The following is a 288,358-nucleotide window of genomic DNA, read 5'->3' on the forward strand; positions in this document are numbered from 1 at the left end:
GTGTTTGAAGTCACTCTCAGCCATGACCTTCCTATCCCAGTGTCCCAGGATATCGTTCTGACCCTGTCCCTCTCTATGGTGACTTCCCTCCTGTAATTGGGAACAGGGTATGTGCTTCCACTGGCACCACTGTCCTTAGACCACGTGGTGTCACCTGCCTGACACTGCTGTTAGTCTTCTTCAGACCTTTGTGATCTCTGGGGAATCTGCCCTCTCCCGTGGGGCCTGGGGCTGCTGAGATTTCTTTCACTGTGAGACTGCTTGAAGCCCCAGAGGCAGCCCTACAGCAACTAGTATTGGACTCACAGTCTCAGTGCCAAGAACTTTCTGTCCAGGTTGACCAGGGTCCCTTGGATGTAGAGAGCTCAGTGAAGGCCCTAAGGGTCAGACAGATTCTTTAGCTTCAGTAGTTCTGCAGCCCAGGAGAGGGCTAGGTCTCATGACAGCAGCTCAAGGTGGGCATGTTCGTTTCTTGTGGAAGAATGCTGTTTCATACCAAGTCTAGGGTGCTCCAAGAGACCCTAAACCAGATCAGTGAAGAGACAGGGAAATAGCTGATGGAATTTGGCCTTCTGGGTCCCATGGAGGGCTCCTCTGCTGAAACCCTTTTCTGTAACACGTCATTTTGGTTCCTACTTGCTCAGTATAGTTATCATCAAACTCTAGTTATTCCTTACCTGTTATCACCCCTTAGAAACTAAGGACAGTTCCCTCTAAATTCTCTTGACTTAAAGGGGCATCAAAGGGGAAACGTGTCAGTGGAGTTCTGATCTTCCATTGTGCCACTGTGGCGTTCTGCTGAGGGTCTCTCACCAGACTCTCGGGGAGCACAGAACAGGGTGTCATCCGTCTGTTTCTACCTGCTGGCTACAGTACCTCCTATTTCCCACGAAGTTCCTGGTCTCCTGCCCAGTCCTTTCCAAATCACTTGTTTCCTGCTTTTAACTCGGCATTTTAGAGGAAACATCCCATTTTATATATGGGGCAAATAGAGTATAAAAAAAGAGTAGGAGCTGTTTTGATTTCACCAAAAAAAAAAAATGATATACATATATACACGTATATGTATATATGTATCCCTTTCTTCTTCCATTATTGAGGAAATGGTTCAGTTTGGTATTTGGTATTTTGGTTTATCTTAGCCACTGGAATAAGTCTGTTTTTTAAAAAAAACAAGAAAATTTTGTTTTTTGAAAACATTTCCCCTTCCTTTCCTGTTATTTTAGCCACTATTTATTAATGATCAGGCCTCTACACTGCAGTGTGCCAGAGGGTGAATTCACTATTTCACTGGTGGGGATCTCAAACAGCTATGCAAGTGGGTGGTGCTCAGCACGTGGGACAGCGCTGTCTCAGCACACAGGCAGGCACGACCACTGGGCAACACCACACTCTGTTCTCAAATATTAATACATCTATGAAATTAATCTGGTATCTTTTTCCGTCCCTACACTACCCCAGAATTTACTAATTATTAAACACATACATGAAATAAACTATATATTTTTTAACATTCCAAGAAATTTAGGTTTAATGACTTTCTAGATTTCAGATAAGTTTGGCCTACTCTGGGAGATTACAGCATGGAAACCAGGGGAAGAAAAGAATTCCTTTTGAATTAAAGAAAAACAAACTAATGAAGCAAGCAGGTGCTTATTTATTTTAAAAAAAGAAAAAAAGGGAAGAAAACCAAATGTTTTACAGTTCATAGATTAAGTAAAAATACCATATATATGTGTGTGTATATACATACTGTACATTAAAATATTAAAATTACATGCTTTCCAGGACAGAATTTGCATACATTCCCTCATATCAATTAAAAACTTTATGACAATTTAAATTCACCGCAAGAAACTTGCTTCATTTCCTTTTTTTTAGACTTCACACAAGCGAGTTATAAAACCAGGATCTAAATGTTATAAAACCAGGATCTAAATGTGGAAATCCATATCCTATGCACAAATGACAATGGGATACTACAAATACGATCAGGGTCTTTTGAATTTCCACACAGGTCTAGACTATCCTAGAACTGTGTCAACCTTCTACCCGAGATGAGAAGGAATGATAAAACACTATAATTTGTAGTACTGTGTTGATATCAACAAATGCAAATAAAATATCTCTTACTGTAACAACACTGGCCATGAAATCACTCTGGAGGAGGATTTCTCTCTCCCCTATCCTTGCCAGATGAAACACAGATGCTGGGGAGAAACCTCAGACTGAAGCACCTCTGGTGATAATCAGTATACAGCAAGGTACAGAGAGGAAGCATTTTTCTTTACAACAGCTCTTTGCTAATTTGGATGACTTCAAACACACCCCCTTCTGCGAAAGGCACTCACATATTATTTGTTTATAAATCATACAGTAGGATTCCATACAGGAGAGATTTCCTACAAATATAAAAGAAGCTGAGGACATGATATAACAAAGAAAAGTGTCTAAGAAATACACATTTTGGATCAATGTGCACATTTCCCCCCAAAAGGATAATTATTATAGAAGTTTAAAAAATTTCACTGTAAAGTTAGAAATTCCAGTTAAAGTATCAGTAAGAAGCACAGACTGGAGAATAAAGAATGGAATCCAGGTAACAGAGGAGGCACAAGAGCATTTCAAATGGTCACAGAACAGGACGTTCCACATTTAAACACAAAGACCATTTGTGAAAAAGTGTAATTTGTGAGACAGGGAGGTAGTGGCAGACAAACAGGAGAAGTGGCAGCAGAGCACTAGGCTTTACTGTGTGGACATGCAGAGAGACACAACCAGAATCTGCAATGGGAAAGATGGGTCATATCTTCCTTGCTTTTGCAATCGAAAGGACCTTGCTGAGCCAGAGCCTGCCCTCACCGGGACACAACTGAACTAATAGAATTATAAGATGTGCCGCTGTTACAGCTGGAAGCATAGGCTTCTGGACTACTGCCATCGAGGTTGATTCTGAAGACAGAGGATGCCCTCATTAGAAAATCCGCTGCATCACGACGCCCCAGCTCCCGCAGTTTGGAGATGAGGGTGCCCACTGTGCTCTCCGGGTAGGATGTCCACTCCCGGAGCAGAGCATGGACTGGGCTTGGCGGGAAATCTTTTGGAGCCCCACTATTAGTGTTGTACTTTGCCACAAGGTCAGGGAGACCCAAGTTCATGGCCAAAAGGCACCAGTCCTTCCCCATGGTATCAGGTGGGTCCAGCAGGCGACTGAGTTTCCTTCGGGTCAGAAGGTTTAGATCTGAGGCATGGATGTCCATCCCAAGACTGGCCTGTGAGTAGACATCATGACAACCGAAGCACATGATGCTACTGAAACTTTCTTTGTAGCCACCCATGGTGTTAGTCAGTGAGGTCTCTTTCAGGGTCTGTGCCCGGAAGAAGTCTCGTGGTTGGTAGATCATGACAGGCTCATGGTGCTCCCTCAGCTGCTGGGGGCTCAGGTAATGCTTCACTGTCAACAACCCCGGCAATGTGGTGGCCATGACGTTCTCAATGGTGCTGCACACCGAGTCCAGCAGAAGGCAGCATTTGATCTTGTCTGTCTCTAGACCACGGACCTGGACCTCAATGCCTTGGCCATGGTTAACCAAGAGCACCAAGAGCTCTGCACCACGGTTGGCAATTTTGCAGCCATTCACCCACAGGCGGATGTCTGCATCTCCTTCGGCACTCTGCTGGTGGATCCATCGGCACAGGTTCACCTGGACCTTGTGGAAGATGCCACAAGGGAAGGGGGTCAGGTGTTCCACAGGGACAATGCGCACGCCACCATAGACCATCACCTCATCCTCCTCATCTGTCCAGGAACGGTTCAGATTGTCTGTCTTGATCAGAGCAGGGATGTCCACCATGGTTCCACTGCTCAGGTCCCGGGCGCAAATGTCCATGGCATCGAGGATCTGTAACAGCTCCTCAACATCACTGTCAGGCACCAGGCGCTGGACATCCTCTGTGGTGTAGCGACCTCGGTAATGATGCAAGGCCCGCGGGGTCTCCACAGAGAGCAGCCTCCCCAGGACATTGGTGCACAGCCAGCGGGGGTCCAGGAGCAGCACATCTTGGACTGTTTCACTCTGCATGATGTTGATCTGTCAGAGGGGACAACAGGGAATCATGAAAGTAGCAAAAGGACAGGTGTACCTTAGGGCCCAGAGCACAGAAGCATCTGCACAGCAGGAAATCTGTGCAGAGGTTACAAGGAATGATCAGGGTACCTCACAAATAAAATCTGAGCCAGATCTCCAGCTAAAGAAAGATTCTAAGAGATAATGTAAGGGGAGAGAATGAGAGAGAGAGAGAAAGAGAGAGAGAGAGTGAAATGGCAGCCAAATGCAAAAAGTGATTTTTAAGTAAAGTTTGAATTTCAAAATAGATACATAAAGCAATAAAAAGCACTACCAAAAATATTAGGATAGTGGACAGCACTGGATAAGTATTATATAACCAATAACAGCATGAAATGAATGTTATGTGATAAATGTATTGTGGTTATGGAGAAAAATACCTTTCATTATAGGAAAAAGATACAGACTGAATTATTAGAGGATTATCATGATATTTTTAAAGTAACTGAAGAAATAGGACAAAGAGGAATTAGGTAAATGTAGTAAAATGTAAATACTAGTTAATGCACGTTTAGAGAGAATATATGAGCATTCCATGTAGTATTCCCACAAAGTCTCTGAAGATTTCTTGAAATTTTTAAGAAAAGTGATTCAGAATGGTATTATGTAATTTACTATCACATATACATAGTCAAAAACCTGGAACAATATGCAACTGTGGAGAAGGTTGGCCCTGCAAATACAAAGAGAGGAATGAGGTGAAAGATAACAGTCACAGGGGAATGTGAGACTTGCTATTATACTTAATCATTTTTTTTTCTTTTTGGGTCACACCTGGCGATGCAAAGGGGTTATTCCTGGCTCTGCAGTCAGGAATTACTCCTGGTAGTGCTCATGGGACCATATGGGATGCTGGGAACTGAACCTGGGTCATCCGCGTGCAAGGCAAACACCCTACCCTCTGTGTTATCGCTCCAGCCCCAATATACTTATTCATTTTTTAAAAGCAAAACAAAAATTGTGACCAAAAGGAGGGCTTTCTGCTTTCTGGAACACCCCTGTCTCCTCTATTTCCTCCATGTTTTTGGCCAATAGTTCTACAAATAGCTACATTCTATTCTCTAAGACAACCTGTTTGCATCAGGGATACTTTACTGTTCAGTCTGAAATCTTTGAGATACCCTGTGTATATTAATCTGTTTAAAACTGAGGCTTAGAATAATGATTCCTGGATGGTGTAACAATAATGATCTATTGATAAGGCATTTCATGGAACACCATTAACAACAAAGTTCTAGACATTGAATTCCTTTGTGTTATTGAAGGCATATTGGCTATCCCATACTGGAGGATGCTGGAGAGAGAAATGACTAAGTGTGGTGTGGGTTCTGGGCCAGAGGAATGACAGCTGAAGGAAAAAGCCACCTACCACAAAGCAGTGACAGTATATAGGAGAAGTTGGTGGGAAATCAGAATTGGTCTGTTGATTTAAATTTCCCTTCTTTTTAGTTTTCCCATATTTACTAAAGTCTCAAGAACCAGTAGGGATGTGATACTAAAAGTTATATCCTTGATATTGAAGAAAATTCTGTTGCTAAAGGAGTGAGTTTATAATTATTTTCAGAACTGCTTCTGAGTTTGAATATTCAGAACCACTACCATTTGTGGCCCTCTCTCCTAGATCCTGAAGTTATGACAATCACCCTCCGTGGGGACAGGCACATGACACACAGGAACACAGCCCTTAAACAACTCCCCAGTGATAACTCAGTCAGGGTAAAACTCCATGGCTTGTTTTTTTTGGGGGATAACTGCTCACTGTATGCTGGTGTCTACAGATGACAGTGCTTCACTGCCCTTCTCAGTTGTCTATGAACCCAGAGGTCTCTTTGGAACCGATAATATCCCACGGAGATGGAGAGCTGCTATCCTGTAGTATGCAGGAATTGCAGATGTCCAGGAGAGATTAGAAAAACCTAAGGCCACCAGGCGGTACAGGGGGAACTGTGCTCTGGAATTTACAAAAGTTAGAAAAAAACCCAAACCCAAACCAAAGCCAAAAAGGAGCTCTTACGCAGATAGGAGAGCAGAGACCCACAGTTAAGAGCCACCTGAGGTGCACATCTGGAAATATTATGTATAGTTGGGCTGTTTCCACTCTGTCTACCTGCAGGCTTAGACCACATTCAAGATATAGGACACAGAGACAGACACGGAGAAATGAATCTCAATGTCCATCACAGACCCGTGTGGACCCATGGAAAGCCCTTACCTCGCCAGCACTGTGGAGCTGCTGGACGATATGTCTTAGGTCTTCTTCACTAGCCAGAGGGTTCAGTTGGTCCTGTACATCATACACAAATTGCTGCAGTGACATCAGCTGGTTGGGCCCATTGAGCTTCCTCCAGCATGGCAGTGTGGATATGATTTTCTCACACAGGTGAGTCATAGGAGGGCATACCTAGAAGAGGAAGGAAAGGCCAACCCACAGATGTATCCAGTGAGGCTGGACAGAAATGCCAACACTCATGTCTGCACCCTTGAGACTGCAGAATGAGTTAGCTTATTATTTTTTTGAGGGGGGTATGACTGCATTTTGGCCACAACCAGTGATTCTCAGGGGTTACTCCTGGTGGTGCTTGACAGACCATATAAGATGCTGGAGATCGAACCCAAGTCAGCAGTCAGCCACATGCAAGGCAAGTACCCAACCTGTTCTGGCTCCAAGTTAGTGCTATTTTGTTTGGTTATCAGAACACCGATATTTTTAGTGTTGCCCTAAAGCAACATTTTTCAAATGCAAAATTTTATAGACACTTTAACTTATATTTGAAACTGCAGGTTCAACTGAACAGTGCACACCATCTCGGGTATTAATTACCACCTCCCTCATACACTTGGAGCAACTGTTTTAGCAGACTGATAGTCACTCTGTTAAGAAAGAGGAAAAGATGGGGCTGGAGTGATAGCACAGCGGATAGGGCGTTTGCCTTGCACACGGTCAACCGTGTTCGATTCCCAGCATCCCATATAGTCCCCTGAGCACGGCCAGGGGTAATTCCTGAGTACAGAGCCAGGAGTGACCCCTGAGCATTGCTGGGTATGACCCAAAAAGCAAAAAAAAAAAAAAAAAAAAAAAGAGGAAAAGAGAATAAGTTATTCATATTCACATATTCATCATGTATATTAGAGTGGAATTTCACCAATAAATTTGGTATTAATAGAGCTATTATTGGGGCTGGGAGGAAGGGGTCTGGGGGTCCTTGGGAGAGGTTATACTGGTGATGGGTGTGGTGTTGGAATTATGTGTATGAGGATCCATTATTAATAGCACTGTAAACTAGAGAACCTCAATAAACCCACATGTAGTAGTGTTCAGGGCTTACTAATGGCTTGGTGCTCGGGGATCAAAATGGGTCACCTGAGTGCAAGGCAAGCATCTTGCAGGATATACTATCTCTCCTGCCCCAAAGAAGATGACTGTCTAATCTCTTAACCTGATTAAACAAGTCGGCCTATGTTAACATAGTCAGTACAACTTCTAAATGAAAAAGCACAGTAGTCACATAATGCCTATTTGGGCAGTCCTTTTTCAAATGCTATCTTTTACAACAGCTAAATTCTAGTCCCTAATCAGAAAACAAAATTTCTAAAGAAAATGAGTTTATTTCGTGGGTTCCAGCTGACATCTCGTGCTGAGGACATATGAAGTAGATAGCATGTCACACTAGACTACCATGTCATTTTTACAAAAAATTAAATTTTTTTCACATTAAGCTACCAATATAACAATACCTTCTTTTCATGGCTGTACCCTTTACCCTTCTCTCAAAGCAATACATTAATACATGACCTTCAATCACCCAGTATTTGGGTGTTTTGAATCCAGACTCAATGAAGAGGGCATCGCAAAGAGGCACTGGCAGCTCTGCAAAGGCAGCAGTTCATTGTCCCCAGGTCACTCACAGAAATGATCTGGCTCCGGATTTCCTGTAGGTGATTTCGAAGTACCTTCATGTCTTTAGACCCAGAAGCCCCAGCATCCAGAACAAATAACTTATCTGAAATGTGAAGGTCGTTCCCAAACCTAAGAAAAGCAAAGTAGCTTGATCAGAGGCATTCAGTTTCACTAGATGTTTCTAACAAACATTCCTACAGATCCAAATGAGTGGTCAGACCCAGGAAGGTCGGGTGAAGAGCAGAAGCCCCCATCTCTGCAGGTTACAATGCTGCAGAGGCCTGGGTAGATATCCAAGGGCTCTGCTCAGGGACAGGCCTCAGGTTCCACATAAAGGCAGGAATACATCATTACAAATAATGTTTCTCATAACTCAGAAACGAGGAGTCATTCAGCTTAATGTAACTTGGTGAATTAACAGAAAGAGAGATGAATATAAAAGTTACTACATAATGCTATAATTAGTAGTTGGGGTTCTATTTTCTTCAATCAGAAGTAACAAAAATAATAATTGAAAATCCAAGTTCTTGTTACTAGCGTGTTATATAGAAATACAGATTCAAACCTTTTTTGACACTCTTAAATTTACATTGTAAAAATATATTTTGTATTTTGAAAACATTGTTCCAAAACTATTTGATGTAAAATTTACCCTGGAGAGGAAAATGTATCCTGATATTTTCCTCTCCACTTTACCCAACTCTGTTCCATTTTCAAGAGATGACATGGATTCGCTATATCAATCTAATTACTCACAAACGGGCTGAAAAGTAGATTTTAAAAAATATATTATTAACATATCATAATAATCATATAAATTAAAGTCTCGCACCAGAGATACTGACACATCACAAAGAATAAAAATAACCAGTGTGAATGCGAGGAAAAGGGACCTGTATTCACTACCGGTGGGAATGTTGACTAGTCCAGCTTTTTAGAGGGAAAATAAAATGGACACATTTTCTTTAATTAAAAAAAATTTGAAACTTCTCAAAAAAACCTTGGAATTGAAGTTCCATATGACCCAGCAATTCCACTTCTGGGCATCTACCCCGAAGGCTTAAAATCTCTATTGAGAAAAGATATCTGCACTCCTATGTTCACTGCAGTATCTCACAAGTCATGATCTGGCAAGAACTCAAGTGAACAGATTACTAAAGAAACTATAGTATGTAAATATGACAGAATACTACTTGCTATAAGAAAAGATGAAATCATGCAATTTTTTTGCTACATGGATGGAGCTGTTAGTCAGAAAAAAAAGCACAGTAAGGAAATTAACAAATGTCCCAAGGTAACAGAAAGTACTAGTAACAAAGAGCCATCAGTAGGAAGTTGACCATGGTGAGGGGATGAGGAGGGTAAGACAGAGTAGGGCTGGGGGTGTGGGAGTTGACTCTGGTGGGGGAAAGCGGACACTCTGGAGGGGGGTATGATGTAGAAATGTTTTATTCATGAAATCCTTACATTAAAAGTATTGTAAATCATGGTACCTAAAATAAAAATTTTATTTTAAATTTTCATTAAAGAGCCATGATTTACAAAGTTACTGATAGTTGCGTTTTAGGCATACAATAATTTAACACCAATCCCTCCACCAGTGTCAGGTTCCCTTCACCAGTGCTCCCAGATTCCTTCCCCATCACAGTCCCCACTCTACACTCTTTCCCTTCGCCCTTGTAAACTTGACAGTTTCAGTGGTTGCTGCTTAGGTCTCATGTTTTCAGTTCTGTTGAATCTGTGTTTTGCAGCTATGGTTATACTCCACTTATATCACAGGTATAACTGAAACCCTGATGCCTGTTAACCCATACTTCTTGTTCTCTTTCCCCCCCTTGATTTCTTTCCTTCCTTATCTTCTCTCTAAACACTGGGGTCAAGTATGATTTTTACTACAACACATTTTCTCATCCAGTATTCTATAGTCCACAGGTCATCCTGTGAGAGATCACAGATCATGAGTGAGATCATCCTGTGTTTGTCTTTCTTCTTCTGGCCGACATCGTTCAACACAATATCTTCCAGTTCCAACCATGTTTCAGCAAATTATATGATTTCATTGTCCCTTGTATAGTATTCCATTTGTGTATACATATCACATCTTCATAAATGCACTCATCTGTTGTGGGACACCTAAGTTGATCCCATATCTCAGCTATTATACTGAGCACAGCAATGAATAATGGTGTGCATATGTTCTTTGGAAAAGTGTTTTTATGTCCTGGGGATAGATGCCCCAAAGAGGGATTGCTGAGTTATGTGGCAGTTCAAGTTTACCGAGAATTTTCCACACTGCTTCCCACAGGGGTTATACCAGACAACATTCCCACTAGCAGTGTATAAGCATTCCTTTTTCACCACATGACCTCCAACACCAATTGTTCTTATTATTTTTGATATGTGCCATTCTCACTGGTGTGAGGTATCTTGATTTGCATTTCTCTGATGATAAGTGATGTTCAGCATTTTTTTTTCATGTGCCTACTGGCCATTCACCTGTCTTCCCCTGAGAAGTATACATTGATTTCCTCTCCCCATTTGTTGATAAGGTTTTTTACTTTTTTGGGTTCATCTTTGTATCTTATATATACTGGAAATCAAACCTTTATCTGATGTGTTGAATGCAAATTATTTTTTCCCATTTAGTTACTTTTAGTTTTAACCAGTGTTTTTTTTTTTTCTTCGTCATGCACAAGCTCCTTATGTAGTCCCATTTGTTTATTCTTGATTTTGTTGCCTTAGCTAGTGGTATCAGATCATGGAAGGCACCACTGAGGTCCATTAAGCCCTTGTATGAGATTACAAACATGTTTGTTAAACCCAATCAAATGTGTGATATTCTTGGTAAATCAGTGGTGTAGAGTATGTGAGGTCTCGTGGCTAAGAAAGCAGCTGTGTGCTCCAGGAATTCTAAAGTTTAGAATACTATTATAAAGTGCAGTCATGGAGGTGCTGAACCAGTCAATCATATTCCTCATTGATGTTGTCAATGATGGCATCTTCCCATGTTGCCGCAATAATGTCTAAGAGCTCCCATTTGTTGGTCATTCTGGGAGTTCTCTTCTTAAATTTAAACTTTGCAGACCTTTCTCCCTGCTCTGTGAAGTAGAATTTTGCACAAAGGAGATGGTGGTCCTATCCCATTTGGAATTTTGAGACAACAGCGACATCTCTCAGGCAAAACCTTTGATGAATATGAAGTGGTCAATTTCGTTGTGGAACTGTCCACTGGGAGACTCCCATGTTCAACATTTAGATTCGGCCTTCTGGAACTGTGAGTTACCATGGATGGTCTTGGTTGACATGATGAACTCAGAGAGTCTCTCACTCTGTTCATTCCATTCTAGGTCATGGGACCCACTGTGGAGTTCTTCAGGTGACCTTCTCGGTCCTATCTTAGCATTAAAATCACTGACAATGATCTTGTAGAAGGTCTGGTCTTCTTTATAGAAACTCTCCAGCGCCATGCAGAACTTCTCAATTTCTTCTTCTTCATAGTTGGATGTTGGTGTGTAGACAACGAAGATAGAAAGTACCAGCAGTGAGCCACATTCATCAAGCGTAATTGTGCGATTCGGGTTGTTAGGCATTTGAATGAATCAATGCTCATGGCCAAGTTCGTATTGATAAGGACACCAATGCCACTGACACCACCGAGGAACAGTTCTTCTCCAGTGTTGAAAATGGCGTGATGTCATTGATGCCTTCTCATTTCAGTCAGACCAATGACGTTGTACTTGATCTGTGCTTGCACCATCAGGTCCTCGATGGATGCTTCCGATGACAGCATCGTGTGTTGTAAGTACAGTCATTTTAGTCTTTCTTTGTTTCGGCAGTCTAGTTAGTCCCTGAGATTTTATCAGCCTCTCCTTGATCATACTTCTTAATGCTGCCGTATTGGGAGCTCTTTCAGTGTCAGGCAAATGAGGCCCATTGTTGTTACTGCTTTTGGCCTATTGAATATGCCATAGGTTCTTGCCAGGCTCTGCCGTGTCGGTGGGGTACTCTCGGTAGCTTGCTGGGCTCTCTGAGAGGGATGGAGGCTTTTAGGGCAGCCTCCAATCACCCGTACAGGTGTTTCCATGGTTCAAACCATATCTGAAGCCCATCAAATATGGTGCAAAAATTATGGAAAATGGGTATTAAGTGTCTTATGTTGTGTCCCATGGCTGCAAAGTGAAGAATGACTGTGCAAAGAATGCTGAGAGTGGAAAAGCCACAGACGCTTGTCTTTTGTCTTCAGAAACTCTCGAGCTCATTTGCCAACATGGTTTGGCATGAGCCTCAGGCAACCACAAGCTAATGTCTTAGCTCACAAAGCTGTGCAGAGAAGTGATAAAGGAAGACCTCAAAGAGAGGAAAAGCAGCAATGTTGGGCAATGCGGCAGAAGCCGGGAAAAGTATTTGCAATGCTCGCCTGTCCTTTGCCAACTACAAGACCAAGATGACTGCCCTCCGATGTCTTGAAGAATCTATCACATCTTCCAGAAGGGCAAGGAGAGGATTATTCACGACTTCTACTCAGATCTCTTCGACAGCCACGCCCACCTGCCCACATACCAAATTCTGCAGGATGCATATGTCGTTCCCAATGCATTCCCTTCTGAAATCTGACATGCCATTTCATCAGCAAAGACACGTACAGTACCTGGTCCAGACAAGGTCAGATCTGAATACCTGAAGAATCTGCTGCCAGTACTCATCAATACACTGCTCGGCTCTTCACATGCTACCTGTCCAAATGCAAGGTTCTGTCCCAATGGAAAACCAGCAGGACCATTCTGTTGTACAAGAAGGCAGACATCCACGACATCAGAACTATCGCTCAACCTGCCTGTTGTCCATCATCTACATGTTGTTCACTCAAGTCATCCTGAATAGAATAGGCAGAACACTAGATGAAGGACAATCATATGAGCAAGCTGGGTTCCGAAAAGGATTCAGCAGAATTCATAGATTTAAAGAAGGCCTTTGATTCTGTTTAGACTGAAGCGGTGATCGAAACCCTAGCCAAATAGGGCATTCAAACTCAGTACATCAAGATCCTCCAAGAGCTGTATTATGGATTCACTACCAGGATCTCACCATACTACAAGGAAGTGATCAGTGAGGTAGAGAGGGGTTTTGCAGGGTGATACCATTTCACCAAAACTCTTCAGTGCCACTCTCGAGAACGTCATGCAACAACTGGAATAGGAAGGAATGGGAGTGAAGATAGATGGTCAGCAACTACACCACCTCTGCTTCGCTGATGATATCGTTCTCATAATGCCAAACATTAGTCAAATGGCACAAATGCTGGCCAACTTCAACCACGAGTGTGTAAAGGTCAGACTGCAGCTGAATTTCAGCAAAACAATCCTCATAAAAAATGAACTAGTCCCTGACGTTCCATTTGCTCTCAGTGGAACAAACATCTCTGAATGTAGCAGCTATGTGTACTTGGGTCGAGAACTCAACATGATGAACGACTTGGCACCAGAACTGCACAGGAGGAAGATAGCAGCGTGGAACGCCTTCAAGAGCGTTGAAGAAGTGGTTAAAAGGAAAAAGAACCTCCGGCTCCGGGCACATCTTTTCGACTCCACCATTCTTCCTGCACTAACATACACCTCAGAGACCTGGGCCCTATGAAAACAGGGTGAGAACGCTATTTGGGTATCCCAAATGAGGAATTGAAAGAGCTATTTTTGGAGTGTCACGTTTCACTCAAGTGAGAGAAGGAATCCGGAGTTCCTCCATCGACCATCAAGAATCAGGGACGCTGTCTCATTTGCCAAGGCCTTAAAAATCAGATGGGCTGGACACGTAATGCAATTCAGAGACAACCACTGGACTAGAGCTGTTACCGACTGGATTCCATGAATGTCTTGATCTTGAGCAGTGATAAGATTATATGGTGCCAGGGGCAGTTTCTGGGTGTGACTGCCAAACTACTGGTAAACTTGGGAGATGAGCTTGGAGATTTCAGTCATGGGTCCTGCATCCCTGGGTTTTTCTGCAGATTCACTCATGGGTGAGGCTCATCTGAGCCTGTAGAGAGTGACTGTGAGCATGGTAGTGATTGGGTTCTGGAGGCTTTCAGCCGCTGGGGCTCTGTTGGGGATCCTGGAAGAATGTTGTCTGAATTTAGATGGAGATGCACTGAATCTATATAACAGCTTAGGTAGGATGATCATTTTAATAATATTGATTCCTTTAATCCATGAATATGGGATATTTTTCCACTTCCTAAGGTCTTCCTCTCTTAAGTGATTTAAAGTTATCATGGTATAGATATTCCACATCTTTTGTTAAGCTGACTCTCAGATATGTGATACTTTTGGATACTGTTTTAAATGGGATAGACTCTCACTGTTTTCTCCCCTGCTTCATTCTTTGTATATAAGAATGCGACTGATTTTTGTTTATTGACTTTGCACCTGGCCACTTTGATATATTGGTTTACTGTTTCTGAAGCCATTTTGTGCACTCTTTAGGGTCTTCTGTGGTTATTATTAAGTCATCTGCAAATAGTTATAATCTGAGTTCTTTTACAATTTGGATCCCTTTGATTTATTTTTCTTGCCTATTTGCTATAGCCAGGACTTCTAATACTATGTTAAATAAAAGTGGAGAGAGTGAACATCCTAGCCTTATACCTGATCTTAGAGGTAATTTTTTCAGTCTTTAACCATTAAGTATGATACTTGCTGTAGGCTTGGTTATAGACGACCATTATCACCTTGAGGAAGGTTTCTTCCACCCCTATTTTGTCGAGGGTTTTTATCAAGAACGGATGTTGGATCTTGTCAAAGGCCTTCTCTGCATCCTTAATATGATCAAATTATTTTTATCTTTCCTTTTATTGATGTGGTTTATTGTGTTAATTGATATTCATGGATGCTGAACCATCCTTGTATCCCTGGGATGAATTCCACTTGATCAGGGTGTATGATTTTTGGATTGGACTCGGTTGGCTAAGATTTTCTTTTCTTGATTTTAATTTTTTTTGCTTTCTGGGACACACCAGCGATGCTCAGGAGTTACTCCTGGCTCTGCACTCAGGAATTACTCCTGGCAGTGCACAAGGGACTATATGGGATGCCAGGGATCAAATCTGGGTGTACGCATGCAAGGCAAACGCCCTACCCCCTGTACTATAGCTCGTGCCCAGCTAAGATTTCCTGAAGGATTTTTGCATTAATATTCATCAGAGAGACTGGTCAGAAATTTTCTTTTCTGGAGGTGTCTAGAGTCTGCTTTGGGTGTTAGTGTGACCTTAGCTTCATAGGAGCTTCTTTCATAGGAAAGCTCTTAGTTATTATTTCTTTGACCAGCTGTTCTCCCCCTTTACCTTTTTTCTCTCCTTCTTTATTTCTATGATTCAAAGATTATTTCTCTTGTTATAAAATAAGCTTTTTAAAAGTCCATTCTAGGGCTGAGGAGCTAGAACAGCAAGTAGGGTGCTTGCCTTGCCCATGATCAGCCTGGGTTTGACTCCTGGTGCACCACATACTCCCTGAGCATCTCCAGGAGTGATTCCTGAGTGCAGAGCCAAGGCTAGGCTGCTAGCACTGCCAGGTATGGTCCAAATATCCCTCCACCCCCTTGCTACACACACACAAAATCCACTCTATCAAAAGAAATTGACAACTTTAATGCAATTCCAATAAAAATTGCCATTTTAAGGCAATACAACAAAAAATAATATGGCTTCTATAGAATTATAAAAATACCTTTATTGCCAAAAGCAATTATGAGAAAGAAAAAGGCAAATGGTGGTTTCATGTTATTTGACTTCAAATTATACTATAAGTGAGATTAATACTGTGCAGTATTGGAATAAAAACTGGTACATGGATCAGTGAAGCAGAATTAAAATCTTTAAAGTCAAATTTATTGCTAATTAATTTATAACAAAGGATCTAATACCCTGTGATTGAGAAAGGAAAATCTCTTCAACAAATGATCCTAGGAAAACTGGAGAGCCACATGCAAAAGAATGAAACTGTTATACTCTAGGATACATTCAAAATAGACTAAATATTTGGATGCAGACCTAAAATCATAAAGTAAAAAGAAGATAAGAGGTGAAAGATTCCAAAACAATCAACATTATAGATGTTTCAGAGGACTTAACTGCAAGAAAGTGAAATGAGGGCAAAGAGAAATAACTTAGACTACATTAAACTGACAAGTTTTATGCATCAAAAGAATAGTGAATGAAAAGATAGCTTATTGAATGGGAAAAGACAGTTGCACATTATACATATGATATAAAAGGTTAATTTTCAAAGTAGATAAAATTTCTACTACAATTACAAACACTCACTCAAAAAATGGACAGAGGACATGAATAGAAACATTTCAAAATAGGGTACTGAAAATTCAGATCTCAATGAAAAACACTTAATATCTATGAGAATTCTCTATACCAATGGCAGGAATAACAACTGTGGGAGAGGGCATGGAGAAAGAGACACTCTCTTGTATTACTGATGAGAACATAAATTGATATAACCATTTTGGAAAATATTATGAAGCTTCCTTAAGAAGCTGTGACAGAACTTCCATATGATCCAGCAATCTACTTTTGGGTATTTTTCAGAATATAAAAACATTAACACAGAAAAGGTACATCCACTCCAATGCAATATTCACTGCAGTGTTATTTCAAATAGCTAAAATAATACAGCTTCGATAAATAAGAAGGGGAGGAAAATTTACTTTATATAAATCAATAAAAAAAATCAAGCTGAGCTAAAGCATAGCAAAACAAAACAAAACAAAACAAAAAGAACTGATACTGATTCCATATCCTTGCAATTGTCCTACATGCTGCAATGACCTGAACTTCAACCACCAAACTTAAAAATGTTTCTGCTGGTCCTGCCGTGAGGTCTAGTATGCAGCTGACCTGGTTTCAAACACCACATATTGTCCCCCAAACCTTGTCAGGAGCAATCCTTGAGTGCAGAGCCAGAAGTGAGCCTTGAGCACCAGGTGTGGCTCCAAAACAAAATTAAAAAAAGTATAAAAGAGGCAGGTTGGTGGGTGGGAGGGACACTGTAGGAGGGGACGTTTACACTGGTGGTGGAATTGGTATTGGAATATTGTATGCCTGAAACTGTAAAATCACAGTGCATTCGTTTTTTAAAAAATGAATTGAGGAAAATAAGTAAAACACTGAAGTTAAAAATGGATTGAGAGCATGGTGACAACAACATAGTTATATCATTAAAATCTGATAACAGGGGCCAAGCTGTCATCAAGCTGCACTATACTCCTTGTACAGCATGCGGTTGCCCCAGGTTTGATCCTCGCCATCTCGTATGGTCCCCCAAGCAATGACAGGAGTAATTCCTGATTGCAGAGCTAGGAGTATCATCAGGTATGACCCCCCCATAACCCCAAAATCTGATGACAGAGTAGACCTTAAATTTGCACAGTGCAGAGATAGGTGTGTTAATTAGAAGATGGAAATCTTTTCTAAACTTATGCATATCAAACCAAACTGTAACACATGCCTTTAATATGCTGTTATTTGTTGATAACAACCCAACAGAGTAAAAAAGTACATCACCTAAAACTACTATAAGAAGCTACCTCAGATCAGTAGCAGTAGGAGGTGAGTAAAGAGATGTTAGGTGAGTAAAGCAAATCTGGCTTTTTGCTTTTCATCCTGTGTTCTCTTTTTCTGCTTAATTTATTATGTGCATTTACCAATGGTTTAAATAAAAAGGAAACATACTCAAGCAACCAAACACAAAGGTCCTGTGATGGCGTCCATCCCTCACCCTGGACCCCAGGCTCAGCGGCGACAATTGGAGAGAGCTGCCCTTACCTGTTTCTCACCTCTCTCAGCAAGGACTTGTCTTTGTCGTACCAAAACTCGCCTCCAACTGGACGAGGAACATTCATGATGTCTGCATGGGTGGCCACCAGGACAACTCGGAGTGGGTTTTTCAGTTTGCCACCGAAGGCTAGGGACAGACAGGAAACCGTTTTTTGGGGGGGGGACTCCTCACAGTCCCCTCCTCCTGCTCGGCACTCACACACTGGCCCCGCCCAACCGCCCTCCGGTGCATGTAAAACCTGCCTATGCCTGCCTACTGTGCTAACTGACCTCTGCAGACCCACGCCCGGACAGCAATGGACTGAGCCCATGGGCTGGGAATTCATGGCAGGTTGCTCAGAACGGACCAGAATTGACCACAGGACTCTCACTTGAGTGGCGAGAGAACTTCTGGGCCAGAGAGGTGTTCTTCCCATGACAAAAGCAGCCCTCTGAGGCTGCAGGCCACAGAAAGGTCACAGATTCGCACAGGCACAACAGCTCTCACGAACTTAAGGAAGAGTTTAATGAAAAATATGGAAAGGAATGGAAAAGAAGTAGGCAAAGTTCTGATAGGGATTAACTCCAAATTATTATTTTTTATTATTATATGCTTTTCAAAGACAAATTTGACTGCTGAGCTTTGTATTTCATCAGGAAGGCTGCTTTTGATGTGTAAGAGAGCCAAAAAGTTTCTCTATCATATCTTTTCCTTAGAAAAAAGGTTATGGTCTCTAGACATTCAGACAGCATGGTACCATTTCTTTCTTAACTGAGGAATGAAGGAGAGCTCACCCCATTGCTTAATTGTACCTCTTGCCTAGTCTTTAAAAGAGATATTCCACTTTACACCTAATAAAAGTAACTATAATTCTTAAGTATTAAAAAGTCACTAAGAACAGTTCTCACACCAGGAATATAGTAGAGGGTAGTGTGCTTGCCTTTTAAGTGGCCAACCTAGTTTTGATCCCCAGCATCCCATATGGTCCCCACCTACCAGGAATGATTCCTGAGAGCAGAGCCAGGAGTTGAGCATTGCTGGGTGTGGCCCAAAAGTAAAAAAAAAAAAATATTCTCAAGCAATTGCTCAGAATTGGGTGACTGCAGCAGGAAAATGAGTCTGAGAAACTTCTAGAGCAGAGGTGATCTAGGAGGAGAAGGAACTGTGTCCAGGGTTACCAGCCACAAGCTGCTATTAGCATTGGGCATAACCAGGGCCACAGAGCCTGTGGGGAGGATATTCACTTAGCCAAGGACATCTCAGCTCACCTATGGGTTCTTCAACTGGAACAAGAGACTTTAGGAAACTGAGCCAGAAAATCACTTGATTGAGCTGAATCTCATATGGTTCTTCTAGACTAAAAACGATGACATGGATTGATGTAGGATCATTTGCAGCAAAATAATCATAACAGCAGAAGTAAACAGGGTTTCCAGAGAACTCCCACACACTGAAATCACCAACTCCTGTAAAGGAAAATAAATATAACCATTGGGAAACACAACTATCAAATTTCAATCAAAGTTTTTCTCAGTGCTCTTGGGTATACCGTGAAGGATCATAGTAGTTGGATTCATCTGTGTTTCTGTGCTTAAGTGTCGTTCTTTTTTTTGTTTGTTTGTTCGTTTTGGGTCACAACCAGCAATGCACAGGGGTTACTCCTGGCAGTGCTTGGGGACCATATGAGATGCCAGGGATTGAACCCAGGTCGGCTGCATGCAAGGCAAACACCTTCCCCACTGTGCTCTGCCCACCCCCCCTTAAGTGTAGCTCTACAAGTGTAATACTTACATATTCCCATGACATATTCTCATGCCTGTTTCTATTTCCAGCCTCTTAACTATAAATCTAGAAATCTATTACAGCTATTCATTTTCCTATACAACATTACACCATTATTGCATTTGTATCTCTTTTATACCTACTTACAATACTTGTTAAAACACACACACAAACTCACAGAAATGTGTATAGACATATACACTTCATACTGTTATGCTGGTATATTCCTATGAAATGCCAGATTAATTTTAGTTAAATAATGACTAAACTCACTTTTCACAGGTGTACAACAGACTCGAGTGTTATAGAGAAGATGCTAGAGGTTTAAGGTACAACAAAAGTTAGTTAGTTTTTCAGATAAGGGATTTGAACCCTTGAGTCCAGCATGAAAGTGAAACAAGCAAATTCCAAAGTTAAAGGCAGGAGTAGCGGTGAATAAGAGGCAGATTCTCTCTTACTTGGAGCTGGGGGTGTTGCTACTTTTCACAGAAATGTCTGTGGGTTAAGAATCTGACCAAAATCCATAGGCAACACAATGGCAGAACTGACCCACACATATAAATGGGGGTGAGGGGACTTGGAAGGAGGGGTGCTGTGATCTGTAGGCGAGAGAGGGACACACTGGGGATGGGCACGGTGTTGCAATTATTTGCATAAGAAACCATTATTAACAGCATTATAAAGCATCTTAATTAAAAAATGTTTTAAAATAATATGACTTGGGGATTCTAAGGCACCTGGAGCATCCCAAGGAGACTCCCACAGCTATTCCCACTGCTCCCATCCAGTGCTACCCACTGGGGCTTGTAAATGCAAGGAGTTCAGCCTCCTTTCCCTTCATCTTCCCTGTGTGTATTCTATACACAAATTCAACAGTCAGGAATTATTCTGAGGGGAGATAAAAAAGGTTTCTTTAGAGCACAGACATCCTGAGCACATAGCCCTCTTAATGGGCAGCGGAGGCCCCAGCAGAAGAGTTCTGAAGCGCAGAAATAGGTTTTTTCAACTCTGGGAGCACCAGGAGACCTGGATGTGAATGCAGAGGAGTCCTGAAGGAGCCAGAATGAATGGACAGCCCAGCTGCTGCAGGAGCTTTAGGACCATCTTCTTTAAGAGACCACTATGCACGTAGATGTTAGTCTGAATCACTCAGGCCAGCAGTTCTCAGTCTGGGTCTGCAGGTCAGCAGAGAGCCCTGTGCATACTCCCAGAGATGCTGCCCAGACAGCTCCAAGTCAGAGCTAGAAATCTTTCAGGTAATATGCAGGCACGTCATAAACAGAGTATTACATACTGTTTAGGGTAATACTCATGGAGAATCCTAGTTTTCCTGCTTTAAAATAATAAAAGGAGCTTCATAATACTCCCAATTATCAATCTCTCCGTGAGGTGATTCCTTTGTTGCAGACCATATACCAGGCACTTTAAACACCATCTACTGGGCTAGAACAATAGCACAGTGGGTGGGAGGCTTGTCTTGCAGGTGGCTGACCCAGGTTTGATCCCTGGCACCAGATATGGTCTTCCTTTCCCCCCAGCCCCACGAGCCTTCTAGGAGTGATCTCTGATGTAGAGCTAGGAATAAACCCTAAGCACTGCTGGGAGTGGCCCCACAACCTAAAAATAAGAACCATCTACAGGCCAGACAGATAGTATAGCATGGAGGGCACTTGCCGTGCACCTGGATTTGATCCCCAGCACCATTTATAGTTCCCCCAAGTTTGACAGCAGTGATCCGTGAGCACAGAGCCTGGAATAAGCTCCAAGTACAGCTGGGTATGAACCAAAAACAAAACAAAGACAAAAATAAAAATAAAGTAAAACAAAATATTTTTTTTAAAAACAGTAAAAAAAATAAAGTAAAATAAAAAATAACTACTCCTAAAATTTCCAAATGTATAAGTAGAGAGTCACAGATGAACTGCTTTATTGCTGTTCAAAACAGCACTTCAGTCAAGGTCAGCAGCTGGTGTGGAGTGACTGGGTCCAGGTGGAGGTACCAGGACCTTCAGGAGAACAGCAGTGAGCATGTAAGCCTTTCCTTAGGAGATCCATGGGACTGTCTGAGGCAAAGCAAGCACCAAACATTTTACAAAATGTGCCAATGTCTGTACCATAGCTTTGAGGGTAGATGTATTTTTAAAATATTTCTTATAGATCTTATTAATCTTACTTTGAGATTTACCAACCAACTGAATGTTTGCCCCTACTTTTAAAGTCATACGATTCACCCAGAAGTCATTCCATAAGCAGCTGCCATGTGCACCGCTAGGTTCTGGGGTTCACGGTGTGCACGGCTATGCACCAGACAGGAGTTATTTGCAACATCACTTCTGTTGGTTCTCCTCCTATGTGGGGCTATACAAAATGCTGCTGGGACTGGTGCCCTTTGGAGAACAATTGTAGACTGGCAAAAGGAGACTTCAGGGTGACTGGGACAGGAGAGCCATACCATTCAAATAGGCATTCTGGACATCGATAGCCTTAGTGGACTGGTCATCAGTGGAGCAGTGCAGGTGGTGGGATGGGGCCACGAACACTTCCAGCATCCCTTTGGTGAGACCCGGCTCGAACATCATGCTGCGGCTCCTGACGCTCACATTCTCACAGCCTGGACAGAGGTTGTTGATGCTCACGGAGACTGTGGGAGAGAGGGGGCTGGTCAGGCAACACAGAGCAGCAGGCACTTGGGGGCTGGTCAGGCTACACAGGGCAGCGGGCACTTGCTCTCCTTCCTGGCACAGTGTTCAACCCCCACCACACTGGATCTCTGGGTCAAGCTGTGTCTATTGTGCCACAGTATTTCAGGGTCCTGGGGATGATCAGTTGACTGCACCACTATCTCTCTCCTTTCGTGCTGCGGAGCAGCCCCATAGAAGAGCTTTTCTCCCAGGCTTGCTCCCTGTGTTTGGTTGGTTGGGGAGAGCCAGCTGAGGTACTGCAGTGCTAGGAGGAGAGAAAGGCCCCCCCCCTTTTTTAAATTCAATCACCATGAGATTACAAAGCTTTCATGACTGAGTTTCAATCATACAATGTTCCAACATCCATCCCTCCAGCGGTGCACATTCCCCACCACCAGTCCCCCTATTTTCCCTCCCACCACCCTGACCCTACCCCACCCCCTGCCTCTACAGCAGGCACTTTCCTTCTTATTCTCTGTTTTGGGGCACTATGGTTTGCAATACAGATACTGAGAGGCCGTCATGTTTGGTCCTTTGTCTATGGCCCAGTTTCTTAAATCTCTTTGCTGCATCCTAAATATGATTCCTGACTGATCTGAGACACTCCGATTATCTGAAGAACATAATTTTTTCTTCTTTTGGTCAGTCCCAGGGAGTTCATGGTTCTTCCCTGTTGCTCAGCTATAGGCATCACACCTCTATAGGTCACAGTGAACACTGCTTTACGTGGGGCAGAATGTCCCCACACTGGCCCCAGCTGATACAGATCACACTGGCACCATCTGGTTCAGGAGACTGCTTTTATCAGCAGAAGGATGTCAGGCACAGAAAGCAATGGCATTAAGTAACGCTGAATCACAAACTGAGAATGTATTCCTGTCAAAAATTCCCTGGAAGACCTTTCAACAACACTAATGGCAACTTTGGCTTTGTGGTATTAACTAGCATCTCTTCAGCACTTGTGAGTCTTCCCTTTGAATATAGAGGAAAGGGGCCAAAGTCCCAGTCTGCTGGTAATTACACTGTTTACTATTCGTTGCATTTCTTTTACTTACAGCACCAGTACTGGTTTTGCATTTATGACAGGGATATTAATTAATTCTTATTTGAAATTAATGTATCTTAGTCAATTAAAAAGTGGAAGCTAAAAAAGTTACAGAGATACTAATGGTGAAGCTTTGTTGTGGAGCACCTGAATCAGCTGAATTTACGATTTCTTTTATCCTCACAAATTCTAGTTACCTTGTCACAGAGTGTGGTTCAAAAGAATCAGCTCCCTAGACAACCCAATTTCCACATGCTCAGTGGGTGCTTTTTCTAGGGGAAAGGTAGGCAGTTCTGCAGTTCTGGGTGAGAATCCATCAACCACGGCAGACAGTGAAGGCTGCTTTCCTGCAGGGCCATAAACACAGACCATGGAGGAACCTTTCAGAGCATGCCCAGAGTGCTGATAGGCATGAACGGTGCTGTCAGGGAATCTGTTTTGTTGCTCTATGATTGTGATGTTAGGAAGGCCTCTTCCTCACATGGCAATCTGTAAATTCTGATCAGAATAGGGTGGACTGACTATGCTGGACTATGAAATCTCCACATGAGTTGGATCTGGTCAGCCTCAGGGTGAGCAACTCAAAGTCAGCACACACTAGAGACAGTGACTAGAGAGAGGCAGGAGGCTGGAGCCAGGGGAGACCACACCCACCTGCTGGTTTCGGAGCCAGCGGGGACGGGGGAAACCTGGTGGAGTTGGTGGAGGACAGTCTGGGCCGGCGTCTTCTGAAGAAGCTCCTCAGAAGCCCACACCGAAGAGATTCCACCAGCGTGGTTTTCCCAGACCCTGAGTGGCCAAAGAGCTTCAGTTTGATCCTTGGCTGGAGGTTCTGTGTGGGTCGAAGCTGCTGGATGAAGAGTCCTCTGTGTGTGTCCTGTACAAAGAGGAAAGCATCCTGTTAGTCATGGCAGAGAAGCCGCTGGGCCAACAGCAAAAGTCTGTTCTGTTTGCAGTGATAGCAGGCAACAAAATCAATACCAAATATCAGTTGCATTTCTACATGGAAATGATGAACAAGAAGAGAAAGATCAAAAGAAAATTTTATTTAAAATATTGCCCCAGCCCATCCACTTAAAGCATGTAAAAGACATGAAAAACTATCACTGAAAGAGCTAAGATACCAGATACAGAAAAACATTTCAAAGTCATAGATTAGAAGAATTAACTTTGTCAAAATAACCCCTACCAGAGCATTATATAGATATAATGTAAACTCAACCAAGATTCTGATTACTTTTCTCAAAGATCTAGAGTTAAAATCTAGAAAAGATTTAGATCTAAAAATTACAGGGAACCATAATATCTCATGGAGAGCTAAAGCTATTCAGCCAAAAAAGCTATTCAAAATTGTATGGTACTGGACAAAAGACTCGTGAAACTGAGAGGCCAGAGATAAAACTTCAGATTCACGGAAAGCTAATTTATGACAGAGAATCTGGGTTCATAAAGTGGAGCAAGGAAAGCATCTTCAACAAATGGTGTTGGGAAAATGGAGAGCCACATGCAAAACAATGAAGCTACAGCCATATCTCACACTATATACAAAAGTTGATTTAAAGCACATGGACAATATTCAGATTATAGTGGAATCCATAAAATAACACAGAGAAAAACACAGGCAAAATTCTTTAGAACTGGGGACAAAGAGATAGTACACTGGGTAAGGCACTTGCCTTGCTTGTGTCTGCACAGGGTTTGACCCTCCAGGTAGTTTATATAGTTTCTCCAGCACTGCTAGGAGTGATCACTGATTAGTCAGGATAAACCCAGGCACTGTTGTATATAGCACCCCTCCCCCCCGCAAAAAAAAAAAAAATCTTTAGGATGTTGTCCTCGAGATGTCTTCAGTGACTTCATCCCATTAGCAAAGGAACCTCTTTCCGGCCCTTTGGCTACTGATTTAAATATTATCATCAGAGAGGTACTCTCTGACCCATCGGTGAAAAGCGGTTGCCATCCCTTTCCCTGCTTCCCCTGATTTCATCCTATTTGAATCACCAGCACTCTCGCCACAGTAGCCAACACTTCTGTAAAGGGCTGGGTGGTCTCTGGTGTGGCTGCAGAGATCCCAAGCCAGCCATAGAGACGCAGGAGTAAATTAGTGGTGTGGCTGGCTGTCAACACTGGCTTGCTCTCTCTCTGGTACTTTGCTTATTTATTGATTAAATACTGAATCTTCTGTACACACTGGCCTCTTGGGTCCCTAGAACAGTGTGTCGCTTCTAAATGAGTAACTTCTCAGCTGCTTGGTAATATGTAGTATGAAGATACTCTGTGAATTCTTGGTTTCTGTTTTTATACTTCCTGTACCTTTTCTCCTGGAAATTTAGTTTTAATTTTTTTCATCAGCACTGGTGTCAACAGATTAACCAATTAAAAGGAGAACAGCAGTAGCAATCTGAACAGACAGAAAAGAGCATGGAAAAATTATGTGGCTTTAATGCATGTGACTAAGTGCAATTAGACAGCATGGTAGTTTATGTAGTTTCTCCAGCACCACTTCAACTCTTCGTATATTTTTGAAGTTGAATCACCAAGAGATACACAGTTACAAAGTTATTCATGATTGGGTTTCAGTAATACAATGTTCCAACACCCATCCCTCCACCAGTGTACATTTCCCAGCACCAAGTTTTCCTCCTACCACCCCCTGCCCCAGCCTGCCCCTGTAGCAGGCACTTTTCTTTTTTTTTCTCTCTTTCCTTCTAAGAATTATGGTTTACAATATAGGTACTGAAAGGTTATCATGTATATTGCTTTACCTACTTTCAGCACTTAGTTCTTGTCCACAGTGATCATTTCCAACTGTCATTGTCATAGTGGTTGCTTTTCTATCCTAGTCGCCCTCCCTGCACCCTTCCACTGGAGCAGCAACTCTGTATTATGTAATGACTAAATGCAATGTATTCACAAAGATTTTTCCAAAATATTTCTGGGTACTATTATTCACTGGTCTTTTGTTTAGACAAATAAACTACTTTTAAAATCAGATATGTAATTTTTTTTTTTTTTTTTTTTTTTTTTTGCTTTTTGGGTCACACCTGGCAATGCACAGGAGTTAATCCTGGCTCTGCACTCAGGAATTACCCCTGGCGGTGCTCAGGGGACCATATGGGATGCTGGGAATCGAACCCGGGTTGGCCGAGTACAAGGCAAACGCCCCACTCGCTGTGCTATAGCTCCAGCCCCAGATTATGTAAATTTTTATTTGATGGACAATCAAACAAAAATTAAAAAGGCCAACTTTTGAAATCCCCTGAAGAATTTAAAGCTTTTTAAAAATTTTTTAAACCTCTTTGTGGGGTGGGGGAAGAGCACACTTGATGGTGCTCAGGGTTTACTCTGTGCTCAGGGATCAGTCCTGATGGAGCTCAGAAGACCATGTGAGGTGCCAGGGACTGAGCCCTGGTTAGCTGCGTGGAAGGCACGTGCTCTATCGACTGTATGATTGCTCTGGCCCAAGTTAAAATATAGTAAAATCCAATAAGGAAGGGTTGCAGCGATAGTAAATATAAAGGCGCAAAGTAAAATATAATGCAGGTCCTTCCTCGTCTCTTATAATAAGAGCCACTCCCTTTATATTTCTAGCTAGGAATATATTCTTTTTTTTCCAAATTGAATCAGTTACAAGGTTACATGATTGGGTTTCAGTCATACAATGTTCCAAAATATGCCCCTTCATCAGAGTACATTTCCCATCACCAACATCCCCAGTTTCCCTCCCACCACCTTCCTCACCTGTTCCTCTCCCCACCCCACTCTCCCCCTCTCCCTCTCCCCCTCTCCCTTTCTCTCCCTCCCATTCTCTGTCTCTCTCCCCTTCTCTCTCCCTCTCTCTCCATCCCCTCTCTTCCTCTCTCTTCTTCTTTCTCTCTCTCCTCTCTCTCTCTCCTTCTGGGCATTATGGTTTGCAATACAGGCACCAAAAGGTTATTATGTGTGTCCCTTTACCTAATCTCATCACTCAGTTCTTGTCTAAAGTGATTATTTCTAACTATCATTTTCTTAGTGGCCCCTTCTCTATCCTAACTGCCCTGTTGCTACCCTTCCACTTGTGGCACTGATCTGTGGGATATAAAAATATATAATATGAAACTAATACCCACAGACAGTAAAACCAAGGGCCAGGAGGACTGATACAGAGATGGCAGAAGGAAGTGAGCTGTTCCTTTTTGTCTAAGAATTGCTTTGGCTAAGGAACCGTGTGGTTCCCAGATGTGCTAAGGTGGGCTTTGCTGAGGTGGGGACAACAACAGGGAAAGCAGGAAAGCAGTCATTCTTCATGAGAAGCAGGTATCTACAGCCCGAAGTCTAGCTGTAGGGGATCTAGATTGCCAATTCAATGGTGTGCATTTAAGCCAGCTCAAGGGGGACAGGTGTTTTCTGATTCCTATGATGCGAACATTGTCACCACCACTGATTTCTCATTCCTGGTGGGATGGCATTCAATATGCATATGGGAAGAAAAACCCGTGGGTACTGACCCAGACCATTTAGCGGAGAGTTCAAGTCACTGTAGGTTGAACAACTGAGCAGGTCCCACCCATCTCCAGTGCACCTGGTTCCACAAGCCTTGGCCTCAGGGATGCTCACTCACAATCTACCCAAATCACTAACTTCAAGATCTCTAAATCCACTGCAGCCCCCTGTACTATGCATGTTAATCTCTGCTTGTTCTCCTCTAGCCCATCCAATAAAATGTCTTTGATTTAATCTAGGCAAGATCACTGCGGTCTTTTTGAAAAACCCATTTACACTCCACAAATGAGTGCAGTCCCTCTATGTCTGTCTCTCTCTTTCTGACTCATTTCACTTAGCATGATACTCTCCATATTTATCCATTTTATAAGCAAATTTCATGACTTCATCTCTCCTAACAGCTGCATAGTATTCCATTGTGTAGATGTACCAAAGTTTCTTTAACCAGTCATCTGTTTTAGGGCACTCAGGTTGTTTCCATATTTTGGCTATTGTGAACAGTGCTGAAATAAACATATAGGTACAGATGTCATTTCTACTGTGCTCTTTTGCATCCTTGGGATATATTCCCAGAAGTGGTATTGTGGGGTCATATGAAAGCTCAATTTCTAGTTTTTGAAGGACTCAACTTCTAGTTTTTGAAGGACTCAATTTCTAGTTTTATTGTTTTCCAGAAAGGCTGGACCAGTCTGCATTCCCACCAACAGTGAAGGAGCATCCCTTTTTCCCCACATCCACCCCAGCACTGGTTGCTTTTGTTCTTTTGAATGTGTGCCAGTCTCTGTGGTGTGAGATGATATCTCATTGTTGTTTTGATTTGCATCTCCCTGATGAGTAGCCATGTGGAGCACATTTTCATGTGCCTTTTGGCCATTTGTATTTCTTTATTGAGGAAACTTCTGTTCATTTCTTCTCCCCATTTTTTGAGGCTGACACCCAAGGACAGTGGATACAAGGGCCAGGGGGATTGCCCCATAGCTGGAAGACTGCTTCATGAGCAGAGGGGAGAAGGCAGATGGAATAAAGAAGGGATCACTAAGAAAATGATGGCTGGAGGAACCAGTTGGGATGGGAGATGCATGCTGAAAGTAGAGAATAGACCAAACATGATGACCTCTCAGTGGCTGTGTTGCAAGCTATAATGCCCAAAAGTAGAGAGAGAGTATGGGGAATATTGTCACCATAGAGGCAGGGGGAGGGTGGGAAAGCGGGGGTATACCCGGGATATTGGTGGTGGGCAATGTGCACTGGTGGAGAGATGGGTGTTTGATCATTGTGAGATTGTAACCCAAACATGAAAGCTTGTAACTCTCTCATGGGGATTCAATAAAATAAAAAAAATAATTTACACAGGGAAATTCAAAGGCCTTTTCTGATACTACCTTAGTTCACTTGGAAACTGAATGGAAAGGCAGGCACCACTCCTATCCCCATCCCCCCCACTAGCTGTCTCCCCAATAGCTGTGCATGAGTTTAAATGGGTGATAGAAAATCACAAGGTGACTGGAACCTCCAGAGAACCTCCAGAGAAACCTCAATCAAAGAGGGAGGAAGTATATTACACCTTTGAGGAGATACTTTAATTCTGCACAGACAGGAAGCCCATCCCACTCAAAATGCTGATAGTGGTCTGGTAAGGAACACTGGGACATATGGAAGAATGAATGACACTGAAAGAAAATGGGTACATGCAGGGGAATGGAGAGAAGTACAGACCTAGAGAAATTTGCTTGCATGGGGCAGACACTCGTTCAGTCTGAGGTACCACATGGTCCCTGAGTGGTGCAGGGTGCAACCTACTCAGAACTGGGAGTAGCCCGCATTGCCGCTTTGGTGCAGCACAAACCACCATACATAAACCCACCATCAAAATAAAGAGAAAGTTGGTTTAAGATGCTCCTAAAACATAAATTACCTTTCATCTTATTCACATTGCATATGGATTTAAATAGTCTCTCTCCTCAAATGATCCATGTATATTATGAAATAACTTACAAACCAAATTGCCTGCTCCTGATCTGCCAGAGATTTCTTAGCAAGACATTCTTCAGGATACCACTGTGTATTATAATCATCTTCAAGACCCAAATTTCAGTAATTGATATTTTCAAATCTCAAGCAGGCAGGCACTATTTTAACTTCTTTTATTTTGTTTGCTTTGTTTTGGGGCCACATTTGAGCATTATGGTCTAAGTGGATACTTGATCTGATTTGTTTCCTTAATTCTATGGACATCTGAGTAATCTCTCTAGTAATACCTCAATTCTTCTTGGCATCTAGATTCCTCGATCCCTGGATTATGATTTAATGTTCTTGCTGTCCTGTAACACCTTTCAAAATTTATCTACTTTGTCTGAAAGAAGTATTGCTTTCCTGTCTTGCTCTAAGCTATTATTTGCACTTAATTTTTTTAGTTTTTAACTACTTTTTGTCATAATAGTTCAGGTGTGTCTCTTTCCAGCAACAAAAGATTGTGTTCAAGTGGTACCTTCAGGTCACTGACATTAAGACTTTATAATGATGACTAAGCAAGATCACTGCTTAGGGGTCTGTGAAGTCTGTCTTTCCCTTGTTGGCCTTCCAGAGACATCTGCCTTTCATGCAGTGTTCAGGTTCCAATGCCTCTGCTTTGTTGTGTCCTCTAAGTATGTTTACCTTGAGATTATCATATAACCTATGAATTTCTGAACCTGTTTCCTCTTATTTCAAAGCAGTGGCCTTCAGAACATTGTATAAGAGTTAAGTATCACCTCCTTTTATTATGTGTTTTTAGCATCCTTACTACATAGTATCTTACTTTCCTCTCCCTCCAGGACTCCTATAACTCAGACATCATTTCTTTTGATATTCTTTGACAGGTGATGCCCAAGGCTTACTTGTGGTGAAGTTCTGGAGACCGTATGTGGTGCTGGAGCTTAAACCCATATCACCACTTGCAAGTCAAGTACTCTACCCTCTAAACTATCTTTCTGATCCCTATTTTCTTCATTTTTCAAAAATCACCTTTATTTTTCAAAAGTGACCTTCTTCTTCTTCTTCTTCTTCTTCTTCTTCTTCTTCTTTTCAGTTTCATGAATCTTATATTAAAGCCTACTAATTCATACCTTGGCTTCCATCACCCTGCTTCTGAGTCTATTTAATACAGTTCTTAGTTCACCTAGCATGGTCTTCAGTTCAGTGACTTCTGATTGTAGCATATCATACCCTGTCTCAAGCTTTGCTGGAAGTATGTTCTGTTGGTACCCAACCAGACTGTTAGGATTAGCCTGTGGAGACTGATGCGCAGGCGGGCAGAAACACAGGCTCCATGAAAACAGGTGAGCCATGACTCATGTGTCCAGGCTGGTCTGGACAGGGTTAACATCTTTTCCTTTTGCTGCCTTTTAGCTCTTAGTATTAAATAGAAGCAATCTTCCCTTTCTCACAGATCCCTAAGATAGACCCGCTTTGGAATGCAGACATTCTCTCATACCCCCTTATCACTCCAGGTGCAAGGGGCTGTAACTCATGGTGCCGGGCTGCTTGGCCTTGCATTCCTCCTTGGAGGCTGTGACAGAACAATGTAGCCTTGATGTCTTGATGTCCCTCCTATAACTCCTTTTCCGTTAATGCTTTTTTGTACTGAGTGTATTAGATGTGTGTATGTAGGACAGAAAATAAAAGAGGCTGTGGGGCGCTTCTTCTTCGCATCGCTGCCAGAAAAGAGCAAGGAGCCTCTCCAGCAAATGTCATTTCTCTCAAGTCTCTTATCTCAGTGCCTCCGACCGAAAGAATATTCACATAACATCTGGTGCCCAATGTGGGGCCCGAAGGTGAGAGCCAGTTAGGGGAAGAAACCGGGAGGGATAACGTTGCACCAAGCTTGCATAGCCTCCTGGCATCTGGAGACATAAGATGGACTTGGGTAACTCAACGTAGCGGCGAGATGCCTATATTGATGTCCTGAGCTCCCTAATAAAAGCAGCTGGTCTGTCTTTGAAGTAACAAGTCCTGCGACGCCTCCTTGACAGGGTCCATAAGTATTGTAAATGTTTTAAGCCAATGGACCGAGATCAGTTCGATTTAGAACTGTGTAAAAAGGTAGGAAAGGAATTGCATCATTCACACCAAAATGGGGACTTAATCCCCATGGAAGAATGGGTCTCATATAGTTTTGTCAGAATTGCCCTGATTCCTTTCCTGATTCCCTTCCAGTCCGACTCTGAGTCGAAAGAGACTCCTCAGCATGAGCCTGGTCATTTCGCCCCCACCAAAGAGGGTGGTGAGTGAGATAACGCCACAAAATGCAAGGTGTGCTGGAGGGTCGGTGCTCAGCAGTGTGGGAGACATGCCTACTGCCCCTGGGACACCCCAGGAACAGGGCACTGATTGTTAAGATGCCTTGGTCTGGCAGAAACTAGCTGAGAGCCCCTGCCTAGTTAAAAACAAGAGCTCTTGGAACAGTGCAGAGATAAAATTAATTCAGGTGTTTTCTTATGCTGCTATTTAAAAGTTTAGTGAGTACGAATGGCCTTTTTTGATGTGTGTTTTAATAGCGTGTTTGTATTGTGAAATTGTTAAAGTGTCTAGTGGGAAAATTTTATGATGAGATAATCATAAAATCACTTGTATCACTTGTCATCCCGTTGTTTGCCGATTTGTTAGAGTGCGTGCCAGTAACATCTCCATTTGTCCTTGTTGTGTGCTAGTGAAGCCCAAATGTTGTCTGCTTGCTCCAGGAACAGGAAGAGCCTCAAACCACTCAGGATCTTGACAAAGAAGTCTGACCATCTCATAGGTGGGCAGCCACATGGTCTTTTGACGTCCTGTGGAATCCAGTCAGTAACAGCTCTAGTCCAGTAGTCGTCTCAGAATCATATTATGTGTCTGGCCCATCTGATTTTTAAGGCCTTGGCAAACAAGACAGCGTCCCTGATACTTGATGGTCGAGGAGGAATTCTGGATTCCTTCTTTCACTTGAGTGAAATGTGATATTCCAAGCATAGCTCTTTCAATCCTTCTTTGGGATACCTGAATAGCGTTCTCATCCTGTTTTCGTAGGGCCCAGGTCTCTGAGGCGTATGTTAGTGCAGGAAGAATGGTGGAGTCGAAAAGATGTGCCTCTTAACCACTTCTTCGACGCTCTTGAAGGTGTTCTCTTTCTCCTGTGCAGTTCAGGTGCCAGGTCGTTTGTCATGTTGAGTTCTTGGCCTAGGTACACATAACTGCTGCATTCAGAGAGGTTCGTTGAGGGCAAATGGAACATCAGAAACTAGTCTGTTTTTTATGAACACTGTTTTGCTGAGATTCAGCTGCAGCCCAACTTTTCCACACTCACGGAAAGGTCGTGAATGCAAGGTTCCATCCCAGTAGAAAACCAGCAGGACCATTCTGTTGTACAAGAAGGAAGACATCCACGACATTGGCAACAATCACCCAGTCTGCCTGTTGTCTGTTGTCTACAAGTTATTCACTCGAGTCATCCCGAATAGGCTTGGCAGAACACTAGATGAAGGACAACCATGTGAGCAAGCTGGGTTCCGAAAAGGATTCAGCATGATTGACCATATTCACATGGCGACCAAGCTCATTGAGGTTTCCTGAGAGTTCAAGATGCCACTCTGTCTAACATTCATTGATTTAAAGAAAGCCTTTGATTCTGTTGAGACTGAAGCAGTCACTGAAGCCCTAGCCAAACAGGGTGTTCAAACTCAATACATCAGGATCCTCCATGAGCTCTATTATGGATTCACCACCAGGATCTCACCATTCTACAAAAAATTGATCATCGATGTAAAGAGAGGGGTTCAGCAGGGCAACACCATTTCACCAAAACTCTTAACCTCTTAAGTGCCACCCTCGAGAACATAATGCACTGACTGGAATGGGAAGGAATGGAAGTGAAGATAGATGGTCAGCAACCACACCACCTCTGCTTCGATGATGACATCGTTTCATAACACCAAATATCAGCCAAGTGGCACAAATGCTGGTGACTTGAGGTAAGTAAGAACTTTTAACAGTAACCCAAAGAAGGACTATAAGAAGTTCAAAACCCACAAGGATTGGTCTCCTCTGAATCTATTTTGCCGGCTTTATAGAAATAAAAGTGCTTTCTTGACCCATTTTTTTTTTTAAATTTTTATTAAATCACCATGTGGAAAGTTACAAAGTTCTCAGGTTTATATGTCAGTTATACAATATTCAAACACCCATCCCTTCACCAGTGCCCAAATTCCACCACCAGAAACCCCAGTTTACCCCCCGCCCCCACCCCTGCCCCCTACTGTATAACTAATGAATTTCACTTCATTTTTTCTTTACCTTGATTACATTCCATAATTCAACACAAAACTCACTATAGTTGACATAACTCTCTCTCTCTCTTTTTTTTCTCTTTTTCCTTTTCCATTTTTTTTTTTTAATTTTTCCCCCTCATCCCCCTTCCTGCGCCTCATAGTATGGTGTACTCCACGCCACGTTGGCCAGCGTGGGGCTTTTGCTTAGCTCATAGTCTTGACCCATTTTTAACAAGCAGAATACAGGCTGGTCAGGCTGGGAAATGGGGGACAAAGATTCCCAAAAAACCGATGGGGTTAAATTTGCCCTGGGGACTGCTCCTTCCTTTCTCAGTCAATCAGTTTTCTCCCTGCCATTTTTGAAGGGTCAGATCGATCGATCAAGTATACATTGATGTCTGTTGTCTTTCTGTCTGTCTGTCTGTTGAGTACTCACATGCTAGAGTCAGATTAAAATCAGAAGTAGAAATTCTTAAACCTGGGCAAGCAGTATCATCACAAGAGGTCAGTGATATGCAACTCAGCAACTTAAAAGGTCTAGTGTTTTTGGAACTTGTTAGCCAGGTTTCAACAAAGATTTCTCATCAGAATTTGGCATTTACAGAGAAATTCAAATTCTCGATCTAAAATCTCTTATTTGAAAAATATTAATGGTTATTAACAGTAGAAATTCTCTTGAATTTCAGAATATGCTGTTATGTAGGAAGAACTGCAGAATTAGAGCCTGAAATGAAAGTGAAAATTGTTAAAGTATCTGGTGAGAAAGCTCATGATTAGAAATAACTAAGGTGTAAGAACTATTGAAATGAAGCCAAAGAGAGGCAATTGCCTCCCCACATTCTTTCTTCTCCCTCCACCCTTTCTCAGTTGAGGCCAAAAAGAACTGCAAATGGTGGTAACTGACAGCTTTGCTGATTTAAGTTTTGAAGTTAGGAAGTTCATATTTAAGTGTTAAAAGTTTTGAATATCTTTTTAAATTGAGTACATTCAGAAAACAAAAAATGTATTTGTGGTAAAAAGGAATTTTAAGGTTTAAAGTATTCTCGCAGAAGAGTTTTGTCTCAAGAGTCATGAAAGAAAATAGGAGATAAAACAGAAAAACTAGAAGGAATATTCATATTAAGATAGACAGACCTTCAAACTAAGATAGATATAGACAATCTAAAACTTTGCTCCCTTTCTCTATACTATGTGATTTTCAAGGATTGTTTAAAATACAAGCTTAAAACTGCATATATGACCATTTGAGTTGTATATTTGAGAGAAAATTAAAAAATTGAGGTTAAAGTCATTTAATGGAATAAAATACAAAATGAAGTCCACAGGAAGTAATATGAAGTGGGCAAAGATTGAGGGAATATGTAGGTAAATGAAATACAGGAATCTTTGAACATTCAATCCTCTTCTATCCGTGTACTAATGTAATGCTTTTGAAAGAGTACTGCAGAGTACAGCTTAAGGCATGGTAATTGAGGAAATGATTAGCAAACTTCTTTTCAAGTTTCTTGGTAGATCAAACTATATTAAGTTTAGTAAAATAAGGAAGTTAAAACCTGTGAGATATGACTATAAAGAAAGAATATAAATGTGTATTTTAGGCAAAAAGGATGATGGAGATATCATTGACAGAAGAAGGGAAAGGAATTCTGTTAGAGTGAAACTGGTTTTGAGGAACAGCACAGGATGAAAAGGAAAGTGTAGAAGGCTTGAGTATGTGAAGAAATGTGTAGATGTAAGGTTGTGTTTTAAGATAGAAACTGTGATCAAACTATACTGCTATAAGAATTTCTAAAAGTATATCTGCAGAATTGTTCTAGCTTCCAGGCTCCTATTACAGTGCTCTTAGATAATTGGAAATCAAGGTTTTCAACATGGAACTAAAAAAAAGGCTAGAAATGATGTGGTTAAACTGTATATTCTATCTCTACAGAACTTGATGCTTCTTTTGCTTTGACTAGGACCCATAGCAATTGGGTATTGGTCGCATTTTCCTAGAATTCCCATGATGTGCCAATATTTTGTTAATCAACTATTGGATTTAATAAGGGCACAATATCCTGAAGACAAAATTATTCATTATATGGATGATATTCTAACCACTGCTGCACCTCAGATCAATTTACAGAAGGTATATGAAGCTGTAATTTATGAATTACAATCGTGGGGTTTAAAAATAGCAAAGGATAAAATTCAACGTCAGGTTCCTTGGGAATTTTTAGGACAAATAATATGGGAACGTAAAATTAGACTACAAAAGGTTCAAATTCGGAGAGACAGTTTGAAAACTTTAAATGATTTTCAAAAATTACTGGGGAATATAAATTGGCTATGGCCTTCTTTGGGTATTCCAACATCATCATCATCATCATCATCATCATCATCATCATCATCATCATCATCATCATCATCCTGTTGATTGTTGAATTTCTCAAGCGGTCTCAGTAATATCTCCATTCGTCCTAGCCCTGAGATTTTAGAAGTCTCTCTCTACACGTCTTTCCCAACGATGCCGCATTGGAGGCTCTTTCAGGGTCAGGGGAATGAGACCCAGCTTGTTACTGGTTTTGGTATGAATACACCATGGGGAGTTTGCAAGGCTCTCCTATGTGGGCAGGAAACTCTTGGTAGCTTGCCAGTTTCCCCCAGAGGGATAAATGGGCTATAAGATGTCTTCGTGGCTGTGCGGTTTCAGGATCTTGCTTTTAAGTCTCTGGATGTTGGCCGTTGATGGGATCACACGGCGCTGGGGGCAGACCCTGGGTATGACTGCCTAGCTACTGGAAAATGGGAAATCTGGGCGGAAGAGGCCCATTTCCAATCCGAGCAGGCTTGGAGGTCTCTGCCCCAGGTCCCACACACCTGGGTTCCTCTGCTGGTACCTTCATGCGTGAGGCTTGTCTGAACGTGTGGAGAGGGGCCTTGAGCATGGCTGTGGCTAGGCTCTGGAGGTCTTCAGCTGCTGGGAGCTCTGCTCAGGGTGGGAAGGGAAGCTGGAGCCAATCCCCTATGAGGGGCCCCGGCGAAGACAGCCAGGCATGAGGGCAAGAGACTCTCTGTGTTGCTCTCTTCCGGGAGCCAACAAATGCCTTGCAAAATTTATTCCATACATTGGAAGGTGATTCCTCTTTAAATAGCCCAAGGCAACTCAACCCAGCAGCTGAATGTGAATTGGAATTAATTGAGGAAATTATTAACAAGGCTTAACTAGATAGAATAGATGCTTCAGAAAATTTAAATCTCATAGTGCTGCATACCTCACACTCTCCCACTGGGATTTTGGTACAAGAAACTAATGAAGTGGAATGGAATTTTTTACGTAACAATTCTACCAAACAATTGATCACATATATGTATAAAATATCTCAGATAATTCTCAAAGGAAGAAAAAGAACTAGGCAATTGATTGGGAATGATCCTGCTGAAATTATTGTGCCATAGACCAATGAGCAAATTCAAGCGTTATGGGAAGTTGATGAAGACTGAAAAATAACCTGCACTAATTATTTGGGTAAAATTCATAACAGTTTTTCTAAATGAAAGATGTTTCAATTTCTTAAATTTAATAATTGGATTTGGCCTAGCATTATAAAAACTGAACCTACTGAATCAGCAGTTACATTTTTTACAGATGCCAGCAAAGAAGGAAAGGCTGCTTATGCTGATATGCAACATGATAAACTCTTACAAACTTCATATAATTTGGTTCAAAAGAATGAATCATTTGAAATTCTTTCCCTTTTACAAGATTACCCTGAACCAGTTAATATTATTACAGATTCTCAGTATGCAGCATGGACTGTTAATCATTTACTCACTGTTGCATTGCCTTTACGTGACTCTGAGCTTACCTCCGTGTTTAAAGACTTAGAGCAAATCTTAAGAGATGATAAGCACCATTATATATTACTCATATAATGGCTCATACAGGCCTTCCTGGCCCTTTAGCTCAAAGTAATGACAGAGCTGATAAGTTGGTTGCTTTAGCAATGACCGCTTAGAATTCTTACAATTTGCATCACCAGAATGCCAATGCTTTAAAAATTAAATTTGCTCTTACTTGGAGGCCAGCTAATGCCAGTATTAGGCCATGTCCCATTTGTCAGGTAATCAACACACCTCATATGCCTCTGAGAACTAATCCTCATAGCCTGACAACTAATGATATTTGGTAAATGGCAAATGGATGTAACTATTGTTCCTGCTTTCAGCAAGCTAAAGTATGTTCATCAAACTATTGACACTTATTCTCATTTCCGGTGGGCCACTGCATTATCTTCAGAAAAGACAGGAGCAGTGACTACTCATTTGTTAGAAGCTTTCACTATTATGGGCATTCCAAAAATTATTACAACAGATAATGCATTTGCCTACACTTCAGCAAAAATGCGTGTTTTTTATTCTGCCTATGCTGTTAATCATATTACAGGAATTCCTTATAACAGTGCAGGACAAGCTATTATTGAAAGATCAAATCATTCACTTAAAGAAATGCTCCACAAATATATGCAAATTTCATGACTTCATCTTTTCTAACAGCTGCATAGTATTCCATTGGGTAGATGTACCAAAGTTTCTTTAACCAGTCATCTGTTTTTGGGCACTCCATTTTTTTCCAGAATGTGGCTATTGTAAATAGTGCTGCAATGAACATACAAATGCAGATGTCATTTCTACTATACCATTTTGGCTCTCTGGAATATATTCCTAGGAGTAGTGTTGCTGGGTCAAATGGGAGCTCAATTTCTAATTTTTTGAGAATTGTCCATATTGTTTTCCAAAAAGGCTGAACTAGTCGGCATTCCCATTAACAATGAAGGAGAGTCCCTTTCTCCCCACACCTGCACCAACACCCATTGCATTTGTTCTTTTGGATGTGGGCCAGTCTCTGTGGTGTGAAATGATATCTCATTGTTTTTATCTGCATCTCCCTGATGATTAGTGGTGTAGAGCATTTTCTCATGTGTCTTTTAGCCATTTGGATTTCTTCTTTGAGAAAATTTCTGTTCATTTCCATCCCCCATTTTCTGATGGGGTTGGATGTTTTCTTCTTGTAGAGTTCAAGCAGTGCCTTATATATCCTTGATATCAACCCCTTATCAGATGGGTATTGGGTGAATATCCTTTCCCATTCTGCAGACTGTCTTTGTATTTTGGTCACTGTTTCTTTTGAGTGCAGAAGCTTCTTAGTTTAAGATAGTCCCATTTGTTTATCTCTGTTTTCACTTGCTTGGCCAGTGGTGCGTCATCTTTGAAAATACCTTTAGCTTCAATGTCTTGGAGGGTTTTATCTACCTTGTCTTTCATGTACCTTATGGATTCTGGCCTGATGTTGAGATCTTTAATCCACTTTGACCTGTCTTTTGTACATGGTGTTAGGTAGAGATCTGAGCCCATTTTTTTTGCATGTAGCTGTCCAGTTTTGCCAGCACCATTTGTTAAAGAGGCTTTCCTTGCTCCAATTCACATTTCTTGCTCCCTTATCAAAGATTAGATAATCATATATTTGAGAGTGTGTATCAGGATATTCAACCCTGTTCCATAGGTCTGCAGCTCTGCCTTTGTTCCAGTCCCATGCTGTTTTATTACCACTTTGTCATAGAGATTGAGGCTGGGGAGGATGATTCTTCCCATATTCTACACCAAGTAGAGGATGTTAGGAGGACCCATTCGGTTGAAAGGTGCAAGCTGAAAGTAGACTATAGACTGAACATGAAGGTCACTCAATACCTCTATTGCAAACTACAACACCCAAAAGGAGAAAGAACAAAAGGGAATGCCCTGCTGCAGAGGCAGGGTGGGTGATGGGGGATGGGGTGGGGGTGATGAGAGGGATACTGGGATCATTGGTGGAGGAGAATGAGCACTGGTTGAGGGATAGGTAAACAATCACTGTATGACTGAAATGCAAACACGAAAGTTTGTAAGTTTGTAAAACTGTACCTCACATTGATTCACCAATAAAATTTTTTTTTTTAAAAAAAGAAATGCTCCTCAAAAGAATGCCACAGAGGGGGGGTGGGGTGGGGTGGGGGGTAGGGTGGAGATGGTGGGAGGGTTACTGGGATTATTGGTGGTGGAAAATGGGCAGTGATGGAGGGATGGGTACTCGATCATTGTGTGACTGGAAGCACGGAAGTTTGTAACTCTGAAATTGTACCTCACAGTGATCCACTAATTATAAAAAATAAAAATTAGAAAAAAAGAAATGCTCCTTAAACAGAAAGGGAGAATGTATATGGACTCTCCTAGACAGCAAATATTCAGAGCATTGTTTACTTTAAATTTTTTGAACCATTCTGATAACATAACTCCTACAGAAAAACATTGGTAATTCCAAACTAACCCCCAAATAGTCTCTAATATAATTAAAAATAACTCAGAAAAGGTTCAGAAACATAAAGTTCTTTATAAATATCCAGTTTTGGGAAATTGGATGCCAAGTCAAGTAGAAAGGTGGGGGTGAGGTTTTGCTTTTGCTTCTACAGATAAAGAATGCTTCTGGTGCCCTACCAAAAGACTTAAACTTCTCCATGAATCCCACCAATGGAGACTGATACAATGGCTGCAAAAAAGAATGAAAAGACTCCAGACCAGTCATCAGAATTTGGAACAAAACACACCCTCTCAACGCAGAAGTCTTCTGACAACACAGCGAACAGCGATTCCAACATGGAGAACCATCAAAGCCCTGATTAACTGTGCGGATAAGGTATTGCACAACACCAACTCCCAGAAAACTCCTTAAGTTCTATTTTTAGCTACCATATCTCTTCTGTAATCACAGGTAAGTGCCTCTCCTCAAAATTTAACATATTGGGCTTACATTCCTAACCTCCCTTTACTAAGAGGAGAGTCCTGGCAGAATGCAGTGATACCTGTTTATAATAATGAAACCTCTTGGCTGCCTGGCCCATATGGCAATCGTGGGCCACTAAAACCTGAGGAAGAAGAAACAATTTTTTCTGAATATGAGACAGGAATTGAGGTAATGCTTATTTGCATTGTAGCAGAAAACTATTGTTTACAATTAACTAATCAGGTTTGGCTGACATCATATTTCCTCAATAATAAGCTTGGGCAATGTAGACTTAATACTTTCATCCACAGGCTTCAGCTCTTTTGGATTGGCAACTAATATATCCATTCCAAATATACCTCCATGCAGACTGGAGGAAGTACAAAACTTATATCATTGGGCCTCTTGGCTAAATTGTAGAGAACTGGTTGCAAACATTTATATTGATGATTCTCTTAAAATTATAGACTGGAGTCCTAAAAGTAGGGCAATTCAGAAGGACAAGAGAGGCATAAAAAAAGCCTAAAATGGTAATTCAAAGGTGATCAATATATGGATATTGTATCACAAGACACTATATATTGGGAAAATGAGGGACTTGACCCTCCAGCAGGATTAGCAAAACAAATTCATCTCCAGAAAATTGGCTCTGCTTTATATAAACCTGCATCTTGGGAGGGTGGCCAAACTAAGAATGGCACTGTTGATGTGATGTATTTCAACAGAAATTTAACCCACCCTGTGTTAGCTTGTGTCCTTCTCCTTGTGTGATCTTAAAAGGAAAAATTAATTGGGATAAATATGAAGGAGTTATTTTCTGCAGACAGTGTACCATGCATACTTGTATTAACCCCTGTATGAGACTCCTCCAGGGTGAAAGTTTTTATTTCCTGAGAGCCTGAATAGATGTCTGGATGCCGGTGACTCTCCATCGACCATGGGAGGAGAATTTGACTGCAGGAGTGCTTTGTTAACTACTCGTCCATCTCTCTTGATGAACCAAGAGGTTCCTGGGTCTGCTTATGGCTGCTATCCTGGGGATCATCGCAATGACAGTAATGGCAGCGGTGGCAGGCATGGCTCTGAAGCAAGGGACACAGACTGCAGAATTTGCCCAGGAGTGGCACGAGAACTCTGAGAAATTATGGACTGCCCAAAGGCAAATTGACTCTGAACTCCAGGACGAACTGGCTGAATTTACTCAAACTGTTACTTTACTTGGAGACCAATTGGCTAGTCTCCGCCGACAACTGTCTTTAAAATGTGATTGGAATACTACTTCATTTTGTATAACACCTGTACTATATAATGAGACTAAATTTACCTGGGATAAGGTTAAAAAACACTTGTTAATGCATACAAATATCACATCTAGAATATTAGAACTCCAAAGTAAGATTCATGGTACATTTAAAGATCATCTCCTTACTCTGGGGTCTCCAGAAGTATGGCAAGGAATTTCTGATGGTTTAAGTTCACTCAACCCTATGACCAGCATTAAGGGATTGCTGGGAGGATCTGTGGGAATGGTGATCTGTGGGAATGCTCTTGTGACTGGCCTCTTTATGCCTGGTCTTTTATTTTAAGTTTAAGAGGTACAAAGTTGAGACCCAACAAAGACAGGCAGCTCAAGTTGTTATGATGACTAAAATCCATTGTAAACAAAAAGGGGGAGATGTTGGTACCCAAATAGACTGTTAGGATGAGCCTGTGAGACTGACCGCAAGCAGGCAGAAAGACAGGCCCCATGACACACGAGCCATGACTCGTGTGTCTGGACTGGTCTGGACAGGGTTAACATCTCTTCTTTTTGCTGCCTTTTAGCTCTTAGTATTATATAGAAGCGATCTTCCCTTTCTCACAGATCCCTAACCCAACCCAGCTTTGGAATGCAGACATTCTCTCACACCCCCTTATCACTCCAGGTGCAAGGGGCTGTAGCTCATGGTGCTGGGCTGCTTGGCCTTGCATTCCTCCTTGGAGTCTGCGACCATTGGTGACAGAACAATGTAGCCTTAATGTCTTGATGTCCCTCCTGTAACTCCTTTTCCGTTAATGCTTTTTTTGTACTGAGTGCATTAGATGTGTGTACGTAGGACAGAAAATAAAAGAGGCTGTGGGGCGCTTCTTCTTCACATCGCTGCCAGACAAGAGCAAGGAGCCTCTCCAGCAAATCTCATTTCTCTCGCGCCTCTTATCTCAGTGTCCCTTACCAAAAGAATATTCCTACAACATGTTCTATTGTTTTTCCTGATCAACTGAACATCTTTATCATTGTTACTGTGAAGTCCTCATTTGAGATCTAGTGGAGATGATGGGTATGCACAGACTTTCCTGAGCTTTCCCTATTAATTTTGGTGAATCCTCCACTTTTTCATTGTGTCTGCTGTGCTGTGAGGGCTAGAGGTGAGGGTATAGTTTTGTGCAGGCCTGAGTGGCACCTAATTGGTTCCCATTCACCAATTCTACAAAGCACTTTGGGAAATGGGTTTATGTTTGCAGTATCAACTAGCAATGCAGACTCCAAGCAGTTTTTGCCCCCTCACCCTGGCCTCATGGTTGTAGTCCTAAAGCTTGGGCACACCAAAACCAGCCTTCCTTATTCTCTGGAGCAAACTTCTCTGAGTCAGGGTACATCTTCGCTCAGATGTAGTGCTGGAAAGGGGTGTTTTGGATTAATTAATGTTGGCGCAAGGTGCCTAGCTGTAGGGGTCATCTCTGCTGCTGATACGCTATCCTTCCAGGTCAAGTCCTGCCTCTGACTGAAGCCTAGGGGTGGACAGATTTATATGGCTACAGTAGATTTTCAGCCAACTACTTTCCTAGCCACAGTTCAGCCAATTTATCTCTCTCCCCCCTGCCTGAAGGCCACGATGCAGTCAGGCTCTTATCTGTGTCTTCATTCTGTGTCTCCACAAAGGAGCTCTCAGTTGGTGTACTTTTTTCTGTAGGTTTATGGGTCATTTTGTTTTGCAGTTTGGATACAGTGTACTTTTGCATGGTATCCTTTCCAGTCATCATAGTCCCTGTATTCCATATGCTATATGTTCATGCTGCTCTGACTTAGCAACACCTTCTGCTGTCTTTCCATCCTATTGTGAATTACATAGTTTTATTCTATAGCTTCATGACGGTTTACTTACTACACAGAATTGTTGATCACCTCATGTTTGCAGTTTTTATTATTGCAGTGAACATAATACTGAAATGAGCATCTGGCTGTACATAAGTCCCACTATGAAAAGAACTCTTATGGGGTGCTTATACATTTGTGTAAGTTGGTAAGCAAACCAAAGAACAGGACAAGAGCTTTTGGTATCAGCTCTGTGTCTCACACCTCATTTCATTATTTTCATAGTTTATAAGGAAAAAGGCTTTATTTTTTCACATAAAAGGAGACAATTTTATACCAACTAGCAAAATTTCTCACCTTTCGGAGTCTTGCAAGGAGCCCTGCTATATGTTCATGCTGCTCTGATTTAGCAAGATCTTCTGCTGTCTTTCCATCCTATTAGAAAAAGATTGATTAGCCTGTGTTTTTGCAGTAGAGAGCACTGTGTTTCATAGAGCAGATCCATCTTCTGAGGTAGAAACAACCAATCCCGGTTTGATCCCCAGCACTGCATATGATTCCTGAGGACTGGGCCAGAAGGAACCCTGAGTTTACCTCCAGTAAAGGCCTAAAAAACTAAGAAAAGAAAAGAGATTTGTTCTATGAAAAAATCTTTGCACTCACATGAAGCTTGCTATTATTCTGAATTTCTTCACAATATTTATTTTTGTGGAAATATTAATCCACAGTAATATAATTGTGAATTCACAATATTATACATTTAGAAAACGCTTAGTGTTATAGATAATTTGATATTGAGATAAGGGTCCAGAGCCCATCAGGACTGCTTTGAAATTAGGGAATTTTCATATGGTTGCAGTTTCACACTAAACATCGATTCCTATTCATACATCATGAATAGGCAGATAATGACTAACATTGATCAAAATGCCCATGCTTAATCCAATGCTTTTCTTGCATTAACCCTGGAATAGTCCCTGGGGTATGGCAGGAGCACAATGGCTGTTCACTTCCTACCCAGGAAGAAATGGAGGCTTAGAGGCTGCTGTCCTGCAATTTTAGAAATTGAAAACAATTTAAAATAGAATAGTAGTAGAATTTATTTATTCATAAATGAATAAAACTAAATTTTTAGAGAAGAAAACAAAAGCACTTTGGTCCATCTTTCAATGTTTATAAGTAACAGTTAAAGTGCTACAGTTATGGAGGCCTGCAGATACACAGCTCTGTCTGACAGCACTGCTTCCTGCTCCTCAGCTAAAGATATGAACTGAGAGAGAGGGGTACCAGAAGACCGCAGTGCTCAGCCTCTGCACTATTCTCTTGTGGGCAGTTATCTTGGGCACAAATAAGACACAACTCTGCTGCCTGGTCTTGTAAGCTATTTAGTAGTATCCCTGGACATCCACTAGATGTCTTCAGACATTGGGAATGCGCCTCATGAAGGAAGTCACTTCAATTAGGACCGCCTGAAGCTGCTTTCAAAACACAGAAGGGCACTGCAGACTGACAGTTCTGCTGGCATCTCCCTCTACACTTGTAAAGTCCTTTTTGTATATACAAATGGTGGCTAGGGAAATCCTCAGTGACGAAACCTGAGGAGGTGGGAATACATGCCAGTTGAATAACTGAAGCAAGTCTGGCAAAGAAAAGCAAAGGGCAAAGACCCTTAACCAGCAAGATGAATTTGAAGACTACCAAGGGAGCTCATATGGCCAGCTCAGAGGGTGCAAGGAGGAGAAAGAACAAGAGGAGAGGGTTAGGACACTCTTTGAGGGAAGGAGGGACTGTCCTCATTCCTTCCCCCAAAACAAAACAACTTTCCTTGAGAAAGTGGAACTTGATCTATTTTATGAACTGAACCATGCAGTCTATTGTATGGTCAGTTGAGGGTAGAAGTATGAAGAATGGTCAGGAGAACATAATGAATTACACATAATCATAGCCAAGGGCAGTCCAGATCAAATGGGCAGGAAAGAGGTATATTACACCTGCTGAGGGACAATGGGAAAGAGGAGGCTACCTAGGGCTCCAGGTGAATGTTGAAAGGACATTATATCCCAGAATCCCACTGCTAAATTTCTAACTACGTTCCTGGGCACCTTGCTATAAGGCATTAAATGTCTGTCACTATGAAGTCAGAAACATGTAAGTTTACCTTATGATGAGTGTGTGTGTGTATGTGCGTGCGCATGCACACATGTGTGTGCATGATTTGTGCTCCTAGGTACAGCAGTGGAAGGAGCAGGAATAGGTCAGAAGCAAAGAGCAGCAGGTGCTGCTGTGGCGGTGCTTAGGGGACCATACGGGATGCCAGGAATTAAACCTGGGTCGGTCGCATGAAAGACAAACGCCCTACCCACTGTGCTATCACTCCAGCCCCAGTGAACATGTAAGTGCAGATGTCATTTCTACTATACTTTTTGCATCTCTGGGAATATATATTACTGAAATAGTTTCCTTCACTTCTTTAGCTTTTTGGATAAAGCTTCTAGAAAATTTAGAATGATACATGAGACATAGACTACATTTTTTGGGTCTGTCTGTCCTGAGCAAAGGAGACATGTCCTGACAGCTGCCAGAGGAAGGCTTGTCTCTCTGCACTGAGGGGCGGTCGAGAGTCATGTCTTCTGGGGCGGGTCACCTCACACGCACCAACCTCCTGGATAAGCCCCTGGACCCAGTCCCTCACTCTCCATAGGTCCTATGAAAGTTTAGAAGAAACCAGCTGCTGGCATCTTCAAAATCATGCTCAATGGTTTGTGTAGTTTGTTACTTAAACAACGACAATGAAAGGTCTATTTAAAATAATAGGTAACTAATCAGATACATAAATTTGAATAATTTTAATTCAATAAATTGAATAAATTTATTAAATCTGAATTTAATAATTAAATGAATAAGTAAAGACAATTATTTGTCTATAACGAAAAAAATTTTTCTCACAAAAATGCACATAAATACTTCTCTTGTGGAGTAACTTAACTGTGTGCCAAGACTTGATTTGAGAGGGCTTGGTAATAAAATATCAGGTCTCAGATTCCAGGAGTGTCTGTGTGGGGGCGTTCACAATAGGCAAGTTGGTGCCCCATGAGGAGCACTGGTAATTGGTGGGCCTCAAAATGTCCACAACAGGCTAAACAGCTGAGAACAGACTCACCACATGAGGGAAACTGTCTCCAAGGCAGTATTAGTAGGATCGGGGAGGTAGTTTGGGTCAGGGATTTTAGGTTCTGTGGCATATATCACTGCTGTTATAAAACTGCTTCACAGCTACTTTAACCTGAAGTGACCATAAAAAAAAAAAAAGAGAACAGCTGGCTCCCATGGGAACAGGCGTCAGGAGGGACTGGCTTGAGAACCTTGGCTTGCCACTACAGCTCCCTAGGAAATGCTTCTTACCTCAGGCTCCAGACTTTTCCAAGATTAGTGGACTTATTTTAGAACTCTGAAGGATCTCTTTAGAGAAGTACTTTGTGTCAGCAAAAGTCTAATGAGTTTCAGGAATTTTTCTCATGAGAAAATGGAATATTGAACAACCACTGAGCCCAAGGTATCGTTTTTCATAGCAGCAACAGAACGGCAACCTGATGTCATTAGTTGACATACTTTCTTCCTTTGATTCCATGAAGTATGGATCAAACGGTTTCTTCTATAAAGAGGTGTGTAGTCCAAAATGGGGAATGGGAGCAAGGGAAATGAAAAACACCTATCTACAAAATATTTTGGTAAAAAAAAAATAAGCAAAAGTTATTTTGTAGATCTCGGAAAAAAGAAACTTCAAAAAAAATTTTGTTAGGCTGGGGATGGAGTTTTTTTTTTGGCGTCACAACTGCCAGTGCTCAAGGCTCATGGGTAACTCTGGACAGTGTTCAGGAGACCATATGTAATGTTAGGGTTCAAACTGAGGTCAACTGCATGCAAAGCAAAGACCTTAATCTCTGATTATCTCTCAGCTCCAAAGTCAGACTTTCTAAACAAGAGAAAAGAGCTCTCATTAACTACGTATTCCCCTGGTCTGTGTGGGAGAATATTTATGTAGTGGAAGTGTAGGAGTAGAATCCTAATGGTTCTCTGCTTCAGGATATGGTTGCCAACTAATAGTCGCCCTGATGCTCTGGAGATGCCAGGAGCTTTTTATAGATATTCCTGCCAGAAATGTCACTCACCAAGGTCAGGGCCTCCACACTGGCACCAGTCAGACAGAGGTAGCGGACCACATCCAGAATCCCATTGTTTGCTGCAAGGTGGAGCGGCGTTCGACCATACTGAAATAAACAAAAAGATCCTTAAGTGCCCTAATTATCATTGCTGGGGGTGACGTTTACAAACTCTATCCACTGGGCTGGCATGGTATAATCATGTGGCAGCCACAGGAAAGCAGAGGGAGATGTGGCTGCTAGTCTCCAAAATCATTATAAGAGGGAGGTGAAACAAGCAGTTTTTTCAGTATTTTTCAGTATTTTTCAAGTATTTTTCAGTGAAAGAATGGAACTGTGGGACGCTTCTCATAAAATAATTAATAAAATTTCTTTCTGTGCTTACAGAGGAAGATGGGGGATGGGAGGATGAGGAGGGGATGTGGGAGCAAGTTCCAATAAGAGCTGTACTACAGATTAGATACAGGAAGGGAAAAAGAGGATTAGATCTAAATGAGGAAAAACTGCAAGGTCATGCCCATCAGTTTTATTTCTGTAGTTCCCAAGGTGTGTACCAAAGTACCCTGAGCACTGATGAAATCCACAGAAGTGACAAGGAAGAGTTTAAATTTTTTTTTTTTTTTTGCTTTTTGGGTCACACCCGGCGATGCACAGGAGTCACTCCTGGCTAATGCACTCAGGAATCACCCCCGAGTTTAAAATTTTTTGATGGGGGGCTGGAGCAATAGCACTGCGGGTAGGGCGTTTGCCTTGCACGCGGCCGACCCGGGTTCGAATCCCAGCATCCCATATGGTCCCCTGAGCACCACCAGGGGTGATTCCTGAGTGCATGAGCCAGGAATAACCCCTGTGCATCGCCAGGTGTGACCCAAAAAGCAAAAAAAAATTAAATAAATAAATAAAAAATAAATTTTTTTGATGGGACCAGCAATTTGGACACTAGGTAAACCAATAGCTTCAGGGAGTTCACACTTTAACACTAGATTACTTTCCTTTCAATGACATCAAGTCACTGGAAAAAAGCAGGTGGTGGCCTGTGGGGTAAGAAGCAGCTATCTTAAGAAAATCAGTCTAGAACAGGAATTGGGAGGTGGCATCCAATCTGAATCCAGGGCGTGAGGAATGATGTCATTCAAGAGACCTTCATTCTGTAATGTATAAATATGGTTATATGAGACTGAAGTTTAAATTTTTGTTTTATTTTTTCTTTTGTTGATATTTTAAGAGGGAGCAATAGCACAGTGGGTAGGGCATTTGCCTTGCACATGGCTAACCCAGGTTTGATTCCTACATCCTTCTTGGAGAGCCCGGCAAGCTACCGAGAGTATCCCGCCCACACGGCAGAGCCTGGCAAGCTATCCGTGGTGTATTCGATATGCCAAAAACAGTAACAAGAAGTCTCACAATGGAGACATTACTAGTGCCCACTTGAGCAAATCGATGAACAATGGGACGACAGTGCCACAGTGCTACAATGGTATTTTAAAAATACAACAAAACGAACTATCAGTGAAAAATAAGAAAATTCATACAACTACACATGAAAAAATATGTAGCATAATCACATTACTTACAGCCTTTGCTCTTTTTACTAATTTGAACTGCCTTCAAATTCCTATTCATTTGCCAAAATGAATATGGATACAAAAAATAATTTTGCTAAAATTTCCCAGTTTGAATTTTGAAAGAAAGGAAAAAATTATCATGAAATGAACTGTGTCTTTCCATCCTCATCTTAGTTTGCTTTTTAGGTGCAATGACATAATTTAGATTCCAAGAGCTAAATGCATTGCAGACAGTTACTATGTTAACATTCTCACTTTATTCTATTGGTTCTTTCTAACAACCTCTCATGGTAGCATATTGTCTACAATTGATAGAATTTATATGTAGAAAAAACATGATCTTAGACTTAGTTGCTCATAGTCACACAGCTAGAAATTTCACAGGTGTAAAAATTACAATTCATTGATTTTACTCGAGTGGGCACCAGTAACATCTCTATTACTCCCAGCTCTGAGATTTTAGTAGCCTCTCCTTATTCATCTTTCCCAGTGATTGGAGGCTCTTTCAGGGTCATGGGAATGAGACCTATCGTCACTATTCACAAATGATAAACCATCAACTAAACTTTTGTTTTCTTTTAATTTGTCTGTATTATTTTTCCACCAGCTACCAAGTTTTAAGGACATTACATTACTGAATAATAATTGTTAAAAAATAAAAAATAAAATCCAGGGGTAAGGTACTTGCCTTGAAGGCAGTTGACCCCGGTTCAATCCCTAGCAGCAAAAATGGCACTCTGCGCACTACCAAAACTGATTCATGAGCACAGAGCAAGGAACAGTCCCTGAGCACTGAGTGCATGCTCCTCACCCCAAAAAGTTTAAAATAATAAAAGTGCTAGGTATTTCTTTTGTCCTAAGAGTGCCATAAAAACTTGACTGAAACAAATATTGTAAACTAAGAAAAGTACAGTTCCTCTGTTCTATGCTGTGTTTATAAGTGTAAGTTTAAAAGATGTTAAGAAGCCTCAATTAGAAAATATTATTTCAAATATCCAAACAATATAGAAGGATTTCTAGTAGAAAATAAAAATCTTCCTCTCCTATTCTCTCTCCTAAGATCCCCTACTCAGATGGATCCTTGCTGAGCATTTTGGTTCATTGCTTTTCAAGCATTTAGCTGAGAGATAATCTGAAAAGCCAATAAAATCATATTCCATTTTCAATTCTATCAATTGTTTTATTTATCTAATAAATTGAAATGCTTGTTCACATATATAACAAACCTATTCTTTTGAATATATGAATATTTACAATATGATAAATCACAATTTATTTATCTGATACTGAGGACTTACAGTCCTTTTAGTTCTTTACTATTATAAATAATGCTGTAGTATCCATATGTATTTCTGCTTATAGAACTATAAACTGCTTGGGTGATTAAGAAAAAGATAAAGGGTTGATATCAAGGGTATATAAAGCACCGGTTGAACTCTACAAGAAGAAAACATCCAACCCCATTAGAAAATGGTCCGAAGAAATGAACAGAAACTTTTCCAAGGAGGAGATACAAATGGCCAAAAGGCACATGAAAAAATGCTCTGCATCACTAATCATCAGGGACATGCAGATCAAAACAACCATGAGATGCCACCTCACACCACAGAGAATGGCACACATCCAAAAGAACAAAAGCAACTGCTGTTGGAGAGGATGTGGGGAGAAAGGGACCCTTCTACACTGCTGGTGGGAATGCCGACTGATCCAGCCCCTTTGGAAAACAATATGGACGCTTCTCAAAAAATTAGAAATTGAGGTTCCATTTGATCCAGCAATACCACTTCTGGGAATATATACTGGAGAAACAAAAAAGTATAGTCGAAATGACATCTGCACTTATATGTTCATCACAGCACTGTTTACAATAGCCAGAATCTGGAAAAAAACCAAGTGCCCGAGAACAGATGACTGGTTAAAGAAACTTTGGTGCATCTACACAATGGAATACTATGCTGCTGTTAGAAAAGATGAGGTCATGAACTTTGCATATAAGTGGATCAACACGGAAAGTATCATGCTAAGTGAAATGAGCAAGAGGGGGACAGACATAGAAAGACTGCACTCATCTGTGGAATGTAAAATAACAGAGTAGGAGACTAATACCCAAGAATAGTATATAATACCAGGAGGTTGGCTCCATAGCTTGGAAGCTGGCCTCACACGCGTTGGGGAAATTCATCGCAGATAGAGAAGGGAATACCAAGTAAAATGTGATTGGAGATCCCGTGCGGGAAGGGAGATGCATGCTGAAAGTAGACTAGAGACTGAACATGATGACCACTCAATACCACTATTGCAAACCACAACACCCAAAAGGAGAGAGAGAGAACAAATTGGAATGCCCTGCCACAGAGGTGGAGTGGAGTAAGGGGGATGGGACTGGGGGGTGGGAGGGATACTGGGTTCATTGGTGGTGGAGAATGGACACTGGTGGAGAGATGGGCTCTCAAACATTGCATGAGGGAAAAACAAGCACAAAAATGCGTGAATCTGTAACTGTACCCTCACTGTGACTCAGTAATTAAAAAATAAGTAAATTTAAAAAAATAAAAAAAGAAAAAGAATGTACATTTTCATAAGGCAATGGAAAGAAGTGATGAAGAAAATAACAAGGCTATTTAAAAGTTCAACAGAGCCAATTTTTGCTAGAACAAAACTCCTTAGGATTAGATTAGGATATTTTACCTTCGAAACATATACCTATTTTTAGTTGCATTTTCTCTTCCTCCTCTCCCCAGTTTACCCTCTTCATGTTATGTATACCTGGAGCCTGCAACAGGGGCATCCAGGTACCCCTAAATGCATACTCCTCATCTGTCAGTGTCTTGATCATTTAAAATGTTCACCTCTGAAAAACTCTCCCTGGTTTTTGTAATGTCCAACATTTGTTTTCCTAAAGCTGCCTTTCAGCCCTGGCAGTGACTACACCATCATCATCATCATCATCATCATCATCATCATCATCATCATCATCATCATCATCATCATCATTCCGCTGATCGTCGAATTTCTCGAGTGGTCTCAGTAACGTCTCCATTCGTCTTAGCCCTGAGATTTTAGAAGCCTCTCCTTACTCATCCTTCCCAATGATGCCGCCTCATTGGAGGCTCTTTCAGGGTCAGGGGAATGAGACCCAGCATAGTTACTGGTTTTGGCATATGAATACGCCATGGGGAGTTTGCGAAGCTCTCCAATGTGGGCAGGAAACTCTAGGTAGCTTGCTGGTTCTCCCAAAGGGAGAAGAGGCTATAAGATATTTTCTCGGCTGTTCAGTTCTGGGAGCTTGCTTTTAAGTCTCTGGATGTTGGCCGTTGATGGGTTGATGGGATTACAGGGTGCCGGGGGCAGTCCCTGGGTATGACCGCCTAGCTACTGGAAAATGGGAAATCTGAGTGGAAGAGGCCCAGGCCCGATCCAAGCAGGCTTGGAGGTCTCAGCCCCGGGTCCCACACACCTGGGTTCCTCTGCCGGTACCTTCATGCATGAGGCTTGTACGAACATGTGGAGAGGGGCATTGAGCGTGGCTGTGGCTAGGCTCTGGAGGTCTTCAGCTGCCAGGAGCTCTGCTAGGGTCGAGGAGGGAAGCTGGAGCCCATCCCCTCTGAGGGGCCTGGGGGAAGACAGCCAGGCACAGGGGCCAGAGACTCTCTGCACCATAGGATTCCATTACACTGAAAGGCCATTGTTTTTGCCTGAAAGGAATCTGAGGTGCAGGACTGTGGTTTGGGGCAGAGCACCTAATTTGCATATGTGAGGCAATGACTGATTCTTGGAGCTGCTCTTATTGCCCAAAGAGTTACTCCAGTGCCACACAGGCTGTTACAAGCACAGCAACCAGGGTGACACCATGGACACTACAACAACAACAGCGACAAAGGGAAGGAAAAATAAGGAGAGAGCCACACCCAGGACTCATAGCTGCCACCATATTAGCTTATCTACTGGCCCTGCTCCAAATCATTATGAACAATTTTGTAAACCACAGTGTTTAAAAAAAGTGAAAAAAAAATGAGAATTTTTTTCAGCAAAGCACTATAACTCCACCTCTTCCATTACAGCCAGAGCTGGGACACTCATTTTCCTATTTCTAGACTTGGGGGAGCTAGTCTACTGCTCCAAAGAGAATTAATTCATAATTACACTGATCCTTGGCTGAGACCTGCAGGGAGATCTCAGAAGAGTGTCAGGGAAAGCCTCCAATACTTGGAAGCAGAAAAAGAACACTGATAAATAAAAAATGATAAAAAAAAAAAAACTGGATCAAAGAGGAATCATGGAAGAAATAAAGACTTTTTGAAACTAATGAGAATGAAGATACAAGCTAACATAGGATCTATGGGATATGACAAAAACTATACTAAGGGGGAAAGTCATAGCAATGCAGGAAAGGAGCAAAAGCCCAATTCAATAAATAAATCTACATCTCAACAATCTGGAAAAAAGACAATAAATAAACCTCCCAAGTGGTAGAAGGAAATAAAAACTAGAGAAGATGTTAGTAATAGAAAATAAAATTTTTATTTTAAAGAAATCAATGAAACCAGGAGCTGATTCTACAGAGAATAAACAAGACACAACTGGAGAGATAATACAGTGCTTGCCTTTCATGAGGCCTACTTGAATTGATCACCAGCATCCTCTATGGTCCCCTGATCACCTTCAGGAGTAATTCCTCAGAGTAGAGCCAGAGGTTATTACCTCTGAACAATGCCAAGTGTGCTCCAAAAACTGGAGAGAAAAAAACCCAAGGCAGACAAATCTTTAGCTAGATTCAAGAGGGAAAAAAAGAACAAATGTTCAAATACATTGGATCAGAGATGAATTATATCTCCTAAGAATTAAAAATATTTTGAGGTTACTATGAACAACTTTTTTTTGCTGTTAAGCTGGAGCACCTAGAAGTGGGCAGATTCTTAGAATATTGTCATCTGCCAAAATGCAATGAGGAGGAAACAGGAAGCAGTAATTTTGAATGTTTCCCAAGATCAAAAGTCCTGGCCCAGATGGGTTCGGTGGTGAATTTTATCTAACTACCTTTTTTCTTAATCACTTCCCAAATATTGAAGAAACAGCAATTCTTCTAACATCTTCTATGAAGCTAACATTACACTGATATCTAAAGTAGATTTAGACACTTCTAACAAAGAAAAATTGAGACCAATCTCCCAAATGTATACTATGCAAAAATCCTCAAAAAGTCTTAGCAAACTGAATCCAATGGCATATCTAGCAAATAGCATACCACAATTAAGAAGGCTTCATTCTTGGGATGCAATGAAGGCTCAACATATGCAAATCAATTTATATGCCTAAAACTAATCAATAACTTTATAAATCACAGTTCTTTAATAAAAAGTAAATTTTAAAAAGTCAAAATGACAGGGCTATGGTGTCACCAGCAAGTCAACCTATACCTGTGGGGCAAGTGCATCAGCAGCCTGATGGTGCCTTTAGACTTCCAGATACCCCAAAATTGCTGCTGTGCCTTTTGCTGGATCCAACAACTTGGGACTCAGTTTACCAAGAAATTAAATGGCCAAAAGTTAGGTATGTGGGAGACACACCCACAAGCCACCTCCAACTCATCTACATAAGCTCATTTATTGGCCTTATTTCAGAGAACCATAAATCTTGAAAGAGATCAAAAGAGGCAGTTAGGGGCTGTAGCTTGGAGGTAGGCAGGAACCCATGACTGAGATCTCCAGGTCTGCTTGGATCGGGACTGGGCCTCCTCCCCCCAGGTCGCCAGTTTTCCAGTAGCATGGCAGTCACACCCACAAACTGCCCCCAGCATCATGTAATCTCATCAATGGCCAAGACCCAGAGACTATAAACTAAAGCTCTTGGAAGAGAGTGTCACAGCATCTCCTGACCCCACACCAGGGCTGTTCTCACCAAGGCACCTCGGAGTGGGGTGGGTGAGTCTCCCTCCTTGCCCCAAGCAGGGCCCTAAAGCTGAAAATCTCCAGAACCCAACTGCCACCGAGCTCAAGGCCACTCTCCATATGCTTGGACCACCTCACTCAAGACGGGATGAACCTCACTGGAGAGCGGACCAGCAGGAAAACCCAGGTATGCAGGAACCCCTGAATGAGATCTCCAAGCCTGCTTGGATCGGGATTGAGCCTCCTCCCTGCAAGTCCCCAGTTTTCCAAAAGCTTGACAGTCACACCCACAGCTGCTCCCCCGGCTATGCCATGTAATCTCATCAACAGCCAAGACCCAGGGACTATAAACTAAAACTCCCAGAAGAGAATGGCACAGAATTTCCTGGACATTATATTCTATCCGAACTGGAGCAATAGCACAGAGGGTAGGGCATTTGCCTTGCATGCAGCCGACCCGGACTTGAGTCCTCTGTCCCTTTCAGGTTTAAGTGGTGGTGAGACTGGTGTTGAAATATCGAATGTAACCAAAGTAGAGAGAGAGTATGGGGGAAACTGCCTGCCACACAGGCAGAGGAAGGGTTGGAATAGGGGTGGGGGGGATACTGGGGATTTTGGTGGTGGAAAATGTGCACTGGTGAAGGGATGGGTGTTTAATGATTGTATAACCAAAGCTCAAACATGAAAGCTTTGTAACTATATCTCACGGTGAATTAAAAAAAAGGTGTGAGGGGAAATAATAATAAAATAAAATTAACATTTGAATCAAAAAAGAAAAAGTAATATGGAGCTCATTCCTAATTCAATCAGATTAGTCAATGGCTGAATAAATAGCAGTATTCCTACATTATTTAAAAAAAAAGTCTAAATGTATGCCAAGATGTTCCCTGCTTTTTATTCACTATGGAATAAGATCCTAGAAGGAAAGATAAGGCCAAATTTAAATTTGAACAAATCACATAATAATCAGAAGGAATACTTTTCTTTTATATATATAGCACCGTTGTCCCTTTGTTCATCGATTTGCTCTAGCAGGCACCAGTAACATCTCCATTGTGAGACTCACTGTTATTGCTTTTGGCATATTGAATATGCCATGGGTAGCTTGCTAGGCTCTGCCATGTGGGTGGGATACTCTCGGTAGCTTGCCGGATTCTCCAAGAGGGATGGAGGAATTGAACCTGGGTCGGCCACGTGCAAGGCAAACACCCTACCTGCTGTGCTATCGCTTCAGTCCTTAAATATCTATCTATCTATCTATCTATCTATCTATCTATCTATCTATCTATCTATCTATCGATATATTTCCAACTGTGTTAGATGTTAAAATAGTAATTTTGCCATAATAAATTCTCCTGGTATCATGTAAGCCTGGGCACATAACAAACACGTCCTTTAATAGAAAAATTCACTGTACTTGGACAAAATAGTTGAATCATTAAAGTATAGTGCTTGCCACTCCTAATGGGAATACATGAATACCCAGCTTTTCATCCTTATTTAGTAACCAAAAATGTAGACCACAGGTTTCCACATTTATTGGGCCTACAATGCTCTTTTCGGAACAAAATCACTCAGTGTCCCTGGAAATATAAATGAACAAACAAAAGATGGCCTCTAATTACACTTGAGGCTTCTAGTTTCACCTAAGATTGTTGAGGAAGGTCAGAAGTGGGTAGCAGGGGCAAGTATCTCCCACTTTGGAGAACAATGGTCTAGATGGTGTTCAGGGAAAAGAGAAGTTCTTAGCACAATTTAGAAGTTAGCACACTCAGATAAAAAAAAAATCAATCTAAGAGTACAAATTATTTACTTTTATCTTTATTCACCCAAAACTAGCATTTCCTTGCTCTTTCCAAACTTGTTTTGCACAACCTGAGAGTATTTTATCTCTGATCATAAAACTCTCAATGCAGGAAACTTGAAAGGAGAAAGTGGTCATAGGAATGAAGTCAGACTTTATTAGGTCTCTTCCTGAAGACATATTGCTCCAGAGATGCTCTAATTTGTATCAGGTTCTTTAACTTCTGCATCATATTCCCTAATTGTATCATGTTCTATGATATACAGGAAATAAATATACATGTGTGTTTGTGTACTCATCAAAAACACTGAAATGTATTTGTTATATACATTGCATTTTCCTCCATATTCAATGTATATGTGTGTTTGATTATTATTTGTGAATATATATGATCATCAAGAACATCAAAATGTATTTAACACTTTACATTTCGTCCACATTCATCATAGCTTCCAAATGCCTTGAAATTTTCTGTGTTTGGAGAAATAAAAATGGCTTTTGTCATGTAAAGTAACTTTTGAAAAAGCACCAAAGAATAGGGGAAGATTGTCAGAAAACCAAAACTGCAATTAAAGAGAATTTCCAAGAGATGGGGTAAGGGGGTTAGGCTAAAGACTGAACTAAATTGCCAATGGCGATTGATTTTATCAGTTATGCCCATGTAATGAAGATTCCATTAAAAACCCAAATTAAAGGGCTTTAGAGGGATTTCAGGCAGGTAAATATGTGGAAATTTGAGAAAAATCATTTCCTATAGTTTGCCCCCACTGAGGGACTGTAGTGTTAGAACAGTGGGTAAGGCGCTTGCCTCAAATACGCTAACCCAGGTTTGATCCCAGGCATCCCATATAGTCCTCCATGGTTGTCAGGAGTGATCTCTGAGTGCAGACCATGAGTAAGGCCTGAGCATTATTAGGTGTGGCTCCAAACCAAACCAAACCAAACCAAACAGGAAACAAAAGGAAAAAGAAGAAAATATTTACCTCTATGCAGCTCTTCCATCTGGTTGTTCCTGAGTTACATCCTTTATAGTAAATTGGCTATCTAATGAGTACATAGGGTCACCCAGGGGTACTCAGGGTTTACTTTTGGTGGGTTTAGGGGACCTCTTTCCCTCTATCTTCCTCTCCCTCTGCCTCTCTCTCTTCCCCCTGGCCCCAACTGTCTCTTTTCCCATATTCCTTTCTTTCCCCCCTCCTCTAAGTGCTTAACCAGGCGAGTGCTTAACCAGAAGTACTTTGTAATTACAAAAAAACAGGCTGTATTGAATATTGACTTGAACAATAAAGAGATACAAAGAAGAAATTTCCACAAGGAGGTGGATCAGACATTACTGGAGTGTGCAGGGTCTTCTCACCCATGTTTACCTTGTTTGAGATATCCACATTGCAGTTCGCTTCACAGAGCGCCACCACAATGGGGACACTGCCATCTTTGCAGGCCACATGGAGCGGGGTGTTGCCGTGTCTGTCTTGGAAATCAACTGAACATCCCCGACTGATAAGAGTTTGTATGACTTCCATCTGACATCGTCTGACAGCAAGGTGAAGTGCGATGTGTCCATCCTGAAACAGACATGAAAAGATGTGAGCACTGTCCCTCAAGCATGTGAGCCTGGCCACGTTCAGGTGCCACTGAACCAAGGGGATTGAGACACAAGCCTTAAAGGATTAAAATACACACACACATTCCTGAGGATGAGGAAACACTTCATATATTCTACTCATATGAATAATTAGACTCAGCTGGACATCACCTTGATCAATCCCAACTTGGCCAATACAATCAGGTAAGACTACACTTCTGTTTGTCTCTAATTTACAGGACTTAAATAATTATTGGTACTTTACTGATCTGATTTATCAAGTGCTTTAAAAACACTCCGAAAAATATTTGCTCAGCAATGTCTACTAACTTTCTAAGTGGAAAACCTATTATTTTATTATATGCAGAGAAACTAAGGCAACAACATGAAGGATTTATTCAGGAGATAAGCATTCAAAGAAAAGGCAAATAGTAACAGCTGAGTCTTGCATCCCACACAGAACACTCTGGGCATCCCCCCAGCCCCACGCCCAAATCCCCAGTGAATGAGTTTCAAGACCTGGGAAGAGTTTGGAAACACTTCTAGAACTTATCAGATCTACAATTTCTTCATCTCAGCACAATTTATTTTTAGAATAAACATTTATATTTTATTATTGCTTTTATTGTTAAAGACACTTTATTTAAACACTGTGGTTTACAATTCTGTTCATAATACACTTGTTATGGACTTTTGATGTTCAAACACCAATCCCACCACCAAAGTGATCTGTTCTCCACCACTGTAACCACTTACCAGACCACCCTCCAAGTCGGCCTGCTTAGCACACGATAATTTATTTTATATTGCTTGTAGCAGCTAAATGGCTAAAAGAATTATTATCAAAACTACTTTGGTAGGGGCTGGAGTGATAGCGCAGTGGGTAAGGAATTTGCCTTGCATGCTGCCGACCCGGGTTCGATTCCCAGCATCCCATATGGTCCCCTGAGCACTGCCAGGGGTGATTCCTGAGTGCAGAGCCAGGAGTGACCCCTGTGCATTGCCGGGTGTGACCCAAAAAGAAAAAAAAATACTTTGGTAAAATAAAATATGTGAAAATTGTTATATCTCACCATGGGGTTGTTAAGTCCTCGCCTAAGGATTTACTAAGCTGTCACTAATCGGGTCTTCAGTATACCTACTAGTTGAGTTTAGTTGGCTTCTAATGCTACTTTCCTGTCTAATTTGGTGTGCTCCTACTGGAATTCCGGTATTGATGAATTTGGAGGAGTCACAGTCCAGACACTTTAGGATCTATCATCTGGGCCAACGAGTTGAAAAAACCCAAGCACTCCTGACACTGTAGGGTTATCCCTGTGAGCTGTAAAACCTTACTGTGTGCCGGTGGTAACTCTGACTCAGCTGAGACATAAAAACAGTCTCCAGTCTTATCAAGGCTCCCTGGAGGCAAGGCTACCTGAAGCTGAAGTCAAGAAAATAATCCACAAATGTGTAGATACAAAATAATCTACAGTGTTCCAAGTCTGACTACATATAGTAACATCAAAGCTTCATCTGAACCACAAGTTCACAATAAAAACAGATCATGCTGTGCTGGGAAGACAACTCAAGTGTTACAGCCTATGTCCAGCATGCAGGACGCCTGACGCCCTGGCCTCTGGCACCACTGGCCCACACGGTCACACAGTTAGGACTGATAAATCATTAAGTATTGGACGTGGACCTGAGTCCCCACTCCCACCATCACACACCAGTGTTTAATTTTTAAAAGTGATAATATGCTGGATTTGTTCAATTAAAAGAGGAAGAGCTGGTCTAATATTGAGATAGTCAGAGAGGGTTGCCAGTTTGGGCCCTAAATGAGGATCAATTTTGGTCCTAGTGCTATATGCAGAAAAGTATTCTAAAAAATAAATTCGATGACATCTGGTCAATTCATATATTTTGCTACATTTATAAATGAATCTAGATTCAGTTTTAATCTAGAAAAGTCCACAAAATCTTTGAAACAGTAAAGAAAAAGATAGGGCTGGAGAGATAGAACAGGGATTAAGGTGCATGTCTGGCATGCAGCTAACTCTTGTTCAGTCCCTGCTATCATTTGGTCCCACAAGGAATGTTAGGTATAGCACTGGAGGACCTCAAGCATTTCTGGGGAGCTCTGAATGATTCTGCATTCATGGATTCTCACGTGGCAAGAATCACTGGAAGTTCCCAGGCCTACTAGAACCTTTGGTATCACACCCCCCAAATATAAGAAGAAAAAGAAGAAAAAGAAAAGGATAATTATAATTTGCCACACTGAAGTTTGTTATTGTGTGTAAAGTAACTGAGGACTCCTGCAGTATCATCTGCTCCTATGTCACTTCTCAGTGAGTGTGACAAACTCACCCACAACGTACCTTATCTGAGGCATTAAGGTCAGCTCCATGTTCCACCAGACATTCCACAATGTCATGATAGCCCCTGGCAGAGGCTGTCAGGAGTGGGGTCTCTCCTTCTCGGTTTTTAATGTTCACGTTGCAGCCAGCTTCACATAGGACTTTGGCTACAGGGTAATACCCGTGCCATGCAGCACAGTGCAGGGGACTTTCTTCTTCCTACCCGGGAAGTCAAATACATAGAGGAAGAGAAAGCAATGAAAGAAAGTAGAGACACAGAGTCTCCTCCAAATTTGAGAAAATTCAAATAAAGGCAGCAGAAAGAAAACTTACATCTACTCTCCTGAAATCTGAAATAAAAGACATAGGTCTAAAATCTCCACTTCATTTGTTTCTCTCCTCAGCACTTGGCCAGAATTTGGAAGTGTTGGAAGAATTTGGGTTTCTCAGCATATGATTGAAGTCATAGGCTTGACTCTTATAAACAACAGAGACGTGGTTGGATGGATTTAAAATAAGCATACTTCTGAACAGAGGTCTTCATTTCAGCTATTTGAGACTATTACTAAAGTACTTCTCAGACATTAAGTCTAACAATCTTGATGTTTCAAGATTTCTGCCATATGTGTGATATGTAGGTGGGTCACATTAATATATTATTAATCCTTGGAGGGGATGGGCTCCAGCTTCCCTCCTCACCCTGAGCAGAGCTCCTGGTGGCAGAAGACCACTGGAACCTAGCTGCAGCCATGCTGGAGGCTCCTCTCTACACGTTCAAACAGGCCTCATGCATGAAGGTACCGGAAGAGGAACCCAGGTGTGTGTGAATCCATCAACGGCCAACATCCAGAGAGAGACTTAAAAGCAAGCTCTCAGAAGTGCGCAGCTGCAAAGCGGCCGCGTGGTATCTTTAGCCTACTTCTCTCTTTAGGAGAAATTGGCAATCTTCTGAGAGTTTCCTGCCCACATGGGACAGCCTTGCAAGCTTCCCATGGTGTATTCATATGCAAAGTCCAGTAACAAGCTGGATCTCATTCACCTGACCCTGAAGAGCTCCCAGTGCAACATCGTTAGGAGGGCCAAGTCGAAATAAACTTCTAAGATCTCAGGGAAAGGATGAAATGAGATGTTACTGAGCCTGCCCGAGAAATCGGTGATTAATGGGATATTGTGATTGTGATTGAATTCTCTAGCAAAGGTGTGACTATGCCAGAGAATTAATAATACAATGTTAAAGCTAAGCTTTAACTAGTCAAAGAAAGAGCTGGCACCCAGGTCTGTAAGATCTTCATGTTCAACATCATTAGACACACATATATCATTTTTTCAGACGTAATATGGTTTAAAGGTTACACACATGGATGATGGGACGAGGTTGTGTGGGCCCAAACCTCAGCTATGTCATTTATAGTCTCTGTGATCCTGGGCAAGTTTCTAAATTTACCTTTGTCTAAGTTTCCTCATCTGCACAATGAGAAGCATACAGCTGCATAGACAATAGAATGAATAAATGAATGAACAAATACAAGTGATCCTGCTTGGATCCCTGACCTCTACATTCTATGTAGAAATTCTTGGGGTAAAATTCCAGTGGACTGTGTCATGTGGCTGTCCATCCTTACAGAGAGCAGAATGAAGAGACAGTATCAGCCACCACAACCCACCTTGTCCTGGAAATTGGGATTAGAGCCAAAGTTGCACAGTAGCTGGACGACATCTGCATGCCCATAGCGAGCGGCCACATGGAGGGCTGTCTCTCCAGACTGCAAAAGAAACAAGGTCTCAGAGAAGTTTCTGGGAGTACAACACACTTAGGGGGAAGAAGACATAGCCCTATGGACCAGATACCCCTCTGGTGACAGACCCAGGGGCCCAGAGACAGGAACATCCACCACAAAGTAGCATTAGACTCTCACACTGTTCATCCTGTATGTCAGAAAAACCCTCAGGTGAAAATGCTTCTCCTTTCCTGAGAGAGCTACTCTCCATCTTATACACTAGTGCTTCTAACTCTATAATTTTTTAAAGAAACAAGATACTATTTTTAATATTAAGTCTATCATGCTATATTATTTATACAAAATTGTACTTATTACCAAGTTTTTTGGTCTAAATTTAAGATATTATTTATTACATTCTCAGAATTTTTTCAAAACTTTTTCAAAATTTCTAGGTGTAAGATCCTTACGATATTTTGCTTATAGCTGCTCCAAAATTGTTAGAATAAACTGATTTAAAATCTCCCAGATACTTGATTGTGTTATGACAAAAATATTCCATAATAAATATATTAGTATTTGATAGCAGGTCAATTTTAGATATCTATAAGCTCTATGTATCAACCCGGACAGAACTGATATACAGTATAAAGAAGTACAGGATTATAACATGCAACAGAGAAGGCAGGACCTTCAGATTGTGGTTCAGGCACTGGCAATTAACTCACTAGTTACTACAGAAATTTTATAATAAGCATTTTAAAACTACCTACTTGGGACCTCTTCTTACCCCCCAAATTTTTATGTGGCCGTGTATATTGGTAAATACATTTTGTATACAAAACTCAGACATTTACTAATAGAAAAATCATAAAAAGTGATAGCACTGTGAGTAAGGCGTTTGCCTTGCACGCAGCAGACCCAGGTTTGATTCTTCCGTCCCTCTCGGAGAGCCCAGCAAGCTACCGAGAGTTCTGCCTGCACAGAGGAATCGAGACGTTACTGGTGCCCGCTCGAGCAAATCGATGAACAATGTAAAGACAGTGCTACAGTGATACGACTATTTATTTATGATTTCTTTTGCAACAGCCACATTCGGTACCATGACCCCATATCAGGTTTCAACCCATGGGGTCAGAGAGATAGGATAGAGGGTAAGGAACTTGCCTTGCATGTGGCTAATGTTGGTCTGATCCCCAGTATTTCCCATTTGGTTCCCCAAGTCAGGAGTGGTTCCTGAGCACTGAGCCAGGAGCAATGCCCGGTGTGGCCCAAAAACAAATAAGAAAAAAAAGTAGAATGGAGAGGAAGAGATATTACAGTGGGGAAGGCACATGATTTGCGTGAGTTGAGCCAAGTTCATGAATGAATCCTTTGCAACAACTTCCCATCCCTAAAAAATGGCCTTACCTTGTCTTTAACATCCAAAGGGCATTTGTTCTCATTGAGAAATTTCAAAGTGTCTACATGGCCGTGCCTAGAGGCCCAGTAGATGGCGTTGGATCCACCCTACACAACAACCAACAAAGTCACACTCAGAGACCCAAAGCTGTGACATACACATTGCAGACTCACTCAACGCCCTTCCTATGAGATGCTAAGGTAAGCAACAACTCTCATATGGAATAAAATAATGCCCTGCTTCACTTCAGTTGTTTTTTTCTTTTTCCAGTTTTGACAAATAAGGTAACCACTGTTACATTAATAATAGTTTATAGTTACGGAAGGTGGGCAAAGAGGCTAAGGAAGTTTCCTGTACTATCTTTGTATATCTAGAATAATTCCAAAATAAAATCCTTCTTTTCAGCCTGAATTTTGAATTTTTTCACTTGAGTGTTATAGTTCCAGATCTAGTCCATTTACAGTTCCGTTCAAACTCTATACTATGGAAGCTTATGAAAGAACAACTCAGTTGACTCTAGGCTGTTAATTGTTTCTATACTTATAATGAGACCTCAAAATATATCATCCTTTGCTTCCTTAAAAATATATTTTTAAGAACAGATTTCTGGTGAGGTTGATTAGATAGGGAGAACTTTCCCAAATATAACACTGTTAAATAAATGTTATCATAAGAAACTCAAATTGGCACGATGTACAAAGAGAAACTGATGCTGAACTCAGAGCCCAGAGGAAGGCGAATGCATTGATTTTCATAACCTATGAATCAGTGTCCACACCATCACCAGTTCACAGATGGGGGCTTAAAAATGGTTGTATTAAGAAATAGCTGGAAATACTAAAACAATTCATTTCCCAAAAAGAAAAATCAAACAAAATTTACAAAAGACCTGATGACCTTATCTTGAATATCAATTCTTGAGCCTCTTTTAATGAGCAACTGCAGTATTTGAATATTCCCACAGCCGGCAGCAATAAGTAACGGAGGTGTCCCGTGCTGGAATAGAAAGGAAAAACATGTTGATTTCTCGGGTTTGGTAGGAAAACGCAAACTGGCACTGCCATTCTGTACTTCCTCCTAAGACTGAACAGGCACATAACTCTGGATGCATTACAGGATCAGAAGAAAGCAAAACACAATTTCCCTTTCTGCTCTTTTAGATCAGGATGAGCCCACAGGCAGGAGGGTCTCAAGCACACAGCACAGGCATTAAGTTGCTTGCTCTGTATATGAACAACTTAGGTTCAATCTCCAGCATGATATACAGTCACCTGAATAATGCCAGGAGGAACTCTGAGCACAGAGCAAAGAGGAAGCTCTGAGCACCACCTAATATGGCCCCAAAACAAAACAAATAAAGATGTAAAAGCAGCATGAAGGTGCAAAAGCAGCATGAAGAAAGATACTCAATAAACAACCAACCCCTCCGCCCCCCCAAAAAAAACCACAACCCAACTTCGTTGCTAACTCAGCTCAGTGTCTAAATATAAGTGCTTTTTTCTTACACTACAGAATTTGCAGGAGGTAGGGGAATGGAGAAGCAAATGATGTTTCCCTCTAGTACCTGGCGCTGGAGCCTCATTTTGATGCACCCTCTCCCCCACCACACCCTGGGGCAGGAGAGTGCCATACCTTGTTGGGCTGGTTAACATCATAGTTGGACAAAGAGCCCAGGAGGTGCTGCAGGCCTGGGACATTGTCATCATTGATCGCATGGATGATGGCTTTCATCACAAAGGAGTCTTCCTCATCCTGGAGAGACACAGCAAAAAGTACTGATGAGACCAGGGAAGCACCTCAAATCAGCATATATGGAGGTCTTAGGGAGGCAGAGAGCAAAGAGTGTGTGAGTTCAGGCCATCATGACTCGTGATGGAGAAGGGCAAGCAACATTAGCAACCAACCTCAGCATGCTCTGAGCCACTTGGTAGTGAAAACATTCACGGAGCTGTATGACACTCTGCATGGTCTCTCCCTTTGTTATAAAAGCGGGGATAAGCTGAGCTCAGTTCCAGATGATCTCTATAAACTCTAGCTCATTACCTGAGCATTATAATATGGGAACATATCAAACCACATCCACTGGGCCATGAAAAATTACATTTAGTAATCACGGAAACCCATAAATGTGGCCAAATAGGGTAAGCACCTCAGACACCTTTCACACTCCCCATCTGGGCAGGGATGGGGAAAGGATAGAGCCTGAAACCATCAGCAGAGGCTCAACATGGCAGGGCTGCTGTTTCCCATTATACTCCCACTCCCGATTATTTTAGGAGCATTTTTTCTACTTCCTACCTTTCTTTTTTTTTTTTTTTTTTGCTTTTTGGGTCACACCTGGCGATGCACAGGGGTTACTCCTGGCTCTGCACTCAGGAATTACCCCTGGCCGTGCTCAGGGGACCATATGGGATGCTGGGATTTGAACCCGGGTCGGCCGCGTGCAAGGCAAATGCCCTACCCGCTGTGCTATCTCTCCAGCCCCCACTTCCTACCTTTCTTAAACACTTTATCATTCTAGATGTGTGACAATTTCTTTTAATTGCCTCCTTTTCCTTTTAATAAATGCTTCCTTTAATTATTTCCTGCTCACCAGGACTGGGTGTCCTTTATGCCCGACCACACCCCCAGATACTTAATCAGAATCATTGTGAATCTGTTAATGGGAACATTCAAAGCAAAAAAGTATTTAATACCAGGATCCCAATGAAAGAGGGAGGAAGGGATTACATTTTGTCCCTCCAACTAGAACCACCTTATATTTAAATCTGCCTCACTGCCACCTGCATTGTAAAGGAAGGGCTCAAACATCATCCAAGATTCAAAGTTAGAACAATAATCAATTAAAAACGATCCTTTATAATTTGGAAATCTGCAATATAGATTTGTAGAAACTATCAGGGAAATTTCAGATGAAAGTCAAACTCTAAGAATCATAGGTGCAAGTAAATAAAAAAGCTTTTAATATGACAGTTCTGACTTGGGGATATAGCTATGCCTTATCTGCATAAGACCTAGGTCAAATCCCAGGTTTCTGCTGCCACCCTCTAGGCTCCTCCCATAGTTTTATTTGTGATTCAATTTTTTTAAATTGTCACGGAAATTTAAAGCACTTGAAATTATTTTCTCTGGGTATAGAATAACATAGCAAAATTTTCTGAAAGCTAGTCATAAGTATTTAAAAAATAGCGCCTCAGGGGGAAGAAATGTGAAACTTGGCCCAGGATAAAGAAAGAGGGATATTTTTCTAGTTGCTGGGGGGGAAATGACTAAAAATATGAATAAACTTGGTAAATCTTTGTCACTCTGTCAAATATGTCTTACAATAAGCAATTAAAAAAATCTGTTATATCAGTGACCAAAATACAAAGACAATCTACAGAATGGGAAAAAATGTTCACCCAGTACCCATCAGATAAGGGATTGATATCAAGGATATACAACGCACTGGTTGAACTCTGCAAGAAGAAAACATCCAACTCCATCAAAAAGTGGGGCAATGAAATGAACAGAAATTTCTCAAGGAAAATACGAATGGCAAAAAGGCACATGAGAAAATGCTCTTCATCACTAATCATCAGGGAGATGCAGATCAAAACAACTATGAAATACCATCTCACACCACAGAGACTGGCACACATCCAAAAGAACAAAAGCAACCGGTGCTGGTGCGGGTGTGGGGAGAAAGGGACTCTCCTTCACTGCTAATGGGAATGCCGACTGGTTCAGCCTTTTGGGAAAACAATAAAGACAATTCTCAAAAAATTAGAAATTGAGCTCCCATTTGACCCAGCAACACTACTCCTGGGAAAATATCCTGGAGAGGCAAAAAGGTAAAGTAGAAATGACATCTGCATTTGTATGTTCATCACAGCCCTGTTTACAATAGCCAGAATCTGGAAAAAACCCGAGTGCCCAAGAACAGATGACTGGTTAAAGAAATGTTGGTACATCTACACAATGGAATACTATGCTGCTGTTAGAAAAGATGAAGTCATGACCTTTGCATATAAGTGGATCAACATGGAAAGTGTCATGCTAAGTGAAATGAGTCAGAAAGAGAGAGACAGACATAGAAAGATTGCACTCATCTGTGGAATATAAAGTAACAGAATGGGAAACTAGCACTCAAGAATAGTAGAGATAAGTACCAGGAGGTTTGCTCCATGGCTTGAAAGCTGGCCTCACATGCTGGAGGAAAAGGCAGCTCAGATAGAGAAGGTAATACCAGGTAAACACCAGGACCGCTTGGGATGGGAAATGTGCACTGAAAGTAGACTGTAGATCAAACACGATGGCCATCAATACCTCTATTGCAAACCACAACACCCAAAAGGAGAGAGAGAACAAAAGAGAATGCCCTGCCACAGAGGTGGGGTGGGGTGTAAGGATAAGGTGCGGGGTGGGTGGGAGGGATACTGAGATTATCAGTGGTGGAGAATGGGCACTGGTGAAGGGATGGGTACTCGAACATTTTATGACTGAAACACAAGCACGAAAGTTTGTAAGTCTTTAACTGTACCTCACGGTGATTCACTAAAAAATTAAAAAAAATATGTTTTATTACAATCAAGGAATAAAGTTATTCTGTAGAAAAACTTTATAGAATAGAATATATTCTATTCTGTGAAATTTCTAATTCGGAAAAGTGTACTCCTAGAGGCAGAATATCTGCCTGTAAGGGGGAAAGGAAAAGTCATTTCTCTGAACTCTGCTTTTTCTTCTCGCCAATTCAGAAATCAAACTTTGTAACAATTTTATTAATATTTATGTAGTGTACATATATAAAATCACACTTTTCTGTCATTATCTTAGTTGATAAAAGAAACTGGCAGGAGTCAAAAAAACTGAAGGAAAGGGAAGAACAGCAGACTGTCATAGTGATCAGAAGTGTGCCAAGTGCCCCGATCAGAAAGGTGCTGAGTGCCCCGAGCAGAAGGGTGCTGAGTAGCCAGATCAGAAGAGTGCTGGTGCCCCAATCAGAAGGGTCCAAGTGTCCCGATCAGAAGGGTGCCGAGTGCTCCAATCAGAAGGGTGCTGAGACTCCCGATCAGAAAGACACTCAGACCTCTGATCAGAAAAGGGAAGCGGCGGTATAGAAAGTCTTTTATCCTGGAGTCTTATATGACCATGGTATCTCTCTCCTAATATAAACTTGTCAATTACACATATAATTTCTCCTAATTTTTAAGATGATGTCAATTTATAATTTCTAATCATTCTGGTCACCTAGTTATACTGGTTTTTATCTATTTTATCATTCCACTGCTACCCTCACACAATTCCCAGATGCTTTCTTCCCTGCCTCTTCCTATTATGAATTTGCTTCTTTTTTACTTTTTACTTTTTAACATTTCCTACCTCTACCCATTGTACAATGGTAAACCAGGACTCAAACAATTAGCTACAATGTCAACTGTAAATGGGAGTTCTAGGTTTCACTCCGGAAATGCCAACTGTTCCATGACCGACACAGTCTGATTCCAATAAAACTACCCTGTTCGCTTATCTGGAAATATCTCTAGCTCTTGAGTTCACAAAGTCCTGTTTCCTGACTGTCAGAAAAAGCCCGACTGACTTTAATGTGTCCAGTCACATTTGAAGAGTTCATCTATAATTGAGATTTCAGTTTGGATTAAGGGGGGGGAATGGTGTTGTACTTAAAGGCCTTAGGCAATCAATATAATGCCAACAAGCCATGTTTTCTGGTCTACCACTCACTATACCAAGTCCTATTACATTTTACTTTATTTTTGAGTATCTGTGTGCTTGTGGGAAAGGTATCTTTTTCTCTTGTGCACGTCAAAACTTTTCAAGGTTAGTGCAATAAACAGCTCTAATTTTAGCTATGGTAACTACAAAATGCTCTCTCCTCTTCTCTCAAACTCTGCATTGGGGTTCTAAGGGAGGTACACAATAGAAATATCAGTGCTATGAGGTTGGGAATGGCTACAATGCCAAGCCAAACAATGTGTAAAAGGATAGAGCAGTATACAAATAAAGAATGTCAGAATAGACACCTCAATGCCTACATCCAGAAGAGAAAGAATAGTCCTGATAGTTATACGACTTTGTATTTTTGGGTGTTGAACAAATTTAACAACTTAAACATAAACTTAAACACAGTGATGAAACAGAACCTCATTAAACAAACAGGTTTGCTTACCAGGGTATCGTCACTTCTGGCAACACTCATGTTACTTCTGGATAAAAATGACCTGGATAGTCGTTGGCACAGTGATATTAGGCGAACGGATTGCTTTTTAAAAAAATTGAGTGAAGAGACACACAGAGAGAGAGAGAGAGAGAGAGAATTAGTGCAAATTACAGATGGCAGTGGATAAGATTAATTACATAATTAATCATTCTAAAGATAATATAAATCAAAACATCAGGATAAAGATACTCTTTCTGCATTCATTCTATAGCTCTGCACTCCTCTACCAACACTTTGTTTTTTGTTCTTTGAGGGACACAATCTTATCCAAGAAACCCTATGAATGGACCCCTCAGGAAAGCAAGGCAGGAAGAGGTTTTGCTCTGTTGTTGGTGCCTAGCAAGCTGGCATTGGCAAATAAGGTGACTACAAAAATTCATACAATTGTAGGAAGTGAGCAGGTAAGAGACAACCTACAGGATGAATATCTCTGCATTAAACTTCAATGGCAGAAGCAACAGGTACAGTGTGTGTGTGTGCGCGCAAGAGAGAGAGAGAGAGAGAGAGAGAGAGAGAGAGAGAGAGAGAGAGAGAGAGAGAGAGAGAGAGAATATCATCATGCTTTATTCCACTATTCTGATGTCTTTCTTCATGCTTTATTCCACTATTCTGATGCCTTCCTTCCTTCCTTCCTTCCTTCCTTCCTTCCTTCCTTCCTTCCTTCCTTCCTTCCTTCCTTCCTTCCTTCCTTCCTTCCTTCCTTCCTTCCTTCCTTCCTTCCTTCCTTCCTTCCTTCCTTCCTTCCTTCCTTCCTTCCTTCCTTCCTTCCTTCCTTCCTTCCTCCCTCCCTCCCCCCCCCTCTCTCTCTCAGCAATCAAGCCAGGTTGGTTGTGTGCAAGACAAGCACCTTACCAGTAATTCTATCACTCTGACCCCATATAATGTTTTACAATGAAACCATTTGTAACCTAGTGCTGTGGTCCACCTCATCTCAATGCTGGCAGAACAAACTTGGTTGGTACAAAAATAAGTTGTGTTTTTGACCTAGTGCTGAAGAAATAAGGTTGGTGCTAGCTTCCTCAGCTTGCAATAATCATTCCAACAAGAAGCTAATCCTTCACACTCTTTTTTGGGGGAGCTGGGAGAGGCGTTTTGTTTCATTTGGGTTTTGGGCCCAAGCAGGAGCTGTGCTCAGTTTACTCCTTGCTCTGTGTTCAGTGCTTACTCCTGGTGGCCTCGGGTGATCATATGTGTGCAAGATAAGCACTCTGTGCACAATACTACTGATCCAGTCTCCATTCTTAACTCTCAGTCTTCCTTTGTTGAAAGACAGCTGACATGCCCATTAGAGCCATGCCCCACAGAGTGCCTGCTATGCCGGCTATACTGAAAGAGCAGGAATCCCACACACACAGCAAATGTTAGAGACTCCATTCCTAGCCAACCACTCACAGAACAACCTTGAATTCAGCGAGCCGTTTACACCAGTTCTGCTATAAACATAGTGCCAGGCTGCTTGCCACAAAGAAACAATTATTTTAATGTGCCTTGTCATAACTAAAAAGACTTCACTTGACAGATTCACTGTGCTGGTTAACAAAAATTTGCCCTGAGTGGTTCTGATTTTAAAATAATCAAAATTATGTTGGAAAACATGATTTAGTTGTACTAAAATACTACTTTTGCTTATCTTTAAAAATAGTTTAACAGCACAGAGAGTAGAGTGAAAATTTTCTATAAATGATGCACGTTTGTATTGCCAACATCAGAAGAACTGGATACTTTCCAGAGGGAGGCCCACAGAAAAACGAAAATCAGTCAATTCCCCAAATGAAAGAGAGAGAAAAAAAGAGAGAGAAAGAAAAAGAGAGAGAACGCACATGCATTAGAGAAAGAAAGCATGAAAGTGGCAGGGTGGGAAGCAGGGAGTGGGGACACTGGTGGTGGGAAATGTACACTGGTGAAGGGACAGTTACTGGAACACTGTATGATTGAAATCCAATCACGAACAACTTTGTAACTATGTGTCTCATGGAGAATTCAATTAAAAATAAAAAAGTAAAAATAATAAAATATGAAGAAACTTTTAAAAAATCAGTTAATCACTCCATGTCAGAAATCTCACTTTCCATTTCTTCCGGGCTGCAAACTTCTTGAATTTCTCCATGTTTACTGCTGAAGCTTTTCTACTTAGCACTTGTTGGGTGTCTTTAGGCTGAAATAAAAGAAAAGAAATAGGGCTTTCAAATGACCAATATACATTAAGTTAACTTCTGAAACCTATTATTTGGGGTGCTTACACATTCATCTTGCTAAAATAACAAAACACATTGCAACAATCTGGAAAACTGTATGGTAACTCCCATGGCTAAGGATTGGTATAAGCCATAAAAACTGAATCTTAGGGAAATGGTGAAAAGTTAAGTTTGGAATCAAACTTAAACATTTTACACTGAAAGAATGAGAAAAACTAAGGTTTATGGTGAGACAGTGTTATGAGATATTTAAACAGGTAACAGAACTGGGATATCTCAGGTAAACAAATCTGATCGGTCTAACAGCATTAGAATTCCTTCAACTGCATCATTTCGCTCTACCAAAGAAAGAGATATTACTGCCTTTCAGAGAGCTCAGGCAACTACTAGTAACTCATACCGTCAGTTCTTCAGCTCCCCATCAGCATCACACAGTTGATAAATTCTTTGTGGGACTTAGAGATACACAGGAGGTAGCAACAAAGATCCAAAAGCAAGATAAAAGAAATAGGTGAGCTGGTCCACACAATTGGGTTTGGAGTGAGGGTGAGAGACAGGGAGACTGGGGTTCTTAGGAAAGGGAGACATACGCTGGTGATAGGGGTGGCATTGGAATTATATCCATGAGACACCATTATCAATGCGGATATTTCTAAACACAATAAAACATTACAAAATAAGTTCTTCAATTTCCCTAAACCTACTTTGTGATGCAAATTATGTGATTTATATGATTCTCCAGCCCCACCTCAACTGTCATATTCCTTTGTCTTTTTTTGCTCTATCTGAAGGCAGTTCTTAGGATTAAATGCTGACAGGGATCAAATAGGCAATGTAAAGATGTAATATAAGCTCTTGTACAGCTTTACCAACTTTTCCAGTGGATTTGGATAATGAGAACCAGGTTAATAGATTCACAGATATTTCAAGAAAAGCTGGAGCTACCTATTTGACTAGATACTGAAATGGTGGAAATTTCAATTGTTTTAAGTTTGGGCGACATCCCAAAGGTAAAGCCAGAAATGGTGATTTAGTTGAAGCTGACCTTAGCTTCCTGTTAACAACACAGACTGATAAGATCCTACTGCTCTCTATTTCTATCATCATTACCAACCAGTTGTCTAAAAATATGGTACCAATAGCCAACACAATAATTCAGATATAACACATGGTTAGAAACCATGGCAACGAGGACAAATTTCAAAATACCCTACATTATCCAAATCAATCACAATAGGAAAATTACCTTAATCCATGGGTGCTGTAAACTATCTTGAATTGTCATCCTCTTCCTTTGAGCGAGGCAGAGAAGAAAAGAGATGCTGTGACCACAGAAGCAGAAGCACTAAGACTGTACCCAGAGGGTTATCAAGCAGATACTCTGGAAAACCTGGTGTGGGGCCAACTCCATGGAAGAAAGCCATGCGCATTATCTCTGTGACTCTCCGTGCCTTCAGGGGCTAATAGAACAGTGTAAGGTGCCCTAGTGGCATTTTCTTGGTTTATTTTGAATGAAAATTATTTAATAAATTATGATTGAAGCAAATGTGTTTATGATAATTGTTCCAAGTGTGGTGTTCTAAGTGGGACTGTGTATACTTTAGAGCAACATCTTTCAGTCTTTGTAAAGGTATGGAATAGCACCTACTCTGCAAACCTATCCACAGAAGGCAGCTGCAATCAACCTCTCTCCACGTGCAGACCAGCACTGCTACGTGGCTGAAGCCACTGCATAGAGAGCAGGCCTTCCTAAATGCCTTCCATTCTCGACTTGCTTTCACTCAAAACCCAGGGCAAAGATAGGAAATCATCATACAAATTAAACATGGCACCACATTCAATTAAGTGTCCTATACAGGGTTGCAACCCACAGTTTGAGAAGCTCAGGTGACATTATCACCACGAAATATTCTTCCCCACCCTCACCAAATCAGTTTTTATTGAAGTGTCATAGTTTATAATAGTACAGATATGACTGTTCTATTCTCGCACTTGCTGTTGCTGCTGCTACATTTGATGGCACTTTCTGAGTCTTGTAAATGTGGTCAGGGGCACAGGACAGCTAGTCCGCTTCTAACTGAGGCCATGACTAGCACCTTCCAGGAATGACAAGCACTCACTTGGGATCCTTGACAAGGAGTCTCCTTATAAAATCTTTGGCGAGGGCACTGGTATTACTGAAGTATTCTTCCTCGAATTCATAGCTGACGGCAGATACGTTTGCTAATGTTTCTTGCTTACTGTCTCCAAGAAATGGTGAGGCCCCACTGAGTCTGTTAATAAAGGGGGTGGGGGGCACAAAACATGAAAACCTCTTCTCATGTTATCATTTCATCCCTATAACATCTGACAAGGGAGGTGGTGAGACATAAGATTAAAACCAGGTACTTGGACATTCGAAAATCGTTACAGTTAAGAAAGGAGCATCCAAGAGTCTTCAGGAACCCAGGCCTGCTGCTGACAGTCAGACATCTGCTGTCTGACTGAGATGGGAGACATAGTGTCGGTTTAGCTCTGTGGTGGAGAAACCTTGGAAATGCTTGGGAGCCTCCTGGGCTGCACCCAGCAGTGTTTTTCGTGGACAACCCTTGCAGGACAAGAATCAAAACAGGGATGGCTGCATGCAAGGCATATGCTCAACCCTGTACTAGCTCTCCAGCCCTAGAAAGCAACTGCATTTTATTGGACATTTAATTATAGACAACAGTTATAGCCCAATGAAAGGGACCCATTTTAAAAGTTAATTGGCAGGCTCAGAGGAATTGCATGGGGCTTGAAGTGCCTCCTGTGCAATTCAGATTCCTGGTGTCATACATGCACTGACCACAGTGCTGGGGGTCCTGCTGTCTGAACCAGGAGGTCAAGCTGTATGAGAGCCCAGTCCCACAACCAACTCTGTCGCACAGATCTGCATGAACACCACAGAAGAGGGGAGCGACCCCTGGGGAGTACAAGAACATTTAAAAGTAGAATGAGCAATGGCAGTCAGGACACCATCAAGGGATGCCATGCAAGCACCACAGCCAGAACTTTCATGTCTCAGAGCATGGTCCCTGGAGAGCTCATGTGCATGAACTGCAGTCAAAGGGGTACAAAGCTTGGTTAGCCCTGAGACCGAGTATGCAAAAGCCCCAATCACTGCTGCAGTGACTGAAGGGAAGGGGATGGGGAAGAAAAATTATTGAATTGAAATTTTTTTAAAAAAATCTAAAGTTAAAATGGAATAATATCTGTAAATGTTTCTAGTTTTCTCAGCAGTGCTGGACAGCTGTACTTTCTTACAGTCATTAAGTTTTTCTGATGACTCATTGCAAAGTAGGTAAAATATTTCATTAGCACAAACTGAAGATTTTCTGAGACTTCGGAAATGACTCTGTTTATGTAAAAAGTATGCATACTCTGGGGCTAGGACTGAGCCAATCCCTGTTTCATCCAGACACATGTTCCCCTGGCAACACCGGGAGTGGTCCTTGAGCACAGACACAGGAATAAACCCTGAGCATCTGATCACTGTCAAGTGTGACACAAAAATCCTACCCTTCCAAAAAAAACAAGAGCACATATTCTGGAGATGAATGTGCCACACTGGTTAAATGAAATCGTCTCTTTCAAGGGCTGGAGTGATAGCACAGTGGGTAAGGCATTTGCCTTGCATGTGGTCAACCCAGGTTTGATCCCTGGCATCCCATATGGGCCCCTGAGCACTACTGGGATGATCCCTCAGTACAGAGCCAGGAGTAACCCCTGAACATTGCCAGTGTGTCCCCAAAACCAAAATAAATAAATAAATAAATATAAATGAAATGGTCTCAAAGAAAAAGGCAAATAGTACAAGCCAAGAATTGGAGTACTCACAGAATGTAGGTTATTACCCCGATACTCCTAGACACAAAAATAAAGATGGAAAGAAATGTGAGAAAGCAGCAAACTCAGGAAGACAACAGCATCAAGGGGGTGGGCATGCTCCTTACCACATGTCTGCAGCTAGGCCGAGAGGTTCATAGTTGACTATTTCAGGAGCTAAGAAGAAACAAATCACATACTTAGTTTGAGAAAGAAGTGAACCAACAAACTCCAGCTTCAAGAATAAACCAGAAACATGTCCTAGGGAAAATATTAAAAGTAGGGAAAATTGTTGTAGATGATATGAAAAAGAAAGAAACTATCCTGAGGCAAAGAAACTTACCAACAAATTCTGGTGTCCCAAATATATTTTTGAATTCATTGCCAAAATCTATTTTATGAGCCAACCCAAAGTCAATGATCTTGATCCGAGGTTTGGGGGCATTTCTATCCAAAAGCATTATGTTTTCAGGCTTAAAAAAAAATAAATTGTACAATATTCAAAAAATGTTACCCAAAACAAGCAAAAATTAGCAATAATCCATTGTCTATCAACAAGAGAATGAGAAAACAATGTGAAATACATATTATATGGCATATTATTTAGTTTTAATATAGCAGTACAGAAGTTCTGGCAAATGCTACAATAATGAAAATGAAAACATGATGCTAGGTGAAATAAACCAGACATGTAAAGGTAATATATGATTCCACTGAAAAAAAGTACTTATGGTTCAAACTAATATATTTGTTACATACAGGTACAAATTTTGAATACTTGGATATCTAAGATTTAATGTTTTAGAATTTAATTTTAATTTAATCAGCAACATACCTTCAGGTCAAAGTGGGCTATCTGAAGGGAGTGCAAGTAGTGAACACCATTGAGAATTTGTTTGAGAAATTCGGTTGCTTCCTCTTCAGTCAGAGATTCTTTTTCAGCTAAGAAGTCAAATAGCTCACCACCTGCAACACTGAGAACGAGGAAGTAGAGGTTACTGAGGAAGTTGCTTCAGATTAATTTTCTTATAGGCACAATCAAACTTCAGACAGCACGAGGGGCCAAAGAGATGGGGCAGAGGTGAAGGTGCTTGCCTTGCATGCAGCTGGAGCTGTGACAAAGGGCTGAATCGTAGTCCTGTGACAATGGTCTGAATGGTGCCCTGAGCACTAAAAAGGGGTAGCCTCTGAGCACAGAGCCAGGAGTGGCAACTGAGCAACACCACATGTGCTTCAAACACAGACACACAGACACACACACATACACCAATATGACAACAGCACAAGGATATTCTGAAACTGCTCATCAGAATTCTCTGTCCTCATCACTGGCTGAAAATTCTGCAGAAGCATGTTTGTGTTTTACTTCGATAGTATTTTTCTAATACTCTGGCTTTATAACTAAGGATAAGGAAAAGAAATAGAATGGGGAAGAAATCAAAGTGTCCTTTAAACATTTTAATGTAGTGTATTTAGTGATGAAGTCTTAACTCAGTAACTTTGCCACTAAACATACCAAAATTACAATTCAATATTCTATGATTTTCAGTATTTGCTGAATGCTCTTTCATGTTAATCCAGGGCAAATTACTGGAGCTTTTTCACAATCTTTGTCTCTAATATCCTTGCTTAAAGTTATTTGGGTAACTTTTAAAAAGTTTTAGCTAGTTTCAATTACACACAGAAACAAGTCCTTTCTTGCTTAGGTAGAAGTGTCCAGGGGCACTGGGTTCAGTCTTTGGAGGTGGCAGAGATGTTTAAGAAGATTCCTCAAAGGCAGCTCAATTTTGTGGGCCAAAGTGACTACTGTACCCAGATATCCGTCCCCAAGTGGCCTCAGAATAGTCAACCTAGTAGATTTGAGTTTACCAAGGGAGATGTGACATTTCCACCTGTAACTACTGCATTTGGGCAGTTTTGAACTTTAATCTGGTCTCCTAAGACAAGAATACAAGAAATATATACAAATATATTACAAAAAAAGAACAACAACCATATACAATAGTCAAGTCTTCCCTCCAAAAAAAAGTAGGTCTGAAATCTTTTCAGCTAGTTCCCCCCTAAAATCTTATGAATACGGTGGATAGCCTCTGAGAACATTTTATATAACAATGGTCTCTGAATGACATAATATTTAATATAAGTTTTTAGGTAATTTAGATTATTATGTACCATCCTACAATGTTACATCTTTTCTCAGCCATACACTGGCTTGGAGCTTGAATCTTCTCTTCACTGCCACCTGATGTCATTGATAGATCTCAGTCACAGCATGCTGAGCCATTCCTTTCACTGATCACTGCTGCCTGATATCACGGACATGTCTAAATCAGTGTATTGAGCCATTCACTTACTGATCACAAATGCGAGCCAGCAGCTTCTCTGCTGATCTGCCTCCAGTGAAGATGTGAGCATATCCAGACTTGGAATTTCTGGGTCATGGGCTCTGTTTATTGCAATATTGATTTGTGCTCCTCTAGCTGTAGTCAGAGGGAGGACTGATGTGTCACACTCTGCTTGCTTATTATTAATTTGGACAAATCTGACTGGTAAAATAAATGAATCACTATTTAAGCGAACATTTTCTTAGTAATGAGACTGATATTCTTTCACATTACAAACTGATACTATTACACATAAGTTTTGAAGTAAAATAGTTTTATTCAGAAAATATGGGGGGAGGAGTTTACAGTATATTATCTTAGGTTATGACCAGGTTGAAATGTCAGTGACAGAGAATTCACCCTAAGGAAAAAGAAAGAAATTAAGTATCTGAGGTTTAGATGTGGACCTATCTCCAAGATGAAAAATATTTACAAAGCAGATTTAACAGAGATTTGCCCAAACTGCCCTGGCTGAGCATGAGTCTGTTGCTAGGGCATCAGGGATGAGTCCTGGATTCATGGCCTCATTATGAACCTCATATTTTTCTGAAGCCTCTTTTCTGAGGAATCCACTTTTCTTAGGGTGATGCCTCACTTTCTGCATCTGGATTGTGCCTCATTTCCACAATATCTAAAGATTTCAGGTAGTTGCATCTCAAAAGAACATGGCCATACTTCAGGGCTGATGACGTATTTTTTGAGTCTTTGTATTTCTGTTGGTTTCCACTGTCTTCCATACTGCTGCCCAGATTTCACTGTTTTCCCTTCTATTCGGTTGACAGGCATTCCTTACATATGATTGATGCTATTTTGCTCTTTCATATATCCCAAATGTTTTTTTCCCAATCTGTCATCTGTCTTTTAATTTGGCTTAAATAATGTTTGTTTTTGCTCCTATTTGTACGAGTGTACTAACACAGATACTTTTTTCCTCCAACATTTACTGAGGTACCATAATTCATAATATCATTAATGATAGCATCATGCATACAATTTTCTAATATCACTCACAACACCAGTGTCAGTTTCCCTCCACCAACGTCCCAAGATCCTTCCCATTCACCCCAACCCCACTCCCTTGGTAAATTCAGTTCCATATACTAACACTCAGGTTCTTTTGCTCTTGGCGATTTGTTATTCCCTTACTATGTTTCCGTATAGCCCAAATATGAGAGATCATCCTGTATTTTTCCCCTCTACTTCTGACAGATCTCATTCAATGATACTTCTAGTTCAATCCATATAGAAGAAAACTGTACAATTTCATCTTATCTTCTATCCCAATAGTAATCCATAATGTGTATATGTAAGAATTTATCTATCCATACATCACTTGGATTGTTTTCAGGTCTTAGCTACTATAAACAGAGCTACAAATGTAGGAGCTCAAATGTCACCAAGTGTTCTTGTGTTTTTTTGACAGATGCCTAGAAGTAGAATTTCCGGGTCAGTATGAAAGCTCAGTTCTTAATTTCTGAGAAGTCTCTATTCTATTTTCCAAGGAGCTTGTGCCAGTAGGTATGCCAGCAACTCTGGAGAATTCTCTTTTGCACATATCCGTGCCATCACTAGTAGTTTCTTTTTCTTTTCTTTTCTTTTTTTTTTTTGCTTTTTGGGTCAGACCCGGTGTTGCTCAGGGGTTACTCCTGGCTTTGCACTCAATTCTTGAGTAATGGTACTCAGGGTACCATATGGGATGCTTGGGAACAAACCTGGGTCAACCATGTGCAAGGCAAATGCCCTCCCCACTGTACTATTGCTCTAGCCCCTGTTTCTATTCTTTCTGGTGTGCACCTCACAAATATGATGTGATACTTCATTGCTGTGTTGATCTGCATTTCCCTGATGGTAAGTGGTGAAACACATTTTTTTCCACATATCCATTGAACACAGAATGTTTTCTTAAACAAAATTCTAAATCTGGATGAAGTCAACTTTGTAGAAACCAAGTTTTCTTTTTTATAACAATTGTAGAGACAACAAAACAGTTGGTGGAATTTACCACCTGTGTGATTCAAAATGAGGTGATCTTTCTGTGCCTAGAGATACAGCAACGCTGCTTGTAAGGCTGAAGAGGAGGATGGACTATCGCATGTCCTCTTTGCACCCCGGCCCAGTAATTTTGCTTTTTTTTTTCAATCCACATCCTCTGTGTCTGTAGTATGCAAATTAACAGAAGAGCATAGCAGAATCTTGCTTCCAAAACCTTTCACAAAGGTTTTTTGGAGTTCTGGGAGCAATAATGTTCTCTAGTCTACCTTCAGTGGCACTGTGCTAAAACTGGAAATGGGCCAGTGTAAGGTTTATACCATAGGAACAAACATTACAGGTTGTGTAATCATGAGACAACTGGGAAGCCCAAAGTTCTCTCTCACCGCCTACATTTGGTGGTCTCGTGCTGCTTTCCCACCAGGGACAGTCAATGCCAAGGGCAGAAAAAGGAGGAAAACAAGGACCAGGCTAGTTGGTGAGCAGTTGCCAATTATTCTATTCTCCCCATGCGTCTGTTCCAGTCTCACTATGCACCCCATTCTAGTTTCCTCCTGTCTCCCTTGCTAGTCTCTCTGCGCTGGACTGCAGACTCTCCTCTCTTCCTAGTCTCTCCCCACATCCTCTCTCCAACCTCCCAGCCCTGGAGGTAGCAACCACACAGCTAGGTCCAGTAGCACAATCAACATATCAAAGCCCTTCCGATAGCAGATCAGGCTCAAGGGCAAAATACCACCTAGGGGTTTTTCTCCTTTCCCTAGTCCAATAACTTAATTAACATCTTAATGAACATCTTAATTCTACTTCTTAGTATTAGTCGTTTTATATGGACACAGTAAGAAATATATTAAGCTTGTAAGGTAGCTCTCCTGGAGACACCTCACTATAGATCCCAGACTACAGGCTCAGGCCAGATTAATATTTCCTAACCATAGCAGGGTCCTAATCTAGTTGTTACTTTTTGTATCATGACAGAATTTGTCCATGACCATGCTCTTAACTTATAGTTAAGTATTATGGTGCTTTGGCCTGGCCCATTTTGATGCCAGTGTAGCTCACAGCTTGTCCTGGGTCCATGCAGTTCTTCGTTGGAATCTTGCGTTGGGGGTGTTAGGAAGTAAGGGCAACTGGGGCTTAAATTGAGAAAACAGATATCAAAGGGTAAATATCATTCAGAGTCAATTAACTCTCAAGTTACAAAAGCATAGCATTAACTGTCTTCCTGTGTCTATACAAAAAGGACATTGCTGAATTAATTACGCAAAGGACTTAAGGAGAAGAGAAAAGCAATATTTACAAATTAACAGAGTCTGATTAGGAGATAAAGGTGACTGACTTGTTAAGGAAGCAGAGCACTGAAGAAAGAGGTTACAAATAAATAGAGGAATGGAGCACTGTGATGGGAATAACCCAACAAACCTAAGCTTCCTTGGCAAGGCAGAAAGGACAAGCCAACGTTATCCTACAACACATCTTTCTTCTAAACAAGAAAGATGATCAGAAAAAACTGATTTTATTCTTTGATCATACATCTGACATCATGCCAGTACAGGGATCTGCCTGCAGAACCTTCAGTTGAGAGAAGCTGCTCTTAGACCTGGAAATTCCTTCTATCGAAAAATTTCTTCCTAGACAGATTTGAAATCTAATTCAGGAGGTAACACAGGTTTGATTCTGCCTTTTAGAATAAAGGTCAATATTATTTTCTATGAATGAGTTTATGGGTCATACTGTCTGGAAGGCAGCCTTCAGACTCTGCTACTCTTTTTCGTTTGTTGCTGGTTTTTTTTTTTTTCAGCTTTTTGGGTCACACTGGGCAATGCACAGGGGTTACTCCTGGCTCTGCACTCAGGAATTACTCCTGGCGGTGCTCGGGGGACCATAGGGGATGAACTTGGGTCAGCCACATACAAGGCAAAAGCTCTATCCAATGTACTACCTTGCCAGTCCTTCTCTCCCCATTTTTTTAAATTCTAAATTCAGTTTATTAACACTTATATATATTTTAAATTTTTTATTTTATAAAGTAGTTCACAATATTTTATTAAATTTAATATTCAAACACAATCCCACCACCATAACACCTTCCCACCACTATATTCTGGGTGTTTCCATCCCAAATCCCAATCCCTGCCCGAAAGCAGAACAGAAATAATATTTCCTTGTTATTATTAATATAATAATTTCCTTAGAAGGAATAATATAACAATTATTTCCTTAGAAGGAAATAATGTTTCCTTTTAAGGTTGATTGCCTCCTACTTTGAATTCCATCAAATGTGGTACAGTACTCTTGGAGTATGGGTAGGGTGTGTCCTATGAAGTGTTGCATGGCTGTGAATGCAAATGTAGCCATGTGGTCCAAGAAAAGGTTCACTCATGGGTAAGATTCGGCCCGAGTGTTTGGAGAACAGCTGTGAGCATGGCAGCCGTTAAGTTCTGGAGGTTTTTGGCTGCTGGGGTCGGGTCCCTTGGGGTGGAGAGGGGTCTCACCCACCCTTCCTCTGGGGCGCCCACAGTGAAACAGCCTGGCACAGGGCCCGAGGGCATGGTTATGGCAAGTGTCGTGTTATGCTCCCTTTCGGGAGAAAAAGCCATGGGATCTGGCATGTGGCCGATGACGACATTATCTGGCACCAGCCAGAGGTGGCTTATTGGGCGTGACTGCTGAGTTGCCAGAGACAAGGGGTACAGGTGGAGGATCTCTGCTCCCCTTTCTGTTGAACCCAGAGTTCTCAGTCATAAAGTCCTGCAAACCTGGTTTTTTGGGGGGTTCATTCTTGGGTGAGGCTCAGCCAGAGTGTGTGTGTGGAGAGCGGCCATGGGCATGGCAGCGGTTGAGTTCTGGAGGTTTTTGGCTGCTGGGACTGGGTCCCTTGGAGTGGGGAGGGGTCTCACCCGCCCCCCTCTGGGGCACCCTGTCTCTCTCCATTTTTTGGCAGGCTTTTTGTTGTTTAGCCTTATATGTACACCATATATATTAGACATTAGTTCTTTATCCATTCTTTATTTGTATTGTGTACAAAGTTTCTCAAATTCAGCTTAGTGTCTTTAATTTTGGCTGGTTTCTTTTTCAAATAAAAATTATGTAATATGATATAGTTTCATTTGCTAATTTTTCCTTTTTTGTTATCTTTGCCAATGAAATCAAATCACTAAAGTTTTGTCAGAGATTCACATACTCAAGAGTTCTGTTTATGTTTCCTCAATGTATTTTATGGGTCTCTCTCTCTTGTTTTTTTTGCTGGGTCATGCACCTGACATATTTCAGGCTCTGCAGCCAGGGATAACCCCTGGTGGGCTTGGGAACCATATGGGGTGCTGGGAATCAACCCTGGATCAACCACATGCTATCAGCATCCTACTCACTGTCCTAACTTCCAGCCCCAGGATTCTGATCTGATCTTGAAATCTGTTACTGACATAGAAAGGTTAACAAGTCCAGTTTCAATTTTCTTCCAAGTAGCTATCCAGTTTTTTCAGCACCATTTATTGAGGAGAATTTCTTTGCTTCTTTGTCAGACTAACTGCCCATAAATCTGAGGGTTTTTCTCTGGGTTCTCAATTCTGGGAACCCCTGTTTTAAAGCAAGCACTCTTTTTTTTCTTTTTGGGTCACACCCAGCGATGCTCAGGAGTTACCCCTGGCTCTCCACTCAGGAATTACTCCTGGCGGTGCTTGGGGGTCTATATGGAATGCCAGGGATCGAACCCAGGTCGAGTTTGTACATGGCAAATGCCCTACCCACTGTACTATCACTCTGGCTCAAAGCAAGCACTTTCATTCATCATGACTTTCAGTATCCAAGATTTGGAAATAGAGTGTTGAATTGGTAAGAAGAAGAAGACATAAGATTTTATACCAGCAGGCATATTGCAATAGGATGAAATCACATATTCAGCTATTATAAAGGAGGCTATAGCCTAGGGCAATGCATAAAACAGTTATCTGTGTAGATTACTATCACTATTCCATAGCCTCAGTTAAATGACCAAATGATGGAATTATAGTTTGCTGAAGTAGATTTTCAAACAAGAGACTGCAGTTCTCAGCTAGACATGGTGCTGAAAAAACAACAAAACCTTATTGTTTTAACTGAAGAAGCTTTATTTGGAAAATAACAAGGCATTATAAAACAAGGCAATGAACTAAACCAGCTTTGACTTCTCACTTTCAGGGATAAGAATCTACTTGCCCCCTGTCCATTATACAGCACTGTAGCACTGTCTTCCCATTGTTCATCGATTTGCTCGAGCAGGCACCAGTAATTTCTCCACTGTGAGACTACTTGTTACTGTTTTTGGCATATTGAATATGCCGGGTAGCTTGCCAGGCTCTGCCATGTGGGCGGGATATTCTCGGCAGCTTCCTGGGCTCTCCAAGAGGGACAAAGGAATCGAACCCGGGAAGGCCGCGTGCAAGGCAAACGCCCTACCTGCTGTGCTATTGCTCCATTATATAATAGATAAAAATGAATGCAACTTTAACTATGCTATTATCTCAGCATTGTGATTTGCTAGAGTTAGCTCTATGGGAAAAAATAATGTGGATGGTTGTTTTATGGGGGTGAACAAGGCCTCCTGCTATGACTGGGGTGACACATTACACCTACAGGATGTCTTCTGTAGGTGGCCATCAGCCTACAACAGATTAACATAAGTCACTGTCATCCCACCCCCATATGAGCACTTAGTCATTTTCTATTTTCTATTTGCATTTTTGCTTCAACAATGGATGGAAGATGGAGAGAAAATATGGAAAAGAAGTAAGGACTGTGGATAAAATATAAAAATACTACAAACTAATAAGACAAAACTTGAAACTCCCAGTAGAAACAAAAACAAAGGAACTCCTTGGGGAAATAGTATGTAAGAAGAGTCTAATTGCATGTGTAAATCTTTGTGGAATAAGTGCTATGTGCACTTCACAAATAATTCCACGAGAAGTAAGATACTTTTGGGGAGAGGTACTGAAGTGTGAGAATGAGCCTGGTGGGCAGCCCAGGCTCCCAATTATATTCTATTTGGAGAATTTTAGTACCTGAACTAGAGTGATTTAGAGTCAATCAGTCTCCGGTTCTAATGGGGAAGGAGTGAAAGAGGGTGAAAGAGGGTAAAAGTGTCTGCTTCTGGAGGTGGATAAGCAAATTCAGGTTGTAAAACCAGATGCTAACATCCCAGAAAGGGAACCCAGGTCAGAGTAGATTCTTAGCAGCCTGTGCTGGGGGACCAAGGTGTTTAACATGAGGAATCAGGAGTACACTCAGAAATATCAGACAACAGTAGGAATGATAAACATGAGACTATTCAGAATCACTGGTAAGTTTTGAGAAACTAAAGGAATCAGGAATTCTGGGAGCAGCTGGATTTAGGAAACCTTGTCTGGGTTGAAGGTAAGAACACTAGAACGGCCATGTGTGTCCTCCTGGGGATTGCATCCCGCAAGTCAGTGGCCAGGCCTACCAACTCGGTAACCATAAATATAGTGTAGGCCAGCAGAAGGAATGCTCGCCCAGTTTCAGGAGTCTGGATGGGGTATAGGAGTGCCTGTCAGGGCTGTAAGCATGGCTATTTCCATTTACTATAGCACTCCAAACAAACGGCCTTATGTGTTGTGCACTGGAAAAAGTATCACGAGCAGGCTGAGAAGCACTGTTCTCGGAAACATGGTGGGAAGGGAGGCCTGGAGAGACAAAGTAACTTGACCTCTCATTTGGTTTATGCAGATTTCTTGAACTAACACACACACACACACACACACACACACACACACACACACTCTCACTCACACACAGATAAAAGATTCAACAACACTGATCACAGCAAATGTTCATAGTCTTTTTTACACTCCTCATAAGAAAATGTGATTAATTTCTTTACATCAATAACCTGTCTAAATGTAAATGAATCGATCTCTCCCAGCAAAAGGTTCAGATTGACTGGATGGATCAGAAAACAGAATCCAACTTTCTGTTTGTTGCAAAACACACATCTGACATATTAACATAAACATTAGCTCAATGAAAGGTTGAAAAACAATCATACAGGCTATTAGTAAACTTAAAACAACAAATAAGTGAACAAGCCAGCCTATTTGTGTCAATTCAAGCTACTGAAAAATATTAAGAGATAGGACATTACATCCTGGTAAAGAGGACTAACCTCTTATCAGAATTATATGCACTGAAAGAAGGGTCAGCAAATTTTACAAAGCAGCTGCTAAAAGATGTGAGATTCATTGTCAACAGAGTGACAAGAAAAAAAGAACACTAAACGAGGAATTAGAGTAAATGGTTCCTATAGTATAAGTCTTTACCCCACAAAAGCTTAATACGCAGTCTTCTCTAGTATTCATGGAACATTCTTCAGGATAAATTACATACTGAGACACAAGTTTAGTGCCTACAAAGTCACAAATAATAGATATTTTACCAAGTAACATTTCAAATCATAATAGCATAAATATAAAAATAAATTATGAAAAGCAAGCTCCAATATCTAGAAAATGGACAACATACTGTAAAATAACTACTGTACCAACAAAGACATTTGAAAACAGAAGAAAAAGATTCCCTCAAACAAATGAGAATGAAGACACAAACTATCAGAACATATGAGACAACATGAAAGCAGTAGATAGGGTCTGGAGAGAGAGTACAGTGGGTAGGGTGCTTGCTGACACATGGCTGACTCAGACTCTAGCCCTCGCATTGTACGTGGTCCACAGAGCCTACCAGGAATGATCCCTGAGCTTAGAGCCAGGAGTATGCCCCAAGTACTGCCGGAATGGTCCCCAAACCCATCCCCCACTAAAAACAAAACAAAAGAAAAAGACCTATTAAGTAGGAAAAAAAATTTTCAGGATACAACAGATAAATGACTTATGTCTGAGATACACAAAGTACTCACAGAGCTCAACAACAACAATAAAACCAGATAACCAGTAGGTATATGAAAAGTGTTCATCCACTGGTAGAGGGATGGTGTTCGGTCATTGTCTGACTGAAACTCAAACATGAAAGTTCTGTAACTAGGTCACAGTGATTCAATTAAAAAAAAAAGTGTTCATCATTGTTGGATATTAACCCTAATTGTTTTAGGCTTCATCAGTGAATCATCCTCTTTCCCTCCTCCTAGAGAAGCTTACTGTGCTCTTGCTAGCATCCCTAAAGTTTATCTTTAACCTTTCCTTTGTGTTTTACCTCTCATTGTCTCAGTTCTCCAACTCAGTCTTGGTTACTTATAAGCCAGACTTTCTGGTACTTGTGGACTTTGTATTTGTAGTAATTTGTATTTTAGGTGCTACATACCTGCTTTCTATTTCCCTATAGCCTTTTTATATTTTATTATAGAGTAATGTTCCTTGGTTAATGCTATGCTTCTAGTATTTGGGTGTTGATTGACTCTGAACTACATCTACTCCTAGGCACTGGTCATAATTACTTGACTCAGTTGCTGTAGTTCCTAACACCCCAACAGGGAGGCCCCACCATGGAAGTGGGGTGGACCCGGGGCGAGTGGCAAAGCTACCCCAGCATTGAAATGGGACAGTCTAGAAAGCATAAATGCATGGTCTTGATGCAAGCTGTTATGAAGAACTAGCTGAACTGGCATGAGGAGACTTAGTCTGGGATTTACAATAAAAGCCTTGCTTGCTCTCAGAGCCCAGAGAACTAAGTATTGGGATATTTGCCTCTTATAATGTTTATCCAAACAACTGCAAGTATTGATAACATATACAACTAGAGGGAAAGATAAAAGGAATGTAGATGTCCCTGGGAGACTGAGTGTCTCCTTGTGTTAATCTCCCCCAAAGAGAATTTCCTATTTTTATTTATGTAAATGATCTATGTAAGTTTCCAGATGTCTTACCTATGTTCTTACCTCAAGTCCCCTCAGATGTTCTACAAGTATACTAGCAGCTCTGTATTAAATGGGCCATTTTCACTATCAGGCTGTGGTTCCCTGTCTCTCTGTCTCTTTGTCTCTCTGCTGGTGGGCCTGGGGAGGACGGAGGTGGCTCTCAGCCACTGAATGCACCCCTGCACATTACTTTGTAAACTCACACATCATCAGTTATGATCAGGGCGATCTGAATCAAAATGACGATGACTATCCAGAGTAAGAATGGCAATAAGAATGGCAAGTATCAAAAGAAGTGGAAAGAACCAGTGTTGGTGGGGACATGTGAAAATAAACCCTCATTCCTCGCTGGTGCAAATGTCAACTATTTCAGTATCTATAGAAAACAGTATTGAGACAGGTTTAAAAAAAAAAAAAGGAAGGAAACTTTCATAAGGTTTGATCACTTCACTTCTTGGTAGTTACATCAAAAGGCAAAACATTTGCTCAAAAAATCTATATGTGCACCTAAATTCACTGAGACACTGAGTACTAAGCACTGAGGCTATTGCCAGAACATGGGTACAGTGCAAATGTCTAATGAGAGATAAAGTTGGATAAAGTTGCGGTACAGGCCTTCCCTGTCGCTGGACTTTCCTCATGCAGCTGATAACTTTGTGGTGCTCTGTCTCCCCACATCTGTGTCTGGAGCAGCTGGGACCCCACATCTGAATGATAATGTCCACCCAGAGCTGTTTGGTCACATATATTCCTGCCCAAGACCTCACAAAGTACTGCCTTTGGTAAATAATCCAAATAGTGTGATGGGGCCCTGGCTGTGTCCAAGGATACTGTGCTCATAGGAACACACACTTCTGGCTCATTTCACTTAACCTACAGAAAAACTCTCACAAAGGGTGGCGGTAGTAATAAGTCACAGTGACCTGAATTATAGCTGGAAAGAGAGGTCAATCCCTCAGAGATTTCCTTGGAGAGTGGGGCATTGAAGGACAATCTGCGGCAATGGGGAAGCAGCCCAGAAACTCAACAAGCTCAGATAAGAGTGTGAAAGACCTCATCAGTATTAAGTAGTGCCATAACTATTCAATGACTTCAGAGACATCTGATGAGAATGTTTAAGTGACCTCAAAGAAACAATGGGACATAACAAGAAAGTATGAGAGTGGAAATGAGAAAACTTTAGTCAGAAATGACAGAACTGAAGAGTTTGGTAGTTAAAATAAAAAGCTCAATGCAAGGCCACAGCAGCTAAGGATATAATCAGCAAGTTGCAAGATAACATGCAGAGAACTTCTAGAAGACAAAAGAAGATGGGAATGAGTCTTAAATGAACAGCAAACCAGAGAACTCTGGAATGAGTTCAAAGAAAACAATGTAAGAATTATTGGAGTATCCAAGGAAGAGGAAGGTGAATTAGACAAAAACCCACTACCAGAGAGATCATAGTTGTGTTTCTTAGAGCTGAGGAGTGTGTGGGCTCATATTAAGAGATCCAAAGAGTTCCAGCTAAAAATGAACACCCCCCAAGAAAAAGTAGTCCAAGGTACACCATAATCAGAATGACAAAACATAAAGACAGAGACAAAATACTGCAGGCAGCAAGAACAAGGAAGGTGATTCAAAGAAGCTTTCTTAAGATTCACAGGAGATTTATTGAGTAAGACTCTATAGGCAAGAAGAAAATGAGGTGACAGAGTTGAAAATAAAATGAAATGACCTCAATGAAAAAAATCTCACCAAGAATACTTTACCCAGCTAACTTATCAGATTTGAAGTAATGATACAAAGTTTAATGGATAACCACGAGTTCAGAAACTTAATAGCCTTGAAACCCAAAGTGTACGATGTATTAAAGGGGTTTCTGTAAAAGATAAGACAGGCTCTTCCTACTCCTCCTAAAGGAAGACTTCTCCCAGCTGTCATGGTTCAGGCATTGTACTCACCCACCTAGCCACACGGACCTGCCCAGCTGAGGCCCACTCTAAATCAAAGCAGGTGTGCCAAGAAGCCCTGGGACCCTGCCTCCCACTCTGTCCAAAAGGGAGACTCCAGCATCCTCTGGGAAATGGGATCTCTCTGCACAAGCATCTACCCCACCCACAGGTACCTGCTCAACTGAGACCAACTTTAAATGGGGGACAGAGACAGGGACCCTGCCCTTCCTGATCCATCATCTGCCGGAGAGATGAGACCACCCACTCCCCCCCACAGCTCTAATGGACATCTGACACTTGCCACTGCACCACATGGATGAAGTGCTCTGCTCTACCCACCTCACACCCTCTCAGGAATGGTGGCAAACCACAGGATTTTAATTCAGTACCAAATACCCACTAAAAACCCTGATAGCTAAACAGGTCTAAGTTAGGTCTAAATCTCTCTGTCCCACTGAAATAATATTACAGGGTAATGAAAACAGAATAATAGACTGAGGGTAGGACAGGGAATCAAATGAAGATTATCCTTGGGCACACCGTATGGAAACAGGAGGACAGGAAAGAGACAAATGCAGGGGAAAAGTAAGAACAGAGAGACTGAAGGGAACAGGTGCAGGGGTCAAGGATTCCCACACATCGCTGATTTAGAGGTGTGCTACATCTACACATCTAAACTAAAAATCAATTTAAAATAAATCTCAATTTAGGTTTGGGGTAGCCCCACCGAACGTGCAACTGATAGAGAACCACAGAACCAACAACTCTAAATGAAGGAGATCCAAACTATGATAATCTACCTTTAAAGTGTGGCAAGGAGGCAGGCTGGGTGGTGGGAGAGAACCTGGGGACACTGCTGGTGGAGAGCTGACACTGGTGGTGAGGTTAGTGTGGGAAAACACTATGCCTGAAACTCAACTTTGGAGTAATATTGTAAAAACAGGAAAAATATTGTTTAAACCACATTAATTTAGGCATAGAGATTTAACCATCACTCAGACTTTTCATGGGTGTTATTCCAACAGCCCACCCTCACAGGAGTGCCTACTCTTCTCCGCCAGTGACCCAGGTAGCTTGCCCACACCCCACATATGCTCAGTTCTATAGACAATCTTCAGTTCTGTTACTTTAACCATTTATTATTCCCTTACTATTTTTCTTTTTACATTTTATATTTGGGAAACATTTTTCTTTGTAATTTTAAACCATGGAGGTAGTGATATCTACACAAAGCTGAAGAGAGCTAAACAGGATTCCACAAAGTATTAAGTAATGATTAAGTATCAAGTAATGATTCTTCTTTTTTTTTTTTTTTTTGCTTTTTGGGTCACGCCTGGTGATGCACAGGGGTTACTTCTGGCTTTGCACTCAGGAATTACCCCTGGCGGTGCTAGGGGACCATATGGGATGCTGGGATTCGAACCCGGGTTGGCCATGTGCAAGGCAAACGCCCTACCCGCTGTGCTATTGCTCCAGCCCCTAAGTAATGATTCTTATTAAGTATTAAGTAATGTCTCATTCCCCTGACCCTGAAAGAGCCTCTAATCGCTGGGAAAGACGAGTAAGGAGAGGCTACTAAAATCTCAGGGCTGAGTGTAATAGAGATGTTACTGGTGCCCACTCGAGTAAATCGATGAACAACAGGATGACAGTGATACAATGATTAATGATAAAAAATTGAATTATTTTTCCAAAAACTATCTTATGTATTTAAATTTAAAAATTAAAATTACAAATAATTCTGTGCTAACACATCTGAAAATTAATTTATAAACAAAATGGCTGGAGAAAGAGAGTACAGTGGGTAAGGAGGACTCTTGCCTTGAATATGGCTGACTCAGATTCTATCCCTAGCACTGAAATGGTTCCCTGAGCCCAGGAGTGATTCCTGAGCACAGAGTGAGGAGTAAGCCCCTAACACCACTGGTTATTATCCTCCCCAAAAAGAAAGAAAAAAGTAAACAATTCCTGCAATAAAGATTGTAGTGGCCATACTTATATCAGAAAATAGACTTCAAATTTTAAAAGACTGTACAGAAGAGGGACAGTCATTTCTTAATGATCAAGGGATTGTGTACATCATGAGAACTTGCTTTCTTATACATTTGGCACCTAAGGATGGACCATCAAAATATACCAAGAAGTTGTGGTATATTTACACAATGGAAGACCATGCAGTAGCAAGGACAGTTGCTACATTAAGGGTGAACTGGAGAACATCATGTTAAGTGAAATAAGTCAGAGGAAGGACAAAAATTAGATGGTCTCTTTCATGTGTGAAATTTAGAGAGAAAAAGCAAACAAACAGGTAGCATTGAACAATGATAAACCCTTGGCTTTAGATTCAAGAATTAATTAACAGTCAGGGGAGGGCTGGCAGGGAAAGAAGAACAGCTCAAACATGAGCGTTGGGGAGGGTCAGGGCACTCTGGTCATGGTGGGGGTCTGTACATTTTAAACTCTATGGTAACCATGTCACTTAAACTAATTTAAACTGTTTTTAAGGGATCCTAACCATTCTGAGTTTTCCCACTATAGAATTATCTCATAGGTGTGTGTGTGTGTGTGTGTGTGTGTGTGTGTGTGTGTGTGTGTGTGTAGGAGGAGGAGGAGGAGAGATGGGTGCATGGGGGATGAATAATGAACTATAACTGTTCAGTGTTAAAAGAACTAAAGAACTAAGCAAAGTTCCCTAAAACCCTTCACAAGATCATGATTTTCTTCTCCAGATTCGGATTCACTTTTCTCCATTAACTGTGTGTTCAGTGAAACTACAGGAATCCAACCAAGTTTCACTCCAAAACTAGAAATATCTTACATGAAGAGATCATTCTGGCCTAAGTCTGAAACAATCAGTTATACTTGAATTTTCCATCCATAAGGGGGCCTGGGGGAGTCACTGACATTGTCAGCTCAGAAAGATCAAACCCTGTGGTCCGTGTTTCCACAAAGATCTAATCCTGTCCACAAAGGAGGATTCGTATCTTACAGCAGCCTGGAATTAAAAAAACGCCCATTTGGGGCCAGAGAGAAAGTCACTTGACTTTTATGCAGATGACCTCAATTCAATTTCTGAGCATCACTGGGAGTGAGCCCTGAGAAAAGAGCTTGGAGAGGACACGAGCACCGAGCTTGGAGCACCGCAAGAAGCACAGTCCAAAGAATAAATAAATAATAAGAGTAAATAAACAAATGGTGTTGGGAAAACTGGTTTATTTACTTTTGCTTTGTTTTCTTTGCCATGAGGTGCATCACTGAAGACTCTTCTAAGGATATCCGTTAAAGGACCCTGCCATGTCTTCCTCAGTGTATTGTATGAAGGCAGGTTTGATACTGAGGTGTTTGATTTTGAACTGATCTTTATATAGATATAAAATATATAAATACACTTATATATTTATATACTTATATAAATATATATTATAAATATATATTTATATATTTATACAAAGATATCTATATAAGACCTTTAAATAGATAGGGGTCTAAATTAAAATGTCTATTTTTTAATTTTTTGCATGTGATGAACCAGTTTTAAGAGGTTCTTGCAGCCCCCATCCCTGTCACACACACTTACAGCCTAGAGGAAAAACTGCTATTTCAACACTGAATAAAAGAACATTGACTGTTGTCCCGCTGGAGCCCTGACCACATTAATTTGAGACACAGTACTTTCACATACATTTAAAACATAGTACACATAAAAAGGAAAAAAAAGTTTCAAAATATAAGGCCAGGTAATATTTAGTTACTTGGAGACACACAATATAAGAAAAAATGCAAAATTTGTTTTAAAAGGCATTATCATTTGCTTTCTGAAAAATACTTTTTAATGCCATGCGGGGAATGGCAGACAAGGCTAGCCTGAAGAGGTTATTTTATCAGACTTTTTTTGAATTCTAAGTTTTATTTCCATAATTGTGATATCATCATTTACAATGGTAATGAAATCATTATTTTATAATTGCAGAGTACTCTACCTACTCCTTCACCAGTGCTCTAAGACGCTCTGTGATTTTCTCCTGGTTCTTTCTCCCTTTCTGCACCCTGTTTCAGGTGTATGTTTCAGGATTTATTTCCATCGGGGATTATCTAATCTCTTGTGTGGTCATATGGAAGTTCTATTCACAACATGTTGAAGCATCTCCAAAACATTTCCCAGAAAGGCCAAAAATGCAACAGTCCAGCTACAGAAGGTGATATTCCATTTTCAGCATATCCCTGCTAGCACTTATTGTTTCCAGTCTTTCTCATATAAATCTTCTCACTGATGTAAAGTGATTACTCATTGTAATACTGATTTACATTTTCCTGAGAGACAGGGCCAAAGAACTATTTTCTCCCAATCAGTAAGGCATAGTTTTATTTTAGGTCTAATTTCTTTCACAGTTCAAAAGCTATGTAGTTTAACGTAGTACCACACATTTATTTACTTTTGTTTTTGTTTTCTTTGACATAAGGGTGCATCATTGAAGACGCGTCTAAAGACATCATTTTAAAAGAACACTGCTTATGTTTTCCTCAATGTATTTTATGACGGTTTGATATTGAGGTATTTGATTTTGAATTTACCTTTATATAGATAGGGTCTAAATTATCACTGTCACTGTCATGCCATTGATTGCTTATTTGCTTGAGCAGGCCCAGTAATGTCTCCATTCGTCCTAGCCCTGATATTTTAGCAGCCTCTCTTTGGGAGGCTCTGGGAAGCCTCTTAACTTCCCAACAGTGTGGCGTTAGAGGCTCTTTCAGGGTCAGGAGAATGAGACCCATCATTTTTACTGTATTTGGTATATGAATACACCATGAGGAGCTTGCCAGGCTCTCCCATGCAGTCAGGAAACTCTCGGTCGCTTGCCAGATTCTCCAAGAGGGAGAACTAGGCTTCCGGGAGCTTGCCCTGTAAGGCTATCTTACTACATTTATCATATATTATCTCTTCAATACTAGTAATCAACTAATACATATTGTTTATATAATCTGGACGTCTGTGCAGGCTACGTGTGGTCATCAGATAGTTTGTTTATTTTGTCTGTTCCCAAATATTCAGACCTGCCAACATTAAAAACCTAGGTTAAGAACTTTTCTTGAAAGACATTTCTAAGATCTGGCAACATATGATCCAAAATCCTACACAGTAACTGATTCCTTTTAGGTAATACATGAGGGATTCCCATCTCACCTCTTCCACTCACTTTCTGACACTAAGGTGAGGCTTCATGCAGACCAGCCAGGCTCAGTTACAGTTTGTAAAGTCCATAAAGGTATTAAGGGTCAAACCATAGTTGGGCAAGGGAAAGTGAAGTAAAAGATCACATCACATAATGGGGCAAGAGAGACAGTACAGTGCTTGAAAGGTTGAAAGTTACATATAATTCTACTTTGGCATTTTCAAAACGATTAAAGTACAGCAATGAAGAAAAATCAGTGATTGTCAAGAGTGTGGGAAGGGGAACGTGTGACTAGAAAGGGAATCTGGGGCATAACGGAACTGTCCTGGGGAACTGATTTGGTCGGTAGTTGTACAAATCAACAGGCATGAAATGACTTTCACAGAACTATACAAACCTCTCACCTGAGAACATCAAATCCATAATTTAAATTCCATTAAATTGACTAGTACAAGGTGATTGTAAAAATGCTCAATTTATGCATAGGGCGAATGTAACCTATGCGTGTAACCTATGAATGTATGAATATTTCATAGAATGGAAAATATCTATGAAATTGGAATTGGTCAACAGTAGCTGAATCTAGAACATACACAAGCAGATAGGAATAAGAAGGGCAGGGGAAAAAGGAAAGGAAAAGAAGCAGGGATATGGGTAAGGATAAGAAGAATAAGCATCATTTACAGAGTTTGGCATAAGAAGGAATGTCATATTTGAGACACTGAGCACAAGTGAGTTAATTCTTTAAAAAAGGGAGAAACAACTGTGATTTGTAATGTTTCTTTCCCAGGAACTTTGTGTTCATAGTTCCTCATTATAGTCTTAAGGGAGGAAATTTAGGCTCTCAGAACAGAAGAGGGGGATTGGGAGAAGGTGGCCCATCCCGGACTCGTTGAGAGCATGGAGATTTCAGTCACAAAACCCGCATACCTGAGTTTTTCAACAGATTCAGATTTGTTCCTGGATAAGGCTCATCCCGAACCTGTGGAGTCCGGCCCTGAACATGGCACTGATTGGATTATGGAGGTTTTTTGGCTGCCATGCTCTTTTTGGGTGGGTGGTGGGCTCACCTGTCCCTCTCCAGGGTGGCCCGGTGGAGCCTCAGCCTGGTGCAGGGTCTGGAGACATATCCAAAGCTTGTTGATCTCTTTCAAGATTCATTTAAGAGTCTCTAGTACCATGCTTTTAAGTGACTGTGATTCATTTTACCGTTCATGCAAGGGACACTGACAGCTCCTCCAGGTTTGTATTTAGGGGAAAGAAAATGGGAAGAAAACGGGAAGAAAAAGCAGAGGCCCAGAAGAAGGCAAGAAGAGTATGGGAAGAGGGAAGGTAAGCTAACAACCTAGACGACCTTATGATAAACCCATACCTCAAGATCAGGCCACCAACCAAAGCCCCAATCAAACAGTGCCAGAAGGTGCAGGATGAGCAGGCTGCACTGCTCCTGTGCAGTACAAAGCAGACCCAGCAGCTGGGACCCAGGCTGGCTCTGTGAGCGACTCACACAGCACTTACAGTTCCAGAATCAGGATGACATCGGTCTTGCTCTCGTAAACCTCATGCAGAGTGATGACATTGGGGTGCTGAATCTCTTTGAGGATGCTGACCTCCCGTTCGATATCTTCTCGGCTTACCCCACGCCGGCTGGATTTTGTCCTCCTTTTCTTGATGAATTTGGCAGCGTACTGCATACCAGTGCTCTTCTCGCGGCATTTCTTTACCACTGCAAATTGCCCACTGTGGAGAGAAAATCAAAGAAGGACACAGGGCAGTCATACTTTCTTCATCTTTTTGTTTGTTTGTTGGCCACATCAGACTGACTCCTGGCTCTGATCTCAGGGATCACTGCTGGTGCGGCTTGGTGGGGGAATATATGTGCTGTCGGGAATTAAACCTAGTTTGGCCCCATGCAAGGCAAGTCCCCACTATAGCTCTGGGGACTTTCTTAATTGTTCCAGGGAGGGTTTGAAGGAAGATGTGGCCTGAACCAGGGCAAGAGTGGGGGTGGGGGGCTGGGGATATGGGGTAGGGTGATGCACTGTGGAGAGAAAAACCCAAATCTCGAGAGTTTTATAAATAAAAAGATTAGACATTTCTAATCATATTTCATTATAACTGTTTCTTTATGAATATGTTACAGGTAACACTAATTATTTTACAGAATTCTATATTTTATATTGTTCAGTGGCAAATAATGCTTCATTTCTGTGTTCTCCCATCCTGTTTCAGAGCTGTAAAGCAAAAAGGAGCCTCTTGATTCAGCCATACCTCTGATGAGCTCTATTCAGTACATCTAAGGGATTGGGGCCTGGGCTTGTTAGAAAAAGGGTTAAGATACTATCTTGAGTAGTATATTTCTAGAATTGACATTTATCAATATAACTATGCCAGAGATAAAGTATAGAGGGTAAAGCAGTTTTCTTTCATGAGGCCAACCGAAGTTTGATTCCTAATACTGCATATGGTCTTCTGAGAATTACAAGGAGTGATCCCTGAGCACAGAGCCAGGAGTAAGCCCTGAGCACAGCTGGGTGTGATCCAATCCTCACACCTCTAAAAAAAAAAAACAACACTCCGAACAATAACCGCAAAAAGACTATGTTCTGCTCACAACTCAGGACTGAGACACCAGGTGGAGCCCAAATTGCTAGCGGCCTCACCAGCATCAGCAACCTCCTCTTCTCCTAATCACAACAACATCCAGGCATTTTTGTAGTTCTGGAATGCTGGAGAGGGATCCTATAACCTAGGCTCAGCCAACCAGTACATTTCATTCCTCCTGGCTCTAACCACTTCAGAACCAGTCAGTAGAAGCAGAGAAACCAGGTCTGTGATAACACTTTGAAACCCTAGCCTGGAGTCATCTGCCTGTGGATTTCTCAGCAACATAAGTCAACAAAGTCCTTGTTCTGCTGAAGCCAGTTTGGCTGCATTTTCTATTTCTTGCAGAGAAAAGCATACTGTGTATGCTGGATATCACATTTTGCAGTCAGCGCTTCCTGCACATACACTAAAGAACATATCAGAATCTGACAAAAATAGAAGGTGTGAACACATAAGCAGGTAAGATCTTGAAGAAAATAAGAAAATGACCAGGAGAGGCTTCCCTAACCCTTAAGGCAGGCGGATTCAAGAGCACAGGTTCTGAGCATTTCTTGAACCTAACCCAGGACTGCTATGTCAAAGTTATCACAGTGCTTTCTAGTTAGCTTTACTCTCCTCACAGATATACAAAAGAAAGAGAAAACTAAATGAAGAATAATATCTTAATGGTAAAGAATTAATACAAAAAATCTCTTATCTACTGCAGAGAGGGGCCAGTGGAGAAAAAACATAGCGGAAGGCTATCTTTATAGTAGTGTGGAAATTTTCACATGGCAAGTTCCTCATCCCCTTTCCTTCCCAGGCTGCAGCAAAGGGAAATGGAAACGCTCACTGCCTATAAGCACGGAGGATCAGACAAGCACAGGGTTTGCTGGGACTTTCTTACAACTATTTTCTGAGTTCCTGAGGGAGTAAAGACCTGAGGTTTCTCTTGGGGTGGGGGCAGAAACAATCCCACTTCTCACAGTGAGGTCCTGCCAAGTGCCTGAAGGGGGAGCAGTGCAGCACCCATGTTTCTAGGGGCCTCATGCATTCATGGCGAGGTGGATAGGGCTAATAAATTCAAGGCCAGCTCATGCTGCTTTGAAAAACAAAACCAGGGGTTATAATACAGGGGCTAAGGTACATGCCTTGCATGCTGCACCACATATGGCCCCCCAAGCATTGTGAGGTGTCACATACCAACCCCCGCACACTCACACATACACACTCCACCCCAGTAATCAGGTCTCATGACCTGACTGGGTGAGAGGATGAGAAATTTAAAACAAAAGCCAGGGCTATACTATGTCAAGTATGTATGACTGTTCAGAAATCTGTCCACTGGCTCAACTTTGAGCACTCTGTGCCCTCTGCTTCCTGAGAGGGCATTAGCACTGACTGAGCCAAAAGTAGGATACTGAGGCCTGGGGTGAAGTGGGGGGTGCACTTGACAGTGGGTGTGGGGTATTCTCCTAGTCAGAGTCTCCTGAGCTTCCCAGGTAGCCAGCACACTGAGCACGGCCTCTTTGGAGAAGACTCCCCGAAGCTGTGTGAGGGCTCTGCACTTCACTCAGTGCAGCCTGATAGCTAATCACTACTCAGATCCTTTACTGGCAGCTGGCTTCCACCACCATTCCCTGGCACCCATTGCACCTTCACCCCAACAAACAATACGCCCAAAAGGCACATATCAAGAACTTCCAATGAGGTATTCTCTAGTAGCAAACAGCAGGATATGGCTACTGGGGTACGTGAATTCACATGGGGAGGTGGAGAGGCCACCACCACAGAAACTGTGGGAATCGCCTGTGCCAGCCCCACAAACACTGGGGTTGCTCAGGGTCAGTCCTCAGAGAGCAGCTGCTGCTGAGGGCCTTCGAGGGGCAAAAAAGTTTCCTGACCTGAGAGGTGAAACACTGCGTGTACCAAGACATCTAAAATGAACAACACAAAATAAAGGCCAGCTTCATATACTTGGCCAAACCCAGTATCTGTGAATTTGCCTATTTAGTAAAATTAATTTGAAACATCAAAATACGTATCCACAGTATTTAGATCTTTTATGGCTTTTAGTCACCTGGTGATGCACAAATTTCCACCTGAGGTAAATCTAGGCCACACTACCTTCTTGTTTCAGTTCCAACTCTAAATAAATGTCTTTTTGAATATCTATCTGTTGACACTGTTTTTTTTTTCATTTTTGTGCTTCCTGTTGATGACTTCACTACTTTAAATGGTTCCCCAGTGCAGTGCTGAAATGCAGCGTTCCTAAGCAGAAGCTGAAATGTGCCTTCCAAAGAAAATGTACTGTAAATATTTCATTCAGATATGAGTTAGTGTCATGGACACAAGTTCAATGCTACTATAATTGACCATATATTTAATAAGGTGCTTTCAAATAATAGCACATACAAAACAAGGTTGGGATGAATTTGTTGTTGAAATGTAGTAACCAGAGGCTTACAGGAAATCTAACTCTGTACTTTCTCAAGGACCAAAGTTTCTCAAGGTTCAACATTTACCAATTTAGTGTTTGCAGTGAATGTCTGTAAAACATTATCACAGATAACAAATCAATTATATGGCACATTTAAAATTTTTCTATTTTATTTTGTTTTGTTTATTTTGGGACATACCTAGTGGTGCTCAGAGCTTACTCCTGGCTCTGTGCTTAGAGATCACTCCTCAGGAAACCATATAGGATGCAAGAGGTAGAACTTGGGTCTTAGGTATAAACAGTCAAATTCCTATAAACTTTCAATTAAATTAAATATCTAATTAAACATTTGTTAACTAAAGGTGAGCAGATACATGCCAGTTTGTGAGACACATGCCACTTTAAAGAGTTTTATACTAAAATTTTGATTCAAAAATAATTTAAAAATATGGTTTTATTAAAAATTGGAAAGATTGACTCAAAGGAAGAACATTTCATAAAGAACGCCCTGCCATCTAATCTCTGCCTAATTTACTAATAACTCTAATTTGATAGTACCCTTGTAGTCACTCAATGAAGTACAAGCCTGGATTCTACATAAGAAACTGTACTATATTAGCACTGTAGCACTGTTGTCCCGTGCGGGCACCAGTAAAGCCTCCATTGTGAGACTTGTTCTTACTGTTTTTAGCATACCGAATAGACCATGGGTAGCTTTCCAGGCTCTGCCATGCAGGTGGATACTCACGGTAGCTTGCTGGGATGGAGGAATCGAACCCGGGTTGGTTGCATGCAAGGCAAATGTCCTACCTGCTGTGCTATCGCTCTAGCTATACACATATTACCGAATCACAATTCTGTAGCAGTCATATCATCATCTATTCTGTCAAAGATAATTCCAAATCTCAGAGATTCTTAAAAATTGTCCTGAATCAGGTAGGAGAGATAATATAGATGTTTGTGTGCTTGGCTTACATGTTGCTGCACACATATGGTCTCCTGAGCACTGCCAGGATTGATCCCTAAACACAAAGCTAGGAGTAACCCTGATGCCCGCTACCTTTCATACTCATATCACCCTCCTGAGGAGACCTACACAGTACTTGAAAATCAGTAGGAAACAGTTTGATGAGGGAAAAGAAATAGAACAGCTGCAGTTAAATGGTAGAGCAATACTGTCTTCTCCTCACTGAAAACTCAAGAGTGCAGCCTAGTGAAATAAAAACCATCACTTTAGCATGCTCTGGGGTGCTCCACAGTAAAGAGAAAACCACATTTGTTAGCATGACTAGGAGGGCAATAACAATTAGAAAGGAGCACAGAATGCTGAGTTTGGCACAGAAAGATAATATGTGATTTATGAGGCAGTCCTGTTCCTTAGGTCTCATCTATTTCTTATTGCATTACACAAAAACCTGCTGGATTTTATATCCAGTTAGGGTTTTTCAACCTCACTTGTCTATGGGAGATTGCTCATCTGTGGAGAGATGGGGTGGACACACAGTGTTAGAACTGCCCGTTCAGCCTATTGGAAGAGTGACATGGATGAATGATGATTCTTCTACACTGTTGGAAGAAAAGTCCCTTTTGGTCTGCTTTGAAATGTAATACTAATCCCAGGGTTTAGAGGGTCAGATTGTTGGGAGAGTAACACCTTTTGGTCTGCTTTGTAGGGAAGCCTGCTGCAACGTATATCACAGTTCAATGTTACCTGGGGACAGGAGGTTTCTGGCAAATGTGTGGTGAAGGTGTGACACTATCTGTTTGCTCTGATCACCCTGTGTAGCAACCAGATGCATACTCCTGGCACCCTTCCCATATATATAAAGGCTTGATATCTCTCAACAAAGTGGATTCTGCTTTACAGGACCCCCACCGTGCTTGTGTGCTTTTTCTCTTTCCTTGGAGGAGGCTGTAGCAAGGTTTGCTCTTTCCCCTCAGAACCCTCTCCTCAGCTGGAGGTAAGCTCCGACCTCTCCTTAGGACCCTGAGCAGCAGCGGCCCCTTGCTGGACAAGTGAGCGCACTGAACAGAGGCCTGGAGAAGACCCCAACACTACACTGTGGGCTGGTTATAACCAGCTGGTCTAATACTTTCGTTGCAAACCTTGATCCACACTAGAAAACTTCTTCTACCACATTAAAAGCTTAAAAAAGATGGACTAAACATTGCATTTTAAAATTTTACAAATCTTCCTAGTGTATATCATAGTCAACCATTACTTAAGATAATTAGTTCTTACTGTAAATGCTCTATATTAATGTTGGAAATAGATCTTAAATCACATATTTAATAGGTTCTGTATTTCCCCTCCTCTCAAGCTCTTCCCATAAGGTTTCTAATTAGCACAAAGTAATGTTTGCATTTGAATTCATATATCCAAATTTGGTCATGCATTTTGTCGTTGAGGAGCTGCCTTAAGAGAGAGGTAATGAGGTAGACAGGCATGTAGGCATGTAGAAAGGGAAGCCGCACTCACTCCCCAGGCAACAGCAAGGAATTTCCTGGGAAATAATATCAATAGCCCTGAAGTTGCGAAAAGCCAACTTTGCAGACAGAAAACAGGACTAAGGCCTGATTAAACTTTTACCTGCAGCCAGCAACAGATCCAGAAAAGACTAGACAGACCCCCACACACCCACCCACCCAAGAGAACTCCAGCAGTAACAAAAGGCTAGGAAAGGAATTTCAAAGAAGACCACTGACTATTCCCAATTCTACCCCCGACCCCTTGGTGACCTTCCTAGCAAAGGACTTTTACCTAGGTAGAAGCCCCACATAGAGTAAGGTTGGAAAAAGTTTATAAAAGCCACCTTGAACAAAGGAAAGGTGTGCATATGCTGCCCAGGGCCCAAATGCTGCTTGTGTCCACGTTGCCAAGCACATACGAGGCCAGAGTACATGTGGTGCCCACATTTCCCCTCCTGAGATGTGTACTTGCCTGCCTAATAGGGGAGAAGGGGTAGGGGCTCTCTCTGTCCTTGGAGAAGCCAGCATTCCCTCTTGACTCTGCTACTCTAACTTTCTCTCCCTCCTCCCCCTTCCTGAAAACCTTCAAATAAAATGTCTTTACTTCACTGCTCATCCACTCCTAAAATTCTTTTCTGTGAGGCAAGACAAGAACCCTGTACCCTGGGTCTCAGGGTGGCAGAGGCAGATCAGGAGAAAGTGATTGTCTCCCTCCTCCTCACTTCACATGAGACATCTGTGGGGGCCACCGACTTCAGTGACTTGGATCCCGCCTGCCTGAACACTGGAATCATGTATCTAAAATTATAAATGATGGGACAGAAGTTACCTGTCAAGGATGAGTTAACATCTGATAATAATTCACATTAACAGTAAGGTAAAGGTCCCAAAGGGCTTCTACATTAATCTGAAACAAAAAGTGTAGCATTATAACAGGAAGCGTCATAAAAGGATATGGCTACTCTGGGACACTGCATAATAAAAGGTGAGGCCAGGAGACCCAGATTTGCCCTAGGTAATATACTTTAGGTATTAGCACGCAGGGCTGGAGCAATAGCACAGCTGTTGGGCGTTCGCCTTTCACGCAGCCGACCCATGTTTGATTCTTTCGCCCCTCTCGGAGAGCCTGGCAAGCTACCGAGAGTATGGAGCCCACATGGCAGAGCCTGGCAAGCTACCTGTGCATATTGAATATGCCCAAAACAGTAACAATAAGTCTCTCAGTGAGAGACGTTACTGGTGCCCGCTCGAACAAATCGATGAGCAACGGGATGACAATGACAGTGACAGTGATTAGCATGCAAAAGGTTTGCAAAAATGAACCTAAGAAAGAACAGAATTATAGGAAAGAATAGAAAAAATGATAAATATCTGCCAGTTGCAAAAATGTGCCAGGCAAGTATAGAGTAAGACTGTTTAGGGGCTTTCATATATAGGGAGTAGAGGAATAAAAGCAGAAGAGGAAACTGTCAGGACTGTTTTAAGGGCGCTTTTTTTTTCTTTTTTGGGTCACATCCAGCAATGCTCAGGGGTTACTCCTGGCTCTGCAATCAGGAATTATTCCTAGCGGTGCTTGGGAGACCATATGGGATGCCAGGGATGGAACCCTGTGGGCATTGTGCAAAGCAGATGCCCTACCCACTGTGCTATCACTCCAGTCCCTAAGGGTGCCTTCTGATAGCTGTGTAAAACACCCCAGCCTCTCCTCTTCCTAACTGTCCTGTTGTCTCTGGCAACAAAGGGTCACCTGCTGGGAGCCTGAGGAATCGTGGCTCTACTGAACTGAACACACCCCTGGCTGTAAGATCCCTAAGGGCTGCCCAAAGGACCTAAAGCTTGGAGAGTTCCTTGGAGATTCATTCTTTGTGACTGACTTCTCCTTACTGGAATCAGAGGTGTCAGATTGTCTTTAGACAATCACAATACACAACAAAATGATTTTTTGTGTGTACAAAATCTAAAAGATTTTGGGACCAGACCCAGAAGTGCTCAGGATACCAGGCAGTTGAGGGGCTCTAGCCTGGGCTTCCTAGATGCAAAGCATGTGCTTCAGCCCTGTGAGCTAGCTGCCACCACAGCCCCTGAACTGTATCACTGTATCACTGTCATCCCATTGCTCATCAATTTGCTCAAGCAGGCACCAGTAACATCTCATTGTGAAACTTGTTGTTACTGTTTTGGGCATATCGAATGAATATGCCACGGGTAGCTTGCCAGGCTCTGCTGTTTGGGGGGGATATTCTCGGTAGCTTGCTGGGCTCTTCGAGAGGGACAGAGGAATCAAACCTGGGTTGGCCACGTGCAAGGCAAACGCCCTACCCGCCTTGCTATAGCTCCAGTTCATAGCCCCTGAACATGGACTTATAATTCTGTTGTTTCACTTTGGGCCACATCCAGGGTGCTCAGGACTTCCTCCCAGCCATACTCAGGGGATGGTGCAGTGCCGAGACTGAAGCCAGGTCTCCTATGTGCAAAGCTTATGCTCAACTCTTAATTTTTTCAATGGTTCCTGTCACCTCAAATCATGTCACAGTGATTCCTGTTGATCTGGAAAGCATAAAGTTCAGTCTTCATCTGGACCCAACTCCAAGACAGGAAATTATAAAATCACAGTGACACTGTGCCATTTTGAGAAGCCTATACTGTGTGAGCAATCAGTGGTCTTGGTTTCTCCCAGTTGAACATCTGTGTTCCTTTGACTAGGATAAGTAAACTGGACTTTTTAAGCTTAGCTTAGTCATGCAATTCCCTTTCACAGCTGATCAAGGACCCATATCTGGAGGATTTTCCCACCAACAAACCTACTGAGAGAGCTTGGACCAAGCGTGCTGGTCACACTGACTGCAGCACAGCCCCCTAGGCAATGCCCCTTTGACTCACACAGGCTCACTGCAACAGTGTGTGTGGGTTTTCACTTAAGGCTCTTCATTCTTCTTTTGGCAACTGTCCATCTTTCAAGAAAGGAGTACTACATAGCTGAAGTGGGAATTCAAACCCAACTGCCAGAACCAAACCAAACTGCTACAAGCCCTAAAGGCTCTCATTGAAATGCCTTCACAGACGCCCAGCTGAGCCCTGCTCTCTGAAGATTGTCAATGAAGAAGCAGGTTCCACTATAGCAAACACCCCATTAGTCTCAGTAAACACAGTTATCAAATCATTATTCCAACTAATCAATACCCAGGACATACACATGGTGATACCAATGTTATAGGGACACATGGGAAGAGAAAATGCACTGTCTTTTTTCAGATGTCCTTCTATCTTCCCCACTGATCACAAGAATTTTAGCAGATAATAAAGACTAACCTGACCTACTATCAAAGAACTAGGTACTTTGGCACTGATATAGGCAGGTAGATAAGAAAGGGCCCTCCCATGGCAATGGAATTCTTGGAAAGTAATAAAAGTAATATCCCCAAAGATACAAAGAGCCCCCCTTGTGAGCTCAGGAATTAAAACTGGCACCCAGAGCCCCAGAGAAGGCTAGACCCCATCCATCAGGCACAAAAGCCAAATAAAAGAATTTCAAAGAGAACCATTGACCATAGGCAATGACCTGAGTTGAAGTGATGACTCCTGTACTATCTTTCTGACCCCATTAGAGCCCGACTTTCTCTTGAGCATGCCCCACAATATATCTCCCAGATTCTGTGTTCTCCCATTTCAAGAACATATTTGGTGTAATATGTCGAATATTACAGACACCGCCACACTCCAGGCCACTTTACTCGGGCATGAGTGAAGCCCCACAGAACCAGGTAAAGCTGAACTTTACCACCTTGGACTCCAGGCTCAACGAGACCCAGAAACAAGATCCTCTGTCTGCCTCCTCCAATCTCCAGTGCTCCAGGGATCAAAGCCAGACGTCCCACCCTACCGGAGCCAGATAAATACCTCACTGTCAGACGCCACTACCTCCACTACCCAGACACCACCACGCTCCAGGCCGCTTTCTGGACGCGTGACACAGCATAAAACAATTAATACCCATTTTCCATAATTTCCACACCATATCTGATGGGGTTCAAACATGACATGAACCATGGTAATGCCTGTAAGGGCAATTGGAGGCTGCCCTAAAAGCCTCCATCTCTCTGGGAGGGCCCAGCAAGCTACCAAGAGTACCCAGCCTGCACGACAGAGCCTGGCAAGCCACCTGTGGCGTATTCGATATGCCAAATACAGCAACAACAATGGGCCTCATTTGCCTGACACCGAAAGAGCCCCCAATATGGCAGAGTTAAGAAGGATGAGCAAGGAAAGGCTGATAGGGGCTGGAGTGATAGCACAGCGGGTAGGGCATTTGCCTTGCATGCGGTCCGACCTGGGTTCGATTCCCAGCATCCCATATGGTCCCCCAAGCACCGCCAGGAGTAACTCCTGAGTGCAGAACCAGGAGTAACCCCTGGGCATCACTGGGTGAGACCCCCCCAAAAAAAGGAGGGGCTGATAAAATCTCAGGGACGAACTAGACTGCCAAAACAAAGAAAGACTAAAATGACTATCTGTACATTCAATGCACATACACTGGCATCAGAAGCATCCATCAAGGACCTGATGGTGCAAGCGCAGAAGATCAAATACGACATCATTGGTCTGACTGAAATGAGAAGGCATCAATCACATCACGTCATTTTCGACACTGGAGAGAAACTGTTCCTTGGAACATACAACAACAGAGGTGTCTGTGGCATCAGTGTCCTTGTCAACATGAACTTGTCCATGAGCACTTGTTCATTCGAATGCCTAACAACCTGAATCAGACGATTAGGCTTGAATAGATGTGGCTCACTGCCGGCAATTTCTATCCTTGTCGTCTACACATCAATATCCAACTACGATAAAGAAGAAATCCAGAAGTTCTACATGGAGCTGGAGAAGTTCTATAAAGAAGACCACACTTTCTACAAGGTCATTGTTGGTGATTTTAATGCCAAGATAGGACCGAAAAGGCCGCCTGAAGAAATCCACATTGAGACCCATGGCCTAGAATGGAACGAACAGGGTGAGAGACTGCCTGAGTTCATCATATCGACCAAGACCATCCATGGTAATTCACAGCGATAAAGGAAAACCTCAGAAAGAAGAGCAGCAGTGTTGGCCAATGCAGCAGAAGCCAGGAAAAGTATTTACAACGCTTACCTGTCCTTCGCCAACTACCAAGACCAAGATGACTGCCCTCTGACATCCTGATGGATCTATCACATCTTCCAGAAGGGCAATGGAGAGGATTATTCATGACTTCTACTCGGATCTCTCTGATAGCCATGTCCACCTGCCCACATACAAAATTCCGCAGGATGGATATGTCGTTCCCCACATCCTCCCTTTCAAAATCCGACACACCATATCATCGGTAAAGACACGTACAGCACCCGGTCCAGACAAGGCCAGACCCGAACACCTGAAGAATCTGCCGCCAGTACTCATCAATACACTGGCTCGGCTCTTCACATGCTACCTGTCTGAATGCAAGGTTCCATTCCAATGGAAAACCAGCAGGACCGTTCTGTTGTACAAGAAGGGAGACATCCACGACATCGGCAACTGTCTTTTGTCCATCGTCTACAAGTTGTTCACTCAAGTCATCCTGAATAGAATAGGCAGAACACTAGAAGAAGGACAACCATGCGAGCAAGCCGGGTTCTGAAAAGGATTTAGCACGGCTGACCATATCCACACAGTGACCAAGGTCATTGAAGTTTCGTGAGAGTTCAAGACGCCACTCTGTCTAATGTTCATCAATTTAAAGAAGCCTTTTATTTATTTATTTATTTATTACTTTTTTTTGGGTCACACCTGGCGTTGCACAGGGGTTACTCCTGGCTCTGCACTCAGGAATTACTCCTGGTGGTGCTCAGGGGACCATACGGGATGCTGGGAATCAAACCCAAGTTGGCTGCGTCCTAGGCAAACACCCTACCCGCCGTGCTATCGCTCCAGCCCCTAAAGAAGGCTTTTGATTCCATTGAGACTAAAGCGGTCATGGAAGCCCTTGCCAAACAGGGCATTCAAACTCAGTACATAAAGATCCTCTGCGAACTGCATTACGGATTCACCACCAGGATCTCACCATTCTACAAGGAAGTGATCATTGACGTAAAAAGAGGGGTTTGGCAGGGTGATACCATTTCACCGAAACTCTTCAGTGCCACCCTCGATAATGTCATGAGACGACTGGAATGGGAAGGAATGGGAGTGAAGATAAGATGGTTGGCAACTATACCACCTCCACTTCGCTGATGACATCATTCTAATAATACCAAACATTAGCCAAGCTGCATAAATGCTGGCTGACTCTGAGTGTGAGTGTGGAAAGATCGGAGTGTAGCTGAATCTCAGCAAAACAATGTTCATGAAAAATAAACTAGTTCCTGACATTCCATTTGCTCTCAACAGAACAAACATCTCCGAATGAAGCAGCTATGTGTACCTGGGTTGAGAACTCAACATGAAGAATGACTTGATGCCAGAACTGCGCAGGAGGAAGAGAGCAGTGTGGAACACCTTCAAGAGTGTCGAAGAAGTGGTTAAGAGGACAAAGAACCTCCAGCTCTGGGCACATCTTTTCGACTCCACCATTCTTCCTGCACTAACATATGCCTCAGAGACCTGGGCCCTAGGAAAACAGGATGAGAACGCTATTCAGGTATCCCAAAGAGCTATGAGAGAAGGAATCTGAAGTTCTGACCTACGTCGATCATCAAGAATCAGGGACACTGTCTCGTTTGCCAAGGTGTCAAAAATCAGATGGGCTGGACACGTAATGTGATTCAGAGATGACCACTGGGCTAGAGCTGTTATCGACTGGGTTCAACGGAACATCAAAAGACAGTGTGGCTGCCCACCAACAAGATGGTCAGAAGTCTGACCTGAATGAACGGTTTGAGGCTATTCCGGTTCCTGGAGCGAGCAGGTATCATTGGGCTACGCTAGCATGCAACAGGGACGAATGGAGACGTTAGTGGTGCCTGCAAGAGCAAGTCAAAGATCAATAGGATGACAAGTGATAGAAGTGATACCATTGACCATATCCAACTCTACCTCCTTGGCAACCACCATATCAATAGACTCTTAGCTAGGGAGAAGACCCAAAAGTCAACTTGAATAAAAAAAGGACACTCATTCTGCCTGAGCCCATGTGCTATTTGTGTCCACGTGGCCAAACACATGTGGTGCCTGAGCACTTGTGTTGCCTACATCTCCCCTGAGATGTGTACTGGGGCTCTCTCCACCTTGGAAAAAGGCCACATTCTCTCTTGAGCACATTCTCTCTCTCTCTTTTTCTTTTATTAATGAATCACCATGGAGGTACAGATACAGGTTTACATATTCTCGTGCATGTGTTTCAGTCATATACAGCTTGAGTATCTATCCCTCCACCAGTGCCTGTCCTCCGCTGATGACCCCATCATCCCTCCCACTTACTCCCACCCCATCCCCTTCCGCACCTCACCTCTTTGGCAGGGCATTCCCCTCTGTTGCCTCTCTCCCTTTGGGCATTGTGGTTAGCAATGGAGGTCTTGGGTGGCCAATGTGTTCGGTCCATAGTCTGCTCTGAGCATGCCTCTCCCATTCTGAGCGGGTCCTCCCACCACATTTTTGCTTGGTATTCCCTTCTCTGTCTGAGCTGCCCTTACCCCAGCATGTGAGGCCAGCCTCTAAGCCATGGAGCAAATCTGGTACTTATTTCTGCTATTTTTGGGTGTTAGACCTCCATTCTGTTGTTTTATATTCCGCAGATGAGGAGCACATTCTCTCGAGTCTCTCTTTTTCTCTCCCTCTTTCTCTCCTTCCTCCCCTTCCTCAAAAACCTTCAATAAAATCTGTTTGTACTTCACTGCTCGTCTACTGAAATTCTTTTTTGTGGGAAGGTCAAAGACTGGAAGCCCTGGACTGACTTTCTTTTCCTGCAAACAGCAATTCCTGAGTCCACAGCTCCCCGAGAAATTGTGTGGTGGGGTCTTCTAAAACTGCCATGCTTAGAAAACTAAGTGAACATCATGGTGCTGAGTCCTTGGAGGATGAGGGAGTTGACACACTGGTGAGGGAGTGGTGTTGGAATTATGTACACAGGGAATCATTCATAATTAACAGTACTAAAACCACAGAAGTTTTGGTAGTGGATTTATTATTCAATCAATAAAAGATATTAAAAATAAATATGATTTGAACTACTACCAGTGTGGAGCAAGGGAGTGAGTCAGGCATAAAAACATATGCCCTGCATGTAGTCAACCCTGGCTCTAATTCCAGTACCATACATTTCCAGAGCATCACTGGATATAGCCCTTGAGGCTTCAGAGCACTGCACAGGAGGCCCAGGTCATTCTTGTATCCCAGGGGGTGGAAAAAATTCAGCATCCACAGGCCTTCTGGTTTGGCTGAAGATCTCCAGGCAGTATAATCCTTGGCTTCCTGAGCATCACTGGGAAGCTCATCTCACACCACCTCAAAAATAAACTATTATTTAAATGGCACTTCTCTAAGAAGCAGGCCTTCTCCCACCTATAAGCTATAAACAGAGACAGGCAGAGTTTGCCCAGAGGACAAACAGCAGTTGTCACCCTGGAAACCTGAACAACATGGACTTAGAAAGGAGATGCAGTCATAGGCAGGACACAGTGGGCCAAGGAGCAGGCCTCGGGGGAGGAAGGATGACTTGGGGATCTGGTCCTCCCAGAAGACAATCACTCAGAAGCCACCTAGGCGACAGAGCAAAACTGAGACCCAGGCAACCATAGATAAGGGACTGGCTTCTTGCACATGTGGTGTTGCTTGTGGGTCAAAGTAACCAAATGCAAGGAGTATCAAGTGGCTTGAGTTACCCCAGAATTAATCAGCAAATGAGAGCAGGTGAGGACTTGAAAGTAAAGAAGATTAAATACAAGGCAGTAGGGACCCTTTATGCATCACTTCAGTCAATAATTCCTATGATATGCCTGAGATCTGTTTATCTGTTTGGAGGACATTTTCCAAATAAAGAGATGCCACATGGAAAAAGTTTTGTTCCCACTCACACTTAAGGAAAACTGGGTAAAGTTTTCCTGGGTAAAGAGAGTCAAAACTTGTCTCCAACAATCAGAGTTTCAGAGGGATGTTGTGTTGTTCTGTATATGTTTAGTTTGGGGGCCATACCTGGAAGTGCTCAGAGCTTATTCTGTGCTCAGGGATCAGACCGGTAGAGAATCAGGGGCTCAGGGGGTTCCAGAGACTGAACCCAGGTTGGCTGGGTGTAAGGCAAACCCTACCAGCTGTACTATTTCACTGCTCCCCTCAGAGAGATAATGTTAACCACAAAATCTTTTCTGTATTGCAGAAAGATTTCAGAAATGCAGCATTTTGTTTCTGGCTTCTTAGTAAGTTTTCTTTAGCTATTTATTCCAGTTAAATGCTTGGCTTCCTAAGAGCTGAGTCTGGACGCTGAACAGTTTCCTTCTAATTTCCAAACCCAAAGCTCCGTTACAACACCACTCCGGCAGGCCTGAGTGCAAAGCAGGGAAGAAGGACGCACATCTTTTGGGTATTTTGGCCCATCAGAAGCATGGAAACCAGTAAGTCCCGCCTCAAGGTGGGGTGCCCTGTCTCTGATAGCTGAGCTGGGTTGCTAGAAAGAGCCATGAAATGGGTCTCAGTCCTTCTTTAAGACTGGTATCATGTGAGACTAACGGGGAATTTGAAGCTTTTCTTTTTATCGGGAAAGTCAACTGAGTTGGGAACTTTTAGGTGTAATTGAGCAGAGCAGTTGTGGAAGTGGGCTCAAGCGATTCAGGCGACATGCTAGCCCTTGCAATGGTGGCAACGGGAAGGAGCTTGACTCCTGTGGACGTCTCAGGGTGGGTCTTCAACAATCTCCTCTGGCATCTGATTTCCAGGAACCCGGAGGAGTCAAGAGACAGGTTTTCAACTTGTCCCGAATTTTCTGTAATTTGTTGCCTTTCTTACACTTGCCAGATTCAGATCTTGTCTGTGACTTCGGAAATGTAAGACTGACCCAGAGAGATTAAAAGACTTTTTCTTTTTCTTTCTTTCTCTCTTTCTTTCTTTCTCTCTTTCTTTCTTTCTTTCTTTCTTTCTTTCTTTCTTTCTTTCTTTCTTTCTTTCTTTCTTTCTTTCTTTCTTTCTTTCTTTCTTTCTTTCTTTCTTTCTTTCTTTCTTTCTTTTTTGCTTTTTGGCTCATACCCAGTTATGCACAGGGGGTTACTCCTGGCTCATGCACTCAGGAATTACTCCTGGCGGTGCTCAGGGAACCGTATGGGATGCTTGGAATCGAACCTGGGTCGGCCGTGTGCAAGGCAAACCGCCCTACCCACTGTGCTATCGCTCCAGCCCCTAAAAGACTTTTTCACTGAATGGAGTTGCACATACACCGAGAGATCCAGAGCAGAATATCCATTCTGCTCAACACTGACCGCAGACCCTCAATTCAGGCTGGGCACAAACACTTAATACTTGATTGCAATAAACATACTTTGCTTTTGCTTGGTTCATTTGGGGACAATTCTCAGAGCCACTGAGCATAAGCAAAACCTCATCCACTGAACAAACCCTGGTTGAGGAGAATCACGTTGGGGACTCTGGGTCTCCTGAGCACTGCTTGGGAACCACCCCTTCCCACAAGAGTTCTCGTTAATGACTACAGAGAAAGGGTGTCATGTCAGAATCAGCTGCCCCTTCTATCACTGGTGAGCAAGTAGATGACTGAATGCCAGGCTCTCCACAGAGCAAGCCACATGGGGCTCTTGATTGCCCCAGCTGAGACTCAGATGGCTCAGCTCTTTGTTTGATAACACCAACAGCATTTGATCACCTTGACTTTGTCATGCAATTCCCTCTAAGTTACTGGGCTAAAGTTAACTGGGTCATAAAGTAGATATGCTCTCAGCTCAACAAACTGTCCCCAGGGGGGAAAGCTGAAAGGGGAACAGGAGTTTTGTGTAACTGCAAGGGGAAAAGAAGTCAAACAAAGAGCTAACTAAGCTAAAGGTCCTTATCACATTCATGGCTTTCAAAAAATTGAGGGGCAGGGGAAAGGAGGAAGAGGAGAAGGAGCTAAGGGTCAAGATGGAAAACAAGTAGCTGATATCACCTAGAAAGAAAGGCATGTCTGACAGGCATGGGTATGGTTGGGCAAGCACTACACTTGGATATACTACATTCCATTATTCAGAACTATTAGACCATCATTCCAACATGTGCTCTGCCTGGTTCTGAAGCATGAGAGGCACTGACAGAGATGTTTGAATATTTCTGTGCTTTTCCTCTCCACTGAAGCGGAAGTGTTTCAGTAGTTCATGGGAAGGTCTATGACCCCTTATGACAAAAAATTAACCCCATCTCACCCCAAGAGTTCAGATATATATTTGGTGAAGATATTAGATTTAAATGACTTGAAAGAAAAGAATTTCACATGTACCTAGTGTTAAGTAGCCTCTACTGCAGCCATATGACCAATTCTCTCAGTAGATGCTGCATTTGAACTGACTTCTCTGGAGACTAAGGACAACTGAAGCCAGCAGCCTCTTCTGAGTCTTTAGGATTGCCAGAGTCATAGGCCCAGGTCTCAGTGAGGCTGCCATTGCTTGACTGGTGGTCAGCTCAGCTGTGAAAAATTCTTTTCAAAGAGGTCTTGGCCAAGCCCTTTTTCCATGCTGGCTCTGAGTCAGGTGGTTTCTCACCTCAAAAAGAAAGTCTAGAAGAGGAGAAAATAAGTAGAGTACAGATGGGTTACCTCAGGCAAAGCACAGGAGTCTGGCAGGGAAAGTCACTGCTGGAGTTACCTGAAGAGAGAGCCACACAGATAAAGCTGAAAGATGATAAGTGAAAGAGCAAACAGACCTCCTAGGAATTCCCTTAGTGGGAGCAGAGCTCCCTGGAAGCCTTCCATGTGAGCTCACCTCAACACAAACATCAGACCCAAGCAAGCATGAAGCTTATCAAGGGGCAGGGCAGGTCTGGAAGATTCATGGCCAGGGGACCAAATACACAGGTATGGAACAAGTGTCATGAATCAGGTCTGAGGTCAAATACTCAAGAAAATGAAAACCAATTCCTGTGCATAATTTAAGCAATACCGCAAAAGGCAGGAACTATAAGGGCAATAATCTTTCGGTGGGGTGTCACTTCCCAAGAAAATGGAATCTGACTTCAGGGAGCCCTGGGAGTGAATATCCAACTTGGGTACTTTGGAAGCTGTGTTCTAAGGAAACAACTTCCTATCAGATCTGGTTATTATTCTTATAATCTGTGGAATGGCTCCGTTCAGGGTGCGAATCCTTCCACTTTCAGATTCCCACTCCCTCATCCGCAGTGAGCAGGCCTGGGGAGCTATGCACCCCACAGTGCCACAGGACTCTTGCCACTCCAGAGCTACACAAGGCTCCCTAAAAGCCACTCTTCTCAGATTGAGACTATGCTCATTCATGGCAAGTGGAAATACCGGGCTCAGGCAGGCTTCCAGGTTCAAGAACCCCAGGTCGGCAATGAGGCCCAGACTGCAATGCCATGCCAGGAGCAGTGGACAATGTAAGGGGAAGAAACATTCTCCATCAGGACAGAGTTTATTCTCCAGCTCTAGGTGCTGACTTCTAGGGGCTGCGGCAGCTAAAATGATGGCGGCTAAGCAGCAGTGAATAATGTAGCTTGTATAGAGCTCCTGGAGGTAAACTGGAGAGGGTGCTCAGGAAAAGGCAGCAACAGATCAAAGCACAGGATGTGGAGCTTAATGTCCACCTAAAAGGCAATGCACAGCGTGAAAAGGAAACACATTTTTGCAGTTACTTGGTGATCTGTTAGGAATTTATGAGAGTTATCGTATTAACTGCTGAGTTTTAATCCTCTTCACAGTGATCTACCAGTATATTAGCTCTTAAAGGATTATTTGTCACACTTGAATACAACATTCTTTTACAAAATAAAAACGAATGTTTATTCAATATAATTTCACAATACCTTGGAATTTAAAAAATACTTTTAGTCATGGTTATTTATAATACCATCACTGATGGGGTTTCCTTTGTGCAATGTTCCAACAATTCCAACACAACGCCCACCACCAGGATATCTGTCTATCTCCAGTATCCCAGGTCCTCCTCAGCCCCTGTCCCTGCTCCACTGCCTCCTCACCATGGCAAGCTCAGTTCTATAGACCAGTCCAGTGATTCTGTCACTTTGTGATTCTGGGCCATTTGTTATTCCTTTACTATTTCTATACAGTATCTCTTCTGTTTTTGTTTGTTTTTAAGCCACACCCAGCTATCCTAGGATTTACTTCTAGCTCAGTACTGAGGGCTTACTCCTGGCAGTGCTCAGGGTATCAAACATAAAATACCATATCTCCTTTCGATTCTTTAAAATCAAAAGTTAAAAAATATTTTAAAAGAGGGGCTGAAGAAATAGTACAGCAGGTAGGGTGGTTGTCTTACATGTTGTCAACCCGGGGTTCGATCCCTGGAATTCTGTATGGTCCCATGAGCACTACCAAGAGGAATTCCTAAGCGCAGAGCCAGGAGTAAGTCCTGAACACTGCTTGGTGTGGACCCTAAACATCAATCAATCAATCAATAGTACTTTTAAAGAAATATTTAATCATTTCTCCCAAAAATCTAATATGGTACAGTGAATAAAATTTTGGAATTAATACTGTTAATTCAGTTACCTTCCTAAATTATTATACTATAAGGCCATGGAGACAGTTCAAAGGGCTGGCGAATATTCTTCATGAACAAAGACCCAACTTCAATTTGTGGCACTGCCAGTCCTGAGCCCTCACGGTCTGAGCACCACCTGGCAGGAGCAGCATCACATCCCTGGGCCTGAGCACTGAGCTGCCCAGCTAGGTTGTTGGCTGAGTACTGAGAGGAATGGCCCCATGACCCCAGAGCACTGCTTGGGAGACCCCACTCTCCAAATCTGTATGTTAACTACATACCCATTTAAATAGTTTCCTTCTAGACATAAAAAAGACAGCTGTCCCAGTATTTAAAACTGTCCCACAAGATGTCTAACCATTTGTTTTAAGAAAATTCTGACAATGGGCAGACTATGTACATTTACACAATAGAACTCTGGATTCTGGCTTTCTGCGCACCTGCCTTCAAAGCTTGCCCAAGGGACAATCAGTGTATGTGAGTTTGTACATTCATTGAAATAGGAAAAGTACCTTATAGACCTCATCTGGGCAATTAACACACAGTGGGGAAGGAAGAATATTGAGACAGAGGTGTCAGAGGATGGGAACACTTTCGTATCTAGAATCTTTCAATAGCTATTGGGTCTATCCACAATTTCATGGAACTCATATGGAGAAGGAAAGGAGAAAATTCCAACACAGGCAGGTCTCACACATAACTCCCTCTTCTTTTCAGTAAATATTTGCTGAATAAATAAATTGATTTGTTTAGACTCAAGCCTTAGAATTCCAAGTTTCTCAGGTTTTTATTCATTAGCTCTGCCACAAAAGAAAATATTCTATGTTTACCAAGTATGCAGAATATTATAGAAATATATGTAAATAATCTGAGAAAGGTGACTGAATTAACTTAAAGATTCTGAATTAACTTTACAAATGCTGGTCATCAAGGCATTACATATGGGTTCAGTAGAGTTAATATTCAATGATCCTAAAAAGGGTTACACTCAATCCAAAATTCTAATCTTCCTTAAACATAAACAGAATAAAATTTCATGTAAATAATGCTATGAAAAAAGTTTAAAAGACTCCACTAAAAAATTCTACAGAACATATAAGGGTGGGGACTAGGGAGGTGGGAGGGGGCGGCAGATAGACTGGGGGGGTTGGGAATGTAAGATGGGCACTGGTGAAGGAAGGGGTATTTGAATATTGTATAACTGACATAATCCTGAGAACTTTGTAACCCTCCACTTGGTGATTCAATAAAAAAAAAAAAAAAAAATTCTACAGAACAAATACAGCAAAGAAGTAAACTACAAAACCAATACACAAAATTCTCTTGTATTTCTATATACAAACAATGAACTACAAGAGAAAAGATGGAAATGATTTTATGGGCTGGAGCAATAGTACAGCTGGTAGGGCACTTGCTGTACAAAGTGCGTGATTCAGATTTGATTTCCAGCATCCCATATCAGTCTCCTGAGCACTGCCAGGAATAACTCCTGAGCACATACCCAGGAGCAACCCCTGAGCACTCCTGGTATGACTTAAAAAAAATAAATAAAAGATGATTTCAAATAAAATAATGTCCAAAAATATCAACTGCTGGAGAGATGCCCAGGTGGCTGAGTCATAACAGATCAGCCTGACCCCCAGGCCAAGATACCTGGCCCCTTCTTGGGATGGGCCAGTCCAAGTACCCACAATGCCAGTAGACCCAGTGCCCTGTGCACACCAACATGGCCCCGTATCATGACTAATCTCAGGGAGATCTGAGAGCTCCTGGAGCTCACGGCCACATATGCAACTGCATGACAGTTTCAACATTATTGACAATCCTGTAAGAACACAGCAAATTAGATGGGAAAATTCAATGTTCCAACTTTTAAAGATTTAAAGAAAAAATGAAAATAATTTTGGTTAATTTAACATCTGCAGTCCATAAACAAAATAAAATCAGATGCCTAGGAATCAACAAAGGATGTGAAAGACATACATAACTAGAGGTCAGTAAAAAAAAATGTAGAAGAGGAAATGGAAGTGAAGAAAATGGGCATTTTCCAGGAATTGGAAAAAAATCTCAGGATCATTGGTTAAAAGAATTAAAAGACAAAAATGACCACCCTAACCAAAACATCATACAGATTCCTGAATTTCCATGAAAACACCAATGACACTATTAAAGGCTTAGAACAAACTCTTATTAAAATTTGTATGGAATAATAAAAATCCCCACATAGCCAAAGCAATACTGGTGCGAGGGAAGGGGGCAGAATTGGGCGGGGGGAGGCAGGGACAAAAAAGTTCCCTGACTTTAAATTATATTATAAAGCTATAGCCACCAAAACTGTGTGGTACTGTAATACATGCAGACTCTGAGATCAATGGAATAGAAGTGAAAGCCTTTTGAATAAGCCTTCAGATCTACTGCCAGTTCATCTATGACAAAAATTCTGGTGCAAAAGTTCTCTTCAACAAATGGCACTGGAGAAAATGGATAGCCATGTGCAAAAATAAGTGGGCCCAAATCTTACACCATATAGAAAAGTTAATTGAAAGTGGACTGAAGATTTTGAATTAGACCAGAATCCATAAAATACACTAATTAAAATATGTAGAACTCTTCAGGATATGGACCTAAGAGGTATCTTCAATAATTCTACTCCATTAGCAAAGATAACAAAACCAAAAATAAGCAATTGGGACTATATCAAATCACCAGAGTTTTTATATGGCAAAAGAAACTCAGAGAGGGCTCGGAGAGATAGTACATTGGGGAGGGTGTTTGCCTTGCCCACGCCTGACCCGGGTTTGATCCCTAGCATCTCATATGGTCCCCCAAGTAATGCCAGGAGTAATTCCTGAGTGCAGAGCCAGGAATAACGCTTGAGCTTCGTTGGGTGTACTACCCAAAAACAAAAACAAAAAAAAAAGAGAGAGGAAAAAAAAAAAAAGAAAACCTAGTAAATGGGAGAAAACTTTCATACATCACACATCTGATAAAGGACTAATATTCATATACATAATGTATTCACAGAGCTCAGTAGCAGTAACAAAGAAAGCAACCCTATCACCCCCAAAATGGGTAGAGAAAATGAACAAGCGTTCCTTCAAAGAAGACATGTGGATGTCCAATAGTCACTTGGAAAAGTTTATCACCACTTATCAGGGAAATTGGAATTAAAATGACAATAATATGAGATAGCACCTCATATCAGTGGGGATGACCTAGAACCCAAAACACTGAAAATATGTTTTGGTGGTGATACAGTAAAAAGGAATCTCATAAATAGTTGATGGGAATGTTCTCTGGCTCAGTCTTTATGAAAAGCACTATGGAGACTTCTCAAAAAACTAGCTTCCATCTGACCCAGCAATGGAATTTCTTGGCATCTACCCCAAAACAGAAAAACATTAACTCAAGAAAAGTAAACATACCAATGTTCACTACAGTGCTAAGTCAGGATACGAAATTAACCCTAAAGCCCAAAGAAAGATCAATAGATACTGAAATTGTGGTATATAAGAAAAGGTTCATGCAGTTCATGCAGCTTGAATGAAACTAAAGGGCATCATATGAAGTGGAATAAGTAATAGGAGAAGTTCAAATACCTGACAATACCACTGCTCCGTGGTTCAGAGAAGCAAAACACATGGATAGACAGTACTGAATGATGACAAACCTTGCCTTTATGACAAAACTGAGATTACTAAGAAGTCGGAGAGGGAGATTAGAAAGAGGTGGGCTGGAAGTGTCACAGGGAAAGTGGTGGGAGGTCTCAGGCACTTTGGTGGTGGTGAAGGTACTGTAACTTTGTACGTCAAACCATGACCATTAACACTCTTGTAATCATTTTGACTACATCATAATGAAAATTAAAATAATAGTACCCCCAAAATGCTATTCTAACTAGACTGATTCTGTTAGCTTTCAGTCATTTAAGTACTAGAGCCAAATATTTGTTCAGAATGTGTCTAACAGTATTTACTACATAAGTTAGTATGCATCATCATGTTTATCTATATTCTTCACAACTAGGACCTAAATGTAAATGCAAGTTTTCAGTAATAAACATAACTTAGGATAGAACTTTCCAACAGAAATACAATGCAAGGAAAACAAACATGTAAACCTCCTGTGCAAAATTAATTTAGAGAAGGCACATTAAAAAAGTAATAAAGCATGTAAAATTACTGTGAATAATACAATTATCCCACATATTCAAATACTGTAATGTCAACATGCAGCCAATATGCAACCAATAATGAAAAAAATGTTTCACTTTTCATGTTTTCTGCTCCAGTTCTTGTTTTATTTCATCTAAGTCTGAACTAGTTGCCCCTCAAGTGCTCAAGTGACTAGAGGCTCCAGACTACTTTTAGAGTTACTGGGACATGTAAAACTGGGACATGGCTTGATATTTGACTGAGAAATAAGAAGTAAAGAATGCTTGTGAAGTCATTGAGATGAAAACCTTTTCTATTTTATCACAATAATCTTTAAAAGTTGAAAGAATCTATTAGAAGAACAAGATAAACCAGTTTTATTGGAAATCCAGACATTATTCTGAATATTTTTGATGGACATATGAATATAATTTCAAGTGCTGTTTTATGAGCATTAATATGGGTTTTAATTTTTAATGTACTCTTTTGGTTTCCAGTATGCAAGTTAACTGTAATACCAATATTATCTAGTGTTTATGTTCTTGAAGATATTTACTATGTCTTGTCTCCTCTTGCAGATACCTGTTTGCATAAATGCTGGTTGTTTTAAAGAGGCTTTATGGCTCCAAAATATGAAGGGCAAGATTATATGCCACAGACTATGTGAGATTGCTAACATATATCCAGTCCAACTGAGAAATACAAACAAGATCGAGTCAGCTAATTTTTCTATAAAACCTCTTATTTTGTTAAATCATTAGTATTTCTTCCATAACAATCCCAACCCATTCCCCAAGGTCTGACATACATGAAGGAATGCACAGATGGAAAGTGAAAAGTAGTGGATGGACTGAATGTTTCCAATGAGGTCAAAGAGCAGTTGTGGTGGAAAAAGTACAAAAGTCAGTGGAGCAGTAGAAATACAGAATCAATAGTTTCTGGAAATGCCATAAAGAAAATGTTGCTAGAAATGAGAAATTCAGAGACCTAGGAGGTAATATATATCAGAAAATGCCAACAGCATTTTGAAGTGAGTCAAAAGGTAAGTGAAGAGGAGGTCCAAGAGCCTAACATTTTTACTGTCCAGTGGCATAACTTTTGTGCCCTAAGTACAGGGCTAATATACTTTTCACTTTAAAGGGACCACAATAGTTGATATTATTATCTGTGAAATTATTTGTGAATATCAGAAGAACAATAAACTCACTAAATATGCCAGTAGGATTTACACCTGTGTGCTCAGAGTTCCTGCCAAGTGGCAAATTTAAACAAGTTGAGGAACAAATGGGACCCTGCCTGAATCTGTTTACTACTTGCAATTTAAGTCATTTATCCACTCAAAGATCATTTCTTTTTTGTTATCATTTTTTTGCCCACATCAATGCTCAGGTCTTACTCCTGGCTACCTGTATTCAGGGGTCACTCCTGGCAGTGCTTGGAGGACCATATGTGGTGCCAGGGACTGAAGCCTGGTTGGTCCAGTGCAAGGAAAGTGCCCTACCTGCTGTACTATCACCTATCAAGTGAGGCGTTATAGTACTCACTGAGCCTAAGCACAGCATAGTGAAGATGAGCAGTCTTACAATGAAGGGATGTGTGTGGAGGGGGGAGGGAGAGAAGAATCACAAAAGTCGTAAACCTATGAAAAGTTGTTTTCCATTGCCTAGCTGAAAATTGTTATTCCAAGGAGTCTTTTTACATTAAGCATTTCTGTGCTATCTTCCACCTTCCTAAGAAAAAAAGGGGGTCCAGAGCCATAGCTCAATGGGCTGTGTATGGGCTCTGAATGATTCATCCCTGAGTCCACATGGTCCCCTGGGAGCAACCCCAGAGCACAAAGCTGGGTGTAGCCCTTGAGCACTGAAAGGTGTGGGGTCCTGAAAACCAAAGAAACAGAAAAACAAAAAAGATCAAAGATACATGTTATGCTCTTTTCAAATCGCCAAGTCTATTTGCCCAGTGTTAGAAAAAACATATTCCAAGATCCCACAATCAGTTACTCCTTGACAACATGAATACAGTGTGACGATGACACTGCTGATAGGCAGAGACCCAATTAAAAGTGGTCAACAAGGGGCTGAAGTGATAGTACTGCGTGTAGGGCGTTTGCCTTGCACACGGCCAATCCAGGTTTGATTCCCAGGATCCCATATGGTCCTCAGAGCACTACCAGGAGTAATTCCTGAGTGTAGAAGCAGGTGTAATTCCTGAGATTTGCCAGGTGTGACCCAAAAAGAAAGAAAAAAAAAGAAGGTAAACAAACTGGGGACAACAGCAGAAAGCAGAACTTCCTGGTCATGGAAAAATTATGGTACTATGGAAAAAGTGAGAAAATCAGGCACCACAACAGATACCATCTCAGTGGATATTGTAAAGCTGATCTGATTAGATATTATTTTGGTAATTTGATTGGCTATTCTGTGTAACTAATCAGACTGTTCCTGAAACCTTCACTTACATGGGCATAACCAATCAGACAACTGGGGCAGGATTATATAAAGTATACACAGGTCCTGGGAGAGAAAAAATCCTCTGCGAGAAGCAACAGCTGGAAAGAAGTTCAAGTGGTAGAGCTACTGGAGAGAATATGCTACTTAGAAGTAACAGGAGAAGCTGCTGAAGGAGCTGCTAGATGCCAGAGGGAGGGAGCTTCTGGGGTCCCTGACTTGAACAACAAAGGCTACTACCTCCTACAAGCTGTAAAGACTGACACAAGAAAACCAATGGCTAGTGTGCTTGCTTCCTGCCCCTGTTAACTGTGTGCAATGTTACAATGGCATAAAATGGAGTCTCAAGAAACTTGCCAACTACCTTTCCCATCACAGTTCTTAGAACCTGACACTCTGATACTGTACTGAAAAACAGTAAAGACTCATTTATGTCAGCTGTTACTGGAACTCAAAAGGTAAGATGCTTACATACCCAGCATACCCAGAGATGCTAATATTCCCTGTGAGACTGGTGTGTGTGTGTGTGTGAGAGAGAGAGAGAGAGAGAGAGAAAGAGAGAGAGAGCGAAACTCGTGTGTATAAGAGAGCTTTTTGTGATAAGTTCAAACGTTTACCTCATTCCATCCTGTTGTATGTCTTGTTATACATGTATACGTCCTGAATGTTTGCATTGCCCAGATTCACATATTGAGGCCTTAACTCCTAGTATGAGTTACTTGGATATCGAGCCTTTGTGAGGTAGAGTTAAATGAGGTGATGAAAATGACCCCTCATGATGTTATTATTACCCTTAGCAGACAAGAGAACAGAGAAACAATTTCCTCTCTGCTACCTGAGCACTCAACAAGGTGACCATCTATAAACCAGGATGTTTCCTCACCAAAAACTTACCATGCTGAATCCTTATCTTGGACTTCCAGCTTCCAGAATTGTTAAATTTCTGTTTCTTAAGTCATCCAGTCTATGGTATTTTGTTATGGTGGCTTGAGCTGTTATATACCTCCAAATCAACTTTTGCTTTAATCATCTGGTTTGATCAGAAAAACTACTAAATTTGTAGAAATTCTTTCAGTATTTTGTATACTTAATTCAGTATACAATTTTTTGTGTGCTAGATAGGCTAGCACACAAAGAACAGAACTATAGAAAGACGTGCTTGGCACAGGACTACATTCCGGCAGAGCACTAAATTAATCTTTGTTTAAAATGAAGATTATTTGAAGCAGTATCACCCAGAAAACCTTCTAGATTTGTTTTCTTTTAGTTTAGCTCTTTTTTGGAGAGTGCTAAATATATGTGAATATTATTCACATATATTTCTCAAATTATATTTCATTTAAATTTTATGACATTGAATTGAGTTCCAAAGAAAATGGGAGGCAATAAATGTTTAAAATACAAATAACCTGTGGGTACATAATCCACTACACATGAAGAGCATGGTGTGAACTGTTGGTTTGTTCCACTCAAAAGAACTTCTCCCACGTTGGGCAGTTTCTGTGAGTTTCCAAGCCAATTCAACCAGGCTGATTCTAAGGCTAGCATTGTTTTATGCGCTGGTCATATGATCATATCTCTTTTAACTGACAAGTTTAGTTTCCATGTGGCCAAACGGATTATAACAAAATAAATTTTAATTTACAACCCAACCTAGCCATAAATATACTTAGAACGTGTAAATTTCAAAATTGAAAATGACTTAAGTGCCTTCAGAAAGTGATGTTATTACTGATAATATTAACTATGCTATTTTAAATCCATTTTGTCTTCAGGATATTGATGAAAGAAAAATTGGCTAAAAAGACTCATAGTTTTGGTCAGAGAGATATTACCACAGGTAAAGCATCTGCCTTACCATCAACCTTAGTTTTATCCCAGGTACCCCATATGGTACACCAAGCCTCACCAGGAGTGACCCCTGAGCCCAGAGCCCTAAGCACCACCGGGGGTGTGCCTTCCATAAAAATAATCACACAATTCACCAAATCATTCATGGTTCATGTTATAGACAGAGGAGCTTTAATGATGCTAGGAGACAGAAAGATAATTCCCAACCACTCATTTCCTCCCCTCTAAAGGAAAAATGAAAACATAAATACAGTAAGAAAACAACTTGGGAAACATCATTTGTGATCAAGGAAAGTTTGGAGACAGAATGAACATCTGAGAGAAACAAACTGTGATCTCAGTTTTACACAATGAATTTGGAAGTGTTTCAAGATTCTAAAATAAGTGTAAACATTATATAGCCATTTCTTGAGCACAGTCTGACTAGCAGGCAGAGGGTCTTAAATACCTCAAAAATAAATTACCTGTTAACTGAAGTTATTCTCCCCTCTTCTGGATTAGAATCACAATGTAACTGAATCAAACATTCACTCTGCTAACTGTGATTAAGAGAAGCCACTGGAGTGTTCCCACTGAAGTCTGATTTATTTTTCACAGGAGAGTCAAAACAAAGTTGCATAAAGTCCCCATACTACAATAAACATCAAGCATGCATAGTGAATAACCTCATGCACTGTGAGAAACATGCTCTGAGCATACTTTGTGATAAAATTTAAAAGACCTGTGTAGAAGTTTAACCTCTCAGTCATACCTAGGAGAAATGAATTCTCTGATTATTTCCACTGAAGATGTTCTGAAATCTAGCTTCTGAACAGTTTCAGTTCTGCAACGCCACATGGGATTGTGATCCAGATGGTGTTGTGTAACTGAAAATGGGGATTATGAAAAATCTGGCAATAGTAAAAGGTTTCTGAATGACCATAAATTAAAAATCAATTGTGTAATAAATCCAAGATATTCTTGGCATCAGGTGTTTCTGCTTGCTCATGTAGCATTATTAGGCGAAAGCCTTGTTCTAAGATTCACTGGCACAATGAATTGAAGAACTATACACGAGCGTGGGGGGAGGGGGGTGCACATGCATGCAGTGGTTGGGGATATAATATCACTTCCACAATAAATGGAAATGCTTTTATGATACAGAATAATTTAACTTGAAGGTAATGTAATGCCGCCCTTTGCCACAGTATTCCAGAGTATCTGTTAGAGGTGCTGGCATAAGCATTCCTGGTAAGTGCTAGTGGGCACAGCATGAATACATTAAAATGTGCCAAGGAACTAAAGATGACAGCCAGACACAATGAAGATGGAGCTATTACAAAGGATCAGAGACAAGAATTCCAGATGGCTGCACATACCAAGATTAGATGAAAAATCCCCAAATTGGAGCTTTCATACATGAAAAGACAAAGACGACTCCAAAGATTATGAAAGAAAGACAGCCAGTTCTAGTAGATGACTTCTGGGCTCAGTAAAACAATAAATCATGTTTTATTATTTATTTTAAAATGATAAATCATGGTTCATAATATAACCCAAGTTAGCAAAAGCACAAGGAAACAGGCTTGCTTCCAGAGACTGACAATGGCATAGCTGCCTGGAAGCAAATCTGGCCCTAACTAACATAAACCTTTGGTAAAAGAACTTTAAATCTTAGGGATATACTAGAATCCACAGAGTTGTTAAAAAATTTAAAAAGACCCTAATGCTTGAGTTCTAGCACAGATTCAAAGAAACAGAATCTAACAGGAACAGGACATCAATTTTGGTATTTTATAATGGTGTCTGGAAAATTCTAAAGTATAAAAAGGCCTGAGAAAAAAGATGGAGGAAATAGGGGTTCATACACCTTAGTAGATATTCAAATCACCCAGATCCCTGTGTCTCACCCCAAAGTATCCCTCAATGTCTAAGAAGCTGAGATTCTGCATTTCTAGCAAGAATTGGGCATATTTCTTACTGTCCTTGTACCTCACTTTGCAGAGTGTGGGTGTGGAATACCAGCTTCTAGGCTCTTCTGTGCATATAACCTCTTTAGCAGCTTCACACATAAATTTAGCAACAAGCCAGATAACTATTATACCCTTAAATACCAGTAGCAGGATTGTTTGTGTGTGTTTTTTTTTAAAAAAAAAAAAGCAAAGAAAATGCTCATACAGCCAGACAATGAGCTACATAGAAACTTCATGTGTCCTCCAGAGTTCACTTTGACCCCTGTTATGAGGGGACAGTCATCTCCATGGCAGGAAAACAAACTCAGACCCATGGAAACACGGCAATCCATCAGGGACAGACAGCTAATGAGCCAGAGAGACTGAAGTGCAACTCAAGACTTTTCAGGTAACCGAGTCTTAAATTTTCTCTCTGAGAACATACATACACTTGACACCCACATCAATCCTGTATCTTCTTCATGGTGCCTACAGAGACATGATTTATATTTAAAAAATGTAAGAGCAAATTCATAAGTTCACCATGTTTTTGTTTCTTTTAACAATTGACCTTAGAGAAAAAAAAAACATATTTGGCATATCAAAGCATTTGCTCAGTCTGCTTTTACACAAATTAAAACATATTCATCATCTCTGGCCTGTGTATGCATATGTGTCAAGAATGAACCCATGAAAATCCACTCAGGTCTGGAATACATTCAATACTAGCATTAAAAAGGTCACACTAAAACACATTCTGAGCTAATTAAAAAAGCGAGACACTCATTCAGAGAAATCAGCTATGGAAGAAGTAAGATTTTCCTGCTTTTGTTTCAAGACTTCACAGCATCTCCAGACGCTCCCAAAGGCATGGCAGGGTGGGTCTCCAGGCCCTTCTATGCATACATTCATGTCTGTCCAAGGGCTACTTGAAAAGGAAGCGCCTGAGAAAACTTGAAAAGGAAAACTGAGAACGTGAGCATTGTTCTGTTGATTTGGGAATGGTCAGTTTGAAGAAAGTTATTCTTTGTATGTCACCTTTCTTCACACATTCTCTTCTAAAGGGAAAATTCTGTAACTGCTGCTAGGCAAGAAAGAAGATAGGAAGTAATGATCTTTAATTTCCCAATTATCCTAGGTATTTCCAAGGAACAAGGCAGAAAAATGCTAGAAAGAACATGATATGTCCCACTTGCCATTGTACAAGAACTAAAAATTTGGTTATCAGTGTTCAAATAATATTGATGCCACTCCTCAAATTGTTTTATTAAAATTCCCATGAAGACTGATACAACTAACTGTAAGTTTTTTGCTTAACAAAATAAGGAAGTCAGAGTCCCTTGAAATCAACAATGACACCATGCATCAGTGCTGACAGCACTGACAGAGAAATTACCAACACTGACTCAGAACCCAGCATTCTTCGTGCTGCTGTTGTAATAGCAAATTGTTTTTTGTCACTGGAGAGCCAACACAGTGATGGATGAGAAAGTCCTGGCATGACTGGTCCCTGAACTGCAGTGGAACTTAAATTTGGAGTTCATATCTTTAATAACCAAGTCCAAAAACACCATTTTGTCAATGAAAGGGTTTTTACAGAGAAAGAGAAATGCTTTTTTTTTTTTTTTTGGGAAGGAGGGGGCTATAGAACTGTGTCCACACACCATCTTATTTACAAAACCTAAACAAAGCAAGGGTAGGCTCTGAAGAGAAAGGAAAACTGAAGACAAACTGCCCTTATTTTTAGGCTTGGGGCAAGAACAGTTGTTTCTGTCTAATACTGGTCTTTGGTCCAATTCCACTTAGACTTGATGCATTTTATTATTTATTTATTTTAAATTTTTTAATTTTATTTTTATAAAGTTGTTCACAATAATTGATTACATTCAATATTTCAACACCAATCCTACTACCATTACACCTCTCACCACCATTATTGTTTTTATTGCTTAATTATGAACAGTATGAGATGTCTGTAAGGGTCTATCTCACAGTGATTCAACAAAAAAATGAAAGAAAAAATAGTATCCTGGAATTCTAAAATTTTAAATAATTGGCGTTTGGAGACTTCTCTGCAGAGAGCTGCTCTGTTCCGAGATTCATTTGTAAGTCTCTGGATCATGGTCGTTAAGGCACTTAAGTGGCACCTGGAGGCAGTTAGTGGGCATGGCAACCTGGTCCCTGGAAGAGCAGGGAGATGGCAAGGGGCGGCCTGTTCCCAGCTCCTTGAGACCTGGAGTTTTCAGTCACTGGTCTCGCATACCTGGGTTTTTCAGCAGATTCATTCTTTTGTGTAGGGGGCTCAGGACGAGCTTGTGAAAATCAGCTGTGAGGGTGGCAGTGATTGGGTTCTGGAGGTTTGTGGCCACCGGGGCTCATTTGGAGCAGGCAGAGGGACAACTCCTGACACAATCTGAGGCAACTGGTGAAATCAGCCTGGTACAAGGCCTGGAGACATTTCTGCAGGGAGCTGCTTTGTTCAGAGATTCAGTTGTGAGTCCTACATTTTATTGTTGTTGCTGTGATAATAGTTAATCTCTCTGCCTGATTCCAAACACATATACAAACATTCTTAAATGGATGAAGGTGGCACCAGGGGAATCAACTGGTCTATAAAACTTTCCCCTTGGGAGCTGGAGCGATAGCACAGCAGGTAGGGTGTTTGCCTTGCATGCAGCCGGCCCGGGTTTGATTCTTAGCATCCCATATGGTCCTCCGAGCACTGCCAGGAGTAATTCCTAAGTGCATGAGCCAGGAGCAACCCCTGTGCATTGCCAGGTGTGACCCAAAAAGCAGATAAATAAATCAATAAATAAAAATAAGTAAAACTTGCCCTTGGCCTTTAAGCTTCAATTACTGATAGCAACTTTCTTTTTTTTTAATCTGTGTTTTGCATCAGTCCTAATTAACTAACTCATAATTAAATACTAAAATGGCTCAGGTCTGCCTCCTCTTAGAGGAATGCTTAAAAGATCCAGCATGACCCCAAATCTCTTGTGGTATATAAAAGAGTTTGGAAGTTTCAATTTGAAACATTTTGACGTAAGTTCAACATCAAGTGGTTTTTAAAATAAACTTAAAATGCTAGTGAGGCAATGAGAGTTATTTATCCTAATACTTATCTTTTCGTTGTGTTCAGTCCTAAAATTATCAATTTTAAATCGCTGAATCTGGTCACATGGTATAAAGACCTGCAACAGGTGCTTGTCTTGCATGCAGATGATCCAGATTCAATTTCTGGTACCATTTATGGTCCCCTGAGTGCTTACTCCCCAAAGTCAGGAGTAAGCCCTGAGCACAGCCTAGTGGGCACAAAAACAAAATCAACAAAACAAAAAGACACTGAGTCTTTAACAAAAAGACACTAAATCTTTTTTTAATGTCATACAGCTACCTGTCATGGCCATGAAACTATGTTCAGGCCCAGAGGAGGTGAGCAGGACAGTGGGGTGCGGTGTAGGAGGGCTGACCAAAGGGGAAAGGCACGTTTGGGTTCCACCCTTCTTTTTACTGGATGGAGTGACGTGACAGCTGGAAAACGAGCAGTCATGCTGGATCATAAGTAAAAGTCGCTGGCTTGCTATGACAAAGGCACTGTGACAGGAGGAGGGCCTGGACTGCAATATGCATCTACAGTTGCTGTGGGGACCTTCAGCACGAGGCTTTCCCATTCCAGAGAGTCCTCGTTCTCCCTGAACATGCACTGCTCTCTATCTCTCCCATCACATTTCTTTAAATAAAATTCCTAAATAAAACAATTTTTCTTTCCTATTTCATGTCTTCATGAAACTTTTTTCTGTGAGAAGAGTCCCTGGCAACCCTGCACAGAGGTATTTAGGACTGATTTTCCTTTCCTGTAAAGAGGAATTCCTCATTCCAGCCTGAGTCCATGGTGCCCCAAGAGCTCATGTGCTGGGGGCCGGTTCCTAAGCTGTGTAGATAAAATGGGCTTCAGCAGTGGCCTGACAGCTACCACTGGTGAGAGGTGAGTGTCTGTTCTCTGAGCAGACTTCACCAGCCCTGACCCATGCCAGGCATTTACCTGTGTGGTCAGAGCTGGTTGAACAGAGGGAGGCAGAAGAACTGTTTTCTTGAGGCTCCCTATTTTGGACCCCACTACACCCAAATTACCTACAATATAAACAACGAGATTCTCAGGAAGCAAATGGCTTGCTGTACGATTTGCAAGTTACCAGAAGACTCGACAGGTAATAGACACCTCCTCCACCTGCAACAGTCCCTCTCACCACACGGTTCTCTGAGCATCACTGGGGGCTGTCGTGAAGCACCCGCTGGCTTCCACAATAAGTTTTTTTTTTTAATTTTTAAAATTTATTTATTTTTTAATTAGTGAATCACCGTGAGGGTACAGTTACAGATTTACACATTTTTGTGCTTGTGTTTCCCCCATACAATGTTCGAGAACCCATCCCTCCAACAGTGCCCATTCTCCACCACCAATAAACCCAGTATCCCTCCCACCCCACAATCCCATCTCCCCCCACCCCACCCTGCCTCTGTGGCAGGGTATTCTCTTTTGTTCTCTCTCTCCAGTTGGGTGTTCTTCCACAATAAGTTCTGCATGGAGGCCCTGGAGGCCCCTAAACACCACTGGGGTTGTTATAGTTAATTTATAGTTAATTTATTAGTTAATTCTCAGCTTCATAGGAACTCAGCAGGACCCGCTCTTGGGTCTCTGTATTAGCTGCCAGCATGATTGGCTGGAAATTACAGGAAGGGTCTCTCAAGGCCTCCTGAGCACTGCCTAGAGAGTTAAGTGGGGATCAAGGGAAGGTGTGGTTGAGAATTGTTTCAGAGGATCCTGATGCTCAGACAGCCCGGTTTAGCAATCTCTTGATTCTGAAACTTGTCCCCAGTGAGTCTTGTGGCCTTTCAACATCATCCTTGTGATTTTCAATGCACACTTTCACTCTCTACGTCAGCTACTTCAGATGCCCCAAGAGAGTCGAGTTGAAGAATAGGGGTCTCAGCTGTTGTTATGTAGAACAGGGGCCCATGGTGGGAAATCCTGTCTGACAATGATTCTGGCGCTAGACAGTGTTCACCAAGAGATACCCCTTATGTTTGTTAGCAGCCACGGGAGCAGAGGCAAAGGGTAGAACTCAGGAGCAATTTTCAAAGAGCAGGAGAGAGCACAATAGGCCAGGTTCCTGACTGCAACAGCCCAATCCCGGGTTTGCTCCCCTTCTGCTGCTGACCCAGAACCACCAGGTGTGGGCCCCAACACCACCGCCCCCCATTCCACATCCCAAAATGAAAGAAATACCTTTCAAAAGGTGTCCCTATCATACGTCAGTCAGCCATGTCTTGAACTGCAGTGCTTAAGCTGTCTCACCAGCAAAGACCAAAAAGCAAGGAACAGAAGCAGGAACAACGGACTCAGGCTAAGGAGAGTGTGTGGCAGAGATGGGGGTTGCAGTAACGTGTGTGGCAAGAAGACACTGTCCGGAACCTAAACCTGCTTAAAGGCCTGTAGACAAAGTGCCCATCTGAGGAACTCACCTTTGAGATGCAGAACTCTGGGTACAGAGCATGGTTGGACCCTGGGAATAGCAGTTCCACACTGGAACAAAGGCCATGCCACTTAGACCAAAAGACCATCAACAAGTCTAAGCTCTTTCCCTGGGGAATCACCTTAGAAACAAACATGGCAGAGGGCAGTGTTGGGAAACTGTATACAAACTTACTTCATAAAGGCAAACACAAGCATCTTCCCACTCTGGAAAAGTGGCCTTTTCTGCTGAAGAGAGGTAAATGCTTTAGAGTGCATTTCCCCATTGTGAGGAGTGGCCTTGTACTTTCTTACATTTTTCTTTTGGTTTTTGTTTTGGGGTCACACTTCACAGGGTTCAGGAATCACTCCTGGCAGCACTAAGAGGACCATATGTGGTGTCATGTATTGAACTCAAGTCAACTGTGTGTCCAAGGCAAGTACCGAACCTCTTTACTTTATATGATGTGCATTTTCCATCCCAGAAATTTTCTTGAAAACTTTATGTGGGATGTGTACAGGGCTCTCTCCACTCTGGAGAAACCTGTGTTCTATCTTGAGCACAAAACTCTCTTTCCCTCATTTTCCAAATAAGCTTACCGCACTACAATCTGTCTTCTCTTCAAATTCTGTTTTTTGAGGGAAGATGATGGACCTGGAAAAGCCTAGATGGAATTTAGGGCTGAATTTCCTTTCCTGAAGAGAGCAATTCCTTGCTCCAGCCTAATATCTATGGTTTGCCAAGAAACTAGGTGGCAGGGATCTACCCCAGGCTAGGCAGAATAAGTAGGACTTGGTGCAGCTGAATGACTGCCATAGGGAACTGGTGAAAGGGTCTCAGAGCTTACTCTTTGGTCCGAAATCCCCCCCCATACACACACACTTCCCAGTGATCCCTCTGAAAGCTGCCTCCCCTCACTACTTCAGACACGTCCCCACAACCAAAGCTAATGGCAAAGAAAATGTCCCCACTAAGAAATCACCAGTCTTCAGCTGGGAGAAGGCTCAGGTGATTGCTCAAAAGATGAGGGTCCCTGCTGAACCATGAAGGGAAGGGCAGGCTGAGGCATATCCTTCTCAGAAAGCCAGAAGATCATCATTTCTACACAGATTAACTTGGAAGATAAGTGGGCTCTAGTTAAGGTGTTGAAAGTTAGCAAAATCTATTACAATGACAAGTATAGGGTGGAAATGTCCTTGAAGCTCCCAAATCAGTGATCTACACTTCCAAGCAGGCAAGACCTGAAGAATTCTCCCCTAAGACCAGAAGTGTGGCCATGATAAAGTGTATGCAGAACTAGGTTTGATTATTAAAACTGAAAAACAAACTTAAACTAGACACTGTGCATCTCAGATAGCTGGGCAAATAATATATTTCTAGTTATGAGAGCAACTCAGAAAGAAAAGGAATCCCACCCTCCATCCCCCATGCCTTGCACATGTTGATCAGATGGCTTTTTATTTTGGTTTTGGGGCCACACAGTGGTACTCAAAGCTTACTCCTGGCTCTGCACTCAGGGATCACTCCTAGTGGGGCTTAGGGGACCGTATGCAGTGATGTGAATAAAACCTGGGTCAGCCACATGCAAGACATGTACCCTACCTGTTGTGCTCTCTCTCCAAATCCCAACAAGGTGACTCTTATGTTCATGTAAATGTTGTAGTTTGGAAAATGTTGACTTAGATTTATGATGTTATGACTTTAAGGAGAACACTGTATAATTAGTCATTCCCAGGCCCCCATCTTACTTTTATATTCTCTCTAATTTTAAAAATAAAAATTACTTATTGCAAATTAAAAGTCACAACTCATGGCATACTGTGAAAGATTAATGAACATGAAGGATACTTTGCTACTGTTATTAGATTCTGCATTCATTTGTTTAGATGTATCAAAACTTAAAGAGAAAAATGGGGGTAACAAAAATGTCTAATTCCCAAACACTTCATTTTACTTCAGACACTATTTCAGTCCCAGCTAATATTCTCTCCAGTGAACTTCCAATCCTGATCTTGACTGATATTTCAAAGGCAAAAGGGGACACATTACACTGGGACTCTAGTAATCAACGAAAGTGCTGGTGTGAGCCAAAGGCAAAGTGAACTCCTTGCCACTCTCAGAGAAGTGAGGCTTCCAATCTCCATGTCACCTTTATGGAGACAGATAAAATGATACTATATTCATACCAGGCTGGAACGATAGCACAGCAGTTGGGCATTAGCCTTTCACGTGGCCAACCTGAGTTCGATTCCTCCACCCCTCTTGGAGAGCCCAGCAAGATACCAAGAGTATGGAGTCCACGTTGCAGAGCCTGGCAAGCTACCCATGCGTATTGGATATGCCAAAAAGAGTAACAATAAGTCTCTCAATGAGACACATTACTGGTGCCTGCTCGAACAAATCGATGAGCAGCGGGATGACAGTGACAGTGATATTCATGCCATGCAAAAATGAAACTCTTATTCATCTGCAGTACTAAATGCCCGAAACCACTGCTCTACTTTGAACCCATTGCCTCCAAATAATGGAATGGTAGGTAAATACTTTGAAAATGGATTGAACCAAAGCCGAAATGCTGGACTGCTGGAAGCAAGGTGGGCAACTGTATGAAGTAACTATCAATGAGTATCACCAAAGGCAATTGTGTGAGAGAAACAAAATCTTCCCATTCTAGTCATCCTTCTGTCTGTGGCAGGGAGGTGAGGAGCAGAAGGTCTGTTCTCTTCCTCTCTTCTGAGACCAACTGGCTCAGGGGAACAAGCCAATTCCCCACGTAGCCACATTCCACTCATTTCATTACAGTCCATGGATTACAATGGCACATGCAAACACTAGCAGAAGTTCTGACATTGTTTGAGGTTCCCAGAAATGTTGACTGTGCAAAGAAGTGAAGCAAGCTGAGCAGAGGTTATCCATCCCCAGATAACAGCTTTGTTTTCAGAGCACAATTAAGTCCCTGTTCACTTTTCTTGGTGTGTGTACCAAGTACACAATGTCTTCCATTCTCAGGCCTAAAGAAAACAGAGGTTGGCATGGGGTGTCAACATTTTCCTTAATGAAATGAAGAGAATAACTTGAAATTCAAGTGCTAAACCTTCAACAGCAAATAAAAAGCTCATATTGCAGTCTGATTCACTGAAATGAAGTGACTTTTATATAAGCCTTCATCCCTGGAAGTATCTACTTACTTATTCTTCACTTATCAGCACATTTCAGGGATCAGTTCCACATATAAGCAAGAGAAACAAACTGAGAACATGACATTTTGATTGTAAAAACAGTAAAAGTACTGAGAACCATACATGATATACCATGCTTCTGAGTGGTTTCTCTTCCTGCCTCCTGTCCCTTACATCCGGGAAATCAGATATTTCAAAGAGAAAACTGAATTTTTTTAATAAAATCTTGTAAAAGTCTGCCATAAATGATGACTCTCTACAGTCAATTAATATATGAAAAGTAGACTGCCAGGAAGACTAACTACTTCCACACAGTTCTCAGCTTGTGCCATCTCAATTAGGCTTCTTAGTGTACACCTGTGTTACTTACATGACAACTGTCAATTTATCTGATTACAAAAGAATAAAAAGAATTGGAGCTGGAGGAACAATACAGCAGGAAAGGTGCTTGCCTTGCATTCAGCTAACCTGGATTTGATCCCTGGGACCCCACAGGGAGTGGTCCCTGAGCTCAGAGCTATGAGTAAGCCCTGAGCAGTGGTGAGTGTGGCACAAACCCCCTCTCCAAAAGAAAAAATAGAGAGAACAGAAAACCACATGGCCAAGATAGAGAGTAATAAATAATCTTTGATGTGCCTTTTGGCCATTTGTATTTCTTTCTTTCTTATTTAATAATGTAGGAATACTACTATTTGTTCAGCCATTGATTAAGCTGATTAAATTGGGCATGAACTCCACATTTACTTTTTAAAAAAAAAATGATAACCATGAGATAGTTACAAAGCTTTCATCTTTGAAATTCAGACATACAATGTTGGAACATCCATCCCTCCACCAATGCACATTTTTCACCACCCACATCCCAGTCCTTGTTCTCACCCTGCCTCTAGGGCAGACATTTTCCTTAATACTCTCTCTAATTTGGGGCATTATGTTTTGCTCAAAATTTCCCACCACCATTGAAACCTACCTGCCAGGGGCAGATGCTAGATAATTTACTTTCCATTGCTCATTTTTAATATCATGAGAGCTCGCACAGCCATAATTGTAAATGTAAATTTCTAGATTGTAAATGGTTGGGTTCCAGAAACTTATCTGTATGGCACTAGTCCATTTTGGGATTCAACTGGGAGTCTCTGGGTCAGAGCTGTTGGTACACTAAGATGGCACTCGAGGCAAATTGTGGGCATGACAGCTAGTCTGCTGGGTGAGCAAGGATCAGGGGAGGGACAGCCTGGATCCTCTGCCACCATGCGGCCTGACGATTTAGTCCTGGAACACATATACCTGGACCTTGCTTGTGGAAGCTCTTCGTCACCAGAATTCCATCTAGAGTAGGTAGGGAGAGCACACCTGCTCCATCTGGGGAGCCCTGGTAAAATTAGCATGGTATTGGGCCTGGAGAGATCTCTGGTGCAGTGGTGTCTTCCAGGACTTGCTGTTGTGTCTCTGGGTCAGGGCTATTGATGTGCTAAGATCCACACACAAAATTTTCAGCAGATTATATCTTGGTGAAGTCCATCCTGAGATAGTGGAGTCAGGCTGGGGGTATGGCAGTGATTTTGGATTGTGGAAGAAAATAGCTGATGGGGATTCTGCCTGGGTGGGCACAGGTCAACCTGCCCCCCTTCAACTTACCCTGATCTGTTCAGCCATGCTTTTCTGTGGTTTTTTTTTTTTATCTCTTTTGAGATTTATATAGGGGTCTCTGAAGCAAGGCCGGCAGGGCGGCACTGGAGTTGGTTCGTGAGGGTGACTGCCAGTGCTTACATGTGTATTGGGAAGTGGGGGGAGGTAGCCCATCCCAACACTGAGAAAGCCTGGAGATTTCAGTCACAAAACCTGCATACTAGAATTTTCAAGAGATTATATCTTGGTGAGGTCCGTCCTGAGAAGGTAGAGTCAGGCCAGGGGTATGGTGGCATTTTGGATTGTGGAAGCAACTGGCTGCTGGGGGCTTTGCTTGGGTGGGTAACCAGGCCAACCCGCCACCCTCCGATTTATCCCAGTCTGTTCAGCCATGTACGGGTCTGAGATTAACTGTGGCTTTTGATCTCTTTCGAGATTATCTATAGGTCTCAGAAATTAGGTCAATAAATGAATTTGTATAGCAGAGTCAGAGGTGGTTTGTGGGTGTGGCTCCCACATACCTAACTTTTGGCCATTTAATTTCTTTTTTATTTTTTGGGGCATTTAATTTCTTGGTAAACTTGGTCCCAAGTTGTTGGGGTCCACCGGCCAAAGGCACAGCGGGAATTTTGGGGTGTCAGGAAGCCTGGAGGCATCATTAGGCTGCTGATGCACTAGCCCCACAGGTACAGGCCAACCTACTGGTGGTGCCATACCCCCATGTATTTCTTTTTTGAGAAAGCTTCTGTTCATTTCTTCTCCCCATTTTTTTTAAATTTTTTTTAATTTATTTATTTTTAATTAGAGAATCACCGTGAGGGTACAGTTACAGATTTATACACTTTTGTGCTTATACTTCCCTCATACAAAGTTTGGGAACCCATCCCTTCACCAGTGCCCATTCTCCACCACCCGTAAACCCAGTGTCCCTCCCACCCTCCCCAATCCCATCTCCCCCCCACCCCACCCTGCCACTGTGGCAAGGCATTCCCTTCTGTTTTCTCTCTCTAATTAGCTGTTGTGGTTTGCAATAAAGGTGTTGAGTGGCCGCTGTGCTCAGTCTCTAGCCCTCATTCAGCCCGCAACTCCCTTCCCCCACATGGCCTTCGATTACAATGTAGTTGGTGATCGCTTCTCTGAGTTGACCTTTCCCCGGAACGTGAGGCCAGCCTCGAAGCCATGGAGTCAACCTCCTGGTACTTATTTCTACAGTTCTTGGGTGTTAGTCTCCCACTCTGTTATTCTATATACCATAGATGAGTGCAATCTTTCTATGTCTGTCTCTCTCTTTCTGACTCATTTCACTCAGCATGAAACTTTTCATGCCCATCCACTTAACTACAAAATTCTTGACCTCCTTTTTTCTAACAGCTGCATAGAATTCCATTGTATAGATGTACCAAAGTTTCCTCAACCAGTCATCCGTTCTGGGGCATTCGGGTTTTTTCCAGATTCTGGCTATTGTAAACAGTGCTGCGATGAACATACATGTGCAGATGTTGTTTCGATTGTACTTTTTTGCCTCTCTGGGATATATTCCCAGCAGTGGTATTGCTGGGTCAAATTCTCCCCATTTTTTTATTGGGTTTTTTTCTTGTATAATTCTAGTAGTGTCTATTCAGATAGGTATTGGGCAAATATTTTTTCCCCATTCTGTGGGCTCTCTCTGTATTTTGGTCACTCTTTTGAGGTGCAAAAGCGTCTTAGTTTAATTTAGTCCCATTTGCTTATGTTTGTTTCCACTTGCATGGTCAGCTATGCTTCATCTAAAAAGATGTTTTTAGCTTCAATGTCATGGAGGGTTCTGCCTACATTTTCCTCCATACACCTATGGATTCAGGTCTGATATTGAAGTCTTTAATCCACTTTGATCTGACTTTTATGCCTGGCATTAGACAGTGGTCAGTGTCCATTTTTTTCAGGTAGCTGTCCAGTTTTCCTTGTTCCACTTCACATTTCTTGCTCCTTTGTCAAAGATTAAGTGGTGATATATTTGGGAACTGTGACAGAACATTCAACTCTGTTTTATTGGTCTAAAGGTCTATTTCTAGTCACCAAGGAGATGCAAATAAATACAGCAATGAGATATCATCTCACACCACAGAGACTGGCAAGCATCAAAAAGAACAAGAACAACCAGTGATGGCGCGATTGTGAGGAAAAAGGGACTCTCATTGTCGGTGGGAATACCAACTGATCCAGCCTTTCTGGAAAACAATATAGGCATTCCTTCAAAACCTAGAAATTGAGCTTCCATATGACCCTGCAATACCACTCCTGGGAATATATCCCGAGGATGCAAATAAGTACAGTAGAAGTAGATGTACAGAAGTACATCTGCACCTGTATATTCACTGCAGCACTGTTCACAATAGCCAGAATCTGGAAACAACATGAGTGACCAAGAACAGATGACTGGTTAAAAAAACTTTGGTATATCTACACAATGGAATACTATTCAGCTGTTAGGAAAGATAAAGTCATGAAATTTGCTTATAAATGGATGGTCATGGAGAGTATTATGCTAAGTGAAGTGAGTCAGAAAAAGAGGGACAGACATAGAATGACCGAACTCATTTGTGGAATATAAAATATCATAACATGAGACTAACATCCAAGGACAGTAGAGGCAGGGCCAGGAAGATTGCTCCACAGTTGGAAGCCTGCCTCATGAGCTGGGGGAGAAGGCAGCTGGGATAGAGAAGGTATCACTAAGTCAATGATGGTTGGAGAGATTGCTTGAGGAGGGAAATGTATGCTAAAAGAAGATAAAGGGCCAAACACGATGGCCTCTCATCATCTGTATTGCAAACCATAAAACCACAAATAGAGAGAGAGTTAGAGGGAAACTGCTACAGAGGAGAGCTAGGAGTGCGACGCAGGGGTGGGAGGGATACTGGGGACATTGGTGGTGGAAAATGTAAACTGGTGGAGGGATGAGTGTTTGGTCATCGTATGACTAAAACTCAAACATGAAAATTTTGTAAGTGTTGCTGACAGGGATTTAATAAAAAAAATATAAAAAGACACATGTGGCAGATTTACCTCAAAGCCAGGCAAATGCTTTTGAGCATCATAGGCAGCGGCCCTGGGGTTTGATCCCTCCACCACCTGGTCCCCTCAAGCAACCCCCAAGCAAAGTGCTAGGAATGGTCTCTAAGGACCACAGAATATTCCTAGTTCCCTGACTCCAAAAGCCATTTTGAGTTATAATAAAATTAGTTCTCTGAACATCAGTGTTATCCCCTTTTCTAGCAGACAACTTGTAGTTTCTTTCCATATTTTTTTTTATTTTTTAAACTTTTTATTAAATCACCATGTGGAAAATTACAAAGTTCGCAGGTTTATATGTCAGTTATACAATATTCAAACACCCATCCCTTCACCAGTGCCCATATTCCACCACCAGAAACCCCAGTATACCCCCCGCCCCCACCCCCTACCCCCTACTGTATAACTAATGAATTTCACTTCATTTTTCTTTACCTTGATTACATTCCATAATTCAACACAAAACTCACTATAGTTGTTAGAGTTTCCAAGCAAGAGAGACAGACCTACTACATTTGATAATTAGTTTTTCATTGCTGGAAATGAAGAGATATGTAGCCCCACTGCTACAAGTACATAACTCTCTCTCTCTTTTTTTTTTCCCTTTTTCCTTTTCCCTTTTTTTTTTCTTTTTCCCCCTCATCCTCCTTCCAGCGCCTCATAGTATGGTGTACGCCACGCCGCGTCAGCCAGCATGGGGCTTTTGCTTAGTTCACAGTCCAGAGAGCTGGCTGCTACATTAAAAACATTCAATATTTCAACAAAAACTTACTGTTATTATTTGGAGTTTCCCCCCCAAGTCAGACCTGTTCAAAAGGAACCGTTTCACATTGCTGGCAATTATAAATGTTAAGTCTGGTTTTGGATTTCTGTATAAAGTCCAGGGAAAATTCTGCCAGATGCTGGAACCCCAATTCCTAAAGCTGTCTCTGGTTCCCGCTCGTTGCACATCCACCGTCTCTGCAGAGGCATGGGCACCCGGGCCGAAAATCCAGCTGGCCGGAGCAGAGCCCCGGCCCTGGCGGGGGCTGGCCCTGTATCCCGCGGCTGTTTCAAGTTCAAAGCACACATTTTTTTTTTTCCTCGCGCCAAAAGTTCATACCTTCTCAACGGACCCACAAAATGTCGGACACCACGCCGTCTCCCGGAGGGGAGAGAGACCAAGAAGGAAGGTTATTTCCTCCATTAGCCGGCGTGGGGCAAAAGCTTAGTTCACAGTCTCCATACACGGGTGCAAGCATTTGTTGGAACCCCAATTTCTAAAGCTGTCTCTGGTTCCCGCTCGTTGCACATCCACCGGCTCTGCAGAGACATGGGCACCCGGGCCGAAAACCCGGCCGGCCGGAACAGAGCCCCGGCCCTGGCGGGGGCTGGCCCTGTATCCCCAGTTTCTTTCCATATTAATAATAAACAAGGATAGAATCGGAAAAGATTTTCTAATAAATGTATTATTACTAGAATGCTTAATATGTATAGTGGATGTATGTATAATATGTATGCATAATGTGTGTATGTATAATAGACAAGTATGTCTCCCTTTAGACACAGGAAGAAAAACAAGGTCAGGAATCCATATGGTATCGGGTGATGTTTGTTCAGCAGTGCTTGTGCTTTCTCTTTTCTGGACAATTCAGGAGTCACTGTCACTGTCACTGTCATCCCATTGCTCATCGATTTGCTCGAGTGGGCACCGGTAACGTCTCCATTGTGAGACTTGTTGTCACTGGTTTTGGCATATCGAATATGTCACGAGGAGCTTGCCAGGCTCTGCTGTGTGGGCAAGATACTCTCGGTAGTTTGCCGGGTTCTCTGAGAGTGATAGCAGAACAGGTAGGGCACTTGCCTTGCACTCAGCCGACTCGGGTTCTGGACAATAACCCAGAGAAATTCTCTTACACACAGCAACAATGACAACAAATATTAACAAGTGACTTCCTTATGTTAAGACCAACACCAAAAGTGCCAGACAAACGGCAAGTCAAAATAAGGACCATAAGAATCAGGTTGGGGGAGCAGGGGATACGCTGATTTTGCTTCATAATCTTTTTGACACTGTTAAGACCCAGAATCAGTAATATCACATTGCCAGAAATTAGAATATGCCATTCAGAAGGCTCCAAGTCATATGTTATCGTGATTTATTTAAATAAAAATAAAATAAAATTTGCCATATTACTGGTCAAAGTTTTTTTTTTTTAATCTTAAAAAGAACAATTCAAGGGTGCCTGAGATATAGAAGGGTGGGTAAGGCACTTGCCTTTACACAACAGATTCAATTCCCAGCTCCACATATGGTTTCCCAATCACTGCCAGGAGATTAGCCATGAAAACACCGCCTCACTCCTGGCCTGAACACCTGCCACCTCTTACTTCATTTCCCAGCTGCAAAGAGTCATTTAGGCCATGATGATCTCTCAGCTTCAACTGACATCTCTTTCAGAAAATCAACTTTCCTATCAAGTGCTTGCTAAAGTGGAACACTAAATGCATTTACTAGCTGCAAATACAGGTGGTACTGAAAGGACACTCATAACCTAAACCAACAATTATCTGGAGTAAAGCTAGGACTGGGACTTTCTGTGACCTGGAGAGAAGTAGAGGGTTTAGAGCACATGCTTTGAATGCAAGCAACCTGGTTCTATCCCAAGAATCGAGGATCCTCTAAAATAGTGCTTCAACTGGGGATCATATGGCTCCATGGGGTTCCCAGGATATTCCAAGAGGGCTACAGGTGAAAATCAAATAAACAAAAGACCAGAGAAAAAGGACATGTAAGCCAACCTGTAGGTCAGGGAAGCTGCAGCAAGATCAGAAGGGTCCCAACAAAACGCTATCTGCACTCGTATGTTCACTGCAACTCTATTCACAGTGGTCAAAATCTGGGAACAACTCAAGTGTTCAAAACAGATGAGTCAATAAAGAAACTACGGTACATTTACACAATAGAATAGTAGTTGGCTAAAAGAAAACAGAACCACACAATTTGCTGTTACATGGATGGATATGGAGGGTATTATGAAGTTAGGAGAGAGACACAGAATAGTCTCTCTCATATGTGGGATATAAAGAAACAAAGTAGGGGAATAACGAATGTCCAAAGGCAACAGAATCTAAAAAACTAGTCTTCAGTAGGAAGCTTGGGGTGGGGTGGGGGTTGCAAAGTGGGGGATAAGATGGGGCAAGGGCCCCAGGGTTCTGGTAGAGGGAAGCAGACACATGAGGGGAAGATATGATGACAACAATTTATGCAAAAATCCCTACCACTAAGAGTACCATAAACCATGGTACTGAAAATAATAATGTAAAGGGGGGCCAACAGTGGGGAAGAGTTGAGAAACACTTTCTAAACCCTCCCTCCAGCACATTGCAGGCCAGGAGCAGCATACTCAGAGGCAACAGCAGAAACCAACAAAAGGCACTGCAATCAACTAACTCCCCAAGAGCTCTGACAGCATGGAGCTAAAAACTCAGGCCTGGAGAAGTGGTTCTCAGACAAAGCTACAAGGTGCAGGGTTCCTAAAAACAGCTGGTGTTCAAAATTGATTTTCCTGGCAAACCAGTGCTTCTTATGCAGAAGGAAGGCCTAGATGTGGTGCAAATATTTTTAGTCATTGCAAAGGTTGGTGCGCCCCTGCAGCAGTGAATTCTATGACCCTCTGGAACTCCTTGCTAAGTATGAAGCCTACTCACTGTATCAGTCAGTCCAGGACTAAAGCGAGTCCTTTCCAGGGAGAGCTCCTTCCAACAGTGCAGGGATGATGAGAAAATGCACAAGTCTGAAGGGCACCTGTTTTGCAACATCCCCCAGACATTTTAGCTCAGGCACTTTTGGCTCACTTATCCAGGATTTTTACAAAATGATTCTTTAAATCACTCTGTGTCCCAGTCAGGGTACAGCATATTCTAGAATAATATAATTTTATTCTAATGATGAGAAAAACATAACATTTAAAAACCTTCTTATGCTATACATTGCTTTGCTAGTTTAAAGTGTGGTTCCTAAGAACCATCAGGGAAGTCAAGTGGAAAGTTCCTATACACAGAATTAACCTCTCCCTTGAGATATCGGTGGGCTTACCTATGAATGGAACCCTATGCAGACATGACAAGGAAAGGTGGGTGATCAAACTCACCACATCTCATTTTCCCACTCCCTCCAATCAAGATTTGCTAAATTTGGGGACCTAGAGCAGGCACAAGAACGCCCACAGATGAAAAACATCCTCTTATGGAGAGATGAAATTTAATTGCTTCAATACACTTTTAAGGCTCCTGAAAGACCATGATCCCAGAGGCCTATTACTTTCGGCACCCAGCAGCTTCTTACAGAAATGCCTCTAAACTGTGAACTGAGCTATGACCCCATGCTGCTTCGGGAGAGGAAAAGGTTTTCTCTCTTGGCCTCTCCTTTCCGCGGTAGTGGTGGCGGCAGTGGCAGCGTGGCAACCGCCATCTTATAGAGTCCACTAATCAGAGGTACGAGCTTGCAGTGATGAAACTTCTGGCAGAAATTTCTCTGGACTAAATTACTAAAATACCAGAAATCCAAAACCTCAATACTCTTCATTGTCAGCAATGGAAAACAAATTGTCAAATGATGCCTTTCCAGCAGGTTTGATTGTTGGGGGGAAATTCTAAATAATAATAGTGAGTTTTCTGTTGAAATATTGAATGTAATCAAAGTATAGAGAGAAAAAAGTGAAGATTATTAGCCACACAGGTGGGGAGGGTGGGATGGGAAGTATACTGGGGTTCTTGGTGGTGGAACATGTGCACTGGTGAAGGGATGGGGGTTTGATCATTGTATGACTGAGACTTAAACCTGAAAGCTTTGTAATTTTTTTCGTGACGATTCAATTTAAAAAATACACTTTTAAAATTCAAGTATGCACCCATCTCTCCCTAGCCACTCCAAACTACGCCTTCTTCACCAGAGTATTCATCACATCCATTGATCAAAACTGTAGAGGCAAATGATTTCTGCCCAAGGTACAGAGAGCTTAACCCACTCTTTTCAGGGAAGTGGGCATGCTAAAGAGTATGGCCCACCATGTGGGGGAAGGGAGTTGCGGGCTGACTGAGGGCTAGAGACTGAGCACAGCGGCCACTCAACACCTTTATTGCAAACCACAACAGCTAATTAGAGAGAGAGAACAGAAGGGAATGCCCTGCCACAGTGGCAGGGTGGGGTGGGGGGGAGATGGGATTGGGGAGGGTGGGAGGGACGCTGGGTTTACGGGTGGTGGAGAATGGGCACTGGTGAAGGGATGGGTTCCCGAACTTTGTATGAGAGAAGTATAAGCACAAAAGTGTATAGATCTGTAACTGTACCCTCACGGTGATTCTCTAATTAAAAATTAAAAAAAAAAAAAGAGTATGGCCCACATCCCCATGTACAACAACCGCATAGACAATAATGACTGCTTCCTTGGGCGGCCTGGTGCTCTCTGGCTGCACACCCACTGTTCTCTGTTCCTTATGCCATAGTCCTGCAGGGACTACAGCAAAGTCCTTGCACCCCCTTTAATAAAATCACTGACTTACACTCAAAAGGGTAGAACTGTTAATAGGAATTATAATCCAGTTTTTGGTCTACTCTTTAGCCCTAAGACCTTGGTTCTCCCTAGCTCTATCCCACGTGTGGTCTTAGTTTCTTCAGCATTACTATCACAATTAACAGTGAGAGCCTCCTGAGATTACAAAGAACTGCATATGTATATGAAAGTAACTATAAAGCAGCATGCACATATAAATGGAAATATGTCCAATCAGCTCAAGAACTGAGTCATGCTTGGAAATCATCATTCTGGATTATAACTGCATGCTAAAACATAAAAGAATAAAAAAACAAAGATCATAATCTATCAGTATCTGTTTTGCAAACCATAATGGCCAAAAGAGGTGGGGGGAGAGAGAGACAGAGACAGAGACAGAGAGAGGAGAGAGACACAGAGAGAGAAGAGAGGAGAGACAGAGAGAGAGAAGAGAAGTGCCTGCCATAGTACCATGGTGGGCAGGAAGCTGGGGCCAATGGTGGTGGAAATTGTACACTGAATGAACGGGTGTTGGAACACTGTATGATTGAAACCCAACAATAAACATCTTTGCAGCTGTGTATCTCATGGTAATTCAATAAAATGAAAATGAAAAATCACTGTATCACTGTCACTGTTATCACTGTCTTCCTGTTGCTCATCAATTTGCTTGAGCGGGTGCCAGTAACGTCTCAATTTGTCCCTGTCACGTTCAGGGTCAGGGGAATGAGGTCCATTATTGTTATTGTTTTTGGCATATCAAATATGCCACGAGTAGCTTGCCAGGCTCTTCTGTGTGAGATTCTGCATCATTCTCTTCTGGGAGCTTTGTTTTATAGTATCTGGATCTTGGCCATTGACGGGATTACATGGTGCCAGGGGCAGTTTGTGGGTGTGACTGCCAAGCTACTGGAAAATTGGGGATCTGGATGGAGGAGGCCAAGTCCTGATCCAAGCAGGCTTGGCGATCTCTGCCACAGGTCCTGCATACCCACTTGCCAGAGCCATGCTCACAGTCACTCTCCACATGCTCGAACAAGTCTCACCCACGAGGGAACCAACAAAGGAACCCAAGAAAATAAAATATTGAAAAAAAAAGAACTAGAAAAGAACTTAGTCACACTTTGACAAGAACATCATGAAGCCAACTTCAATGAAGCTGCGTTCGTTGACTAATGAGAGACCAACCTAGAAAGTCAGATTTTAGTACCTTATACAGGCTAGATACCAGCAAAGACAATAATACCAACACCTAGAAAAGTACACATCATTGCAAGCCTGCCAGTGGAAACCCACAAGATGCCATTCTTGAATTCAAAATGACAGTCTGGGAGGCTGCATATCACACTCCTCAAGGAAGCCTACGAACTCCCTCATTCTTCGGCTGAAGACCAAAGTTTCCTCAGAGACTCCTCAGGGTCTCAACACTGGGTCTTTCCCCAACTGGAAGAGATTCAACAGGTGAGAAAGACACACAGTAGCTAAGAAACACAGTCCTTCCTTACATCCCAGCCTCCCACAGTCATTATCTGCTCTTTATTATCAGTCTAGTAGTCTATTTCCTTTTTGGCAGGATTTCTCCTATTCCGGGCCTATCAACGAAGTCTAGAGGAGACAGCAGATGGACTACTACACAGCTAATTTGAGAATATATTCAAGACAGTAATCAGCTACAGATTGACTTGGCACCCTCAGCTGTAGGTGGAGATGCCAAACATTTCTAGAGTCTGTCATGTCCTCTCAATTTTGCCTTTGGCTGTGTTGCCAGTAGAAAGGTGTATTTTAATCTTATAGTAACATGTTTTGGAAGGAACACTAGATTTAATTACTCTGGCTATATCTCCAGACAATCTATCAGCAAGGCATGTAGATTGGGGCATGTTTCTCTATACTTACAAACCTTTTTAAATAGGCTTTCCCATTATTCTGCTATCCAATTATTCAGAAGCATTTTACTGACATCTTCTGTATAGATTTCTATTGCAACAGTCCATAGATATTTTCTAATAAGAAAGTTAATCTTGGGTTGGAGAGTTAGTATAGCAGGTTTAATCCCTAGTACCTCACAGGGTTCCTGGAGCTCTTCCAGGAGTGATCCCTGAGTTCAGAGTCACTGCTGCTTGTGTCCCACCCCCCAAACTTAAGTTAGCATGATATGACCAGTGTCCTACTTCCTGCTTTCCTTTCATTTCTCTAAAAGCCCAACCAGTGTGTCTAGCCTATCGAGTTCCTAATCAGAACACAGGTCTGTAAAGTTTCGTTTCTATATTTAGTCTTTGTCCTAATCAGCCAGTTAAGGTCTGAACAAGCTGTACAGTAAACAGCAGCTATATAATTGACTCTCAAAACCTTACTACTGGTTGATCTTTTAAAATCTGAGCTTTTACTGTGTGGGGATGTGGCTCAGTGGCAGAACACCTGCCTCATGTGCAGGAAATCACAAGCTCAATACCCAATGTGGTCCAACTAGGCACCACTGGATACAATCCCTGATGGCATGACAAGTGCAGAAGTGCAACCACCACAACCAAGTGTACAATCCCTGACACTGCAACACCCACCACCAAGTCTGACTTTCTTTAGAACACTGCCTACCACCCAAAAATGTATCTCCTTCCACTAAGCACTATTTTAAATAATGACTCATTAGCTATGCATTTTCTATACTCTGTGACAATGGACACTATTGATAAGGCTCATCTATATTATTATTTCCCACAAGAACCATGGAGAAATCATGTCACCTTTCTAGCTGTGAGGGGTACCTTCTATGTAGAAGGTACTTTTTTAAAATGTAGATCCTCTGACCCCTCTCTAGACCTAGTGAATCAGAACTGCATTTTATCAAGATTCCAGGTGGTTTATGTATGTGTTATTAAAGTCTGAAAAGCATTGTTGCCTCCTATTCAGTTCCATCCAGATTCCCATGACCCAACTCCCAATGTAGTGCTCACTCCAATATGGCAGCTTTGCTCCAGGTTCTGTCATCCAAAAGGTCCCCATGCCCAGAAGGTGCCAGAATATGGTAGAGGCCAAAGAGATTTTTAAGGAGGAGAAACAGTTTCTCCCCCTGGAAAGCCATAATCCAATGGGGGGTACTAATAAGCACTGGGAAATAAATTTATTAATATCAAAAACATATAAGGAAGACTCTAGAGGAATTTAGAAAAGTCACCTGTATCTAAACACAGACCATTCCAAAAACAGGACACAAGTCTTCAGAATGTTTACAAAGGTGCTACAAACCCACATAACCTTGGGGAATGAAAGGTCTGTGTGGTGTCACAAAGTAAGTGCACCATACAGGTTTAAAGTTAAAAATAGACACAAAACTCACCCTAAACTCAGTGATACAAATAACATGCATCTCTTGCACAGCAATCTGTGGGCTCAAAGGGGCTAGCCAGGTGGTTGCTCCTTCTCTCATAGCTTTGGCCTCATGGTATTCCTCATTTCCGTGCTTACAATCTGATGGGACTGGCTGGGCCCACTGGGTCTAATGACCTGATACACATGTCTAACTGCGTCTACTAACTACACTCTCATTCCATGCACCTCTCATCCTCCATCACACATATTCCCAGTGAGCAAAGCCTGGTCACAGAAGTAAAATAGCATCCCTTTTGCAGGGCTCTGATGATTAGGTCAAGTTCAGAAGCCAGATTTGACCCAGCAGAAGGGAAGAAAAAGCAAAGCCAAACGTCAAAGGGTGTGATACAGGAGAGCCACAAAATCCATAAATATCACAATGTACTCCAAAGTGGGAAGAGATACCATTATTAACACTTCATCTGTGACCCTTACATTCCAAATCACACTCCAGAGCTTAAAATCACTTAGATTTTTATATCTCAATTCCAGTTCTTTTTAGCCAGTAGAGCCTCAAATAAACTTGTGTACATAAATTATTACAACTATACACATATAAACTTCAAGTCTCCTTGTAAAAGGAGAGACTATTTTTTTAATTTTTTTTTTAAAAAAATATTAGTGTATCACCGTGGGGTACAGTTACAGATTTACAAACTTTCATGCTTGCGTTTCGATCATACAATGATCGAGTACCCATCCCTCCACCTGTCTCCATTCTCCACCACCAATGTTCCCAGTATCCTTCCCAGCACCCCCTCTACCTCCCCCTACCACCCTACTCCACCTCTGTGGCAGGGCATTCCCTTTTGTTCTCTCTCCTTTTGGGTGTTGTAGTTTGCACTAGAGGCATTGAGTGGCCATTGTGTTCGATCTATAGTCTACATTCGGTTCACATCTTGCCTTGTCTTCCAAATACCCTTTACTTGGTGTTCCCTTCTCTATCTGAGCTGCCGTTTCCCCCAGCATTTGAGGCTGGCTTCCAAGCCATGGAGCAAACCTCCTAGTCCTTATCTATACTATTAAAAAGGAGAGACTATTTTTAACAAAGACATGGTTAAAAAAAATTTTTAACACAGAAAGAAAGAAAAAGTACCCTTGGTTTACAGAATTCACTAAGAATAAGAAATGACATTTCAGACTTTTTTCCACTCTGGAGAAGTCTGTGTTCTGTCTTGAACATGTAGTACTATCTTTCCTCCATCACACTTTTCTAAGTAAAGTTATTTGGATAGAATTATTTTACTTAAAAAAAAATAAAGAAATGACATTTCACAAAGGCTACCTGCCCTGAAATTCACTGTGACAAACTTCAGGCAGGCTTCAGCTCTCCTTCCATTACCAAACCTCCACTCTATCCTATAATTTGTCATGAAGGAAACTGAAAAGTTGAAGTCAGCATTTGCTTTAAGTTTTATAAAAAAAAAAAAAGCAAAGCAAATCATCACATCTGGGGACAGGAAAACTCCTCTTCAAAATGTTCTTTCAGCTTAAGATATAACAAACTCTCCAGAACAGTAGCAGATCAGTGTTTCTGCTGTCTGCTGAATCTGGGCAGCTGACATGTTACAACCTTATGTATTGGACCTGGCAAGATTTCTTGCTATCTGGGCTCTGTGCTTGCCATTAAGCCTCTTAAGTATGTTAAGAAGCTACAGGAGCAATCTTAACTTTCTTCTGGTATAAATAATGTAGAGACTTTAGGTTAGCAAATGGCAGCCTTGGACTCAGTTTTCATTAAAATAACTACATCACAGTACGAGGCCACAGGGTCCCTTTCTTTCAACACATGGTGGCAGGAATATTAAATATAAGCATAAATATAAATATAAAGGAATATAAAAGCCACGTTTCTGCTCAACTTAGTGATGACCAAATAATTTCTTTCAGCTTATGAAATGTGAACCAAAGCACTTATGCAGATGAAAACGTCAAGGGCCAGTGTTCAACGTGTCAAATCCTCTTCCATTAAAACAGCTAAAATTCTGCACCTGACAGAGGCTCCAATAGTTTTGAGTCAGAACCCCACTTCATGGACTCAGACTGGATGGACAGAGGATATCACATGCCCACCGGTTTTATGTCAGTCACCCAAGCTGTTGGCTCCAGGAGCCTGATTCTGTGTGGTCTAACAAGGTAACAATGGTGAACACATGACTGTTGTTGACAGTCAGTCTAAGCAAGAGAGCTAGTGATCTGGGAGGTATTTAGACACTAGGAACTGTGCCCTGACCTTCTGATCCTCCGATAGCCATCCTTAAGTGGCTCATGGAACCAGTAAGGTATTTGCAGCTCCCACTCAGGCTGTCCACCTGGGCTCCTCCCACCCAAATCTAGCAGCTGATAAGCTTCTTAAACTTAGCCCAAGGTTGCATAACTGAATGTGTGTGTCATAAAAAGTTAGCTAGATAAACTAAACAAAGACACAACACAAGGCTTTTTCTTTTGGAAGAATTTAGAGTCTGTATTCACACATAGAAGCTGATATACTATGCAAGGGTGGAGGGCAGGGTGCAGGGGGAGGGTAGCTGGAGGTGTGAAGGACATGAGCACAGCATGATTCCAGACCCAAGTTCAAACCCTAGCACATGGCCCCCAGGTACCACTGGGTCTACAATCTGGTGATCCCCAGCTCTGCAAGGTTCAACAGCTCAGCGCCCTAGCTCTAGCATAACATTCATCCCAGCTGGCTGAGAATTCCCAGGAGTAGTTTCCCATCTCCTGATCACTGACTGGGAGTACCCCATCTCCTGATCACTGACTGGGAGTACCCCCCTGTTGGAGTATAGCACTAAACATTTTAGGATAACATTGGTTTGTCCCCCCTCCCTTGCCACAGGGAGCTTAGGTTTAAGAGCTCTGGAGACACTCTTCTCTGTTTATCAGTAAACTCTTCTCTGTGCTCTCCTCCCCAACCAGTTAATCACCTTTTCTCCTAATCATATTCTGTTAACTTGTAAGATCAGATCCTTCTGAGGACTCTGAACTTGTATTGTGAGTTAGTCTTTTGCACAGTTTACCTTAAAGCAATGTCCTTTCTGTACGGACACAGGAAGACAGTTAATACTATGATTTGTAACTTGGGAGTTGATTGACTCCAATAATATTTACTCCTGGGCATCTGCTTTCTCGATTCAGTTGCCCTTAGTTCCTAGGACCCCAAAGGCGGGGTCCCGATGAGGGACTGAATGGACCCAGGCCAAGCTGTTAGCTACTCTGGCATAGAAATGGGCCAGGCCAAAGTGCTACAATACTCAACTATAAGTTGAGGGCATGATCATGGATAAATGCTGTCATGATCTAAAGGTAACGACAAGAGTAGGAACCTGCTGGGGTTAGGAAGATTAACCTGGCCTGAGAACTGTGGTCTAGAATGTATAGTGAGATGTCCCCAGGAAGAACCAAACTTTAAGTTTATATCTCTTACTGTGCTCATACAGAATGACATTGCTAGAAATATTAGAAGTAGATTTACTACAACTATTTAAGTGGATTACTAGCTGAGGAAAGAAGAAAGCAACACACCTTCCCTTGAGCAGATTTCCTAGTAATCTGAAGTAATCTCTTTAGATGAGATTTTGTCCTTGAGGAGTGGTTTTACCTCTCTTTATTGATTTGTTAATGTTCCAACCCGCCTTTGTGTTACCACCCTATGTGATTGCTATATAAACTAAGACTATAAGATCTGAGGGCGGCGAAGAGACAGAAGCAGAAACAGAATGGAGATTGGAATAAACTGCAGTTGATACCAACCAGCCTGGCACTCGTTCCTTCCTTCTCGTGCCCATCTCCATCAGCCTCCCTGGGGTGGGGGAAGCCGTGTGAGACTACCGAACGCAGGCGACGGGAGAGACAGAGCCCCGCTGCCTTCTTATAGTCACACACACCCCAATAGAAGAAAAGGAAAGGCAGCGTATGATTAACAAGCCAGCTGAAATGAATCTGTACCCCAGATTCTCAGTAGCATAGCCAAGTCCTGAGTGGGGTGCACTAGAGCCCACGCTACTTGCCTCCCTCCCATCTTCCCATCAGAACTGAACTTCACTTGGGGTCTATACTCTGAGGGTCAGCTAAGAATGTCTCAGGACAGTTTAACTGAGGCTGAGGCATGAATAAAGCCGCCGTGTCACTTTCTAGGCAGCCTAAGAAGACAGCATCCCTTTTTGTGCTTCACTCTTGCCTGAAACACAGATATGGTGGCTGGAGTTGTTTGGCCATGGAACTTCCCACAGATGTCTGAGACCCTTGAGGACAGTGGGGTAGAAATCCAGGAGGAACCTGAGTTTGTAATAACACACAAAGTCACCTACTGACCACTCATATTTTTTTTAATTAATGCTTTTAGTTGCTTAAACTACTGTTAGCAGTCAGTCCAAACATTACCCAACTTACCATCTCATCATGAGCAGGGTCCTCCTCAGTGGAACTGCAGAATTTCCTTTCTCTATAAAAAGTCAATGACACACCCCCTTGCCCTCCCACCCCCAAAATAGAAAAAAAAAGAGGGTTGGATGCTTTACTCTCAGATAGTCCAAGTCCAACTCCTGGTACCACATGGTCTTCACAAGCACAGCCAAAAGTGACCCCAAGCACCACACCAAAAGTACCCCCCTGAGCACTGCCAGGTGTAGTCAGGTGTGGGCCAAAAACCAAATCAAAATAGCTAGTTATCCAGATACATAAAAATCGGTGGAATGTTTAAATGACTGAAAAATCCACTCTAGCTAGACATATGGAGAATAGACATGCTTGGTATACTTAATGGACTACATTAAGTTCAATTCTTACTGCTCTTTAACAAAGAAATAAGCACAAACTGCTTATAACTGTCTAGATGTTTTCATTGTTTCATTTTTTTGAAAAACTAAAAGGGAAAAACAGAAACCTGTTCAGACACACTCCTTACACCACAACGGCTCTGCGTAATAGCAGAAGTCCACGGGCCTCCTGGGAAGGTTCAGTTCCTTCAAAAAGGAAAGTGTATATGCAGTGATTATTTTGTACCTAAAATATGCACCACACATTTGTATATTTATGTGTGAAGACACACACATGGAATCTTATGAGTGAACACATACACGTGTATATTTATGTGTGTAGAATATATTATAATGTCGATAACTCTTGTTCATTTAGGAATTTTAGTTAAAGATTACTAAAGTATCTCTTTTTAAGGCCTAATTATTTCTTTAATCCTGATGTTTGCTGTTGATGTTCTGCAAAATTAACAGTTCTGTAATCTCAGTAGAATTCTGCAGGAAGTAAAAAGTAAAATTCTGCAGTCTCAATAAAATTCTCAATCTTGTATTCAGATCTGCTGATGTTCTATAAAATTTTCAGTTATGTAATCCTATCAAGTTGCCCATTGGATGGTTTATCACAAAAGACATCTTGCTTAATTTTTTCCTGATGGTTCAGGGAGGATATTAGAGGCCAAAAAATCCACTGAGCAGTCAGGACACCAGCCACCAGAGACCGTGCTCATGATGATATGACAGGAAGAGTACTTGCGCCTGGACCCAGGACACCAGCCACCAGGGACAGTGCCTGTGATGCTATGACAGGAAGAGTATCTGCGCCTGGACCCACGACACCAGCCACCAGGGACAGTGCCCATGATGCTATGATAGGAGGAGTGCCCACCCCTGCACTAGGCTTTGGAGGAAACAAGGGAGAGGACGTGACATGTGCTGAACTGGCCATCAATTACCATGCTGGGCTCTTCCTCCTAAGTCTGATCATTGAAATTAAAGATTAATTGTGGTTGGGCAAGCGAAAGAATAAAAATATTCAAATGATTCAAATATTCAAAATAATCAAATGATTGATTACTGCCTCACCCAGGATTTGGTGCATTAAAAGCTCAATATATCTTTTCTTTAATAGGTTACTCTCTTGACTAATGATCTTTGTCTGTTTTGGAGCTACACCTGGTGGTGCTCAGGGCATACTCCTGAGATCACTCTGGTGGACTCTGGGGACTATTTGTGGTGCCAGAGATCGAACTCAGGTCGGCTGCATACAAGGCAAACATCCCCTGTATTATCACTCCAGTTCCTTGACTAATGTTTTAAGTAATAATGGAGAAATACAGCAAGAAGTAGAGGGGGAGAAATCTAATAAATGTCACCACAATTATCAGTAAAAGTTATGGGCTTTGAATATTTTAGATGTGCAAGTTCTTAATTTGCATGATTTTAGAACTCGCAATAGGTGATTTAATCACAGAAAGGAAATGAATTTGCTGCATGAGATGGATACTGTTTCCAGAATCAGGAGGATAATGATGGAGTGACTTGGGAGTGGAAAAAGAAAGCAGGAGATGGTGATGCCCGGTGGTTCAGCTGTGGTGAAAGAGGCTTCGGACTCTTCTTAAACACCTTAACACTGCTCTGTTCAAAGGGCTCTGAGATCTGAACAGGATCAGAATCACTGGTTTCACACCACACAGAGCTCAAAGGGGCTCTGTCTTGCCTTTCTGCCAAGCAGCAATAGGGGATGGATAAGCTTAGAGACAAGATCATCACCTCCCCCTTTCCTATCCCTTCAACACAGCTGAAGCCAGAAAAAGCTCAAAACTACCCCCCCCATCCATCACCAGGCTATCTCCTGACCCCCAACTACTGACCATCAGGACACCTGGCGCAGACTAAGTTCATAGATGGCCCCTCTGTGCCCCACCTCCCACTGAGCTGAGCAGGATCAAGTCATTTCCCTTCTTACTCTCAAATTCATGATCCCATCAAAAGAAAGCATGAAAACAACAGTCAACTGCCACCATCCTTCCCCATAAAAACAGTGGAACTCCTGAGGTAATGGATGGAGTGAGGAGGTTACAGCCTGATAGGGAGCCAGTACCACAGCTTCAGTACCCAGATATAGGCAAATAATTTATCAGAGATCAGGATTTCCCTCCCTGAACAGGCAGTTGAGACTAATTCCTGGGTCTGGCAAGGAAGCACCACAAGGCCCACCAACCATCTCCAGTGCCATCCACACACAGATGCCAGAGCACTGACCAGTGCACAGCAACTTTTCAGCCAATATATAACAAGGAATCCAAGAGCCAGAAAGCAACAGGAAGCTCGTTACAGTCGCAGAAAAAGCTCTCTGCAAAGTGAGCATGAGGACATGCTGCACACGTCCTGCTACCGCAGACTACAAAAGCTTGGCCAGAGCCTCCATGTCTGCATGCTCCATTTCCTCATCAATACAACAAATACAATACATACCTCAAGGACAGATGTAGGACAGAACAAGGCATGTAAAAGCACGAACTCCAACCTGAAAGGTGCTCAGCCATATATTGAAAAGTCTACCACACCCCCAAAGTGCCTTCTCCTATCTTGTCTCATAGCACAGGATAAGCCTCTCTTCAATAGGAATTAGGACTATCGCATTCCCTCTTGCTTCTTCCTTCATATTACCTAAGTAATTTTCTTTTTCAAAAAATTTAACAGGAGTTGGAGCAGTAATAATGTGGGCAAAGGGTTTGCCTTACATATGGCTGACCGGGGTTCAATCTTGGCACCTCATGTGGTTGTCCCCCAAGCTCCAAGAGTAAGCCTTGAGCTCAGAGCCCTGATCAGTGCTAGAGGTGGCACAAAGATTAAAACAAAATAAATTAAACAGTATCTCCCACAATGACAAAGGGTGAGTCTTTTCATATTTTTAAGTAATTTCACTGACTTTAATTGCATTAACATTGTTTAATGGATTGTTTAATTTTATTGACACAAAAACCTTTAGTTAGCTAGTAATTTTCTACTATTGTACTCTTACATAGTGTATATATGTGCTTAATCGTAAGTTTTAAAGCTTTTAAAACTTACGATTTTTTTTTTTTTTTTTTTTTTTTGCTTTTTGGGTCACACCTGGTGATGCACAGGGGTTACTCCTGGCTCTGCACTCAGGAATTACCCCTGGCGGTGCTCAGGGGACCATATGGGATGCTGGGATTCGAACTCGGGTCGGCCACGTGCAAGGCAAACGCCCTACCCACTGTGCTATCACTCCAGCCCCATAAAACTTACTATTTTTAAGTAAGCTTTACAAATCTAAAAGATTTGTAAGCTTTTAGGCTTAGGGTTGTTTTTTTTTTTTTTGAGGAATTTTCATTTTCTGTATTATTTTTTAATTCATAATACTAATATTGCCTAAGGATGAGGAACAGGTGTCATTTCCTATATGAGGATCAGGTATTGTTCCTCGTATGAGGAGCAGATGTCACTTCCTATATGAGGAGCAGGTGTCATTTCCTATATTTGTGAGGTTGATGGTAATGGTCAAAAGGTAATCATGATACAGTGCTTCAAATGACCTCACTGCTTCCTGCCTGAGGTAACTTCTCTAACACATTATGTTTCAAAACGCTCTAAAAGAACTAGACGGGGAACTAGGTAGGAGTATGAGGTTTAGAAATACGGAACTTTGCTGAGAAAAGGGAATAGGCCCTATAAAGTCGCAAATTTTCAGCAGTAATAGTGAGACTTATCAAATCCCAGAGTTCCCTGTCACCCACCGTGTGAGGGATCTGAGAGGCTGGCAGTCAGTATCAGGACCGTCAGTCCCTCCTGGGTTGCAGCAACTCGTCCAGCTCACAGGACAGTCCACACTCGGTGGGACTGGGACAAAAAAACTGTTACCAAGCCTTCAAGAGCTGAAACAACCCTGAAACAAGGTGCCTCAGAGGAATGGTAGGGAAGTCAGGGAGGCACAGACTAACTGTATCCCTGCAGAGCAGGACCAACTCAGAACCCCCGTTACAGGACTAGCTGCACTTCCATCAGCAAGTGTCAGCACTGCTAAAGCACACAGTAGTGGGGCTAGTGGCGTCCAGAGATGGTGAACCAGAATGTGAGAGCTCTGCCACTGTTACCTTACCAGGAAAAGAGTACTTTCCCTTTAAATGAAACTTTCTATTTAAAGAAATTTAAAGCTGTGAAATTTACTTTTTGGGGGGGTGGAGGTATTACATTTGGATTTTACTCCTTCTTCCAGCATTTTGTGTTTGTTCTTTTTGGGCTACACCCAGTGAGGCTCAGGGCTCCTACCTGGTGGGGCTCTGGAACCATATGGAGTGCCAAGAATCAAACCTAGGTTGGCCATATGCAAGGCAAGTGGCTTCCCAGCTGTACTATCACTCAGGCCCAAGGTATTTAAAAAATTACTAGTCATGCCTTACCTAGGACCAGGGTGGTGACACATCATTTCTGTTCAGTTCTGTGCAACCATTTGGTGGCTGTAGCCCTGAAGCACCTGAGCAACCTTGGCTGTGACCCTGGTGGTCCCCAGAACCCTGAGGGCCTAAAAAGCACCACACCCTTCCTCAAGTCAGCCTGGTTGGCTGGGAACTAGTTGACAGGAAGGGCTGGGATTCCACAGCACTCCTTGGGAAATACACATGAATGTCTTGAGGCATTGCAGAACATGGAAATAATAGTAATTTTTTAAAGCGCAGTCAGTATCAGAAAACTTTAAGAGCATCCGTGTAACTGCATTCATAGTAATAACCTCCTCTGTGTGGTTTGCACTTACTGAGAGGACTACTGATGGCAAAATCAAGTGTAAAATTTTGATCGACCAGTATCAGTTCACTGTCATTGTCATCCCGTTGTTCATGGATTTGCTCGAGCGTGCACCAGTAACATCTCCATTGTGAGACTTGTTGTTACTGTTTTTGGCATACCAAATACGCCACAGGTAGCTTGCCAGGCTCTGCCATGTGGGCGGGATACTCTCAGTAGCTTGCCGGGCTCTCCAAGAGAGATGGAGGAATCAAACCTGGGTCAGCCGCATGCAATGCAAACGCCCTACATGCTGTGCTATTGCTCCAGCCCCGTATCAGTTCATTAAATAAAAATAAGGTTTTGCATATGTTCTGTGCTTTACATTAGGGTTTCTGACCTCAGACTGAGAGTCGGTGAGACTATGGGGTGTGTCTGGGTAGCTCAAGAAATTTTTCCTGAGTCAGGGGTATATAGAGTAAAAGCAGTCTCAAAATAAACTTTCAACATGCTAATTAGTGAACAGCCGAGTTTCCCAGTCCAGTCCCATTCCCTGAACTGTACTGAATGTGCCAAAACTCACTAACAGGTATGTACTGGGGGTGTCTGCCTGGGCCCTTTTACATGCACTGTGAACACACCTGGCCCTTCCATCCTTTTGAAATTTTTTTTGGGGGGAGAGGTTTTGTGGCCATTCTCAGTGATGCATTGTTCAGGGATTATTCACAGCTCTGAATTTAGGAATCATGCCTGGGAGTGCTCAGGGGACCATGTGGGATGCCAGGAATCAAAGTCAGGTTGGCCAGATTCAAGGACAATGCCTTACCTACTGTATTATCTCCAGTTCCCATTTTAACTTTTCCATGTGATTTTCATCCTTGGAATAGTTTAAAAAAGGAATAAATTGTGAACTCTGTATATGCCAGACATATTGTTTCATATTGGAGATTCAACTAACCCACCTTATGCCACAAACGAAAGTCACATGAGAAGATATCACAAAAGTCTGATAAACAGTTTACTCTGGATTCTTGCCCACTTGGTTAATTGTATTTTAAATACCAAAAACAGTATCAAAGACAAGACATGTCCTCTTAAAAGCAGCCCTAAATTCAGAAGCAGAAAGCAAAGTGGTAGTTACTAGGTAGAAAGTTAGGGGTGGAGAATAGTGTGTCATGGATACGATGTACCACGGGGGATGTTTGAATGTTCTGGTGAGGGAGGAACGTATTTTATGGTAATGAATTTATACCATAAATTTTTACCATTTTTACCATCTGTATGGTCAGTATATTTTATGGCAATGAACTATGCACTTCAGAATGATTAACATGGCCCAAGATGACTCAAAGGGCTGGAGCGTTTGACTCAAATGGACTCAAATGCCATATGTAAGGGAGCCCCAGCTTCAAATCCTGACACTACATGGTTCTCTGAGCACCAGACATGTGGCCAGAACAACAAAAGAACAACAAACATAGTGAACTTCATATGAACAGTTTGCACTGATCTAGCTTTTTCTGTATTTGGAGCCCATGTATGCCTGACTCCTACAGAAATGTCAGCTGGACAAGACTTCCATAAGCAAAATTCTTCACTCTCCTCCATCATTGCTTAGGCTAGCACTTCTCTCAGTACTGTGCCACGGAAAGAAGCTCTGAGAACTGAACTTGTGCATCCCTGTCAGCTGAGGTCTGGACACCCCATCTTGGCCAAGTCAACAAATAGTGATCATCACTTTTGGGGGTTCCAAGCCATAATGGAGAATATAAATGCCAAACAGCATTGCAATTCAGTGGATATCAGCCTGGAAAATGCTGTGGGGTAGGTGGGATGCTCTGATGGAAAATACACACAGGCCCCTGCTCACCTCAGAATCCCAGTTATCAGAAAAACCTCAGCCTCACTGGTCGCTGATATTACTGGGGTCCAGTTTCTCATCTAGACTCACCTATTGAATTCACCTGATCTGCTGTCCTACAAACAGACAGGAAATCTGTGTGGGCCTCTCCAATCTATTGGCCAGGATCATTCCCTGGGATCTTCACCTTCAAGATCCTTCTTCGAGCTTTGTGATCACATCTCCTGCATTTGTTCTGGCTTGTCTCTGTAGCTGTGCCAGAACCTGCACTGACCTAATGACTTCCTCGTGTGGGACATACCAGGCATCCTGTGCGATTGGGCCCCCAGGATACCTTGGACCCCTTCTAGTGTGCATTTCCCACAGCTCTCAGGGATCGCAAGTGCTTCTCTGGCATTAATTCTTTTGTCAGCTGCTGGCACAGGTCTGGGGACTGAGACCATTTTTATATGCTTTCCAGTGCTTCCCAAGTTTAGTAGTTCTGCAAACACTGGACTCTTCAGTGATTTCATCATTAAGTTTACAGGGAAAGCAACAGAGCCTGGCTTAGAACTCAAGGAACAATAAGGTATTTCCCAGTGACTCATTCCTGCTGCCTAAACACAACTGTCTCAGACCTGAAGCTCTGTCCACAGGCAATGTGGGGCCCCTCCCTTACAGATACGGTGGAGGCAGTTGCTCATGAAGTCGCAGTTATTTCCCCCTGTCATGGTGCTTTGGATTCATATCTCAACCTCCATTACCTAACTCTTACAAGGACAGCCTGGCTATCACAAACACATTAGGCCACTAGCCTCCTCCAATCAAAATACTCCCAAAACTCACCAAAATAACAGTAAAAATAAGAATCTGAACAAGCCTGATGTAAAAGAACACATTCTCTGATGCTGCACTAGAGGTTCCACATAAATCACACAGGAGCACCAAGGAGGAAGTTAGTATTCATTCTTAAAGGGGGAAAAGGAGACCACCACTGACCGAGGCATCCAGAATCCTCCCTCGCAGCAAGAGGGAGACACTGATAGTGAACTGGAAGGACCACCTCCATACTACTACAGCAACATGAAGAAACAGCGCAGACTCCCAGCACAAGGAGTGGATGAAGAAAATAGCCCAGAAGCCTCAACAGGGAATAACCACAAAAACAATCTTTCTGATAAAGAATTCAGAGATGAAATGTTGAGGATGTTCAATGAACTCAAAGAAATGGTGGAACGGACATTCAGTAAATTGGATTAAAAAACTGAATCTAACATTCTGCTGCCTACAAAAATCACATCTGAATAGTCAGAGCAAACACAAACTCAAAGCAAAGGATGAAAAACAATCCTTCAAGCAAACAACGCCCTCAAAAAAGCCGGGGTGGCCATGCTAGTATCCGACAACATAGATTTCAGGCTGAAAAAGATTAGAAGGGACAGCAAAGGCCATTGTTTTTAACAACCAAGGGATATGTACATCAGGAAGAAATCACACTCCTAAATATATACATACCGAATGAGGGGCCAACAAAATACTTTAAACAACTTCTAACAGAATTCAAGGAGGACACTGGTAGCAACACAATAGTAGTCAGAGACTTCAACACCACTTTATCACCTCTTGATAGATCAATGAGACTAAAACTCAGCAAGGAAGTACTGGCTCTGAAGGAAGAAATGGAAAATATGTAAACAGGGTTCACTGTATCACTATCACTGTCATCCCATTGATCATAAATTTGCTTGAGCGGGCACCAGTAACGTCTCCATTCGTCCTAGCCCTGAGATTTTAGCAGCCTCTCTTTACTTGTTCTTCCCAGCAGTGGAGCATTGGAGGCTCTTTCAGGGTCAGGGGAATGAGACCAATTATTGTCACTGTATTTGGCATGTCAAATACACCACGTAAAGCTTGCCAGGCTCTGCCGTGCAGGCAGGATGCTCTCAGTACCTTGCCAGGCTCTCTGAGAGGGAGAACTAGGCTACTTATAGCCTAGGTTGCACGAATGTGCTGCGTGCTTCCAGGAATGTTGTTTTATATTCTCTGGATGTTGGCCATTGATGTGATTACAGGGTGCTGGGGTTAGCTTGTGGCTGTGGCTGCCAAGCTACTGGGAAATGAGGGGTCTGGGTAGAGGAAACCCATCCCAATCCGAGCAGGCTTGGAGATCTCAGCCCCGGGTCCCACACGCCTGGACTCCTGTGCCGTATCCTTCATGTGTGAGGCTTCTCTGAACATGTGGAGAGTGGCCTTGAGCATGGCTCTGGCTGGGTTCCAGAGGCCTTTGGCTGACGGGGCTCTGCTTGGGGCAGGGAGGGAAATTCAACCTGCCCCGCTCCGAGTGGCCCCAGTGATGACAGCCAGGCGCGGGGCAAAAGACTCTTCTGTAAACAGAGTTAATAGATGTATACAGAGCTTTTCAGCCCCCAAAAACCGAATACACATACTTTTCCAGTGCACATGGAACATTTTCCAAGATAGACCATATGCTGGGCCACATAACATAGCTCAACAGATTGAGTAGATAGAAATTGTATCAATCATCTTTTCAGAGCATGATGCACTGAAGAGAGAAGTAAATTAGAAACAGAAACTTAAAATCAAATCAAACACCTAGAAATTAAACAGCTCAATGTTGAACCACCAATGGGTTAGAAAGAAAATCAAGGAAGAACTCAAAAGATTTGTGGAAACAAATGAGAATGAGGTCAGAAGATACCAGAACTTGTGGGACACAGCTAAAGAAGTGTTAAGGGGGCAATTTATAGCTCTGCAAGCATTTATCGGGAAGGAAGAAAGGGCCCACATAAATAACTTGACTTCACAGCTTAATATCTTAGAAAAGGATCAACAAAAAAAGGCCAACCAAGCAGGAGGAAAGAAAGAATAAAACTTAGAGCATAAATCAAGGAGCTGGTTTCCCAAAATACAAATCCAAAGATCAATGAGACCAAGAGCTGGTTCCTTGAAAAAATAAACAGGATTGATAAACACTAGCAAGACTCACAAAGAAAGAGAGAGCGAGAACCCTAATAAACCAAATCAGAAGTGAAAAAGGAAGACATCACAAAGAAACCAAAGAAATTTAAAAGATATGCCATGAAACAAGAGAACCTAGAAGAAATTGATAGATTTCTGGATTCCTAAAACCTCTCAAGTTTGAACCAAGAAGATCTGGAATACCTAAAAAGACCTGTCACTATCAAGGAAATTGAAAGTCATCAAAAGTCTTCCCAGAAACAGAAGCCCAGGTCCAGATGTATTCTCTAGCCAACTCTTCCAAACGTTTAAAGAGGACCGATTGCCAGTGCTTTTCAAGCTTTTCCAGGAAATTGAAGAATCACAAACACTTGCCAACAGTTTCTTTGAGGCATATATTACCATAATAACAAAAGCAGAGATAGGCACCACAAAGAAAGAAAATTACAGGCCAATATCCCTGATGAACAGGGATGCAAAGACCTTCAACAAAATATTAGCAAATAGAATCAACAACTCAGCAAAAGATCATACACCATCATCAAGTGGGACTTATCTTGGGGATGTAAGGATAGTTTAACATTCACAAGTCAGTCAACATAATCCATCATATTACTAAAATATAAAAACCATATGATCATATCGATAGATGCAGAGAAAGCATTTGACAAGATCCAGCAAACGTTTGTGATGAAAACCCTGACCAAAATGGGAACGGAAGCAACTTTCCTCAATATAGTCAAAACCACAAGCTCAAGGCAATTATTATTCTCAATGGGGAAAAACTAAAAACCTTCCCTCTAAGATCAGGGACAAGACAAGGATTCCCACTCTCACCACTACTGTTCAATATAGTACTGGCATTATTTGCCATAGCATTTAGGAAAGAAAAATATATTAAGAACATCCAGATTGGAAAAGAAGAAATCAAACTATCACTATTTACAGATGATATGATATTATAATTAGAGAACACTAAAGCCTTTACCAAGAAGCTCCTAGAAACAGTAGATTTGTATAGTAAAGTCGCAGGCTATAAAATCAATACCCAAAAGTCCATGGCTTTCCTGTAAGCAAATAACGAGAAAGAAGAAAGTGACATGAAAAAAGCAATCCCGTTCACAATCATGCCTCAGAGAATCAAGTACCTCAGAATCAGGTTAACTAAGGAGGTAAAGGACCGGTACAAAGAAAACTACAAACCACTACTTCAAGAAATAAAAGAGGACATGAGGAAATGGAAACACATCCTATGCTCATGGACTGGAAGGATTAAGATTGTCAAAATGGCAATACTCCCCAAAACATTATACAGATTCAACACGATCCCTTTAAGGATACCCATGACATCTTTCAAAGAAATTAATCAAAGACTCTTAAAATTCATGTGAAACAATAAAGCCCCCACGAATAGTAAATGAATTCTTGAGATAAAAATGATGGGAGTCATCACCTTCCCCAACTTCAAACTGCACTACAAAGCAGTAATAATTAAAACAGAATTGAATTGGAATAAAGACAGATCGTCAGATCAATGAAATAGGGTTGAGTATCCTTACACACACCCTCAAATGTATAATCATTTAATCTTTGATAAAAGAGCAAAAAATATAAAGTGGAGCAATAAAAGCCTCTTTGCTGGCAAAACTGGGCTGCTACATGCAAAAAAAGAGAAAGGGTTCAGGGCTCAGACCTCTTTCTAACACCATGCACAAAAGTCAGATCAAAATGAATTAGACCTCAACATCAAATCTGAATCCATAAGGTACATTAAAGAAAAGGTGGGCAAAACTCTCCACGATATTGAGGCTAAAGGTATCTTCAAAGATAAAATGCCACTAACCAAACAAATGGAAGCAAAGATAAACAAATGGGACTAAGAAGCTTCTACATCTCAAAAGAAACAGTGACCAGCATACAAAGACAGCCTATGAACGGAAAAGGATTTTCACCCAATATCTTTCTGGAAAAAGGGTTAATATCAAAGATATACAAGGCACTGGTTCAACTCTACAAGAAAAACATCAGAAAATGTGTGATGAAATAAACAGTAACATTCTCAAAGAAGAAATTCAAAAGGCCAAAAGACACATGAAAAAATGCTCTTCATCACTAATCATCAGGGAGATGCAGATTGAAATGAGACATCATCTCACACCAAAGAGACTGACACACATTCAAAAACAAAAAGAACAAAAGCAACCAGTATTGGCATGGATGTGAGGAGAAAGGGACTCTTCTTCACTGCTGGTGGGGGATGCCAACTGGTCTGGCCTTTTAAGAAAACTATGTGGATGTTTCTCAAAAAACTAGAAATTGAGCTCCCATTTGACTCAGCAATACCATTTCTGGAAATATATCCCGGGAGCCCAAAAACACAGCCAAAAAACTATTTCCTCTCCTATATCATTGCAGCACTATTCCCCATAGCAAGAATCTGGAAACAACCTTAATGCCCAAGAACAGAGAAATGGATAAAGAAACTATGGTACAGAACACAATGGAATACTACTCTGCTGTTAGGAAAAAAGAAGTCATGAAATTTGCCTATAAATAGATGGAGAGGGAGAGTATCATGTTCAGTGAAATGAGTCAGAAAGAAAGGGACAGATATAGAATTTCTGCATTCATTTGAGGTATATTTTACACACACACATATATATGTATATATATATGCATATACACATGTGTATATACATATATTCAGAAGAGAGCGACACAGAGAGTCTCTTGCTCACACACCTGGCTGTCTTCCCCGGGGCCTCCTCGGAGGGGAATAGGCTCCAGCTTCCCTCCCAATCCCGAGCAGAGCTCCCGGTGGCCGAAGACCTCCAGAGCCTAGCCACAGCCATGCTCAAGGCCCCTCTCCACAGGTTCAGATGAGCCTCGTGCATGAAGAAACTGGCAGAGGAACCCAGTGTATGGGACCCAGGGCTGAGACCTCCAAGGCTGCTTGGATTGGGACTGGGCCTCCTCCGCCCAGATTTCCCATCTCCCAGTAGCTAGGTGGTCACACCCAGGGACTGCCCCCCGCCTCCCCCCCGAAGCTGTGTAATCCTGTCAACGGCCAGCATCCAGAGACTTAAAAGCCAGCTCCCGGAAGTGGCCGCGCGATACCTTATCGCCTACTTCTCCCTCTGGGAGAACCTGGCAAACTACTGGGAGTTTCCTGCCCACATGGGAGAGCCTGGCAAGGTTCCCATGGTTGTATTAATATACCAAAACCAGTAACAAGCTGGGTCTCATTCCTCTGACCCTGAAAGAGCCTCCAGTACGGCATCATTGGAAGGACAAGTAGAGAGAGGCTTCTAAAATCTCAGGGCTTGGACGAATGGAGATGTTACTGAGACCGCTCGAGAAATGCCACGATCAGCGGGATGATGATGATAATGATGATGATGATATATACACTAGAACACTAATATCCATGGCCAGGGTAAACAACAGTAAGGAGGACTGGTCAATGGTTGAATCTAACCACAAGTGCATGGGGGGCTGAGGGTAGGTAAGATAGAGATAAGACCAGTATGACAAGAATAATTGGGAATGATCACGGTGGACAAGAACTGAGTGTTAAAAGTTGGTAAAAGGATATTCTTGATAACCTTTCAGTATCAATATTGCAAACTACAGTGACCAAAAGGAGAGAAAGAGAGGAAGAGAGAGAGAAAAGCTGCCATAGAGGCAGGCAGGGGGTGAAGGGTGAGGCATGATGGGAGGGTACCTAGGGTGCTGGGAAGTATACACTGGTGGAGGGAAAGGGTTTGAATACTGTATGACTGAAATCCAATTCTGACTAGCTTTTAAGGGCCTCTCAAAGTGATTCAATTAAAAAGTTAAAAAAAATACCAAGCACTGTATACAGTATTTGCTATATCTTTCATAAAGTATCACAGACCAAAAAGAAAGAAAGAAACAGTTACCTCTTTATTTTAATAACTAGCTTCTATGTTAAAGGAATTGTGAGGTAGCATCATCATCCTACAGGAGTGACTTATTTTCTTTGGGTCCTTAACAGCCAATACTCAGGGTTACAATGGAAATCACCAAATGATATTTTTTGACACATTTATAAATCTGTCTTGGTTATAATTATAGAGAAATGCAGGAGTAAGCCGTTTTGTTACTATTTAATTATTTAAGCTTAGAGTCTACATTTTACAGACAGAAGTCCAGAGATTCACCACAAGGCACACAAGGCAAACATGTCAACATCTCAACTTTTATTATTATTCTTTAATTTTATTTTTATAAAGCTGTTCTCAATAATTTATTACATTCAATATTCCAACACCAATTCCAACATCATTATTTTGAATTTTCCCACCACTACCCAAGTCTGCCCCCAAAAGCAGTTCCTAAACAATTTTTATTGCCTTGTATGAATAATCCACTAAAAATGATCTGAAACACTTTCCTCAGAGGAAAATGTGTGAAGATTGTTGTATCACTTTTATTCTTATTCAATTAAGTATTTAAGTCCTATAAACAGCAATCATGCAAGATAAAGAAATCAAAGGGATCCAAATTAGAAAAGATGGCAAATCATCACTGTTTGTTGATTACCTGACAATTTACGTAGAAGAACCAAAGGAGTCCACATAAAGCTCCTAGAAACAATAAATCAATATAGCAAAGTAACAGCCTACAAAAGTCAATACACAAACATCTGTTCCAATCCTATATGAAAATAAGAAACTAAAATAAAAAGAGGAAAAAATAAAGACTATTCCATCCAAGAAAGTGTCTGAAATCATCAAATACCTAGGAATCAATTGAATAAAAAAGTGAATTAGCTAAACCATAAAAACTATACTTAACAAATGAGGGACCCTATGCTCCTAAAGACTTTGATTCCAGAGGTCTTCTAACCCATTTTGGCACCCAGAGCGGCTTCTTAGAGCAATGCATTAGGACTGTGAACTGAGCTAAAATATCAGAAATCCAAAAGTTTATAGAGTCTTCATTCTCAGCAAAAAAATTACTAAATGATGCCTTTTCAGCAGGCCTAATTGTTGGGGGAAATTACAAACAATAATAGTGAGTTCTCTATTGAAATATTGAATGTATTCAAAGTATAGAGAGAATAAAGTGAAGATCATCAGCTACTTAGGTGGGGGCTGGGTGGGAGGGGGGTATTTTGGGGTTTCTGGTGGTGGGACATGTGCACTGGTGAAGGGATGGGGTTCAATCATTATATGACTGAGACTTAAACCTGAAAGCTTTGTGGTTTTTTTTTCACAGTGATTCAATAAAATAAAAACTTAAAAAAAAAAAAAACCCTATACTTAACGAATGAAACTGAAGTGAACCATAAGAAACAGAAAAATATTCCATGTTCACAGACTGGAAAAAGTCAGTATTATGAAAATGGGATACTACCTAAATTATTTTATAGATTCAGTGCAGTCTCACCAAAATTCTCATAACATGCTTCAGAGACTTAGAACAGTCACAAATAAATTGGAAGGTATAGCATTACCTGACTTTAAACTATATTATAACTGTATAGCAATCAATATAGCATGTTTGATTATTAGAACAAGATTCAATGACCAAAGGGTTGGAATCGAGAATCCAAAGACAAATTCCCAGATCTATGGTCAACTAATTTTTGTCAAAGGAGATAGGCACATAAAGTGGAGTAATGGTAGTTTCTTTGGCAAATGGTGCTGGGAAAACTGGATAACCATATGCAATAAAGTAATACTGGATCCATATATCATACCATCTATGAAAGTCAATTTAAAGCAGATCAAAGATTTTGCAATCAGGGGACTGGAGCAATAGTACAGCAGGTAGGGTGCTTGCCATGCAAGCGGCTGACCAAGGTTTGATCCCCAGCATCCCATATGGTCCCCTGAGCACCACCAGGAATAATTCCTGAGTGCATAACCAGAGTAAGCCCTGACCTTCACTGGGTGTACTCCCCCACAACAATGTTCTTGAGATGAGACCGGAATACATAAATACACTAAGGAAAATATTGGGAGAATGCTCCAAGATTTAGACTCCCAAAGGTATTGTCAATTACAAGATTTCCTTGGCTACTGAAATAGGCTGGATTGATAGCACTTCGGGTAGGGTGTTTGCCTTGCATGCAGACAACCTGGGTTCAATTCCTCTGTCCCTCTTGGAGAGCCCGGCAAGCTACCAAGAGTATCCTGCCCGCATGGCAGAGTCTGACAAGCTACCCGTGGTGTATTTGATATGCCAAAAACACTAACAACAAGTTTCACAATGGAAACATTACTGGTGCCCACTGGAGGAAATCGATGAAAAACAGGATGACAGTGCTACAGTGCTACAGAAATAGACAAATGAGAATACTTCAATTTAAAAGTCTCTGCATGGTAGGGACTGAAGAGATAGTACGGTGGGTAGGGAAGGTACCTTATATAGGGCCAGCCCAGGTTTGATCCCAATCATCCCATATGTTTCTCTGAGGCTCACAGGCATGATCCCTCAGTGCAGAGCCAAGAGTAAGTCTTAGGCACTGACAGATGTGACCCAAACATAAAAAGAAAAATAAAAAGAAACCAAAAAAGGCCTCTTAACAGGAAAAGAAACATGGGATAAAGCTGAAAAGTAAACTACTGAATGGAAAAATATTTGTATTCAATATATAAAATAAAAGATTAATATTCGTGTTATATGAAGCATTCATAAAGATTAACAACAAAAGATCCAAAACCCTATCAAAAAAGTGTCTAGAGTTAAAAAACAGACACTTCTTGAAAGAAGGCAGAACAATGGGCAGCAGGCAACTGAAAAAGCATTCACCATCATCTGGTATTAGGGAAGTCCAAATCAAGAGATATACTTCATATCTGTAAGAATGGCACATATCAAATAGCCTGGGAACAATCTCTGTTGGCAAGAATGTTGTAAAAAAGGAACTCTCATCAAACTGCCAGTGGGAATGCTGTCAGATTCAAACTGTAGAAAACAGTATAGAGATTGCCCAAGAGAAAGTAAGGATAGAGTTTCCATATGAATCATAATTCCACTTCTATTACCCCAAAATATTCATCCAAAAGGACATATGCACACCTTTATTCATGGCTGTACTCAGAATAATGGCAGGTGTCCAGTGACAGAAGAGTGGGTAATGAAGGTATAGCACATATGAATTTTAGTATACTACACAACTGCAGAATGACGAAACCATGACATTCACTGCAAATTGGACAGAACTGGAGGATATCAAGGTAGCACTGGATACAAGTGGAGGTTGTTGAACTGGTAGAACTGGAGGATATCAAGGTACATGAAGTAAATCAGAGGTGCAAGGTCAACTATCAGAAGAATTTACCTATCTGTGGTATAGACAACATCTATACCACAGATAGGGAAACTATGGAAAAGATGGGGAAACTCTGGGTTGAAAAGGCCATGGAGGGGAGAAATGGAGAAGAAGTAAGAAGAGGCAGACGAGGTAACAGGAGCAAGGATCAAGGGCCTTGGACACAGTAGTGGTGTAGAGTTGCAGTATATCTACATATCTAAACTATAGAATCAATTACTGCAAATGTAGGGCACACAGCTATACTAATTAAACTGAAAAATATGTGCCTGTTAAGGAGACAGGCTGGGGGATAAAGAAAATCTAGGAGCAGACAGAGAGAAGTTGACATGGTGGGGGAACTGGGATGGAATACTGTTTTCCTGAAACTCTATAATGGATATCTTGTAAATCACAATGCCTCAATAAAATATTATTGTTTTTAAAAAGAAGTGATTGTCATTGCATGATCCCCCAAAATATAAATGCAATCCTGGCTCAGGTGGGACACTGGAACTAACAGGAGGCCACCAAGGAATAAATCCTTAGTTATTTTTAATTTATTCAAATACAAATTTCTTCTCTACTGAAGGTAACCTGTCTAATCAAAGTTATAGAGAATATGAAATCTATGCTCAGACAGCTAAGAAATTTCACCCAGGCTTTTTCCTCAGGGACACCCAAAAATGTTGAAATAATTAAAGATCTTCTTTAATTCTTAGAGCCAAAAAAGTGCTTTTTTTTTTTTTAGTTTAAACTGAAGAATCTTCCTCACAGCTAAAGCAAAATTAGCATTCACCACCCAACGGGAGAATCCTTAAGCTAGTTCATTTACAAATGGAAAACTACTTAGCAACAAAGATCTGCTGCACATGCAACAGCCTAAACAAATAAAAAAATCATTTGTTGGTGTTCTTGGCTGGCTCTCATATACTGACATAATATCCCAGGTACTGGTCCCTAATACTGAGGAAACAGGGTTACAACAGATAAAATTAGTTCATTTTATTAAATCAGTTCAGATGAGATCAGACTAAACTGGTTAAGTCTCCCTACTTAACTGCGAAAACTTCCTACTTAATTGTAACGTTGTGCTTATAAAACAGATATTTGGGCAGAGGCAAGTGCACAGAAAGCACTGTAATGACAATGGGAGTTTTGCTACCACCGGTCAAAGGACCTCCAGAAAACAGCAAAGAGTTCCAAAATGCATCCTTCCTCAGTGTCCTCAGGAGGAGAACACCCATGAGCCCATCTTGTGCTCCCACTCTAGATGGCTTAGGGCAACACAATCTCATTGTTTGAGTCACATAACTTATGGTACTCTGTTATGAGACTCACAGCAGCTTAACACAGCGGGCAACAGAGAACCAGAATATTGAGTTATACAACAAATTAAACAAAAGAAAATGAAAAAAAATCAGAACAATGGTTTCCTCTAATGGGGCTAGCAAATTGCTGCAAATTGGCATGAGGGAATTTTCTGGGGTGAAGCTAACATCCTATAAATGTTATGACAGCTGTTTGGGTTACACAATTATATCCATTTGTCAAACCTCAACAAAAGTTGCACCTTAGGATATCTGTGTTCACTATGCGTAAATATTTAACACACTTTTAAAAAGTCATGAACTCTAAGGATACACTCTTAGTGTTTAAGGGGTGAGGTGTACTACTATCCATATTTACTTTGAGATAAACCACAAACAGGGTCAGTAAGAGAGTACAGCTGGTAAAACTCTGGCTTGCACCATGGCTGGTCAAGTTAGATCCCAGGCACCACATATGGTTCTCAGCACGCCAGGAGTGATCCCTGAGCATGCCAGAATAAGCCCTAAGACCACTGGGTATGCAACCCCACCCACCACCACCACCAAAAAAAAAAAAAAAAAAGGAAAGTTGGCTTGACTAGATACAAAAATAGATAGGCATACAACATACACATGTGATAAAGAAAATATAGAAAAATATTTTTAAATATTTTAATTGAACAAAGGTGTTTTCTCTCAAAGACTTTGACTTTTAAAAAAAATTTTTGTAGAGGCAAATTGGGTCACACTCAGTGAAGCTCAGGGATCACTCCCTTTTTTTTTTTTTTAGGGGCCATTACAAAGCTGCTCATAACTGGGTTTCAGTCATACAATGATCCAGCACCCATCCCTCCACCAGTGTACATTTCTCCACCTCAATGTCCCATTTCCCTCCCACCATCCCCCATTACTCCACCCCTGACTCCCAACCTCCCTCTATGGGAGGCACTTACCTTCTTGTTCTTTCCTTTTCCTTTTGTGCATTATGGTTTACAATACAGGTAAGAGGTGGTCATGGTGTGTTTGTTCAAGGTATTTGGTATTATTATCCAGACAGTAAGGCTGCAGAAGCTTTTTAACTGGGTGGCAGCTTTGGGATGTGGATGTGACTGCTGAGGCTTCCAGAAGTACAGGGAGGTGAGGGGAGGTAGCCCATCCCAACCCTGAGAAAGCTTGGAGATTTCAGTCACAAAACCTGCACACCAGAATTTTCAGCAGATTATGTCTTGGTGAGATACATCCTGAGACAGTGGAGTCAGGGCAAAGGTATGTCAGCAATTTTGGATTGTGGAAGCAAGTGGGTACCAGGGGTTCTGTTTGGGCGGGCACCAGGCTGACCCACTCCTCATGCTCCTCCGATTTACCCCTATTCAGCCTTGCAAGGGCCCAAGGTTATCTGTGGCTTTTGATCTTTTTTGAGATTTATTTTTGGTCTCTGGAGCAAGACCAGTAGAGCTTACAGGGTGGTGCTGGAGTTGGTTCCTGTTTCAGGATAGACCTCACAGAGATAGTAGCACTGCACTGTAGCACTGTCATCCCGTTCTTCATCAATTTGCTCGAGCGGGCACCAGTAACGTCTCCATTGTGAGACTTGTTGTTACTGTTTTTGGCATAATTGAATAAGCCACGGGAAACCTGCCAGGCTCTGCGATGTGGGCGAGATACTCTTGGTAGCTTGCCAGGCTCTCCGAGCGGGACGGAGGAATCGAATCCGGGTCAGCCACATGCAAGGCAAATGCCCTACCCACTGTGCTATCACTCCATAGGATACTCTTACAAAATGATTTACTTTAAACAGAGAGCAATAAGTGATAAAAATGATATATTTTATGAATGTTAAAAAATGTTAGTTCAAGGACTTAATTTTGCTCACAACTAGGATATAAATGCAGTCTTGTATCAGGCAGAATGTTGTAATTATCAAGAGCATTCCAAAAGATAATTAATTACCTGATTTCTTAACTTTCTTCAAATATCAATTTATCTCCATGAAAGTAAGCTGCTAAGTCAGAAAATCAGAGCAACCTGACTCTGAGGCACACAGAGTATATCACTCAGCTGCAGAGCACATGCTACATGAGACCTAGATCCCAAGTTCAATCCCCACTGCTGAAAAAGAAAAGCAAAATGAAATCTGAAATCTGTGCTCTAACAGAAAAGAAGGAGTCTCAAATTCTTATTAAATTCTTTCTTTGTTCAACTTGTAGAAATGACTTGTTTAAGTTAATATTACTCATGATTGCAAATTTCTATTTTTTAAAAAAGTTGTATAGTTGTCAAATGAAACAAGAGAAACATTTGCCATGAGTACAACCATATATATGAGGGCCCTAAAAGGACTGAAAAGCAAATAAAATGTATTTTACGAGGACATTTGCCAATGGGAGAAAAGGAGTGTGAATTTCTATTGAAATACAGGCTGTTAGCAAGAAGAAATGTTTTCCCACTCTAATCATCCAGGAAGGAAGCCTTTTCAAAAATAGAATAAAAGAACGGGTAGCATCAAGAACTTTTTCTTCATCTCTGAGATTCCTAAGTACACTGAGGATAAACTGAACTGAACTACATAAAAAACTAAATTCATACTCATTGGTGAGTTTCTCAAAGGCACATCCTCCACAATCTTGTTTGACATGAAAGCTCATCACTGACAGCAGTCCCCAACTGATAACCAGCCCTGAAACACACAATGTGTACCCAGAGGAAGTTCAATGTCATGTTCCCGAGGACAACAGCCAAATGTGGAAGTGCTGGCTCAGAAAGAGACTCCACACCCTCCACACCCAAAAAAAAGAGAACACAAATAAGAACACGGTCATACTTTCCTCTTGAGTAAGTAACACTAAATATATGTTTGATTGCTGCTGTAGCACTGAAGAGGCAACTGTAGCATTTAAATTGTTAAAGGAAAAAATATGTAAACCAATCCAACATTTTTTTTATTTTTTTATTTTTTATTGAATCCAACATTTTAAAAATAACTAAAAAGCATTTATTGGTATTGATGCAGGCAAAGAGATAGGGTTAGGAGATGGAAATGTGGATTGGTAAAACATGGTCTGGAAACCAAATCTTCATCTCTAGAGGCATGAAGGTCTGTAAAATATGGGGACCATCAGGGGAGCCAGGAGAGCATTCGAGGTGCAGAATTCCATGGCGGTCCCCTGTGAAGAGAGGTCCCACTGCAGGGACAAAAGACACTACCAACTGCTCCAAGCTCTCCTGGGCACCAACCCTAACAAGAGACACTGGGGAAGTTTGGAAAAACTGTACATGAACTAGTCAGGAGCATAGACACCCACTTCTCCTTTCTGGGGCGGGGGTGAGGGGAGCTTGGAGGACAGACTCCCACATCTCCCCTAGATATGTACTCTTCCCGTCACCTGATGGCTTGCATTCTTCATCTTGATTTGCCCTCCATTTTACTTGTTAAGTGTTACTTGGCTCTCTCTGCTTTAAAGGAGCCCTTGTTCATCTTAAGCATGAAATTCTCTTTCATCTTACTTCACTATCTGTTACCTTCCTGAAATTTTTTTCTGCAGGGGTAGGTAACAAACCTAAGGAGAAGAAACCTGAGTCGAGGTTAGGACTGCCTGATTTTCATTTTCCTGCAAGGAACAATTCCTCTTCCTAGAACCAGTCTAGGTTGTAAGGTTGTAAGGCTCCCTGAGAATGCATGTAACAGGGATCAGATTCCATTCAGTGTAGATCAGGAGTGAGAAGGGTATTTACCTTGCACATGGCCAACCCGTGTTCTATCCCTGACACCACACTAGGTCCCCTGGGCACCACCAGGAATGATCCCTGAGTGCAGAACCAGGCCTAAGCCCTAGTACCACTGGGTGTGGCCCCAAACAATAATAAGTAGGTGTAGATCAACTGTGATGGGTGTTTGAGAACTACTGTGTGGAGTTGCTGCATTAGGCCTATACCACACAGATGCTCTCTGCAGACTGTCACAGGACACTGTCTGGTGTCTGAGGGGGCAGAGACCTCCCTCCTCACATCCCCTCATCACGAAGAGGGGACTTTTACTGTGCTGAAACCTCAAACAGGAGAAAGAGAAAGGCAGACCACAAAATGGTAAAAGATGTTTAAATAAAGGATATAAAGGTGGGAAAGGCAGGACCCATTCTACTAAAATCCACGGGAGGAGAAATAACCTTCCTGGGTAACAGATGTCAAGCCAAGGTTCATAGGGTTTTATTGGCTAGTGTACACCTCACACAGGTATTTCCTAAGAAGACACAGAGAGCTCTAATTCAAGTTTTCAGATTTCTACTCCAGCAATGAAAAAAAAATTATTGTGATTTAGGCACCAACTCTAGGCCTCAAAGCTAAGGGAGTCTTGGAGGGTAACGAACAGCAGCACCTGCAGACAAGCTTCCTGCTGTGAATCCCGACATCCAAGCTGTGGACCTGGGGGCAGGAAACTGTTTCCACAGTGCAGTGCATGGAACAGGCCACACTCCACAGGCAGGCCGTCTCTGAATCTGATTTTCACCTTAGACACAAAATTTCCATCCCTCAGCCACAAGAGCTACTTGCAAATGCTCAATATCACCTGTGGCTAGTGACTACAGTGTCTCCCATGACAGATACAGAATATTCCCTTCATGGCCGGAAGCTCTTTTGCAGTGGTTCTTGAAGTTAAAGGACATTGGAAATCACCTGCATGATTCTTATGCAGTTTTCACCATTGTGTTCTGTAATATCAGGAATATTAGAAAGATATTAGGCATTTTAATGTGCTCTATAATACACTATTAGAAAGATATTATGAATTTTAGAAAGCTTTCCAGGTGGTTGTTATAGAAAGGATAATTTAGGAAACGTTCATCATCATCATCATCCCGTTGATTGTCAAATTTCTCGAGCGGTCTCAGTAACATCTCCATTCGTCCTAATCCTGAGATTTTAGAAGCCTCTTCTTACTTACTCATCCTTCCCAAGATGCCCCATTGGAGGCTCTTTCAGGGTCAGGGGAATGAGACTCAGCATTGTTACTGGTTTTGGCATATGAATATGCCATGGGGAGTTTGTGAGGCTCTCCCATGTGGGCAGGAAGCTCTCCGTAGCCTGCTGGTTCTCCCAGAGGCCGCGTGGTTCCGGGAGCTTGCTTTTAAGTCTCTGGATGTTGGCCATTCATGGGATCACACGGCACTGCAGGCAGTCCCTGGGTGTGACCGCCTAGCTACTGGAAAATGGGAAATCTGGGCAGAAGACGACCAGTCCTGATCTGAGCAGGCCTGGAGTCTCAGCCCTGGTTCCCACACACCTGGGTTCCTCTGCTGGTATGTTCATGTATGAGGCTCATCTGAACGTGTGGAGAGGGGCCTTGAACATGGCTGTGGCTAAGGCTCCAGAGGTCCTTCGACTGCAGGAGCTCTGCTCCAGGTGGGAGGGAAGCTGGAGCCCATCCCCTCCGAGGGACCCCGGGGAAGACAGCCAGGCGTGTGAGCCAGAGACTCTGTGTCGCTCTCTTCCAGGAAACTGCTTTTCAGTCTCTGGATGTTGGCCATTGATGGGATTATGGGGGGGGGGGGGAGCGGCGCATAGGGGGAGGCAGTGCCTGGGTGTGACCACCTAGCTACTGAAAAATGGGAAATCTGGGCTAAAGAAGGAAGTATTTTCTTTCTATGAGGATGCCAAAGATTCATAACTAAAAGGCTTCCCAAGAGGGTGGTATAGTTATTGGCATTATCATCACTATTACTATTAATACCACCACAACCATACCACTACTACTCTACTACTACTACCAATACTATGTCAGGTTTTTAAATTTCCCATTTTGCTTTTTTTTAATTAACTAATGAAGGAAGAGTGGAATGCAAATTGCTCTAGTCAGTGTAGCCTTTCTTCCCCAAACCAGAGTCTTTCATAACAAGAAAGGTGAGGAAACAAGACAGGAGGGAGGCTGGCCACGGTCTCCCAGAAGCCGCACACCATCTGATTTACTCTCCTGGCTTGGTTTCCACAACTTGCCCATCTGAAACTGTTCTCTCCAAGGGGAATGGCCTCTCCTTGGGCAGGCTAGTCTCTAGAGATGGAAATCCCTCTCCTGAAAGTTTGCCCTTGATATGCCAACACAGTCATCAAACCAATCCAACCCTCCAATATCTCGAGGAGCTTGTCACAGTCCAGGACGATGTCCTGGTCTTTATTGCTCTAACTCCAAGTCCTCTGAAACAACTCAAACTGGTCGACCCTAAACCTGCTCACTCTGGCCATCCAAGGATTTTCATAGAAACCTCAACAAAGATGCTTGCTTTTCCTGACATCTTTTTTTGCCTTCAGACTCAATCTGATGCTCCCTGCCATGGTCCCCAAGGTGAAGAGTGCCCTTCCCACTGGGGAACTGTGATCAACAAACTTCTCCGAAGCAGCTACATCTGAATGAGAAAACCACCTTTTCACCTGGCAGCAGTCCACCACCCCATGTCAGCACAGGCAGTGTCAAAGCCCTTAAACTGAAAATTCATTTCCCAGTCTAGGAGCAGGATTGTGTTTTTCAACTGTGCTGAGAGAAGTAATAAGGGTTTGTAAGAAATGCAAAATTAAACCAAAAATATCTTTTTTAAAAATGTCTTGGCATATGCAGCAAAATGGTGCATCTTAAAGGAAATTATTATAAAACTCACAGTTGCAATTGCACAAACTTAGACACCAACTTAGCTGCCAATGAAGACACGCTCTCTTATTCCTGACATTTCTTAGTCTGAAATGTCCTACCTAAGGTCAAAAATCAGAGGCATTGTGAACACTAAAAACCAACCATTCTTGAAACCTGCCTGGGAAGATTTTTAGTCTGCTCCACATTCACCTGGAGTTGAGAGACACTAATAAACAGACCTGTGGTCTGCTAATCTTCCAGCATTGTGTACACTCATTGAATGCAGCTATTAGGATCTCTTTATCACAGCAGAGTGCTGGAATTAGAACTGGGTCTATTATATCAGTTTGGCTGTTCATTCATTGAGTATTTCTGTTGGTGTAGGGGGACAGAGCAGGTGGTCTATTTATGAACAGATGCTGGCGGTGCTTGGGGGATGAAACCCAACTTCCTGCTTGCAAAGCACACACCAGCTCAGTAAGCAATCCCTCTGGATCTAGCCAGAAAGTATTTCTAAATGCAAAACACTTTCTGACTACTGTACTGGGAACCATCTGAGCAGAATGGGAAATTCTGGGCACTGACGGGCTCTGATTTTCTCCTCTTCAGGACTCTTTGGGGGTCCTGTCCTATGCTGAGCATTAGTTGAAAAGCTTCAAAATAGGAACACATAGATGGAAGACTATCAGTCACGTGCTAAAGCTCGAGGGCTAGGGTCTAGCTGAGAGTGTCCAGCCATGGCACTGCTCCCAGGGGGCCTCAGGCCAGAGCACAAAGGAAGAACAAAGAAACCATTAGGCAGGAGGGCAGAACTGTGCTGCCAGTTTCACTTATTTGGAACCAAAGTAAAATCTTCACTTTTTAATGTTATCCACTGAAAAATTCCTTCCTTCTCGCATACTAGATATTGGTGGAGAAATTAGCTTTATACCCATCTTAAACTCCTGCTCGAATTTTATTATGATGGGAAGCTGGAGAGATAGTACAGTGGGTAAGGCTCTTATCTTGCATGTGGCAGAACCAGGCTGGATCCCTGGCAGACTATACGGTCTTGTGAGTCCAGAACCAGAGCTAAGCCCAGAGCATAGCTTAGTATGACCCTAGAAACCAAAATATTAAAAATTTACTATGATGGCCAAGGATATCCTCAATGGTAGAGTACATGACCCCACACTGCACCATAAAAATAAAAAAATCAGGAACAAAATGTTTAAGTCTAACAGTATTGGGGCTGGAGTGATAGTAAAGCGGGTAGGGCATTTGCCTTGCACGCAGCTGACCCGGGTTCGATTCCCAGCATCCCATATGGTCCCCCAAGCACCGCCAGGAATAATTCCTGAGTGCAAAGCCTGGAGTAATCCCTGAGCATGGCCAGGTGTGAGCCCCCCCCAAAAAAAAGCCAAAAAAAAAAGTCTCACAGTATGAATAAAATCCATACTTTAAAAATACAAAACTCTACCATGGGAAGCCAGAGAATAGTGCCTGAGCACTGGAGAGGAGCTCTGTGAACCCCAACATCACTGCTAATACTAATTTAATAAAGACAGACATTGTAAATATATAGTCCCTGGAAGGGAAGGATTCTATTCATATAATTATTTCAGATCAAGTTTTAGAAGAGACATATACATGGTAAACTTGAATTTAAGTTATATATACATAATACATGTAATATAATTATATATATAATCCCTGGGATTATATATTATAATTATATATCTTTATAATTTTTATGTTATAAGTAATTTTATATAAGTAATATAATACATATAATCATATATAACCCCTGGAATTTCAGATATATTATAATTATATATTTTATAAATTTATATTAAAATTATAGTTATGTAATTATAATTTTATAATTTTTATAATTATAATTGTTAATTATAATTTTATATGTTATATATAATCCCCAGAAGAGAAGGATTCTATTCATATAATTATTTCAGATCAAGTTTTGGAAGAGGCATATACATGGTAAATTTGAATGTAAGAAGAATTATGTAAGTCCATCATTCACATTTCCTACAAGTAAGAAAAGTGGCTCTTAGTTCTGTTATCTCAATTTTTTTAAAAGTCATGATCTTGAATTGATAAATGTTTTTATACATATGCACCTACATCCATTATCAGTAGTCAAGTATTACTGGGAGTGGTCTCCAGGGACCCATAACTACAGCTTGGATAAATGAGTCCCACCAGATTCTAAAGAAAGAAATCATCTATTCAGGAGTCCTGTTTTCACTGCTCAAGACCATATATACCTAATCATCCCACCACAGTGATAGCTGGACTCTTGAAACTATTTGGTTCTTGCTATTAATAAATGCTTCAATCGCTACATACATTTCAAGTATTTTCAGGTTTGGAGCAATAGTGCAGAGGTGGGGAAAATATTTTCAAAAAATCAAATCACTGAAAAAATCAGATCATTTGGTGTCCCTGACTGGCATGTGGTTGAATTTTTCATAGATTTCCTCATTAACTCACGTACTACAGACACAGTTTTGTTGTCAATTAGTGAAGAATAACTTTATTATTTCAAAATCAATTTCTTTAAATAAGCACTGTTGTTTATGTTTTCTGATGGTAGATAAGTACATTCTGGAATCAAGATATATAAAGTTGCTTTTAGCTCTGTCCAAGGCAAGGGCATTTACCTTCCTTTGTTTCACTAAAATCAAAACATTTTAATAAAATAATTTTGTAAGGAATCAGTGAAAAGAGTTTAAGGACTGGGAAATAATTTGGTATACATAGAACCATGTTATTATGATGAAAAAATTCTCAGACTAGCAGTCAGTATACACTTTCATTGAAAGAATTGTATCCACTGATAGTATTATATTAAAAGAACATTATATGTTTGACATTAAAGGAGAACTTCATGCAAAGGAACCCCAAGTTACAGCGCCAGAGAAACAAGATAAGGTAAGGAAGGAGTCCTTGCACGCAGCCAACCTGGATTCAATCCCCTATATCTCACATGGTCAGTCCCCTGAGACCTGCCACAGCATGTTCACAACCACCCTTAAAATGATTTTGTTTGATCTTGCAGAGGGAACAATAATCTACTGTCTAGTTAACCCAGACAAAGGTAGTACATTCATAGAGATGTAGTTCTTAAATCATGATGACAGCAGATCAGGGACCATGACAAGAGGGTTTGCTAGGAGTTAGAGACAGTGAAAATGGATGGTGTCAGGATAACCATGCACTCATTCACAGAAGCTAAAAACTGATAATGAGCTTCCATTTATTTTTGGTAAGAGAACTTAAGATCTGCCCTGAAAATTTTAATAATACAACAGTATTATCAATGGTCAATTATAGTAACCAGTCATTACATTAGATCCTCAGACTTCTTCTGTCTTGTGGATAAGGCTGTATCTTTGTATCTTTTTCCCTATTTGCATTCCCAGGCTTAGCAACCACTTTTCTTCCTGTCTTCTGACTCTTATTTTTTTCTTCTTATTTTAAAGTTCCATACACAAGTGATACAAGTGTTTGTCTTTGTGTGTCTATTATTTATTTCACTTGTGTGTTTCTCTCATGGTATATTCCAGCTCTCCCAAAGTGTGTATTACACACACCTGTGCATATATATCACATCTTCTCACTTATACATATACCGATGGACCACTCACACTGTTTTCACTACTTGGTTTCTGTGAATAATGCTGCAAAAATCACGGGAATACAGATACCTCTTAATCCCCTCTCTTTATGACCTTCAGTTACATACCCAGAATTGAAACATATTTTATTGCTTTTATTGGTTAATATTTTATTTATTGGTAGCTCTATTTTATAGTTTTTAGGACCCTTTATACTGCTCTTCAAAGTAGCAGTACCAATTTACCAAGTTATCCTCTCACTAATAATGACAAAGAATCCCTTTTATCCACAGCTATGAATAAAATGTGCACTATTAAATGTGCACTACTGAACTAAAATAGTGCACATTAAAATAATCTATCCTATTTATGATACCATTCTAACAAGTGTGAGGTTTTGATTTGCATTTCCCTGAAAATTACTGATGCTGTACATCTTTTCGTGTATATGTGTCTTCTCTTAAAAATGTTGTTCAAGAAACTTCCTCAAAAGAGAAATACATGGCCAAAAGTCATTTGAAAAATGCTCTACATTACAAATCAAAGTAACAATGAGGTATCATCGTACAGCACAGAAACTGGTACACATTAAAAAGAACAAGAACAACCAGTGCTGGCATGGATGCAGGGAGAAAGGGATTCTCATTCATTGTTGGTAGGAATGCCAACTGGTTCAGCCTTTTTGGAAAATGAAACGGATATTCCTAAAAAAAAACTAGAAATTGAGTTTCCACATGACCCAGCAATACCACTTCTGGGAATATATCCTGGGGATGCAAAGAAGTACAATAGAAATGATATCTGCACTTGTATATTTATTGCAGTACTGTTTACAACAGCCAGCATCTGGAAACAACCCGAGTGCTCGAGACTGGTTAAAGAAACTTTGGTACATCTACACGATGGACTACTATGCAGCTGTTAGAAAAGATGAAGTCATGAAATTTGCTTATAAGCGGATGGACATGTAGAGTATCATGCTCAGTGAAATCAGTCAGAAAGACAAGGACAGACATAGAATGTCTGCACTCGTTTGTGGAGTATAAAACAACATAATATGAGACTAACACCCAAGGACAGCAGAAATAAGGGCCAGGAGGATCACTTCATGGTTTGGAAGCCTGCCTCTTATGCTGGGGGAGAAGGCAGTTGGGATGAAGAATGGACAACTAAGTCAATGATGGTTGCAGGAATTGCCTGAGATGGAAGATGTGTACTGAAAGTAGACTAAGGACAAAACATGATTACCTCTCAGTATCTGTATTACAAACCACGATGACCAAAAGTAGAGAAAGTAAGAAGGAAGGTGCCCGACACAAGAGGCAGGGAGTAGGATGGGGTGGGGGTGGTGAGAAGGATACCAGTGGAAAAATGCGCACTGGTGGAGAGATGGGTTAGATCATTGTTATGACTAAATCTCAATCATGAAAGCTTCATAACTATCTCACAGTGATTCAGTAAAAAAATTATATACATGTATATATATATGTAACAATATATATTGTTCCATTTCTTTGCCCATTTTTTCCCCAGAAGTGGATTTTTTTCTAGAAGTGAGTATTTTTATTTCTAGAAGTCTTACAAAAATACACTGTAGATTTCTGAGTAAATTGTGTTGTTACTTTAACTAAAAGCTAAGTTCAAGTTTATTCCTTTACAAATGACTATCCAGTGTTCCCAATATTGTTCTTTGAAGAGTCTATTTTTTTATTTTAATTTGATTTTATTTTTATAAAGTACACTGTATCACTGTCATTACATTTTTAATTAATTTATTCAAGTGGGCACCAGTAATATCTCCATTTGTCCCAGCTCTGGGATGAATCTCCTTACTCATTTTTCCCAATGATTGGAGGCACTTTTCAGGGTCAGGGGATGAGACCTGTTATTGTTACTATACTTGGCATATCAAATATGCCACGGGGAGCTTGCCAGGCTCTTCAATGCAGGAGGGATACTCTTGGTAGCTTGCCAGGCACTCCGAGAGGCGTATATGTATTTCCCTTTATGGTGATTTGTTGCACAGCCACTCATGCGTAAGGTTCGGCCCGAGCATGTGAAGCAAAAATTAAATTCTTCAAAATTTGAACCAGTGGTCAAGAAGAATTGTATAGTGGGTGCAGGAGAAAGTCTCTTTTTCAGATAGTGTTGAGTCAGTGATTATGAAATGAAAAAGGCCAAAGTATAAAGTTCAGAATATTCACTGACTTCATTCCCTTAATTTCCCACTACTGCTGACCTAAATACCACAAAACTTGACAATCCAAATAGACTTTTTAGTTATAGAAAATTTATATTCCCATTACCACATGCCCTGTCGATATGATAAACATAGAATACTTCAAGAAACAACCATCTTTTCATGGCACAGACACCAATACAGGCTGGTATAGATCTGATTATTCTAGGAAGACAAAAAGGAGCAGAAATATGAGAGACGTCAGCACTATAGCAATAAAAGAGTCAAAGGACCCACAGTAGTAACAACACTATACTACTAGCACCATCTGTCACTTCTTATGCACTGGGTAATCTGCGAAACTTCCCATCATAATATTAAGATGTTTTATTCTTTCTTTCTTTTTCTTTTTTTTTTTTTTTTTTTTTTTTGCTTTTTGGGTCACACTGGCTATGCACAGGGGTTACTCCTGGCTCTGCACTCAGCAATCACCCCTGGCGGTGCTCAGGGGACCATATGGGATGCTGGGAATTGAACCCGGGTCGGCCGCGTGCAAGGCAAACGCCCTACCCGCTATGCTATTGCTCCAGCCCCAAGATGTTTTATTCTTAAGTCCCATTTTCTGCAGAGGAACAACATTCCAATCTCTTAACTGAAAGTTGTTCACAATAATTTATTGCAGTCAATATTCCAACACCAATCCCACCACCATTACACCTTCCCACCACCCACCACCATTATTTTGAATTTTCCACCACCACACAAGCCTGCCCGAAAAGCAGGTCCTAAATAATTTTTGTATTGCTTGTTATGAATAGTCCACTAAAAATGATCCAGAAAAGTTTCCTTAGAGGAAACTGTGTGAAGATGGTCATATTCGACCTGGAGCCATTAAGCCCTTGTATAAGTTACAGGTTGATTCTTGTGTGCTTATTTTATATATATATATATATAAAATATATATATATACACACACACACACACACACACATATACACATACACACACACATACATAGTTTTTGAGATCAGAAGAGAGGCAGATCTTCAAGATCATCTAATTGGTCCTTTTAATCCTTACATATAGTTGTAACCAATCAGCACAAATAGCTGAGGGTGAGTATAGGCTATATATATAGATAGATGATAGATAGATAGATAGATAGATACATTTCAGTGTTCTTGATAAGTGTATATACACAAACACACATGTATATCCTTGTACATCATAGAACATGATACAATTAGGGAATATGATACAGAAGTTAAAGAACCTGATACAAATTAGAGCATCTCTGGAGCAATATGTCTTCAGGAAGAGACCTAATAAAGTCTGACTTCATTCCAATGACCACTTTCTCCTTTCAAGTTTCCTGCATTGAGAGTTTTATGATCAGAGATAAAATACTCTCAGGTTGTGCAAAACAAGTTTGGAAAGAGCAAGGAAATGCTAGTTTTGGGTAAATAAAGATAAAAGTAAATAATTGTGTGCTCTTAGATTGATTTTTTTTAATCTGAGTGTACTGACTTCTAAATTGTGCTAAGAACTTGTCTTTTCCCTGAATACCATCTAGACCATTGTTCTCCAAAGTAGGAGATACTGGCCCCTGCTACCCACTTCTGACCTTCCTCAACAATCTTAGGTGGAACTAGAAGCCTCAAGTGTAATTAGGGCCATCTTTTCTTTGCTCATTTATATTTCCAGGGGCACTGAGTGATTTTGTTCCTGAAAAGAGCATTGTAGGCCCAATAAATGTGGAAATCTGTGGTCTACATTTTTGATTACGAAATAAGGATGAAAAGCTGGGTATTCATTAGGAATGGCAAACACTATACTTTAATGATTCAACTATTTTGTCCAAGTACAGTGAATTTTTCTATTAAAGGAAGTGTTTGTTATGTTCCCAGGCTTACACAATACCAAGAAAATTTTTTATTATCGCAAAATTACTATTTTGACATAATCTAAAACAGTTGGAAATATATCTATATCTATATCTATCTATCTATCTATCTCAGGACTGGAGCAATAGCACAGCGGGCAGGGTGTTTGTCTTGCATGCAGCCGACCTGGGTTCAATTACTCCATCCCTCTCAGAGAGCCCAGCAAGCTACCGAGAGTATCCCACCTGCATGACAGAGCCTGGCAAGCTACCCATGGCGTATTCGATATGTCAAAAACAATAATAATAAGTCTCACAGTGGAGACGTTACTGGTGCCTGCTACAGCAAATTGATGAACAATGGGACAACAGTGATATATTTATTTCTATATATTTATAGAAATAAATATATAGAGAGAGCTCAAGGTACAGGAAATTATATCAGCAGATGGCAGGGAAGGATGATGCAAATAAGTGGACAAGGAGAGGGCTTGAATGGGCTTGAAAGGTAATTGAGACCCAAAGAGACCAACACAGTGAAAAGCAAACTCTGGTGGAGAGTAACATCATCCTGCCAAACAATAGCCACGGGGCGGGGGGGGGGGGGAGGGACAGAACAGAAAGAGGGGGAGGGGGGGCATCGGAACTGCCAGCATCATTTGGGGTCCTGTCCTGGGAGTGGAGGTCCCTCCTTCGGCAGCCACCACAGCCCACAGACACAGAACTACATGAGCTGTCAACTAAAGAGCTGTTAAGAGAATTAACAACACTAGAGGCATCCCATGTCTCTCATGCTGATCTTCTTAGGCCCGTCCACAAGAACCCAGAAGCCAGGTAGGTTCACTGTAACTGCCATACCATAGGATTTCAAATTAAAGGTAATCTATAGGAAGGTAATCTATTTCTGAAGCATAAATCAATCTGTCACTTAAACTGAGTGATAAAAAATTGTTTCTGGGGGCTGGAGAGATAGCACAGCGGGTAGGGCGTTTGCCTTGCACGTGGCCGACCCAGGTTCAAATCCCAGCATCCCATATGGTCCCCTGAGCACGGCCAGGGGTGGTTCCTGAGTGCAGAGCCAGGAGTAATCCCTGTGCATCGCCAGGTATGACCCAAAAAGCAAAAAAAAAAAAAAAAAAAAAAGATTAAAAAAAAAAAAAATTGTTTCTGCTGGTCAGAAATAGATCAAAGTTCAGGTATTCTATGAATAACTCAAAATAAATACTACCAAATTGCAAAACAGTATCATTCCACCCTTGAATGTATGCTGCTTTTAATGTGATTTTGCAGGGATTAGAGAGATAGGACAGGGTGAAGTCACTTGTCTTGCATATGACCAACTGTGACTCAATCCCTGGCACAGCAGAGTGCCTCAGAGCATGGTCCCAAGACCCCCTTCCCCAAATAGTATAAATATAGAATTGCATTTTCTAATTAGAATTGTATACCTCTAACTAGTGCATTTCAGACACTTTTCCAAGGAAGCTGCCCTGCCACCAAAGCTCACACACTCAGGTGCAAGCACACTCTGGCTGGTCCAGTCCTAGCTTTGCCAGGCTGTTTCCCCAGTCTGAAAAAGTCTGAAACACACAGATACAGTCTTTCCTGAATGTCCCCACTCCTCACATGCTCTCCTGCAGCAGAGCCAAACAGGTGTGGCCAGAAACACCGCACATCTGTACGAGCATTTGGGCAGCTTGCAGGGACATCTAGGCAGCCCCGAGAAAGCCAGAGTCAAGACAGCAGTGAAAGTGTGGTTTCCACTCCCAATCAAGTGCTTCCCAAAGATTCCACTAACTTTTGAGCAATTTTCATCCTTTACAGTATAATAAACAGGCATGTATACACATAAACAGATATGTAATGTGAGCAAAAGCAAACATTTGTAATATGCATGTGTTTTTTACATTCAGTCTTTAAAATGCACTCTATATTCTATATACCAAATCAACAGTAAATATAAAAGTAACCCACAGGACCAGGAAGACAGGGCAAAGTGCTGAGTAGATGCTTGGCGCTGTGGGAGACCAGGATCCTGGACACCCCATTCTGAATACCAGCAGGAGCAAAACTCCAAGAATTGCTGGGAGGAGCCTCTGACCAAAAGCAAGCAGAAAGGAGCATTTAGTTAAGATATGTTAACATCTACAAAGAATTCTCAACTGTATTTAAAAAAAAGAGATCCATTAGGGCCAGGGAGCAGACTGGAAGGGCTGGAGCACATGCCTGGCAGATACAGGCCTGCAGTTCAACACCCAATGCTGACAGTCTCCCAAGAGTCTCGAGGGGTAGCCCTGGGGGTTCCTAGCACTGCTTGTCTCTAAAGAGAGAGAGAGAGAGAGAGAGACAGACAGACAGACAGACAGACAGACAGACAGACTACTGAATAGGGAAATGGATAGGTAAGAGATAGAGGAAATAATCCATCACAACCACCATTCCAAAAAAAATCAGGGATTCCTCTGGCTCTGTGCACAGAGGGTACTTCTGGTGGTGCTCAGAGGACCATCTGCAGTACTGGGGGCCCAACCAAGGTCAGCTTCATGCGAGGAGAGGACCTTAACCCCGATGTGCTCTCTATCTTTATCCTTCTCTTTTTCTTTCTTTCTCTTGGATTCATTTTTTTTTTTCTAGAAACCACCCCTCCCTGTGTCTGTGGAAGTGGCAGGGTAATACTATTTTATATTAGTGTTGACGCACTGAAATCATTCAGTTTTATTAATCATACCAAATAAACTTACATACAATATGCTCTTTGACAAAAATAAAGATTAGACATTTAAGAAGCATTCTTATTGGAACTAATACAATGGCATGAAATCTCCATGATTTTCAAGACAGCTAATTATCTGGCTATCTCTCTGGCCAAGGAATGTATTTTTCCAAATTTATTATAGTTTAGGTAATATAGTTCCAATCATGCTAACATTTATGGTATTAATTACCGTATCACTGTAATGCCATTGCTCATTGATTTGCTCGAGCAAGCACCAGTAACATCTCCACTGTGAGACTTGTTGCTACTGTTTTTGGCATATTGAACACGCCAAGGGTAGCTTGCCAGTCTCTTCTGTGCAGGCAGGATACTCTAGGAAGCTAGCTGTCTCTCCGAGAGGAATGGAGAATCGAACCCAGGTAGGCCACGTACAAGGCAAACGCCCTACCCGCTGTGCTATCACTCCAGCCCTATGGTATTAATATACAAAGCTATATGTACCTTCACCACCACCAAATAGATAGTTAATGACAGTGTCCTACAAAAAGAAAACCTAAAGTCAGCTGAATGCTCTGAGAATTTATTTATAACACTTCATGGTAAAACTATAAGTCTAGGAAGCATAAACAGAAAACATAAAATAAGGAATGCAGGGCATTTCCTGAACTAATATACATTTCTCAGATTTTCTTCTTTTCCTGCACTCCAATATTCCATGATCTTTTCTGCACATGAAACAATAGAATAGAACTTAACTCTCAGGTAACTGGCCTTAAAAACTATGATTGTTCAGATTGTTTAGAGCATCTTTCTTGGTGGCAGGCCTACAGCCATGAGTTTGTAATGGCAGGAGTGGAACCACTGGAGAGTCCTGTAAACTTCTCACTATAGCTGGTCATTTTAAATCTCACTGAAAAAGTATCCAGTCAAAATAAGTAATGGGATGGCAGGGTGAGATGGAGAAGAGATGTAAGGAAGTCCTCCACCAGGACCTACTCTTGTTGGCCCCTCACTACACCCAGATGCAGGACAGCAGGGATCTCATCTATACACATGTGACCATGGCATGAACAGCTACACCAGGCCAAGAACAGTGCAGGGACAAGACCAGACACTGGAGGGGCAGATGAGGAGGGACTGGACTTAGGAAGTCATTATCTAAACCAGGAACGGGAGAGACAAGTGATATTGTATACAGATAAAAGGAGAAGCTTGGACATTAAGGAGGAATACAGAAAGACCTATTTAAACTGTACAATAAACTTTTAATGTCTGAGTTTTTCTGAGGGGTGGTTTTTTTCTGGGGTGGGGGGCACACCCACCAATGCTCAGGGCTTACTCCTGGCTCTTCACTCAGGAATTACTCCTGGTGGTGGTTAAGGGACCATAAAAGATTGAACTCAGGTCAGCAGTGTACAAGGCAAACATACTACGCACACTGTACTCTCTCTGCAGGCTGTATTTGAGTTTTATCTGTAAATCTTTCGCAGTTCTCAAGAACCCATGAGCTCAGAAATACATCCACTCTGGGCTAACGTTCAATCTGCAATGCCGCCATACGCACTGAACTCAGACATTTCAAGTCACTCTTGGCAATGGGGTGTGAGGGAAGACCACAACAAAGGGCTGCAACCCCTAGCAAGGAACACAACTAGAGAAAGACGTGCAGCACCATGGCAATGAAGTGCATGCCTCTGGCACTCATTTATGTTAAGAACCAAATGTGTCCAAGCACCACAACTAAAGGACATGATCCTCAGCATCACAACCAGAACTGTGTGAACCACAACCAAGTATGCATGCAGCTGCTAGTCTTAGCAACAACATCAAAGATGGGGAAATAAAGATCTGACCAATCTTTATCAATTAAAATTAGTGTTCTCATGTTACCCAGTGGTTCTGCTGCTCACCATCTACCCAAAGAACACAAAAACATTCATTTGAAAAGACATTTTCACCCTGTTTCCAATGCAACTTCATTTCCAATAGTCAAGATCTGGAAATAGCTCTCAGCTACAGATGAGTGGATAAAAAAAATTGGTGCTATAGGTACACAGCAAGTTTTGCAGTTCAGTGCAACTTGGATGGAACATGTGGGTGGGGTCATTCTGAGCAAAGATGGATCAGAAGGAAAGAACAGATAAGAATGGCCTCATCACAGGCGGAATGCAAATTACAGTAATGCATATACAACAGGCCCTGGAAGCCCATCTATGGGACTTCTGGAAAGGGGGAAGGGAAGAATGAGACAGTAATGCAGGGAGTCATCACTGCTGGTTGGTGAGGTTCCAAGAATATCATATACTGAAAACATTAACCCTGCTGCTATTGAAAACCATGGTGCCTCAGCAAAAAAAGTTAATCAAACTTTGTATAATTTATAATTGTGTGAAATCCTGTGGGAGTCCTTGCTCTCAGCTGGGCTGAAGGTTATTTTATTCTTAGTGTTATATTCTTAGTTAATTATTACACCGAAGCAATGTGCCTCTGCTCACCGTGGGTTAACACTCTAGCAGTGCTAACTTGCTGCCCTGTGAATGTGCTCTCATCTCTGTAACAAATTACCAGAAAAATCCACCCACCATTTTAAAAGCTTTCAAAAAGTTTCATCTCATGACCCTCATAGGCTATATTTACTTTGTATTTCAAAGTAGTGCATGATCAAAGGAAAACAAAAAAAAAATCAAAAAGCCAAAAGAAAAAGTTTCTTTTTTGACTAACCAGGGCAGCAGCAGAGGCGCCAGTATGAAATCTGCCCCTTCCTGGCAGTGGCACACCCTGTGACTGAGAAGGGAAGCACAAGAAACAGCCCTGCTCTGCACCGGGTGGAAATGAAAAGCACATAGAAGCAATGGGAGCAAGCTCTGCAGCAACTCGGGAAGATCATGACATACTTTCCCTATATAATTTCAAAGCTTCTTGTAGGCTTTTTCTCTGTCCCCTCCCCACCCACCCCTCTCACTCCCCTTAGAGAAAAGCAGAGCTCTCTCTAACCCACCCATTCCCTCCCCATCCGCCCTTTTTTCTGTGTCCCTTTAGAGACACAGAGCTCTCTTTTCCCTCCCAGGCACTCCTCCCTCTCTTTTGCTCCACCCCATCCTTTAGGAAAGCAGAGGGCTGACAGATAAGATACTGAAAAACAGATCCATGCCTTTCATGGATGACTTTTTATGACTTTCAGAAGGGTAAGCATTTCTTACCTATTCATCAGTCTATGTTTAAAAGGTCTGATTTCTAATTCTTGGCTCACAGTTGTTCAGGTCTCCTAAGGAAGGAAACCACTTAAAAATTTCCCTGGAGGGAGACACTTCATGAATGAGAGGTGGTAGGCCCAGCTCCAGGAATGACTGGCTACCTTTATTCAAGGGACTCTGACCTCCCAAGAGGCCCTGAGCCCAAGAGCTGCCCCACTCACAAGATGTTCTCATCTATGCACCTTTTTCCTGTGGCACCTCCCCAAGCCCATACCCGTAATAAAAATCATTTCACTCAGTTTGTTCCAAAAGATTAGTACTACATATGAAGGTGGGGTCTTAAAAGTAAATGGTAACAGGAGCTGGAGTGATAGTACAGTGGGTAGGATGCCTGCCTTGAACAGAGCCAACCTTGGTTCGATCCCTAGCACCACATATGGTCCCCTGAATCCTGCAGGAATGATCCTTCAGTTCAGAACCAGCAGTAAACCATTGAACGTGCCTCCTCCCCAAGAAAACAGCAACATGTTTATCTTTTTTTAAAGCCAAATTAATATTCCTCAGAGGAAAATTATTATAGAAATTATGATGAAATACGGTGGATTGGAAATTTTTTCGTCCATACTTAGAACAGAATATATGCAGCTTTATATTAATTTTCTCTTTCAATTTCAAAATGACTCTACAAAAGAAGAACTATTATTTGGCCTTCAGAGAGAGTAAGGCTATTAATATAATTAATTAAATTGTGCATATAAACAAATTTGAAGTCAACCTGCAAATTTTAAGTTAAGCTATCCTATAAAGAACTAAAATGCACAAAAAGGAGGTATGGAGCCACCAACAGGTCAACCTGTACCTGTGGGGTGAATGCATCAGCAGCCTGATAGTGACTTCAGGCTTCCTAATACCCCAAAATTGCCACTGTGCCTTTTGCTGGACCCCAACAACTTGGGACCAAGTTTACCAAGAAATGAAATGGCCAAAAGTTAGGTATGTGGGAGTCAAACCCACAAACCACCTCTGGCTCAGCTATACAAACTCATTAATTGGCCTTATTTCAGAGACCAACAGATAAACCTTGAAAGAGATCCAAAGCCGCAGTTAATCTCAAACCCGTGCATGGCTGAAGAGACAAGGGTAAATGCAGTTAATCTCAAACCCGCACATGGCTGAACAGATCAGGGTAAATCAGAGGTGGGGCGGGTTGGCCTGTGCCTGCCCATAAAGAGCCCCCAGGAGCCACCTGCTTCCACAAACCAAAATCACCGCCATAACCCTGGCCTGACTCCACCAGCTCAGGATGGACCTCACCAAGATATAATCTGCTGAAAATTCTGGTATGCAGTTTTGTGACTGTAATCTCCAGGCTTTCATGAAATTGGGGTGGGCTACCTTCCCCCACTTCCCAGTACACATGGAAGCACTGCCAATCACCCACACAAACCAACTCCAGTGCCACCCTATAAGCTCTACTGCTAGCCTTACTTCAAAGACCCTTAAATAAATCTCAAATAGATCAAAAGCTACAGTTAAGCTCAGACCCATACATGGCTGAACAGACCGGAGTAAATTGGAGGGGGCAGGTGGCCTGTGCCCAAGCAAAGTCCTCGGCAGCCACTTGCTTCCACAATCCAAAATTGCTGCCATACATCCAGCCTGACTCCACTGTCTCAGGATGGACCTCACCAAGATATAATCTGCTGAAAATTTTGTAATGTGAATTTTAGTGGGCCAATAGCCCTGGCCCAGAGACACAGAGGCAAGTCCCGGAAGACACCATAGCACCCAGAGATCATTCCAGGCCCCCTCCTGGGCTAATATCACTGGGGCACCCCAGATGGAGCAGGTGCAGTCTCCCCACCTACTCCAGATGGAATCCCTGTGACCAAGAGCTTCCACAAGCAAGGTCCAGGTATGTGGGTCCCAGGACTGAATCTCTAGACAGCATAGTGGCAGAGGACCTGGACTGTGCCTCCCCGGGTCCCTGCCCACCCAGATGACTGGCTGTCATGCCCACAATTTGCCTCTGGGCGCCATCTTGACACACCAACAGTCCTGGCCCAGAGACTCCCAACTGAATCCAAAAATGGATTAGTGTCATAGAGATGTCTTCGGAACCCAACCATTTACAATCTAGAAATTTACATTTATAATCGCAGCTCCATGAGCTCTCATGATATTCAAAATGAGCAATGAAAAATAAATTATTTAGTGTCTGCCCCTGGCAGGTAGGCTTGAATGGTGGTGGGAAAATTCAACCAAAATATAATGCCCCAAATTAGAGAGTATTGGGAAAATTGCCTGCCATAGAGGTAGGGTGAGGACTGGGATGCGGGGGTAGGGATGATATTGGGGACATCAGTGGTAGAAAATATGCACTGGTGGAGGGATGGGTGTTCCATCATTGTATGGCTGAATCTCAAACATGAAAGCTTTGTAACTCTATCTCACGGTGATACAACAGAATAAAAAAGTAATGTGAAGTTCATGCCCAATTTAGTCAGCTTAATCAAGGGCTGAACAAGTAGCAGTACTCCCACATTATTTAAAAATAGCACTGTAGCACTGTGGTCCCATTGTTTATCGATTTGCTTGAGCGGGCACCAGTAATGTCTCCATTGTGAGACTTGTTACTGTTTTTGGCATATCGAATACACCACGGGTAGCTTGCTAGGCTCTGCCACGCAGGTGGGATATTCTTGCCAGGCTCTCTGAGAGGGACTGAGGAATTGAACCCAGGTCGGCCACATGCAAGCCAAACGCCCGCTGTGCTATCGTTCCAGCCCCATTTAAAAAGTAAATAAAATAAAATGCACCCAAAAAAGCACAGCCAGAACTAGTTACAGTGTATCTGAGGTTAATGTTCAGAGTTCCAGAACTCTCACTAGAGCTTCAGTAAGAGCTTCACTCTTCCAGAGCTCCAAAGCTCTTACTAGTAGTAGTGTATCTGAGACTAACATTCAGAGATCTCACTAGTGGCGTTGTGTCTGGGGTTGAACATTCACAGTTCCAGAGCTCTCACTGCTTCCAGCAATCATCTGACAGCTGTAGAGTGTGACAGTCTCATTTCTCACAACTAAGAAATGCTATGTTGCTCTGGTATACATTCTGGTAAATTGAACATAGAGAATAGAATTCAAGAAGAACCATATAGAATCTTGTTTGACAAAAGAGGAAAAGGGCCAAACAGATACACTGGGTAGGGGATTTGCCTTACACACAGCTGGCCAGTGTTTGACCCCCAGTACACTAAAAGGTCCCGAAAGCCGGCCAGCAGGAGTGACCATGAGTGAAGAGCCAGAAGGAAGCCCCAAGCACAGCTGAGTGTGGCCCCAAAACAAAATATATAAGTGAATAAGAAAAAGAAGTTTAAAAATAAAATAACTTCTAAATATTGGACAGTAGTAAGGGGAAATGAGCATTAAAGCTTAAAAGGTCATCAGTAAGTTAGGTATGCTTAATATCCAAGGTATATAAAAGTAATAAAATTTAATAAGAAAAAAATAAACCCATCACAAATGGGAGATATGCAGAAACTTTCTCCAAAAAAAGACATACAAATGGCAAACAACATGTATATATGAATAGATGTCATGCATCAGTAATCATCAGGGTAACATAAATCAAAGAAACAATGATATATACATATTTTTTAATCAGATAACTGAAGAATGAAAGGTATGGCTGACAGGCTGACTGTCTGCATGTAGAGTATATTGGGGTTTGTGAGAGAGCCAAAAATTAGTTGTGATGAGAAAAAGAAATCAAACTAAACTGAAAAAGCAACCACTCAAACTAAATAAAACTTAAATATTTACTGTTTCAGAACAATTTTAGTTTAATACTTAAAACTACCTGTGGCTCAGGTGACTGGTTATGTCCATCAGAACAAATGATTCCTACCCTGGTTCAAGAGCAACAAGAATAGGTAATTAGGCTTCTCAAACACTCAAGCAACCAATGTATGCCAGGCACAATGAGAGGAACTGGAATAAGGGCAGATTATAGCAGTGCCTGACTGTGTAACAGTCACTAGGGGAAGGAAAAACAAAACAACAAAAACAGTGGGCCCCAAAAGATAGCGATGTGGCGTAGGGAAATACTCTGCATACACCCAACCGAAATTCAGTACCTGGTACTCCTTGGCTCCCTGAGAATCACTGGGTGTAGCCCAGTAGCCCCTGAGTACTACACATTGTGGTCCTGGTGACATTAGAGTACATTGGGGTGGCCTTGGTAGTTGCCACCACAGTAGCATTCATAGGCTCTTGCTGAGTCAGCTAGCCCAGCATGGCCAGAGATCCTAATCTATCTACATAGATTAGATCTATGTAGATCCTAAGTTAGGCTCTATCTACCAGAGATCCTAACTTAGGTAGAACAGAGATCCTAATCTATATAGACCAGAGATCTAGCTTAAGTAGACCAGAGACCCTATTAGGTAGATCATGAATCCTAACCAAGGTAGACCCAGGATCCTAACTCCGGTAGACCAGAGATCCTAACTTAAATAGACCATGGTTCCTAACCTAGGTAGATCACTATCCTAACCTAGGTGAACTAAAGATTCTAATCTAGGTAGACCAGCAATACTCACCTATCTAGAATAGAGATCCTTACCTAGGTAGATCAGAGATCCTGACCCAGGTAGACCAGGAATCCTAATCTAGCTAGACCAGAGGTCCTAACCTAGATAGACCAGAGATCCTAACTTGTAGATCATAGATCCTAATAAGAAAGACCAGAAAGCCTAACCTAGCTAGACCAGAGATCCTATACTAGCTAGACCATGAATCCTAACCTAGGTAGACCAGGGATCCTAACTTAGATAGATGAGGTATCCTAACCTAGGCAGATCAGAGATCCTAATCTAGCTAGATCAGGGATTCTAACCTAGGTAGACCAGAGATTCTAACTGAGGTAGAACAGAGATCCTAAAGTAGGTAGACAATGGATCCTAAACCAGGATCCTAGGTGGACCAGGGATCCTAACCCAGGTACACCAGAAATCCTTACCTAGGTAGACCAGAGATCCTAACCCAAGTAGACCAGGGATACTAATCTAAGCATCATTGTTCTGAAAAAAAGAAAAACTGCAGGTTTGGGGGGACCTGACAGGTTTTTTTTTTTTTATTAATACTTGCCTTTTGTTTGTTTGTTTAGCTAAGCAAAGTGAAAGATGGAGTGCAGGGGAAGAGAGGCAGGACAATGAGTAAGGTACTAGCCTTGTATACTGCCCACCTGAATCCAATTCCCAGCGTGGCACATGGTCCCATGAGAGCTCACCCAAAGTGATCCCTGAACTGAGAGACAGGAGTGATCCTTGAGCAAATGCCGGGTGTGGCTCCAAAAGCAAAATGAGTAAGTAACTGAAGATGCAGTAAATTCTGGAACATATCCCCACAGGCAGAGCAACACATTTCTCCACCCTAGTTGCTCCCATTACCCCCTCAACACTACAAGGCTTGACACGGACTGTTCTGCTCCTCTCCCAGCTCTTCTCACCGTGCCTGGTGTAACTGCTTGCTTGCATATATGAGGAGCTTAATTAAAATACTCTTCCTATACTCATGCACCAGAGAGAAAAGTTACTGGTTCTACTGGACACAATCATTAAACTGAATCCCAGACTAAGTAGGGATACCATGGCCAAACTGCCCTGGATGAGTGGACTGTGACCGGTGTCCCTTGGAATTCATTGAGCAGGTGACTAGAAAAGAATCTATTCCAGCCCCGTGTCAGATTTCTAAGAAAAAGTCAAAATGTCAGGCTGTGCTTCCCAGCCTTTCTAGTCCACTTCAAAGTACACAGAAACAAAGCTGATGCTGCTTATGTAGCCTGACAACAGGCCCAGGCTCTTCAATTCCCAAATCATGCCCAGCTACTAAGGAAGAATGACTGGTGGCCCAGCATATCAGAACACATCCCGTCACCCAATTCTCCTCATGGAGATTAAGCGGGCAGATCTCAACTGGTGTTAGAAGGTCCTGGTGAACTCAGGAACTAGTTCTGTAAGAATTCTATAAAGAAGCTTTGGAAGATCAGAAACAGCTTCTTCCTCCTGATGCAATTGGAAGTTACCACACTGTTGATCAAGAAACCTTGGGCTGGAGAGATAATACAGTGGGTAAGACCACCCTTACACACAACCAACTCAGGTTCAATTCCCAGTATTCATTATGGGCTCCCAAGTCCATCAGGAGTTATAATTCCAGAGCACAGAGACAGGAGTAGTCCCTGAGCATCACCAGATATGGAAAAAAAAGAAGGAAGAAGGAAGAAGAGGAGAAGGAGGAGAAGGAAGAGGAAGGAAGAAGGAGAAGAAGAAAAGAAGGAAGGAGGAGGAAGGAGGAAAGAGAAAAAGAAGATGGAAGGAGGAAGAGGAAGAAGGAAGGAGGAAAAGAAGAAAAGAAGGAGAGAGGAGGAGGAGGAGGAGGAAGTAGAGGGGAGAAAGAAGAAAGAAGAAAGAAGTAGAAGCAGAAGTACATTTTAAGAAGTAACAGCAGATTTTGAAGAAGCCACTGACAAGCAACAATGGAAAGAACATCATCATTGTGTCCCTAGTTCTATCTGCACAGTTGGTGGTGATACTGGACCTACTATGTTCCATTTGAGGACTGTCATTTCTCAGACTAATTCCAAGGATAAAACACAAATTGGACATCTCTTAGAACATTGCAGTGGTTACTTGCCCATTGTTTTTGGAAACCGCCTCAGGAATTGGCGGAGGGGAACAACACTTTAATGTAGAAATGAGTTCCTGAGGAAAAGGAGATACTACATCCATTATTCAGAAGAGAGAAGGGGATCCTCCATATTGGTTAGTACATATTCTCGTCACTGATTCCCATCAGAGGGGAGCAGCAACAGCAACGCCAGAGAGCAAGCCCTAAGTACCTCAGCAGAATGACTGTGGGAGACACCTTTCTGGTTATCCTCACACCAAGTGTTCAGCCACCCCACCATTTTTAACGCTTCTCTGCCATCAGAATATTTTCCTACATACTTGACCACACTGCCTCCCTGGGGTGCCTACAGGTAGGGTGGCAGCCAAAGGAGATGTCAAGGTATTTCTTCTGCAGTACAGCATGTGATGGTGACATTCCTCAATCCCCAGTAACAGCAGCACAGCCCTACACATGATCACCAGAGGTACTATCTTCACCTGGATTACCAGGCACTAAATTGGTCCTGTTTGCAACCTGACTGACACAGTTCCCTTTTCCTCAGTGTCCTCCAAATCTGTACCTGTTCCCTTCAACCCGCCCCCTACCATCACCACTGACCAGCCTTTCAACTGACATCTGTACAGGAGAACTGAGAGATATGGTTGAAAGTCACCTGTCAAGGTCTCTTTAGCATGTCCCATGAGAAGGAGGGGATATCTGAGGCAACAGCTAAGTTGTGCAGACTCCCGTTATACCAGTCAGCCTATAAAGAGGCAGCAGCCCAACTAAGAGATAAAAAAGAGAATGACAAGTAAGCAGTCATGTAGCTTTGACTAAAAATGAATCTGCTGGGGCGCGGGGAGGGACAGCTATTAGCACAAATTTAAAAAGCATCACCATTGCAGCTCTTGGGTGAGAATAGTGTGGACCGAGGTGAGTCAGTGCGGAAAGGCAGCTGTGAATTGTGACTCAAGGCAGGATGAGGCAAGGTGGAGACTGCAATGGCCATGACGCCCACAAGTCTCTCCTCAGATCTTACCCAGGCTTCTGGAACACAGTAGGCCCATCCACTTGTGGAACAGAACATACCAGCTGGACAAAAATAACAACAGTGTCAGAGTGCTCACTTATACTCCCTCTCTTGTCCAGCTCCGGATACCACTGTCAATATTTTCTTCCACAGGAATTTTCTATGTCCACTATGCACAAGAGCCCCCTTGCTGTGAACACTCCCTGTTTGCCTCCTATCACTCACTGGTCCCTCTGGGCAGGGGAAGGAAAAGTAATTGCCCCCCGCCAGACATTTAGCAACAATGAGACTTTTTTTTTTCATTGTCACAACTAAAGATGGGGTGACACTGGCATCTTACAGGTTGGTGCCCAGGTTGCTATTAAACATCCTGCAATCTACAGGCAGCCCCAATCACAAAGAACTGCCCCACCTATTGAGCTGGAGAGACAGTACAGCGCATAGGGACTGGACTTGCCTATAGCCAACCTGGGTTCTATCCCCAGCATCCCATATGGTCCCCTGAGAATTTCCACAAGTGATTCCTTAATGTTGAGCCAGAAGTAACTCCTGAGCATTGTCAGGTGTGGCCTGAAAGCCAAAAAAAAATTTTTGAAAAGAAAATTATCCCATCTAAATTGTCACAGTTGAAGGAGGAAAGAAGAAAGACAAGAGAATGGGAGGAGGGAAGAAGAAAGGAAATCTGCAGCGGACACTCATGAGCACAGCACAGGCTTAGTGTCTGAAACTTCTTTCCACCTTTTTTCCAAGGCAGCAACCTAGAAGTCACAAGATGACTGATACCCCCCATCGGCCCATTTCCAGAGCAAGTGGAACAGTGTGGTGTCTGTGGCTACCTCCATCAGGTTCAACACTTTATCTAAGGCCAATGCTATTATGACTTTGGCTTTACTCCTCTGCATGATTCCCACCTCACCTTTAACCTAGGGGGCTGCTGGCCTCTGACCTAGAGTGGAACCCAGCAAATAGGTTGTTTTGGGTGCTACATAACAGACTTTCAGTTTCTTACAAGAAATGTGAGTAAGCCACCTGCTTACTTTTCTTTGGTTTTGGAGAGGGGGCGTGTTGAGGGGTGGAGGAGCAGAGGGAGGGTGGAGGGAGGGCTCCTAAACAGTGTTTAGGGGAACCAAGGGCTTTCTTGGTAATTCAGTTCGAGGGGCCAAGGATTCTGTGCTGACACCATGATCACAACCAGTGTTGTCTGGGATGGCGGGCGGGGACAGGGAGGGTGTTGTCCAGGGACCAAACCCATCAGCAGCATGCAGGGCATGTGCCTCTACTTCTATATTATCCCTGGCCCCTTACCTTTGTGAATTACCACAAAAACTTGAATGAATGAATGAATGAATGAATGAAAGAACAAAGGAATAAACCCAAATCAGAATGATCTTTCCTAGCCAGAATAGTTGTGATTAAGATCTCCGACACAGCCCAGATGAGTGAACTGATGAATACATATTATGGCTCAACAGAGATGCAAACAACCTATTCGCACTGCCTTTTTAAGACTTACCAATGTCACTCCCTGAGCCTTCCCTGGAACTCACTTTATTGTCCCAACTCTCAAATTCTTTTTCAAATTCCTTTTTAGATTCCTGAGTGCCTAATGTTGCTTTTATAAACCAAGCCACATACTCAATGTGGGGGGAAGCAACTCATAAAATGGACTTTCTCGCAGCAAGCCATTTTTCTAGGATAATGAGACCCCGTGCAGAGGAGCAAGGCCAGGCTCTCCAGAACATAGTGGCCCTTACTGGCAGCGTTTCACCAGTAAGTAAATCCTAACAACTCAGCCTTTCAACTACCAACCTAATAGGTTTTTCTTCAGCCAGGAAATTCTGGCTTTGCAAACACTCATTTTCACATCTTTAATCAGAACATGTCAGAAATAAATGGGGGCTCAGATCCATTGTTTGTCTGACATTCATCTTGATCAGAAATTCAGAGACACATACTCATTTCAGATTACTTTTTCCTACAGCTGAATAACAACAACAAAAAATGTGTTTCTCTGATATAATTCCAAGTGTCCTACTTGGCTGACTTAGGCAGTTTTTAGCTTAAATGTAGTAGAAAAGCAAAACATAGTTTCTCAGGAACTTGAAGTATATATTAAAACCTGAATTTTCACTCAGCCATATCTTTAGTTCCCAGTCGAATCTATCGAGTATTTCTTTTTATTTCTTGGTAAATTTTCCTTTTCTTTAAAAAAAAGATCTGTGAAATAAACCATTACAAAGCTGTTTATGATTGGGTTTCAGTCATACAATGACACAACACCCATCCCTCCACCAGTGTACATTTCCCACCACCAATGTCCCCCTTTCCCTTTCCTTCCCATCAACCCCTAACCCCACCCCCACCTGCCTCTATGGCAGACACTTTTCCTCTTTCTCTCTCTTCTTTTGTGCATTATGGTTGGAAATACAGGTACTAAGAAGTCATCATGTTTCCAGTACAGGTACCAAGGAGTCATCATGTTTGTTCAGGTGTTCAGTATTTTTATTGGCTGGAGTAGCTTTTTTAACTAGTTGGCAGCTTAGGGTGTGAATGTGACTACCAAGGCTTCTAGAAGCACAGGGAGGTGAGGGAGAGAGCCCATCCTGACCCCAAGAAAGGCTGCAGATTTCAATCATATTACCTGCATACTCAATTTTCAGCAGATTATGTCTCAGTGGGGTCTGTCCTGAGACGATGGTGCTTAGCAGGGGCATGGTAGCAATTTGGGATTGTGGGAGCAAGCACCTGCCTTGGGCAGGCACCAGGTTGATTTTACACGCCCCCCTCTGATTTACCCTGGTCTATTCAGCCTTGTGTGGATCCGAGATTAACTGTGGTCTTTGATCTCTTTGGAGATTTATTTATGGGTCTCTGAAGCAAGACCATAATTGAGCTTGTATAGCTAAGCCAGGGGTGGTTTGTGGGTGTGGTTCTGACATACCTAACTTTTGGCCATTTAATTTCTCGGGAATCTTGGTCCCAGTTGTTGGGGTTTGGCCAGAGGCACAGCAGCAATTTAGGGGTATCAGGAAGCCTGAAGGCACCGTCCGGCTGCTCATGCACTCCCCCAGTGGGTTCAGGCTAACCTGCTGGCAGCACCACATGCCCCAATAGACCTAGTCTAGTCTGAGCTGCTCTTTCACTGAGCATCTTACTCCAACTCTCCTCAATGCTGCCCTTTTCGGTAGATGACCCTTCCTCAGACGTCTCCCTCCCTTTCTCGATGACTCTGGGCAGACTTGGACACTGCATGTCTGTCTCCATCAACCTACTTTGAAATGCACATCTAAATTTCTAGAATCTGTCTCTCAGGAACACTAAGAATCAGCCACCACAAACCAAATGGATCTTTCTCTCTTTGATCTCTTGCTCTCTTCCCCTACCTTCCCCCGCCTCCCGATACCTTCCTCCCCCCATCCATGTATATGAAGCACTGACTGTGTGCCAGGTTCAGGACCTTTACACATACCTAAGTTACTCTTCCCATTTCACAGATGAGAAAACTGCATCTCACAAAAATCAAATCATTTTCCCAAGGAAACAGGTAAGTTCATCGTTGAGTCAGGGAATTGGATTCAAAGTTCTGAACTGCTATTCAAATTTCTAGATAAGTATACATAAGGCAAATAAATCTTTATAAAGCAAATTGACAAAGCCTATCCTGAGTTTACATCTAATTCCACACACATAAAAAGCATTTTTGAAATATCCTGCTCTCTACTCTGAGCAAATTAGCAATCCAGAGTCAAGAATCACATGGTTTTGGGCAATGTTTAGCTCTGTGGTATAACCCATGTCTGGGGACTCTACAAATGATACTCTGAGTTTCATATCTCCTCCTTGCTCTGCCCCCAAATGGAGAGAGGGATAGAGAACAGAAGCAGTCTGTAATAGAATAGAGGGCCAGATCTCTGATTCACATTACGAGGGGTACAGGAACTTCATGGTGGATGAGCTATGGACATACATGCCCCAAAGAAACAAAAAACTGGGGTCAAAATTGGGCCACATTGGGCCAGAGAGATAGCACAGTGGGTGGGACAACTGCCTTGCCATGTGCCCAACCAAGGTTTGATCCCTGGCACCCCACATGGTCCTCCAAGTCCTGCCAGGAGCGATCCCTAAACACAGATCCAAGCATAACTCCTAAGCAACACTGGGTGTGTTTCAAGAACAGAAACAAAAGCATAAAAAAAAAAACCACTGGCCAAGTCATTTTGTATTTGTTCATTTCTCCAGGTTATAACGTCTCTCTAATGTAAGTTTCTAAAATTTTCTTTGAATTAAAAAAGTCAGTTTCTGCAGATAATATGGAACAAAGTTCTAGATGGACCTAGAAATGATGCTGCATATCAATTTTATCAAATTCCTTCAAGCAGGAATTCATTCAAACTTGGGGCCAGAGAGATAGCCTGGTGGGTCATATGCTTGCTTTGCATGGGCGGGCCCCAGGTCAATCCCCTGCACTGCACACGGCCCCTGGCAGTGGAGCACTGCCAGGTGTACTGAGAGCAGCAGGGTGCATGGCTCAAAAACTGAGAAAAGAAAAAAAATATATTCCCACTCAAAGACCAAATCACAGCAAAACCACGGAGCTCTGTATGACACTATACTGCTCAGATCATTCTTTTCCTGTTATATTTACCAAGTAGTCCTGCATCGGGATCAGCAGAGGGGTGGGGATGAAATCACAGACTATTACCAAGGAGGGTAGGGAGAATATTCCACTTTAACTAATTCACTTTCTCTCCCAAACAACTCAATCAGTTGCCTGAAGCCCACCAGTAAGTGGAGAAAACTTTTATCAATTCTACAAGAAAAACTTGGAAACATGCTCCATCTATGCAAAAGCTTGTTTAAATTCACTGTATTCAAAGAAATGCCAACAATAGAGTCCCAGGCATCTTTTTGCAGGCTTGCCACCAAATAAGAAAACAGGTAAGGATAAGGTCCATTCCAATTACACAAATGTAAACAAAGTGATTTTCCAGAGGATTAAAAACCAGAAATGCCCTGTCAGTCAGGCTTCACCCTGATGTAGACAGGAGGCAGATAGGGAAGGCCCCTCCCCAGGGGAAGGCAGTAAATTTCCAGGGAAGTAATAGCTCTGAAGTTGCAAAGGCCAACCTTGCAAAAAAAAAAAAAAACAGGAACTAAGGCCTGATAAGACCCTCACCTGGTGCCAGCAATGGACTCTGAGGAGACTGGACACCTCTCCATGAAGGAAACCCCTGGAATAGCCTCAGATCTCTCCCTTAGTCTGATTAACTTTAGTGATTCACCCCAGAAGACTTCAGAACATTCTAGACCAATACAGACCGAGAAGATACTCTATAAAAGTCACCTTGAAGAAAGGAAGCGCGTGCACATGCTGCCCGAGCCCATGTGCTGCTTGCACCCTTGTGGCTGAGTACATGTGTCACCCTCACCTCCCCTCTTAAGATGTGGACTTTCATGTTCTCCTATCTAATGCTGGGATGTATGTAGGGGCTCTCTCCACCGCTGGAGAAGCCCGGGTTCTCTCTTGAGCACATTACTCTCCAGTCTTTTCCACTTTCTCTTCCTCCTTCAAACCGTCCAAATAAAATGTTTTACTTCACTGACTGCTTATCTACTCCTGAAATTCCTTTCTGCGACGCAAGACAAGAACCAGTAACCCTGGGTCCCGGGTGGCAGAGGCAGATGTGGAGAAAGTGACCATCTTTCTCCTCCCCGCTTCACATGAGCCACCATGGGGCCTGCCGACATCAACCCTGTGCATGCACTTAGAGAGTGCAGAGGAGCAAATGAATAGGAAATACGCAAACCTGTGATTATCTAGACCAGGAAAAAAGGAAACCTGGGGAAGTTTCCAGCATTACTAACAGCAATTAAAGGCTGATGACAGATACTCTGAAAGACAAAGGCAATATTTAGAAAACAACTTCCCATCTTGTTATCCCAAGTGTGCAGAAACCTTTCTCAGGTTATGATTTCACTATACTGTCTTATAAACCAGTGAAATAGTATTTACATTATAGCAAACAATGTCTTAGCACATTTAACTCCCCAAATGTCATAGAACCACTGCTCTGTGAACCATGTGCCATTTAGTATCACAGACTGTCAGTTAGCTGTTAGAGCTCTATTCCCTTAAGAGCAGCCATACACCTACATACCACCATACACCTGATATAGGCAGGTAGATAGGGAAAGGCCCTTGGCAATGAAAATTTAGATTTAACAGAGTCTCTGGGAAGGAGACTCTTAAGACTTGCAGATTCAAGAAAACAAAAGACCCGCAGGAAACCATCAGCAGACCCTGAGGATAATAGACCCCTCCCCAGGAAATTCCCCAAAGAAGGCCATCACCACTCCCAACCTCCCGGGTAACCTTAGCAACGAACTTTTACCAGGAAAGAAGCCCCACGTGGGGGCAGGTTGAAGAAACCCTATAAAAGACACCTTGAACAAAGGAAGGGCGTGCATATGCTGCCTGAGCCATGCTGCTTGCGCCCACGTGGCCAAGCACATGCAGTGCCCAAGCACGTGTGTCGCCCGCATCTCCCCTCTTGAGATGTGTACTTTCATACTTTTGTGTCTAAAGCTTGGTTATGTGCAGGGGCTTCCTCCACCCTTGGAGAAGCCCGAGTTCTCTCTTCAATGCATTATTCTTACCTCTCTCTCCCTTTCTTATCCCTTCTTTCTATCCTCAAAAGCCTCTAAATAAAATCTGTTTACTTCACTGCTTGTCTACTCCTGAAATTCTTTTCCATGAGCAAGACTCTGGGTCCCAGGTGGTAGAGGCGGGTGGGGAGAAAGTGACCATCTTTCTCCTCCCCGCTTCATGTAAGTCACCCGTGGGGCCCACCGACTTCACACCTACATACACCTATATATCACCTACAGTGCCTGCAGTTATGTTTTTGCTAAAAGCAGCAGCTTGCTTACTTCAAATCTATTAAATATTACACTCAAAAGGTTGCAGCCTTTACTTACTTTCCCAAAGACACACATTTCTGCTGCTTACCCATAAACTACAGATGGCAAGAAAGAAAGAAAGAAAGAAAGAAAGAAAGAAAGAAAGAAAGAAAGAAAGAAAGAAAGAAAGAAAGAAAGAAAGAAAGGAAAGAAAGGAAAGAAAGGAGGGAAGAAAGAAAAAGAAAATAGAGCTCAACACAGCTCTATATCGCAGTAACAAAATGATTTAGGAGACCATCTCAAAAGAGGGTGGAAACACTAGAAATGCATCCTTGTAAACCACTAGCCTATCCTCCCCAAGGAATGCTCAGTCCCAAACCATCCCTGTACTTTAGAAATCAATCCCCTCATCTGATACATCTGATCAGTCAGCCATTTTGACGAAGGCAGCTAGATAGGAAAGGGGCCATGGCAATGGAATTCCTGGGAAATAATAAAGCCAATAGCCCTTAAGCAGCAAAAAAGCTCATCAGTGCTACAGGAATTAAGGCCTAATAAGACCTTTCTGGCCTCAGTAACAGACCCTGAGGAGGCTGGACCCCTACAGAGATGACAAACTTCAGCAGACAATTAAGGGATTGATGGAGATGGAGTCACTGATTTTTACCTTGGGAAACTTCAAAGCTGTTCCTTTGTGACAATACCTCATCAAACCCCAACTCTGGCAGAAAACTCCAGACCAAGGCAACCCTAAGAATATGCATATAAAAGAGGATCTTACCTTAAAGGCCATTCAAGGCTCTCTCAGTCTCTGGAGAAAGCCAGTCTCTCTTACCCTTTGCTTTCCCTCCTTCCCCATCCTAAAAGCCTCCAAATAAAATGTGACTTACTTCCCTGCTTATCTACTCCTGAAATTCCTTTCTGTGAGAAAGTCAAGGCCAGGAAACCCTGGGTAAGGCCTGGAACTGACTCTCCTTTCCTGCAAAGAGCAATTCCTTGCTCCAGCTGGAGTCCCGAGCTCTCATGCCAAGAAGACCAAACAGACATCAGGTGTGGCTTGATGGTCACCTGGTGGAGCTTGCCAGGTGAATGAACAATGAACTACATACAGATGCCTGGTGGTCATCTGGCCTGGGCCATGCAGGGACTCATCCTTAGTCTTGATCATTCCTAGCCTTCCCAGCCAGTTCTGGACAGACTGAGGTGCATAAGGAAAAGGTGGCCATCTCTCTCCTCCACCTCACGTAAGCCACCCTGTGAGGCCCACCAACTTCAGTTTGATTTGCTAAGCAGACACACAAACAGGCAGTTCAGAGGAAAATCTGATCCTTTTCATAATCTCACTCCATGCAACACCCCCCCCAAAACACACACACACAAAAAAAAATAAAAGATTGTTTTCATATATTTCTTTTTCAACTAGGAAATTTTATACTGAGAGTCTAAGAGCAAGAGTATGGAAGATTAAAGTAAGGTGTCAAAAAACCTGACAATCTTTTTAAGTTCACATGGAAAAGTCTGATGGGGCAGGATAGCTCAGAGAGATGCCTTGCAAGCCTAAGGCTTTGAGTTCAATTCCAGGCATCATTCACATACCAGCACAACAAAGTATGTCACCTCTAGTGCACTACAACCCACTGTATGATCCCCAGTAAGTACTAAGATCAAAATGTGTGCAAGCAGCATTAGAGCACAGCCTCCTACAAGCAGCCTCCTAAGAGTGCAAGCACCACCTCACAACACCAATGGAAGCAGCAGGAGTCAGAACAAATTGCAGAAAACAAAAATTTCTATTAAATAAAAATATAATAGGCATGGGGTGTTGAAGGAAACTGGGAGCATTGGTGGTAGGAAATGTACACTGGTGAAGGGACAGGTGTTGAAACATGTATGACTTAAACCCAATTATGAACAACTTTATAACTGTGTATCCATGATTCAATTAAAAAAATTAAGAATAAAACTATCATACATTTTTTTAAAATTCTATGTGGTTTCAAGGTAGAAAACAATGAACTACATACAGAGTTATTCCACAATAGGAAACATAAAAATGAACGTATTCTCTATAGTAAAAGATTAGTAATATTTAAAAACAAGTCCCATTCCTCACATTTGAACCTAAATAGAAAAACCAGTTTTGACAGAAAAAGATAAACCCAGAGCCAAATCTCCCACTCAAAACCCTTATGAATATAAGCTTATGAATACAACCGCTATCAATATAAAAAACTTTTCAAACACCACCGTGTATCTGTTTGCAGCAGTTTCCAAACACTGCATTCCTCATCCAAACTTGAATAATATATAAGGGAAAAAATAATGTCAACATTCTCCCAGCTTCCTCCCATTCTGACATCTCTCGTGTCCTAGTACTGAATGAGACATCTCAAGTTGAAAGCAAACTGTGGATGTCATGGGGAATCTGATGGCAATTTCTTGAAGGCAAACCAACACTGTACTTGGCTTCCCTGAACCACACTAGCCTCAATGTTATCCAGTCAGACAGAGAAGCAAGAGTCACCTAGCAGCCTCCTGCTGTCCCCAGAGGCTGGTTACCAGGACAAGATTGCTTTGGGTGTGGACTGGGTGCTAAAAGCAAGACACATACCAAAAACATTTTAGGTTTTAGAATGTTTTTCATTTTTTAAACTCTTATCACATTAAACTCAGACTAGGGGTACAACTGCATTTGCCTTAACTTAGAAATATTTAGTATTTACTTTTTTTAAAATCTATTTCAGTTAGGCAATATGAAAACTAAAAGGTGACCACTGTTTCCTATGTTCACCTCTAATGCACTTCAGTCTTTTTGTTTTGTTTTTGCAATGCTCAGGGCTTACTCCCAGCTTTGTACTCAAAGGTCACTCCTGGCAGGGCTCAAGGGACATGTTGCCAGGGATCAAATCTGGTTCAGCTCCATGAAAGGCAAGTGCCTTAACCCACTATACTCCCTCTTAGGCTCCTAACTGCACTTTAACAGCAATAACGTTACCAAAGCAACAAAGATAATTTATTATAAATAATTATGCTGCTTTATAAACTCCTACAAGGCAGAAAATGGCACTTACTCAATTCTGATCATTTACAAAGCTGAATTATTAAGAATGGATTTTTACATAAAGTCCCAATCTATCCTATGCCAGCCCCAAACCAGACAAATGTGTGCCAGTGAATGAAAGGAGAAGTTGTTTGGCATCAAAGGGTTGCCTGGCAGGCAGAGCCAAGACGCTTACATATTACATTATTTAGAGGTTAAATAATCAAGTTTTCTGTGAACTTCAAGAAAGTTATAAACTAATAATTCTACAACTTAGGTGAAGTATGATACACAGCACCATTAATAACTCTGTGGAACAAGCCATTTTCTAAAGGAAAGCAGATCCCATTTGTGGTCAAGTGGCCATGAGAGATCTACACTCAAAGGTTGGCCTTGAGCTAATGAAAGTCAAAATCTTCCAAGAACCAACTGGTCTTTATTCCAAATGGAGGGATCAAAATGGAGGGACAAGAGATGGGTGGCCAAATCACCACTCCCAAATAAAACCGATTACGTTTTAGGAAAGGAAACTTGAGCAATCAGAAGTGTAGGGAACACAATGAAATTCACCTACCCAGGGTCCTTCTCCACCCATCTGTTGCCATCTACTAACCAGCTCCCTTGAAAAAGCTCCTTGCCAAGTTAAAGGATAGACTTGATCAGTTGAGAAGAGAAAGAGAAGCTTTCTCTTTCTGATCACCAGAAAGCTGATGATCAGTCCAGCATCTTCTAAGTCTCTAGCTTCCCTAAACCATGGAAGCTCCAATGACTTCCTTTGTCTCCATCATTAAAAATGTTTCACTTAGGGGCTGGACAGAGCAGCAGGTACAGTACTTGACTGGTTTTATCATTGACACCCCATATGGTCCCGTGCACTCCACCAGGAGTGATCCCTGAGTGAAGAAGCAGGAGTAAGTCCTAAGAACTGCTGGGTACCAGGGCCCAAAAACTCAAAAAAATTTTTCAACTAAAATCATACTTCATTTCATGTAGATAAAATGATTAGGTAATATACAGCAGTTGGCTAGAACTAGGAATGAAGTTTGATAGTATGTTTTCCTACAGGAAGTCAAGAGTCTTCACCAATATCAGACAATATACTGTCATCAGGTCACTCGTGTGGCTTCAATCTCACCCCGCCATCCACCACACCATGTCCAAGGGTACTCTGCAGAAAGCATCACTATCTCTTTGCCCCACTCAACGTGCAAGGATCAGGGCTTTTGTTTATAGTTTTGCAGGAAGACAAATTTGCAGGGGACTTGCTTAACAATGTCAGTTCTCCTGACTGCAATTACTGAACTTAATCTGAGCATCCTCCTCTGTAAGCTTACTATCTTAGTGGCTTCTTGGAGCATTTTTTTGCTATGTGATCTTAAACGTTCCTATGGAACTGGATAAGATACATATAAAAGGCACCAGAGGAGCAAGAAGTGAACTTCAGTGCTGCTTGGCTTCCTCAATGGTAAGCTCTTTGACCCTCTTCATTCCTAGCTCAACTGAACCTAAATTATGCTTTCTCATGAGTCCAGAGACACATGCCTGTGATACATATTAAGCATTCAAGCAGAATGCCATTCACTACCATCCCCACTCCCACATTCTGGGAGATTATTATAGACTTTCCTAAAATACAAAAAATTTTAAAAGCACAGACTGTTATGTCTAATACATATATGAGCTCTATTTCTTAAAATTTGCAGCACTGTGCCTCAAGAAACATCCAAGGAAACCTGTAGGCAGAAGCACAAAAGAAATCAGCAAGCCAGATGACATGGCCAATTGGAGATCACAATCCAGGGGCCATTTCTTCTTCTGTCCACTAGACTGCATTATTTTTAGGGCTCCCTTCTGTACTCCATAGCACACCCAGAAATGAACCCTAAATGACGAGGTGGATGACAACCCCTTTCTTCAATTAAAATGCCTTTGGATGTTAGGCAAAAATGAGTATATTTTATACTTAAAATATTATTTCCCCAAAGACCACCCAAATCAATGTAAAGTATTCAGTGCTCCACTTTCCTTTACAGTGATCTTGTGCTTAGAAATTTTGGTTGCTATGTACAGTGCCATTTAGCTAGAGAACATGCAAAAGCAGCTTATATATTCATGAGTAGTAGCATTAATATCCTGACTCCAAACAGAGCAACCCTTTATAAAGGGTCAGATCTACCTGTGTCTATATGAGTGTGTTCTCACAATGGTTCATATGTGCAGATCCATTCAGTCAATCAATAAGCACAAACAGGGGATGCAGTACTATTCATGGGCATCTAAGGTTACAATGCTGTGACAACCTGTAGGAAAAGCAGATAATCAAGTAAGTAATGACAAGTAAGTCAGGCAATGTGCTAAATGCTGTGATGGGGAAACAGGTCATTAAAAATAATACCTTAGGCAGTGACTATGTGTCAGATGTTTACAGTCACTATCTCCAGTTCGCACAACAGCCTGCAAAGGCAGGTGTTTCCCCACTCCCCAGACAGTGTGTCCAGAGTGTGCATTGCACCCACCCCCCACTCTGCTCTCAGTACTACAGCAGATCACTCAGTCATCGGCCTCACTTTACTTGGATCAGCCAGCACAATGACCACTGAAGGGATTTTCAAGCTGGCTAGAAGCAGCAAAATAGAATAATGATTATACACAAGAGAGTAGAGCATGGGATGGCAGGGATCACAGGCCCAGGGAACACTTGAAACACAAGTTATTTCACATCTGAAAAGAAAGTATTCAGCACATGGGACTCAAGTGTGAGGAAGGGCAAGTTCTTAGAAAGGGGGATTTCAGAAAAGAACCCAGAAGCTCACAGGCTGGGAGCTCATCTTGGTCAAGCAGGTAGGGGAGTACCAAGACTGGGTGAGTCAGAGGACTGCTGTCCAAGTGCTACCTGCTAAGTCTGTTAGGCACCTGAGGGTCCTGAGAGGTCCCATAGCAGATGGAAAATCTGCATTTAGAAAAAGTGCTTCCAGAGCCCAGGTTTGTGTAAAATTAGTTCTCTATTCAGCCTTTGGGACACACAGTGGGACCTAAAGGGCACGGGAATAGGAGATCACCAGTCTTCTAAAGATAAAGGTTCAGAGCCTGAGTGACAGTACAGTGGGTAAGGTGCTTGCCTTGCATGTGGTCAACCCCAGTTCAATCCCCAGCATCCCATAAGACCCTCGAGCACCATTAGAAATAATTCCTGAGCTCAGAGTCAGAAGTAAGCCCTGAGCATTGGCACATGTAGTTGCACTTCCCTCACACCCCCCCACACCCCCAAAATAGAGGAAAGGGTTCATCTCATTGCAAAGACTTGTTTCTGCTCAGAGGACAAGCGGGTTCAAGGCCAAAGCTGCATCACCCAGAGCCAGAGGCGCAGCCCCCTGCTGTTGGGAGGAGTTTCCCTGTGATTCTTTTCATAGCTGGCCTGACACATGCCTCAGCCAGACCTGCTGCTGATGGCTCTATTTCTTTAGCTCTTTATTAATCATTAAATCCTATTACCTGTGTTAGATTGTGTGATTTTCACTGCAGTCATGAAAGATGCACAGGACTCTTACTTCACATAGAAATATGCTGAGGGACAGCGAGGGAAGCTTCCCATGCAGGGAGTGCTTGCCAGGAACTCAGACAGGATGTCTGCCTGGAGCTCAGTCACAACTCTCATGGAACATTGTGAGCCTGTGAACAGTGGACAGAAGTTGCCTCACCGTTGCCTCATTGACAACCCTAGGCATGTGCACACACATGTAAACATACATGACATAGCGATATATTCAGATACTTAGACCAAAATGTGTATATTCTGTTTTCCTAAAAGTATAATGGTATGAACAAAAATAATAGAAATACTATATTCTAGTTGTTTAAAAAAATCTTTCCTCCAACTATAGAATTTGTCTCAATAGATTTATGAACAAAGTAGCTACTGTGTTTATTACAGCTAAATATTCATAAGTAAACTCTTCCATCCTAGATACTGCTTCTAACTGATCCTTACAACTGCATGTGTGCTAAATATCTGCCCGTTTCCATCTTCTGCCACTAAATTTCTGCCTCCTTTACTAATTTCTGTGACACATTCAGTCACACGAACTATACCTTTTTGTTTTGTTTTGGGGTCACACCTGGCAATGCTCAGAACTTACTCTTGGCTTTGAACTCAAGGATCACTCCTGGCAGAGCCTGGGAGACTATATGTGGAGCTGAGGATCGAACCCAGTTTGGCCATGTGCAAGGCAAGCACCCAGTCCCACAATTAGTATATTTTATATTTATCTTACCTTGGGATTTGTCCCAGAAAGTGGCAAATAACAAAAAAAAAAAATCACAGGACCTAAAAAAAGCTTCAAAAAAATAACGATTTACAGACTGGGTCTCAGAAGGCGGTTTAGGGGCTGCCGAAGCACACCTTCCAAGGATAAGGCTGAGCCTGAGCTGCTGCAGTCTCTCAAGCCTAACGCGTTAGCTCTGTGGCTTATGCCAGACAGCTGGACTATGATCCTTGAGACCACCAGTGATTTTTCGCTGTACCATAACTGAAAATATATCTGCGCATCTGAGCCAGGAAAGGGCAAACCCAGAAGCCCCACACTAAAGGAGAGCCACCCATGATGCGCAGCACAGCCAGGGGCTTGATACTGGCAATGCGTGTGCAAGCAGCACAAACTGGCATGCAACCCCCAGAAAGCACAACTAAATGTATACCACCAAGTGTCCACGTCACCCACAGCCAGGTGCCAGTGTACCCCATCACCATGGCGGCTACAGAGAGAAGGGAAGAGTCAACAACCAACTTCATCTTTAGACAAAACTAAAGGCAGCTATGCCAAGTGAGTAATCCTGGGTACTTTGTTCTCACAGCACACTAACTCCCAGGTTTAGAAAACGCTTCTTTCAAATGTTTCTTTTAAACATTGAATGCACATAAATTATTCAAGAACAATTTGTCGATTAGCTTACATAATGGAAAGAATGTTGTGTAAGCTAATTGTTACACAGAAATATAGACAGAGACAAGGGAGAGTTAAAGGCCAGTGACAAGTGAACAAGCCTGGAGCAGAAACAGGGGAGTTGCATCACCTGGAACAGAGACCATGAGCCCCCTCCCCAGACACAGGGAGCCTCTTTTTTTCTTTCTCATGACACATAATTCAACCAAAAGACCTTAAAGAAAAATATTCAGTGTACTTAATCTGTAATGCAATTGTTTCACCACATTTCAATTATGTCTCTTAATAAAGAATTTTTTATAGAATTAGGTCGATTATACAAATAGTTTTTTCATCTTTCTTCCTACTCCCAACAGAAAACTTCATATACTACCAGTGTTAATGAAAATCATGTGAATCAAATTATTTAATTTTAGTTAAGTCAAGTTTAACTCAACCTTGATTTAAACTTGATTTAACTAAACCACATACGTATACACTTAATTTCAACCACATACTTATACACTTGGGCTGGAGCGATAGCACAGTGGTAGGGTGTTTGCTTTTCAAGCGGCCGATCCATGTTTGATTCCTCCGCCCCTCTCGGAGAGCCCGGCAAGCTACGGAGAGTATCTCGCCCGCACAGCAGAGTCTGGCAAGCTACCCGTGGCGTACTGGGTATGCCAAAAACAGTAAAAATGTCTCACAATGAGAGACATTACTGGTGACCACTTGAACAAATCGATGAGCAATGGGAGGACAGTGACAGTGACTTATACACTTAAGTTTAAATAGATCCATCAAATACGACTTTTGAGATCATTACTTTCATTCCTTTTAATTATTTACTTGGCGATTCTTCAATATAACCTCCTCCTAAGCAAAGGCTCCCAGCAAAACTTCTGAATCAATTCTAAACATTAAAAGAAATATTCTGACACAGCAACTTAAAAAAAAACTACTTTTATTATGCAGTTATTTTAACTTAAAATTTTTTGTAGTTAACCTCAACATTCACATTCTCCTAAGTAATCTCAAACTTTTAGATTTCCTTATCATGAAAGAGAAGCAGCTACATACCAGGACAATCAGTTACAGATGAAAAAATATTTATTCTGATACATACTGGAGGGACTGGAGCTATAACACAGTGGGTAGGGCATTTGCCTTGCACGTGGCCGACCCGGGTTTGATCCCTCTGTCCCTCTTGGAGAGCCCGGCAAGCTACCGAGAGTATCCTACCCACATGGTAGAGCCTGGCAAGCTACCCATGGCATATCCAATACGCCAAAAACAATAACAACAAGTCTCACAATGGAGACGTTACTAGTGCCCACTCGAGCAAATCTATGAACAACCAACGAGATGACAGTGCTACAGTGCTACATATTGGAGAAAACACATTTTCTGGGCTAATTTAAACATTCCTTCACCTACTTCACCCACAAAACAGATATATACTGCAACTAAATTCCATATGTTGAATTTAAATTTAGATGAGAATCTGAAGTGCTCACAAATATTACACCAGAGCTCAGCACACCCTTTTAGATAATCAAAAGGAGAACTATCAGCCCTGAGATGGCCCCAAAGAACTTATTCTTTGTTCACCAAAAAATTGAACAACTTTACATTCAGAATCACAGCAATGGAAACATACTTGGAAACCAGACAGTCATATTAAACCATCAATCAACACTGTGAATGAAACCTACGCAATCACTAACACCAACTGGGCAATTCCATTTCCAGTTTAAGGAAATTTCAAAATCCAAGTCCAACACCTGCCAAGTCTCCATTTATGACCCATTAATACTTGTTCTACAAATTTTTAAAAGGGAAAGCGTTAAGATTTTAAAAACCAATTAATTTTAAACCTATTAATAACATTATATGAATCTCACATAAGAGCTAACTTCAATTAGAGCGATTTGGGGTGAGCTTTTCATACTGTCATTGTCTAGACAGGGTAAACAAATGCTGACAGGTGTTTCTGCATGCAACTAAATGCGTTCTTCTCCAAGGGGTCTTGATCAACCGATTTCACATTCTAATCCAACACGAAAATCCCCTCTGTTCACCGCCAGGCCCTCGAATTCGGTGGTTTCTTTCTGATCCCCAGCCAGCGCTGGGTTAGTAACCCTTTTTCTATAATTTGAGTATCCATGGGAAGAGGAGGGAAATGCCGCTGCAAAAATGCATCTACCTGTTCACCGCCCACTGCCCCCGGTATTCTGCATCCCCACAGCCCAGCCGCTAGCGCTGCCCGCACCCCAGGTACCTGCCGAGTTCCTCGCCGGTGTCGTAGTAATCGTCCACGTTCTCCTGCCGGAACACGACCATGATAGACCGTCAGGCTTCACCCAGCCCGGCGCGCTGGAGCTCCGCCTCGCCAACCATCCCCGGCGCCGCGCGACCGCGAGGCCCGGGCGCGTCCGTGTCCGGCCCAGCACCGGGAGGGAGAGGGCGGCTCTGAGACCTAAACCAGGAAGGAGAGGGCGGCACTGAGACCTGCACCGGGAGGGACAGGGCGGCGCTGAGACCTGCACCGGGAGGGACAGGGCGGCAGAGACCTGCACCGGGAGGGACAGGGCGGCGCTGAGACCAGCACCGGGAGGGACAGGGCGGCAGAGACCTGCACCGGGAGGGACAGGGCGGCGCTGAGGCCAGCACCGGGAGGGACAGGGCGGCTCTGAGACCTGCACGGGGAAGGAGAGGGCGGCGCTGAGACCTGCACCGGGAGGGAGAGGGCGGCTCTGAGACCTGCACGGGGAAGGAGAGGGCGGCGCTGAGACCTGCACCGGGAGGGACAGGGCGACACTAAGACCGTGCCCGGCTGGTGCTAGCGCCGTGACCAGCAGGGAAGAACAGCTCGAGCCGCCGCTCCGACCAGGGGAGGCAGCCTCCTTTGTTCAATCCAGGCCGGGGCCCCGCGCGGACCCCTGGGCCCCAGCCCCTCCCCAGGACCTCCGGGCGCCCCTGCCCGCCGGCTCCAACCCCCGGCACTGCGCGGCAGCCCGCACAGTCCGCTGCACCCGGAGCAGCCGGCCCGGAGGCGCATTCCCGGGACTCCCGCGCCGGTACCGCGCAGGCTCGGCCAGCGGCAGCCGGGGAGCGGGGGGAGGCGGGCCTCCCGGAGGCTGTGTTCCCCCGCCCCGCGCCCCCACACGCCCACACCTGGGAGGCGCCCAGCCCGGCGCACCCACTCCCCGCCCCGCCCGGCGCCCCCCACCCCTCGGAGGCGCCCCCCGCCCGGCGCCCCAAGTCCCCCCACCTCCGCGCCCGGCGCCCCAACTACCCCCCGCCAGGGCCCCAGCACCCCGGAGGCGGCCCCTGCCCGGCGCCCGACACAAAGCCGGGATGCGGCCCCGCCTGCTCCGCGCGCCCCGCGCCCCGCGCCCCGCACGCCGGGCTCTCGGGGCCCCCGCGGCGACTCCCGGGGCCCACGGCAGGCCGAGCTCGCACGGCGTCCTCGGCGGGGGCCCGGAGGCAGCGGAGCGGGGACCCCTCAGGCCGTCCCCGACCCCCGCGGCTTGGAGCGGAGGGCCCGGCCTGGGCACCCGCGAACCCGATAGCGCGCGGCCACCCACCTCGCGGCGGTTCGGCCGGGCGGCGCGAACGGCTCTCGCGGCTCCTCCGCGCAAAGGACTGGCGGCTCTCTGGCGCGCTCCACCGCGCGCAGCCCCCAACCCCCACTCCCGCACACACCCTGCACACGCGCGCACACCCTGTACACGCATGCACACATGCGCACACACCCCGCACACGCGCGCACACATGCGCACACACCCCTCACACGCGCGCGCATAAGCGCACACCGCCCAGTACACACCCGCCCCCGCACACGCCCACTCTCCCCGCTCCCAGCTGCTTACTGCCCCACCTGGAACTCCGCCTCTTGCTGGAGGCTAGAAAGATGCTGTTCCTGTGTCCCTCTCCTGTGTACTGAACGTCTAGAACATGCCAGCCACAAGGCAAACCAGGAAAATGCCTGACAGGGATGGGGAAAGCTGGAGTGCATGCTTGCACGTGGGTGGCCTCGGTTCTGTTGGCTAATACCACGTGAGCACCCTTAGGTCTCTAAAGTAGCCACCTGAACACCATCAGGTTCAGCCGCCAAAACAAAAAGCCCTTGCCCACCAAAACACACATTCTCTTGGAAAAGATGTAGACAAATGTATAAGCAAGTACGAGTATTTCAGACATCAGTTCTATGGAGACAAAGGGGCAGAAAATAAAGGAGAGGGAGCCAGAGCAATAGTACTGTGCGGGGCATTTGCCTTGCACGTGGCCAAGTCTGGTTCAATCACAGTCACCACATAGGTTCCCTCGAGGCCCATCAGGATCAGGGGTAAGCCCAGAGTGTGGCCCAAAAAGCCAGGGGAGAGGGAAGAATGGGCCAGACTATGAGATATCAAAGGTATGGTAGGCAACAGAGAAGAAAGAATGGGGTTTGCAGAAGCCTCAAGTGCTGTCCAAGCTGTATCAGCTACTGATAAGTTGAAATATAAATAGTTTCACATATGATATATACAGGTGTACCTCAGATTCCAAGACAATGTGAAAATAGGAATGAAAAATATGACTATTACTTTAATTACATGCTCAAATGATAGTGTTGGTGTTATTGTACTACTGTGGAGCAGGATGCACCTGGCAGTACTTAGGGATCACTCAGGAACCATATGTAGGCCAGAGATGAACCGGGACCTGCTGACATACTTACACGTGCTTGCCCAGTTTATTATTCCTCTGGCCATTGCTGACATGTTACACCTTCCCCTTATTGAGTGTCAGAGCAAAAGTACTTTAAGGAGCAAGACTCCTGCAGCTCCAGGCCGAGGTTTTCTATCAGAAAAAGTGAGAAGAGACTTTCAAATCCTAGGCCTTTTCCCCCTCCCCCAATAGAGCAGAAACTGAATAGACTTTTCCATTTCCTACACTGTCTCTCCCCAGTTCCCTTATAAGGACCAGGTGCCATAGGGAGAGTCACCTCCCAGCCTGCACTAGCCCTGGGACCCCCAAGGTAGACTGGAAATGGCCATGGAACTTCCATTGCTGGGAACCTGCCCTGCTGATACACCGCTTGAAGGCTGCTCCTGTTAGTGTTTCCTCTTCTCTCTGTTGAAGGAGTAGACCAGCTTTTCCTCAGCGACTGCCCTCCTGCATAGCTTTCCATGTCAAAGATCAAGAGCTCACCAACCCTGGGGGTTTCCTACTAACAATAGTATTTGAGCTATTTGGGAGTAAAAAATATATAGTATCAAACTTCATTTATCTTTTGCTTTTTAAAAGTGTCTACTGGCCCCCAAGATGTGGTCCCGGGGGCCGCACATGTGTGCGGCCTCTCCGCAGCTGCATGAGCGTGACTCCAGACGCCAGCTAAATTTTTCGGCATGGGCAGCTCCTTGCAGAATGTCTCCAGACTAGAACTAAACCGAGGCCCCATGCCCGCCCAGGAGGGGAAAGGCATTTCTCTCTCTCGCCTTTTCCTTGCTGGGGGTGAAGGGCGTGGTGACCGCCATATTATGACGATCACAGATGGGGTTTACAAGCTTGCAACGATCCAATATCTGGAAGAAATCTCCCTGGACTTAGTTGTTAAAGTACAGAAATCCAAAACCTCATATCTCTTCACAACAGGTCTGACTAGTGGGGTACTCCTAACAATAATAGTGAGGTTTGTGTTGAAATATTGAATGTAACCATAGTAAATAGAAAGTAAAGTGAAATTTATCAGTTACATGGGGGGGTGGGGGGGCGAGATGGGAGGTGTGGTTTTCTTTTTGGTGGTGGGATATGGGCACTGGTAAAGGGATGGTTTTTTCAGCATTGTATGACTGAGACTTAAGCCTGAAAGCATTGTAATTTTCCACATGGTGATTCAATAAAATAAAATTCTTAAAAAAAAAAAAAAAACTATGGCCCCAGCCCCGGGCCACCCCGGGTGGGAAAGGGTGTTGTCCCTTCCACCTTTCTCCCTCGGTGGCAGCATGGTGACCCCCATCCTTCAAGCCTATTAGACAGAGGTTTGAGCTTGCAGTGAGGAGACTGGCGGGGCCTCTCGGGATGGGGGGGGGGTGGAAACAGCCCCTCCCCCCCAAGAGCCTGAGTTGCCGCCCACAAATGGCTCCGTGGACTCCTGAACGGCCATGATCCCAGAGGCACACAAACCTATTTCAAAACCCAGCAGCTTTTGGCAGAAATCCCTCCAGACTCAATTACTAAAATACCAGAAATCCAAAATATCATGGCCGCAGCAGCAGCCCTGTGACATCATATGATCTTCATTATCAGCAATAGAAAATAAATTATCTAATGATACCTTTTACGCAGATCTAATTGTTGGGGGAAAATTCCAAATAATAATCGTGGGTCTTCTGTCAAAAAATTGAATGTAATCAAAGTAGAAGAGAGACTAAAGTGGAAATCATCTGCCACACAGGCATGGGGACGGGTGGGATAGGAGGATTTTGTTGGTGGAACATGTGCACTGGTGAAGGGATGGGTGTTCGATCATGACCGAGATTTAAACCTGAAAGCTTTGTAACTGTTCTCTCAGTGATTCAATAATAATGAAAAAAATTAGTTACAAAAAGAAGTGTCTACTACATAATATAACACTACCAATATGGCTTGCACATAGTTCTGAGGACTCTGGATACAGAGACCAAGATCTAACAGGCACCCCTTATACCTTCTCTCTGCTTTGTAGCTCATGCTTTCACCAAGTCTGGTGATTCACTGGGCAGAGAACTCCGAAGGAAAACAAACAAAAAACCACCGACAGTAAGATTATTTTCTAAAATTATAAAAACTGATACTTGAATTGCCTCAAGATTTCAGGTTCACACTAAAACTGAAATCAACAGACTTTCTAAAATAAGTTCTTTTGTAATGGAGTTGTTTTGTTTCAGAAACCATGCCCTGAGTGCTCAGGGCTTACTTCTGGCTCTGTGCTCAGGGCTTACTCCTGACGGTGCTTTCGGGGAACTAGATGGGGTACCTAGGATTGAACCTGGGTTAGCCACTTTATTCATTTTATTATCTCTTCTGTCCCTAAACTGAGAGTTTTAAAAACTCTGGTTCAATAGAAATGGAGGAAGAGGAAAAGGAGGAGGAAATGCAGAAGGAGGCAAAGGAGGAAGGGGAGGAGGAGGAGGAGAAAAAGGAGGAAGGAGAGGAAGAATAGGAAGAGAAAAAAGTGGAAGAGGAGGAGTGGGACAACAGGCAACTGAGGAAGAGGGTGCCCCCTTTAGAGTTTACATTAGGCTCTTTTTCATTAAAAAAAAATGGGGGGGTTGTCAAATATTAAGGGACCAATTCTAGGAGCTCATGCATGCTAAGGACATGGGCTCTACTGCTGAGCCATAACCCCAGCCATCAGATCTCCTTTTAAAGAACTTTTTTTTTCATTTACACATTCATGATGATGTTATCATCAGAAAGTTCCAAATTGGGTGTGAACTTCAATCTATGTGGTGAATTTGCAAGTTAATACAAAAGGATCTTGCAAGGTGAGAAAACAGTCAAAGTAACAGAAAATGTGATTCACCTTAGGTAGATGTAGAATACATCTGTAGGGAAATTGAAAGTAGATCGTTTGGGAAAAACATGCAAGTACTTATGCATGACTGCTTTTTGTGCAATATATGGAGCACAGTTTGGCCCATGAACCACATTTGGAGGTGCTCCTGGCTCCGCATAGGGACCAGATGGGGTGCCAGAGAAAAAACCCAGATCATCAACATGCAACCTAAGTGCCCTGTCAGTAATATATTACTCAGAACTGATCTAGTTCTGAGTGATATATGCACTTTTCTGCAAGATTAATGTTTTCCAAGGCAGTAAGGAAGGATTTGGGGATAGTATGCTATACCTGGACTGGAGCAATAGCACACAAGCTAAAGCATTTGATTTATACATGGCTGACCTAGGTTCACTTCCTTCATCCCTCTCAGAGAGCCCAGCAAGCTACTGAGAGTATCCCGCCTGCATGGCAGAGCCTGGCAAGCTACCTGTGGTTTATTCAATATGCCAAAAACAGTAACAAGTCTCACAATGGAGACACTACTGGTGCCTCCTTGAGCAGATCAATAAACAGCAGGACGACAGTGCTACAGTGCTACTATGCTATGTCTACCCTTACTGACATGCTGTTAAGATATTTTTGGTGTAAAGAGTCACATAATTGGATCTAATACTCATGACAGTTTAGCTTTGAATTGACCTTGGACAGGTCACTTAGCCCTGAACTTTGTATTCCTTGAATATAGATTGGCATTTTAGCACCCCATATGGTCCCTGAGCCCTATTTATTTAAGTTTATTAGAAGAAATTCCAAAGTATGGCACTACAACCACAATCTCTGAAAGCAGTCTTTAACCACTGACACAAGAGCTCACAGACATTCCCCACCACTTCAGTACAACTGCATTCTCCTCTCTGCAGTATACCTCATTCTCCTGTGGGTCAAAAACATGCACCCCCAGACATTTAACAGAGAAGCAGCCAGGCGTTCTGGTGAGCAACACGGCCGGAGAATGCTCCAGACCCGAAACCGGGCCAGCAACACCAGGGATCCAGACGGAGGAGGTGCAGCCACCACACCTTCTCCAAATGGAGCCCTGGCGACACTGAGCAGCAACTAACACGGCTCCGGGATGCGGGACTGGGACACATCCGAACCTCAGGGCCGCTAACGCGGCCACTCGACCTTTTCTAAAAACTGAAAACATACAATCTTTTAATGGAAAACTAATTATCGAATGCTTCCTTAGTAGGGCTGTCTTTTTTGGGGGGGAAACTCCCACAACAATAGTGAGTTTTGTGTTGAAATATGGAACGTAATCAAGGTAAAGAGAAAATGAAGTGAAATTCATCAGTTATACATTTGGGGGTGGGGGGCGGGGGCGGGGGTATACTGGGAATTTTGGTGGTGGAATACGGGCACTGGTGAAGGGATGGTGTTTAAATATTGTATAACTGAGACATAAACCTGAGAACTTTGTAACTTTCCACATGGTGATAAAATAAAAATAAAAAAAAAACAAAAAACATACACCCCCAATCCTATCTTAACTTTTTGCATAGGTGATTAATTTTTCAAATATTAGAGTATTATTTTGCATATTACAATTATATTTTAATAAATCTAATAAATATTTAACTTAAATATGTCTTTTCAAAGTGATTTGAAGTAATTTGATTAGGTTCTTCATTATAAGTTACTCTAAGATTTTAAAACTGTTATAGGTTCTTTGAGTGATCAAATCGATGATTTATGTCTTTGAGGGTAGCTGAAAATCAAATACATTAAAAATATGGTAGAAATTAGGTTACCACTCTGTGGTAATTACATGCCTCCTATGAGAGCATTTAAAACTGAGTGTTTGTGGGGCCAGGAGACACTAAAGTGGGTATGGTGCTTGCCTTGAACACAAATGACCTCAAAAACAATTCCAAGCACTGCACATCCAAAGCATCAGAATGTGGTCCTTGGCAGAGTCAGGAGTAAGCCTGAGCACTGCCAGACCTGGGCCACTCTACCCTGATCCTCCCCAGTAGAATGCATGATACAAGAAGTGTGAGACATATGATGACTATTTTTTCCTAAATTATTATCCTTTAGTGTAATTATTCATATAAAATAATATTCTGAAATACACACAACCTTCATGTTTTAGCCAAAATGCACATCAGAAAACTTGTATATCGGGGCTGGAGTGATAGCACAGCGGGTAGGGCGTTTGCCTTGCACGCGGCCGACCTGGGTTCAAATCCCAGCATCCCATATGGTCCCCTGAGCACCGCCAGGAGTAATTCCTGAGTGCAGAGTCAGGAGTAACCCCTGTGCATCGCCAGGTGTGACCCAAAAAAGACCAAAAAAAAAAAAAGAAAAAGAAAACTTGTATATTGTAAAATATGTGGTGAAAATGGCAATTGGCAATTTAATTAATTAATTATTTAATTGTTTTAGATATTGGGCCACACCTGGCAGTGTTCAGGGTTTGCTCCTGAAGAGGCTCAGGGGCCACATGTGGTGCTGGGTACGGGTTGGACCCAGGTTAGCCACACACAAGGCAAGTGCTGTAGTATATCTCCAGACCCAACAGGTAGCAATTTTATATGGGAAGAGTTTTACAGTTGGAAATTGTATCACCACTGCCCAAGGATTTTTGCTATTTAGTAAATCATGTCTAAAAATAAATGGGATATCCCAGCCACAATCTCTGAAAGCAGAAGAAGAATAGTCAAAAGTAGTCAGCAGTTTTAATAAATTGGAGAATAGATCCTTGCTAAGGGCATAATGCATAGAGCCTAAAAATAGGAATGTTTAAAATGACTAGAGAGCCCTTTGGATCCGGCTGCGGAGCGGACAGGATGGAAGAGCCCAAGGGAGCGCCCTTGGACTCCAGGCAGCCCACTGAACTAATTCCGGCATGGGACCAGAGACCCCACGGGGCGCTGAAACAGTGGGACCCGGGCATCCCCCAATTCTTTTAACCTGTCTCTCTCTCTCAACTCCTCCCTCCTGAACACAGCGCAGGACTTCTCCATCTTATGAGCACCATAAAAGGGTAAAAGTTTGTAGTGATGTTATTTCTGGTTGTACTTTCCCTGGACTTTATACAGAAACCCAAAACCGCGCGGCCGCTGCCGCGGCCGCGCGACCTAATGTCATCTTAGCAGCAGCAATATGTAATGGTTCGCTTTTAATGGGTCGGACTTTTGTGGGAGATCCTAACAAGAATAGTAAGTCTGTTGCTGAAATATTGAAGGCAATCAAAACGGTAGCCATCTCTCTAGACTAAACTAAGCTATATCCCCACGCCAGCTGAGAAGAAATTTTCTTCTTTCTCGGGAAGAAACGCGGCGTGTCGTCAACTACAGTGTGAGGTCCATTAAGCAAACAGACCTGGTGGCGTGGAAATGGGATATAAGGGGAAAAATTATGTACATGGAACAGTGGGACGCTGGTGGAATCTCGAGCCGGAGCCGATACCAGCGCAAGACCTTCGGTTCCAGAAACTGCTTCCAGACACTCTACTAGTCTATCAACTAAGCCAGAGCCCCACGTCTGCTGATGACGGGAAATAACCATCCTTTTCGTTTTTTTCGTTTTTTTTTTTTTCTTTTCTTTTCCCTTGTCAGGCAGCGTGGCGATTACTAAACAGGCGTGAACTCGGTGGCGCGGGGCAAGGGGGAAAAAGAAAAGTTATGTAACAAACAGCGGGACTTAATATCTCTATATTCTTAGCAGTGGAGAACTATCAAATGCCTCCTTGGCAATAGGACTGCTTTTCTTTTTTGGGGGAAACCCCAACAACGGTAGTGAGTTGTGTGTTGAAACATGGAATGTAATCGAGATAAGGCATAAATGAAGTGAAACTTATCAAGTACAAGGGTGGGGACTGGGGAGGTGGGAGGGGGCGGCAGGTATACTGGGGGGGTTGGTGATGGAGGATGGGCACTGGTGAAGGGAAGGGTGTTTGAGAATTGTATAACCGACATAATCCTGAGAACTATGTAACCCTCCACATGGTGATTCAATAAAATTAAAAAAAAAAAAAGGAAGGAAAGGAAAGGGAAAACATAAGAACAAAATCTTAAATCTTGTGCTAAAGTCAGTGAGTCCATCCCCAGTGATTGGAAGGATGGGGGTGGAAGGTGAGGATTGAAAACCAGCATTTTGGACAAGTGCCTCAAAAATCTGAAATGCTCTCTAAAATGTAAAAAAAATGGCAATTTGAGAAGAACTCTAAGGCCTTAAGTCAGGCAGCCTGAGAGTGATTCCAGTCCTGTTCCTCAATATCCTTTAAGGCGTAAGCTCTATAAATGTGCATCCTTCTCCAACATCCAAAAGGAGAGAGAACAAAAGGGAATGCCCTGCCACAGAGGCAGGGTGAGGTGGTGGGGGATGGGGCAAGGGTGGTGGGAGGGATACTGGGAACATTGGTGGAGGAGAATGGGCACTGGTGGAGGGATGGGTAAACGATCACTGTATGACTGAAATGCAAACACGAAAGTTCATAAGTTTGTAACTGTACCTCACGGTGATTCACTAATAAAATTTTTTTTAATTTAAAAAAAAATAATAATAAAAAATAAAAATAAATAAAATGACTAGAGATACTAAGGAAGGAAGAAATCTGAGGTCAAGGCTCAGAAATAATAGTCCTATGAATAGATCACTTGTATCACTTGTCATCCCTTTGCTCATCAATTTGCTCGAGCAGGCACCAGTAAGGTCTCCATTTGTCTCTGTCTCATGCTAGTGCAGCCCAATGACATCTGTTCGCTCCAGGAACACGAAGAGCATCAAAACGTTCATTCAGGGTCGTGACGGAGAAGTCTGACTATCTCGTAGGTGGATGGCCAGGTGTTCTTTTGATGTTCCATGGAATCCAGTTGACTCTAATCCAGCAGTCGTCTCCAAATTGCATTCTGTGTCGGGTCCATCTGATTTTCGATGCCTTGGCAAATGAGGCAGTGTCCCTGACCTCAATCGAGATGGAGGTTGGAACTCCAGATTCCTTCTCTCACTTGAGTGAAATGTGATACTCCAAGCATAGCTCTTTCAATTCCTCTTTGGGAGACCGGAATAGCGTTCTCTTCCTGTTTCGTAGGGCCCAGGTCTCTGAGGCATATGTTAGTGCAGGAAGAAAGGTGGAGTCAAAAAGATGTGCCCAGAGTTGGAGTTTCTTCGTCCTCTTAACTTCTTCTATGCTCTTGAATGCATTCTACGCCACTCTCTTCCTCCTGCACAGTTCTGGCGCCAAGTCATCCGTCATGTTGAGTGTTTGACCTAGGTACACATAACTGCTGCTTTTGGAGAGGTTCGTTCCATTGAGAACAAATGGAACAATAGGAACTAGTCCATTTCTCATGAACATTGTCTTTGTGAGATTCAGCTGCAGTGTGACCTTTCCACACTCATAGTCAAAGTTGGCCAGTATTTGTACAGCTAGGCTAATGTTTGGTGTTATTAGAACGATATCATCAGCAAAGCAGAGGTGTTGTAGCTGCTGATCTTCACTCCCATTCCTTCCCATTCCAGTCATCGCATGATGTTCTCAAGGGTGGCACAGAAGAGATTTGGTGAAATGGTATCACCCTGCCAAACCCCTCTCTTTATGTTGATGATCACTTTTTTGTAGAATGGTGAGATCCTGGTGGTGGATCCGTAATGCAGCTCACGAAAGATCCTGATGTACTGAGTTTGAACCCCTGGTTTGGCTAGGGCTTCAATGACCACTTCAGTCTCAACAGAATCAAAGGCCTTCTTTAAACATTGGAGCCAGAGGATGGCACAAGCTGGCGGGCTTTCCCATCATAGCTACCAGTGCTGTTGCCAAAAGTCTGCTAATAGTAGAAGGTGACAGAAAAGCCATCAGGCCCAGGGAATGCCTTGAGCCTCTGAAGTTTTCCAGAGCCTGGCTAGCTGGGTCAGGCCCTTTCCTCTGACCCTGGGTTCAGTGTTCCGCTTGATGCGTTCCATCCACTTCTTTGCCGTTGGTGGAGGTGTTGGCATCTACACTGTTCTTTCCATGAGAACAAACGCGTAGTCTTTCACTGCATCATACTCGATAATGTCAGCAGCACAGCTCCTACGTGCACCACGACACATGCTCATGGCATCTTCCAGATGTCAGGGCCATGGGGCCATGGCATGTCCACTACAAACATGCCCAAGCCTCACACGGGCATGGAAGCAAACTGTTTCCTGACCTAGTATCTGCATTTTGCTGCCATAACCCCTTCCCAGAGGGTCATTGCCTCTCCAGCGACTAACCAACGGAAAGCCCTACCGCCCTGCAGTCCTCCCCAGAAAGACACACTCAGCTCTTCTTTACAAGGCTTTTCCATCTCCACTGGGAATTCAGCGCTCTCTCCCTGCCAATATTCAGCAGGTGGAGGTGAGTGGGTAGTAAACATCTGACTGGACGGTGCTGGCATGGCGGTGAAAGGCATTGCCGATACATAGTTCATCTCTCTGAGCTGGTTGGGCAGCCCTGGTTGGTTTTTTTTGTTTGGAATGTTGAGCACTTGCCCCTTGCTTTGAGCTCAAGGATCACTCCTGGTGGTGTTGGGGAAACCATGTGTGGTACCCAGCTCTGAAACTGGGCATCAGCATGCAAGACAAGCACCCTCCCCACTGTACCATTCCTCTGGACGCCATTGTATCATCCTTTTTAGTGACTTATTTCAAGGTAAGAAAGGAGATAGATTTAAGTCTTATGTGGTGACAAAAGAGAGCAAACATCTTCTGAGTGGTCATATAAGTGTGAAACTGCACTGGGTGGGTTCTTGAGAATTGCATGAAAGATTTGCATTCAAAAACTCAGAAGAAAAAAAGAGTTTACTGTGCAGTTTAAGTAAATGTCCCAAGTGTCTAGGCCGCTCCTTCACTAGCATACGATACCACTAGTCCCATCCCTGGTACTGTATAATGTCCCAGTACCTTCCCACAGTGTCTACCCATCTCCAGTGTCTGATGACTAGATCCTGCTTCTGTGTCACTTCCCTGTTCTGAAATCATGTCCCTATGTCTTTCCTGGACTGTATTCTAATGGTTCCTTGACATCCCGGTTTACCTTAGTTTCCAGCCACAGTTCATGCATACAAGGGGAAGTTCCATGTACTATGCACCTGTGACTGGGTCTCCACAATTTCTGTTCCAGTTTTTCTCATCTTTGGCAATGGCCACATGCGTATGGGTGAGATTCCTATGCTCATCACCTATCCCTGCCTGGACATTCAGGTCCTGCATGAATCTGAAGTTTCTTGGCAACTGAACCCTGCCTGTACTTGGTTATTTGTCTGGGTGTGTGCCATGGGATGGAGGAGGGGCAGAGAGAGACAGAATAAGAGACAGAGACAAAGAAACAAAGACTGGGTGTGGGAGAGAGAAAGGAAGAAAGAGAAAGATAGAGATAGAGGTGTTCTTTAGAGGGGAAAAATCTACAGTACATATTTTAGGTAATGATCAGGTTGAGATGCCAGTGACAGAATTCATCCTAATGAAAAAAAAGGAATTAAGCATCTAGATGTGGAGAAATCTCCAAGGTGAATCTCTAAGGTGAAGAATGTTTACAAAGTGGGTTTAATGAGAGAGAGAGAGAGAGAAAGAGAGAGAGAGAGAAAGAGAAACTGAAGCATCACCAGATGGAGAAATTCAAGACTTCACCCAGGAGGAGGAGAAAGAGTGGATTTCTCAGAGAAGAAGCTACAGAAGAATCTATAAGAAATTTATGAAGAGACCACCAATAGTGCAAGGAATGAGATTATGAGAAGATTCTCAGTGGTGCAAGACTTTCTTGTGGCAATGCCTAGATTTACTTTTATCCATGAAAGACTCCAGGAAAAATTCATTTGGAAGAATTATCTCTATGCATCTTTACTTTCTCCACTTTGAAGAAGTCCCTGTTCTCTCTTGAACATATACTATCTCTCTCTTTCTCTGTCTCTCTCGCTCTCTTATTAAACCCACTTTGTAAACATTCTTCACCTTAGAGATTCACCTTGGGGATTAAAAGTTTTAAGTAACTTTTCAAAGAAAACTATCTTGAAAAAAAAAGTGAATCCATTTTACTTCACCTTTTCACCTCCTAAAATTCTCTTCTGTGAGGCGCTGGACCCAAAATACTTGTAGAGATTGGAATAGACTTTTCCAACCCTGACCTGTCCAGGCATTTCCAGGAATTCTAGTGGCCACAGAGGGTGAAATAGAGAAGTGGAAGATCTCTTTTCTCATGTTTATCTCCCTTGTTCCCCACTTTACTGAGCCACTAGAAGTGAGAGTAAAGATAGATAAGAAAGCTTCTATGAACTTTTAGAAAAGTATAAAACAAGGTGACTGTTGAGGACACCCACATTCCACAATGCACTGTGCTGTTATTAGCATTCCTAATAATGAAATCTTGTGCAAAATCATATAATAGGTCTTGATAACAATGAATACTCTTTTGGGGTTTGGGGGAATAAAAGAAGTTTTAAACCAAATAGATACTGCAAGTAGTTAATGTAGCAGTCAACATGGACCAGATTGTACTGGTGTGCAGTGTTCCCCTGAATGGATTGCTTTGAAAAAAAAGGACTATTCTTTCAGACCAAGTTAAGAAACATAGTAAAATTGAGGGGGAAAATACAGAGATTTCTCATATATACCTGGCCCCATACATACACAAAATACTCCATTATCAACATCTTGGCCCAAAGTGGTTCATTTTCTATGTTATAAGCTTACACTGATGCATAAAAGGCTATGTAGTTATGCCTTTTCCTGAATGTCTTGGACCTGAAAGACTGCAGCCTTTACATATCACCTACTTCCACTTAGTAATATGCATTTTAGTTTCTTTCATGTCTCATCATGAGTTGGTAACACTTTTTATGATGGTTTTGGGGCCACAGTGGTTATACTCTTGGTGGGACCAGGAGTCACACCCTGGTCCCGACATATGTAACTCCAGGGTTAGAACTCAGCTTGGCTTCATGCAAGGCAAGTACCTTTTCCACAATATTTTCTCATTTTATCATTTAATAAAATGAGCCCCAATAGCTCAATTTATTTGAGTGATGAGTAATATCCATTGTCTTGTTGTACAACAATTTGTTTATCTAGGTAGCTACTGAAAGGTATCTTAATTGCTTTTAAGTTTTGACAATTGTGAATAAAGCTGCCTAAATACTTATGTAATAGGTTTTGTTGAGATACACATTTTCAACTCTTTTCAGTAAATACCAAGAGGGCCGACTGCTAGATCTTGTGTAGTTTTGTAAGAAGATGCCAAAGAATCTTCCAGAATCACTATAGCCATTTTTACACTACCACCAGCAATGGATGAGAGGTCCTGTAAGCCTGCATTCTCACCAACATTTGATATTGTCTGGGTTTTAGATCTTGGCCATTCTGATATGAGTGCTATGGTATTGATGTGTTGTTTTCATTTGTAGTTCCCTAATGATATATTATGTGAACACAGTTTCATTGCTTTCTTGCCTTATGTACATATTCTTTGGTCTGATTTCTATTAAGGACTTCCGTCCCTTTTTTGAATTGCATTGTTTGGCTTTTGTTTTATTTTACTGTGACTATTACTTTTTAAATGGGCCACTCCTGGCACTACTCTGCCTGTCAGTGGAGACCTTAGGAATGGTGCTCCAGCTGGGCAGTGCTGTGTGTCACCACATTCTGCAGTGCTTGAAGAAGTGTGTCGACCTCGAGGCCAAACTCAGGCAGTGCATGTAGCCATGTGTTCTATCATTTGAGGTACTTCCTTGGTGTAGATTCTTGTAGTTTATTGCTATGGATTTTCCCCCACCCCACTCTGGTTCACGGAATGTAATTTCTTAACATTCTAATAAATTTTGTTTGGGGGCTACACCCAGCAGTGTTCAGGGCTTACTCCTGGTTCTGTGTACAGAAATCATTCCTGGTGAGGTTTGGGGGACCATATGGGATGTCACGAATCTAACCCTGGTTTGCTGTGTGCAAGAGAAGCGCCCTACTGGCTGTTTTATTATTCTGGCCCAATATGCTACTTTGTTCTGTGAGTAAAAGAGTTCACAGTCAAACATGAATTCCAAAATCAGGAAATTGTAAACTGCATAGAGCTCAGTAGTTCCTCCTTAGAATAATATCTCAATCTTTAATATTCAAACGTGTTGGAAAGCTCATAAAGTCAGGAATTTAATGAGCGATTTCTTTGTAAATTGTTCATTTTTCATTTTGTCCTAGGAACTTTAAAACTTACAGGGTACCTGGATGTAGTAAATTACTTTCCATATCTTTCCATTTCATTATCCTGCTTATAGCCAAATTTACACATTTTACTTATGTGCTATTTAAAGCAAGTTAAACTTACATATATACGGGTTATGTCACTCAATCAATACTGTACTGCATATCTAAGTAGACTGCTAAATTTAGAAACCTCTTAAGAATCTTTGCCCTAAGATTGGGAAGATGGCTCAAAGGAGTAACTGGAGTACATACTTTGCATTCTGGAGTCCCAGGTTTGACTCCCAGTGCTACTAGCACGGCAGGGAGCAGTTTCCAACCATGGGACAGAGAATAGTCCCAGAATGCAGTTCCTTGTGCCTCTCCCAAACCTCTTCCTGATCCCCAAGAGATTATTAACCATCCCTTAGCTAAATTTCTTATTCTGTTTCTTTTATTCATGTTTCCCTGATGTTTTGGCTTACTTAAATTGAGGTCTCTGTTCTAAACTGCTTTGATCAAATAATTGTCATATATTTTCATTGAAAGACAATTTAGAGCATAATGGCATAAACATGTTTATCACGAAACTTTTCTGCCACTTATTAAAATAAAGATGTCTCTGAAATCAGGTAATTAATCAGGCACCTAAAAATAGAGAGAAAGATGCTACTATTCAAAAATATTCTTCATTAGTTCTCCTCATGCAAATACTTGAATAAGGCATTTGTTAACTAGCATGAAAGGTTATGTTTTGCCGATTAGAATAATGAGAATGATCCAGTTCTCTAAGGTCTGTTTGTGAATATCTAGCCATGGAAGTTTTCCTTCAATATCTCAGTTTGTGTATAACTGACTTTTCATAACTCTGCCTTCTTTGCCAGTCATTCAAAGCAGTCTCTGTAGTGATAAAGATGAGGTTTATTCCTTACACTTAATACTAATTCTATAAATTAATTTTCTTTTACCATAGTTTCTGCTTTGGTTCCATAGGAACCAAAGGTGTTGATAATCTGCAACACCTCTTGCAGAACCTTGTTTAATTAACCAATCTGATTTCTAAAGTTTTATCTTTCTCTGCTTCATGTTTCTCCCACAAAATCTTTAGCTCAATCTCACAGATACAAAGGTTAACTTTCTTAGAACTGTTAGGTGATTGTCCCGAACACTGTGACTAGTTTGATTTGTTTGATCAAATACCAAGTTGTGTCATTGTCAAAGCTATGAATGACCTTGTTTTCATCTAAAGCAAGTCGATTTGATGCCTTAGGGCCTGTCCAGTGGAAGAATCGTAGAGGAATAGACAATGACATAAGGAGACAGACAAACACACATAAACTGTTCAAGCTTTAGGGTCATCTGGGCAGCCCTCAATGGTCTCAGAGGCCAGCAATTTATTCAATACAATATCACCCTCCCCCCCCCCCAGTTCCCAACAGGTGAACAATAGTTAACATAGACATTAAGGACTGTTTTTAAGTACGTTCAATAATACATGAAAAGTAGAGGCTGGGATATTTTATACAGCTACCAGAAGTCATGCTTAAACTATATAGTCCTGACAGTTTCCTATACTATTTTTGCCACTATAAGTCCTACATCTAAAAGACCCCTAACAGTCTTATTCTATACTTATTTGGAGCATTTTTGCAGCTGGCAGGAATTTGTTATCTATTATATTCTTTCCTGTTATATTATTCTTTCATGAGGGTAGTGTGGGGATTAGGTGGACAGCAGTGTTCATACCTTTTGCTTTCTAATACCTCAACTATCTGACCTAAATACATAATCAATCCTTGGGAGTGTTTTGTTAAGGGGATAAATTCCCAGTTATCTTCACAGTTTGGGTGAATCACCAAAAGCTAATGATGTCATCTAACATTGTGACTAAGGAAAGTGAGGGGTAAAAGAAAAAAGAAGACAACTAATAGCATTTTCTTGGACCATAAAGCCTACTTGGGCATTGTTGTTTGTAGCTTGGTCAACTCTGCAGTAGCTCAGATACCATGAGTACTCTCGTATACAAGTATTAACCCCCTTTTGTGGAAAGGTACATCTATTGTGTTCAGACGCCACTACCAGTTGGTAGCAGGCATTTCTAGAGAAGCTAAGGGAACCACAGTAGTGTTGTGAATGGACCTGGGTCCCATCATTAAAAGCACAATGCTCTCTCAGCATCATGCGCAATCTCCCAGGCACTTTGCCCTCAACATGAGTTCTGAGAGAAAAAGGAAGGGGGGAAAGAAGATGGAGGACAGAACAGGAGATGCACATTCTGCTCAGTCACATTATAAGATTCATTCATCGATAATCTTTGCATCTTTTCAAGTAGTCCTCAGGTGACTTGGAGCCCCTCCTAGCAACTCTTGGTCACTGCACCTGCCAGGCAGGTTCACTCAAGGACCTAAATATTCACCACCACTCAGGCCCAGTGAGGCTGGGGATTACCCAGGCTACTCCAGAATTGTTTGGGAACCTTCTGGGCTGTACCTGCTGAAAGTCCGGGGCCATGTGGTGCTGGGAATTGAACTGGGGTTGACCACGTACAAGGCATCTGTATCTGGTCCTATCTGTCTGGCCCCCAATAATTTTTATCAACATTTATAGCAGCAGAAATAGCAAAACGGTATCACACATTTTGTCAAATATAAAACATTCTACAAAAGTAAAGCATTATTAATTACTTATATTTCTATTTTATTTTCCCAACACAGGCTTACTCTACTCCTAATCTAGTATATCAATAATCTTCCACTTTTCCCTTTAGCCATACACCCCAAATTACGTGTCTGTGTCACAGACAACCTGATGAATTTCTATAGGGTTGTGTGCTTCTTTATTATCAAGCTGGTCTAAAACAAAGGGGAGCACGGTTCAGGCACATTATTATCCCTCTAAAATTCATATAGCCTCTGAATCAGTAGCCCTTTTGTCTGGATTGGCCCTGCGACAGATCTGGTTTGTGTCCAGTTGGAGCACAGATTCATCTTTGAAGTTCTACTCACCCTCCACACCCCCTTGCTCTTGGAATAGTGGTAATGTCCTGATTCTGACCTTGGGAAGGCAGTTTTGACTCCTGCCCAGTTTTGAATTGCTATGCCCCAGGGATCCTGTTGTGGTGGGTACTGCAGATACTCTTTCAAGAATGAAGAGCTTTAGGGGCCGGATAGATAGTAGAGGGGTTAAATCACTTGCCTTGCACTAGGCCAACTCAGGTTCAATCTCTATTTTTGTTGTTTTGTTTTTGGGCCACACCCAGCAGTGCTCAGGGCTTGCACCTGGCTCTTACTCACAGATCACTCCTGGTGGGACTTGGGGGACCATATAGGTGCTGGGGGAGCAAACTTGGGTTAATTGCATGCAAGGCAAGTGCCCAAACTGCTGTACTAGTTCTCTGGTCCCTAATTAATTCTTTTATTTTCCCATTTTCAAGTTCTGTATAGTTTTGATATGGGGGTAGAGTATGGCACACACAGGTGTACATAGGGCTTACCCCTGGCTCTGCATTCAGGTTTCACTCAGGGGACCTCATAGAATGCTAGAGATAACCTAGACTTATCCACTCTAATATTTCTCTAGCCTTTCCCTAGGTTCAAACTCTGGCACTATAAATGATGCCCTTGAGCACTTTCTTTTATTTATTATTATTATTATTATTACTTTTAATCACTGTGAGAACAGTTACAGGGCTTTCGGGATCAAGTCTCCATCATACAATGATCAAACACCCATCCCTTCACCAGTGCACATATTCCACCACCAAGAACCCCAGCATACTCTGCCTCCCCCACTGCCTGTGTGGCAGTTGATTTTCACTTTACTCTCTCTTTACTTTGATTACATTCCATTTTCGACAGAAAACCCACTATTACTATTTGGAGTTTCCCCCCCAACAATCAGACCTGTTGAAATGGCATCATTAGATCATATGTTTTCTATTGTTGATGACAAAGAGCATATGATGTTGAACATTCATGAAAGCAGCCACCCAGTATTGGGATTCTGGTATTTTAGTAATTAAGTCCAGAGGTATTTCTGCCAGCAGCCACTGCATTCCGAAATTGGTGTGTGCCTCTAGGATCATGGCTGTTCAGTAGTGGAAGAGCTGTTCTTGGATGGCCGATCTGGGTCTCATTTGGGTGGGGAGCAGGGCCGGGTCTGACCTCCTCATCACGAGATTCCTCATGCGTTCCATCACTGCAAGCTCCTACCTCTCTGTCCAGTTGGCTCTGAAATGTGGCAGTCACCATGCTGCCACAAAGGGGAAAAGACAAAGGGACAAAAACCCTTTCCCTCCCAGGGCTGCACGGGGCCGTAGCTTAGTTCACAGTCCAGGAGTATATCTGCCAGCAGCCGCTGCATTTCGAGATTGGTTTCTGTGCCTCTGGGATAATGGCCACTCAGGGGTGGTGAAGCCGTTCCTCAGCGGCTTTTTGTATATCAGGAAAGGTCACATGGCCACTAATGCTTATGCTTATGTGGCCACATGGTTTGGAGAAATAGTCCCAGTCCCACATACCGGAGCCACGTTAGTAGAAGCTCAGAGTCGCCGTGACTCCATTTGGAGAAGGCGGGGTGGCTGCACCTTCTCCATCTGGGGCACCCCAGTGTTCTCAGCCCGGTCTGGGGTCCAGAGCATTCTCCAGCTTATGATGCCCTCCGACCCAGATTCTTCACTGCTGGGTGCTGCAAGATGGCACTGGGGTCGGGTTGAGGGCGTGACTTCCAGGGGCAGGCTGGAAGCTCCCTTGAGCACTTTCAAGTGTGATCTCTGAGCAGAGTGAGGAGTAAACCCTGAGTCCAGGCAGGGGTGACCTCAAAACAAAAACAAACAAACAAACAAACAAACAAGAACAACAAACAAACAAAAAAAAACAAAAAGGAATAAAGAACTGATCTTCCCAGCTTCTGGAAGTGTTCTGGACAAAATACATACAAAAAGACATTTGCACCCCTATGTTCTTTGCAGCACTATAGACAATAGCCAAAATGTGGATACAACCCAATTGTCCAAGAATAGGTAACTGGATAAAAAAAAAAGCCATGGTACATATACACAATAGAATTTACTAAGTCATAAGAGAAGATAAACTTATGAAATTTGCTGCTACATGGAGGGACCTGGAGAGCATTATGCTGAATGCAGTTAGTCAGAGAGAGACCAACACAAAATGATCTCTCTCATATGCAGGATATAAAGAATATAATGGTGGAGTAACAAATATCCAAAGCAATTGAAACAAAGAACATGTGAACTGGTATTCAGTAAAAATCATGCAACTTGAGAGGTGGGGGATAGGATAGGGGCATAGCAATGTGGAGGGTAACACTTGATCAGAAAGAGAAAGTAGTGCTAAAACATGGTAAAGTGTTGTGGGTGGAACACTACCAGAAACAGTACAGTAAACCACAGTGCAAAAAATTTTTTTCAAAAATTTTTTAAGTGCCTCTAATAGAAACATGATGGAAAGCAAATGGGGGTGGGCACTGGTGGAGACAAGTGGACAAGGGTGAGGTGATTGATGTTCAAACATTGTATGTCTGGAGTCCAGTCATGAATAACTTTGTAATTTCATGAATACTGAATTTCTAAAAATATTTAAATTAAGAAAACAATAGTTGTGTACCCATGTGTATCCCAGGTGTGTAGGAGGCTATGTCACCCGGGTCTGCATAATTCTGTTATGACAGTCACATGACAGAATTGCTGACACCTCACTCAGATTCAGCTCTGTCATTAATTCATTAATTAAGCAACACGTGACTGTTTGTATCGCATATTTGAAATTTGACAAGAGTAAATCTTAAAAGTTCTTAACGAATACACACACACACATACACACACTTTCTTGTCAGAGTTCTTGAATTCTGCCCGTTTTTATTATTTTATTATTTTTATTTATTTATTTATTTTGAATCTTTCTTTCTTCCTTTCTTTCTTTCTTTCTTTTGCTTTTTGGGTCACACCTGGCAATGCACAGGGGTCATTCCTGGCTCATGCACTTAGAAATTACCACTGGTGGTGCTCAGGGGACCATATGGGATGCTGGGATTCGAACCCGGGTCGGCCGAGTGCGAGGCAAAAGCCCAACATGCTGTGCTATCACTCCAGCCCCTTATTATTTTTATTTTTTAATTGAACCCGGGTCTGTCGTGTGCAAGGTAAATGCTCTACCTTTGAGCAAATCGATGAGCAATAGTATGACAGTGACAGTGACAGATTTTTTAATGAGGCACAGTTACAGACTTACAAACTTTTGTGCTTACATTTCAGTCATACAATGATCGAGTACCCATCTTTCCACAAGTGCCCATTCTCCACCATTAATGATCCCAGTATCTGTCCCACCAACCCCTCCCCATCCCCCCCATGCCACTCCCCCTCTGTGGCTTGGCATTCCCTTTTGTTCCCTCTCTCCTTTTGGGTGTTTTGGTTTGCAATAGAGGAATTAAGTGGCCATCATATTCGGTCTATAGTCTACTTTCTGCACACATCTCCCATTCCAAGCGAGCTCTCCAAGCTTCCTTTATTAGTGGTCCCTTCTCTATCTGAGCTGCCTCTTCCCCCAGCATGTGAGGCTGGTTTCCAAGCCATGGAACAATCTTCCTGGTACACATCTCTACTATTCTTGGGTGTAAGTCTCCCATTTTGTTGTTACTTCATATTCCACAAATGAGTGAAATCTTCTATGTCTGTCCCTCTCTTTCTGACTCATTTCACTTAACATGATTCTTTCTATGTTGATTCACTTATATGCAAATTTCATGACTTCATCTTTTCTACTGGCTACATAGTATTCCATTGTGTAGATGTACTAAAGTTTCTTTAACCAGACATCTGTTCTTGGGGACTCGGGTTTTTTCCAGATTTTGGCTACTGTAAACAGTGCTGTAATGAACATGAACATTAGACAGAGCAGCATCTTGAACTCTTGCAAAACTTCAATGAGTTTGGTCACTGTGTGGATATGGTCAATCATGCTGAATCCTTTTCGGAACCCGGCTTGCTCACATTGTTGTCCTTTATCTAGTGTTATGCCTATTCTATTCAGGATGACACACGTGAACAACTTGTAGACGACAGACAGCAGGCAGATTGAGCGATAATTGCCGATGTCGTGGATGTCTCCCTTCTTGTACAACAGAATGGTCCTACTGGTTTTCCACTGGGACAGAACCTTGCATTCAGACAGGTAGCATGTGAAGAGCCAAGCCAGTGTATTGATGAATACTGGCGGCAAATTCTTCAGGTGTTCGGGTCTGACCTTGTCTCTATCGGGTGCTCTATGCGTTTTTACTGACAAAATGGCGTCTTGGATTTCGGAAGAGAGACGTTGGGAATGACATATCCATCCTGCAGAATTAGGTATGTGGGCAGGTGGACATAGCTGTTGAAGAGATCTGAGTAGAAGTCATGAATAATCCTCTCCATTGCCTTTCTCGAAAATGTGATAGATCATCAGGACATTGGAGGACAGTCAACTTGGTCTTGTAGTTGGCGAAGGACAGGCAAGTGTTGCGAATACTTTTCCCGGCTTCTGCTGCATCGGCCAACACTGCTGCTCTTCTCTCTTTGAGGTCTTCCTTTATCGCTTCTCTGCACAGCTTTGCAGCTCAGACATTAGCTTGTGGTTGCCTGAGGCTTGCATCAAACCACATTGATGAATGAGCTCCTGAGTTTCCAAAGACAGGCATCTGTTTGTGGCTTTTCACTCTCAGCATTCTTTGCGCAGTCATGGAAGTGCTGAACCAGTCGATCATATTCCTTGTCGATGTTGTCAAGGACAGCATCTTCCCACGTTGCCACAATAGTGCTAAAGAAGTCCCAGTTGGTGGTTTCTGGGAGTTCCCTTTTTAAACTTAAACTTTGCAGACCTTTCTCCCTGCTCTGTGAAGTAGAATTTTGCACGAAGGAGACGGTGTTCTGATCCTGTTTGGAATTTTGGGACAACAGCGACATCAGTCAGGCAAAACCTTCAATTGAATATGATGTGGTCAATTTTGTTGTGGAACTGTCCACTGGGAGACTTCCCTGCCCAGTATTTAGATTGGGCCTTCTGGAACTGTGAGTTACCATGGATGGTTTTGGTTGATATGATGAATTCAGACAGTCTCTCACCCTGATCGTTCCATTCTAGGCCATGGATCCCAATGTGGAGTTTTTCGGGCAACCTTCTTGGTCCTATCTTGTCATTAAAATCACCAACAATGATCTTGTAGAAGGTGTGGTCTTCTTTATAGAACCTCTCCAGTTTCATATAGAACTTCTCAATTTCTTCTTCATCATAGTTGGATATTGGTGCATAGATGACAAAGATAGAATTTGCCGGCAGTGAGCTACATCTATTCAAGCGTAACTGTCTGATTCGGGTTGTTAGGCATTCGAATGAATCAATTATCATGGCCAAGTTTGTGTTGACAAGGACACTGACGCCACCGACACCTCTGTTGTCACATGTTCAAGGAACAACTCTTCTCCAGCTTCTCCAAAAATAGCATGATGTGATCGATGTCTTCTTGTTTCGGTCAGATTAATGACGTTGTACTTGATCTTCTGTGCTTGCACCATCAGGTCCTCGATAGATGCTTCTGATGCCAGCGTATGTGCGTTGAAAGTACAGACAGTCATTTTAGTCTTTCTTTGTTTTTGCAGTCTAGTTCATCCCTGAGAATTTTTCAGCCTCTTCTTGCTCATCTTTCTTTTTTTTTTTTAATTTAAATTTTATTGAATCACCATGTGGGGGGTTACAAAGTTCTCATGATTATGTCAGTTATACAGTACTCAAACACCCTTCCCTTCACCCATGCCCATATTCCATCACCAACCACCCCATTATACCTCCCGCCCCCTCCCACCCCCCCAGTCCCCGCCCTTGTAAGTGATAAGTTTCACTTCGTTTAAGCTTTATCTTGGTTTCAGTCCATGTTTCAACACATAATTCACTATTGTTGCTAGGGTTTCCCCCCCAAAAAGAGAAGACAGTCCCACTGTCAAGGAAGCATTTGATGGCTCTCCATTGCTGAGAATGTAGAGATATTAAGTCCCGCTGTTTGTTACATAACTTTTCTATTTTTTTCCCCCCTCGTCCCGTGCCACCGAGATCACGCCTGTTTAGTAATCACCACGCTGCCTGACAAAGGGAAACAAACCAAAAGAGATGGTTATTTCTCGTCATCAGCCGGCGTGGGGCTCTAGCTTAGTTGATAGTCTGGTATAATGTCTGCAAGCAGTTTCTGGAACCAAAAGTAATACGCTGGTATCGGCCCCGGCTCAAGGTTCCACCAGCGTCCCGCTGTTCCAAGTACATAATAATTTATTCCCTTGCATCCGATTCCCACGCCACCAGGTCCGTGTCAGCTTAATGGACATCATACTATGGTTAACGCCACGCCGCGTTTTTTCCCGAGAAAGAAGGATATTTCTTCTCAGCCGGCGTGGGGATATGGCTTAGTTCAGTCTATAGAGATGGCTACCACTTTGGTGGCCTTCAATATTTCAGCAAAAGACTTATTATTCTTGTTAGGATTTCCCACCAAAGTCCGACCCGTTAAAGTCCAGGAAAAATTCTGCCTAAAATTCTATCGCTACAATCTTTTACCCTTTAACAAAAAACTTAGTACTATTGTTTGGAGTTTCCCCCCACGTTAAGCCCTGCCAAAAAGGAACATTTACACGTTGCTGACAATCAAACAATCAAAAGATATTACCCGGTTTTGGATTTCTATATGAAGTCCAAGGAAGATTCTTTTGGTAATTGCATCACTCGCTGGCAGCGCCTGGGCCAGAAGCTCCCAGCACACAGTTTGGAGGCATTTTGGGGGCGCCGCTCGTGTCCAAAGTGGTTCAGTTGCCTCCGGGGTCGATCTCGCGCGGGGCCGGCTCATCTTTCTTAATGCTGCCATATTGGGGGCTCTTTCGTTGTCAGGTGAATGAGGCTCATTGTTGTTACTGTTTTTGGCATATCAAATACATCACGGGTAGCTTGCCAGGTTCTGCCGTGTGGGCTGAGTACTCTTGGTAACTTGCTGGGCTCTCCGAGAGGGATGAAGGCTTTTAGGGCGGCCTCCAATCACCCTTAGAGGTATTCCCATGTTTCATAGCATGTTTGAACCCTATCAAATATGATGCTGGAATTCTGGAAAATGGGTATTAAGTGTTTTATGGTGTGTCCTGCGGTCCAGAGAGCAGCCGGGAGCGTGGTGGTGGCTGGGTAGTGGAGGTAGTGGGGGTTGGCCAGTGAGGTATTTATCTGGCTTGGGTAGGGTGGGGCGTCTGGGTTTGACCCTCTCCCTAAGGTGCCGGAGATTGAAGGAGGCAGACAGAGGATCTTGTTTTTGTTAAAACCCTGAATGAACGGTTTGAGTCTCTTCCTGTTCCTGGAGCGAGCAGATATCATTGGGCTACACTAGCACCCAACAGGGACAAATGGAGACATTACTGGTGCCCACTTGAGCAAATCGAAGATCAACAGGAAGACAAGTGATACAATGAACATAAAAATGCAGATATCATTTCTACTATACTTTTTTTCATCTCGGATATATTCCCAGAAGTGGTATTGCTGGGTCAAATGGGAGCTCAATTTCTAATTCTTTTTCAACTTAAAAATTTTAATGAAATACATTTAGTCCATAACACCTATGTAATACTGGTAATAGATATTGGTTTTTTCTTTTTTTCTTTTTTATTGAGTTACCGTGGGAACAGTTATAGGGCTTTTAGGATTGAGTATCAGTCATACTATGCTCAAACACCCATCCCTTCACCAGTGCACATGTTCTACCACCAAAAACCCCAGCATACCCCTCCTCCCAATCCCTCTCTGCCTGTGTGGCAGATGATTTTCACTTTACTCTTTTCTTACTTTGATTCCATTCAATTTTCGACAGGAAACTCACTATCATTATTTGGAGTTTTTCCCTCTGACAGTCATACCTGTCAGAATGGCACCATTAGATTGTATGTTTTCTATTGTTGGTAACAAAGAGCATGTGATGTCGCACGGTCGCAAAAGCAGCCGCCCAGTTTTGGAATTCTGGTATTAAGTCCAGAGGTATTTCTGCCAGCAACTGCTGGATTCTGAGATTGGCTTCTGTGTCGCTGGGATCATGGCTGTTCAGGAGAGGAGGAGCTGTCCATGGGCGACCACTCGGGGTCTCATTTGGGCAGGAGGCAGGGCTGGTTCTGCCTCCCCCATTGCAAGATTCCCCATGCATCCCATCCTATCACTGCAAACTCCTACCTCTCTGTCCAACTGGTTCTGAATGGTGGCTGTCGCCATGCTGTCACAAGGGGGAAAAGGCCAAGGGACAGAAACCCTTCCCTTCCCGGGGCTGGGGCTGCACGGGGCTGTACCTTAGTTCAGAGTCCAGGAGTGTATCTGCCAGCAGCTGCTGCATTCTGAGATTGGTTTCTGTGCCTCTGGGATAATGGACGCTCAGGGGTGGCAGAGCCATTCCTGAGAATATTTTTTGTGTATCAGGAAAGGTCGCGTGGCCGCATAAGCAGCTGAGTGGTTTGGAGATGTCCCAGTCCCGCATACTGGAGCCGTGTTAGTAGAAGCTCAGTGTCACCGGGGCTCCATCTGGAGAAGGCATGACAGTTTCTAATTTTTTGAGAAGATGTGCTGGCTGTATCTTCTCCGTCTGGCACCCCAGTGTTGTTGGCCCGGTCTGGGGTCCAGAGCATTCTCCAGCTTGAGGTGCCTGCCGGAACGGCTGGGAGTCTTCACTGTTGGTTGTGGCGCCGAGGGCAGGTTGAGGGCGTGACTTCTGGCGGCTGGGGCAAATTGGAAACTGGGCTGGCGCCACCCAGTTCCAGTGCCCCCCAACCCCCCAAAGTTTGGAGATGTCCCAGTCCTGCATACCGGAGCCATGTTAGTAGAAGCTCAGTGTTTCCAGGGCTCCATCTGGAGAAGGCATGACAATTTCTAATTTTTTGAGAAGCATCATATTTTTTTCCAAAAGGGCTGAACCAATCGGGTTTCCCACCAGCAGTGAAGGAGAGTTCCTTTCTCCCCACGTCTGTGCCAACACCGGTTGCTTTTTTTCTTTTGGATGTACACACACACACACACACTTTAGACCTTTACTATTACTTTATAGAAAAGAGGAGGTTGTTATGAACTGAATATTCACATGTTAAACTGTAATGCTTAGTGTGATGGGATGAGGAGCTGGAGATTTGTGGAGGCTATAAACAGGATCAGCATCCAAGTAAGAGAAGTCTGAGGATTTCTGTTCCCTTCTCAGGTAAAGACATAGCAGTAAGTCAATGTTTTGAGGGTGAAAAAAGGACCTTCACCAAAGCCTGACCAGGCTAACCCCCAATCCTCAATGTTCAGGTTCCAACACTAGGAGAAATAATTATTTATCTGTAGGACCCCATCTATGTTATTTTATTGAAACAGTCTGAATATCAGGAACAGATTGAGACAGGTACAGTTCTCTGCCTGTCAGTGCTTATAATGCTTGTTGCCCTTTGAAGGTCTTCGAAATTAGTACTTCACCTTCTGGGCTGCAGTTTATTCCCAGAGTAGATCCATCTCAGCTTTTGATTAATAAGGCCACTTAATTATCATGCTGTTTCACTTTTGGAGTGCTTATGTTTAGAAATTCTGCCTCTACATAATGTTGTCTCTAACATCCAAGTAGGAAGAGTAAATCTACCATTTTTTAATAGAAAGGCACAAGTTATTAGGACCACAGATAGTCTTTACTGTTGGACATTTGGCTTTATAACTCAACTCATTACTGTTAAATATGGCAAGTTACTGAGTTTTCCCCTTAGAAAAACAACAACTTGGGTGCCTGTCAATATGGCTGTGGGAGGGTGGCTTCCTGCATATGTGGAACTTCAAGTTCCATCCCCCATAAAGTGTGTGCAGCCTCTGGACACTGAAACAATAAAAACAAGAAAGGGAAGGAGATAAAAAATATGAAAAATATTAAAGAAATTGAAAATGCCAACTGAAGAGATAGTAGTGGTATATGGTACCTATTCACCTTTTATGGAGTTGGTCCTGCTTGATCTCCAGGACTATATTGTCTCTGAGCACTGCTAGAAGTGACCCCTAAGCATAGAGCCCCCAAGCACCACTAGATGAAATATTTATATAGATCAGTGCCTGGCATACAGACTTTATTTTTATTATTTGATCAGTGATATCATTCCCATCACAAAATTATGAACACCTGGGTAAATACTGGGATGAACACTTCTTTACCTTCTGTCCCCACTCCCTTTCTACAATTGATATATGCATTCTTACTGGGAAAGAAAGAAATTTATTACCAATGTTTTTCCTACTTGAATTTAAATGCTGTTTTTCTTCTTGGTCACATCTGAAATTTGTAGATTTGAGGATGAGAGATGGAGGTTTGCAAGATTGGGGTGGGGATTACTATTATAGAGATATAATTAAAATAATAATACGACTAAGGATATCATTGAGTCTTAGACAATGGCTAAATTGTTATCCTACAGCTTATGTTATACTTATGGTCATAGGAAGAGATACAATCTAACATTGACTCTTATATAAAGGTATTGAAAAGAAATTGCAATCAGACAGAAAGCAATTTTTGAGCTCAAAATTTTTTCCTGAGCAAAAGATAGAGCAGTGCAGATGTCTCACATACTCTGTCTCTGGAGGGAAAAGTAACTTACAGGAGAAAGGGTTAAAATATGTAGGAGTGTTTTAAAGTGGATTAGGAAAGACAAGTCTTCTGTCTGGGCCTACAAAGTCAGATTGAAATGAATATATATACCACTCAATGAATGAAGCCATGATTTTTAGTGTTGATTTAATTTTTTTTTTTGCTAAAAATATATAGCTAAGAGAAATAGTTTCAGTTAAGAAAAACCAACTTGCCAGTTGTTTTCTCTTGCCAATCATTAGCCAGAATTCAGAATCTAGATATGCATTCTAATTAAATCCTTATATCCAATCTATGGGTAATAGATACAGATCTTTAGGGAAGTTATTCCTGAAGTTAATTCTAGAATAAACACTTCTTTCTTCCCGTCCCCACCCCCATTCTCCAACTGATATATGCATTCCTTTCTGGGAAATCAAGAAATTACTAATGTTAGGGTACAGAATCGACCACCCCTTAAAGACAGAGAACAGAACCGATAATGCAAATCACAGAGTGAGGTTTATTGCTCCAGCTAGCTGGAGTCCAAGTATCTGCCCAGTGCAGAGGGTTTCAACAAGGACCCCGAGCACTAGATTCAGCAAGTTCTTATACTTTCATTTCGGCAAGTAGGTATTACTCAGCAATTTTCTATTACTTGTAGAGTACATATTGTTTGACCCATGTCATTCAGTCCATATTCTGACAGTTACATTTCAGAGATCTAATCTCATTCTGGGGACCTAATCTTTGAAGACCATCTGCTTTTTCCACTTTTCTTGTTCCTGGAAGAGGCCTAAATCACTCTGAACCTGTCACAACAGTTCTCCAGCTAAGCAGGTCCTAAGATTCCCCCCTTTAGTTGTTCATAATGAGGAATCTTCCTCATTCTGACGACTCAGGTATAGGCTCCCCAGGTTTTGGAGCTTCTGGTACTCCTGCCTGAGAACAATCAACTGCACTGTGTTTATCCTACCTTTAACAAAAGACCCCAACTTATTCAGGATGTAGAGGACCACACTCAGGAGCTAAAAGCAGAAGTACTAGGGGTCCCAGAAGGGGATGGGATCTAAGTGACAAGTTGATTTCCCAGCTCTCTCCCTATAACAATATTCCTGTAGCACAATCTTTACCATTAAACACAATTCAGGAGGACTGGAGTTGGCAAAGTAAGATGGGGACAAGCAAGAGGTTACGTGCAAGACAATAGGCTCGGGAGATCCCTGAACAAACACATGTCCCAGCGTGGCACAGATCAAGGTTAATTCTACTTGTCTCAGTATCAGAGAGTACTCAGTGCCAAAATTGGGGCATGCAAGGAGCTCGCTCTGTTGCTGTCACTACAAGCATGCAGAAACAGAGAACGATCCGTGCCCTTCCCATGGTTCCTTTGAGACACTTCCTTCAATCTTGAGGGGGGCCATCTCCCATTATCCGGACATGCCACTGGTCGGTGTCATTCTGTCTCCAAACGGGGAAGCTGCTTTTATGTGTGAAGCCTGGACCCAGGTCTTAATTTCAACCACCTTCAGAGCAGTTGATCATGGTGTAAGGACCTCTTCACCTAGGTTTGAGAGTGGCAGTCTCATGTTCCATAATTCAGGCCAGATCTCCCAATGTGTACGGATAAGGAGTTCACTCTGGTAGTGTGCACCAAACCCTGCACAGAGCTGAATCTTGACACCTGTAGGGCCAATAATGACTGGAGAAGAGAGAGATCATACACTCTGGCCTATACTTCCTCTTTTTTTTTTTTTTTTTTTGCTTTTTGGGTTACACCCAGCGATGCACAGGGGTTACTCCTGGCTCTGCACTCATAAATTACTCCTGGCAGTGTTCAGGGGACCATATGGGATGCTAGGATTTGAACCCAGATCGGTGGCCAAGTGCAAGGCAAATGCCCTACCTGTTGTGCTATCGCTCCAGCCCCCCTATACTTCCTTTTCAAGGCTAAGTTGGAGTAGTGGCAGTTGACCTAAAAGAATTTTAAAGGAGCAGAGTTCCTTGTAAAGTGGGGGTTCACACTCACAACAGCAATTGGGATTTTCGGAGGGCTTTCTTAATCTATCTACCTACATCATATTCCCCTAGAGATTTCACCTAGGGTACTTAAAGGGAAAATGGTCGAAGTTCTGTCTTCTGGAGCTGCTTCCTACTGACACAGGAACACTGACCCTGTCTGCACAAGGGGTAAAATCTCAAGCTACCTTAGGTTTTAATGAGCCCCAGGGAATGAGTTTGATAAATCAGATCAGTTAGACTAAGGAATGCTACTTTGAAATGACCAAAGTTTGAAGGCGGAAATACAAATGATATATGCTCAAATGCTCAGGGTACAAGAACTAATTATCAATGGCATAGGAAGCACAGTTCTGAGTTACTTCCATCTTACTGCCTTGTTTCAATCTTTTCAATGATACTTTGTTGTATTAGTCTAGGGATCAGTCATTTTCAACTTCTCTTCGGAAACCTTGATCCAATGCCCATTCTTCCTCTTCTGCAGAGTCCTGGCTTAAAGGACATATTCTCTAAATGAGGAGCTAATCCCATGATGGAACAAGAATAGAGAGCTATTAAAAAAATCTCTGTTCTTTCCAAATGACTCTATGCATTAGCTAAGAATGAATACTTAGAACCTCTTTAGATGTCCACTCTCAGCACTTTAGCCAATTGACAGTCTGGGGGAAGCAATTGATCCTGCGCTTTGAGCTGAGGTTTCCCCTGGTAAAGTTCTGGCTTCCACTCCCTGGTCAGACTAGGGATAGCATGTACAACATTGAATTCCTTATAGATTAGGTTGCTTTCCTACAATCAATAAACCAAGTTTGATCTGAATTTCCCAAAGGGGGTACTCTTTATTTTTTTATTTTTTTTAAATTCTTTTATTGATTCACCATGTGGAAAGTTACAAAGCTTTCAGGTTAAAGTCTCAGTTATACAATGCTCAAACACCCATCCCTTCACCAGTGAAGGGGGTACTCTTTAAATCAAGGTTAGAATACATTTTTTCAATCACCTCTGTAGAATTAGAATCTTATTCCTACAAAATGCAAGTCACAGAAACATGGTTTTCTTTCCACCTTCATTTTACAACTTGCCAGATGGCTTAACAAACCTGGTTTGTTCTTTTGTATAAACACAGCAAGATTGGAGAACTCTCCATTTGGGGTACTCTGTTATTTACTGAGAAGTTCTGGGGGTTGACTAAAGACAGGAGACACACTAATAACGGCATTAATTTTTATCTGGCATGTCAGAGTTACCCAGGCCTGGCCATAAGATGTGAAGTTTAGGTCCCATGATGAACTGGTGGCCTCAAGCCTTCACGTTTAACAGGATGTGGCCTTGGACCTCATTTTCCATAGAGGTGTCCTAGCAGAAAGGAGTCCATCCCAACCCCTTTTCAGGGCTGCGAGAGGTCCTGGTTTACAGACTTTCTTGACACTGAGAGTAGGCCCAGGCTGAGTCAGTCATTGCAGATTTCCAGATTCCTCCTTTCCCATAGCAGTGATGATTTCCAGTCTTTCCTGTAGCTGGTTCAGGTTCCCCTGAGGTTTGTAGGGTACTTAAAATAGTACCTGTTAAATACCGGCTCCTGTCATTTAGATGAATCCCTTGACTGTTTCCCTGGAAGAGGGCTTTGGGGTCCCATAGCTGGTTTTCCTGTCTGCATGAGGGGTAGACCCTACTACAGAGAGGAAAGACTTTTATCTGGATTTATGCAAAACAACATAGTGCCATGAAGCATCAAATGTACTGAAGGTACAAAGAAGAGAAAAGCAGACATTTCACTTTATTTCACAATGAGATGCAATACACCTGTTTGCTGTGGGCCCTAGTCAAAAGAAGCTAAAATCTATGGATATAAGGTATACTTATATATATATTCCAGAGAGAGACTTAAAAGCAAGCTCTCAGAAGAGAGTGATGCAGAGTCTCTTGCCTGCACGCCTGGCTGTCTTCCCGGGGCCCCTCAGAGGGGATGGGCTCCAGCTTCCCTCCCCACCCTGAGCAGAGCTCCCGGCGGCTGAAGACCACTGGAACCTAGCTACAGCCATGCTCAAGGCCCCTCTCCACATGTTCGGACAGGCCTCATGCATGAAGGTACCGGCAGAGGAACCCAGGTATATGTAATCCCATCAACGGCCAACATCCAGAGAGAGACTTAAAAGCAAGCTCTTAGAAGCGTGCAGCCACGCAATATCTTTAGCCTACTTCTCCCTCTACAAGAAACTGGAAAGCTTCTGAGAGTTTCCTGCCCACAAGGGACAGCCTTGCAAGCTTCCCATGGTGTATTCATATGCAAAATCCAGTAACAAGCTGGATCTCATTTCCCTGACCCCGAAGAGTCCCCAGTGCAACATCGTTAGGAGGGCCGAGTCGAGATAGACTTCTAAGATCTCAGGGAAAGGCCGAAATGAGATGTTACTGAGCTCGCCAGAGAAATCGTGATTAATGGGATTTCATGATTGGTGATTCGTGATAAGGTATACACTTTAGCATAATGTTTAATTCATTCAATCCCATGTTGAAAACCTTGACTTCCCATTTCTCAAGAGCACTGTAACAGGAGTCCAGTATACAGTTTAACATGTCTAATTTATTTAATCCCATGTTGAAAAACCCTTGATTTCCTGCAACTTTTTGAAGAATTCAATTATCTAAGAGCACTGTAACAGGAGTCTGGATAATTCATCCAATATGTTTTCCATAGATCTTGCCAAAAAGGCACCAGAGCAATTATGCAGACGCAATTTAAAAAGTTTCTTATAACAATACAGTTTGATCAGTTCCTTTCCTTAAAACAGAACCTCAAACCTTCTACACATTCCTTTGTTAGGGCGGATCGAGACAAAGAGGCTCCAGAGACTGCAAACAGCAAGCAGGGTTGATTGTAAGACTGGCTAGCCAGGGTTGAGCCACCTACGCAGACACGCAGATCCAGCAGGTTGGGCAAGACCCCGAGCTTCTCCAAAAGAGATCTTATATAGGCCTTCCCCGGCTGTTACAGCAGAGCCTGCGCATTTCATAGCCAATACTTTCCTAACCAATCCATTTAAAAGGACATCACTCCTTAGCCTATAGTTTTAGAGATCAGCAATTGCGGCAGTGCTTAGGAATGTCCTGGTTTTTAGGGCAGTCATGGGTCTTGTGAGAGGCATCTGGTTATCTGGTCTGACCACCACCTTTCTCACGACTTGCAACCCCTGTTCCTTGCTCAGGGGCAGAAAAACAAGTTATTTTGTAATGCGGGTTCCTGTAAAGAGGATCTGAGAAAAACAGTTAACTCCTGCAAGGTGGTCAGGGCCCATTCCTCACACCACCTTAACATTCATTCTGTCCTGTAATTTCATCCCATTTCAAAACCAATTTCACTTTAACAGGATTCCTTTCCTTTTTCCCACTGATATCTCCATCCATTATCTTTCTGACTTAAGACATACATCTATATTCCTTATAGTTATCCCACAAGTTTAAACTTTTATTTTACTGAATTTAGTACAACATGATTTCCCAAGTTTGGACACAAGTTGCTAATCATCTCATTTAACATGACAAAAGTACTCTGCAGTACCATTTCAAAAGCACTAAAAATCAGTTCTATATCAGTTCTATATTAATTCAAAATCAGTTCTATAGATAGTCAAAAGTTTTAAAGATGTTCACAATTAAAGTTCTTACAATATATATTCACTGGGCAAAAATCCACTTCACATTAAAAATTAACCAAGAGACATCTTTAGAATTCTGATTTCTATGAAAACACAGATATTAAAAAGATGAAAACACTCATAGATTACCATAAAACAGTAAGGATTTTACACTTGTGTACAAAATTCTCTGAAGGTCAGGACTAGGTTGATACCTGGTGACAAAGCTCTGCATGAAATAAAGTTATCCTAAAATCATGCATTTTCATGTACTGGACAGACTAACAATGTAGCCAGTAAAAGCTGACTAGTTATTTTCCCACATTTTCCATGTGATTCACCATTCTCAGAAACCGTTAAAGCCAAAGGGGCTGCTCTAACCCATTATAACTCAGCTAAGTAGCTCTAGAAATTTTAGTTACCAAGTCTCAAGATCAAATAAAATACTGGTAGGGTAAGTTTTGCAACCAATTTTACAATTATAGAAACTCATGTTTTAAACTAAATCATTACTCTTTGAACCTGTTTTCATGTACCACAATTATTTCAACTCACATTCTAATAATCCAATGCAGATACAAACAAATATGTACATTGACATAGCAGCATAGGACCTTTGAACCATCAATTTTTATGAAACATGAGAAGACTGTTGGCTTAATTTTAAAAGTTCTTGTACGTTAGTTATTTCAAATCATGAACTTTCTACACCAGATACTTTAACAACTCCACAAGAATACACACATGCTTTCAGACACAGATGAAAAGGCCTTTGACTCTTACCAAACTTTTAGGCATCAGCATAAGAAAACACTTGAACTTCCAATGTTTATGAAAACACAAGAAAACTTTATTTCTATGTCTTCTATGCCCCTGTTATTTGTAAAGCAACCTAAATTTTTATTAAGGTTATCTCTGCACTGTCTCAAAAAGCTCTTCTCTCTTTGCCGCTTTTGGCTCTAGCTCCCCACTCTTCCCAAACAGTACAGGTTCTGGAGCTAAGAGAACTTTAGGGATCAAGAACACTAACTTTTTCCAGTAAGATCTAGATTGAGAATTTCTACTTCTCTGTAGGCTCAACATTCTGATGAGAAATCTTTATTTAAACCTGGTCTAACAAGTTCCAAAACCACTTTAACCTTTCAAATTGCTGGATTGCATGCTCTGACCTTTCATGATGATCCTGTTTGCCCAGGTCTAAGAATTTCTATTTCTGATTTCAACTGGCTCTAATGGACAGACAGACAGACAATGAACTGACTGCAAACAGTTAATCATATGATCTTGTATTTTCCTGCCTCTTCTGCTTTTACTTCTTGCAAAAAGATCAGACTGCAAGATGGTCTGGTAATTCAAATTTCCATTCACTGGCCATTTTACCCTGTGCTCTAGCTTAAACTGAGGTCACGTGGTCTTACAGAGGTCAACAAGATGCTCCTTATTTAAGAAGTCTAGCTGGAAGCTCCTCCAACATTTTCATAAGCCACTCAAAGGAGAGTCTTTGGGTATTGATGTAGAATTTCCCATATTTCCTGAGTGCCAGCAATGACTTATGAAAAAGGATGGTCCCTTGGCAAAACTTTGTCTTTCTTAGCTTGCTACATCTTCCCTGTCTTTTTGCTGGCTTGCTGTCTTTTCTCAGGCTTTTTACTTGCCTTTTACTTTCATTCTTTCTTTTTTTTTTTCTCTACCTTACTTTGCCTAGAACTAACCTGCTGGCTGCCTTTATTAGCATTTCAATTGACCTCTAGCAGATCCTCTATTTAGAAGGTGACTGGGTGGGGAAGGGATTTCTGCCTTGGATTTAATCTGCTTTAGTTACCCTGAATCTTTTCACTAGTGGGTTTTCTTCCCGTCTTCCCATAGTTATTGGTGACTGGAGACAGATAAAGGAGGGGGTGCCTCTTTGCAGGGACCACTCAGATACTTGCCTGGCTGGTGGAGGACTTAGCTGTAATGGTTCAGCATTGTGACTTCTGACCTGAATCTATGCCAGTGCCACCGTTGACAGTACGTCTTCCATGGAATCGCAGAAAGCCCACTTGAGCTTTGTGACTTAAGGTACTTTAAGAGGGCCGGGTCGTGGAGCTACAAAATCACGCCCAATAGGAGGATCTATCAGGGTGCTCATGCACACATGCATTAACACAGAGGTTATCACATCCCTCCCTCATCACCCCCTAGAGATTCCCAAGGGAGCATACCTCCACAACAGATTACCTTCTTCCCCGTGGATTTCTTCACTGCATAGTCCCCAGATCAAAATTAGTTAAGAGGACAGATTTTGAGGTCAATGGGGCCTGACTCATAGTGACCAGGAGGAAAGGACAGATTAAACAAACAGAAAATAACAACAGAGACAACTCCACCAGTGAAACGGATTTGGACCTAGTCACTCAACACACACCAGCCGATCACACACACTACCCTCGCACACAAATTACTCTCTACACCACTCACACCCAGATCAGGATCCTTACCAGAGCTCGGTCCAAACGGTGTCCACTGGGACGGCATCTCAACTCCTGATTTTGGGGACATCTCCCAAGACTTTCAGCAGTGGAAACTCCAGGGTCACCAGCCCTTTCATTCTCCACCCAGATGAGAATTTTTGACCAGACCCAGATGGGGACCTCCCAGTCCTCCAGACGGAGGTGGCCAATCCTCCTTACCTCAGTCCTGACCCTAACAGTTTAAACTTCGTTATCAGGGTCATCTGTTTTCAAGGAGGGGGTCTTATCCTGGATAAGCCCCCAAATGTTAGGGTCTGGAGTCAACTACTCCTCAAGGACAGAGAACAGAGCTGAAAATGCAAATCATACAGCGAGGTTCATTGCTCCAGCTAGTTGGGGTCCAAGTATCGGCCCAGTGCGGCAGGTTTCAACAAGGACCCCGAGCACTAGATTCAGCGAGTTCTTATACTTTCATTTTAGCAAGTAGGCCTTACTCAGAAATTTTCTATTACCTATAGAGTACATATTTTTTGGCCTGCATCGTCCAGTCCACATCCTGACAGTTACATTTCGAAGACCTAATCTCCCCTACTTGAATTTTTCCCCTACTTGAATTTAAATGCTGTTCCTCTTGTTGGTCACATATGCACTTTGTATACTTGAGAATGAGGAGGAGGCTTGCAAGTTTGGAGTGGGAGATGGTCAGACATTTCAGAGTCACACACCAGTTTCTAATCTGGAATTGCCACCTTCATTCCATGTCTCAGTTTATTCATTTATATAGTGGGGTAGTAATAATAATAATAATAATACCTATCTCATGATACTTTTGTAAGAATTAATGAGGTCATGTATGTCTATGAGTTCATTTGGAGAGGGGGGTACAAATAGTGGTTATGTCCTGTGGATTTAACAGTTTGAACTTATTAATTATTAATGAGTTATATAATATATAATAAGATATAGTATTATTATATATTAATAATATACAATATATAATAAGTTAATAAGGGCAATCGTATTAATTGTGTGACATTCAAAATTCTGGGGGGTGTTGTTCATTCATAAAATAAGGATAATGACAGTTTCTTTGTCCTTAGGGTGAGTTAAGAGAAAATGATAGTAAAGAATATACTTAGCCACTATTGGCAAATGTTATTTCTTCTTTATTGAGCTTCCCTTACTTATTTATTGTTTCATTGTGAAACTAAAGAAGCCTTTCCTTTGTAACGGATCTTGAGAATCTTATCTTCCATATGCAATTCAGGAATGTGGTTCATTTAGAATTGCTGTGTGCTCCCTCCGCCTGGCTCCTCTTCTCCCTTATTCCTCTGCAGATCCTTCTTTTTCAACTGTTGGCCTTGGCCTTCTTCTCCTAGTCCTCTGCTTTTCCTGCTCCTTCCTCTTGATGTGGATGTGTTGGATCCCTCCTTTAGTTTTGCTATGCTTTGTTTAACTTTAGGTACCTTGAGAGGGACAGAATTCCTCTGTGTTAGGTGTGTCATTTAATATGTTTTTGTTTTTGAGCTTTGGTTTTATTCCCTCATATTGCTTTTCAACTTACACTCCCATGGCCTCCTTTTAACACACACACACATACACACTCACACACACACACACAAACCCCAGCAAAATATACCAAGCAAAATCTTACATACATACATACAGATAGAACACTGAGTAATATATTCATTCCCACTTATTTTTCTCATCCACTATATATTTTTACTTTTTTAGCTTTGGGGCCACACCCTGTCATGCTTAGGGCTGACTCCTGGCTCTGTGCTTAGGAACCAATACTGGCAGGGCTCTGAGGACTATATGGAGTGCCAGGAACTGAACCTTGGTCAGTTGCATGCAATGACAGCACTCTACCCACATCTCTATCTCCCCAACTCTTTTCCTCCACTTTTAATGAAAATTTCAATTGTATGTATCATGTCTTCCTAGGTAGGTTGCTGAAGGAGGTCAGGGTTCACTGTATAGAACATTGTACCTCATCCATTGCACCGAGAACTGTATGTGTTCCATGATAGATTATGTTGCAGGAAGAGAGGGGAGGGCAGCGTTGGTGGTGGCAGTGTTGGCAGCAGTGGTGGTGGTGGTGGTGGTAATAATATGTATTTGGAAAAACACTGTCTGGAAGCTAAACCAGCCCAAAGGCATGAAAATCTTAGAGACACAATATTCATCTAATAAGATGGGACAACCATTGAGGTGCAAAATTTTAGGCCCAAAGCATGGGATGGACTTTACTAAGAGGGACACAACCTCTGGGACAAAGGCTGTGCTAATAATATCAAAAGAAGATCATTAACAACTCCAAATTCTCCCCTTTGGGAGAAATAGATGTTGGAGGGGGCAGTTTGAGACTGTACAGAAACTAACTTGGAAGAGTCAAAGGCATGCATCTCCCAAATTGGGAGGACAGTCCACTAGCCGGGAGGACAGTCATCGGCCCTGAATGTACCAGGGGACCCAGTCACTATGGGATAATGACGCAGGCAAACAATTTATATCCAACACCCTCTTCCTGAAATTATTTTCTGTGAAGGAAGACAATGGACCTGGAAAAGCCTGGATGGGATTTAGAATTAACTTTCCTTTCCTTCAAAGATCAATTTCCTAGCTCTAGTATGAGTTTCACAACTCCCTTAAGAAATCTGGAGAAGGATTGATTTCCTGTGGCTAGTAGATCAAGTATGACTCTGGTGACATTTGACAACTGCTCTATGAATCTGATGAGTTGTAAGGTGCTTACATCAGATGCTTATAGCAGATTTTCATCTGTCATCTCTCCTGGTGGGTTTGGGGGACCATATGGGGTACCAGGGATTAAACCAAGGCCAGCTACATGCAAGGCAAATGCCCTACCTGCTCTACCACCTAGCCCCAAAGAATCTTTCTTCTTAAGACGGAATTAACCTCTTCCACTCACAACAATCTGAAGCCATGACTTGTCCTGCTTTTCCATTTTCATTTGGATCTGTGCAATACTAAACATTTTTCCCTCAAATATTTAAAAAATATCTTAAAATATATTATCAAAATTTTCTTATAAGATTATTAGATTTGGAAATATGGGTCCCATATTACTTTATGACAATATTTATGTGGTACTTCATGGGGGCAGTCTATTCAGAGAGAGCTATGGTAGTAAAAAAAGGAAAAAAATTAATTATTGATTAAAAAGTTATTGACCTGAGACATTTAAATTTACATGGTTTTAATTTGAGTATCTAGTTTTATTTTTAATTATTGATGATCCAGTTACTGGAAAGACATTATCTATGTTAAATAGTTTACTGACTTATAAACCTAATTTTAATTAAATAAACTAAACTTTTATGTCACCTGAACTGCAGAGTAAGGAGTAGAGGTGGGGGAATAATATCTTTTCACTAAATATTCAAGGCAAAGAGATAGAATGTAAACAATAATAGGTTGTGACAGTGATTTTATGAAGTTCTATGAAAGAAACCAGAGCCTTGACTGAACTGTGAAATTCACATACATTTTTTGTGGTATCAAGTAAATTTTAATTTTTAAAAAATTACTCTGGATTACAATGAGTTTGATTGTCACTAGAACAGTCATTTCTCATTTTCATTTCATTTACTCCTTCTGTTTTATTTGGCTCTCTGAGCTGCCCCTAATGCAGTTTTTTCTGGAACCTCTCCCAGTTCATTTCGAAATAGAACCAGACTGAATTAACTTTCCCTAACAGAACCAGAATGGTCTGGTTTCTATGAAATGACTAAATACTGACAGAATTTATATTTTCTAAAGCTGAATTATTTACAATATTCTGTTGCTATTATTTCAGTCTTATATGCATGTGACAGGGACAAAAAGGGAAGAGACAGGCCAAGAATGGGAACATGGGAGCCAGAGCAGGAGTATAGTGGGTGAAGGAATTGCTTTATGTGCAGTCAATATCTGTTAAATCCCTGGAACCTAACATGGTCTGCTAAGATCCAACAGGAGTGATCCACTGAGACAGCAGTAAGCCCTGAGCACTGCCAGGTATGGCTCCAAAACCAATTTAAAACAGAATATGGCCCTAAAAAAAGGGAACTTCAAGGGTGGCATAGGTGATGCCTGATACCCTGAATGACTGAGGTCCAGACAGGTAGTCTTAGAGGCCAGGTAACCATTTCAACATCCTCTCCCCTGTTCTAATGACTCACATTTTTGGATCACAAAAAGAAATGCTCTCCTACTGCACAGCCCTTTTGTTATAAAGGTGAAAAAGGAATGATTCTGATGTCAGTGGGTCCCACAGGCGGCCAGGATCTCAGGGTTCTTGTCTTGCCTTGCAGAAAAGAATTTCAGGAGTAGACAAGCGGTGAAGTAAAAGATTTAATTTGGAAGTTTTGAAGGAGAGGAGGGAGAAAAAGTGGAAGAGGGTAGAGTAAAGCACTCAAGAGAGAGTGTGGGCTTCCCCAAAGACGGAGATGCCTTGAATGGCCTTTAAAAGCTGGCTTTTATATGCCTTGGTCAGGAGTTTTCTGCCTCAGGTGAGGGGTTGATCACATACCTTCGAAGTTTCTTGGCACCAGCAGCTTCTTGCAAAAATGTCTGCAGACTGTGAACTAAGCCACAGCCTCCTGGGGTGGAGGGGTGGCATTGCGACCACCATCTTATAAGGCCCACTAAACAGAGGTACGAGCTTGCAGCAATGGGATGCGCAGGAGATTGGGATGGGGAGGGTGGTACCGGTGCCGCTCTCCACCCAGATGTGATCCGAGCGGTCGCACATGTGTGGTCCCTCTGTTGCTGAACGCCCATGATCCCAGAGGCCACCTAACTACTCTAGGCACAAGCAGCTTCTTGCAGAAATGCCTCCAAATGGTGAACTAAGCCACGGCCCCATGCTGCCCCAGGAGGGGAAAGGTTTTTCTCTCTTGGCTTTTCCTTTCCGAGGGGGAGGGGAGTAGTGTGGCAACTGCCATCTTATAAGGCCCACTAAACAGAGGTGTGAGCTTGGAATGATGCAATTTTTGGCAGAAATTTCCCTTGACTTAGTTACTAAAATACAGAAATCCAAAACCGTGTAGCCATGATAGTGGCTGTGTGACCTCATATCTCTTCATTCTCAGCAAGGGAAAACAAATTATCAAATGCTGCCTTTTCAGTAGGTTTGATTTTTGGGAAAAAATTCCAAATATAATAGTTTTATGTTGAAATATTGAATGTAATCAAAGAGAAAGTAAAGTGAAAATTATCAGCTACACAGGCGGGGGTGGGGGTGGGGTGAGAGGTATACTGGGGTTCTTGGTGGTGGAACATGGGCACTGGTGAAGGGATGGGTGTTTGAGCATTGTACGACTGAGACTTAAGCCTGAAATCTTTGTAAATTTTCACATGGTAATTTGTAGGATATCATTGGTTTGTCCTTTCTCCCTTGCCACAGAGTTTAGGCATATCTGGTAATAATCTCTAAGCAATTCTAGACTACATTGGTATGTCCTGCTCCTCTTGCCACAAGGAGCTTAGGTATATCAGTCAAGCCCATCAAGGTGCTCGAGTCACTCCCATTCCTTTGTTTATCTGTAATCACTTCTATGCTCTCTTCCCCAACTAGTTCATCAGCTCTTCCCCTAATCAGACTCTGTTAATTTGTAAGGTCAGGCCTTGCTAGGACAGTGAACTTATATTGTAAGTTAATATTGCCTTTCTCCTCTCCTTATGTCTTTTGGATAGTTTACTTTAAAACAATGTCCTTTTTGTATGGACAAAGAAAGACAGTTGTTAATATGCTTTGGTAGCATGGGATTTAATTGGCTTCAAATATTATTCACTCCTGGGGATCTGCTTTGCCGACTTAAGCCTCAGCTGCCCTTACTTCCTAGCACCCCCAAAAGTAGGGTCCCGATGAGGGATGGGACAGACCCAGGGCAAGCGGTGAGTTATGTGCTACCCTGGCATCGAGATGGGCCTGGCCAAAGTGCCTAATGCTTAACTATAAGTCAAGAGCTTGGTCATGGACATGTCACGTCATGATCCAAAAGCAACGATGAGACTAGGACCCTGCTTGGGATAGGAAAGACTAATCTGGCCTGAGCACTGTAGTCTGAGATCGAGATGACCCCAGGAGAGCAATTCTATAAGCTTAATGCATCTCTTGCTATGTCCATGCAAAATGATTAATATTATGAATGCTTATATGTTAGTTGGACAAGGAGAGGAGAAACACCCATGGGATTCCGCTCTTGGGTGGGTGTCCTGCTGTATGAGAATCTGTCCTAGAAGAAGCATCTCCTGAGGGAAAGAACTTTACCCCTATTGATTGTGACCACACCTATGTGTAAGCCCCAACCCCTCATCCTGGGGGATTTAACTAGGCTGTGAGAGTGGGCTGGGGGTCAGTTCCAGGGCCGGTCCCAGGGCCAGTCCCAAAGTGAGTTCCAGGGCCAGATGTAGAGAAGCTAGATCCAGATCCAGATCCAGAGGAGAAAGAGAATGAAGTAGGATGCGGGAGGAAGAAGCAGGAGAAGGATCAGAGGAGAATGGAGATGGGAATGGAATAAACTGCAACTGAGACCAACCAGCTTGGCTCCGTTCCTTCCTTTGCCTGCCTCATCATCGCCATCAACCTCCCCGGGGTTGGGGAAAGCAGCTGGAGACTACCGAACACGGGTGGTGGGAGAGACAGCGCCACTGCCCTGTGCCCTGTGCCTGCGGTGCGGTGTGCCCCGCATGGACCTCTCATCGTTTCTTTTTTGTGTTTTTACACAGTGATTCAATTAAAAAAAAACCTTGATGTCTTGACTTCAATCTTGACTGTTTAGGACAAGTCCCTGAACACCTTTGCCAGTCCTGACACTGAACTGTGGTCATTTCAAAGATTAGTGTCAGCCATATTCCTGACAACTGTCACAGAAATCAGAAGACAATTATGTGGTGTATGTATCTATGTGACATATGTGTACCTATAGTTAGCCAAACAGAAGATGAGAAGGAGGACCATGAACTCAATGACAGAGAACCTCAGACCAAACTGAGCAATTTTTTTTTTCAAGTGACACCAACCAGTGCTCTGGGGCTCCTTCTGGCTCTGTGCTTGAGGCATTGTTCGGGGTTAACCAGGTCTCCTGCATGTAAAGCAAGTGCTCAGCCTGCTGATCTTTCTCTTGAGCCAAGATAAGCAACTCTCTTTTTGATTTGTTTTGTCTAATTTGAGGCCACACCCAGCACTGCTCAGGGGTTTCTCTATGCTCTACACTCAGGAATCCTGAAAGTGCTTGGGGGGCAAATGGGATGACAGGGATTGAACTCATTTGACTGCAGGCTCCCTACCCACAACTTTATTGCTTTGACCAAAGGTAAATAACTATTAATTAGGCTTCTGCCTAACAGTTAATTTGGTCCCTCTAGGATAGGTTACTAGAGCAAGAACTGAGGCCAACATATATAACCAAGTAATCAATTGAATATCACTTGAATCACTTTTCATCCTGTTGATCTTTGATTTGCTTGAGCAGGCACCAGTAATGTCTCCATTCATCCCTGTTGCATGCTAGTGTAGACCAATGGTATGTTCTTGCTCCAGGAACACGAAGGCCTCAAACCGTTCATTCAGGGTTTTGATGAAGAAGTCTGACCATCTCATAGGTGGGCAGCCACGCGGTCTTTTGATGTCTCAGAAGTCCATGGCTTGCCTATATACAAATAATGAAAGAGAAGAAAGGGATATTTAAAAGAAAAATCTCTTTCACAATTGTTCCTCAGAAAATCAAGTACCTTGGAACTGGTTTAACTAGGGAGTTAAAAGACCTGTATAAAGAAAACTACAAAACACTAATAAATAAAAAGGACACGAGAAAATGGAGATGTATTCCCTGCTCATGAATTGGGAGAATTAACATTATCAAAATGGCAGTACTCTCCAAAGCAGTATGTAGATTCAATACAGTCCCTGTAAGAATAGCCAGGACTTTCTTTTTTAAAGAAATAGAATAGGGGCTGGAGTGATAGCACAGTGGGTAGGGTGTTTGCCTTGCACATGGCTGACCCGGGTTCAATTCCCAGCATCCCATATGGTCCCCTGAGCACCGCCAGGAGTAATTCCTGAGTGCAAAGCCAGGAGTAACCCCTGTGCAACGCCGGGTGTGATCCAAAAAAGAAAAAAAAAAGAAAAAAGAAAAGAAATAGACCAAACACTCCTGAAATTTATATGGAACAATAAACTTCCATGAATAGCTAAAGTGATCTTTGAAAAAAGATGGGAGGCATCACCTTCCCCAACATCATACTGCATTACAATGCAATAGTAATTAGAACAGCATAGTATTGGAACAGAAACAGACCTTCATGAAAATGGAATAGAGTTGAATATCCAGACACAAACCCTCAAACATATGCTCATTTAATCTTTGATAAGGGAGCAAGAAGTATGAAGTGGAGCAAGGAAAGCCTCTTCAGCAAGAGGTGCTGGGAAAACTGAGCAGCTACATATAAAAAATGAAACCAGACCTCTTTCTAATGCCATGGACAAAAGTGAGATCAAAATGGATTAAAAATCTCAACATCACACCCGAATACATAAGATACATGGAAGAAAACGTAGGCAAAACCCTCCATGACACTGAAACTAAAGATATCTTCAAAGATGAAACACCCCTGACCAAGCAAGTAGAAGCAAAGATAAATAGGACTACATGAAACTAAAAAACTCTGTATCCCAAAGAAAATTAAGATACAAAGACAGCCCACGGAATGGGATACAAACAAAGACAGCCCTTCTTATAACGGGGTAATTATTGTATCACTATCACTGTCATTGATGTTGCTCATTGATTTGCTCTAGCGAGCACCAGTAACATCTCCATTGAAGACTTGTTGTTACTGTTTTTGGCATATCAAATACACCACGGCTAGCTTGCAAGGCTCTGCTGTGAGGGCAAGATACTCTTCATAGCTTGCCGGGCTCTTTGAGAGGGGCAGAGGAATTGAACTTGGGTGGGTTGCATGCAAGGCAAATGTCTTACCTGCTGTGCTATCACTCCAACAGGGTAGTATCAAAGTTATATAGGACATTGATAGAACTTTACAAAAAAAGAAACCACCCAACCTCATTAAAAAATGGGGAGAGGAAATTAATAGAAACGTCCTCAAAGAAAAAATTCAAATGACCAAAAGGCACATGAAAAAGTGTTCTACAGAGAGATGACCTCAGATGCCGTGCCAGGTGGAACTTTATCCTGGACAACCTGAGGAGGGGCAGGTGAGTCCCTCTGCCAGCCTCAACAGAACCTTGGCAGTTGAAAACCTCCAGAACCCAATCACCACCATGTTCATGGCTGATCTCCAGATGCTTGAGTAGAGTCCCTCACACATGAGAATGAATCCACTGAAGACCTCAGTTATGCGGCTTTTGTTACCCCCAAACTTCTGTGTATTGGGAATGGGTGATCTCCCACATCTTCGTTTTTAGGACCCGGCGGCCATGCCCACGAACCACCTCCAGTGCCATTTAAACTCATTAACAGTCATGATCCAGAGACTGACAAATTTCTCAAGAGAGCAATAAGTTGTATTACCCTATCCAAAATCTCAGAACTCCTAGAGCACTCTTTTTTATCATTTATTTATTTATTTATTTATTTTTTGCTTTTTGGGTCACACCTGGCGATGCTCAGGGGTTATTCCTGGCTCTGCACTCAGGAATTACTCCTGATGGTGCTCAGGGAACCATATGGGATGCTGGGAATCAAACCCGGGTCAGCCACGTGCAAGGCAAAGGCCCTATCCACTGTGCTATTACTCCAGCCCCCAACCTCTGGAGCATTCGACTGCTCTTTTGGCCTTGCAAGTTTTAATACTCCACATAACAGGCGTGGGTGGTGGTGAGGTAACTAAAGGCAGTGGGAAGGTGTTTGGTGGTGGAATTGGTGTTAGAATACTGAATGTGGTAAATTATTGTGAACTATTTTATTAAAATAAAGTAAAATTGGGGAAAATGCTCTATATCACTAATCATCAGGAAGATGCAAATCAAAACAACAGGATCTCATCTCACACCACAGAGACTGGCACACATCCAAAAGAACAAGAGCAACTAGTGCTGATGCAGATGTGGGAAGAAAGGGACTATCCTTCATTGTTGGTGGGAATGGCAACTGGTTCAGCCTTTTTGGATAACAGTATAGACATTCCTCAAAAAACTAGAAATTGAACTCCCATTTGACTCAGGAATACCACTTCTGGAAATACACCCTGGGGACATTCAACAGAGAAGAAGCCAGGCGTTCTGGTGAGCAACGCGGCCGGAGAATACTCTGGACCCGAGACCGGACCATCAACACTGGGGATCCAGACGGAGGAGGTGCAGCCACCACACCTTCTCCAGATGGAGCTCCGGTGACACTGAGCAGCAACTAACACCGCTCCGGGATGCGGGACTGGGACAACTCCGAACCTCGCGACCTTTTCTAAAAACTGAAAACATACAATCTTTTAATGGAAAACTAATTACCAAATGCTTTCTTGGGGGGAAACTCCAACAACAATAGTGAGTTTTGTGTTGAAATATGGAACGTAATCAAGGTAAAGAGAAAATGAAGTGAAATACATCAGTTATACAGTTGGGGGTGGGGGGCGGGGGCGGGGGGTATACTGGGGTTTTCGGTGGTGGAATATGTGCACTGGTGAATGAATGGGTGTTTGAATGTTGTATAACTGAGACAAACCTGAGAACTTTGTAACTTTCCACATGGTGATTCAATAAAAATTTTTTTAAAAATAGCAAAAATAAAACTAAAAAAAAAAAAAAGAAATACACCCTGGGTGCCCTAAAACACATGTCAAAAGCGTCATCAGCACTTCTGTGTTCATTGTAGCACTATTCACAATAGTCAGCATCTGGACACAACCCGAGTGCTAGAGAACAGATGGCTGGATAAAAATACTTTAGTACATCTACACAATAGAATACTACACAGCCATTAGGAAAAATGAAGTAATGAAATTTGCCTGTAAATAGATGGACATGTAGAGTATCATGCTGAGTGAAGTGAATTAGAAAGAGAGGGACAGGTATAGAATGACAGCATTCATTTGTGGGATGTAAAAATATATATGATATGAGACTAATATCCAAGGAGAGGGTAAACAGGGGCCAGGAGGACTGGTCAGTGGTGGGAAACTTGCCACAGATTGGTGGGGGTGAGTGGGTGAAGGGCACTTAGGACAGAGAAGAGACCAACATGACAATAATAGTTGCAAATGATCACTTTTGACAGGAAATGAGTATTGAAAGTAGGCAAAGGGATATGCATGATAACCTTTCATCATCCATCATCTGTATTGCAAACCATAAGTCCCAAATAGAGAGAGAGAGAGAGGAAACGTGCCTGCCATGGTGACAGATGGGGTGGTGGGGGCAAGAGCAGCAGGGAAACAGGGGCCATTGGTGGTGGGTGAAGTTACAGTTTTTTTTTTATTTTTTATTGTATCACCAAGTGGAAAGTTATAAAGATTTTAGGCTTAAGTCTCAGTTACACAATGCTCAAACACCCATCCCTTCACCAGTGCACATATTCCACCATCAAGAACCACAGTAAACCTCCCCCACACCCCCCACACCGCCAACCCCTGACCCTGCCTGTGTAGCTGATAAATTTCACTTTACTTTATTTTTACTTTGATTACATTAAATACTTCAACAAAAAACTCACTATTATTGTTTAGAGTTTCCTCCCCCCCTCAAAGTCAGACCTGCTGGAAAGGAAGCATTTGATAATTTGTTTTCCATTGCTGAGAATGAAGAGATATGAGGTCGTGTGGCCACAAGAGCGGTCTCGAGGTTTTGGATTTCTGTATTTTAGTATTTCAGTAACTAAGTCCAGAGAAATTTCTGCCAGAAGTTGCATTATTGCTAGCTTGTACCTCTCTGCTACATTATATTCCACATACAAGTGCATTCTTTCTATGTCTGTCTCTTTCTTTCTGACTCATTCCACTCAACATGATACTTTCCATGTTGATTTACTTATATGCAAATAAGAAGTTACAGTTTATTGTAGATTTTTACTAAGTGTGTCTGGACCCCTGCCATGCCCAGTGTCCAGACCTCTCCTTTTCACCCATGCATAATGTCAGTTATCCTGTCCCTTAGTGCCCAGTACAGTGTACAATTTCAAAAGTCCTGTCTGTGGCATCCTGCCTGCCTCCAGTGTATGATGGACTGATCTTGTCTTGTACGATTCCCTGTCAGTTGTATGTTTTCTTGTTTCCCAGTCCTTGTTGCTGGGCCTCATTAAGACTCTTCCCCCATGATTCCCTGCCATTTGGGCTCTTATTAGTCTCTGGCCATGCCACACGCATGTGGGTGAGATGCCTGCTCTCTTGCTGGTTGTTTGTGCTTGGGAAACCAGCCACATTTGTTGTGTGGGCCTCTGAGCTCTACCAGATTCTACTGTTTGGGTGTAGGTGAGTGGGGGAGAGAGAGAAGGAAGAGTGAGAGAGGCGAAAGGGGGGTGAAGAAAGAGAGAAAGGGGAGAGAAGGGGAGTGAAAGTAGAGAAAGAGGAGAGATAAGGGGGAGAGAGAGAAGAGAGGGAGAGAGAAGAGTTTGGAGAAAGAGGAGAGAGAGTTGAGATCAAGAGAGGAGAGAGGGGGAAGAGACAGGACAGAGGGGAGAATAGGGGGAGAGAGAGACTGGGTAGAGGCTTTCTTTTATATTCTGTTTATCTATTCAGTGGGTGAGATTCAAACTGGCCAACTGAATTTTTTTTAATTTTGTTATTTTTATCTTATTGAATCATTGTGAGATACACAGTTACAAAGTTGTTTATGATCGAGTCTTAGTCATACAATGTTCCAACACCCGTCCCTTCACTAGTGCATATTTCCCATCACTAATGTTCCCAGTTTCCCTCCTGCCCGCCTGCACCTACCCCACCCCCACAGCCTGCCTCTATGGTAGACTCTCCCTCTCTCTCTCTCTCTCTCTCTCTCTCTCTCTCTCTCTCTCCATCTGTGTGTGTGTGTGTGTGTGTGTGTGCATGTGTGTATCTCCCTCTCCCTCTCTTTCTCTTTTAGGCACTATGATTTGCAACACTGTTACTGAAGGGGGTATCATTGTATCATTAATATTACATTATCTCCTTTCATCACTGTTTGTGTCTAGAGTGATTGTTTCCAACTATGGCCAACTGAATTTAAAAAAATGGAGTGGGGGGCACACCCTGTGGTGCTCAGGGGTTCCTCATGGTTTTGTACTCACTTAGGGGACCACTCATGGAAGGCTTGGGTGCCATGTGAGGTGCCAGTGACTATAGCCAGGTCGCCTGTACTATGCTCTGGCCTCCATTGACCAACTAAGTTAGCTAGCTCACGGTGCTTTACCTGCCTCTCTTCTTACATCAACATTAAGAAATACAGATTTAAGGACTGGAGCAATAGTAAAAGAAGTTAGGGTGTTTGTCTTGCATGCTTCCCACCAGAGTTTGATCGTCAGTACCCCATATGATCCTTGAGCCCACCAGGAGTGAAACCTGAGTGCAGAGCCAAAAGTAAGCCTCAAGCATTGACAAGTGTGAACCAAAAAACAAATTAAAAATAAAGAAAAACATATTTATGCGTCATTTTCCATGACTTCAGAATACTCCATTATACATTTATATCATAATGCATATAACCATTCCCTATTGATGGAAATTGAGGTAAATTCTGTTGTATGAAAAAAAGGCTAAGATGAATATTATTATATATCATCCTTCAAAATATGCATCTTTATTTGTCCATCTTTTCCTTTTTGAAAACTTACTGGAAGTAAAAAAATGAATTTAAACGATATCTATATACATCATTACCATAGTATATTAGAATACCAACTATTTTGAACTTGAGCTATAGTGGCATTTTCATGCCTTTTAATTTCTACCAATCGCCTAACAAAGGATGACATAATTTATTTGTTCTGGCTAAAAGGACAAAACCCAGAGTCTCACACATGCGCATGCTCTCCCACGGAGTTCTGTCCCCCTTTCCTGCTCTCCAACTGAGTGACTTACTGGACTACTAGCACAGTTGAGTATCTCTTTATGTATTAATTGGAAATTTTATTGATTTTTCTTATAAATGACATCTATTCTCTATGTTTTGTATTTCTTTGTAAATACTTTTTCTATGTTAAGGTAATATTTTAAAATTATTTTAATTATTTTGATATAATTATTTATATCATAATTATTGTCATATATTTATGGATTATGTAGATCTTATATATTATATAATTCAGGTCAAGAAATCACATTTTAAGCAAATTAATTATGTAACTATCATTATAATTTATAAATAACTGATATGCTAAAAATGATTAATATAAAATTACTAATGTTAGTATTTACTCTAGTAAGTGCTTAAACAGTTCCTACACCTTTGTTTTAGTTTTTTAGTTTTTTGTGTTTTTGTTTTGTTTTGTTTTTGGGTCACACCCGGCGATACACAGGGGTTACTCCTGGATCTTCACTCAGGAATTACCCCTGGCAGTACTCAGGGGACCATATGGGATGCTGGGATTAGAACCCGGGTCGGACGTGTGCAGGGCAAACGCCCTACCCGCTGTGCTATTGCTCCAGCCCCTTGCTTTACAATTAATCTCAATTTAAGTTAAAACTCATACAATTCATAATTATCAGATAAAACAGATATTTGTGGAAGAATGCCTGATCTTATGGAGGTCAGGTTCTATTTCATATGCCAGATTATTTTCAAATCTCACTTAAAATGTTTTAAACTCCTACCCCCCATACACACCTTTCTTAGCCCCTCAGCTCCCACAGCAGCTCTGAGAAGTGAGCTATTATGGTATTCAGTGATTAGAGAATTTGATCATTTTGAAAGAGAAGTAGGTGGTGATGGCAAGTTATTAAAACTTGAGAGAAAGACAGTGTGAGATGATTTCACAAAGAGAGCTGATCGCTATGGCAACAAAGAACACATTTTGAAAAGCAAAGTTCAATATAATATTATTGCAGAAGAAAAATCTATTAAAATTAAAACTTATTTTTATATTCTTTTATTTTACTCAAAAATCCAACAACAAAAAAGAAAGTAAAAGAGAAATCCTACCTGAGCATTCAAGAGACATATTTCTGATTTCAAAAGCAAACACATTTTAATTATGTTTATATGGTATACAGGCACAGAAAAGAGGTGATTTTGGTTATATGTTTTTATTTGTGATAATTATGAGTGTCTCTTTGGAATCTTATTATATGAGAAGAAACAGTATCATTTAAAATCTCTATATGTGTAGCAAGGTTCAAACTGTCACTGTCACTGTCATCCCTTTGCTCATCGATTTGCTTGAGAGGGCACCAGTAACATCTCCATTGTGAGACTTGTTTGTTACTGATTTTGGCATGTTGAATATGCCACGGGTAGCTTGCCAGGTTCTGCTGTGCAGGTGAGATACTCTTGGTAGCTTGCCGGGCTCTCTGAGAGGGGCAGAGGAATTGAACCCGGGTTGGATGCATGCAAGGCAAATGCCCTAACACTGTGCTATCACTCCAGCCCAGCAAGGTTCGAACATAGTTTTAATTTCTTTTTTCTTTTCTTAATTTAATATTTTTATATATCTATTCTTTCAATAAATAATCATTGAGTCACAGTGCAAGGATCTGAGAATATAATGTTGAGCAAACTCAGGACTTGTCTCTCTTTTCATAGAACTTATATTCTGCCAGAAATAATGTTCCAAATCCTTAAATGTTTGAAATATGAATTTAACAGTACCCAATTGATCAGTTTATATGTACAGTGTAATTATAGTGCATGTCAATATAATTATATTTTAATTAGTTAATATTCAATTAAAAATATATTATTTTTCATTAGTGAATCACTATGAGGGTACAGTTACAGATTTACCTATTTTCGTGCTTGTGTTTTAGTCATACAATGCTTGAGTACCCATCCCTCCACCAGTGTCCATTCTCCACCACCGATGATCCCAGTATCCCTCTCACCCCCCACCCCATCTCCCCTACCCCACCCTGCCTCTGTGGCAGGGCATTCCCTTTTGTTCTCTCTCTCTCCTTTTGGGTGTTGTGGTTTGCAATAGGGGTATTTGAGTGGCCATCGTGTTCAATCTATAGTCTATTTTCAGCATGCATCTCCCATCCCTAGCGGATCCTCCAATCACACTTGGTGTTCCCTTCTCTGTCTGAGCTGCCCCAGCATGTGAGACCGGCTTCTAAGCTGTGGAGCAAACCTCCTGGTACTTTTTTCTACTATTCTTGCATGTTAGTCTTCCATTCTGTTATTTTATATTCCACAGATGAGTGCAATCTTTCTATGTCTGTCTATCTCTTTCTGACTCATTTCACTCAGCATGATACTTTCCATGTTGATCTACTTATATGCAAAGGTCATGACTTCATCTTTTCTAACAGCTGCATAGTACTCCATTGTGTAGATGTACCAAAGTTTCTTTAACCAGTTATTTGTTCTTGGGCACTCAGATATTTTCCAGATTCTGGCTATTGTAAACAGTGCTTTGATGATCATAGTATAGTCATTTTGACTATACTTTTTTTGCCTCTCTGGGATATATTCCCAGAAGTGGTATTGCTGGGTCAAATGGGAGCTCAATTTCTAATTTTTTGAGAAGCAACCATATTGTTTTCCAAAAGGGCTGAACCAGTTGGCATTCCCACCAGCAGTGTAGGAGGGTCCCTTTCTCTCCACATCCAGTCCCTTTCTCCCCACAGCGGTTGCTTTTGTTCTTTTGGATGTATGCCAGTCTCTTTTGTGTGAAGTGATGTCTCATAGTTGTTTTGATCTGCATCTCCCTGATGATTAGTGATGAAGAGCATTTTTTATGTGCCTTTTTGTCATTCATATTTCTTCCTTGAGAAAGTTTCTGTTCATTTCTTGGTCCCATTTTCTGATGGTGTTGAATGTTTTCCTTTTGTAGAGTTCAACCAGTGACTTATATACCCTTGATATCAACCCCTTATCAGATGGGTATTGGGTGAATATCCTTTCCCATTCTGGAGATTGTCTCTGTATTCTGGTCACTGTATCTTTTGCTGTGCAGAAGCTTCTTAGTTTAATATAGTCTTGTTTGTTTATCTCTGTTTCCACTTGGTTGCTCAGTTGTGTGTCATCTTTGAAGATTTGTAGTCAAGGCCCCAAAGTTAAAAATATATATATGATAGAGACTGTTTATTCTTTTGCTTTGTTTCTTTATATATTATGTATAAGTGAGATCATCCAGTATTTCCTTTCTCCCACTGACTTATTTTATATAATGTGACACATTCATGTTTCATGCAAATTTTAGCAAAAGACAAGATTTCATTTTATAGCTGAATGATTCCACTGTGTATATATAAACTGCAACTTTACCCACTCATTCATTATTGGTACTTGGGCTGTTGACTGATTTGGGCTATTGTAAATAGTGTTTTAATGAACAGTAATGTAACTATATCTTTTCATATTAATGTTCTTGTGTTTTTAAAACAGAATGCTAAGAAGTGGCTAGGTCAAATGTCAATTCTGTTTTTTGGGGGTGGGGTCTTCCCAAGCAGCTCTCAGTAGGCTCAGGAGCCACTCCCAGTGAATCTAGGTCAACTGGTACAGATGGTTCAATTTTAGGAACCGAGGCTGCAATGCTTCTGAGGCCCTGTGCTGCAAGGACCACCAAGACCACCCTCCAAGGCCACAACTGCTGCTGCTCGAGGTTCTCTGGGTGACACTAAGAGGCCACTGGTGCCATGGATGGCACAGGATAAGACACTTGCAAAGTGTTGTACTAACACCGGACCATCTTTTTGTTTTTTTCACAGATCTTTATGTTGCCTTCCACAGAGGCTGAACTGAATGGCCAACAAGAGTGAGGGTTTGTTTTTGAACCCAATTGTTTCTTTTTTAAAACAAAATCTCCACATCACGTTTTTAATAATTATAAATAAAAAGCTAGTTGGCAATTGCCAAAACAAATCAGGAAATAAAATAAAATGCACTGTTATTAAGATACAGTGTAGAAAGATTGCCTTTAGGAAGGCCTGTGCTTGGGGAATGGCCTAAGTGACAGCATTGGGCATTCCTGGGGAAAGGTGGCATTCCTTCTGCCAACTCCCTGCCGGGGCATATTACTGTTTCTGATCTTTTTTATGTAGACCATTCTAACAGCTATGAAATAATATCTCATTTCTATTTTTATTTGCATTTCCCTGGTAGTGATGATGATGAATACATTTAGATAGAATAGGCAATATATCAATTGTCTATCTGTCTTCTTTGAGAAAATACTCAGCAACACTTTTCTTTTTTCTTTTTTTTTGCTGGGGTTGTTTTGTTGTGGTTGGTTTTCTGAGAGCTTTCTATGTCACGAATATTAGTCCTTTATCAGTTGTGTGTTGTACAAATATTTTCTCACATTTTTTATAGTGCTTTTGACTTTAGCTGTTATTTCTTTTCTTAGTGCAGAAACTTGTGGTTTGTTGTTCCCTTTTGTTTATTTTTGCTCTTGTTTCCTTTACCAATGGTCAAATTACGGCAGATTCCTCTATGGTCAGTATCAAGGATAATTCTACTTATGTTTTCCTCCATGTGTTTCCCTGAAAGCACATGTATAGCTTATGGAGGAAGCAGAAAAGCCACTCTGAAGGGAAATCTAGACTAGCGAGAAGGAAAACAAATACAAATGGAATTTCTTAAAGAGCTCACAGCCTCTCAGTCCGAAACTCATGAAGAAGCTGGTGTCAGAAACAATAGGTAGAGGTAAGTTAAGCCATTCAGTGAGAAATTTACTGCCCCCAAATAAAATAATGGAATAATCTGAAAATTACTTCAAAATAATTTGTCTAAAATAAAAAGATAGAGAGGAAATAAAATATTCATATAATCCTTACGATGTCTGAGTAAGTACATGTCATTTCCTTCTTTGCCAATTACAGGTCTAAGACTCAGATTGAAAAGTGAACTCAGTGTCCTGCAGCCATTAAGTCAGAGAGCAGTTTATTTTTTGTTTCCTTGTTTGTTTGTTTTAGTGCATAGGGAGTTGGAGTGGGGTGTATCACACCCAGCTTAGGGCTTAGTCCTTTCTCCGCTCTCAGGGATCACTTTGGCTCAAGAAATATCTAGAGTGCTGGGAAACAGAGAGCAGATATTTATACTAAGAATAGCCTTCAAAATCAAGTATATTCAATGGAATACTATGCAGCTGTTAGAAAGAATGAGGTCATGACGTTTGCATATAAGTGGATCAGCATGGAAAGTATTATGGTAAGTGAAATGAGTCAGAAAGAGGGAGACAGACATAGAAAGACTGCACTCATCTGTGGAATATAGAATAATAGACTATAAGACTAACACCCAAGAATAGTAGAAATAAGTACCAGGAGGTTGTCTCCATGGCTTGGAGGTTGGTCTCTCATTCTGGGCAACTCAGAGAAGGGAACACCAAGTAAAATGTGGTTGGAGGTCATGTGAAGGAAAGATGATGCAGGCCGAATATAGACTAGAGACTGAACACAATGGCCACTCAACACCTTTATTGCAAACCACAACACCTAATCAGAGACAGAGAACAAAAGGCAATACCCTGCCATGGTGGCAGTGTGGGGTGGGGGGAGACGGGACTGGGGAGGGGGGGAGGGATGTTGGGTTTACTGGTGGTGGAGAATGCGCACTGGTGAAGGGATGGGTTATCAAACTTTGTAAGGGAGAAACATGAGCACAAAAATGTATAAATCTGTAACAGTACCCTCACGTTGACTCACTAATTAAAAATAAACTATTAATTAAAAAAATTAAAATGTTCACGAAGCAGTCTTCCAGCTATATGACATGAAAGCTTGTAATTATCTCATGGTGATTCAATAAAATTTAAAAAATTAAAAAAAATCAAGTATATTGTCTCTGCATTATTCACCCCATTATATGTCTATAGGGAAAATGTCTTTTCATATTTTGGACAGTCCTAAAAGGAAGAACTACAACAAAGTATTTAAAATTAATTGAGTGCACATAGATTTAGCTTCTACTGTATACTGGACTAGAAAAGAATAATTAGTTACACTTTCTGTTCAATAAATATTTATTGAGCATCTTTGTTTTCTCTAGCTCCCTGCTAGATTACGTAGGAGTTGGTGGAGGTAGAAGGGGAAGGAAAAAGTTGTTTAACTGGAGATTGGGTGAAGGGTAAGGACTTGGTCCTGGGCATCAGTTACATGACAGTATTTAACAAGACATGTTTATATGAGAAAATAAAAGGTGTAGCAAATAAGGGTTCCAGGCAAATCAGTGCTTCTCTGTACTGTGGCATCAACCTGGGTGGTGTTGCCACTTGTGTGTGTGATTTGGAATGGATGCCCTGTAAATGGAGAGAATTCTGGGGTGCAAGAACTTTCCAATAGAGAGAGGCAGGGGAAATACTCATTTCCAGGGCTCAGTGAAAGTACCAGAAATATGAGAGAGGAAAGACTCTACCAATAAAACCCATAATGCATTTGCACTGAGTCTAGATCAGACTCAGAACAAAGTACATAAATCCCTTGCTCAGTAAATATCACTCGGTCCTGCAAAACTTGCTATTAAGAGAAAAGTGATCATGTGAAGAAAATTTTTCATTACCTTCAATAGGATAGGTTAGAGTGTGTACCAGAACAGTACCAAGATACCCAAATTATGTTTTTCGTGAAACCAAAATCATATTTATTGCACAATGATACTTTATTTGTTTATTTATTTGCTTTTTGGGTCACTCCCAGCATTGCACAGGGATTACTCCTGGCTTATGCACTCGGGAATTACTCCTGGCGGTGCTTGGGGGACCATATAGGATGCTGGGAATAGAACCAGGGTGGACTGCGTGCAAGGAAAACGCCCTATCGTCTGTGCTATTGCTCTAGCCCTGGCACAATGATACTTTAATATTGATTCTAAAGAATAATTATAGGGGCCGGAGCGATAGCACAGCGGGTAGGGCGTTTGCCTTGCACGCGGCCGACCCGGGTTCGATCCCCGGCATCCCATATGGTCCCCCAAGCACTGCCAGGAGTAATTCCTGAGTGCAAAGCCAGGAGTAACCCCTGAGCATCGCTGGGTGTGACCCAAAAAGCAAAAAAAACAAACAAAAAAAAATAAAGAATAATTATAAGGCTAATAGTACAGGGTTTGCATTCATAATAAAGAGTCTGGTATCCCTAGAAGGAAAAGGTGGTAACTCTTGGTGGTGGATGAGAAGCAGAAGGTTTACCCCAGAATGCTCATTATCTTTCTGCTTCACTTTCTTAACCTAGTTTTTAGTTACTTGGGGGCTCATTATTATTTTGTGCTAAAATTGCTTAGAAGAATTAATTTAGAGCTCAGACAAACAGATTTTGGACAAAATGGAGCTGGAATGGAAGTGCTTTGACTACACACCTGAAAGTGGAGCTTCACAGCAATGTGGCAGAGCCACAGGATCACCGTTTCTTTATCTTTTTACTCCCCATGTCTAGCTTATGCAAAACATCTCTCCATATAAAGAACATGATCCTGAATCATCCCATGTGTGGGTAAACAAAGATATCTGTGTGACAAGCATGATGTTGGGTGATCTGCCTGCAATTTAGTAAATCTGAGGCAATAAGTTAAGAAAAAAGAAATTATTTGAAAGTAAACATTTCAAAATCACTTATTGTCAAGAGCTATTGCCTGTACAGCATTAGCCTTGTGAGGTAGGGCTGCACTTGGATGCAGTGCAAGGGGGTGAAGGCAAGGTGGTTTCCTGAGAGGTAAGTCAGTTCTCCTGGGGAGACAGAGGCCATCTACCCCAAACACCTGCCTCCATCCCTGTCCCATTCTGAGTTCTTAAAGAAGGTTATAAAAGGCAGGCTTCCATTAGAAGGTAAAAGGCTTAGACTATGGTTGCTTTTCCCTGTAGAATCTAAATAATGGAATGTTTAAATAACAGACTAGCTTGCATCATAAATAAACTAAGTTTAATAAATAAACTAAGACAAATATTGACTTATTTGTTTCTTCATTTTGATGCCTCCAGCATATAAAATACTGACCATCTACATGCTGACTAACTAAAGAATTATGGTTAGATAACTGAAAGGGAGAGCTCTATAATAATGAACAGCATGGTTTTTCTTGGTTGAATTAAACAGGATTCTGTTTATTTATTTATTTAGATTTTGGAGCCACACTCAGTAATGTTCAGGGCTAACTCCTGACTCAGATCAAGAATCACTCCTGATGGACACAGGGAAGATATGGGGTGCTGGGGATTGAACACAGATCTGCTGCATGCAAGGCAAGCATCCTATCTGCTATAGTACATGATTCTCTTTAACACTGATGTCTTTAAAATGTTGAAAAAGACATCTTGAAGTAAAATACTGTTTTTTGGAAAGTTCCCAAGTGAACACAATTTAAGTTTATTAAGCAAAAAGAAAAGAACGAAAGAAAAATAAGTTAAACAAGCAAAAAAAATATCAGTGCAAAGAAATAGGAAGCATTCTGTCCTCTGTCACTATTTAGAGGCCCTCACACGCAACCTTCTCTCTCTTTTTTTAAGCTGTGTTGTTTATTGTATAACATTTAGAATTGTTGCATATCCTTATTAGATTTGCCCTTTCTTTTTTTTAAAAAAAATTTTATTAGTGAATCACTGTGAGGTACAGTTACAAATCTACAAACTCGTGCTTGCATTTCAGTTATACAGTGGTGGAGCTCCCATCCCTCCACCAGTGCACATTTTCCACCACCAATGGTCCCAGCATCCCTCACATCACCCCTACCTCATCCTCCCCCCCACCCCACCCCTCCTCTGTGGCAGGGCATTCCCTTTTGCGCTCTCTCTCCCTTTGGGTGTTGTGGTTTGCAGTAGAGGTATTAAATGGCCATTGTGTTCAGTCATTCAGCCTGCATCTCCCATCCCTAATGGGCCCTCCTAGCACCCTTTACTTGGTGTTCCCTTCCCTATCTGAGCTGTCTTTTCCCCCAGAATGCAAGGCCAGCTTATAAGCTGTGGAGTAATCCTCCTGTACTTATCTCTACTGTTCTTGAAAGAAAAAATCTGAATGGTCAAAAGACACATGAAAAAATGCTCCTCATCATCAGGGAGATGCAGATCAACACAACAATAAGATACCATCTCACACCACAGAGACTGGCCCACATCTGAAAGAACAAAAGCAATTGGTGTTGGCATGGATGTGGGGGGAAAGGGACTCTTCTTCGCTGCTGGTGGGCATGCCAACTGGTTCAGCCCCTTTGGAAAACAATATGGACAATTCTCAAAAAATTAGAAATTGAGCTCCCATTTGACCCAGCAATACCACTCCTGGGAATATACCCCAGAGAGGCAAAAAAGTATAGTTGAAATGACATTTGCTCTCGTATGTTCATTGCAGCACTGTTTACAATAGCCAGAATCTGGAAAAAACCCGAGTGCCCGAGAACAGATGACTGGTTAAAGAAACTTTGGTACATCTACACAATGGAATACTATGCAAATGTTAGAACAGATGAAGTCAAGAAATTTGCATACAGGTGGATCAACATGGAAAGTATCATGTTAAGTGAAATGAGTTAACCTTCTCTTTTTTTGAGACCAAAATTTTGGTTGAGTCTTTTCTACCACAATACTGAGAAGCATTTTGTATTTCTGTATGCAGGGTAAAGCAAAGAAAATGCAAACATAAGAGGGAAATTCTGATTCGTAAAGGAAAGACACTGAAGAAATAGCTTAAACGGATACCTGATTTGCTGCAGCAGCAGCCATAGAGAAGCACCATGTGTGACCCAAACAAGCAATACAATGCAATAAGTCAACAGATTTTATTTCTAGTTTTGACAAAATTTTTGGTTTTTCATCTCCATCAAAATAAAAGCATATATATATTATGAAATTGAACTTAACAAGTTCAATGCTAAACTAATAATTGAAGGGAAATGATAAGGCTTTCCAATGTTTACAGACACCATATTACTTTATTAAATAATTAAGTATATATCATTTTATTTTTGGTAATAAGCATGTTAATAATTGTTATATGTGAAACTCAAGGCATTGTGTTCCATCATTCTTATGAGAGATTAAGTGGTTTTCAGTATCCATATAAAATAAAAATAGCTTACCCTAAAATAACTATAAACAGTGAAACAATGATATAAAAGGTATTGTGTCATATAAATTATAGCTTTCAGATTTAAGACCCTTTTCAATTTGCATATTTTCGAATCTTAATATAGAACACAAATTTAATTTATATTTGGGAAGAATCTGATTAGAGAATTCTGAATAAATAGTACATGAAAGCCAAGAACACATGTGCATGTTAATGGATAGACAATTATGTTAATGAATAAATAGTGTTTTATTTCACGTTTTAAATATACGTTTTAATGGCAGACTGCTTTTAGAGGTTGTTTTTTTTTCTTTTTGGGTAACACCTGGCGATGCACAGGGGTTACTCCTGGCTCATGCACTCAGGAATTAATCCTGGCGTGCTCAGGGGACCATATGGGATGCTGGGAATCGAACCCAGTCAGCCGAGTGCAAGGCAAACACCCTATCCGCTGTGCTATTGCTACAGCCCGGAGGCTGTTTTTTCAAAGCAAGACTAAACATGTGGTATAGATGTAACACACTGAGGATTCATGGAGCAGGTGACTTGCTCAAGGTCATGAAAGCAAAGTGAGAGATGGTTGCCTGCTCTGGAGTGTGAGTTGCACACATCATTCTCTGTTGCTTCTGTTGCCTAGAAACAGTGTTTCCTCCTTACCCAACAGTATATCTGACAAACGTTCTATTATCAGTGCAGTTTTTAAGTGGAACTCAAATTCTTGTTAAGTTAATTCAACCACAGTTTATGGAAGTCAAATTCTAACAAGGACTTATTTAGTCATTTTTGCCTTGGAGTTTTCTCTCTCTCTCTTTTTTTTTAGTTTTGTCTTTTGAGGGTTTTTTTTTAATTAACTTTTTAAGAGGTGATGAGCATATTGCAATCAAAAGGAATCTGTTCTTTTTTTTCTTTAATGTAGGAGTACTGCTATTAATTCTGCCATTGATTAAGCTGATTGAATTGGGCATGAATTCCACATTACTGTTTGGTTTTTTGAATCACCGTGAGATACAGTTACAAAGCTTTCATGTTTGATATTCAGCCATACAATGATCGAACACCCATCTCTCCACCAGTGCACACTTTCCACCACCTGTGTTCCCAGTATATCTGCATTTCTCCTATCCCAGTCCTCACCCTGCCTTCATGGAAGGCAATTTCTCCAATACTCTCTTTTGGGCATTATGTTTTGCTCAAATTTGCCACCACCATTCATGCCTGCCTGCCAGGGGCTGTTGCTAGATCATTTATTCTTCATTGCACATTTTGAATATTTTGGGTGCTGCGACCGTGCACTTTTGGATTGTAAATGGTTGTGTTCCAGAGACATTTCTGGCTTTTGATCTCTTTTGAGATTTATTTAGAGGTTTCAAAGCAAAGCCAGTAATAGAGTTTACAGGGTGGCACTGGGGTTGATTCATAGGGGAGACTGCCAGTGCTTCCAGGTTTATTGGGAAGTGGGGGAGATAGCTCACCTCAACTCTGAGAAAGCCTGGATCTTTCAGTCACTAAACCCGTATACCTGAATTTTCAGCAGATTATATCTTGGTGAGATCCATCCTGAGATGGAGTCAGGCCAGGGGTATAGGGGCGATTTTGGATTGTGGAAGCAAGTGGCTGCTGGGGCCTCTGCTTGGGCAGGCACAGGCCAACCTGCCACACTCCAATTTACCCCAGTCTGTTCAGACATGAGCAGGTCTGAGATTAACTATGGCTTTTAGTCTCTTTCGAGATTATCTATGGTCTCTGAAATAAGGCCAATAAACAAACTTGTATAGTTGAGTTGGAGGTGGTTTGTGGGTTTGGCTCCCACATACCTAACTTTTGGCCATTTAAGTTCTTGGTAAACTTGGTCCCAAGTTGTTGGGTCTGGACAAAGGCATAGTGGCAATTTTGGGCTGTCAGGAAGCCTGAAGGCACTACCAGGCTGCTGCTGCAGTTACCCCACAGGTATAGGTTGACCTGTTGGTGGCATCATTTCCCCAGAATCTGTTGTTCTTAAAATGATATGGTAGGAACTTTGGAAGCAATAAGAATAATAGCTGGTAATAATTGGTTTTATCTTGGTTAATTTACTATTTCTAAAATTATGCCTATTATAATAATTATAACATATAAGTGTATCAAATTAACATACTATAGAACTTAAGGTTTTACAAAGCTATTTATGTGCCAAATATACTTCAATATAAAATAGACATATAAAGACACTTGGTAATAACTTACCAAAATAAAATTTAAAACAATTATTAAGAACCTGGGGAGACAGGGGCTGGAGCAATAGCACAGCGGGTAGGGTGTTTGCCTTGCACACGGCCGACCCACGTTCGATTCCCAGCATCCCATATGGTCCTCTGAGCACTGCCAGGAGTAGTTCCTGAGTGCAGAGCCAGGAGTAACCCCTGTGCATTGCCGGGTGTGACCCAAAAAGCAAAATTTTAAAAAGTTAAAAAAAAAGAACCTGGGGAGACAGTACAGGTGTTCAGCTTTGTATGTGCCTGATTCGGCTTTTTCCAGTACCTGAAGTTTCCCTGAACATCACCAGGTATAACCTTGGAGGCCTCAAGTACCACCAGATGTAGCCCTGGAGGTTTCTGAGCACTGATGGGGTAAACATGGTGGTATCCTGGCACTGTGCAGAACAAGCATACTGTATCCACAGACCCTTCTATTGAACTATCTGGTTAAATTAGCTGAGATATATAGGAAAAACTCCCAGGCCCCCAAATTATTGAACAGCGTTTACATGCCAATAATGACATTAGAATTTGAAGTTGGAGTCAAATTAGAATTTGAGTATTTCACCAACATATGGTGAGATTTAGTGTAGTGGGCATAAACATTGGTTGTGCAATTAGCTTCAACTTAACAACCATCAGTAATTTACTTACTTATTGGTTTTGGGGCCACATGCGATGGTGCTCAGGTTTGACTCCTGGCTTTGTGCTCAGCATTTAGTCCTGACTGCTTCTAGGTACCTTAAGTGGTGCCAGGGATCAAATTCACATCAAGAGCATGCAAGGTAAGCACTGTATTTTCTCTTTGGCCAACGCAAGTGATAATTTACTGATAGGAATTTGAGTAAGTTTGCAAATAGAAGAATTAATAAGAATGCTTTCTTTACTGTGGCTATTATATTTGGGTGTATAGTATAAATCAATATAAAATGTATTTGCTTGAAAAGATAAACAGATGGTCCCAATCACAGAAAGCTAGAAAGTTAATAAAAGATCATAATAGCTTAACTTTATGGAATCTAACCTCTGATGTTCTTAGAAATTTTCCTACCTCTCTCTTATAACATATTATCTCATGAAAATACTTAGATACTTAAATATGTGCAAAATAACAATCTATAAAACATATTTTTCTTCAATTTCCTCATTTATAGAATATAATCCCAGTGCTTTTCCAGAGAATAAATCAGCTCAATTTTGTGTTTCTTTATCCTTTACTAGAGGGCAGATGGGTGAGCACCTATCCCAGCGGGGATAGTGAGAGAAAGCCCCCCAAAAAAGCTACTGAAATGGACTCACTGGGTAAAATTGGTCCATCAGTCCAGAGCCACATATGGGGCACCAGATCTCGGGAGATGAGAGGAATCAGGAATAGTGGGTGGAAGCTTGCTAAAGTGAAGCTTTCGGGATTGGTCACAAACACACAGGATATATAAATTTCTGTCTTATATGGATTGAATACAATACAAAAGAAATATCTTGAAATTTTTTGTTTTTCACTTCATAAAATTATTTATATATAAGTATATATGCATATGTAAATAAAATAATAATTAAATATAAAATTATATTTCCCACTTGATAAGAATATATACATATTCACTTGATAAAATGGTGAGTATATTTCTTTTTATTTATATATAAATAATTTTCATCAAGTGGAAACCAGAAAATCCAAGATCTTAAACATTGTAGAACTTTTTACTTTAATAACTTGTCTTGAAAACAACGTTTCTGGATTTCTGTTTGGGTACAGACAATTATTTGAAGACTACCCAGAATTCAATGTAAGCAAACTAGATTTTTTTTTCTCTCTTATATAAGAAAGTTCTAAAGATAGGTGGATAAAGCTGAGACCAGGTAGAAAATCCCTACCGTCAGGGAACCAGGTCCCATCATTTCTTCTGCTGCACCAGAAGTAGAAAATCTGCCAGATACATGTGGCTTCCTGGGTTCAAGAAGGCATCTGGATGGGGGAGTGCAGTTAGGACAGAGAAGGGACACTATGACAATAAAAATGACAATGACCACTTATTAGAAGTGGTCACTCTAATATGCTGGACAAGAGCTGAGTGCTGAAAGGAGTAAAGTGACATACATGATAACCTCTCAGTAACAGTATTGCAAAGAGGAGGGGAAGGAAGATGGAAGGAGAGAGAGAGTCGAGATATAGGGGTAGAGGGGGGGTGTAGGGAAGAGGGGAGAGACAGTGAGAGGAGAGAGAGCAACAGCGAGAGAGAGTGAGAGTGAGCGAGAGAGAGGGAGAGAGAGAGCGAGCGAGCGAGAGAGAGAGAGAGACGGAGAGAGAGAATTTGTTATATCTGCCATAGAAGCAAACTGGAGGAGGGAGGGTAACGGGACATTGGTGGTAGGAAATGTGCACTGGTGAAGGGAAGGGTATTGGAACATTGTATGACTGAAACCCACCCATGAACAACTTTGTAACTGTGTTTCTCACTGTGGCTCAATAAGAAAAATACAAAAGAAAGAAAAAGAACAAAGAAAATAAAAAATAAGCAGCTGGAGCTTCAATCACTAAATTTGAATGAATAAGGAAGAGTGCATGCTTGTTGAGTTCATTTCTTTATGAAGAGCACATTTAATAGTTTTGGACCTGTCCTTGCCTTTGGAATAACGATATCTGGAGAATGTAGTCTTTTAAACAGACCATAAATTAGCTCTATCATTAAGGTAAGGAAAACAGAGATGGCAAAGAGGGCCATCCCTTTCTGTCATAGAGCAACCGCATTCTCACTTCAGTCTTTTGTTCATCCTCTTACTCTATATTAATGTTTCTTAACCCTTTTCTGATCCTAAAGAGTTCTCTAAAAAGTTCCTAGGAACAATAAACCAATGAAAAAAGGAGACAACTACAAAATCAAAATAAAAATTTGGCATCATTCCTATAGGAAAATAATGAATCAATCAATGAAATATAAATAATAATAAAATAGAAAGCTAATGACAGTAATGAAATAGAAAAAGAGATCAAAGAGTTCACTCTATTCAAAATAGTGTCCCAACACATGAAGTACCTAAGAATCAACTTAACAAAGGTTTTGAGAGATGTATCTCGAAAATAATAAGACCCTTAAGAAAGAGATAAAGGATCTTAGAAAATTAAAGATATCTTATTTATTTATTATTAATGTAGGAGTACTGCTATTTATTTAGCCATTACTAAGCAGTTTGAATTGGGCATGAACTCCACATTACTTTTTTTTAAATTGAGTCACCATGAGATACAGTTACAAAACTTTCATGTTCAAAATTCAGCTATACAATGATCGAACACCCATCCTCCACCAGTGCACACTTTCTACCACCATGTGCTGGCTGTATTTTAAAATTTTTAAAAATTATGCCCCTTAAAAAATTCTCTTTTGTACACTCTCCCGTCTCTAATTTAAAGCAGATGCTCAGTGGACATTTCTGGCAATTCACCAAACCAGTAGTTTGGTGCAAGTAAACTTAAAAAAGGCTGAATGAGTTTGATTTTGATAAATGTTTATAACTGGTTCTCTGCAAGACAAACAAAATAAAACAAAACTCTATAGCATTCACTCATTATATTATAAATACACTCAATTTGGCCACTTTTAAACTACCAAAGTGGTATCCCTGATACAGAGTTGGGAAGACAGAAACATAACCAGCTCTTAGGAGTAGAAATTGCTATTATATCAGTGAAAGAATTCCTCCTGTTTCTTTTTTTGTTTTGGGGCTAAGTCCAGCTGTGCTCAGGCCTTATTCCTGGCTCTGTGCTTAGGGATCAGTTCTGGCAGGCTTGGGGGGACATATTGGGTGCTAGAATTTGAACACAGGTCAGCCATATACAAGGCATGCCTCCTACCTACTGTATTATTATTTGAGTTTAAAATCAAACATTTTTCATCATCATCATGATCATGGTCATGATCATGATCATCATGATCATCATCATCATCATCCTGTTGATCATCGAATTTCTCGAGTGGTCTCAGTAACGTCTCCATTCGTCCTAGCCCTGAGATTTTAGCAGCCTCTCTTTACTCGTCCTTTCCAATGGTGCCGCATTGGAGGCTCTTTCAGGGTCAGGGGAATGAGACCCATCATTCTTACTGGTTTTGGCATATGAATACGCCATGGGGAGTTTTCGAGGCTCTCCCATGTGGGCAGGAAACTCTCAGTAGCTTGCCAGTTTCTCCCAAAGGGAGAACTAAGCTATAAGATGTCTGGAGGTGTCTCGCTTCCGGGATCTTGGTTTTATAGTCTTTGGATGTTGGCTGTTGGTGGGATTACAGGGCACTGGGGGCAGTCCCTGGTGTGACCGCTTAGCTACTGGAAAATGGGGAATCTGGGTGGATGAGGCCCAGTCCCGATCCAAGCAGGCTTGAAGGTCTCAGCCCTGGGTCTGACACATCTGCATTCCTCTGCTGATTCCTTCATGCGTGAGGCTCTTTCGAACATGTGGAGAGGGGCCTTGAGCATGGCTGTGACTAGGCTCTGGAGATCTTCAGCCGCGGGAGCTCTGCTTGAGAGTGGGGAGGGGAAACTGAAGTTCACCTCTTCTGAGGGCCCCCGGGGAAGACAGCCAGGCGCAGGAGCAAGAGACTTTCTGTGTCGCTCTCTTCCAGGAGCTTGGTTTTATAATTTCTAGATGTTGGCCATTGGTGGGATTACACAGAGCTGGGGGCAGTCCCTGGGTTTGACTGTCTAGCTACTGGAAAATGGGGAATCTGGGCAGAAGAGGCACAGTCCTGATCCAAGCAGGCTTGGAGGTCTCAGCCCCGGGACCCACACACCTAGGTTCCTCTGCTGGTTCCTTCTTTTTTTTTTTAATTTTTTAAATTTTATTGAATCACCGTCAGAGAGTTACAGATTTTCATGTTTGGGTTATAATCTCACAATGATCAAACACCCATCCCTCCACCAGTGCACATTCCCCACCACCAATATCCCGGGTAAAGCCCCCCTTTCCCTACCTCCCCCTGCCTCTAAGGCAGACAATATTTCCCATACTATCTCTCTACTTTTGGGCATTATAGCTTGCAACACAGACACTGAGAGGTCATCATGTTTTGTCCATTATCTACTTTCAGCTTGCATCTCCCTTCTCAACTGGTTCCTCCAGCCATCATTTTCTTAGTGATCCCTTCTCTATTCCATCTGCCTTCTCCCCTCCACTCATGAAGCAGTCTTCCAGCTATGGGGCAATCCCTCTGGTCCTTGTATCTACTGTCCTTGGGTGTCAGTCTCATGTGATGTTATTTTATACTCCACAAATGAGTGCAGTCCCTCTATGTCTGTCCCTCTCTTTCTGACTCATTTCACTTACCATGATACTCTCCATGTTTATCCATTTATAAGAAAATTTCATGACTTCATCTCTCCTAACAGCTGCATAGTATTCCATTGTGTAGATGTACCAAAGTTTCTTTAACCAGTCATCTATTTTAGGGCACTCGGGTTGATTCCAGATTTTGGCTATTATGAACAATGCTGCAATGAATATATAGGTACAGATGTCATTTCTACTGTGCTTTTTTGCATCCTCGGGATATATTCACAGAAGTGGTATTGCAGTGTCATATGGAAGCTCAATTTCTGGTTTTTTAAGGACTGTCCATATTGTTTTCCAGAAAGGCTAACCAGTCGGCATTCCCACCAGCAGTGAAGAAGTGTCCCTCTTTCCCCACGTCCAGGCCAGCACTGATTGCTTTTGTTCTTTTGAATGTGTGCCAGTCTCTGTGGTGTGAGATGATATCTCATTGTTTGTTGGGGACACTGTACTGCAGACAGGAATATTTTCCCCTTTTCAGCTGCCTTCAGAAAATAATTTCAGAGGCAGTTTTCCTTTTCTCACAGAAGCCTGGCTGGTCTTTGACATGCATATCTTAGGTGCTAGCCAGGCCTGACTTTTGACATTGTAGATTCCAGGCTCTGGCCCAGCCTACTCTTTGGGATGTAGATTTCAGGTGCTGCCTAGTTTGTAATTGACATGTAGATTTCCTGCGGCAGCCCAGCCTGGTCTTTGGGATGTAAATCCGAGTGCTTTCAGCCCAAGGAAGGTTTCAGTTCTGGTTTTGTATCTTCTTTCCGGAGGCCTAGATTACTGGCCTGCAGATACAAGAGAATAATGTTGCCTCAATGTTCTTCCTGTAACATCTTTTGGTGCCTTTGGTGAGTCAATGTATTGTGCCCTTTGGAAGTGCCATGATCAATAAAAGGAGATCCAGGAGGCCCTCTGCCTTTGCCAAGAGCCAGAGCGAGCCTGGTCCTCCATGAAACATATTTCTTCCGCGTTCCTTGTCTCAGCGCCTCCGACCGCATGAACGTTCATGCAACAATTGTTGTTTTGATTTGCATCTCCCTGATGAGTAGCCGTGACTAGCATTTTTTCATGTGCCTTTTGGCCATTTGTATTTCTTTTTTGAGGAAACTTCTGTTCATTTCTTCTCCCCAATTTTTGAGGGGTTGGAGGTTTTTTTCTTATACAATTCTACTAGTGTCTTGTATATCCTGGATATTAATCCCTTATTAGATGGGTATTGGGTAAATATTCTTTCCCATTCTGTGGGCTCTTTCTGTATTTTGGTCACTGTTTCTTTTGAAGTGCAGAAGCTTCTTAGTTTGATGTAGTCCCATTTGTTTATGTTTGCTTCCACTTGCATGGTCAGTGCTGTTTCATCCTTAAAGATGCTTTTAGCTTCAATGCCATGGAGAGTTCTGCCTACATTTTCCTCTATGTACCTTATAGATTCATGTCTGATATTGAGGTCTTTAATCCACTTTGATCTGACTTTTGTGCCTGGCAATAGACAGAGGTCAGAGTTCATTTTATTTGCAGGTAGCTATCCAGTTTTCCCAGCACCACTTGTTGAAGAGGCTTTCCTTATTCCACTTTGCATTTCTTGCTCCTTTGTCAAAAAATAAGTGGACATATATTTGGGGGTCTGTGACAGGATATTCAACTCTGTTCCATTGGTCTGTAGATCTGTTTTTATCCTAATACCACGCTGTTTAAATTACTACTGCTTTGTAGTAGAGTTTGAAGTTGG

General features: G+C 42.0%; 1 protein-coding gene across 2 annotated transcripts; it reads right to left on the reverse strand.

Annotated features, from left to right (window-relative positions):
* Positions 1-1,637: 1,637 nt before the first annotated feature.
* DAPK1 (death associated protein kinase 1) lies at positions 1,638-219,232 on the reverse strand. 2 transcript variants are annotated; one of them, XM_055124125.1, is made up of 26 exons: positions 219,121-219,232; positions 217,812-218,009; positions 97,557-97,778; positions 77,535-77,673; positions 77,043-77,172; positions 76,828-76,876; positions 76,712-76,738; positions 74,977-75,129; positions 74,103-74,148; positions 72,727-72,816; positions 70,611-70,703; positions 66,077-66,196; positions 65,342-65,440; positions 64,453-64,551; positions 62,989-63,087; positions 61,346-61,543; positions 58,765-58,962; positions 48,150-48,248; positions 44,338-44,415; positions 24,006-24,228; positions 22,078-22,266; positions 19,112-19,309; positions 17,852-17,990; positions 8,034-8,154; positions 6,340-6,528; positions 1,638-4,091 (listed from the first exon to the last, which is right to left on the reverse strand). In XM_055124125.1, the coding sequence occupies exons 2-26, from the start codon at positions 217,871-217,873 to the stop codon at positions 2,859-2,861; spliced, it is 4,293 nt and encodes a 1,430-aa protein (XP_054980100.1). In that variant the 5' UTR covers positions 217,874-218,009; positions 219,121-219,232; the 3' UTR covers positions 1,638-2,858. The 2 variants fall into 2 exon arrangements, with proteins under 2 accessions (XP_054980100.1, XP_054980093.1); XM_055124118.1 differs by lacking the exon at positions 219,121-219,232 and adding an exon at positions 218,294-218,662 and having other exon boundaries at positions 217,812-218,229.
* Positions 219,233-288,358: the final 69,126 nt, after the last annotated feature.

The sequence above is a fragment of the Sorex araneus genome, chromosome 1 (genome assembly GCF_027595985.1).
Source record: "Sorex araneus isolate mSorAra2 chromosome 1, mSorAra2.pri, whole genome shotgun sequence".
NCBI lineage: Eukaryota > Metazoa > Chordata > Mammalia > Eulipotyphla > Soricidae > Sorex > Sorex araneus.

Coding starts and splice junctions, on each gene's coding strand:
- DAPK1 (XM_055124125.1), bottom strand. CDS start 217,873: ATGGTCGTGTTCCGGCAGGAGAACGTGGACGATTACTACGACACCGGC. Junction 63,088..64,452: donor CTTTGGATGTTAAAGACAAG/GTAAGGCCATTT, acceptor TTTCTTTTGCAG/TCTGGAGAGACAGCCCTCCA. Junction 8,155..17,851: donor CTGAGAGAGGTGAGAAACAG/GTAAGGGCAGCT, acceptor TGCTTTTCTTAG/GTTTGGGAACGACCTTCACA.